Raw genomic sequence first — 288358 nt, 5'->3', positions numbered from 1 at the left:
GAGGTGTGTTGATGGTAGCTCGAGATAGGTGAATATCCCTATGATTTTGGCATGGTCACTTAGACTCTTTAGTGAGTCACACATGTACAAACTAATTAGGAGGATAACACATATCTTATTAAACACCAACTTAGTAGTCACCCCATTATCCTTGGTATTTTATTAATAGTGTAAGATAATATAAGGCTTCTCTAAAGATACTCACAATATGTGTTTTACCTAGTATAGGCATAAGGCTACTTGGGCTTCATCTCCAAGATTCATTGACCCCATAGAAAGCAGGATTCTATTTTCCATGATTTGAAGGCTTGTTGACATGTGAAAGTGTTGATAAACTCTTGTATTAACTTATCTTTTAGATTGAGAGGGAGCCAATGTATGAGAACTAGAAAACATCAAGCTTGGGATGCTCCCTACAAACCTATAAATATTATTTTGTAGTCAATTGACCATAGGATAACATGTGCTTGAAGTTTCTATACCATGATTGACCATGTGGAAAATATTTTATTGAACATACACATTATTGGTTCTATTATAATCCTCTTGCCAAAAAAGATCACTTGGATGTCTACCTTAGAGTTGCTTTGTCCTTTGAGGGATTGTTTGTTCACTAAACCAATTTTACAAAAAAATGTTATTTGTGGACTAAAATTTTGTTAGCAATACCATTCACAAAAACTCTAGGGACATTTCTAGAAAACCCTTTCATCCAACCTAACTTAGGGTATACTTATCGCAATCACTACCTAAATCTGAAAGTTATTTTTTCCAAATAAATAGTCAAGCAGAGTCCCCATGCAAATTAACTCAAAGTTAAGTTCACAAAATTCAAACTCAATCCATCACTAGTACATAAAGACATAGCATTGGAATGCAAGAGATTAACACATGAACTAAGAATTGTAAAAGAGCTCTAAATTGAGAAAGTAAACATTGCAGTAGCCTTACAAATAGAGTGAGATTACAAAATCTAGAACATGACCCTTAGAAGTGGAGTCAAAAATAGGCTTATCAACTATAAGAGCTACAAAAATTACAATTAGATTCATTTTTTCTTCCTCACACACTTTTGCACTTACCCAATCCTACAGTTCCTATTGGAAGTTATTATATAGGTCATCATCGTTTAAGTATTTCTATATCCATCATCCTTGGAACATACTCATAATCCTTGTCCAATTGCATCCCAAATCAAATCCTCCATCATACCCTACTATTGGTATCATTATCTTAGAAATTATTCATCCTATAGCCTATATCCATCACATTATTACAACTATTCTTAGTACTAACACATATGTCTAGGGTATTTTATCCTATTACTTATGTCCCTCATCACCTTAATCTATAGGTTGGGCTCTATATTTGATTACCTCATGTCTTCCAAATGGTCATTCATCTACCCCAGGTTGACATATCCACCATCATCTTGAAGCTTCCACATAGATCAAATCTCATCCACCATTGATATTAGGACAATTTTTATGGTCCTATAAGTGTCACATCCTTAGGAATAATCCACACCATCATCCTTTGCATCATCCCTTAGTCCTACCTAGTGTTGCATTAATCACCATATTCAAATCTTTAGAAATTTTGTGCATCATAGGTTTTACATCATCCTATCATCACTAGATGATCTTAGACCTCACTTTATAATTTGTATCCACCACCAAATTATTCATGTGTTCCACATCTAGATGCAATATGATTTCATGCCACCAACCACATGTTTCAATAGAAATAAAAAGAATAAGAGAGACATGCATCCTAAACCTAGTGGTACCTTTTCTAGTCAACAACTTGACCTTAAGACATCCATGGTCATGCATGACCCAACCCCTCAAAATCTAGAAACAATAACTAAAGACATCATGGGTTCAAGGACTATGACATATTCTATGGAGGCATTCATGGATCAATCTAGGAATGCAACCTTTATCAGTGCCATCATTGATAGGAATAAAGATACTACTATGGAAAATTTGCAAGGAGATAATGTTGGGGCATTTGACTTTGGGAGAACAACACCACACATAACCATCATAGAACCCACTCATCCACTCTTAGAAATGACAACATCATGTGGACCCATAGACCTTGAACATCCCCTTCTTACTCCAAGAGGAGAAATCCAATTAGTGATACAATATTTCTTTTATCCAACTATAGGATCTACCCAACTCGGTGCCTCCATCCCCCCAAAAAACCTATCTTCCATCACGTAGTCAGTGATCCATATTACACCAAAAAAAGATACCAAACCACAAGTTGCATCCACCAATATCCTTATTACCACTACAACTATCACACAACCTATATCCATACCACTAAATATTGTAGGGACTACCATTACCCAAACACCTAGCCAAAATATTGCCACTCGATAACACACGTGTATCCACATCCTACCTGCTACCAAAAACACCATCCCATCTCATAAAGGCTCAAAATGAGAACCCTAATATACTATAGGGATTTCATCTATGGGTTTGGCTATTCAACCCATCCCACCATCTAGTAATGCTACAAACCAATTTGCAATAACCTAGGGAATGCCCACAAAAAATTTATGCACATCGTGGGGATTTAACCAGTCGTAGATGTATGTTGTAGATATCCCAAATCTCACCCACGTTGTACCAACTCAACCATAGATAACCTTTTGTGTACAACAATAAACACCACCACCACCTGCAAGTACTTCTATGCCTATCACCAACTACTTGGCCATGTCAGCTCTTAGAAGTAGCCAAACCATTCACCTGTCATAACAACATCAAATAGGGGTGATCCTTGTTGTCATCTACTTTGCACCACCCAAAACCCAAATACCTTATCATATAGGCATGCAACCATTATATGGTGGGAAACCTATAGCTTCTCAACCTAATGTGTATTCTTATCCAACCCAATAACAACTACAATAGTAGTACATGAAATATTTACAACCAAAAACCTATCCATCTATACAACATTCGCCCAATTACCTAGCACCACAAAACACACCAACTCCACCCCTACAATAGCAATATGTCCAAGCAATTTTGATGCAAACACTAAATCCTCTTCAAGCTATGGGGAAATCATCATCCTAACAATCTCACTTCATACATCATAATCCTCCCTATTCACCTGCTCCATTTGATACATATCATACACAAAGGGCACTTGAATTGGGGGCATTACATATAGCACTTGTTAATCCAAAATGGGAAGAAATGAGGAATGTCATCAAAGAACTAAGATTTAGTAATGAGACTAAGAATTTCAAGTTCAAGAACGCATGCCCATATCCTTTCGAAAGGTCTATCACATTGATAGCCTTCCCAGAGCACTTTGAGATACCAAAACTTGACAAATTAAGAGGGAAGGGAGATCTTGTGACACACATAGAAGTAATTCTACATGTGCTTCCAAGAATTAGCCTATAGTGACATATTCCTCATGAAGTTGTTCCCAAAAATATATCGAAGGTCCTACTCTAGAATTGTTTTATTGAATACCCTATGGAATCGTAAACACATTTGCAAAACTCTTTGATACATCTGTTACACAAATACTCACCTAGTTGAGATAGAGATATTAGAGGCAGACTTAGTCCACACAAAATAAAAGGGAGGTAAAAGCCTTGTTGACTTCCTAAAAAGGTGGTAGACACTTGCAGCCCATGTGTCATGCAACTTGTCCAAAAACACCTTGTTAAAATGTGTATCAACAACACACCAAAAATTTGAATATCACATGCACATGAACTATCTACAAACATACAAGGATATTAGAGAGAAAGGTATGGACCTAGAGAAAGAACTCATCAAAGATGGAGTCATAAAATTGTAGATAGAAAATATCCAAGCCTAGAGTCACTCCAATGATAAATCATGATACTAGAGCAAGAATAAAAACAATGTGACCGATGGTGCTACTAACATGAAACGTGTCCATGTGGTGGGCACTACATAGAGCCCACAAAATCCCTATTACCAACAAAAACCTTATCAATAACAACCACATCACAACAAACAACATACCAATAACAAGCATATCAATAATACACACAGATGCACGATCAACAAGCATCATTAAATCAAATAAATGGTATATCTATAGTAGTTAGACAAAAGCCACATGTCCAAGATGACCCAAACCAATTTTATACTCATGTTATGGAATTTTTGGACATTATCTTTGAAAAAATGGTGAAAAACAACCTTGTAGCCTTCCCATAGACACGACAACTAAATGAAAGTGTACGTAAACCCACATGGTCCAAATAAAATGAAATTTGTTCCTATCACCAAGTAAAGGAACATTATATGGTCAAATATATGAAACTGAAAGCTTATGTGCAAAAACTCATAGATTGAAAGCAAACAATAGTGGGGGGAAATGCAAAAACTTCTCTGAACTTGGGATTACAAATCTATCCAACTACATTCCCACAGAACAACACCAATTCAGGGAAGGCACCCACAGAAACATCCAACAACAACAACAACACCATGAAAAACAACAACAATATTAAGCACAAAAAAGGTGATTTTCATGACAAAAGGGATTATACCACATCCTACATTGACTATGATAATCTAATCAATTATATTACCCAAAACAAGCCCTCTACAGTGTCATACATATCAAGGCGTAGAAAGCTAATGTGGTATCACAAACTAATGAGGTTGGATATTTGTTGCTAGTCCACCTACAACTACTCACACAAGAACATACTACAACATCCTAGAGCATTTTGGGAATACGTCATCCGAAATCTTAATCTTGGATGTCCTTTACACTAGCCAAATCCACCAATAAATCCTAAGAATTTCTTTCCATGAATCCCATGTTCCCACAACTATCAGTGCAACTAAATTTAGAAAACTCATGGACATCTCTCTCCATCATGTACCCTGTCATTTAAAACATTCCATGTCCCTGAAGTTGAACAAGATCACATACTTCCACTCCACATAGTCATCATGGTTGCCAACTTAGTTGTCAAAAGAATCATGATAGGTAATGGGTCAGTCCTAAACTTATGTACTTTAAAATTCATTAAAAAAGTAGTGTGCACTAATGACACATCATGGATGATGTTATCACAATCAAGACATATGATAACTTAGAAAGAACATCGAAAGGAACTATATTATTGCCTATCAAAGTTGGCTTGGTTATTCAAGAAATAATGTGTCAGATGGTTGACCTTAACCTACTATAAAACATCCTCCTTGGCTGATCTTGGATTCATTCAATGGTCATTCCATCCACATATTATTAGTGCATAAATTTTTTACATCAGGGCATTGAGATAACAATTCACATTGATCTTGAACCCTTCACATATTGTCATGCATTAGAATCATCCTATAATAATCATTGCTCTAGGACTAAAATTAACACTTCCATGGTTAGCTCTTCTAGAAACTACCGTGATCCACACACCATTGTAGCCTCCACATTATCTATTATTAAGATCAACCACCAAGGTTATGGCGAATATAACCTAACAAACACATTTGTAGTTGGAGCCTTGTCCCTTGGTCCACATACATAAGGGTGCCCATCACATCAAGGCACAAAGAAGGATTCCATATCTCAACTTAATCATATTGGACCTTGCACCTTTGTTTCCAAAGGAATCTTGAATTTCAAGGAGATAGCCCCAAACTTCAACAGTTGGTTATATAAAGATCCGCATCCAAAGGATGAAAGGTTGCTCAACAATTTCAAAGACAAATATCCCAACTCACATAGACTTGCTACATAATAATGAGACTATTAAGGAGGTGGCTTAGGATAAGAAGAAACATGAATTAGACAACATGTGCAGGCATATGATCAAACAAAATACAAAGGCCTCACTTCTGGGCTCCCCATAACTAGGGGCACTAATGAGAATGGTCATACCTTGCTAAACATTCAGAATGACCTTGTAGAGGTCGAAGACATACTTGAATAGGTCAAAAGAGAGCTTATGGTGATGACATCAATGATGGAATCTTCCCAGGATACTCTATACTCCATAAACTATTCATTAATCTCATTGATCTTCCCCTTGTCCATCCTAAACTCATTAATTGGGACCAACCAAGCATACTTCATATTGATAAGTTTCTTAATGAGGATGCACTCTCGAGATACATGGGAGATAAAGTACCACAAAAAAAACATTTTCTTATGTCTACAAATTGGATTTGAACAGCTACTTTGGGGAGGAGGAAATCTCTAGTTGTAAAAGTTTTTAAAAAAATACAACAAAGAGGTCTCTTGGTGAAAACTCCTTTGGAGCATCATCAAACCCAATAAAATAAAGAAAATAAAATTAAAATAAAGGATGTATCTCACGATGAAAACCTCATTGAGATATAGGAAGATAAAGATTCCATCCACCCTTATAGGATCACAGACCAAAGGTATCATCCATATTGATTAAAGAAATGAAGTCGACCAATATTGGTACATCAAAAATTTCCAGAACCACATCCTTACCAAAGCCCATAAGAGGATGCCCTTTTTGAAGTACTTAGAGACAACATTGGTCAATTCACATGATCATATCAAGACATATAGGGTTATACGTATAAGTTATCTTACATCATCTAGCAGTAGATCCAAAATGCAAAGCTCGTCAAATATAAGCTACAAAATATACACCCTAAAGTTGCATTACTCGTGAAAGCAAGACTACAAAAAATGTTCCAAGAAAAAGTCATCAAAACTATTGATTATTCAGAGTGGATTTATAACATGGTGCCTTTCACCAACCCACCTAGTGATATCAAGATCTACATTGACTTCAAAGATCTCAATAAGGCTTGTCCTAAAGATGATTTTCCATTGCCAAATATAGACATGATTGTGGACCTCGGAGCTAGACATGAGACATTGTCTCTCATGGATGGATTTTAAGGACACAATCAAATTTGTATTATAGAAGAAAATCAGGATAAGATAGTATCCACAACCTCATTGGGAATTGTCTCCTACAACATGATGTCATTTGGCCTAAAGAATGTCAAAGCAACCTATCAGAGAGTTACGACTGTTATCTTCCATGACCTAATCTAGAAAACTCTTGAGGATTATGTAGATGATATTTTGGTCAAATAACTTGAGAGTTTGAACCATTTGCATGACTTAGAGGAGAACTTCAATCATCTTAGAAAATATCATCTCATGTACTATGTCTTTGGTGTTGCATCAAGGAAGCTTCTAGGATTCATTGTCTCATAGAGAGGTATAGAGATTGACCCCAAAAAGGTCAAAGAAATCATGGGCATGCATCCTATTGGAAATATTATGACAAGCTAAGTTATTGAGAGGGGAGTGGTAAATTAGTAACTTCTAATTTTTTTTTATCTCAATTAGCAATTAATCCTTTATATGAATTCTAATCTAACTTCATGCATGAGAAAATGAAAACATTAAAGCATACACAACATTTTGACGCAAGATTTGGTGACCTAGAAACCTTCCAAATAGAAAGTAAAATTGGGGTGGGGATGATACCCACAAACTTTAGTACTGTAGTATAAAGTTGGCCTGTTAAGGCTTATAATGATCACTTCTTATTATCTGCCTTGTTAGGAGCAATAAGGACTATTAGGTCCACCTTGCAAAAGGATTCACAAACATACAATGAAGTATGCACTCGATAAAGAGATTTACATAAGACTGTTAGCTCTACCTTGTTAAAGGATTTGATTGATCCACCTATTAGGATGAAATAGTAGTTGATCTTTGATCTAAAACTTGGTTTGCTAAATGAGATTCCTTTGAGTGTACAAATCACCTTGTTGTGATAGATGAATCTCAGTTGCTTCTTATACTATTGTAGCATTTGTAATTCACTCTTCTATTCTTCTTTTATGATTTCATTACTTCCTTACATGATGATTTAGATGTGATACAATACATTACATATATATCAATCCAATTACATATTTACAAAGTCAACCACAATACAAGTTTACACAAATATTACAAAGTCGGCCAAAGTGTAGGAACACAGGCTCTGAAGATTGACTCTGTGAAGTTCTGATACTCGGCATCCACTTTCAATGCTCAGCACCCTTATGCACTTGGTAGATGTAGAGGCTTGGTCCATGCTAATCACTTCCAAGTAGTCTTGAGATCAGTCTACACTAGTGACTCAACAAATATTGTGAAAGTCAACATATAAACCGAATCACTTGATTCACACTGCATAGCTCGATAAACACTATCACCTCAAGCTTGGTATAAACTGAGTCTCTTGGTTAACATTGTATAGCTCAGTTAATACTAGACTCACATTACATCAACTGCGAACTTGATAAACACTACACAACTCGATTTACATTGGTAAACTTAGCATACATTGAGATAGTTTAAATTATTGTTCATCAACTCTATAGTAACTGCTCGATTCAAACTAGAATCTTTCAAAAGGACTCGATAGCAACTATAGAACTCAGTAACAATTGAAATGCTTGGTTAACACTATTAATTGTACAACATGCTTGGTATGAACTCACAATATGAATAAGTGTATGTCACTAATAAAAAACATGATTAGAATGTCAACACATCCTCCCAAAACATTAAGACAACTCCATAGCCTCCAAGGAAAGTTGCAATCGGTTTGAAGGTTCATATCACAACTTGCAAATAGGTGTTATCCATTCACACATATATTGAAAAATGATTAAAGCTTTAAGTGGGATCCTAGAAGTCAACACAACTTCAAAAAACTCACGAAGTATCTATAAAATCCACTTATTCAAGTATTACTAGTCATAGTAAGATCATTAATTTTGTACATAACAACCACCCCAAAAGTATTGGGGGCACTCTTAGCTCAAGTAGATGATGATGAGAAAGAAAGAGCAATATACTACATAAGTTGTAACCTTGTCAGCTATGAGCTCAACTATACACCAATGGAAAAATCATGCTTGGCAGTGGTCTTTTCCACCCAAAAACTTTTTCATTGCATTCTTAGCCACATTGTGAAGCTCATCTCCAAAATTGACCCATTGAAGTATATGCTCTCTTTGTTAGCTCTCATAGGATGTCTGGAAAAATGGGCCATGCTTCTTAGTGAATTTTATATCCAATATGTAGATTGAACAATAATAGAAGGGAAAGTCATTGCAAAACAGTTGGTTGATGCCCCCTTAGAGGATGATCATCATTTGGTCATGGAATTTCCTGATGAATATCTTTATATGATAGAAGAACAACCTCTATAGAAACTTTACTTTGACACATCCCACACATCTAATGGATTTGGGCAGGGATATTGTTGGTCACCCCTCAAAGTGATTACATTCCTAAATCCTTCAAGTTAATATTCTAGTGCACGAACAATATATCAATGTACGAGGATCTCATTGTAGGACTTAGAACATCAATTTAATGGAACATTACAAAGCATCAAGTCTTTGGGGATTCACAACTAATTATCTAGAAAGTTTTCGATGAGTATTAAACAAAAGATGACAAGTTGATACTATATAAGGAAATGGCAAATAAAATGAAGGTACACTTCATCAAGATCCAATTCACACAAGTACGACAACTTCAAATCAAGGCCACCAACACAATGGTTATTATTGGCTTGCTCCTAGAAATCCCTTGGGAAGTTATTCAATATAAATTCTTAACTGAGTTATTACATGAAAGCTCACATTAAAAAAATGATGAATCAACAATGGTGTGCATTCTAGTTGGTGCCCAATCCCCACGATACCATGAGGTCCACACTTACCTAAAAAATAGTACCACATCCCCTCACCTCATATGACACCAACACCTAAACCTTATTCACATATATTCCTACTACATTATTGCAACCAACACCTTATATCGTCGAGGTTATTACAATGCCTTTTCTTGCTATTTAGACTCAAATGAGGTTGTTATGGCTCTAAAGGAGGTACACGTCATACATTATGGTGCCCACATGAGTGATATGGTCTTAGCTAGATAGATCTTAAGAGATGGGTACTATTGGCTGAATTTTCCTTCCCACCAAAAATCACCACATTTGAATTTAAAAGATAAACAGCCACTTCCCATGCTTTTAAATTTTTAAATACCATGGAAATATAACATCGTAAGGTCAGGAGCCAAAAGTCAAGGGCCTGTGATGCTAAAAAAATTTGTAAGATCATGTGAGGAAAGTATGGAGTGTTGCAATGTTATGGTGGTCATAAGATCGAGGAGCCCAAATTATAAAGGTAAGATGCTAAGACAAGGGGTCCATCATAAGATCATAATATCAAAATGGTATCAAAGGTCATTTTAATATCATAAAATTAAAGATAAGGTCCTCCAATATTATGATATGGCATAGAGTCAGGAAAGTGAAACATAAAGTTTATGATGTTACATCGGAGTTGTAAGATTAGGGAATTGTAGGATCAAGAGAGGAGAGAGAAAGGCCTTAAAGGGCTCATTTGTGATGTTACAATAGAAGCCTTAACTGTGGCATCGAGAGGGAAAAATATTAGTGATATGATGCTACAAAAATCAGAGAATATCATAGGATCATAAGGCCAAAAATGAAGACATAAGATATTACAAAGTTGCTAGATTCTGTGAGATCATAAAGAGAATTTTGCTTAATTTTGATCTTACACTTGAGAGACACGTGTCCTTGTGGGTCCGAGGAGATAGCACTACAATTTTCATTGGCAAGTAGGTTGACATTTTTTGTTAACCACCATAGTTAAGTCAAAAGGAGGTGTGGTTAGTTAAGGTGATATGGTCAATCGCGTGGAGACTTTGCGAGGTGGAAAAATGAAATTAGATTATTGGCCTACGTGGCCCATCTTGGTTGTAGGATTTAGTTGACCTATTAACTATGCTGGTTCATTGAGCCAACTATGAAGAAGATATTTTTTTTCACAATCTGATCTTCATTATTGATTTCAACCACTCTCTGATGAATGCCATTCCTAGTGAATGGCGGAAAACACTCCACCATCTCTGGTTTTATCCATCTACTTGGTCAGAATGACTTAATGGCATTGTTCTATCTTCTCAAGGCTCTATTTTAGCAAAATATTGGATTTCATTGTATTTGAATCTATACCAGGATAGAATTTTCCCTAGAACTGTATGATTATTCTATAAAGCATTTAAGGTAGTGGTTGGGGAGTAACTCCAGTTAGAAATATCTCAGTTATGCCTGAGCTATAAAGGTAGATTTTATAATCTTTGTAAGGGTTGATCTTTTTATGATTCTCTAGTATTATTTTCATGTGTACTACTATAATTTCTCATGCCTCTAAACCATTGTAATCCTCTGCTGAATCTCTTTTAGCCATTAATACATTGTGCAAGGTTCTTTGCCTCTGGTTAATGTTTTTTGTCTATGTTCTGCAATTTGCATGATTTTATCTATTTTTGACATTAGAATGATATTAAGTGGAGTTTCTTCCTATAGCATTCTTTTGTTGTCTTATCTACATGTAATTATTGAATTAAGCAAGGTTTGAATCTGTATTCCTTGAGGTTACAATTGGTTGATTCTGCATTCATGGGAAGAGATAAGTTCAAATGCTCCATTTTGGTGCATCACCCCTTTAGGTTAGAGTAGGTAGATTTTCTTTCATGCATCCCTTCTCCCTTTTCCTCTTCAAGAGTGGTTAGGTGCATCTTGGTAGCAAAGGAAGTCGGCCTTCTCTAGAAACTCAACCTCATAGTTCAAGTCCCACAGCTTGGAGGTTGTTTCCATGTTTCATAAGGTTGTCCTTAGGTAAAAACTTTGGACAATGGTGTAAACTTTTGTGACAAGAGCTTTTGTCATGCTTGGTGGGACTAAGTTCAAGAAGATCTCAAGTTGGTGTTGAGAAGACAATGTTGCTCTCAGTATTCTAGGTTGTAAGAGGCTCAATTCCACAAGCTCTTGGTGACTCTACAACCTTCATATCTGGTTCTAGACCGAAGATGCTATGATTCATGCCCAAAGCTTAAACAAGGGCATCTTTTAGAGGTAATTTTCAGTATCAAGGACTCTCATTTTCAAATCCCTGAAGAAGAAAGACTAGATTGTCTCTATCACTAGTTAGGAGTATAGAAGAAATGCATACCCCTGCAAGATCAATTTCCACTCCTCCTATTGTAAGATCTTAACCTAGAAAGTCATTAGGTCATATTAATGGAAAACTTATTTATATGGCTAGAGCTCATGCTTTTGCCACCTTTAATGGTGGAAGTCCTCTTTTATTGGCCCAAAGATGTGACATACCAGTAGCTACACTCAAAAGTATACCTGAATTTACTGGTGAAACTTCTAACTCTCCCTTGGAACATATTCAAGAGGTCACAAATGTCTATAATATCCATGGTATTATAGAAGATGATGTGGCTGTTAGACTCCTAGCTTCATCTTTAAAAGGAAAAGCCCTACAATGATACATAAGTCTATCACATGGTTCTATAACATATTGGGATGGATTAGGAGTAGGACTATGTAAACACTTTAAGGACAAAAGTGACTATTTGTCACTTTTAGAACATCTAACTACTATAAAAAGAGCCCCCCATGAATGTATTGCTGATTTCAATTACAAAATACCTACTTCAGCAAAGCCTACCCTTGGTAATGCCTTCTTACATTACCTCAAAGCTTTTAACAGTGACATTGCCACCACAATCCAAACCATGGGAGGAGACACTTTACCTAATGCTACGAACTTGCAATAAGGGTAGAAAACATGTTGATACAAGGAGGAAATTTATCCCCAAGGCCTCCTATGTCTTTCTTCCCTGATGTCCCAAATCACCAACCAAAAATGGCCCTTATTCCCATAACTTCCACATCACAATCCCTTGCTCTAGTCCCTCAAGCTTCCACATTTTCAAATGAAATAGATGAAATCAAGGAGATGATGTCGTCTATGATATTGAACATAGATGAAAGATTGCAAGGCCAGGAGAAGAAATTGGAAGATAGCTTCTTTATGATGCAAAAAGTGGGTAACAAAGTGGTGATGTTGGAAAGGTAGCAAGCTCAAGGTAGTAAGGCTCATCAATTGCAATATCAAACTTTGAACAATGGTAGGCCTCCAAATCATAATTATGAGAATAATTCTTTTGATTAGAGTAGGCAAGATAGTCATGCTTCAACCTCAAATGCAAACCAAAGTAGGGCCATAGTCCCTCAAAACAATATGGCCCAAGATCAAGATTTTTGTCCCTCCTATAATTACTCCTATGTCTATTGCATGTGTTAGAAGGCTAAATCTTATTTGAATTTGACCATTCAAGAGCCTACAGCAAGACAATCATACAAGGAGAACCAATCCAAAGATGCCTCATATATGCAAAGATAGGGTGATTGCTCCTTTATGAATCATTGGTGGAGGAACATTGTAATGTACACCAAGATTCCATTGCTCACAACACTGGGAGAAAAATAACAACCATCCTTTGTTTTATATTTCTCTAATTATAGGGGATAAGCTAGTCCACAATTGCATGATTGATTCAGGGGCTAGTAGTTAAGTGATGCCTAGGTGTGTTGCTAATGCTTTAAAAATGAAATATAAGCCCATTGTTAGGGATGTACTACAATTAGATGGTAGTACTATCAAGAATGTAAGGATCCCTAGGAATGTGGGAATGGCCCTACATGCATGCCCTGGTTGTACTATGACTCAAGATATATCTGTTGTTGAAGTCAAGCCGCATTTTTCCATTTATTTGTCAAGAGACTTCATTGCCAAAATAGGTGGTTACATAACTTCTAATTGGTCATATATGTTTTTTAGAACAAGACATGGGACCAAGGCTTCAATCAGAGCAAAGCCTCTAGCCCTCCATCATATTGAACCCTACACCCCTAATCTCATCAATATGAATTGCACTATCCTAGAAATGAATGAGAATGACATAGTGAATGAGCCTGGCACTTCTCTAGCAGAGATACCTAATTTTCTCTTAGATGAATGGGCTAATGCATATCAAGTTGATCCCATATTAGAAAAATTTGAGACAGGTCTTAGAACATATTGTATGTCAAAAAAGGATGCTCTTGTCCCTAACCTTATGAAAACCAAAGAAGATGTGAGTGGGATATGGAGTATGTATTTTGATGGATCAAGGAATAAGAATGGATCAAGGGTGGGTGTGATGTTGATTTCTCCTGCATAAGTAAGGTACCACTTCTCTTTTAGTCTCCAATTTAGTTGTACCAATAATGTGGCCGAGTATGATTCCTTGATTCAGGGTCTTCTACTGGCTCACAAAAGAGGAATTCAAACTTTGAGTGTATATGGAGATAGTAAGTTGGTGGTTAATCAAGTGAGAAATCATAATGTCACTAAGAATGGCTTACTCAAGTCTTATAAACATAGAGTATGGGATTTGCTTGAAATTTTTGATGCATTTAATATTTAGAGCATCCTTAGAAAACAAAATAGACATGTTGATGGGCTTGCAGCAGTGGGTGCATCTTATGATGTACCAAGGAATCCTGAGGAAGAGAAGAGGCAACAAATTAAAGTGGTAGTTAGGCCTGCAATTCCTGTCAACAACACCAATTGGTAAGTTTTTGAATCTGATGTAGAAATTGTATATTTCTTGTAGAATGAGGCAAAATTCTCAGAGAGAAACTAGTCTAGGTTACATGACCAGTATGGAGATCAAATCATTAATCTCAGTTCCAACAAATTGTCGAAAGGTCTAATTACATTAATGAGTGTTTTCAACCCTGATGACCAAGCAAGAGGTAGAGTCATGAACTTAGCTGCTGACAAAGATGATTATACACCAATTATGGTTGCTGATGGAAAGACCTTAAACATAGGGAAGGTGTACTCTAAAACTGAGCAAGAGAATTTCATTCACCTATGTCAATAATTTAATGATATATTTTCTTGGACATATGATGATTTAAAAGGTTTTGACCCCAGGTTGTTTCAACATACCATAGACTTAATTAATAGTGCCAAACTAGTAAGACAAAAATAGAGGCCAGTGAATCCTAAAATTGGGCCATTGATGAAAAAAGAGCTATCCAAGCCGATTGAAACTAATATAATTTTCCCTATCAAGCACTCATCATGGATAGCAAACCTTGTCCTTGTTAGGAAGAAGAATGGAGATATTAGATTATGTACAAATTTTAGGGATCTTAACCAAGCTTCCCTTAAGTATCACCAACCCCTTCCTTCCATGGAACAGATTTTTTCCAAGGTCAATAGCTTGGAGAGGTTCTCATTTCTTGATGGATTCTCTAGTTGCAATTAGGTACTAGTCAAAGAGTCTAATAGATACAAGACTGCATTCACCACCAAGTGGGGCACCTATGCTTATAGTAAGATGCCTCTTGGGCTAATGAATGCAGGTGCCACTTTTCAAAAGGCAATGGAGATGGCCTTCAAAAACATGATTAAGAAGTTTGTATTGGTTTACCTTGATGATATCACAATGTATTCAAAGAATGTAGAAGATCATTTTGATCATCTCAAACAAGTGTTCATAAGGTGTAGAGAGTTTGGGGTATCCCTTAACCCAAGCAAGTGTGTCTTCACTACCAATCAAGGAAAACTATTAGGACACGTTGTTTCAAAGGATGGTTTAACTATTGATCCAAAGAGAATAGAGGCAATACTTGCTCTCACTCTTCCTAGTCTTAAGAAGGGTCTACAAAGTTTTCTTGGTAGAATAATTTTTCTAAGGAGGTTTATCCCTAATTTAGCTAGCACGATGAAACCTCTTACAGCCATGCTTAAAAATAATATGGTCTTTTCATGGACCAAGGAAGGGAAGGTAAGTTTTGAAGAGATCAAAGTAGCAATAGTCTCAGCCCCTACTCTTATCAATCTGAACTTTGAGAAGGATTTCATTCTTTATACTTTAGTTGGTGAGTCAAGTATCTATGCTATCTTGACTCAAAAAAATGATAAGAATGAAGAGAAACCTATTGCCTTCTTTAGTGAAGGGCTTAAAGGATATGAAGACAAATACATTTGAAGAAATTTAGACACCTTCTATCTCATAACAAGATCCATTTGTTGGTACCCCACGCTAGTGTAAAGGATTTCCTTTTGAGCAAAGATATTAGTGAGAAGAGAGATAGTTGGATTACTAAAGTAAAGGAATATGATGTTAACATCAAGATTACCAAGTTGATAAGAGGAAAGGGATTGTGCAAATAGATGATTTTGTCTCAGGAGTCAGATGAGGAAGTTGCCATGATATTGAAAGAACAACAAGAAGCAAGAAATGATAATCCAAAGAATTGGATGAATGAAATGATGACCTTTTTGATAGGAAGCAGATACCCTCAAAGATTGGATAGAACTAAAAGGAGATAGTATAGGCTGCAGTCAATTCCTCATGTCATAGTTGATGATATCCTTTTCTACAAAGATTTTAATGGAGTCCAATTAAGATGCATTGACATAGACCAAGCTGAAAGTATGATCAAAGAGCTTCACGATGGTCCTAATGGTGGCCACTTCTCAGCAAGGACAGCTGCAATGAAGATCATGAGGGATGGTTACTACTGGACATCCTTGTTCCATGATTATCATAAGTATGTGAGGAAGTGTGAAAAATGTGCCTTCTTCTCTGGTAAGCAAAAACTTGCAGCTCTTCCTCTTCATCCCATCCAGGTGGACCAACCTTTTGCTCAATGGGGATTGGATTTCATAGGCCCTGTCAATCCTTCTTCTAGCTCTAGTCACAAGTGTATTTTAGTTGCTACAAATTACTTTACCAGATGGATAGAAGCAATAGCATTAAAGGATGCCACAAAATCTTATGTTATTGAATTCCTTGATAGAATCATGACCAGGTTTGGTGCCCCTTCAACCATTATTTTAGATAATGCAAAATATTTTATAGGAGCTCAAATTTGTGCATGGGTAGTTGATCATAATATCTACTTGAGCACATCCTCAAACTACTACCCTCAAGGTAATGGATTGGTTGAGTCATCCAACAAAAATCTAATCAAGATTATGAAAAGGACTATAGAAGATAATCAGAGATGTTGGCATCAAAAGTTAAGGATAGCACTATAGGCTGATAGAATAACACCTAAGAGGGCCACAGGAAATTCACCCTTTATGTTGGTATATGGCAGGGAAGCAAGGCTTCCAATTTCATTAGAGTTTCCATTCCAAGCACTAGGTCATCAGCTGGACCTAATGGAAAATGACGCCATGACAATGAGAATAGAAGAACTGATGCAACTAGAAGAGAAGAGGAAATAGGCTATGTAGACCCTAGAAACACATCAACAATAGGTGAAAAGGAGTTTTGATAAGAAGACTAGGGTCAAAGTCTTCAGAGAAGGTGATCTAGTATTAAGATGGGATGCAGATAGGGCAAATCTGGGGAGGCACTCAAAATTTGATACATTATGGAGTGGTCCCTATGTAGTTATCAATTGCAAACAGGTCAATGCTTTTCAATTAAGTAGGCCTGATGGTGAAATTTTACCTATTCCAGTTAATGGAATATATCTTAAGTCCTACTTCTGACAAAGGATGAGCACTTCATGTATATAATTTAGGATATTTTCCTTTCTTGTTTCTTGTTTTCCAAGAAGTGCACAAGCACATGTATTTTGCAGAGGTTGTAAAGAGGCAGTTGTGAAGTTTCCAGGGTATTTTTTTGCAATTTTAAGGGTTTTTTTGGGTGGATTCTCACATTTATACAACTTTGTAGCCCAATGGATGCTTCAGGTCAGTGGTCTATGCATACCTGGCTTGCATCCCCTCTGATTCACCAAAATTGTTGGCCAAATTTATCTTCCCACCAAAATCACCATATTTGAATTTAAAAGATAAATGACCACTTCCCATGCCTTTTAATTTTAAAATACCATGGAAATATAATATCATGAGGTTGGGAGCCAGAAGTCAAGGGCCTACGATGTTACAAAATTTTGTAAGATCGCGTGAGGAAAGTATGGAGTGTTGTGATGTTATGATGGTCGTAAGATTGAGGAGCCCAAATTATAAAGGTAATATGCCATGACAAGGGGTCCACCATAAGATTGTAATATTAAAATGATATCAAAGGTCATCATAATATCATAAAATGAAAGGTAAGGTCCTCCAATATTATGATATTGCGTAGAATTAGGAAAGTGAAACATAAAGTTTACGATGTTACGCTGGAGTTGTAAGATTGGGCAACTGTAAGATTAGGAGAGGAGAGAGAAAGGCTTAAGATTCTACATCAATCGAGTAGTTGGAGGCTTTAAAGAGCTCATTTATGATGTTACGACAGAAGCCTTAACCATAGCATTGGGAGGGAAAAATATTAGTGATACGATGCTACAAAAATTAGAGGATATCGTAGGATCAGGATATCATAGGATTGTAAGGTAAAAAATGAAGACATGGTATATTACGAAGTTGTTAGATTTTGTGAGATCATAAAGGGAAATTTTCTTGATTTTGATCTTACACTTGAGATACACATGTCCTTGTGGGTTTGAGGATATAGCACTACAATTGGCATTGGCAATTTGGGTTGACATTTTTTGTTAACCACCACAGTTAAGCCTGAAGGAGGTGTGGTTAGTTAAGGTGATATGATCAATTGTGCGGAGACTTTGCGAGGTGGAAAAATGAAATCAGATCATTGGCCCACATGGCCCATCTTGGTTGCAGGATTTAGTTGACCTATTAACTATGCCGGTTCATTGAGCCAACTATGAAGAAGAGATGTTTTTGCACAATTTGTTCTTCATGATCAATTTCAACCACTCTCCAATGAATTCCATAACTAATGAATGGCAGAAAACACTCCACCATCTCTGGTTTTATCCATCTACTTGGTCATAATGACTTAATGGTGTCATTTTGTCTTCTATTTGAATCTGTACCAGGATAAGATTATCCATAGAATTGTATGATTATTCTCTAAAGCATTTAAGACAATGGTTGGGGAGTAACTCTAGTTAGAAATATCTCAGTTACGCCTGAGCTATAAAGGCAGATATTGTAATCTTTGTAAGGGTTGATCTTTTTCTAATTCTCTAGTATTATTTTCATGTGTACTACAATAATTTCTCATGCCTTTGAACCATTATAATCCTCTATTGAGTCTCTTTTAGCTATTAACACACTGTGCAAGGTTCTTTGCCTCTGGTTAATGTTTTTTTGTCTATGTTCTGCAATTTGCATGATTGTATCTAATTTTGAGATTCAAATGATATTAAGTGGAGTTTCTTCCTATAACATTCTTTTGTTGTCTGATCTACATGTAATTGTTGAATTAAGCAAGGTTTGAATCAGTATTCTTTAAGGTTACAATTGGTTGATTGTACATTCATGGGCAGAGATAAGTTCAAACACTCCATTTTGGTGCATCACCCCTTTAGGTTAGAGTAGGTAGATTTTATTTCATGCATCCCTTCTTCCTTTTCCTCTCCAAGAGTGGTTAGGTGCATCTCGGTAGTAAAGGAAGTTGACCTTCTTTGGAGACTCAACCTTATAGTTCAAGTCCTACAGCTTGGAGGTTGTTTCCATGTTTCACAAGGTTGTCCTTAGGTAAAAACTTTGGACAAGGGTGAATTTTTTTGTGACAATAGGTACTATTAGCCCACTTTAGAACATGATGTCTATGAATTTGTAAAGAAGTGTTTACCATGTCAACAACATGTCAATCTAATACATGCACCAAAACAAGACCTGCAACCTATTGCACCATCATATCCTTCTACATGTTGGATGTTCAATCTTGTTGGGGCAATCACACCCCCATATTTTAATAGCTACAAGTAGATCATCAAAATAATTGATTATTACACCAATTGGGTTGAAGCAATTTCACTTATCAATGTCATTGGAGTTCAAGTTTCTAAATTCATCCTCCATCACATTGTTTATCACTTTGGTATCCCTACCACCATCTTCACAAATCACAAAGGAAAATTTGAGAATCTTAATATGGAAGAGTTATGCTCCTCCCTGTGTATCCATCATCACTTTTCCAATATCCCATACTTCCCACAAGGTACCAATCAAGCTGAGGCAACCAAAAAAACCCTCATAAAAATCCCCAAAAGAATTTTCAGTGACTTCGACCATGATTTGCATCTGTAAATCAACTCTGCCCTTTGGGCCTATCACACATCATTTTGAACATCCACAGTCACAACCCCATATTCCCTAGTTTACAATGCCAAAGGTGTCCTACCTATAAGGGTTGAACTCCCTTCCTTACATATTTCTCTGCAAGGTGAAATATCTGATGATGATTGAGTTGCTAGACTCGCCTAGCTTTCTACTTGATGAAAAAGGACAACAAGCCTATGAGTACCTTGTCATGTATCAAAAATGACTTGAGACAATTATCAACAAGAAAGTTCATCCCTGCCACTTTCAAGTAGGATACATTGTCTTAAAAGAAAACATTAAAGTGCAACTAGATCGAGAAAATAAAGGTTAAATTTGATCCCACCTGGCTAGGTCCCTATGCTATCATAGAATCCTTCAGATTAGGAGCATATCAGATATCTACATCACAACAATATCATTCACCTCAAAAATTTCTATGCCTTAATCGCTCTGTGTACCTTTCTAAAAAGTCTTTTAAAATTTTAAAAACATTATAAAATGTCTTAAAAAATCGTCCCAAGGAAAACTTGGACATTCAAGCACCTGGTGATAAAGAAAAAATTAAAATATAAAAAAGAGAGAGATAAAAATAGAAAATAAAAAAGAAGAAAAACAAGTGTACAATGCTGAAATTTGGCAATTCAAGCACCTTGGTGAAAACCTAGCAATAGGCACCAAGTGTACTTGAACCTACCCATTATCTATTACAACTCATCCCCAAATCCCCCAACATTTTATTATCCACTCACCCCTGTCCCCATGGTGTTCCTGCATTGCACAATAACACCACTTATACCAATCACCATACTTGAACAAAGAACATTTGAATTATGTACTATACAAATCCACATTTTGCATGTACCATAGATCATATCCATATGTACCATATCCATTGTAATCTTTTAGATTGGTCACTATCATGATATTTTATGCACTTCTATTGTACTATAACACTTAGATCTCGCAAATATTTTCACCCATGTAAATAGCTCATGTATAATCTCATCCCCATAAATATCTTGGTCAATTCCATTGTACATACCACCCCCATATTAGTCTTTGATTCAATCCCATTATACATATCTAGTGTCATGTTAGTTTGTGTCAGATTAGGTCCTTTAGTTATACCAACTCTATGGTTTAGAAAGTCCTCATGATAGACCCCTTGTCATCAAAGTGTTGACCTAAAGGTTTCCATTTTCTATTCAATCATGGTCCTAAATTCTACCAAATCCTTATAGGATATATCCTTCCTTGTGCTTGAATTTGGTATGTTAGTATCTAGTCCTACTGATCTCTTTGACAAAAGGTTATTTTTCATGGATATTACTCTTTCTTTTGATATTGGATTTCAATTTTAGTACTTGATTATATTTTCTGAGAAATTTGGTTGTTCTCTTCTCAAGGTCATCACAATATTTCATATCATGTTGTGTTATGAATGAGGCAATTTGAGAGAAAATCCTTGATCATTACTTCATTTGTTTCTCTTTTCTATATGTGAGTCAGTCAAATTGATACATAAGCATCATGGGGTAGTCAACAATCCTGTATGCAGGGACATTGAGCTTGATTTTATGGAATCATAGTTCACGTAGTTAGGTTTATGTTTGAGACATATTGGGAAACCTTTTCCTAAGTATACATAAAGTTAGGAGTAATCATGTTGTAGTTAGAGTCATTTTGGTCATTGTTGGTAATGTGTTCCTAATTTACTAGCAGAATTTGGAGATTATTTCTACGAGCTTCGATCTATGGGAGTTGGCTTAGGCACTCTAAGATTTGGATCCTTCGATGACACATGGACCTATGTCTAACTATTTGTACTTTTATGTTGTCATTTGAGTTAGTTATGCATCGTAAACTTGAGGCTTGTCCTGAGTATTTAGTTATTTCATGTATTTAATATTTATTGCAAAGTTGACTTGTGGCTTGAGGGTTTATTTAATCTGAGTGTTTATTTAATGTAACTTGTTAGGCTGAACTATGGCTTGGTTTAGTATAGGTAGAGGGTCTTGTGGTGTCTTGAGTCATTCAATATTTAGTCAGTAGGGAGTAACTGAGAGGACTGAAGTTTAGCATAGCGAGTAGCTAAGTGTGAACTTGGGAATAAGAAGGTTTCTTGGTGACTCGTGAGCACAAGTTTAGATTCCACTAGATTATGGGTTTGGACTAGCTAGGAGTTGGATCTTGTAGAACTATTTTTTAATTGCTTTATATTTGGTCATAAACTAGAAGGCCTTACAGTCAAACAAGAAAGTTCATCCCTGCCACTTTCAAGTAGGATACATTGTCTTAAAAGAAAACATTAAAGTGCAACTAGATCGAGAAAATAAAGGTTAAATTTGATCCCACCTGGCTAGGTCCCTATGCTATCATAGAATCCTTCAGATTAGGAGCATATCAGATATCTACATCACAACAATATCATTCACCTCAAAAATTTCTATGCCTTAATCGCTCTGTGTACCTTTCTAAAAAGTCTTTTAAAATTTTAAAAACATTATAAAATGTCTTAAAAAATCGTCCCAAGGAAAACTTGGACATTCAAGCACCTGGTGATAAAGAAAAAATTAAAATATAAAAAAGAGAGAGATAAAAATAGAAAATAAAAAAGAAGAAAAACAAGTGTACAATGCTGAAATTTGGCAATTCAAGCACCTTGGTGAAAACCTAGCAATAGGCACCAAGTGTACTTGAACCTACCCATTATCTATTACAACTCATCCCCAAATCCCCCAACATTTTATTATCCACTCACCCCTGTCCCCATGGTGTTCCTGCATTGCACAATAACACCACTTATACCAATCACCATACTTGAACAAAGAACATTTGAATTATGTACTATACAAATCCACATTTTGCATGTACCATAGATCATATCCATATGTACCATATCCATTGTAATCTTTTAGATTGGTCACTATCATGATATTTTATGCACTTCTATTGTACTATAACACTTAGATCTCGCAAATATTTTCACCCATGTAAATAGCTCATGTATAATCTCATCCCCATAAATATCTTGGTCAATTCCATTGTACATACCACCCCCATATTAGTCTTTGATTCAATCCCATTATACATATCTAGTGTCATGTTAGTTTGTGTCAGATTAGGTCCTTTAGTTATACCAACTCTATGGTTTAGAAAGTCCTCATGATAGACCCCTTGTCATCAAAGTGTTGACCTAAAGGTTTCCATTTTCTATTCAATCATGGTCCTAAATTCTACCAAATCCTTATAGGATATATCCTTCCTTGTGCTTGAATTTGGTATGTTAGTATCTAGTCCTACTGATCTCTTTGACAAAAGGTTATTTTTCATGGATATTACTCTTTCTTTTGATATTGGATTTCAATTTTAGTACTTGATTATATTTTCTGAGAAATTTGGTTGTTCTCTTCTCAAGGTCATCACAATATTTCATATCATGTTGTGTTATGAATGAGGCAATTTGAGAGAAAATCCTTGATCATTACTTCATTTGTTTCTCTTTTCTATATGTGAGTCAGTCAAATTGATACATAAGCATCATGGGGTAGTCAACAATCCTGTATGCAGGGACATTGAGCTTGATTTTATGGAATCATAGTTCACGTAGTTAGGTTTATGTTTGAGACATATTGGGAAACCTTTTCCTAAGTATACATAAAGTTAGGAGTAATCATGTTGTAGTTAGAGTCATTTTGGTCATTGTTGGTAATGTGTTCCTAATTTACTAGCAGAATTTGGAGATTATTTCTACGAGCTTCGATCTATGGGAGTTGGCTTAGGCACTCTAAGATTTGGATCCTTCGATGACACATGGACCTATGTCTAACTATTTGTACTTTTATGTTGTCATTTGAGTTAGTTATGCATCGTAAACTTGAGGCTTGTCCTGAGTATTTAGTTATTTCATGTATTTAATATTTATTGCAAAGTTGACTTGTGGCTTGAGGGTTTATTTAATCTGAGTGTTTATTTAATGTAACTTGTTAGGCTGAACTATGGCTTGGTTTAGTATAGGTAGAGGGTCTTGTGGTGTCTTGAGTCATTCAATATTTAGTCAGTAGGGAGTAACTGAGAGGACTGAAGTTTAGCATAGCGAGTAGCTAAGTGTGAACTTGGGAATAAGAAGGTTTCTTGGTGACTCGTGAGCACAAGTTTAGATTCCACTAGATTATGGGTTTGGACTAGCTAGGAGTTGGATCTTGTAGAACTATTTTTTAATTGCTTTATATTTGGTCATAAACTAGAAGGCCTTACAGTCAAACATGTTGGATGTAAATCTTATGATTCTATTATGAGAACTAACATTTTTTGGATCTAAATATTTGTGTTATTATTTATTTTCTACTCTATGGTTAATTTTTGCAAGCAAGGGCATCTCCTTTGGGGATTCTCCTACCTTGTACTATATCGAGTGGTATTATAGTTGTTAATCTTGTGGATTTTTTGCTTTGGGTTTGTAAAGATCTTGAAAGATGCCTTTGAGAAGATTGGGCTCTACGGCAATTGCAAATTTTTGTGATGTTGTGGAAACTAAGATTTTAGAAAAGGTTAAAATAGATTGCAGATCTGAGATGGAATTGATGAAGAATGATATGGTCCCTAAGATCATGAGAGCTATAGTTGGTGTACTGAGGAATGTGGGTATAGAAGATGGATATGAGGAATTTGTTGAAGAGTTTGAGTCTATTGGAACTAGTGGTGAAGATAGAGCTAATTGCATGGAGAGACCTATGGAAGACAAAACTGGTCAGTTAGGTATATCTATATTTGAGTTGAAGCTAAAACACAAGATGATGTTTCTAATTTCTTGGGTACTTTGAACCCTGAAGACCTGATTGACTTAATTGGTGAATTATGAAACTACTTTAAGTTAGAGGATATTGGAGATCCACTTAGAGTAAGGTTGGCACATACTAAGTTGAAAGGACATGTTGCTTTATGGTGGAAAGAATTGCAAAGAGATAGAGAAGAGGAAGGTGAAATGAAGATCACTAAGTGGAGATTGATAGTCACAAAATTGAAGGCTAACTTCATTCCTGTTGATTATGAACTTGAGTTTTTAGTTACAAAATTGAAGGCTAACTTCAAACCTATTGATTATGAACTTGAGTTGTTTAAAATAGTGTAAAATCTAAAGCAAAATTATATTATTGTGAAGGATTATACTGAGGAGTTTTACAATTTGATTATCCATTCTAGACATAGAGAACTTAATAAAGAAAATGTGGCTAGTATATTAATGGTTTAAGATTCAATATTCAAGACGAGATTGGTATGCTGAACATTTATTTAGTTGAGGATGCTTATCAATAGGTTTTAAGAGAAAAAGATAAGTTGAAGAGAACACATCAAGATAACTCCAGAGGGAAGGATAAGTAGGTGAAGGATAAACAAATTGTCGAGGATGAACCAAAACATGTTAAATAGAGGAAGAGAATAGATAGAGGTGCATTTAAGGGTAATTGTTTCAAATGTGGAGATAAAGGTCACAAATATTTTGAATGTCCCTAGAATGTCGGTGATAAAATAGTTGTTGTGGTAAATGAGAATGTAAATTCAGTGAATGAACCTAGGCAGGAGGAGGAGAACTTGCTAGTTTGACGAGTGTTTCTTGGTAAAAAGGTACTAGAACCTTGTTAGATAAGGAATTTGTTTAGTTATTGATGCAAATCTAGAGGTAATTGGTGGAATGTGATTGTGGATGGTGGTAGTATTGATAACCTAGTTGTTGAGGAGATGGTTTAGAAACTTCATTAGAAGAGAATGAAACATTCTAGTCCTTTCAAGATCACTTGGTTGTAAGATGAACATGCTTTGGAAGTAAGGGAGAAATGTCTTGTTAATTGTCAGATTGGGTAGTATGTTGATCAAGTGTTGTGTGATATTATGGACATGAGTAGTTGCCACATATTACTTGGTAGACCTTGGTAGGATGATTGCAGGGTTGTGCATTATTTTCTCGAGAATGTGTTTATTGTTGAGAAGGGTGGCAACAAATTTTCCTTGATTCCTTTGCACAGTACAAAACTTAGTAGGAGGAATCTTAGTTTTGGTAATCAAGTTGAGTTAAAGCATTCTTGAAGGGTTAGAAATCAACATGGGAAATAGAGTTGTGGCACACTAACGACAAATGTAAAAATGACAATTGCGGGAAAGGATTTGCACAAGCGAAACAAAGGCAAGAGTGTACAAGTTGATGTGGTGGAGGAAATGTATGTGAAGATCTATTTTAGGGTTTATGTGTTGAACCCTGGAAGATATTCTTCTAGCTATTGAGAACATATCTTTTTGCACGAGGGATGTGTGATGCAACAACATTCTAGGGTAGTCAGCAACCCTATATGTAGGGGCATTGAGCTCAATTTTATGGAATCGTGATTTGTGCAATCAGGATTATGTTTGAGACATATTGGGAAACATTATCCTAAGTGTGCATAACGGTTGGATTAATCATGTTGGAGTTAGAGACATTTTGGTGGTTGTTGGTAGCATGCTCCTAATTTACTACAAGACCTTGGAGATTATTTTCACGAGCTTCAATCTGTGGAACTTGGCATGTGCATTCTTAGATTTGGATCATTGGATGGCATGTGGACCTATGTTTAAGTGTGTGTACTTTTATGTTGTTATATGAGTTAGTTATGCATTGTAAACTTGGGGTTTGTTTGAAGTATTTAGTTATTTCATGTATTTAATGTCTCTTACAAAATTGACTTGTGGCTTGAGGGTTTATTTAATATAACTTGTTTACTTAAGTAGAGGGTCTTGTGGTGTGTTGAATCATTCATTAGTTATTCAGTGGAGAGTAGTTGAGAAGAGCGAAGTTTAGCATAGTTACTAGCTAAGTGTGGGCTTGGGAAATAAGAAGGTTATTCGGTGGCTTGTGAGCACAAGTTAAGATTCCTATTGAGTTTCTCTACTAGATTGTGAGTCTGGACTAGTTAGGAGTTGGGGATTTTGTGAGTCTTTCAAAACTATTTTTGAATTTCTTTGCATTTGGTCATAAACTAGAAGGCCTTACAATCGCGCATGTTAGATGTAAAGATTATGATTCTATTATGAGAATTGGCATTGTTTTGGATCTAAATCTTTGTGTTATTGTTTATTTTCCATTGTGTGTTTATTTTTTGGGGGCTAGGACACCTCCTTTGGGGATTCTCCTTCCTTCAACTACATCACATATATAACCCTAACATATCCAAACATGTGATTACTTCTGGTAATTACATGATGCACTTGGGAAATATCACTTGCTTGTGGGTTACCCAACATCATTTTCACTTGGCCTCCTTTTGGGAGTCATGTGTAATGCTGGGGCAATCCTTGTGTGATTGTTTCAAGTCAATCCTACATAATGACGATGACAAGGCTTTGATGTTCTTGGTAACTTTGGCATGTCCTTGATATTTTCTATACCAAATTAAGTGCTCACTTACATGGTGGATCTCCTTACAAAGAACCCTCTGCTCAAGATTCAAATGGATTCCATCCCATCCTCAATTCCAAAGGAAACACAAAAAGAGTTCATTTTACCCAAAGCCAACGAGATCCCAAAGAAATTCATTCACATAACATCCCAGCTCTATCAAATCCTCCAATCACGATCCTACTAAATCCTTGAAAACCCACAAAAAATCCTACAAGTTTCTATTTTCCATCCATCCTCTCACTCCTACCCTAAGATTTTAATTTAAAAAGTCATTCCTCACAAATCCTTGATTTCTCAATCCCTGTGCTCAACATTGTGTGAATGATTCCTCCCCCTTGCTAACTCTTTTTTGTCCTCCTTTCTACACAAGTTTTCTATTTGAGATGTAGTTGGCCCTCATTTTCTCTCCCAATTGCCTTCTCAAGGTGGCATCACCTAGTCCAATATCTCTTCTTTCTTATCACCATTGAGGCAACTTTGTTGCTTAAAGAAATCTTGTTTGTGCTATCTATCTTTAAAACTTCTTCGAAATAGTGTTATCCCAACACTATGTTGAAAAAGGGCAAAATGTAGACACCTAAATTTGATCACACAAATATGTAATCATATTTAGTCATCTTCGAAGGTATTATTAATTAAATATTTAACATTTGATTAAATTATGTTATCTTCTAATTAATTTAATTTAATTAATTAATCATGGGGAAATCAATAAATTAAAAGCCAACCCATAGTCTAATTAATTAATTTAATAGAAAAATTATTAATTAATTAAATCCTTATTCTTATATTAAATTAAATAATTGCATAAACTATTTGATTTCATTTTAAATCCCCCCCCCCCCCCCCCCCTTCAACCCATCCTTTCACCCAAAATAGCCTATTTAATTAAATAATTAAACTTATTTAATTAATCTAACCCATGCACCAATAATTAGCCTTTTCAATTAAATAATTTAATTTATTCAATTAATTACCTCACATGCCTTTTCTAATAAATCCACTTACCAACTACATTGCCCTCTTATCTAAACTGCACCACTTCCTCTTTTTGAGCCACATCACCCCTTACCAGAGCCACATCATCCTCTTATCTAAGCCTAATTACCTCCTCTAGATCACTTGCATAGTTTGAGGCATGAGTTACCCCTCCCTGACTTAGAGCCTAAGTTCACTCACTTGAGACATCTCCCTCTCCCACCTACAGGCACTAAAGTCCATTTCGCACCTCCTTTAGTTAATTATGTATCCACTGTGTCTATCTCCTTGCACTCATTCTCCTCATGATACTCGTTGCAAGGCTATGGATTTGAGAAAGAAAAAATCTATGTGCTCCTTTATCCTTGCATCCTAGCCCTCCCTTATCATCTTTCAATTTTACATCTTGGTTGTCCATTTCCCTTGCCTCTGGCCTATAAATTGAATCCTCCATCCTTCATAATATCAGTCACCATTTGAGAAAAGTAATTATATTTTTTTGAGAGCTTAAAATTCTAAAAGCACCATTATTATCCTTAGATTTTCAGACATCCATTCATCATTTGCATCCATTATTGAAGCTTGAGCAACCATTGAGCACACATGCCTCATCCTTGGACATATCTACATATCAAAGGAGGTATTTGAGAGTTCATACCTCATTTGCACTCTCTATTTGGTTGTTTCCTTTTGTCTTTTCATAAATATACACATGGCTTTGTTTGTTGAATGTTTAGCATAGCTTGGTATTCTTAAACTTACATTTCACATAGTACAATATCAAATTAAAAAATTATATCATGGACAACAACACAATAATCATCTTAAATCTAAAATATGTTTCTATCTACATTGATTACCATTTAATATTAGATATACTTGCTTCAATCTACTTCTAGGCATACATTCAAAACTATAGTGCCTTCTTGACATGATGGGGTTGGAGTGGTAGTACAGAAAATCAAAGAATATCTAATGTCACCACCAATGTTAATGCTTCCTAAATATGATAAACATTTGCTTCTTTATATATCATATGTCATAATCACACAAAGAGACTCATATGCATAATCATACATCCATGCATTGCATGAGCATAGAGCATTATGCATCATATGGCATCCAGGTACGTTGCATCACATAACATTATATAGACAAAAACATGTAGAATTGTGAACATGTTTATAGCATCATTAAACTATTAGATAACCATTCATATAAACTCCCACATCAATAATATCACCTCTCTCTCTCTCTCTCTCTCTCTCTCTCTCTCTCTCTCTCTCTCTCTCTCTCTCTCTCTCTCTCTCTCTCTCTCTCTCTCTCTCTCTCTCTCTCTCTCTCTCACACACACACACACACACACACACACACAATACAGAAGTGTTAGAGTACAATGATTTTGATATAGAAAATGGTTGCTAATGAGCTCTAAAATTTTACCATCATCATTATCTTCTTCCTCCTTGGAAGATTTCTATCTCCAAAATAATACAAGTCATTCCCAACTCTCTTAGGTAAAAATAAATAAAATCAACTTGCTTCTTAGAACATGAATATATCGCTCTTAAAACATCAACACTGGAGCACTTGCCTACTTCAATCAACAATGCGTTAACATATCTGATGAAGGGTGTTCCCCTTAATACCATTAACCATAATAGAAACAAAGAAACAAAAACAAATGCGAGAACAAAATATTGACTTCTTATTTGCATCGTAAATGTAGAATTAAAAAATTCACAAGTACAATATGCTAACCCATATGGGTGCCTTCGTTACAATAATCTGCAAGACTAAGTTGCCAACTACAACCCAGAGTTGTTTTAGACAATGTTTGGGACTTTCTTAAATAGGCAGTTTTATGTCACCTGGGCAAGTTCTAGATATTGAAACTTAATACTTAGGGCCAATAGACCCTAATAGAACATATAGAGTTGGCCAAATTCATCTTTGACAATTATTTTAGAAATTTTGTGTAGCACAACTTCGATAGGCCATAACTCTCAAATCATTGCTCTGATTGGTTATCATAACCACTTTTTGGGAATGCCAACTCCTGATCAACAAGCTCAATGTGCAAGTGCCCTTTCGTCAAGTTTTCAGACCTCATCCGAGCACTCTAAGGCTTCCAACGGTGAGCCTGAAGATTTTTCTGTAAAATTTTCCACCAAAAATCTGCAATAACTTCTCTAATACTTAAGCTGGAGCAATGAGATTTTTATGGTAGACTTATAATTCTAAGATGAACCTTCATGTAAAAATTGAGAACATTCCAAGCTTGTATGACAAACTTACTAAAAATAGCAAGTTCCCATAAATAGTAACCACCCTGTCTACTAGTCCTTATTAAAATAGAAAATACTGGAAAGAAAATATTTTTGGGTGATGCAAGATTACTCTTACACCTAGGATGCTCCTACATCAATATCCTACACTGGAATAAATCTTAATTTATCCTGATTAGCTCATCAACCTTGCTTCAGTGATAATTTCAATCAATTGTTCACTCGTGTTTAACAATTGCCCATTTTCATCAAACATGCTACTTTTTGTCATTTGCCCAAAATTCTCTTTAGAAACATAATTTCCTAGCATTTTGTCTAGTTACATAAATTGCACAACATCAACACCCAATATTCTTTGCGCCTAATTGAGAGATTTGTCATCTTTTAGCAAAACTTATCCATTCAATCTCTCTAAAGGCCTACTTATCTTGCTTGCCAAGTCAAAATGGGCATGTATTAATTTTTTTTGAAATAACACAATATATTTCATTATCTCAAAGAGGGGAAAAATGTAGTGATAAAAAAATGTCCTCATTTAATTAAGTATATATTTTATTCATTTATTCAAAATTCCTCCATTAATTAAATAGATATTCATCAACCACTTTCTCCATTTTAAAAATAATTAAATAGTTTTTTATTTATCTAAATGATTAGCCTTTTCTATTCTATAGTTAAATAAATATTAATCGTTGCTTTTCCTTTCCACTATTTAATTAATACTTTTATTTATTTGATCAATTAATCATGTTCTAATTTTTTATTCCCATAAATCATTTGTACTCATATGGATCAACCCTCAATTTAGAGGCATGTGACAAATGACACATGTCTCTTTATTTAACTTCTTCACATCTCAACATGTCTACATTCAATGCATTTTGTGATGTATTATAAAAAGTCAACATCTTTGACCTCCCACACAACCTCATCCCTCCATTTCCATCAACCCTTTAATCCCCTTTATTCTTATTTTCCATCACATTATCCTTACTTACTCTTTCATCCCAACCATGCATTCTACGACTTCTTCATCTCTACTTTTGATGGGGACACAACCCAAGAACAGAATGGACACAACAGAAAAGGAAAATTATATTAACTGAGAAAATAAGCTAGTACAAATAGTACAGAGAAAATAAACTTCAGAACATGCCCTAAGGGCTTACAATAGCATAAATCTAGAGAATATTTCTCCTTTTAGCACCTCCTCTCAAACTCCACTCCAAACTGCCTTTTACAATGCCAGAAATCTCCTTAAATAGACCCCAGAGGGTTAAGGACTAGGAGTACATTCTAGAAAGTGCTAGTAGGCATCCACCGACGAAATAGAAGGTTCCGAAAGCTGTGTTAGAAGTCGGTGCAAATGTAGAAGAATCCAGAAACGATAACCGAACTTTCGGGAGGCATAACTTTTGAACCGTAGCTCCGATTGACGAACCGTTTACATTTTTGGAAAGCTGTCGAAGCGCTCTATAGCCTTGTGGATAGCTTTGCTCGTCCCCCATTTTTTGACCCTTTTTGAGGTCATTTAATGCCCCAAACCTGACTTTGAAGCATTCTTAGGAGGTCTCCAAAACTCAAAAAATTGCAATAACTTTCAAACTGTGGGGCCTATTGACTTGATTCTTTTTCTATAATGCTCTAAATCATGATTACATTCATCTGACCAATTCACACCTTCTAGTTTACCGAAATGATGGCCCAAATACATGCTCCTATTTTTTTGAGATTTTCAAACGCACTGATAGTTGAACTATGAGAGTTGGAACCTTTATTTGAGCCAAATGGGTATCCAAAAATGTAAAGACATGAAACAGAAACTAAGTCTAAGTACATTTTTTTGGGTGACACAAGATTGCCCTTATACCTTTGGATGCTCCTACATCAGACACCCAGGGTAGATTGAAAAGTGACCCTGTCACTTTATGGATGGTAGAGGAAATCCCAAATGGGAAACCTCAGCTGTTGAAATCCAAGTTGAGTCCTCGATCAGCCGTCCTTTCCATTTGACCAAATACTCTTCATACTGCCTGTTTCTGGTACTCCTACCCACACGATGATCTAGAATGTCTTCTATCTCCTCCTTCTTAGAAGCAGGAATTGGACATGGCTCTAAAACCAGCTCCTCATCTGCACCATCATCATGATACTCTGTTAAATCTGCAATGTTGAAAATGGGAGAAATGTGAATACCATCTGGCAGCTCCACCTCATATGCATTTCCTAAGTCATGTTTCTTCAAAACTTTGTAGGGGCCAAATTTTTTCATTTTCAGCTTATTGTAAGTACCAATTGGAAATCTTTCTTTTCGTAAGTGCACCATGACTAGATCCCCTACTTGGAATTCCTTATGTCTTCTCCTTTGATCAGCCCTAGCTTTATACTCTTGATTCATCTTGATAATGTGTGCTTGAACCTCCTCATGTAGACGCTTGATGTGTTCAGAAAATTCCTCAGCTTCAGCACTTGTCCTCTCCCCTTGTTCTATCTTCCTTAATTCTGGTGCAGTCCTTGGGCTATTCCCATATACAATTTGAAATGGTGATTTTCCAGTACTCCTATTTATAGAGTTATTATAAGCAAACTCTGCCTGGGGTAGAATCAAATCCCATCCCTTGGGCTTATCTCCAACTAAAAATCTCAGCAAATTGCCCAGACTTCTATTTACCACTTCTGTTTGGCCATCAGTCTGTGGGTGATGCGTGGAACTGAATTTCAAGTCTGTTCTCAACTTCTTCCACAATGTCCTCCAGAAATACCCCACAAATTTAGTATCTCTGTCAGAAACTATACTCTTTGGAAGATCATGTAGTCTTACCACCTCTTTGAAAAACAAGTCTGCAATATGGACAGCATCATGAGTTTTGTGGCATGGAATGAAATGTGCCATTTTGGAGAACCTATCAACCACCACGAATACTGAGTCATTACCCCTTTGTGTCCTTGGCAATCCAAGAACAAAATCCATACTTATGTCCTCCCATGGCCTTGATGGAACAGGCAATGGCTGATATAGGCCAGTATTTTGACTAAACCCCTTGGCAACTTGACAAACCTAGCAACTCTGTACAAACTTCTTCACATCCTGTGTAATTTGAGGCCAAAAATAATGTTCTCTAAGAATGGCAATGGTCTTATCCTGATCAAAATGTCCTGCCATCCCTCCACTGTGTTTCTCCTTAATCAGATTTTCCCTCATGGAACTCCTTGGAATGCACAATTGACTACCTTTGAACAACATGCCATCCTGAATCAAATAGTCTAACCACTTGGTTCTATCTACAGCAATAGGTTCTTTACAAGCTTTCCATGCTTCAGCAAAATCAGGATCCTCCGGGTACAAATTCTTGAGTTCATCAAACCCAACTACTTCAACCTACATTGTTGTAAGCAACAACTGTCTCCTACTTAGTGCATCTGCAACCTTGTTAGATTTTCCACTTCTATGCTTCAACACAAATGTATAACTCTGCAAGAATTCTACCCACTTCATATGCCTCTGATTCAATTTACCTTGGCTATTTAGGTACTGTAATGCCTGATGATCAGTATACAAGACAAATTCCTTTGGCAATAAATAATGCCTCCATTTCTTTAAGGCCTGAACTATTGCATAGAACTCTTGATCATAAAAAGAATACTTCTTCTTTGCATCATTGAATTTTTCACTAAAATATGCAATAGGCTTACCTTCTTGGCTTAATATAGCCCCAATAGTGCTACCACTAGCATCACAATCCACCTGGAATACTTTTCTAAAATATGGAAGTGCCAACATAGGCTGTTCAGTCACCTTCTTTTTCAGCAATTCAAAACTTCTCGCAGCTGCTGTAGTCCATTTGAACTCTTTTCTATCCCCTCTTATTGTATCAATTAGGGGTGCACATATGCCACTGAAATTCTTAATAAACTTCCTGTAAAAACCAACCAGACCATGAAATGATCTTACCTCAGTAGCAGACCTTGGAGTAGGCCATTCCAAGATGGCTTTTACCTTCTCTGGATCCATTTTGAGACCTTCAGGTGATATAACAAATCCCAAATAGACTAACTCCCTTTTTGCAAAGACACACTTCTTTAGATTAATTAACATTTTCTCTTCCCTTAGCCTTTCAAGGACACTACGAATATGCAGTAAATGTTCTTCCAAAGTCTTGCTAAAAATTAAAATATCATCCAAATAGACAATAACAAATTTTCCCAAGAACTTCTTAAGTACCTCATTCATGAGCCGCATGAAGGTGCTTGGGGCGTTCGTCAATCCAAAGGGCATGACTAACCACTCATAAAGACCCTCCTTGGTCTTGAAGGTTGTTTTCCACTCATCTCCTTCTCAAATCCGTATCTGATGATAGCCACTCTTCAGATCTATCTTTGTGAAGTATTGAGCTCCACTCAAGCAGTCCATAAGATCATCCATCCTTGGTAAAGGAAACCGGTACTTGATGGTTATCCTATTTATAGCTCGAGAATCTGTACACATCCTCCACTCTTCATCCTTCTTTGGTGCAAGTACTATAGGTACTGCACATGGAATCAGGCTCTCTTGAATCAAGCCCTTCCTCAACAACTCCTAAACCTGTCTATTTAGCTCCTCTGTTTCAGTAGGAGTCATCTTGTGAGCAGCCTTGTTAGGCAAACTAGCTCCTCGAATCAGATCTATCTGATGACTGATTTGCCTTACTGGTGGCAATCCATCTGGAACATTATCAGAGATAATATCTCCAAATTCCCCTAGTAAATCTGAAACTTCAAATGGTATTTCACTACTACCTTCTTTATCTTTCCTAGGAATCAAAGCATAACACATATGCTGATGTTTCATGCCATTTAAAAACTTCCTTCCATCAACAAGACAAATCCTAGCACTGCTACATACCTTTTCACCTTCCTTTTTCATGGGCTTCAATTTGTGGCGAACTCCATCCTTTGTCAGAGAGTATGTGTTTGCATGTCCATCATGTATTGCATGTCTATCAAACTGCCATGGTCTACCCAACAATAGATGGCAAACATCCATCGAAATAACATCACAGAGAACTTCATCATGGTAACTCCCAATTTTGAATTTTACTAAACATTGTTCACTTACCAGGACCTTATGATCATCTTTTACCCAAGAAATTCGATAGGGTTGGGGATGTTTCTCCCTCTTGAGCTTTAGCTTCGAGACCATATCTTCTGATACCAGGTTATCAGTGCTACCACCATCAATGATCACGTCACAACATTTATCCTCACACTTACATCTCGTACAAAACAAACTCCTTCGTTGTCCTGGTTCATTCTCACCACTTAGTAGGACTCTTTCATTTACCAAGGTCTCTCCTCTTTCTGCATCCTCTGAATGTGATGATTGTGCATCCTCATCCACATGAGCAACCCTAGCTTGGCCCTCAGCTCTCCTATCTATCCTTCCTTGTTGTTGAGGGCATTCAAAGGCACAATGACCTTCTTCATTGCAATGGAAACAGGTACCACGGAAGCCTCCTCTTCCTTGTCCACGTCCTCTACCTCTTCCTCTTTGATTTCCAAAGTCTTGATCATGGGAGTGGTTGAAATCCTCATTCCTCTGGTTTCTGCTAGTACCCACATCTTCATTTTTCTTTTGGATTTCATTGCGGCCTCCAGATGATCTACCGCTTCCCCTTCCTCCTTGACCACACCCTCTTTGTCTTCTTTCAAACCTTTTATTCAGCTTCTCTTCAACTCGTAGGGCAAACTGGTATGCCTCTTCAACGCTGGTCATTCTTACCAGACTTGATTCCTCCTGGATGCTAGGTCGCAACCCACTGATATAACGAGCAACCTTCTCCTTATTTGCTTCTGCATGCCCCGCTCTAATCAAGAGTCGGTAAAACTCCTCTATATATTCTTGGACTGATCTTCCTGCTTACTTTAACCCATGTATCTTCTTAAACAAATCAAGCTCGTAGTCCACGGGAATGAACTGCTTCTTCAATTTGTCCACCATGCGATCCCATCTTGTGATCTTCTCCTTTCCTCTTCTAAGTCTTTCCAGTTGAACCTCTTGCCACCAGATTTTGGCATGGCCTTTGAGTTTGTCCTTTGCAAACTTAACCCTATCTGGGTCCCTTATATCCTCATACTCAAAGTATTCTTCCAGTTCATTGATCCAATCGATCAACTCATCTGGTTTCAGATTTCCTGAAAATATACCCACTTCAATTGTAGGTCTTTTCCCAAACTTAGTAATGGCCCTAAAAAGCCTTTCCTCTACAAGATTAAGAACTTCCTCGTCAACTTCCTCTTCTGGTCCCATTACTTCCTCTTCATTGTCATCCTCACTATTGTCACCTGCGGCAACATTTGCTCCTCTACGAAGCTCCTCTTGCAATGCTTGTACCTACCTCTGGAGGGCTCTAACCTCCTCAGGATCAATTGCTCTAGCCCTTCTGCCATGCTCTCTTCGTGGAGGCATCTTCTAACTCGAACCCACAACCACACAGTCCTGGTGCAAACTACCTCACAGTCGGTGCTCTGTCTACACACTCAGGAAAACCCGCTCTGATACCACTTGATGGGGACACAACCCAAGAACAGAATGGACACAACAGAAAAGGGAAATTATATTAACTGAGAAAATAAGCTAGTACAAATAGTACAGAGAAAATAAACTTCAGAACATGCCCTAAGGGCTTACAATAGCATAAATCTAGAGAATATTTCTCCTTTTAGCACCTCCTCTCAAACTCCACTCCGAACTGCCTTTTACAATGCTAAAAATCTCCTTAAATAGACCCCGAAGGGTTAAGGACTAGGAGTACATTCTAGAAAGTGCTAGTAGGCATCCACCGACGAAATAGAAGGTTCTGAAAGCTGCGTTAGAAGTCGGTGCAAATGTAGAAGAATCCAGAAACGGTAACCAAACTTTCGGGAGGCATAACTTTTGAACCGTAGCTCCGATTGACGAACCGTTTACATTTTTGGAAAGCTCTCGAAGCGCTCTATAGCCCTATGGATGAGCTTTGCTCGTACCCCATTTTTGACCCTTTTTGAGGTCATTTAATGCCCCAAACCTGACTTTGAAGCATTCTTAGGAGGTCTCCAAAACTTGAAAAACTGCAATAACTTTCAAACCGTGGGGCCTATTGACCTTATTCTTTTTTTGGAATGCTCTAAATCATGATTACATTCATCTGGCCAATTCACACCTTCTAGTTTACCGAAATGATGGCCCAAATACATGCTCCTATTTTTTCAAGATTTTCAAACGCACTGATAGTTGAACTATGAGAGTTGGAACCTTTATTTGAGCCAAATGGGTATCCAAAAATGTAAAGACATGAAACAAAAACTAAGTCTAAGTACATTTTTTTGGGTGACACAGGATTGCCCTTATACCTCTGGATGCTCCTGCATCAACTTTTGATTTTCAAGAGGATTTTTATAAAATAACAGTTTCCCCTCTTATTTGAATCATAAAACCTATTATTATTGTGAGCTTGTGATTGTTGAGAGCCTTGTATTATCATTATCATCTTCATATAATTTATCACTATCTTGCATTAATCAACCATGCTCCATGCCTTCTTGTTCATGTGCTTGAATATTTGAGATTAAACCTAGCGCTTCATATAAGATCTTAGAGGATAGAAGAACAATATAATGAAACATTTGAATGCATACATGTATATCTTTGTTTACTTTTACTATTATGTGTTCATGAAAAGTATTCTACTGATACAATGTTGGTTAGATTTGTAGATCTAGTGCTTATGGTTGAGTTTGATTAGGTGTACATATAGGTAGTCGATTTCCATCCTTATCAATTACTGTTATGATCAGTTCCCAAACTCTCAATTTTTATTTGAAACTTTTATACTCCTTAAATAGCCTCTAATCTCAATTAATGTTTACAATCCTTTGTCACGATACAACATCAATCAATATCCACATTAAATTATTTCAAACTATAAGTCCCCACCTCCATCTCTCTCTCTTTATTACATTTATTCTTTACACATGAAATATATTTTGAGTGTCAAAATGTTAAATGGATGGAAAAATGGAATGTTAGTATGCATGAATGTTTAGATAACAATGATGGAATAAAAAAGTTGATGAAATATTCGAGTCTCATATGACCAAAACAAAATGGAGGCAAAAATGACTATTATATGAAGGAATTTAACCCCACAAAGACCAAAAGGAGAAACTGTACATAGGAGAAAATATCAAATGGAGAGTTAAAATGTTCATAGCATAGCTTAGAACGAGTGATATCAAAGGAACAGTGGGAGGAGAATATATTTATATTACAACATTGGAGTGGTAGAAATAGAGTGACATTTTATCATACAATGCCCAACATATAATGACACCCACTCCAACTAGGGGAGAGGCACCAGTAGTTGAGCAGGGTCCAATAGTGGTTATAGCAATTGTGAATATTAATACTATTAATAGAGAAAATTAATATTAAATCCTAGTTACATAGATTTCATCTATTAATAGAAATATTACCAAATATGTGATACATGGAACCAATAATTGTACACATGAGAACTTATAATATTTAAATAAAAAAGAAAATTTATACACATATTATCAAATGTTATGCAATATATTTTGCACTAATTAATATAAATAAGTTGACTACAATAAGTTCCTTAGTTTTAAAATAATGAATCTATCATAACTAAATAAGTGTCTCAGAAAATTAAATAGATCTATTGCATCTCACAATTAGAAATGAATATATAGATTTAAGATCCAATATGTCACAATTTAATATTTGATTGTGATTGACAAATATTACAACTTTCACCAATTAGGCAATGCTTATTTCCTAAATACCATCACTGAGTGTACAATTATTGGGCAGTTTATAAATCTATACATATAATCTTTTTTTAATATTACCCACTAGTGTACAACTATTGGTACTTCAAAGATCTGAACAAATCTATTTTTTTAATAATAATACTGAGTGGTATACAACTATTGGAATACTGTCAAATCTAATGTCAGTAATCTATTTCAACTTTTCATTCTAGCTTGCTCCTAGCCAATGCATTTATTGGCTTATTTGACCTTTCACCTAAAAAAACATAAAACTTGTAAGGTTAACCATATAAATAACGTGAAGAAAAAACAATGTTTAATCAACAAGACAACTAGGTAGGCATCAAAATTTCAAACTCTTTATTTATGAGAACAATTTACATCCTACTAAAACAATCAAATCATGCAAAAAAATTCAATCCATGCCAACAAAATTTATCCAATCAAATTTAGGAAAAATAAAAACTCAATCCGTGGCAACAAAACCCATCCAATCAAATTTGGATATTAACAAAGACTAACCAATTGAAATTTAATCTAATCATGGTTAAAGAAGTGTTAACACAATCTATAAAATGAATGGATAGTAGTCTCTTTTTTTCACTATAGAGATTTTCTCTGCTTTAGCTTGTATTTGGGATCAACAATATTTGAAACTCCTCTCATCAACCACTCTCATCAACCAAACTAAGCATATTCAAGAGCATAATTTTCAACCAGACTAAGCATATTTAGGAGCATAATTTTCAACCAGACTAGGCATATTCAAATGCAGAAATTTTGATTAATTTTCGTTTATATTTTCTTTGTTTAGATCTTTCTATATTTATTTTTTTATGAAAGAACAACTTTCCACTATAGAATTTTTCACCACTTCAAGTTGGATTTGGAACAACCATATCTATAACTTCTTTCATTAACCTCTCATCAACTAGACAACTAGTCTAATATTCAATTGCATAATTTTTTATTTATTTTCATTTATATTGTATCTATTTAAATCTATCTATTTATTTTTTAGATGAAAGAACCCCTATCTATCTATTGGTCTATTAATTTTTCGAATGAAAAGATTTTTGCAAAACATTTACCCCATTGAAAACAAGGATATGCTCAGAGAGAACATATAGGTGAATAGGTTTGTACCCATATGTTCAAATTATAATAGTTATCAATCAATCTTGAATAGGGGTTTATCAATGTAAGTTATCAAACAATCCAACATAGTTTTCATTTTATTAGTTGTGCTAAAAGAATTGCCCCAGTCATTTTTTGAGGATTTGCCTAGAACCCTCATCCCTCATTCAGGTTTTGAAAGGTTTTACTAAAACCCTCACCCCTTGCCTTCCCCACCATTAAAATATATTAGGATGAAGAACAATTTGTTTGAAATAGAAACGTCTAGATTTTAAGGTTTAAGGCTCGGATTTAGAAATCTTGAGCCACTGGATTCTCTTCACTCTTCACACATTTATTTTAGAAAGGAAATGCAATCTTTTAAAATTGTTTTTTTAATTGCATATTAATGTCCTGTTTGAAAAGAAATGTTGTCTATATAACTCTGAGTTGTGAACATAATAGTTGGCAAAAAAAAATTGACCAAAGCATTTGCATTATTTTTTCATTTTTTTGTCATTGTACCATTACATATTTATTTTTAAGGAAGTGCAATCAATTTAGTAGCTAGAATTTGGAGACCAACATTAAAAGAAAACACACTATTTTGTTAAAATTATTTGTCATCACATTATTTTTTTGATTTTTTTGTCATTGTATCATTACATATTTATTTTCAAGGAAGTGCAATCGATTTAGTAGCTAGAATTTGGAGACCAACATTAAAATAAAATACACTATTTTGATAAAAATTAGTTGTCATCTTTGTTAAAATTGATTGCAATCTTCTATTAAAAGAAAAAAGGAAAGTAATTTCCTAAGATAACTAGTTTATTGATATAATTTTTGCATGTAATAAATTTCACACAGACTACATATATTTCACCATGAGAAATTCTAAGAGGAATCGAGTTCAAAGAACAAGGCCTCTACTTATGCACAAAAGAGGGGTTATGCTTCACTGCAATCTAGAAGATGAAAGAAATACTAGAGATCAAATTGACATACCAAATCAACCTAAAATACCAAATCCAAATCTAATAGATATATTGGATGTGCAAGGTAGAGTTTCTAGTACACAAATGACTTCTAGTACATCTAAGAATGCACCAGTAAGAAAAAAATGGTCAAATTCAGACATGGATAGTGCAATCAAAGACATTGAAGATAATGTGTAGTCCATCCGAGCTACTGCCAAGAAATGGGGTATTCCTTTTACAACCTTGTCAAATTGGTTGAAAGGTATCACAACTAGAACAAAGAGAGGTCCATCCACTAACACAATTGAAAGCACATGTTGCTCACATTTGTGAGACTAGGCCAAACCCCTTCAAAAATAGTTTTCCAGGCAAGTCATGGTGGTGAGGGTTCAAAAGAAGACATCCTGAGCTACCATAAGAACAACAAAAGGTATAGATAAAGACAAAGCTACCATGCTTAGACAATTCATAACAACAAATTTTTACGATAACTTGGAAAAAGTTTACAAAGATAAACAATATGGCCCACACCAAATTTGGAATTGTGATGAAACATGTGTTCAAGATGGGAGAAATTGTGGAATGAAGGTGATAGCCAAAAAGGGCTCTAGGAGTGTGCCTTATGTATTGTCAAAAAGTACATAATGGATTACCATATTATGTTGTGGTAATGTTGTAGGACAGAGCATTCCAAGATTCTACCTCTTAAAGGTCAAATGCAAATAAAAAATTATATTGCAAGTTGTGAACTAGGGGCTTGTATGGCAGCCCAACCTCATGCATGGATGACCAAGGAACTATTCCTCAATTGGTTGCATCATTTTTCTAGATCCGTACCTAGTGGAGTTTGACCTAGCAATAGGCATTTACTTATATTTGATGGTCATGGGAGCCATGTGGCACTTTCCACAATTCGCGAGGCAAGAGTTCTAGGAATTAATCTCCTTACATTACCAAGTCACACAAGCCACAAGCTCTAGCCTTTGGATGTAAGTATGTTTTCTCCTTTTAAGAACTACTTTAAGAAAGAGAGATCAAAATGGATGGCAAAGCATCATAGATTAAAAATAAATAAGTCTGAATTAGCTACCTTATGCAGTAAAGCATTCAAAAAGGCCCTCACTCTAGAAAATATCAAGACAAGATTTAAGCGGACTGGTCTTTGGACATTGAACCCAACAACACTTATGAATGACATGAATCCTAGTAGAGCATTTCTGATTGGTGTTGAAGAAGAAGATAAAGCAATTGCTCTTGATAGTATTCTAAGATTTACAGGAGTTAGTGAGTCCAATATTCAAGAAAGAGTAGAACGAATTCAAAGAGAAAATGATGCAATTGAAATGCAACTACAACATGATAATGCCATTGCTGAATAGGGACAACATGATTCTGCCACTACTGAATAGGGACAACATGGTTTGGTACATGTCGTGCAAGATACATCAGAATTAAGTATTCCTACTAAAGTGAGTATACCTAATTTCATCATGGAAGGTGCTAGAAACCTTTGTGTGAACTCATACTTAGGTAATGAGGATATAGGATTGTTGATGCCATCCCCTCCTCCATCTCTTCCAAACACATTGGTTCATTACTATGCAACAACAGAGTTTGGTGTAGAAAATGAAGAGAATCAATCAATGGAGAATGATGGCAATTGATGAAGGAGCATCCAGTGGTGTAAGGGCAATCTTGTATCACCCAAAAAAATGCTTAGAGGTAGTTTTTGTTTAATGTGTTTTTATTTCTAGATTTGGGTCAAATAAAGGTTCCAACTCTCATAGTTCCACTATTAGTTTTCTGGGTTGGAGTTTTTAAGCACCTTGGGATACATATAAATACAAAAAATGGGTTATTTTGTAATAGATCCAAAATTATGATGAATTAGAAGGTGTAATTTGGAGGGATGATTATAATTGTAATTTAAAGTGCCCTAGAAAAAGAATCAGGTGAAAAGATTTTATGGTTAGAAAGTTATTGCAGTTTTAAGTTTCCCAGAGACCTCTTAAGAGCACTTCAAAGTCAAATTTGGGGCACTAAATGGCCTTGTACGGGGCCAAAAAAATGGTGGACAAGCAAAGCTATTCCATAGGGCTGTAAAGTGCTTCGAGAGCTTTCCAAAAATGTAACATGTTTGTTAATCAGAGTTCCAGTTCAAAAGTTATGCCTCCCAGAAGTTAGACTATCATTTCTAGATTCTTCTAATTTTACACTGACTTCTAACGTGACTTCTAGAACCTTTTATTTTTGTGGTGGATGCCAACTAGCGTATTTTAGAATGTACTCCTAACCCTAAACAAATTGGGGTTTACTTAAGAACATTTCTGGCATTGTAAAGGCAGTTCTTAGTGGAGATAGAGAGAAGGTACTGTGTGGAGGATTTCTTTCTCTAGAATCATACTATTGTAAGACCATAGTGCATTTTTCATTGATAATAATATTTCCCTTTTCCTGTGTGTTCATTCTAGTCTTTGGTTGTGTCTCCATCAAGTTGTATCAAAGCCAGGTTTTCCTGAGTGTGTAAATAGAGTGCCGACTGTGAGGCAATTTGCACTAGGACTGTGTGGTTATGGGTTTGAGATAAGAAGATGCTCCATGAAGGAAACATGGTGGAAGAGTCAAAGTTGTTACTCCCAAGGTTGGAGCCCTCCAAGACAAGTTCAAGCATTGTAGGAGGAGATCCATAGAGGATTGAATGTTGCCGTAGGCAACAAAAGTGAGGAAGAAAATGAAGAAGAAGAAGATATTGGACAGGAAGGGGAAGGTGAAGAGGAAGTCCTAAATTAGGCAGAGGAGAGGACTTTTAGGGCCATTTCCAAGCCTGAAAAAAGACTTAAAATTGATGTGGGTATGTTTTCGGGAACTCTAAACCCAGATGAGTTGATCGATTGGATCAATGAACTAGAGAAGTATTTTGAGTACGAGGATATCAAAGACCTAGAGACGGTTAAGTTTGTGAAGGCCAAAAAGAAAGGCCATGCCAAAATCTAGTGGCAAGAGATTCAGCTGGAAAGAAATAGAAGAGGAAAGGAGAAAATCACAAGATGGGATCGCATGGTGGACAAACTAAAGAAGCAATTCATTCCTATTGATTACGAGCTTGATTTGTTCAAGAAAATGCAAGGGTTAAAGCAAGCAGGAAAATCTGTCCAGGAATATCTAGAGGAATTTGATCGACTTCTTATTAGGGCAGGGAATGCAGAAGCTAATAAGGAGAAGGTTGCCCGTTACCTCAATGGGTTACAACCTAGCATTCAAGAGGAGTTAAGTCTAGTTAGAATGACTAGCATTGAAGAAGCATACCAGTTTGCCCTGTGAGTTGAAGAGGAGCTAAACAAAAAGTTTGATGGAAGGCCAAGAGGGCACGGTCAAGGAGGAAGGGGCAGTGGTAGGTCATTTGGAAGCCAAAATGAGACCTAGATACTAGCAGGAACCAGAGGAACGAGGGTTTCAACCGCTCTTGTGATCAAAACTTTGGAGATCAGAGAGGAAGAGGCAGAGGACATGGACAAGGTTTAGGAAGAGGAGGCTTTTGTGGTACCTATTTTCATTGCAATGAAGAAGGTCATCGTGCATTTGAATGCTCTCAACAACAAGGAAGGACATATAGGAGAGCTGATGGTCAAGCAAGGGTTGCTCATGTGGATGAGGATGCATAGTCATCACATTTTGAGGATACAGAAAGAGGAGAGGTTCTTGTAAATGAAAGGGTCTTACTAAGTGGTGAGACTAAACCTAGACAAAGGAGGAGTTTGCTTCGTACTAGGTGCAAGTGCGAGGATAAGTGTTGTGATGTGATTGTTGATGGTGGCAGCACTAACAACTTGGTGTCTGAGGAGATGGTCTCTAAGCTAAAGCTCAAGAGGGAGAAACACCCCCAACCTTATCAGATTTCTTGGGTGAAGGATGATCATAAGGTCCTAGTCAGTGAACAGTGTTTGGTGGAGTTCAAGATTGGGAGTTACCATGATGAAGTTCTCAGTGACATTATTCCAATGGATGTCTGCCATTTATTGTCAAAAAGACCATGGCAATTTGATAGACATGTTGTACATGATGGTCATGCAAATACATACTCTCTGACAAAGGATGGAGTTCGCCACAGACTAAAGCCCTTTATAAAGGAAGGTGAAAAGGTATGCAGTAGTGCTAGGATATGTCTTGTTGATGGAAGAATTTTTTTGGATGGTATGAAACATTAGCGTATGCGTTATGCTTTGATTCCTAGAAGAGATAAGGAAGGTAGTAGTGAAATACCACCTGAAGTTTTAGGCCTAATAAGTGAGTATGGAGATGTCATCTCTGATAATGTTCCAAAAGGGTTGCCACTAGTAAGGCAGATCAGTCATTAGATAGATTTAATCCCTGGAGCTAATTTTCTTAGCAAGGCTGCTCATAGGATGACTCCTACTGAAATTGAGGAGCTAAACAGACAAGTTCAGGAGCTATTAAGGAAGGGTTTGACTCGAGAGATCTTAAGTCCATGTGCAGTACCTGAAGTACTGGCACCAAAGAAGGATGGAGAGTGAAGAATGTGCACAGACTCTCAAGCTATAAATAGAATAACCATCAAGTATTTATTTCTTTTGCCAAGAATGGATGATCTTATGGACTGCTTGAGTGGAGCTCAGTACTTCACAAAGATATATCTCAAGAGTGGCTATCATCAGATATGAATACAAGAGGGAGATGAGTGGAAGACTACATTCAAGATCAAGGAGGGTCTATATGAATGGTTAGTCATGCCCTTTGGACTGACCAACGTGCCAAGCACCTTCATGTGGCTTATGAATGAGATACTAAAGAAATTCTTGGAAAAATTTGTTATTGTCTATTTGGATGATATTTTAATTTTCAGTAAGACTTTGGATGAACATTTATTGCACATTCGTAGTGTCCTTGAAAGGTTGAGGGAAGAGAAAATGTTGATTAATTTGAAGAAATGTAGCATAATTGTAAAAAAAGAGTTAGTCTACTTGGGGTTTGTTGTATCATCTGAAGGTCTCAAAATGGATCCAGAGAAGATAATGGCCATCTTGGAATGGCCTACTCCAAGGTCTGCTACTGAGGTGAGATCATTTCATGGTTTGGTTAGTTTTTACAAGAAGTTCATTAAGAATTTCAGTGGCATATGTGCGTCACTGACTGAAACAATAAGGGGAGATAGGAAAGAGTTCAAGTGGACTACGACAGCTACAAGGAGTTTTGAATTGTTGAAGAAGGTGACAAAACAACCTATGTTGGCACTTCTTGATTTCAGTAAAGTGTTCCAGGTAGATTGTGATGCTAGTGGCCATGCTATTGGGGCTGTATTGAGCCAAGAAGGTAAGCCTATTGCATATTTTAGTGAAAAATTGAATGATGCAAAGAAGAAGTATTATGTTTATGACCATGAGTTCTATGCAATCATTCAAGCCTTAAAGAAATGGAGGCATTATTTATTGCCAAAAGAATTTCTCTTGTATACTGATCACCAAGCATTGTAGTACCTAAATAACTAAGGTAAATTGAACCAAAGACATTTGAAGTGGGTAGAGTTCATGCAGAGCTATACATTTATGTTGAAACATAGAAGTGGAAGGTCTAATAGGGTTGCAGATGCATTGAGTAGGAGACAATTGTTGCTGGTAGTAATGCAGATTGAAGTGGTTGGGTTTGATGAGCTCAAGAATCTGCACCCTGAGGATCCTAATTTTGCTGAAGTGTGGAAAGCTTGTAAAGAACTTGTTATTGTAGACAGAACTAGGTGGCTAGATTATTTGATTTAGGATGCTATGCTATTCAAGGGCAGTCAATTATGCATTCCAAGGAGTTTCATGAGGGAAAACTTGATCAAAGAGAAACACAGTGGGGGAATGGCAAGACACTTTGGTCGAGATAAGACCATTGCCATTCTTAGAGAATATTATTTTTGGCCTCAAATGTCACAAGATGTGAAGAAATTTGTGCAGAGTTGTTAAGTATGTCAAGCAACAAAAGGATTTAGTCACAATACTGGACTTTATCAACCATTGCCTATTCCATCAAAGCCTTGGGAGGACATAAGTATGGATTTTGTTCTTGGATTGCCGAGGACACGAAGGGGTAATGACTCAATACTCGTGGTGGTTGATAGGTTCTCCAAGATGGCACATTTCATCCCATGCCACAAGACTCATGATGCTATACATATTCCAAATTTGTTTTTCAGAGAGGTGGTAAGACTACATGACCTCCCAAAGAGTATTGTTTTTGACAGAGATACTAAATTTGTGGGGTATTTCTAGAGGACTTTATGGAAGAAGTTGAGGACAAAATTGGGGTTCAGTTCTACACATCATCTGTAGTCTGACGGATAGACCGAAGTGGTAAATAGAAGTCTAGGCAATTTGCTGAGGTGTTTAGTGGGAGATAAGCCCAAGGGATGGGATTTGATTCTGCCACAAGCATAATTTGCTTACAATAATTCTGTAAATAGGAGTATTGGTAGATCAACATTCCAAATTGTGTATGGAAGTAGTCCATGGACTGCACCGGAATTGAGGAAGATGGAGCAAGGGGAGAGGACAAGTGCCAAGGTAGAAGAATTTATTGAACATATCAAGAGCCTACATGAGGAGGTCCATGCACACATCACCAAGATGAATCAACAGTATAAAGCTAGGGTAGATCAAAGGAGGAGACATAAGGAGTTCCAAGTAGGCGATATGGTTATGGTACACTTACGAAAGGAACAATTTCCAGTGGATACTTACAACAAGCTAAAGATGAAGAAATTTGGCCCTTGCAAAATTTTGAAGAAACATGACTTGGGAAATGCATTTGAGGTGGAGTTGCTAGATGGGATTCACATTTCTCCTATCTTTAACATTACAGACTGAACAGAATATCATGATGATGGTGCAGATGAGGGGTTGATGTTGGAGCCATGTCCAATTCCTAGTTCTAAGAAGAAGGAGATAGAAGAGATTCTGGATAGTCATGTGGGTAGGAGTACTAGAAATAGACAGTATGAAGAGTACTTGGTGAAGAGGAAAGGACAACCAATAAAGGAATCAACTTGGATATCAGCAGCGAAGGTTGCCCATTTGGGTTTTCCTCTACCATAAAGTGATAGGGTCACTTTTCAATCTACCCTGGGTGTCGGATGTAGGAGCATCTAATGGTGTAAGGGCAATCCTATATCACCCAAAAAATGCTTAGAGATAGTTTCTATTTAATGTGTTTTTATTTTTGGATACCCATTTGGGTCAAATAAAGGTTCCAACTCTCATAGTTCCACTATTAGTTTTATGGGTTAGAGTTTTAAGCACCTTGGGATACGTGTAAATGTAGAAAATGGGTTATTTTGTAATAGAGCCAAAATTATGATGAGTTAGAAGGTTTAATTTGGAGGGATGATTATACTTGTAATTTAAAGCGCTCCAGAAAAAGAATCAGGTCAAAAGACTTTATAGTTAGAAAGTTATTGCAGTTTTAAGTTTCTAGGAGACCTCTTAAGAGTGCTTCAAAGTCAGATTTGGGGCACTAAATGGCCTTGTACGAGGCCAAAAAATGGGAGACAAACAAAGCTAGTCAATAGGGCTATAGAGCACTTCGAGAGCTTTCTGGAAATGTAAACGGTTCGTCAATCAAAGTCCCAGTTCAAAAGTTATGCCTCTTGGAAGTTGGAATACTGTTTCTGGATTCTTCTAATTTTACACCGACTTCTAACATGACTTCTAGAACCTTTTGTTTTGGCGGTTAATGCCAACTGGCATATTCTAGAATGTATTCCTAACCCTAAATGAATTGGGATCTATTTAAGAACATTTTTGGCATTGTAAAGGCAGTTCTTAGTGGAGATAAAGAGGAGGTACTGTGTGGAGGATTTCTTTCTCCAAAATCACACTATTGTAAGCCCATAGGGCATTTTTCATTGATAATAATATTTCCCTTTTCCTGTGTGTTCATTTTGGTCTTTGGATGTGTCTCCATCAGCAATGATGGCACTATGGATGAGAACATTACAAATATAGATAACAACTAGCTAGAAGGTAACCATATGCCATTATTATCATCTTTCTCGAAGTTACCAAATGTAAGGGTCAATGCAAAATATTCTCATGAGAGTGGTGGCATGATCAAGCTCAGTTGATAGTCCTAACTCACCAGAGATGAGTTCATGCAAATTCACATGAAAAAAGAAGCCAAAAAGAAAGAGATTGAAGAATTGAAGTTCAAAAAAAAAAAAGAACAAGCAGAGGAGAGAAAAGGTAGCAGAGCTACCCAGATAGAGTTGAAAGAACAAAAGAAGCTAGAAAATGCAACGAAGAAGAAAAAGAAATAACAACTTCGAATGATACAGAGGAAAGAGAGAGAACAAAAAAAAGGAACAGGTGAAAAAATGAGAGAAATTGAAAAAGAAAAAAAGGAGTTGGTAAGGCAGAGGTGTTTAAGAAATCCCTTAAATCATCTTCTATAAAATTCAATTCTCAGAGATATAATAAACATTTACACTCCTACTTATTCATCAATTGCCAACCATCCAAACAATAATCAAATTTGTGCAAACTAAGTATGACTTCCTATAACACCCCTCATGGAGCAAGGAAATGGAGGATCTACAACCATAGCTAATGGAGGGTCAAGTTCTAATATTACATCCATACACACAGATGTTGTAGGTTTACATAAAAGCTAATATAAATGTGTCACTAATAATATCTAAGAGGTATATGTTCCTTGAATTTTTATTTTTTTTATTTTTGGATTTTTGGTAGGTACATCATTCATCAAACCATATTTTCTTCAAGTAAAATTTCCTTGAAATCGATTTTATTTTTTATTTTTTTAGGTACATGATTCATCAAACTATATTTTTGAAGTAAAAGTTCCTTATTTTTTGGATGGATGTTGCGTACATGATTGATCGAACCATATACATGTGCTCCTTGAATTGGATATACCATACGTTATGAAGTATTTTGGCTAACTTCATAAATTGATTTAACTTGAGACCAGATTATGTTGAAACTCGATATACCATGTGCTATGAAGTATTCTGGTCAACTTCATACATTGATTTAAATCAAGACCAAATTATAATCTATGATGTTATGTTTTTTATTTTTGGATGGAAGATGGGCAAATGAGTGATCATTCCATATACAGGCTCCTTGAAATTGGATACACATATACCATATGCTGTGAAGTATTTTGGTTAACTTCATGCATGGATGTAAATCGAGACCATATTATAACTTATGATGTAAAAAATTTGATTTTTGGATGGAAGCTAGGAAAATGATTGATCACACCATATACAGGCTCCTTGAAATTGGATATACCTATACCACATGTTATGAAGTATTTGGAATAACTTCATAGATTGATGTATCATGAGACCAAATAATTACTTATGATATAAAAAGTTTGTTAGTGAGAATGTGTTGGAATTGTTATATTTCTTGCGAAGAAAATGTTAAATTGATCCAATTGAATATACCATACATTATGAAATATTTGGATAACTTCATAAATGACTTTTTTTATGAGAATTATATTGTATAAATATAATTCTCGGTAGTATGAATCCATATATATATATGCACTCTGTAATAATAGATACATACATGCATCCAACCGGATATACCATACATTATGAAATGTTTGGATGACTTCATAAATGACTTTTTTTATGAAAATTATATTGTATAAATGCAATTCTCACTAGTGTGAATCCATGAATCCAAATGTAAATGCGCGCATGCGCGCACACACACATGCATCCGTAGGTGTGCACTTTGTAATAGATACATAAATGCACATTGTATGCATACATGCATATTTACATAACCATCCATATGTTTGAGCATATTTATTTTTAAAAACTTCACATGTGACTATTTTTTGTTAGCCTAAAATTTTATAAATACACTAATTGGTCCAGAGTTGTAGTTTAGTATATATAGATTCATGCAAATATCTGCAAGTACATGAATATATGCATGCTTATATGTGTTCATGCATTGGTGACCTATATTTAACTACAAGAATTAAACTACTAAAACAATAAGCAAAATACAAATTGAAAAATGGGAAAAAAGGAACCATTGCCTTAGTGAGGTGTAAATTAACCTCACTTGAAACCAATAGTGACTTCATCCTCCTTTTATGCAACTCAGTTTCATTTCCTTCACAAAAAAATGCAAAATCGTCACAAGTCAAGTATACATATAATATTTAGCTTTGGCACTTGGCATACATCAAGACTATCAAATGATCTAATTGTGCATATTAACAAGATTGGAGAAGCGGGCACAAGTAAAAAGATTGGAGATGTGAGATCAAGTAAAAGATTGGAGATGTGAGCACAAGTAAAAGAAAGTAAAACTTAGGCAATAGCATGCAACAATAGATGACTATATTAATTGAAATATTTGAAAATGATTTACTCTACACTCAACAATCAATTTTCTATTTAAGGCTGCTACCTGTTGCTTTTGTTTGAAACAAAAGGAACACCAAAAAGCTCCATACAACTTAGCTCCCACTGAACGAACTAGATTGAATTGTCACAACTTGCTCCACTCTAGGAACTCAATATCTTCTATCCTTCTCATAGAATAAACCTTCTCAATAATAAAGAGTAGATAATTGAACTAAACTATGCTCAACATAAGTTCAACATAAATTACATTTACTTCATTATAATCATCATAATCTAGCTAAAAATAATAGATTGATTTTCAATTGAAAGTAGTTTGAGATTTGAGTTCTTTCAATTTTTGATGTTGGTTTTATTACATAAATAAGTAGCTAGGCAGGTGGATACTACTATTGGAGAATGGAGAATGAGAAACCACATAACATGGACTGGCCGCAACTAATGATAGGGCGAAAAAAGAAACTTAGCATAAGATCTTGCTTATTGGCATAAAAGGACTTGTAGAGGTCGACTTCATGCAAAATGAAACTTGCAAAGAAAAGCTTCACTAAACTTGAAAAGATGAGGAGAACTACCAGCACCCACAGTACTAACTTGGGATTGAACACCATCTTCAAAGATGCATGAATGAACATTTATTAACATAGACAAGGAAGCCAAACTATAAAAATATATTTTATAGTGTTCCCACAACACCCATATAACAAATTGGTTATAGAAACCAGGACCAAAATAATTAATGTTTATTCTAGATCAAAGTTTAATAGAACAAAAATGAATATCAAGAATATTGTTTGGCTTCCTCTGTGTCAAGGCCATTCAACCACTCATCAACAACATCTTGAAATATTATTTGATATTACTAAAAAAGATTTATTTTCTCACACTAGTATCACCTAAATGCACAAATGAGAAAACAATATTCCTTTGCAGATATGGTGTGGATACACTCCTTTTAAACACTAAATACATCTATTGATAATGCCAAAGAATCACAGTTTGTATTACTTGAATGCACACATGAGAAAACTTATTTCCTTTCCAAATATGGTGTGAATACACACCTTTGAAAATATGCACATATCTAAACCATTTTTTACCAAAACTTTGTATTGAAAAATGCTAACGCTTTCCTTATTGTGGAGAATATGAGACCCTGAATACCATCTAGACCTTTCATATTGATTAGAGAAACACATTTGGTTAAATGGAAAATATACACATCAAATGTGTGTAATTTGGAATATTAGGGTGTTACTTAATATAAGAAAAGACAATATTCATAGAACTAATTCTTGCCATGCTTAAGAGATGGTGTCTATGAGAAAAATAGGAAGTCCAAGCCAACTTTAAAGAAAGAATTTAACTTACAGAGAACTTAAAGAAGGAAACTAAGAAATTACTTATGTTGATGGCCTTGGCCTCCACACTTGCAAGATAAGGATGTAGTAGCTCCAGTTTGAATGCATCTGCTAAGAATTACAACCCACAATAATCACTAAACAATGTATGCCAAGAAATGCAAGAGAAGAAGTAAAGAAAATGATGGGCATCAGAAATACCTAAATAGTTGATGATGCACTTTCCATCCAAGAATCAGTTGTTGGTGTGGCTAGGGAAAGTGGAGCCATATGGCTACCTCATGGGTTGAAACATTTGCCTAGGAAATTTACAAAAGATGTGCAAGTGCCAAATTTAGTGGATGACACCTTGGGCTTCAAAGTATCTTTTCACCTACAGAGGCTTCCACCATATTTATTATGAAATCTTGAGAGGCTTCCACAAACTATTGCCAAACCCCAAGATACCCAATCCATATCCTAGTCATTCCCAACGCAGAGAAATTCTTTTGGTTCTTATACTTATTGTTACACTAAAATCACTACATTTTATAAAAATAGAAGCACTTGAACACATATTCAAAACACGACAAACAAAATTTATAAATAGAAAAAACCAACCTTTCCATAGCTGCAACAATCTACCAGCTTTGACATCTTAATATAATCTCCAAACTTTCTTCATATTAGACACGAAAGAAACTATGTGTCTAACCTAACCAAATGTCTCAACTGTTTTAGGGCACATATGCAAACCCTAGTGGGAATGGAGAATGCCACTTCAAAATAACCAAGTCAGAGACTTCTAAATGAAGAATGTGGAGAGTTTGATCAACACTTGTAGGTTGCATATGATCAATGGATGTACATGTTAGGACCAAATAATATCATAATCAATATTATATTGTTCATTTTAAAGTGATATTTTTGAAGGAATAAGCGAAAAAATTATCATTATAGGTATAAGAGTGTCCAATTATAGGGGTATTGATTATTCTTTTGGGTTAATAGTGTGCGCATTTAGAGTATGTTATCCAAATTTTAGGTTGTAGGATGTAGTCAATTAGACATTGTGTTAATAAATTGAGAATGCAAACAAAATAAATAGATTAGAGTTTAAATAGGTTTATATATAGTAGTGTATATTTTAATTTATTTAAAAAATTATAATATATTATTATTTGAACATAATTGTGTTCAATGTGATCAATGATTGGTCTATTTTTGTTTCATATAAGAATAAAATATAACTAAAATAAATGCTATTAAAAAAATATTAGGACTCTTTAAGTATTTAATATGTTGCTTTCATAAGATGTATTTGTATATATTTTCATAAGAAATCATTTTTAAACAATCATTTATTGACAATTTTATTATTAAGTTTTGGTCAAATGTCTAAAAAGTCATTATTTGGACACTTTGAACTAAATATATTATTTTGACAACTTGCTTGGTGAGTGGTAGCTTCAAACCTTAGTTATAGTTAGTAAAGTGTCCATTTTACATTTCTAAAAAAAACGGAGGTCTCACGACATTCCATGTGACAATTGTGTACACAAAGTTAGCCCTCACCACTAGTGGTGCCTCTCCCCTATGAAGATATTGTAGAAACAATTACTTTAGGTGCTCTTTTTCAGGAAACACAACTAGACAAGACAACAAACTTAGTGATCAACATTTTGACCTCACATTCCTTTATTAAAATCTTCCATTCATGGAAAAATGACCTCACATACTTTAATTAAAATCTACCATTCATTCATCCATTCAAGGATAAAAATGCCAATCGTTGAATTAGACTAACATGATCGTTTAAAATCAAATTGGCGCCATTTCATGCTTGAACCCTGGGGTTTCCTGTCACGATGTCATTTGTTTTATCCAAATAGATATTTATACCTCAAACGCTTAACATTAAGAAAAGTTTGATAAAGGTCTGGAGTCCATTTGCTCTAGCAACAAAATAGCAACGGCCGCAGAGCAGGTTGCCAGTACAACTTTCCGCCATTTTTCCACCATTATTAAAATTTAAACAACTGAGCTGAAATCTATAACAGTTGTTGAAATCTCCCGAGGTTTGACAGGCATTCTAATGAAGCTAAAATATTTGGCGCTCAATCGAAGAATGCGGCTAAATTAGTGTAAGTCACAGATAAGCTTCAATGGTTTCCGGCGCGTTTTTTTTTAAATTTCAGAAATTATTAGCTAAAATTATATTTTCTCTGAGTAGGAATTTCCTCTGGGTGTTTTGTAGATCTAGGAAAGAACTGTTTTACTGGTTTTCCATATTTAGAAACCCTATTGTAATGTAAGGAAATTTAGAGGACTAGTTACAGTTAAATTGAAAAATCTTTTTGTAATTTAAGTTAGGCAGTGAAATTTATTGTTGCAATTTTTTTTGAGGAAGTTGCAGTGTCATATAACTCTCCTTAAAATAAGAGAGAACGAAGAGATATAAAAGGTCTAAATTGGTGCGACCTCACCACATTGCCTGATTTGTGGTTCAGGAAACTTATCAATTGTGATCCTTTTTAATTGACAACATTAAAGTTTCACACGCTTCACCGGTGTTTAAGCTATTTACGTGTTAGAGTTCGACAGTGTTGTAGCTTGACGGAAAAATGAAAATTGGAAAGAAATTTGTATACAGAAACAGTGATGACTCTCGCTCACATTGACCATTGGCAAATGTCGTGCATTTTATGTACAAGCATACGAACCTATATGCATTCTATTTGCTTTTGTGCAAATTCAATCAATGCAATGTGAATCGAAATATGGCATGGTATTGCTGCTTTTGGATTTTCCTTAAGGGAATGCTTTAAGAGTGAGTGATGCCAACATATTCGAAGTAAAACGACCATTTTGTTAAGCAATTTATCAATAATTAAGCAACGATGGTTCCAGTCTGCAATTAAGTTTTCCCAATGAATGTGTAGACTGAAGGAATGCAACTTCACAGCTAATGCTAATGAGAGCAGTTTTGTGAAAGTTCACTAGGTGATTGTTTTCATTTATCATATATTCTATTCAGATATTGTACCCCAAGGTTTTCATCCTGTGGTAGGAAATAAAACCACGGCAACACAATTGCATAGATCATGTCAGTCAGTATATTGAAGGCAAAAATTATTTTCGGGGTAAGGTCCCTTGAAGGAGGATGGTGTTTATATTTTCCAGTTTGTGTTATGAACTGTGGATGTGGCACAAAATTAGGATGCTCCAAAATCTACTCACTCTCCCACGTGGCATCCTCAATGTGCAAGTCCTTCCACTTGACAAAATGCTCCTTGATTCTATGTGATCTGAGCTTCCGCTCTCTGAAATCAATGAGCTCAACAGGTTGCAATGCAAGTTTGCCTTCATCATCAGGTGGCGAAGTTTCTCAAAAACTGTGACTCGCTGTCCAAGAGCCTTCTTGAGGCGAAGCTCAGTCTCATATGCCCCCTCTCTAGTCTGTCAAATAAATTTGTAGTGTCCATAGAAGCAAGGCTTCAGCTCTCTTTTCCACTACGTTTCAAAGAAGAGATGGATATATTGGAAGCTTGAGGACAACATCCAATCTTGATCTTGCTGCTAGCTTGAAGATTGGTTTAATGATTAGTATTAAAGACAATGCAAAAAGTTTAGATAGCTGAAGGTGGCTATCATCAGTGAGTGGTAATGATGAAGAAGGTCCCATTGTAGTTGGTAGAATGTTGAATGATGTCAGATCCCAATGAGAAGGCCTAGTTAGAGGCTACCACCAATAGTGTCCCTTTCTAATTATTTAGTGAGGCAGAACCCAACCAAAGGTGCAATTGATGGAGGTCCAACCCACAAAAGGATGTAGTGCGGTTGGTTTTCACTACTAAAGTGATTGTTGTCTGTTGCTGTCAAATCCCATAGAGGAAACATAGTGACTCCCAGTTGCACTAACATTTGTAGGCAAATGTTTCAGTGTTTTTATGTTTTCATACTGTGTATATTGTTAAGAGTGTGTCCTCATGTATAAGAGGTGTAATGATGCTTTTGCTAGTAAAGATTTTAGGTATGCCAAATTGATGGTATGTGTATTAGACAAGCATTTTCTTCCCATCTGAGAACTGTATGTAATAGGCAGGGAGGGGAAATGTATTGAGTTTTTTTGACACAGTATATGATATGGGGTAAATAGTTATTATATAGGCTTAGATATTTATTTAAACCTAATGAATAAATAAAAAGTTTCCGATTAGCACATGTTGAGTTGTCTTTTAAAGACTTTAAGCCACTCATGTGCATAGAGTATTGTTGAGACATTTCAGGGCTACGAGGCTTAATATTAGGGTGTGAGTCCCTAAATATTAAGAGTAGAACCAGTACCGCACAACAACATTGTATAAATATCTCCTGTTTTGTCAGTAATAAACATCTTGATACATACAATTGATTTGCAAAATCTCAGTAGTGCCCAAATCCAATCTTTGCTTAGATGAAACTGCAGTAGATTCCTAAAGTGGAGATTGTAAACCACACAACAAAATTCAGGTGTGGCTTTGCATATCTGTTGAATACCTTGAAGTTACTCATGTGGCAAATCTGTTTTTATCCTTTCCACAGACTTCCCAGCTTGATTGACTTCATATTTTTGATCAGTGCTTTGCTTTTAAAATGTTTTATCTGCTTTGGTTAGTCTTATGTCAGTGGACCTTAGAGCTAATCAATTTAATGAGTTTCTCTGCAGGTTATTTGAAGATTTTGTAAATGATTACAAAAAGATGGGAAGGCGGTTGAACTTAAATTTTTATCATGCCATTGATGAAATTACAAAAATATTGCCCGTGGGTGACTCAAAGTTGAATATAATTGATGCCTATGACCGGGTTTTGCAAATTTTAAAGCAGTTGGAAAGCTTTCCTAAGTCAGACTATCATACTTGCCAACACTGGAAAACTTTTGTTGGGTTCATCTCATCTGGAATCTCCTCCAAGGAGGAAGAAGTGTATGTTTTATTCTGAATATTATGTTGATTGTTGATATTCATATTTGAAAACTGAGCAGACTAAGTCTAATGTGATGAAATTTGTGTGTTAAATGCAGTGCCAAATTAGCCTTGAATTGTATGAGTCTTTTAATTCAAAATGCAGGTTTTGTGTCATCTATTTCTGGTAAGTATTCCTCCCACAACATTCTGTTGTAGAATTTTTTTCTTTGAGAAAGAAGAAACACCTTTAAGTACTTGATTCTATATTACTCCAAAGAAACATCTTTAAGTACTTGATTCTATATTACTGCAAACTGCAAATGAAGACAGTAGAATGATAGCTCAGATTTATGAGAAAAAATAAGGTAAATGTAGGACTGTTATCGATTTCGTGCAAGTATAACTTGAATGACTGGTAAATAATCGTATCTGCTTATTTTTTCCTTGGGGTTGGAGAGGGTAAAAAACACAAAGGTCTATCAAGCTGATAATTAATATTAGAATTTAATCAATTTTTGGAAATTAAGATTGAAGAGCATATATTGTAGTGATTCCTAGTGTCACGAGTAACTTTTTTGGCTATATATTGTAATCGTTTCTTTAATAGTCATGCATATTTTACATGATTTTTCAAGTAATCACAATCATATAAAATAAGTACGTGTTTTCTTTCAAATATGAATTATTTAGGAATTAGTGAATGTCAACTTATAAAGTATAGCCCATAAATAACCACTTTTGTCGTCATTGTATTTAGTTAGAAAATAGTTAATTTTTTTTTTTTTGATCGGTAAACGGCTGAAGCCTTTACATATATTTTATTAATAAAAATTTATTTTACATGTCTCCGTTCAAACAGGCACTGGTAGAAAAGAACGGGGAAGAAAACCTCCAGTCTTGCCTGGGACATACGTCCTAAAATTACAAAGTATCAAAGGGGCATACCCCTGATTAGAAATCTCAAAATTTCTAAGGAATATACAACCGAGGAAATTTTGAATACAATGAATCCTTTATAAGGATAGATACAAATAAGAATATGTCGATCGAAATAGCCTTGTAGTTGAGTGAGTATTCTGACTGAATGTCTTCTCTTGCTTAGACCTGTAAACAACCACAACGAAACCACAAGACATACTAGAAAGGATTGATTTGTTAGGGGGTTAGCACCAAATGAGGAATACTCTGATCTGAAAATTTTGCAAAGAGAGAACCTTAGTAACTTAGACAATCATAATGGTAAGCCAAAAGAGAATAATCGGCAGATTAACCCAAAGATGATATCAAACTCTTAACCATAGCAGAGCAAAATAGCACCTCTACAAGACATCAAAAAGCTAAAGCCTATAAATCATAACTGACAAGACTAAAAAAACCTATATCATAAGGATAAAGATCTACCCATAGGAATATAATGTAGAACAGAGCACACCTAACCAAGATACAATAAAGATTAGAACCTATTTACTCCAAATGCATAGACAGTCCTACAAACTTCATATGAAATATGCCAAAAGGCCTGATAAATATAATTCCATGAAGCTAACAGGGAGACATACTGATCAGAGAGCATCTGACAATAAGATACATCATAAAATTACCAAGATCTTGCAAATGTAACGATCAGCATATTAAAAAATATACCTACGCATATTCTAAAAAATACTAAATATGATACATGAAAAGTCCTGTTATAAGATTAAAATTAGCAAAGCGATAAACTTATGCTGAACATCACTGAATGTGATTACCAATATCGAGGAATCAGAGATGCCATCTAAACATAAAATGCATTTAATATCGAAACCCAAAGAACCAACCAGGGGGCTCACCTAGAGATGTATACACAGATTTAGATAACCTATATATATGAACACATAATTCATTAGAATATACTTACATACATATATTAATAAAATCAGAAAATGCCAAGGATTTCATTAAACTATGCATATAAACATACGCTGATGAATATATGCTAAACTGAATTCATATATACAGGTATATAAATGTACATATACATCTCTATGTGTTCCATGGCTCATTAGTCAAAAGAAAAGCCAGGAGGAAAATAGCTAATTCCTCAGAAGGCCAGAAGAAATCTAAGAGAAATTGTACTGAGAAAGAGCCGAATACATTACTTTATTATAAAAACTAGCTACCTGTATATATCAGCTGAAATTGTTTATAGTAGAGTTTTCACATACCCAATAATATCAAAGTAATACATAGCTAAAAATGGGGAAAACCAAAATAGCTATAGATCCCTGTCTGATAAACTGAACTGTATTAATCTATCTAGCCCAAACCGAAAAATGACTATACAAAACTAAGTCTAAAACTAGGCAGCTAGGTTATCAAGTTTATTAGACACCATAATAACTTCAGAGATTTCTTTAGAATTTTCAGACTGAAAGTTGAGTGGAAAAACCAGAAAAGTACACTCCTCGCTGGATTTCTCGAAATTAGGTAAACAAAATTCCAGATTTACCCAATTATTCAAATCTGTGCCTGGTTCTATGTTGGAGTTGAAAATATTGAGGTAGTTTGGAAGCCATTTATAGTCCGGATCGTCCCTAATGCCTCTCCATCTTAATAATTTTTTTATATTGGCCTCCATCTTTGGCCAGGCCCGAGAGAAATCATGAATGTCCCTGATGGCTAGGGCCGGGTGCCTTGGCACTATAGCAATGTCAAAAATTCCAAGAGGTTAGGCCATATAAGTTTCTGGGAGGAGAACCCTAGCTTTGTTGTCTAAGCTCATTATTGCTTCTTCAATACCGTGGCACCAGACTGAATTAAACAGATTGGAGCATAGTCTTATCATTTCCCATCGCCCTAATTTAGCCCTAGCTAGACAACCAATAAAAGCTTCAATTATATTGCTGTTAGTCCTCCAAGTAAACTTGTAATTAAACATACCTTAACCTAGTACCCTGTTTAAGGCTACCCTAGTCATGTTGTCGACCTGATTTAAGATTCTGCTCCACCTTTCTGGCTTGATATTTCCCCTAAATGCCATTGTTCTTATCTCAGTTTCATGAAAGATGTAGATATTGGTATCCATGATTGGTGTGAAAGTGACAAAGACAAATGAAGGAGATAAATAAGGGATCACTTCGAAAGTTCTAGAAGGGAGGAAGTTTCCAGAAAGATATAATGAGAGGGACGCTCCTCAATGATACAAAGGAGACTAAACTAAAGCCAAATTAGAAATGAAGTCGAGACATATCCTGTCATAATCTTAGTTTCTAAAACAACTTTACATAGATAGACAATACATAAGAGTAACCGATAGTCGCAAATGTGTATACGAGCCAAATGAAGCTAAAATCAGAAATAAGAGATAAAACTATACAACCTAGATATATGGGAGAAACTTCAACTAAGTAATATTGTTTATTTTAAGGAGATCTAAACCGTTAGCTCCTAGATTTGCCAGTTTATCTGCTTTTTGGTTACCTTCTCTAAAGATGCGAGTTAATTGAAATGCCTTTAGTTTATCTAATAGGTTAAGAATTTCTTCTAGTTTTGAATTTAAAACCTAGTTAGGAGTCGATCTTTTACGTAAAGCGTTGAGAACTATCTGGGAGTCTCCTTCTATAATCACCTTGGCTATACCTACTTTTAGGCATAAATTGATGCCTTCAAGTAGGGCTTCAAGTTCAGCTAAATTATTTGAGGTAGGTTTAATATGCTTAGCTCTTTTCATAATCCATTTCCCTTCTTCGTTATTGATTATACAACCAATGCTCGATTGTCTTGGATTGCCACGAGAGGCACCATCAAAATTGAGTTTATACCATCTCGGAGGAGGGGGTGTCCATTTGCAATTTTGCCTGGCTACAACATTCCTAGCAGAGTAAAGTTGAGGAGGATTGATTACGTTAACCCATTTATCTTTAATCATACTATCCCAGAGGGAGAAGGACCCTTCTTCGAATTATGAATTCCTAATATGAGAGTTGAGGGTTTCAATAATGCTAGCTTCGATTTTTTTGATTAGAATGGTAGCCTCCATTTCTTGATTCTTGAAAATTCGTCTATTTCTCTCTTTCCAAATTTCCCATATGAGAATAGATGGGCATATATTCCATAACTTGTTGTAGATGCCAACTTTTTGACCTTTGGGCCATTCTGTTAGTGAGTCCTTAAAAGTTTCTGGGAGAGGAGAAGTCCAATCCAACTTTTGTTTGAGCCATTCCCAACGGTATTTAGCAAATGAACAGTTATATAGTAAATGATCTACTTCTTCAATGTCTTGTTTACATAGGACACATCTTGAAGGACCTTGAATACCTCTTTTTTGTAATTTATCAGCAGTGAGGATCTTTCCTTGAAAAGTTAGCCATAGAAAGAATCCTGCTTTAGGTAAGTAGGAGGCATCCCAATAGAGGTGTAGTGGGATATTGACCTCTTCCCATTTCTGGGAATTGATAATAGCTTTATATCCCTCCTTAACACTGTATTTACCTACTTTAGATGCTGCCCAAATTAGTTTATCTTCCCTATTGATCTGTTTGATTTTCCTATTAACAATCATCTTCCTAAAAGAATTTTTTGCAGCTGGATCTATGTCTAAATCATCTACTGATTTCCATATCCATTTCTGTTCTTTGTTAAGAGTCATGTAATCCTTTACTTTGTTTCCCCATAAACTGGTAAGGAGATTTTTGCATTTATCTGGAAGTCCTAGAGAGTCTGTAGGAGGGGAGTCTTCCTAGGAGTCCTCCCAGAACAGTGCTTCTTGACCATTACCTATCTCCCATGAAAGATATTTACTTATAAGATGTCTACTTTTAGCTATAAAGTTCCAACTATTAGAACCTCTGGGGAGTGTCTTCATTCTGAATATAGAAGGGGGTTATCAGCATTAAGATATTTGTTGTACAAAATCTTAGCCCATTTTTGATTATGTTCCTTAAAAAGCCTCCAAGTTAGCTTTGCTCCAAGAGCTTCATTTTGCCAATTAAGGTTCTTTATTCCTAAACCTCCCATCTTTAGGTTTACTAATTTTATCCCATTTGATAAGAACCACCTTTTTGTCCTCATCACAATCTTTCCAAAGAAAGTTCCTTAATTTTGCTTCTAGCTTGTTATTGATGAGTTTAGGAAGAGGGAGGCAAGATAAAGGATATATGGGTAAGGCAGAATGGACAGCTCTAATTTTGGTGATTTTTCCAGCTTTAGTAAGCCATTTGTCCTTCCATCCTCCAATCTTTGACTCTAATTTGGAGAGAACCTGATTCCAGACTTTATGATGTTTATTACCATTTTCTAATTCAATGCCTAGGTACTTACATGAAAAATTACCTTTTTTAAAGCTCGTAATATTGCAAATTTGTTTTTCCACTTTTGGATTAGTATTTATAAATATCTCAGATTTATCTGCATTAATTTTTTGGCCAAACCCTTCTGAATAAGATTGAATAATGGATTTAATATTAATGGCTTCTGAAAAGGAGCTCTCACTAGGGAGGATTGTATCATTTGCATATTGTTGGTATGTGATATTCGGGACATTGTTCGTTACAGAAATACCATTAATTTTTCCTTCAAATTGGGCTTTAGAGAAGGCTCTTCCAAAGGCTTCTGCCATGATGATGAAAATGAAGGGAGATAGAGGATCTCCTTGCCTTAGGCCTCTTGAAGGATCAAAGAAACCTTCAGGGGTTCCATTTATCAGAATGAAAACTTTGGTTGTAGAGATGCATTGATATATCAGATTGATCCATTGATGGGAGAAATCGAATGCTTCTAGAGTTTTACATAGAAATCTCTAGTTGACCATATCATATGCCTTATGAATATCAAGTTTAATAAACATACTAGGGGTTTTATTTTTGATAACTGAGTGGATAGCTTCTGGAATGATTAAAATACCATCTAAAAGAGATCGTCGTGGGACGAAACCAGTTTTTTCTTCAGAGATAAGTTTAGAAAATAGGGGTTATAAATGGTTAGAAAGAATTTAGGAGAATATCTTGTAAATAGTGTTGCACAGAGCTATTGGTTTGAACTCAGCTGGAATTTTAGGATTTTTAGTTTTGGGGATTAAGGTAAGAAATGTGAAATTAATTTTAGATAAAAGTAAACCTTCGTTTCTTGTGGCTTCGATAGCTTTCCATAAGTCTAATCCAATAATATCCCAACAATTCTAGAAGAAAAAGGCCTGAAAACCATTTGGGCCTGGAGATTTGTCTAGATTCATACTAAAGAGGGCAGACTTAACTTCTTCCAAAGAAATAGGTTTGTTTAAATTTTTATTATCTTCTGAAGATATTTATTAGGGAATGGTCTCCAACATTTGATCTTGTGCCATTTTATTTGAACTCTCGAAGTCATTTAGAATATTATAAAAATGGTTCACCATTGTTTCAGCGATCATTTTTGGATTTTTTGTTAGTGTTCCTGTTGAGTCTTCAATCATAGTGATACTTTTAAAGGCTCTATTAGATAAAGTACTATTATGAAAAAATTTGGTATTTCGGTCTTCTTCATTTAACCATTTTTCTCTTGATTTTTGTCTCCAGAAGATTTCTTCTTTTGCTAATATGTTTTCTTGTTTGCCTAGTAATTCTTTCTCTAGAAGGTAAGAATCGTTATTCATACCATTTTAATAATTTTGGTATTTACTTTGTTTAATTCTTCTTCAATATCTAGTTTTTCTTTAAAAATATTTTTGAAGTGTTCTTTATTCCATTTAAGAATCTTTTCTTTGATATATTTCATTTTAGACACAAAGGTGAACATTTTTGATCCTTTGAAAGTTTCTTCATTCCACCATAATTTAATGAGATTAATAAAGTTATTGTCTAGGAACCACATCTTTTCACATTTGAAAGGATTTCTGTGTGGTTTTTTAGGTTTAGATAGACTAATTTGTACAGGGTAATGATCTGATCCAGCTATAGGGAGGATTGAGGATTGAATGTCAAAATCAAAATTGCTGCGATCTCCTCTAACAAAAAATCTATCTAGTTTTTCAGCTATATAGTCGAAATCTTTCCTCCTATTATTCCATGTATATTTCCCATTACTGGTAGAAATATCAACTAAGTAGTTATTATCTACCCAATTTTTAACATCAATAGAAGCTGGGTGAATCTACTTTGCTCCTCCGGCTTTTTCATCTAAACTGAGTATGGTATTAAAATCTCCACCAATGATTATAAGATCATTGTTGTGTTCCTTTATAAATGAACTTAATTCTATCCACATAGCTTTTTTATCTATATTTTGAATTGGACTATATACATTAATAAAAAAAAACTGAAGGTTAGAATTAATACCTTTGATGTAGCTGCTGATCCAGGAATGGCTTGAACCAATGATCTTGAGGTATACCTTCCTAGGATTCCAAATAAGACCCAGACCTCTTGAAGCCCCTCTGGATTCTTGCAAATGAATTTCCCATCTTCTCATTTTATTCTCTAATCTTTGACCTTCATCTTTGTTAAGTTTAGTTTCTTGCAACATAATAATTTTGGATTCAAAGGCTTTTAGGTTTTGGTATAAAAGCCTTTGCTTGTTAGAGGCATTTAAGCCTCTAGCATTCCATGTAGTGATCTTCATGTTTCCTTGGGAAGGGTCTTCCCCTTCCCAGAATTAAAAATTTCACTGATTTTTTGCTATTCTTTGGCTTGACCATCTGCTTCTCTGAGCTCTTTCAATGATTTTCTGCCTCTTTTAACTTTCGTTTTCCAATATCTCGGTATCTCGATACCTTCTTTGTTCATTAAAATGCCTAAATGTTCATAATTATTCTTGACATTCCTGGTATCATCAATCTGACCATCTTCAAACATATTTCTTTCCTCTTCTTCAAGTTCTTGAAGAATCCTTTCTGAAATGTTGATCTGTTCTTCTGCAGTATTTATGATTTGATCCATTTTGTCATCTTCAATGATTTTGTTTGAGCTTTGCCTCTGTATTCTATCTTCATTCTCTATACTGATGATATCTTGTCTGAAATCTTCGAAGGAATAGTCTTCTCCCTCTAACTTAAGAACTCTTTTTAATAAATTCTCTTTTTAGGCTGAACTGCTTTTATCTATGTTTCCTGGACTAAAGACTTGTATAAGGTCTTCAGTTAGGTGCTCCAGGTTCTCATCCTCTTTATCTTCACACTCTGAATCCTCTGAGTAGCTGATATCATTATTCAAAAATTTACTGAAATCCTGGGAGATTGCTCCAATATCCTGATTAATGCTATTGAACTTTTCCTTACTTTCCTCAATTTTATGATTTTCAGGTGTTTGCCAAAACTTAGAAAGTTTTTTGCTAGTTCTGTTCTGTGGAGATTCTTCTGATGCCAGCTCTAGATTTGATTCCTGTATAACTGTATTTATGTCTGTCTTTTCATTGCTGGTTAAGAGATTATTATTTGAGTTCTTCTGTTCTTTCTCCCGGGCTTCTTTTTCTTTGCTGATACTGGGGGATATCTTATTCTTAGATTTCTCTTTCCTTTTACTGTTCCTTCTTTTCTTTTTTCTGCTTCTGGATCTTTCTTTTGGGGACTCTATTCTTTAATGAAGAGGTATCTGCTGAGATTCTCTCTCCCCATCCTTGTAATTTTCGTCCCTCACTATAGATGAATCTTCTGTTTTTCCATTGGCTGAATTGGGTTGATCCGGATTTTGAGCCCTCTTTGGACTGTTTTATCTGATTACATCTTTAATCACAATAGATTTCAACTGAGGCTTCAGGAGATCTAAATCGTGTTCTTTATGATCTTTTTGATTATTAACGTTCATCGAGGGGAAGGCATCCTCAAGATCTGTTGTGAGCTGTATATTCTTAAAACCAGTATTGCATACAACATCTAATCTGAAAATCTCAAAAATCTCAGAATCTTTCCTGAGGCAATTGATGTTATATATTGCAGAATTTGTGATGATTTTGATAGCATCGAAAGAAAAGGAATTGACTTTACATTTGACCAGTAATTTGATGCTGTTACAAAATTCACAAGAGACATCAATTCCCACTAGGTCTCCCATAGAGGAGCCTATTTTCTTAAAGATTTCCAAATGCATTAGTTCAGGTGGAACTGACTGAAGGCTTATCCATGTAGGGATAAGGAAATTTAAGTTTTCCTCCTTACAGTTTGGAAACCACTCAAAAAACTTGATTGCATACCCTTTGAAAAAACATTCTGATAACTGTAAAAATTCTTTCTTAATCAACTCATTTGCACAATGCAGATATGCTATTCTATTAGTAAAATGAGAAATACTTACCTGTTCTAGCCAGAAGTCTTCCAACCAATCTGTAAGATTGTTGAATTTTGCTATTGGCCCGTTCTAGTAGGCAAAGATGCCAAAATCCTGGCATTCGTTCCATCTTTTTTCACTGTATTGATTACTTATAATGACCACATTCTCCTCTAGATTTGCGGCTTTATGAACTAAACCCTTTTTAGGGTTTTCAGGAGATCGATTGCCTTAATATTGTCTCTCCTACGGTGAGGAGGAATATATGCCGGTGAGAATTTAGGGCTTTTTAGAGCCAAGCCAGGGTTATTTGTTGGTAAATTGGCTAAACCAATGCTAGGCCTTTTGACAAACCCTTGTTTTGCATATTTCGTAAAATTAAAGAATTTTAATTGCTGATCAATCTTTTCAGTCGTAGAGATAATCAGACGCAGATTGAATACCTTTTTGACTAGAATTGAAGCATCTTGATAAATATTTGTAGTGTTCAATCTTGCTTTCTTACTTTCATCTCAACGGCTTTCCTTATCTAGTGCCCTGAGTTTTCTTAATGGCTGGAAAGAGTTCGATGTTTCAAGAGAAGATATCTCGAGTTTCTCAGTGTGTTGGCACCATGGCAATCTTATATCCTTTTGTTGCCGGGAAGTATTTTCGACTGGTTTTGATACATGATTCCGAAAACCCTGATTTTCCTTGGGTCTGTTCTTTCTTTGTTTCGGATGAAACCAATGCTGATTTTCACTTTTTGTCATATTCGCAAGTAGAGCTTTTTTTGGTTAGCATTCCTAGAAAATAGTTAAATTAACTGTGAACAATTGTGGGAAATATTTTAAAGCCTCTATTTGAAATCTTTGATTTGTTTTTGAAGTATCTAGCTCAACCTAAATATGCGTATTAGTATAATGGAAAGAAAAATTATCTTCAATCCAGTAGCCGAAAGGGCGCAAAGAGAATTACCAATGGCTTCTAAACAAGTATCAATCCAACACTTAAATGAAGGATACAATAGTCTAGACTCTAGCTCAAACACGAAGCATTAAGTGCTAAGAAGATTGAGAATGCGAGAGCAAGGCCTTAAAGTAAAAGAACCTTTATTTTAGACCACAATCCCTTGTCAATAATAGTTTTCTGGTCAATTTGAAATTCGCAAAAGAGAAGAGTTTTATTTTTTTCCGTATGGGTAAATCTCAATAGGCCTTGGCCGTAAGGACTTTTGTTTTTGAGATACCTATGAATGAAGTTCTAGTAGATTTGGCCAGAGGTTGTTAAACTTGCAAATCAATGCCTTGTGAGCACGATAAACCTCTTCATTAAGACATCATTGTCTGGAACTGATGTAGAGGCTCTGAGACACAGTAGAACTCCTACTCAAATTTGCACAAACTTATCATTCCACACTCCAATTTTGTTGGTTTGCAACAATTGCCTTTCACAAGACATTCAAGTTCTTCATAGACCTTCTTGACACAACCGACACTAGGCTCATTGTGGGATTAGAATATGTTCACAATAGGATGGATTAGACAGACACAAAGGCTCCTATGTCACATCCAACAAGACTTTACAAAATCATTGTCACAACTTGCATTCTTGCAACTACACATAACCATTCTAATTTGGGGTTTGGACACAACCACACTTCCATTGTTGTGTGGGCACAAACTTACTTGTTTTCCTTTTCCTTAGGATCAAAACAAAGATGTTTCTACCATCAGATGCTACCCATCTGTACTGTTCATGGTACATGCTTCACAAATAGGCCTAATTGCTACTAGCCCTATTCAGTAGGTTTTCTGACCTTTTCTCTCAAACCCTTGACCATTGAACAAAACTAATCACCATTCCAGCCACCCTTTTCAATGTTATTGAACATATGTCAGAACCAAAGGTCTCTGATTACAAAGCAACTCCAAGCCAAATCACCAACTGAACATGACTAATACCTTGAGCATCTCTGCCACACCTCAAATATGCAGAATCCACCATTCCTCAGTGCCAAACTCCTTGAATTTAGAGTTTACAACTCAAATCACACTCCCTTCCTGGTTATCCCACATTGAGATTCCGGGCCCAGGGCTTGATTCCAAAATTCACCAACACAAGGAATGGTTCTAAAACTAACAACATTTTAGAGTATATCCTCAAACCTATCATTCCCCCAAGAATTAGGATTTTTGGCTGGTGGAAGATAGGTCAAACTGGACATGAAGACAAACCCTAGGTCTGTAGGGGTTTCAAACCAGTTTTGATTAAAATGTGTATAACTTGCTCTAACGTTTATGAAATTTTACCAAACCAATTGCAAATGAATGGTAATTCACAGACCTATCCAACCATATGCATTAATTGAACGTTTCAATCTGTACAATTTTGTATTTTTCATTAAGAGCAAGGTTACCGGAAATGCCACCCCCCAACCCTAGACACGCATATTGCCGTATCTGATACGGATACGGATACGAAACGACACAAATACGAGAGAAATTCGTTCCACCTGTATTTTGAAAGTCATCTTTTCTATACGTGTGCCAAAAATGTTGGCTAATTTTTTACAGCCGAATTTAGGGTAAAAAACGAGTTATCTGCCGTTACTGCTGTTTTTCAAAGGAATTAAATGTCGTATTTGGAAACAACAGATACATATTCTAAAAACAAATGAATCGAACTTCAGATTTAACGAAAAAATTAGAGACAGTCGTTATAAATAAATGCTTCAATGGATCAAATAATGAATCGTGAATCAACTTCTGGTGAATTTCTGTTTGCGTGCGTCTCTGTCATTTCTCTGCATGTGCGTCTCCGTGAACTTTTGTCTGCGTGCGTCTCTGTCATTTCGGGTGAACTTTTATCTGCATGCGTCTTTGTCATTTCTCTGTGTGCGTCTCCGTGGTTTTCCGCTCAGGTAATGTTTATTTTTCTTTAAATTCGGTTTGATTTTTCAGTTTTTTCTAATGTTTGTCTAGTTTTATAATGAACAGGTTCTTTTTTTCAATTTTCTATGGTGAGGTCAGCGAAAGTTTGAAGAAAGAAAGCTTACTGTCACATTATTTTGTTGATTTGAAAATGTCGAATGAGTTAAGACTTAAAAGAATGCACAATAATTAGGGCTTTGTCATCACATACATGTATTTGTTCTTTACTTTACTTAATATTTACATTCTACTAATTAATCAATGAAATTATTATATTAATATGTAGTTTAGAAATTTAAAATTAATATTAATATAATAATTATATTACATTATATGAAATTTAATTTAAAATTAGTTAAAAATATAAATTAAGTTAATATAGTAATTAGTTAATATAAATTAAGTTAATATAGTAATTAGTTATTAATATAATAATTTAAAATTCAATTTGAACTACATATTTTTAAATTAAATTAACTTAATATTTTATTTAGTTTTTAAATTAAGTTAAATTTAAAATCAAAATTAGAATTTTACATTTACTAAATTTTAAATTAAATTTATCTTTATATTGTTATTTATTTTTGTTAAAATTTAATTATTTAAACTTTATAAAAATCATTAAATAACATGAATAATTATATAGATATTTTGACAAAATTAATTAATATTATAAGTATATTTAGTTATTATTAAATTATAAAATAATTAAGATTCAAGTTTTAAAGTTATATTCTTGTAAAATTAAATTTGAAATAAGAATTATTTGATTTATATTTAAGCTAATCATTTTATAAATTATAATTTTAAATTTGTACTTTATAAAATCAATGTAAATTTATTTTTATTTCATAATTTTACTAATTTTTTAATTTTTTTCAGGGCACTAATCTTGGCATCATCGTTAGGGGATGTTAGAGCATCAGAAAATGACAAGTGGATCAAACCAAATGCTAAATATCCATTATGGAAACATGTAACCATCATCGAAAAATTTCAAGGTGGCGGAGGTTTTAAATGGAGGTCTCATGAGTGTCTAATTGATTATAATGGTTCTTATATGAGGGTTCATGGACACCTTTATCACATAAAAGGTACAGGATGTGAAGTGTGCCTTGGTCCAAAGGTTGATGGTCAACCAGGGAAGGGATTGTCACGCGAGAAGATTGCAAAGTATAAAAAAGAAGAGGACGAAGCTAATAGTCAAGTTCAAAAGTCAACACAAAGGTCAAGTCTCAATAGACCTCCTTTGCATCCAACTTTAGGAACATCTGCTGGTGACAAGAGGTGCAATTTAGGACCTCTTGAAAAGGCATTTAATTTGCAAAGTCGAGAGGATACAGATCAGAGTATTGCACGTTGTCTATATGCGAATGGAATTTCATTTAATGTGGTTCACTCCCCATATTGGCAAGAGATGGTTAGGTCTATTAATGAAGCTCCAAAAGGATACAAAAGCCCAGGGTACGAGAAGGTCCGTACTACTCTTTTGATTAAAGAAAAAGATATTATTGATAGACAATTGCAAGTGATCTGAGATTCATGGAAAATTTCAGGGGTTTCCATCATTTGTGATGGATGGAAGGATGCTAGAAACAGGGCACTAATCAATATGGTTGCAATGAGCCCAAAGGGGGCAATGTTTTTGAGAGCAGTGGAATGCAAGGCTGAAGAGAAAGATACATAGTTTATTGCTAACATTCTAATTGAAGCAATTGAATCTGTGGGGCCAGAAAATGTTGTTCAAGTGATCATAGATAATACAAAAGTATGTAGAGCAGCTGGGTTGGTCGTGGAAGCAAGATATCCAAAAATTTGGTGGACTCCTTGTGTAGTTCATTCTTTGAATTTGATGCTACAAAAAATTGGCAAAATTCAATGGATACAAAAGATTGATGAAGAAGCCAAAGAAATTTAGATGTTTATTTGTAATCATCACATGTCACAGGCCATTTATAGACAATTCGCCAAGTTGGAGTTATTAAAGGTAAATTTCTTGTCTTAAAAATAAAAAATATTCAAATGTATTTATGATCTATATGTTTTTAAAAATAATTATTTTTTTATTGAAGCTGTCTGAAACACGCTTTGCCACACACTACATTGTTCTCAAAAGGCTTGTTGATGTTAAACTAGCTTTGAAAAGTATGGTGATTAGTGACATTTGGGCAGTATGGAGACAATCACAAACAGATAGAGCAAATAACGTAAGGACATTAATTCTTGATGAGGATTGGTGGGCTCAAATAGATTATTTACTATCTTTCACTGAGCCAATATACACCCTCATTCGTCGGTGTGATACTGATAAGCCAATATTAGGTGACATCTATGATTGCATAGATACAATGGTGGAGAAAGTTAGAGATATTATTATAGCAAAAGAGCAAGATCCCTCTGAATTTTTTTATAAGCAAATATATGAGGTAATAAAAAAGAGATGGGATAAAATGACAACTCCTTTGCAACTTTTGGCATATGCTTTAAACCCTAAGTGCTATCATGCTGATATGTTAGCATTGCCAAATAGGACAGCACCAAATAAGGATGTTGAGGTTGTTGAAGGATATAAACAAGCTTTCAAGAAAATGTTTACAGATCCTAGAGTTGCTGCAGAGATTCGAGATGAGTTTGGGACATTTGTTTCCTCTGATGTAAATTATGCAGACGTTGATGCAATGGCAGATAAAAAAGAAATGGATCCTATAAAGTGGTGGAATTTCCACGGTGCCTTGATTACACATTTGCAAAAGCTAGCCATCAAACTTCTATCACAGGTCTGCTTTTATACTAATTATTCTGATGAGAATTATTTCTTATTTCAATTTTATTTGATTGTTTGTGTCTTTGTAAATTATAATATAAACACTTTTGTTGCAGGTTTCTAGTTCTTCTGCATCTGAGAGGAATTGGAGTACATATGGCTTTATCCATTCTATGGAACGAAATAGGTTGGCAGCCAGCAAAGCAGAGGACCTTGTCTATGTGCATTCCAATCTTCGTCTATTGTCACATTCCTCCACAGACTACATCAAAGGACCCAATAAACTTTGGGATGTAGAACTAGAGATAAGTGACATTGATGTATCCATAAATGCATTGACACATCTCAACCTCAATTTTGAGAATTCTGACAAAGTTGGAGGCTCCTTAGGTGAATCGTCAACGGGTTCTGAGAATCTAGGTGGTGGTTGCACACGATCCAACTATCCTAGCTCTTTAGATAATCTTGATGATCTAGATCTCGAGTTTCAAGAGAATAGTGATGATATTTTTGATAGCATGTGATTCTGCCAAACTATTAGTATTTATGTATTTGAATCTCGTTTTAATAATAAAACTATATCTAACTACAGTATTTTGGAATATGTCACAATTATGTGTTCATATTGCTTTGATTGTAATGAAAATCTTCTTTAATGATTCAAAAAATTTGTTATATATATATATATATATATATATATATATAGAAGTGTTTTATGAATGTTGTATCTTGCCATGCCCAAAAAATAGCCGTACCTGTACCCAATACCGTACCTGTATCCGATACCGTATCCGTATTCGATACCGTATCCGTGTCCATGCAACCTTGATTAAGAGTCACAAAAAGTCGTGTAAATCAGAACAACCACTTGTATTTCTTGAACAAAAATGCATCTCTCTCCATGCCTTGACCCAAAGAGGCATTTATAGGCAATGTTCAACTGTTTTGAACCAACTCCAACTTGCCATTCAAGCCAATTAGATGTTGGATTATCAATTGTCACATTTTGCACAATTTCTTGCAAACGTGGCATTGCAATTTTTGCAACTTTTGCAAATTTGACTCCAACCCATCTTCTATTGCTCAAATTTCATTGTAACCATGCCAATTATGGCTACGAACATGGAAAAACACCAAATGTATCACTTTCCTACACATTTTGGGTATTTTACCCATTTTGATGAATTTGGCCTTTACATGAAAATTCAGGACCTTATTGCCTTTTGGCCTTACAAATTGGTTTCAAACCATTACAAAATGCATTCTAATTGTTTGGAGGACCTTATTATATCCTTGACTCAATTACAAAACAAAATTCAGTGAAAAGTCTCCTTGTTCCATGGGTGCTCCTGCACTCTACTGTGGTGAGAAAAATCTGAAGTCCTCTTTGAGGTCAGTTCTTCAATTGCAACTCGATGGAGCTTGGCATCATCCTCTGTCATCCAAGTTATAGCTTCCTGAGGTAAGTTCTGCCCCTTGACCAAGTATTCCTTGTAGATCTTCCTTCTTGCCCTCTTCACGTCTCTCCTATCCAGTTGGCATTCCAACTTCATTGGTTGGCTTGGAGGAAGTTCGTTGACCCCATCTTCAGTTTCCTTATCTTACTCATTGCATCATCCTTAATTTAAAGAGCTTTTATATGGATATAAGTCAGACACATGAAAAATAGGTTATATGGTAATTCCTTGGGGAAGTTCAATTTCATATGCATTTATTCCAAATTTGTGAACAATCTTGCATGGCCCAATTTTCTTCATCATCAGTTTAGTATACTTTCCCTTGGGAAGCCTATCCTTTTTTAAATGCACCATTACCATGTCTTCCACCTTAAACTGCAGATCTCTTCTCTTCATGTCCGTCCTTTCCTTAAACTTGACAACATTGTTTTGTAGTCTCCCTGACTTGCTCATGTATGTTTTTCATTGCCTCGGCAAAGTCCCTCTGCCTGTACTCTCTTTCTATCCATACCCTTCAATTCTCTGAGTTCCAGGACTCCTTTGGGGTGTAAACCATATACTATTTCAAAGGGTCCACTTCCTGTACTGTTTGTAGAGTCATTATAAGCATAGTCTGCTTCTGAAATGATTGTCCCATGCTTGCCCATGCTCTTTTGTTAAGCATCTGAGAAGGTTACCCAAGGACCTATTGAAGACCTCTGTTTGACCATCAATTTGGGGATGATATGCATTGCTAAATGCCAAATTTTTTTCAAGCCTTTTCCAAAGGTTCCTCCAAAATTGTCCAACAAATTTAGAGTCCCTGTCTGACACAATGTTGAGGTGTAATTCATGAATCCTTACTACCTTTTTAAAGAATAGCCTTGTTATATGTGAGGCATCATTAGTGCACTTATATGGGACAATATTTAATATCTTGCTAAATATGTCTACCACAACAAAATACTATCAAACCTTGCCTTAGTCCTCGGAAAGCCTAGCACAAAATCCATACCGATGCTCTCCCATGGCCTACTAGGCATTGGAAGATGTTGATGCAACCTTGCATTGGAAGTTGATCCCTTGGCTCTTTGGCAAATGCCACACCTTTCAACAAATCTCCTAACATTTGAAGTTAAAGTTAGTTCCCTTCCTTGATGGAAAGATGAAGATACTTTCTATGTCTCAGTCTCACCCAAAAGGACTTTAACCAACATTAGGGACTTGATTCCCTTATCATTTGAATCTGAATTTGTAGTATGTGCTACAATAATGAAAGGGATGGACATCATTTTTGCCCTCCTCATAAACATCTCACTAAACCATCAAGATAAAAATGTTGTTGAAAAGAAGTGGCCAAACCATCAAATATTGTGCGAGACCTATAAACAAAATTGTGCTTAGTGATTAGGACATCTTCTATTTCATCTTCCTCCCCATTATTGTCACCAGATGCTATAGCCAAGCTGCCACGTGTTGTCCCATTCACACTGTATAATGCATAGTTACACCACCCTAGGGGACGGGGGGACGGTGAAACGAGGGGACAAGTTTCCGGGACGGGGGGACAGAGGGGCCTTAATTTGGGGACGGCGGGGGGGACGGTGGGGGGACGGCGGCAGGGGACAAGAGCGGTGTATATATCTATGCATATGGTATTTAAAAATGTTAGTTATGAAAATATGTATTGCAATATAGGATGTAAAGATGTAAAAGAGTGAATACTTGAAACATTGCATTGAATTGGAACATCGAACATTAAACATAAATAGTCGAATTTGCAAATAGTGAATAGCAGGATGTCCCCCATCCTCGGTGGAGGTGGTGGAATCTAGTGGCACCGTTGGGGACGGGGAGACGGAATCCCCAAGTCTCCGGTGCGTTGAAGTCTCCGGTGCGTTGAAGTCTCCGAGACGCCGGGCAAAAAGGGGGGGGACGCGTCCCCGTGTCACTATGGTATAATGTCTCCATTTTGGGTCACGCATTGTAATTAGCTTTGGCTCTATTGGTGACTGTTAGTTGTGCTATAAGGGATTTTTGATGTTGGTGATGGACTTGTATGGTTATATGGTCTAGAGGACACTTATGACACTTTTCCAAGTGATTTTTGGCTTCTGTTGTGCTCTCCTAGATTCTTGGAGAGAGTCTCTATTTATAAGAAGTCAATTGGTTGGGCCCGATTCTCATTATTTATCGGCCATATCACTCCAGTCCTGTTAGATTTTGATTCTGATGCTTTTGGACAGTTAATTAAGTGAGTTGTATTATGGGCTTTGATTTAATCAGTTTACTGAGTTTGCTTAGTTTAAGCAAAATAATTTGTAGAAAACCTCTGTATTAGAGCTAGAAAAGTTTAAAGTCATGGATGCATAATATTGGGACATTGCGTATCAAATATTATAACTATTTTGATAAAAGGTCTTTTGTGGCCAAATGGAACTCTAATAAAAAAATGAATTTTAAATTGTGCTTTCCAGAAAGTTTGGCGGGAAAAGTATATAAGGCAATTGAGGGAGCTCATTTCAATGACACAAATTATTTAATTTTCTTAGGTGAAACCTTAGTGGTTCTTGGCATTGAACTTAATTTATCTCAGCTTTCTGGAGGACAAAATCTCTCTCTTGAAGAAGATTAGCCATGAAGGTGAAAGTGTAATATCCCCTCTCAAGATCACCTTATACATACCCTATGTTCACATATCGAAAATGAAACAGAAGCAAAAATGTAGTTAGAGATGTAATTCTAACTTGACTCAGAGGAATAAACTGTATAAATATCTGAAGTCTGATTTCTTATATCAGGTTGATCTCTTAGATTGATATCTTTTATCAAATCAAATTCTTCTTCTCAGTCTGCTCTCAAAATGTGTAAAATCAATTTCTTTTTATTGTTGCTTCACCTTTTTTGCTTGGAATAAAATCTCCTTACTGGTGAAAGGGTCACCACCTTCTATTAGAATTGAGTCACCAGTTTTCATTGTTACCTTTGAGATTAAAATATTATTCCCTAAATCACTCTCCCTTTGATGCCCTCTTCAAATGAAACATTCTCTCCTTTATATCTTCCAATGTCAGGGAGAGTTACACCTCTTCATCATGGCTACCCTTTTAAAAAGGTCACAACCTTCAACAATTACCACCCTTTAGATAAGTAACAGCCCTTCATCATTTATGATGTTTGAAAGGGTTAGAACCCTATATAGTTGTCCCTCTTTGAAATAGTCATAAACCTTCATAATTACCACCTTTTCAAAGAGTCACAACCCTTCATAACTTTTCCCTTTGAAGGAGTCACTTCCTTATTTTTATCTCTTTTTTCTCTTCTGTTAATTCTTCCTTGTGTCAGAGCTTCCCTTTTCTCTTACTTGTAGTGTGGCCCATTTAGAGTTACAGCTTGTGCAAAAATGAGATTCTCAGCTAAATATTTGTGTTGATCATGGTATGGAGTTTGCAGAAGTTTCTTGGTAAAGACTTGGATGCCATATTTTGGGAATCAATCTTTTCTGATGGATGATTGCTAGCTACTTGTTTGGACGCCTTAGTTGACACTATTTCAACTGGGTGACAGGGACTGATTCTACATTGTCAATTTGATGGAGATGCCTTGTTTGGAGGTTTGATAATTTGTGAGGCGAATAAACATGCCCTTGCTGGTGGTTTAATCCTTATTGTTGGGTGCTGTGATTGTAGCCTTTCGGAGGTTTTAATAACCTCTGATCTGGTTGACTTTACCATATACTTTTATGGTCTTGTTCCTTCAATAAAAGGTCAATGTTTTTATAAACGATTGAAAATCAGCAAATAGAGGCATTGGAGGTAGTTAATTGCCTGGGTGAGATAATAGTAGCAAGTCTTGAATTTTAATAGTCAGGTGTAGATTGTCAACTGCCAATCTGTCCATTCTGGATGTGGTGAAGAAGTGAGGATTGGAAGTTTTTTGGAGGTGCTTTGGACAGTTTTGTGAGTAGCATTTTGTGCTAATTTCCAGCCACTAGCCCCTGTTACTGGACGATACACTACTATGCAGGTGGCAGTGGACATGAGGTTGATCTTGGCTCTATTACTGGGGAAAGAAAGATCTGCTGTGGCTTTTGGGATATAGTGGATGTATTTAGGTGATATTGCAAACTGAGGGTCAATTCTCAGACATCAAAGCTGGGTGATATTGTACTGAGATGATGCTATCTGTTTTGGAAAGTTTAAGATTGCTACATGCCTCAAGCTGTGACTTTTGAACAGGTCTGAAATCACTTGATTGTATCTATAACAACCTGCTATGTGAATTAAGTATTTTTTACTAACGTAGTATTTCATGAATGAACGACAATTGTAACGTGAATGTAGCAAGTGCATACTCACATTAGAGATTAGTTCTGCTACTTCAAGTATAAGAAACTTCAACTGTATTGGTATATATTTGAGATCGACACATCAGAGTGTTTCCATTGTGTGGGAGAGCAGTATCTTGACATCATATGTATTCTGCCATCAGATATTTGCACCTCGAGCACACAAATATTTGACTCCCAAACATAGTGACATCATTACTTTTTGATTCCCACTGCGGATAATTGTTAGAATACTTTGAGCAATTTGTTTGAAGAAGAAAAGATAAACAGGGTTGCAGATTTCTTGATCAAGATACACTACAAGAGATCCAAGATGCAGAAGGAAAAAGAGATTTAGTCGAATTTTTTTGGGCTTTGTATGATTATTTGTTTGTTGGCTATCCATGGGTTCTGTAGGTTGTTTGATACAGTGGATATTAATTAAAATGTTGAATCGTTCATTCATCTTTGAAGGCAAAAACAAAATACTGCTAGTATTTGCAAAGATTGTTTACAATATCGTCATTGACACATTCAACATGGGTGAATATGTTTTTATAAAGATAGTAGATTGTTGGTCAGTTGTACAATTTTAACTTAAGATAAGGATGAAGACATACTAAGATGCTTGTTGCTAGAGCCATTCCCTCGATCAAATGTTTCCATTGTCTTTGATGCAAAATTGTTTATCTGTGCAAATTTAGTAGTTATTATTCATTTTGCTTACTTAAAGGAGAGATTTCAACATATTTTATTATTTTGTAATAAATTTTAAAATTAATGAAATTTATTTATTATTTAGATAGTTTTCTATATGTTGTTGCCAAATTTTGTTAAAAAATTATTCCCCTAGCCATTCCATCATCTTAGACAATGTGTAAGACTGGACCAATGTCAAATGACCTATTGAGCAATTTTTGTGGAAGTTTTAAATTTTTGAGAAATAAGAGTGCGGAGAATGGATTCTTGTGGTCTTTTTGATAATTATTTGATGGTTTTTGTAGTTGGGATCCTACAACCCTAATGAAAAATCCGTATCTCTAGAAAAATGTACATTATATTCTTTTTCATAGAAATACTTTACCAAGCTTCTTGCCTATGTACACATTCCTTGAAAGAGCAAATCTTTCGAGATTGGTGCCCTGTTTAGTACTTTGCCCTAGCTTAGCCCATCATTGATTGCCAATTAGAGAAGTTGTAAATGAGTTGAGTTTTATCATATCTCTTTATATTTTGAGTTTATAAGTTTTTTGTGGACTTTGTCCATTGGCAAAAGTTTCTAATAATTGTTGTTTTTCATATCACCATTTCGTAGCTTGTGGGTTTGTGGACCATGCTTGAATGTTTGAAGTTCCCCCTTAATCTTGCAAGATTTGTCTGTCTATATTTTCTCACACTTTCATGCATGGTTAAATTTCTCTTAGCTTACTTATATCCCCCATTGATTTCAATGCTTTTAAATTTTTTTCAAACTCTTAACATTTTTGTTGTTACATTTCTCCTTGAGTTACTTACTTATTTTAATTCCTTTTAGAGTTGTTGACTTTCTCTAGATCTATGCACTTATTTCAAGTTCCTAGCTTGATCATTGTACTTGAAATCTTATTTTCTTCCTTTTTTCTTTCTTATAGAGTTGCAAGCTTCTTGTGGGCTTCGTGCATTACTTCAAGTCCTCATGCCCTTGATTCCCCAATATCTCCCCATTACCTTTGGGCTCAAGTTTTCTATAATACTTCATTTCATCCTTGTAGAATGTCTCATTTTGTGGGAACTTCCCCATGTCCCAATTCCCCATTTTTAGCTCTTTGCCTTTGAACTATGGCGTTCAAGAATGTACATAATCAAGCTTTACATAAATATCATCTTCAATCTTGGCTTCTTTCCTATGTATTTTGCTTTCAGGCTTGATCCTTTGTGTTTTAACCTAACATCATGCTTCAAGATCTTGTATCATCTTGAATACTTCATTCTTGATCCTTGATGGGTTCCCATTTCTTCTGCCCCTTTTCCTCTATATTGGTGACATTGAATTTCTTTGAGGTTTGGTCATTCTTCCTTTTACTTAGACTTTGGATCTTAGTCCCCGACACTAAAATTGTACCATCCCTTTCATCGTTCTTTGAATCCCCACCTTTCCCAACTCAACAAGCTTTCTCTTCTTGGGCTACAATTCCCTCACTTTCTTGATCATTGCATCCTCCTTTGTAGGATCAGATTTCTTTGAACCTATGCTCCATGGAGTTTTTGGGATGGGGATGTTTTAGGGGATGACAACGTGTTTTTTGTATGGGTACAAGTTGAAGCCAAAATCTAGGGGTTAGGACTGTAGGGGATGATGATTAAAAACATAGGGGATTTTATTATATATAGAGACATAATTTAAATATGCATATCATAACATTGAAAAAACATTCACCATAGACATTTTAGAAGATCAATACATGGAAAATTATCAAATGACAAATATTAGGTATTTCCATTATAACAATATCACTTACATATAGCGAAAATCAAAATGCCTCACTGTTGTTGTTGCTCTATGTTTGTTTCCCTCTTAGTAAGTATGACAAGTCTAAAAATGAGTAGAAGAGTTAGTGTTTTAGTGGTTTAATGGACCAAATAGGGTTTGCATATTTTTATTATGTCTTTAAGACCCCTAGAGGCCTATGTGGACAACACAAATTTAAAAAAAAAAATCAATTTTGGTCGTGTTTTGATGTTACCTATCTACTTGGATAAAAAGGGACGACTAACAATTTTAGAGACGGATAGGGGACGACAAAGCCATCCTCGATACTGTTGGCTGTCCCCAAGTTTCTTGCAAAAAAAAATTGGTTGTTTTGGGGACGTTTTCAAATTTGACAAAAAAGGGATGACTCTGAGAATGACAAAAACCCTTCTCAATGTCCCCGTTTCATTCTTAGGATAGGTACGACCCCATAATCATAGGGGATGCAGTCCCCGTGGAGGATTGCTTTGAACCTTTATCTTCCTTTACTTTCCTCCCCCTCTTTTGGTTTTTGGGCATAAGCCTTTGGAATTTCGATGAATCTCTTACGACGATCAAACTTATCTTGCATTTTGGACACATGTTCACCAATTGCCCCACTTTCCTCTTCTCCTTTCCTCGATTTTCTGGTATCAGATTCTTTGTTGCTTGATCCTCAAATTTTTTCCCCTTATTTAGCTTACCTACTTTTGTCTATCTCTTTCCCTTGATTCTTGAAGGAATATGACATTGTGCATCCCTTATTCCCAATCTTCATCTAATTCTTCTCCTATTGCATATTTTCAAGCCTCTTCCTCTTTTCACCAAAAAGCATTGTCTTTGGTAACCTTGTAACTTGACCCTTGACACTCATTCATGAATTCTTCTTAGGTATTTGGTACTTCTTTTTAGCAATGCCACTTGTTGTTGTGTTAATGGTTATCCTCTAACATTTTGTACTTCTACACACTCTTTCAGAATGTGAGAAAGCACATATTTGCGCTATCTAACACCTTGCACTAGCTAGGACACCAACATTTACCCTAGATTAATGTCGTAACATTCCTAATTGGATATTTACCCCAATTTTTATCAAAAAACACAATACAAAAATATAACATTAGATTTACATGCAAATTATTACAGATTCATTCAATGAATACCAATATTCAGCTGAAAATATACAACAGATTTATTCAATGAATACCATTATTCAGATGAAAATATACATACTTTGAAAATCATATGCTCTAAAATCCCTTAGCATAACAATGCAATATCCAATCTTAAACACATAAATACAATTGGATTGGTAATAAAAAATAAAGAGTTAAGCACAAGTGAGGTACCTGTGTGATATCTCCTGCAAACAAGAAGTTTCCATCCATTGCCTCCAAGCTCGAGCGTCTTCGTCCTCAAAGAGCTGAAGCTTTCCAGAACAGTCTAAGAGAAAATAGAAATCTAATAACACAAAACTAATTCCGTTGCAATGAGCCCTTCTTTTAAGCCCAACCTGCTGACTCTTCACATTCCTTTCGATGTTTCTTTATTTCCTTTTAAAAATATCCCTTTTCCCACTTTAAAGTGCTCATATAATAATAAAGTGACATTAATAATACGAACTTATGTTTTAAAGTTATTTCATAAATAAACCATTCAACTCTTCAGGTATTAAAAGCATTGATCAGATGGACTCAAATAAGCATTTGTGATAGCTCGCTGGAAAGGTCTTGACAAGATGCTTCTAATCCAACATTGAAATGTAAAGAATTGTTGAGTTTGTTGACTTACTAAAAATGGTAAGTGTCTTGAAACCCCATTGAGACATCCTAGATTGATCGATAATTGGAATTGCCTAGTCCAAAACTTGATTTGATCCTTGAGAAATCCAGATTAGTCCAAGGGACCAAGGCAAAAGGGGCTAATAGCGCAACTAAATTTACTAGCATTGAAAAGGGGACATGACAATCCTTGCTTCACAAAGATTGATTGCTTTACCCATTTGCTGTGCTGCACTACTGTAATTTGTAAACATTTCCAACGCTAGAGTTGTGAAGCTAGAGTTGTGAAGCAACTCAACACGAATCAAAACACCTATCAACTGAATGCTAGGATCCCAAAACATCTTATTTGCATACTTAACTAGGACAACCTCACATGCACTTTTATAATAAAAGGAAAATTTCTTGATACAACTAAGTACTTCTCTCCAACTGTAACCACGAGAACCGCTAATGCCATGTGGTGGTGGTGGAAGCCAACAATATGCTAGCTTTTATTAGGAAAGGAATGCAACAAACCACTCCTCCCAATTCTTTGATCCATAAGAACCCATGTGAATGCTCCACATGGATCCCAAGTAAAGACTTGTGTGATGTCCTTGGCAACACCAACCAACTCTTGTAATTTATGTGCCAATGACAATGATAATACCTTCCAAATTGATATAATCACCATGCCACCATGTTGGAAACGATGGAGTAATCCAACAATAGGTGTAGTGGGAGTGAACATCTCAAAGGAGAGCAACTCAAATGACCAACTTGTCTTGCCTCCCTCAACTGCGCAAGGACATACACCATACCAACTATCCACCTCCCGAGCACAAGAGGAATCCATCAAAATCAAAACCAGCCCAAGAAGATCATTGAACACCTGTTGCTCATTTCTAAGCTCATCTTCACCATGCCAAACATGGTGAAGCCAATTAGTGGAACCCACCCAAACTACAATGCTAACTCTTTCAATACTTGGGTCTCAAAACAACATGCTCTCACATCGATCAAATATGAGGAGATACAAATCACTGAAGGAATTTGCAATCCCACAAGTGCATCCAATCTTTGCTAGACCCCTACGGATGTGCTGACTCAGCAAGTGATCCAACTTAGAGCAACTGACACCATAATCACCCTATAACCTTGTATGTGCATGAGCCCTCTGCGATATAGAAGTAACCAACCTTCTCAGATTCCTATCATTTTGATGGATGACTAAATTGTGTCCTTGCAAGTAGTCCTTCATAATCACTCGATTAGATGCTTGCAACCTTTCGTCTCGTATTTTGAAGATGACAAACCTTCATCCTATAGTGGATGATACAATCTTTGAGCCAATCGATACTTGTGCCTGATCAAGTCCTCTACACAAGAATCAAAAGAAAAATGATGAGAACTCCTCATTGCATAGTTACAATAAATAACTCCAACGTTAGTCAAAAGCTCATTAGTAAGTACAATTTGCCCATTGAATGTGGATGAATCATTCTCATTCTGAATAACTCTCATGCTATCATCATTGACAACCTCCTCACCTCTCACATCTGAATGTTGAGCTAAAGTAGAGGGTGGCAAATTTTATTTCTGATTAAGGTCAAGAATGTGATTATCTGCTTCATTAAATGCCACTAAGGAAGACTCTAGGGTGTCCTTAGCATTTGAGAGCTTGCAAGGGTCTACTTCTTCCTTCTTCCTTAATGCCATGTAATAGATATATTTGAGATTGAGAAGATGATCACGATCTGAAAGAAGATGTAGATAATCTGATTTCGTAACTCCAAATGTTAGAACTCCTCTTTGAGTCCTTTTTGTTTTCTCTCTAATTGTTCCTTCCAAAAATGCTTTTCAATCATCTCACATAAGTATTCAAAATGGGACATAGCTGCAACTATTTTATCTTCAGTTACTTTTATTTGACTCTCCAAATAAGGTGAACTAATAGGTGTACAAGAGCATTCAACTGCGTATGATATAGGAGAGTACCTACATTTTGTCACACACACCATTGTCATCTTTTGTGCCCAATTGTGTATAGATAAGATAAGTTTATTAATGTCCACCAAGAGACCAACAAGGGTCTAAGGGACTGTAAGTTTACAAACAATAGAAACCATCCACAACAGGGACACCAAACGGTGCCCAAGAAAGAACAAAGCAACAAAGAAAGATGCCAAGGAAAAGGACTAGGGGTCCTTCCTTGGCTAGAAGAAGTCCATCGCCGAAGGATAAGGAACAGGCTGACCAAGGGTCCCGACACGTCTTTGAATATGTTAGATGAGGAGTGCTGATGTTTGGTGAGTCCAATATAGGGTCTCATTGATATGATGTGGCTAGGAGCAGGAGTGCGGAACTGTCACTTCATTCCCTTGGTGAAGGACATGGGCGCATAAAAGTCGGCAATACACTGATCCAAAGTTTGGTGCCGAGGAAAAAGCAACTACAAAGTGTGGTCTCGAAGTTGAGTGACCTCTCGAAGATAGAGTGTCAGACAATGTTGGTCAGTGTAATTAAAAAAAGTTGACAAGGACCTACAATCTCGAAAAAGACAGTAAAACCTTCCTTTGATCTCTTAGTAGATGGGACATCAAAAAATGAAGTGAATCTCTGTTTCCGTCTCTACCAAGGCCCATAAACGACAAATAAGGTCCTCTTTGTTGATGTGATGGTCAATTTGGTATCTAAGCCGGTGGGATCCAAGAGAGATACAAAGGGAATGTCACCATCACTAGGTGAAATAGCAGGACTCTCGATAATCCCATCACAAATATTCAAGAAGTGCTCAGCATAAAAGGCTATATGTTGACACATCCCTTGTCGAAGATTGATCCAAGTTGTCTTGATATATTGTCTATAAATATCAGATCTCACATGCTCGTTCAACTCCTGACGAGAGGGGAGGAGGTGAGTGGGAGCATCCAAAGAAAAACCTATAGGGAGGGAGATGATCAATCTCAATCCCGATTAAGCCTAGTAGAGAAGTGGCTTGAGCGTGCCAACAACGAGCCCTAGTAGACGAATCATAACCAACAACAATGATTGAAGAGTAGTAAGCTAGGTAGGAATATCCGTGTCAAATGCTAGTCAAATATGCAAAGCGCTAGAGACAATGAAGAAACCAAACCAGATGAAGGATTACTACAAGTCTTAAGGGGTGAGCCCCAAACTTTGCCAAAATAATGCTGTGAGGAGTGGAACAATGACATCTAATGATACGCTTGAGGAAAAGCGTCTGAATCTGCTCAACCAAGGATCAATCTCAGTCCAGGAGGGAGGGGCCCCGAATCACTCAGCCATACAAGATTGTGGGTTTGACCAAAGACTCTAGGTGGGTCAATTTGGAGGAAGTGTCTTGAAATTGGTGTCTGAAGCAGTCTCTCTCTAACAAGGCAAGGGAGCCCAACCCATTATTAATCCTAGGCTGAACAATGGGTCTCAAGCTAAAACGGGGGCAAGAGAACTTCACCCCAAGGTAAGTGTACGAAGAAACAATCTCTATTTCCTGACTATACCATATGTTCAAAAACAAATTCATCACAAGAAGAATCCATACCATATGTAGTGGCCATTAAGTTTGGATCAAAACAAGCATCAACACTCACAAAAGATGTAGAATTGTCATCATTGGCTGATTAGACAATCTTCTGACATGAGCCATCAACATGCCCATCAAGAGCACTAGTGCAGGCAGCTCCGCAAGATACCTCCAACTCCATATTACCTATCAATAAACTTGTGCCGTATTTAACATCTTTCACATGATCATAATAAGGCTACAAATTGCTGTTGGTTGCTCTTCTTTTTCAAGACCACTTGTAACTTGTGTAATACAAGTCTCTTCATTGCCTTTATATCTCGTTTGAAATTTGGTCCACCTGTAGGCTGGCTACTGATTCCTGAAATCTCCTCATGCAACTCTTTGCAAGCTCCTTGTGCCAAAAATGCATAAGCTATGTTATGGTATTGTTTCTTTGCCACATTATTCTTGTTCTATGGCTTTGAATGAAAGTCCATGTAATCAATGAAGGGTAAATCTTTTTGAACCTATGGAGGGAGTTTGTTATACTCATCATGCATGTTGAGTATTTCTATTCTTTTTTTTGGGCTGTGAATTTTGGGCTAACTGTTGTTGTACCTTGACAAAATCCTTCAAATCCTTTTCCACACCATGCATCTTTCCACCGTTTGCACACCATGCATCTTTCCCAATGCTAGATACAACTCGTCTCTGCAGGTGAATGTTCAAACTTTGACGCAAATCTGGCCTGCACCAAGTAAATACAAACAGCTGATGATTATAGCAACATACAGATTCTTATCACAATGATTACTTCAGCAAGATGTAGGCAGCTCCCAAAGGATTCCCACTATCCCCAAAGTTATCAAGATATCTGCTCCTCCAAATTTGATGTGCTGGGACCTTCAATAGCACTGTTCAGATCTGACTGTAGCTGTACTATCCTAAAAGAAGCTTTGACTGCAACTTAATATATGGAATAAGTTTGTTTTTGCAAATCTTTTTGCAATTTCAGAAATTGATTTTAAATAGAACAGTTCAGTTGAAAACTGTCATTCTGAATTATTTTCTTGATCCTCAGACACGGTTCAGCAAACATTTTGTCAGCCAATTAAATGGCAAGCTGAACATAACACCAAACAAATTGTATGTGAGAGCAATAGCTGTTTGCAGAGTTTGCAAGAATAGCTGGAAATTTGGGTTAATGCTTATTGCTCAAAAATGGGAAGAGAAAACCATATTAATTTGAACACTTGTATCCAAAACATTAAAAACATTGAGCTTAAGAGTTTGAGCATCAGGGTAATAGAAAGAAAACATCCAGATGTGCTCATTTTTCTGTTTAAGACTTTGCAAAACTTGACAATGGAGATGCTTACAATTCGTTCCAGATTTGTTGTTTAGCTGATGTAATAAGTTTCAAGTGGTGTATGCTGAATTACTGTTCTCCCCAGAAGTGTCACAGTTTAATTAGAACCCTCGGCAGTGAATAAACAAAGAGAGGATTTGGATTACACCAGGCAAGATTTAGATATTTGCATTAAAGAATAACATCTCCTTCTGATCCCCTGTTGTCACTAGAGGCAACAGCCATCTCAAAATATGAACAAAAATGCCAGTAAATTGTCTCAGAATTCTGTACTTCACACCAAGGAAAATTCAGTATGATAATGTTAAAGATATGGTACTGTCGGTTAGTATGGAAGGATTAACCTGATAACTGTGAATTCAACCTGAACATATATGAACATAATCATTATCCTTACCATCAGTGATTTCAACCTGACTGTGCATACCATGCTAGGTATGATATCTGTACATTATCTCTTGAAATTGAGTATTATTACCTTGCCAAATCGATCAAGCATTTATTGAGTCTATGATCATTGTTTAATTCAGATTGGTAATAATTTGTTATCCAAACAACACCTAATTAAGATTGGTGTTTTCATGTTTAATTGGTTAAATATTAATCACCCGATTAGGATTGGGGCTTTTGCAAACAATCATTATTGAATCATTGTGTCTCTTTAGACCGAACAGACATGACTGCCCTTGATACGGCCTTTGGTAGGGCTATATATATGGACAAACCTCAAGAGATAAGAACCATCGAAAACATAAATAGTTCTATGTCTGCAAGTCATACTTCCGACTTATACCAGCAATAAATTCATTGACACTTATATCTCAATTCTGAATATTTATTTGATGCATATACATTCTGAATTGCATCCATTTGCAAATAATATCAGTCTGATTTAAAGTTTACCAGTACATTTACAGATAATATATGCCTTAAATGAACCAAGACAGAGGCTTATTATTCCTTATCTTGAGAGACCAGTCTCCAAAGGAATCAGTCCAAGTGCTGTCATATTTGTTGCCCCTTCATCCTCAGCATCAACATTCTTTCCAGCTTCAAAGAAACCATTAACAACCCGTGAGTAAAAAAAAAATGCAAAATGCTGTCTTCTTTTAACAGCAAAGACCACCTCCATTACTTGATCTCCACAACAATACATTGATTGCTATATGTGAAATGAAGCAATGTTATATTCAGTGGCAGAGTTGTATACTTAAATTTGAGGAGGGTCTGAATGAAGACTTTCAGCTTGGATTATAGAAATTTACAACAAAGACAAGATCTAGGATCAATTTCTTCATCTGTCAAATACTTGAAGGGTCTGATAATAGTATTGTAATATATAAAAATATTCACCACACTTGTTAGTTAAGTGCAATTTTTTCTTCTTTGATTCGTTGGATCAGCTTCACCTTTGGAACGACCTTCTACCAATGATTGAGCTGCTAAATATCTCCTTGACGTCACTAGTAGCCAACCTGGACTTTAGTTGCTGGTATTAATTCCTCATTCTGTGTAAACATTGTAATGCCAAACATTAGGAAAATTGCCCCCGAATTGTATCTGTGTGAAATATCATTCCAAATAAATTTAGAACTTTTTATTTTATCCACCAAACCTAATTAGAAAAGTAGGAACTTATTCAAAAGATTGCAATATTTATTCTCAGACGTCATATGCACCCACTGACTTCTAATATTTCATTACTTTATTCACAGAACCAATAAACTTCTTTCAGATAAAATGACAACACTCAATATAATCTTCAATATTTATATTTGCCGTAGTTCCCAAACTCCGACTTGGCAAGGTTAACTTGACTCGTGACTTGGCTAGGACTCGACAAAATGAAAAACCCTTGAAATTTAGGTATTTTAACAATTTATAACTTATTCTATGCCCCCTTTATTCAATATAACTTAAAAACACTATAACATTATCAAACATAAGTTAACATACATGAACAACGAACATAAATGATAAATCCATCACATATATAAAATTTAAATTGTACTTGAAGTAAATAGAAAACATAGAATTATATGACATAGATATATAGAATTATAAATGTTGTCAAATCATAAATGTATGTAAGATCCATAAAACCAATGACGTCAAATCATAAATGTATGTAAAATCCATGAAATGTATGTGTAACTATAAAGTGTAAGTAGTAACACTTATAAACGGAAAACAAGTCTAGCTGCTCAGGCTCTAGCTCAAGACTCATCCCCATCCTCAAGCTCAGTCGCAGCCTTAGCCTCAACCTCTAAGTATAATGTTTGCCTGCTACAAAGGCGTCTAAGGTAGGCCCTAGAGGACTGAGTAGCCATAGTCCCGAATGTGAGGTGGACTCATGGTCAACATCAATAGGGTTTGTGTGCGTCTGCCAAAATGTGCTCTATCCTCCTCTACCACAACCACACCCTTTGCCTGTATATTTGCTTGGTCAACGCATTCAAGGTCTTCCTCAATGAAGATTGGATTGGTAGCCTCAGTGAGCCACTTTGACTCTAGATTGATCTCTTCTAGAGTGATCAGAGAGGACACAGTGTCCAAAATTTGTTTTGCCCTAAGATGAAGGTTGTATTGAACAAAGACAAGATCATTCAACCTCTGTGCATACAACCTATTTCGTCTCTTCGAGTGGATGTGCTTGAACATGGACTAATTGTGCTCACATCTAGAAGCGCTACTTGGCTGACTGAAAATATAGATGGCAATTTTTTAAAGATTTGGGGTTGAGGGCCCAAATATTTGCCACCATCTATCTGAAATAAGGAAAAGGAAAACAATTATTCTTATTTACAACTACAACTTTAAGGCAAAATTACAAAATCAAAAACTAAAATGCATAACTTTTACCTAGTTGTAGTCCATCCGAGCATCTATGCACATCTTGCTAGAGAAAATCACCCCTTCTTGATTATTAGATTTATCTAGCTCAATGGTTGTAGCTGAGGCATTGCCATCACTATACATCTTCTGCATCACTATATATAGGCTGGTAAGAACCTCCTCATTTGCCTTGAAGTTAGGATAGAAACCAAATGCTGGATTTAGGCTATAAGCTGCTGCATGGATGGATTTGTGAAGATGTTTTCGCCTTCTCCTATCAATGGTCTCCCAAACGGGGCTATACTTCTCCTCCAATTGTGCGTACTAAGATCTAATGGCCTTCTTGACCCTGTCCATGTGCTCATCTATGTAGCCCATAAAGGGCTTCTCCCCATCAACAACTTAGAGAATTATGAGGGGCTAAGTGACTTGCATATAATGTAAAAAATTATTTGTCACAAATTAAATAAAAACTAAGCAAAATAAATAAAAATATGCATATAAATTAAATGTAAAACTAAATTAATAAACAAGTAAATACTAAATGTTAAATTGTAATAAATTTACCTCTAATATTTCTTTAGAAGGTGTCCAAAAACTAGCGTCATCAAAGATGCAATTTAGCACATCTATCCCTGTAGTATTTATAGCAAAGGAAGAGGAAGTCCACTCCACCCCAACAAACATGCGCGTCCAAGTCTTCCCTTAAATGTCAACTAGGATTTTAGTGTGAGGAAATTTGAGGCAAACCTCGTGATACCAGGGTGAGCTAACTCCTTTTGCCTAGTGTATTTCCTCATTACGCTAAGGACCAATGCTGTTGAAGATAGTAGCTGCGATAGAGATCTTTACTCTGGAAATATGAAAGTTATTACCGTTATTGTTACGTTTAGCTGAAAAAGACACTTAAGTTTTAATTTGTAATATTAAATGTAAATGACATGTGTCATTCTTATGCATTGAGGCATGAATATTCGAAGAGTCATAATTAATTATAGGAGTTATAGGAATCTCAAGAGACCTTTCAGTTATCATGTGAAGAGTCTCCTATTGTTATATACGTGCATCATGCAAAGGATATTGTAACACTTGAACATTTCATTATCAATAAAGATATTTTTGTGTTGTGTGGCTGGGTTTTTCCCTTCATTCTTGAAGGGTTTTCCTAGGATATTTCTGGTGTTTTTTGTTTCAGTTTTCTCTCTTTTTTTTTGGGTTATCTTCATTGATTTCTGGGCTCTAGTTCTAACATGGTATCAGTAAGAAAGGTTGTTCAGAGTAGCATGGAGTGTGAAGTTGGAGTCTGTCTACAGATTCCTCTATTAATCTTTTCATCATGGTTCAGAGGGAATTCCTCTCAAATGTCATTAGGAGATCAAATTTTGTTGGGTCACTTGATTTGGTATTTTCATTGATAATATATATAAATTTAATTGTATTGGGCATCTATGTTTTGCATGTTGATATCATATCATGTAGTAATAATTTCCTTCGGATATTTGCATTTCTCTGTGATGAAGAGGCTACGATATATTCAAATGAAAACTCTTATCTATTATGACATGCATGGTGTGTTTTCATTTGTCTGGACATTCGAGAAAGTGCAAGTTTTGGCAAGGGAACAATAATTTTACCAATTACGGCTCTTTGTTTTTGACAATATGGAGTTATTGTGATAGTGATGGCTGGAGAAGCTTGTAATGGCGGGCTGAAAAAATATCATCGTGATAGACTGGGGACATCCCGTGGATCAAAATCTACTTGCTCTGGTAGGTTCTAAATTGAATATTGGATTGAATGTGGATGTTGGACCTCTACCATTTCAAGTCTCCGTTTATTTATTTTTCGGATTCATCAGCGGCCTTCTTGTAGCCATAAAAATTCTGGAGCAATACATTCAAACTAGCAGTGTAGCTAGATAGATGCTATCATCTCAGAGATAAGTATTCCTTTATTTTTAATGGACGTTTCTTTTAGGTGGCACTTCCCTTTGACAAAATCATCTTGTATGTCCATGTGTCATTCTCGTCAATTTTGATATTCACGGGAGTTAATTCTAAAGATTCGTAACGATCCATATTTTTTTTGTCATCCAACCTTACTCCTATCGTGGATGTCACCCTTTTTCTTTGTTATTATGTTGTCGTGCCAGTTTATTTTGTTAAATCCTGGGGTATCAATCTGGCCTTTTGGTCGTAGTGGAGGAGGTCTCTTGCAATTTTTTATTAATCTCAAGTCTATCTTAAGTGCCTTGGATCATCAGTATGCTAACATAGGCATCGTATTTTTATTCTTCAATGTATATATCTTCCTTTTGGTGTCGTTATTCTTAAGTATAGCTGCTACATGCATTTTAGTGGTGATGTTATTTGTCTCTTTCTTCAGCTCGAGCATTGTTTGTCTTCCATCGTATTCACTTATGTTCACGACTCTCTTCTTGCCGTGTAACAACTTAGTCTTCAAGACAGTGGCTTTTTGAAAGCCGTGAGTTGCTGATGGAGGACCCCGACCCGGCCAGTTGTTGAAGCCTTGAGAAAGATTTCGTGGACATAATATTATCAAGAACACAACGACAGATACATACAGTGGTGCACAAGGGTTATGCAATCTCCTGCCTCTACCAATTCTACATGAGTGCTTTTATGCAAAAGACGATCGAGTACTTTAGTTACTCCTTTATATGTTGACCAACTGATCTTTGGATGGAAGATGTTTGTGTGAGGAATCATGCAAAACAAAGTTACAGTTCTGGGCGAGTTGTACATCAAACAATTCATTGATCTTCCTTTTACGGGTTTCTGGTTATATTAGCGTGAAGGCCAGAGGGTTGATTTTCTGTGCACATATTTTCCCCTCTCCCTCTCTAGATAATATTAATCTTTCTCAAGTTTTAATTATTTTGAAAGTCATTTTTGAAGGCTTATTTTCTGAGAATTTTGCGGTGAAATCTGTTGTGGACTCTATTTTTTAAAAATCTCATTTGTACTCCTCAAGTGTGATTAGATTGTCAAAGAGAGGTTGCATACCCGTTCCATTTAGAAGAAATGAAAGCCACAATGGAAGGAATGCCAGTTGCTTGTACAGAATGATATGAAGTCCAAGGGAACCAATGAGGAGAAGGATAATGTGTCAGAGAGGTTAACACAAATTTATAAGAGATTTGAATACATTGATGCCTACTTTGCAGAGGCTCGTGCAACATCTATACTTGGCAAATTTGACTCTATGCGTGAATCACTTGAACAATATCTCCATGTGTGAATCTTCTTAACACTATTTTTGCATGTAGTGCTTAGAATTATTTTTGGGTAGAATATTTGTTTAAATCTTTCTCAGTACTAACCGGCTAGAACCTATGTGTAATAGCTGCATACATTACTTCTAGCACTGGTTATTAATTCACATCAAGAAGATTATACTTCAAACAGATAAGTATTCTGAGTTATATATTTGAAATAAGGGTTTAATCTTATGAAGTTATTAATAATCAGTATTGGTTGCAAGACGCAACTAGAAGAAATAAGATAAGGATGTTGAGCTTTAGATGGAGATTTTAGCTTCAGAGGGAGGCTTCATAATTAAGAGGGAGTACTTAAGAAATCCTCTTCATTCTCATATATGATTGTGATGCTTGTGGTATTTGTAAAATTTGAGACTTAAATGGAATTAAGTCTTGTTTTTGTTATACCTATTTCTATTCTTGTGTGAACAAATGAGATTGTAAGATCAGCTATGATAACTCTTTCACTATGCGATAGTGAACATCATGTTGAGAGAGTCCATGATGTCATCACGTTGAGAGATTCCGTGATGGGAGTTGGATGTCATTTTGAGAGATTCCATGACAGTTCATGTTGAGAGAGTGTGAACAAAGGCTTAGCTATGAGTCTTACAAATCTTTTCATGTTGAGTGATTCCATGAATATGATTGATTGTTACAGGTTTTCATGTTGAGTGATTCCATGAATATGATTAATTGTTACAGGTTTTCATGTTGAGAGATTCCATGAATGTGATTAATTGTTACAAGGTTTCATGTTGAGCGATTCCATGAATGTGATTGATTGTTATAGTTTTTCATGAATCTTATAGGATATATGGGATAAGATTTCATCATTAACACTTTGATTGCAGTCTTGTGTGATTGTTTGGCTAAAGATCTCTCTCTGGCTAAGAGGGAGTGTTGAAGATAGTAGCTGCGATAAAGATCTTTATCTCTGGAAATATGAAAGTTATTACCGTTATTGTTACGTTCAGCTGAAAAAGACACTTAAGTTTTAATTTGTAATATTAAATGTAAATGACGTGTCATTCTTATGCATTGAGGCATAAATATTCAAAGAGTCACAATTAATTATAAGAGTTATAGGAATCTCAAGAGACCTTTCCATTATCATGTGAAGAGTCTCCTATTGTTATATATGTGCATCATGCAAAGGGTATTGTAGCACTTGAACATTTCATTATCAATAAAGATATTTTTGTATTGTGTGGCTGGGTTTTTCCCTTCATTCTCGAAGGGTTTTCCTAGGATATTTTTGGTGTTCTTTGTTTCAGTTTTTTCTCTCTCTCTCTCTCTCTCTCTCTCTCTCTCTCTCTCTCTCTTTTGGTTATCTTCATTGATTTCTAGGCTCTAGTTCTAACAAATGCATGATTATAGACAAACTTGCAGATATTCTTGGCCCTTTCAATGCATGATTTGATCCACTCAAGCTTACCAATATCCTCCAACATGAGGTCAAAGCAATGGGCTACACAAGGAGACCAAAATATTTTGGGGTACCTCTTTGTCAAAAGTTTGCTTGCAACAATTTTAAAGCAATTAGAAATTTACATATATTAGAAACTTAGGTTTAGAAAAGTTCAAATTAAAGATGTCTTTCCATCAAATTTTCAAAACTTGAAAACATGAAACTTAAAAGTTTACCTGTAGCAACATAACTTGCTGCATTATCTGTCACCAATTGCACCACATTTGCTTCCCTCACCTCCACTATGTCTTCCTCAATAACCTCACATAAGTATGTGACGTTTTTAACATGTGAGGAAGCATCAATAGATTTTAGGAACATACCAAATTTATACATAGCAAAATAATTAATTATTATGAATCATCATCAATTGACAAATCAAAACTTTAATTATTCAATCACGATTCACAATGCATGTAGGGAAGTAGAATGATCAATCACCTCTACAAGAAACAAAAAAATTTAGTAGTGTTTTATTCCTTCTATCTATCCAACCATTAGTCATGATGGTGCAACTCTTTTGGGTCCATGCCTTTCGGTAGTCTTGTACTTCAAGCTTCATATCCTCTACCATTTCATCTAAGAGGGACCCACTCAACTCAACATTAGTAGGGGCTTTAAACCTTGCACCACAAATAGTTATGACATCTATCATGCGTTGCCAATAAGGAGACATGTCACATATATATTGTGATTAGATGATAAATCATTATGTAATATGAATCTATGATTAGACTAGTAGAATTAATTAAAATTTAACTTTAAACTTAAAGTAAACAAATAAAATAAAATAAATCACTTGGCTGCAATAAATGGAATGATGTAAATTTGTTTTTGACAGCATCATGAGTCTCCTAGTTGCAACCCATGCTCTCAAGCGAGGGTTGTGCAATAAGAGTAGTTTGCGACACAAAATAACTATCCAATCTTGACTTTCACACTCTAGGATGAAATGTCATAGGCTAACATTACGGGCAGAAGCACTAGTACTAGCACTAGCACTAGGACAAAAGGGAGGTCCAGTAGAACCCTTTTCAACACAACCTGTGGATGTGGATGTGGGAGGATGGGAGCCAATAGCACTTAACACTTCAAGTTGCCTCTTCCTAGTTACCTTCTCGTCTTCACGTGTCTCTAATTGGATATAACAAAAACATTTTGCCTCAGCAATTTGTCTAGTGCACTCAATAATATAATGCATAGGTATGCCGACAATATGGTATTTGAATCTATTGATGCCACCATAATTTATATCTTCACATAAAACACATTTTATTTGATTTTATCTTCTAGGAAAATCCTCGGTATATTTCCAAGCATCATCCTTTTTAGGCATTGTGAAAATCTATGTTAAGCCTGCTGCAATAAGAAAATTCAAAATTTTACAAAGTTATAAAGTTAAATAGTAAACTAATAGAAAATCCAGCAAACCCTACTTTTTTTGAGAAAATTGTAAATACATATTTGCAAATTTGTTGTTAAAAACATTATAGGGTTTGGAACGGTGCACTTTGCAATTTAATAAAAAACATTCAAGATATACAAATTAGAACTAAACAAATTTAACAAACAATGAAGAATACGTTGACATACAAAAAAAATTGCCACAATCTAAAAAGTTTTAACACTTACCTTTTGTAAATCAGTTGAGGAGTGTCGCTATTGACTTCTTAATGCTCCCAATGCAAACTTATGACCTCACCAAATTGATTTGTGATTTCCTTGATGCTTTCTTACTTGCTGGTTGCAAACCAATGGTTTCTCTTTTTTCTTCCTCTCACTTTTCCTCTTTTCTTGTCATACTAAGCAATTAGAAGACCTTTTAGGGTTATAAGGAAAAAAATTATAAAAAAGTTGTATATTTTTTTCTTTAATTGCCCAACCTTTCTAGTTGGGCAGCCGAGTCAAGTAGGTGAGTTTTCCGAATTTTGGCGAGTTTTGGCAACTCGTTGAGTTAGGTGAGTTTTGGCCAAAACTCAGTGAGTTGGAGAGTTGAGTCCTCAGAACTCGCCCAACATGATTAGACCGGCCAAATTGCAGAAATCGCTGAAACAAAAGACTTACGATAAAATAAATATGGGGTCCCACGAAATGTGACCTCAAAAAATTTAATATTTCTCTCATGGCAATGGATATGGCACCAATGGAATATTTGTCAGTCAATTCCTGAGTTGATTACATTCGTCCACGGTAAAGCTTGGTATGTGATATTGTGCCTTAACAATATTTAAATAATGACAACAACATTCATAAATGATTCACAAGGTTAATTAGCATCACAATTTCCCTAACAATTTGCCAAGCATATTTAGAAAAAAATTTGAATGCCCAGAAATAATTAAACTGCAAGTCACTTAATCTTAAAACCTCACATAACGAATACATTGGTTCTAATAAAACCTTTTTGTACAAATGTCCCATACTGGTAGGATACACGACTCTGATACCACTATAGTATTTGTAACTGGATATTTTCCCAATTTTTTCTAAAAACAACAATATACAAATTTAACAACAGATTTGCATGAAAATGGTTTCGGATTCATTCAATGAATACTAATATCTAGTCGAAATTTTACATATTCTAAAAATGATATTGCTTTAAAATTCCAAAATAGATCTATTCAATATCCAATCTTAAACACAAAATAGGCAGATTGGTAATAATAAATTAAAGATTTAAGCACAATATTGATACCGTGTGATATCTCCAGCAGACAATGGGTTTCCGTCCATTGTCTCCAAGCTCGAGGGTTTCTGTCCTCAAAGTTTCTGAAAGCTAAAGCTTTTCAGAACTCTCCAAGAGAAAAAAAAATCCAATAACTCAAAACTAAGTCCGTTGCAAATGAGCCCTCCTTTTCAGCCTAACTTGTCGACTCTTCACATTCCTTTCTATGTTTCTTTATTTCCTTTTAAAAATATCCCTTTTCCCACTTAAGAAAATAAAGTACAGATATAATAATAACATGCCATTAGTAATATGAACTTATGTTTTAAAGTCACTTATTAGATAAACTTAGATAAGCATGTGTGATATCTCGTTGGAAAGCTTTGGATGAGACGCTCCTAGTCTAGCACTAAAATGTCAAGAATTGTTGAGCTTGCTGACTTATGAAAAATAGCAAGTATTTAGAGACCCCACTAAAACAATCTTCATTGACCAACAACTTGAACTGCCTAGGCCAAAACTCGATTTGATCCTTGAGAATTCTTGGTTAGCCCGTGGGACCAATGCAAAATGGGCTAACAATGGAATGAAACTTACTAGTGTAGAAAAGGGGACATGGCAAATGTGATAGTCCAAAGATGGTTTGAGATCTTTTTTAGTAATTGTTGTCATTCAAATTCATGGTTTCTATATGAATGGATATTGTTATTGATGTGTGGGACATCTTCAGTTGTACTTGACTATGGAAAGATGATGCAAGTGTACATGGATGACTTACTAACTTGTTGACCACTTTGACATTCATATGAAGCTTGCATAATGAAATTGCGATGCTGTATAAGTGTACAATTTAAAAGGATGTGAAAAAGGGGTGGTGTTAATCCATTTCTAAATTGTCATAGGCTGGTGCTAGGCATAAGATGATGCAAGTTTGGTCTCAAAGTGGACCAGATAGACATTGTAAATGATGGGAAAGGTGTTCAATGAATATATGGCATGTAACTAGATGTCTTTGCGGTAGCTTATAATTATTTTTTAGATGCTAAAACCTAGTTGTGGATGTTGTCCTGTGACATTTTCTTGTTTGAATGGAATAGGGTGTAGACAAATTCATTATAACTTTTAATTCATTTGAAAATATTTTGATGGACTCTCCTTTGTTCATTCCGGGTCTTGCAGTATTAAGATGAATTATTATGTATCACCATTTGTATGAAGTGTTATTTTTGATTTTTATGGACATATACATCTATTTCCATTTATTCTTTGCAAGTATACCTTTCTCTTCCTTGAAGATTAGTGTTATACATGCTTTCATGATTCAGTGGTATAACTCACGGATGATTCAAAGCGGACATGGTTGTTAGAGGATCATGCCATGCATTCCTACATCTTGCATTTTTATATGAAATATTAATTGGATTCAGTTGTGGGGATATCACACTGTTGTCATGTTTAGGTATGTATGCATGGATGTAGTTATCATCTTAAGAGTAGGTTTGACAAGCTGCCAGTTGCTCCCTGGACCAATGAGAGATCTTTCGGTCAAAAATATATTTGGTATGGCTGCTGCTAATTCAGCTAAGTCCACCAATAATTTGATAAATGTTCTGTTAAGGATACTTCTAGGAGCACCTCTTAGCTTTTGTTGAGGCCATAGTTAGTGAGAGAATACCCACACTCAGAAATTGACCTTTAATCATATTCTGTTGATGATCCTATGTTCTATTCTCTCGAAGACAAATCCCTGACCTTGAAGGTAGGATAATACTCAAATTGCTTTTTTTTGGAGCACACAGGTCATCCCCCAAGCCAAAAAATAGCTAATAACTAATGATAGCAATGACTTATAGCTCCACATTGGTGCAGCCATGGAGCACTAGAAGCCAACAAAGATTGTCCAAAGGACAATTACTATTATTATTACAAAGTACTGCAATTAAAGCTGTTGATTTTTCCTTTTTCTGGCCTGCTAATTACATTAATTTGAAAGTCCCTACAGTGTTTTCAAAAAGCCTTAGACAGGGAAAACTGGTATCGAGTCAGTGGTGACTTAATATGCTGGAGTTTTGGTTAAGGGTTTTTAGGGATCTTAAAACAAATTAGACTGGAACATCACAGGGAACATTTGCCAATTTATTTTCTTGTAGACCTTGTGATATGAGAACATCTGTCAATTTTATCTGCCTGAAGACCCTGTGATGTATTCTGATAAACTATTTGAGACATTCTGATAAACTCTTTGAGTGTATCAAGATGTTTGTTGAGCTATAATTATTCAAAAGCCTCACACTAGGTGAGTTTTGCAGAATGATGAATTAATGGACATTGAGCATGTATTGAATTAACAAAGCTCATTAATGTGTGAATGTCACATTCTTGTTTTAATAAGTTGTATATGAAACTTTTTTTCCCAATTGATGGGATTTGAGGAATTCAAATTTGTAATATGGGTGAATGTTTTGGGTTTACCATTATTAAAAAGCTTCTACAAAGATAGAAAACTCTATTTATTGATTTCAGGTCAATGTTCATTTTAAATTTGCACAATAATGCTTTGTGCTTTTGAAGTCTTATGTTTGAATAATTATGTTGACCAACATCTCTTACAAGGTTTCAAGACATTGACATTGATATTCTTTTTATGTTGTTTTCTTTAGATGAGATGGCTATTGAATCTTTACTTTCTCTTGTCAAACTGATCAGAACCACAAAATCAAATGTAAGCAAATCCACAATTTCTGGCATTTATACTTTCATTTGAACAGCATATACTTAATGCATGCGAGTTTTATTGCGTTGAATTGAAATATATTTCAAAATGAGTTCCAGGAAATGTTCAAAAGAGTGGTTGAGTGCATCCTTGCTGAAAAATTTGAACCGCATATTTTGTCCTCACAACTCTCTCACGTAGTGGAAGGCATTTCACAAGCAGTCAGTAATACAAGCCTCTCAGTTGCCGATGTGTTTGAGGTAATATATGTATGTACGGTTCCTTTTATATTTGTCATTGATGAATGTTAACCAACCTATGCTATCAATATGAATAGAGTATTAAGTGGTCTAATCTCAACTGCTGGAAACATTTATAAATATCAATGGATTATTGCATCCAACGCTTGAATTATTCTGCTACAGTGAGCATATGTATTAGGGGAGACATTTATAGATCATCCTACTGTTGGAAGATTGGAGGAGGAATTGCTTGATGTTTCTTTGTTTTATCAATCACACTTTTGAAGTTTTGTCCATTGAAGCAAAAGCTTCTTAGGATCATCTAAATTGTAACTTAATTGCTGTAATTAACCATATGGGTTATAGTAAGTGTGTCACATTATAGTTTTTAGATGCAAAACACAAGAATTTTAATACCTGTACATTTCAGTTGTCTCTGTCAAAAAACACACACAATTAACCATCACAAGCTACTGCTGAAATATGAAATGGACATTTAAAATCCATTGACTTCAATATCTGTTAGAATATAAATTATAAACATGAGGACTATAATTTCAGGATGAGAGAATTTTCTATCATGTGCATGGTATTTAGTAGCAAGTGAAGTAGCTATTCTAGTTACCTCCTCTGTAACACTATCCTCCACCATGAGCGTTGCTGCTTTCTGTTTGATTAATTTATCCAAGCTATGCCAACCATAATAAAGAAGGATTTCCAGTATTGTTGCATACATAGTTAGACTTATCAGGTATTGCAGCTATTCCTGAAAGGAATAACTACCAATTGCATATTCAAAGTGTATATCAGATATTACAAATATAATTATCACTATACGTGATAAGCAAAATCCTATATATAGCATACAACATATCAGCTATTAGACTTTGCTATTGATACATTGATACTGATATCATTTACACATATTCATATTATGTCAGGAATTGTAATTAGTCTTGGTTTATCTTCTATTACTTGCTTAAATAGTATTCAATTGACATAGTAGAAAAGGAAGTCGAAGTAAATGTTCTGGCTTTCCTAACATTGCCAAAAAGGGGATGTTACAATTGGCAAAAGCTACGAGCTTAGAAGCCGAAATGAACGGTCCAATTTCAACTAGCAATAAAATTCACTTGTAACAAAATTTAGAAAAATTACCAGCACCATTGGTGATGCAGGAGCATCCTAGGCTAGTGGCAATCCTGCATGGTGAAGTGGTTGGACCTTGGAGTTGGAGATCTCGGTCATAGAAGGGCTGGTTCTCCGTCATTATTGGGCAGTTCTTGGGTGTAGTGTTGGCCGAGGAGCTTGGTTGTTGAAGGCTTACTCGGCTTATACTGTATTGCTCGACACTCAAAGGAGTTCGACAATACTCGGCTGGTGGTTGTTGACGCTTGGCAGTACGGGCTTGCCGAACAGAGTTCTTGTGGATTTGATCAATTGACTTGGTGCATTTAATGCATGAGTAGTGTGATCGTGATGTGGAGCGATCGTGGGAGTTTTTGTGGGCGTATTTGGCTCTAGTTTATTTGTCCTATGTGTTTTTAATGGGTGTTGTAAGGTATTTGGTATTCAATATCTGTTGCAAGCTGACTTGTAGCTTAATTATGTATTTAATATAAGGGTTTATTTAATTTTTAACTCGCTAGGCTGACTTGTGGCTTAGTTGGGTATAAGTAGAGGGTCTTGTGGAGTGTTGGATCATTGTCATCCAGCATGGAGAAGGAGGAGCTGAGAAAAGCGAAGTTTGAGCAAAGCTAGTAGCTAAGTGTGGGCTTAGGAAACAAGAAGGTTGCTTGGTGGCTTGTGAGCACAAGTTTATAATCTTCTTGGAGTTTCTACTATAGTGTGGATCTAGACTAGCTAGGAGATTGGATATTGCAAGGTCTTGCATAATTACTATTGTAATTGCTTTGTATTTGACTGTAATGAAGGCCTTAGAGCCGGGCATGTTGGATGAAAATATTATGATTGTATTATGAGAATTGGCATTTTTGTGGATCTTTATCTCTGCGTTCTTGTTTATATTCCGCTGTGTGGTTAATTGCTGGGAACTAGATCACCTCAGTTGGGGGTTCATCTGGTTTTGTACTGCATCAATTGGATATTGGTTGGAATTAGCTCTTCAATGCCTATTTGTTTTTAAAAATTTGACATTGTATGCTTATGTTATGCCCATTTCCATAAAGCTACTCCTTTTGGGCTTCTTATAAGAATTTTAGAATGTCTAGGTTGCCCATGTGACCCATAGTTGAGTCTTTGGGAATCAGTTGTTGGCAATAGGGTACCTAGACACTCATATTACTAGGGTATGAAATGATAGTCAATTGATATTCAGTATTAAACAAAGGAGAGGAAGGATTGTGTGTTTATGCGTTGCTCTGCTAGGGTTTGATCAGTACGCTGCCTGATGCAGGTGCTGTTTGGCATTGAACCTTGACTGGAACAGGGGATGGGGGACTGAATCGGTGTCCTCATCTTTCCTCACTTCCAACAAGGGGGCTGTGATTCTGGACGATCCGGGTCAGATTGCTGCAGTCTTTGTTGCTTTAGGATGGAGATCTCTTGACCTGTCCTCCAGATTCCCTCCTCTTCATCTGGAGTCCTTTTTTTCTAAAGATGAAGCAGCTTTCCTTGTTGATAAGCTTGTGGGGGTCAAAGACTTGTTCGCTGACCATGAAAAGCCATGCGAGATAAATTGTTTAACAATTCATGTCCTTGATGAGTTCCTTGCCCTTTCTCCTAATGTAGATGAGGTTCGGAAATGCATTGATCTTCAATGGAAAGTTAAAAGCAGTGTGAAGATATGTGCTATGGCCAATGGCCTTTTTCTTTTTAGTTTCGTTAGTTTGGAAGATCTTCTTAGGTTTCTTACTGGAGGACTGTAGACATATGGTAGCAACTTTGAAAACCACTTGACCCTTTTAAATTGGAAGCCAGGGTCTGATCCACAAAATGGATGTAGGGGCTGTTACTCCTACCTGATTCTGTCTCTCTGGACTCCCTTTAGAGTACTGGAACCTTGGGGTTTTTAGAGGCATGGCTGATTCCTTTAGTGGTCTCTTGGTTGTGGACAGAAAAACCTAACAGAAATCTGGACTAATATTTGTGAGAATTGGTGCTAATATATGTGAGAATTTGTGCTAATATGGACTACCACTGATACTTTCATCCATTAAAGAAAAAGTTGCTTAGGATTATCTAAAGTGAAACTTATTGGCTGCACTTGGCCATATACGTTATAGTAAACATTATAGTTCTTAGACTCGAACTTGCCTATTGTTATTTGGCCTGCTTTAGGATTGGGCTTGAACTCAAAGTTGGAAAAAAAACCAGACAATTTGGAAAAAAAAACCTGACAATTTGGAAAAAAAACCAACTTTTAAAAACCTGTACATTTCAGCTGTCTGTGACAAAAACATGTGTGGCTGTTATACCTTCAAATCAGAATTATATTAAAAACACACAATTAAACATCAAAAGCTACCGTTGAAAGATGGAATGGACAGAGTTAAAATTTATTGGCTTTGATATCTGTTAGAATATAAAACATAAACGTGAGAACTATAAATTAAGGATGAGAGGATTTTCTATGACGTGCCTGGTACTTAGTATCAACTGAAGTAGCTATTGCAGTCACCTCTGCTCTGACATTATCCTCCACCATGAGCATTGCTGCCTTTCTGTTTCACTAATTTGTCCAAGCAATGCCTACCTTGACAAAGAGGGCTTCGTACCATCAGTGGTCCACTTAGATTGTGTATCAATCTCCTCCAACTCGGTGACATCTAAAATGGCCCCCATTCACTTTTGATTTTTGTGATGGTGCAGAGACATTAAATTGTTCAGTTTTCTTGGGTCAATTTATTGAACTTCTTGGAGTATGTGCTCTAGCACAATCCATTTGTGATAACTCTTAGAAGCATTACATGGTTGGCTCACAATTGGAATTGGAAGCTTCTAAAGATCAACAGATTACTACTTAAATGTACAGGGTTTCAATGCTGCGTAATATTATAAATGATTGACATAAATGAAATAGACAAAATACGAAGAACAGAATAATAAAATAGAAATCCATGCGAATAATGAATAAACAGAATTGCGTAAGTTCCCCTTTTTGTTAACAATACATGAGGTGCATCAGCCACTTGAGTGTATGCAATGTAGTAGCTCTCATTCCACTTTGTAAATTAAGGATATATGAAAGGCCAAATAAGAGTGATTTTGTTGAGAAGCATTATATAGTGACATTAAGGTTAAACATGTTATTATGCACATAAAATCAATACACATTTGACATATATTTTATTTCTTTTTAGGTAAAATACTTCTTAAATAGCTCTAAAGTAAAATAGCCGAACTATTAAAATAAATTGAACAACTACAAAATAATTTTGAAGTTAAAATATTAACCTTTTAATGAATAAAAATAACTTAAGATTGATGTTTACGTTTCTGATGGATGTATTTAAATATTGTATAAACAAACCTACCTAGACACACACACACACACACACACACACACACACACACACACACACACACAGAGTCTCTAAAATAGATATCACACAAATTGTTAGCCATAGTTTAGTCAATAGTAATACTTTATGTTTTGGGTTGTTATGGTAATGTAATTACACATGGTTCTCAGACAGTTGTAGGAAGTTGTAGGTTGGCATGCTCAACCAATTGTTAGGTGCTTTGTATATATAAGATTGTTGAGTAACTAAGATGGATTCTGCAAATGTAATTATATTGCCATTGTTATAGATATTTTCCAAATGCAGATTTGGATCTCACATAAGTATGAGAGGAGTGAAGAGACATGTCTCCAAGGTTTAAACATCATTAGTTAGTATATTAATAATATAAATCACCATATGTATAATATATACATTATTATATATATAATATAATATATGTAATATATATATTATATTATATATATAATATAATATATGTAATATATATATTATATTATATATATAATATAATATATGTAATATATATATATATATATATATATATATATATATATATATGTATGTATATAAAGGAATATTTATCTAATTATCATCAATAATGAAATTAATGATCGTATCAATCTGACTGTAACTACAAACTTAACACTCCCTCTTAGTTAGGAAGGATTGATATGGAACATATTATGTTGTTGAGTATATGAAAAGATATCATCTTAGTATGATATTCCTAGAATGACATATTTAAGGATATCAACATAAATCTGTCAACACACACATATTATATTGGAATTTTCTACGATTCACAATGAGGCTAAATTTTTCAACACTTCTTCTTTTAGCAGAGAGGGAAATTAAGAAATTTCTATAACATTAATATAAGTTTAAACACCACTTTAAGTGAGGTCTATAATAAATTGTAGTTATGGTGTCTGGCAAGATCCGACTCGAACAACCATAACAACTTTCATGGTGTCCGGCAAAACCAACTCGAAGAACCAAGATAACACTTGCTCCAACACATTTTGGTGCTAGGAGATAGGTCTACTATTGATAAGATCATCACCTTACAATAGTTACCTTTTGTTCATTATCATAACTTCCAGCACACTGGGACAACAACTTAATGTAGTCTGTTAAAATTTCCCTCTAAATATATACATTAATGAAAGATTGCCATCTTTCATGACATAATTACACCATCATGTAGTAACTCACATGATATCCATTATGAACCAAGTCAGAGGGTGGACCCACCATAGCTGCTACTAAAGGGTGGAGCAAAGGGTTTTCACCTCATACTTCTCTCTCATAGAGGTGCGCATTACAAATAATTTCTCTTAGAACTTCTCCTCATAGAGAAGATATCATCCACAAAGGATTGCATTTCAAAATTTCTCCCTTTGAACATCGATTCTTGGGAAGTTAGGTCCGCTAGTTACTTTCTTAGAAATTCTCTTCACCCAAGGATGCTTGTTGAACGCACTCTGAATCCGATATCAATTTTCTGATTTTCTGGTGATTTTCTGATTTTCTCATGTTATACGTAGGAGTAGGCCCATCAGCATCATGTAGTCACCCATATGTATTTCTAGACTCCATCTGTGTATCAAACTTTCGAGCTTCTACATTGCCTTCGAAGAAGTGTCATACTCTCTCTTAATGTAGAAAAATCACATAATCTCAATCATCAAGGAGGAGAGCCTCATTTTGTCCATCTTGATCATCATGGTCTTCGGAGCTACTATCATTAGGTTGAGTCTGCACAATATCTAGTAGCATGTGTAAAGTACTAACTTTCTTTTCTTGTAAGAACATCCTCAACCATAAAGGAAAAGATAAAGACAAATAACCTTTATAGTATGTATAGAAATTACAAATAAGAGAGAGATAAATTTCAAGAATAAGAATACTTATCTGCACATGAAGATTCATAATTTTTTTCTTAAATTGTTTGAGAATGGAACATCTCTCCTCTAAAAGTGGGAATGGAACATTGACTATTATTCCCTCTACAATGTAAAAATTTCCACTTATTCTTATATTCTTGAACAATTTTTTTATCAAATATGATAACTTCTTTCTAAGTTCTAACTTGCTTTTTTTATCCATTGAAAGTCCAAACATTCATTTATCTTAATAGTAGAAGTGAACACAACTCATCGTCAATATGCCAATATCTTGATTGAGTATGATTGTGCCACTTGAATGACTCGATAACTCATACGTAAAGTTTTATTTATCAAAGAGAGACTCGAAGATGGTTCAATTGAAGTCATCACTTTCTCATGATGTACACAGGGGTAGGCCCATCAAACTCATGAAGTCACACCCATGTATTTTTTAGACTCCCTATGAGTATTAATCTTTAGAGCTCCTACGTTGCTTTATCCAACTTGATCATCATGTGATTAATGAGTTCTAGATCACAACTTCTATGGAGCTACTATCATGAGATTGAGTTTGCATAGTATGCCTAATGTACCATTCTTCTTTTCTTGGAAGATCATCTTTAGATACAAAGGAAAAGATCAAGGGAAATAGCTCATATCGTACATATAGAAATACGAATAAGAGAGAGACTATAATGAATAGATAAATGTAATAATTAAGAATAATAAATACTTATCTATACATCAACATCCTTGATATAAATGCTCCAATTAATGTCTATATGCATCAAATCAGAAAATGCCTCCAATGGGAATGAAACATTGGGTTAAGGTAATTATTCATCCCCCCACAATGTAAAATTCCTACATACTTCATTATTTAGATTTCTTAATCAATATCAAGTCGAATGAGAGACAATCATCCATGAATGATATCAACCTTTATCTCTGTTAGTAAATTCTTCTTTTTTCTTTTTGATTATTCAACTTCTTTCTAGTTTGGTCTTTTTATCCAATGAAGATCCAAACATTCATTAAGCTTATCAATATAAGTAAATGAGAAATGACATTTCTCTAAAGTTATCCACCATATACCAATATCTTGACTTAGAGTGTTCATGCCACAAGGATCTGTTACTCATACTTAGAGCTTTTTTCATCGAAAGGATAACCATAGGTGGTCCAAATGCTTTGGCAAACATAACAATACAATTTTGATAGTTTGGCCGTTCTAATTTTAATTAATGTTATCTATCATATAAATTTTTTGACGATACTCGATCTTTGATTGACATTTACGTAGACTTCTTGTCCTTGATCCTTGATAATAATCATAAACTCTTATTTGGTTGTCCAAAAATGAACAATATAATGAAACAAAGAAGGTGACTCTTCCATACCTCGATGTTCATAGAACTTTAGGTCATCTTTTAAGAATCTTCTTCAGAGTTTCTAAAGAAAGTTCAATAATTTAATTGTATGTATATCCTTTAATTGATGCACAATATAGATGTCACCAATATTGGCCCCGCCTTGCTTATGATGGAGTGGCTAAAGAAAATCAATGCCTCTTAAGGCATATATCTCACCTCGCCTCTTGAGGATATTAATATCACTTCTTTTGTTTAATAATTGCCTTGCAAATTATCAGATCAACAAACAAATAAGGACATCTGATCCAATAGAAAAATAGAAATAGAAATCTCCAACAATATATAATTCTTTAACTTTATCTAGATAGTATCTTTCCTAGTTCCTCCATCCGTGGATATGGAGGATTTGGGTTGGATGGTTGATGGTTATGTTTCTAAATTCAAAGTATGACTCATATTAGGTTGTCTGCCACATAAAACTTGGGTCAAATGGGGTGAGTTTTCTCTATTATGTGATGTTTCCTTTTTAATATGTTTCTCCTTTTGGTCAGCCCATTGGTGTGATTTGATGTTTTGCGTGGACCATGATATCCACATAGGTGCACATTGAACTTAACTATTAAATTAACTTCACTATATTTGAGTGTCAAGCCACCCGTGTACTATTTGTATCATAGCAATGAGACTTGCAGCGAGTCACACGAGTCACCCAGGTCAGCGAGTCAGGTTACCCCTACCGGGTCAAAATGACCCGTGACCTTGACCCACCAAGTATCAAATATTTAATATTTCTCTAAGGTTTTTCTATTAATATACCTTGACTTGCCAAGTCACTACGGAGTCATGACCGAGTCTAAGTTGTGTCACGAGTCGAATTACCCTTGCCGAGTCAGAGCCGAGTCCGAGTCTCATTACTTTGATTTGTATCATACAAGTGGTCGCGATAATTCTTGGTGTTTGAAACTTGGTTGTTCCTTTCCATTTTATATTTTTTCCATGTTACTTTCCACTGACAAATACTTGCAGGGTTTTACGAATAAGAAAGTTGAGACTTAATATGACTTGTTTTTCTTATTTTTATTATTTGTGTTTGAATTTACGATAGTCACGTATGTAGTAGGAAAAGTCACAAGCACTCTTATGGTCATGGCCATTAGTCAGAGTTTAATTTAGTTTATTTTATGTCTCTAATATTATCGTCGGGTTGGCTTCGATTGGCTGTGAAACAACAGGCCTAACTTACACATTGCGGCACACTTTCCATTCATAGTATAATCTCATACGTTTGAGTGGTAGTGATCTAGTAAAAACTCCTGCAGTTTTATACAATCTCTGACCAAAAGTTTCAGCAGTGCAGATCGTTGTTCCTCTCATACAACAAGGAGTGAGTCTCAGATCACAGTCTAAGATCATGAATCATCTTGGAGGTCCATCTTGATTCATCTCGCATGGTGCAGAATACATGCACAACTCTTAGATTTGGACAATTAGGGATCCAATGGTAGAGATCGGGAAGCTCATCTCAATGAAGATAATATCAACGAAGATGACCCTATTGAATGTCTAATAAGTGCACCAAATCCAAACTATGCCCTTTCCATTGAATCTCTGATGAAGACTTCGGTCGTCCCACCCAGCTTGTGCTCCATTGGTCTGACCATCTATTTCACATATTATTGCCAATGATCAATCCTTTGGCCTTATCCTAGCAAAACGTGGGTTCCCTTGATATACACCCACCATTTGAAGAGTCTTTTATGTCGAGTTGTTAATAATTAAAAAAAAAAAAAACATGTCTTCTTACATTTGCAAACCTTGCTTTGATACCATGTTGAGTAACTAAGATTGTTTTTGCAAATGTAATTATATTGCCATTGTTATAGATATGTTATAAATGCAGATTTGGATCTCACATAAGTATTAGAGAAGGAGACATGTCTCTCATGTCTCCAAGGTTTAAACATCATTGGTTAGTATATTAATAATATAAATAACCATATGTATAATATATACATTACTATATATATTATAAAATAATATATATAATATATGTATATAAAGGAATATTTATCTAATTATCATCAATAATGAAACTCATGATCATATCAATCTGATTGTAACTACAAACTTAACAAAGATTGGGATTAAGAATAGGTTACCTTTTGTACAAACATTATATGGAATAAAAGATACATCTTTTTGCAAATATCATATGTAATGTGTTAATATTGAACTATTATTTATTCATGTTTTGGTTGAATCTTTTTTTCTCTCTGCATAAAATAAAGATATCTTGTGGGGAGTTAACATTTTGGCATAGTTGCATGATCAAATCTTCTTTTGTACAAACATTATATGGAATAAAAGATACATCTTTTTGCAAATATCATATGTAATGTGTTAATATTGAACTATTATTTATTCATGTTTTGGTTGAATCTTTTTTTCTCTCTGCATAAAAAAAAGATATCTTGTCGGGAGTTAACATTTTGGCATAGTTGCATGATCAAATCTGAAGATTTGATGAAAGGTAAATAGGCAAGATGGCAGTATAATGGGCCACACCTTCAATCACCAAGTACTAGCGATTGACAACGATAAGGATAGGGAAGAGATGTAGGAAAATCAGTTGACAGAGGACTTGATTGACAAGGTGGAAGTCTCGGTTGACCAATATGTAAAGTAGCAGGCTTGTGATAGAGTTCTCTCCATTGATATGGTATGTGCCAAACTCATGGTGCACACTCTAGTGTATGATCTTCTGGGAAGCCTTCTAAGGTTGCTGGCTCACAACTTAATTGAATTCCAAGAACGACAAGAGGAGAGGTAACAAGGGCAATGGAAACAACATATACTACAGTGGTACGAGGATAGAAACCCAAGGGAGCATGAAGCATGGCACAAACAAATGTTGTACTTTTGACAACTCATTAATAAATGCCCCTTATGCCAAACAAGGATGAAAGGAGACGTACTAGGACAAAAAAAGAAGAAGAGAGAGAAGGAGAAGCATTTGTGAGAATCTCTTTATATTAAGGAACAAGGAAAGAGGCAATGAAGGTTGCAGGGAATTGATGAGGAATCTCAAAGCCCACCAAAAATGCAAAAGCCAAATTGTCAATTGAAGCCAGAGTAGTAGGAGGTAGAGGTCCAATAGAGGGAAGGAAGAACACAACATTTGAGACGAGAGTGGGAAGAGATTGTTAGGAACCTACACCTCCCCAACAAAGTAGGAGAGGACCTTGCTGACATGTGAGAAATCCTTGACTACAATTAGTGACCAACGAGTTGAGTTCAGGGTTTGACTTGATATGACATATGACGAGAGGTTGAAGGAAGGCACCTCCTAGCTACCCTCGCTTAGAGTTGCACACAAAAACCACCAAATAGGAGAAACCACGAGAAATTATAGAGGAGTCAATGTAGTAATGATAGATAATCTTCATTAAACATGCTTGGCATAAGGCCTACGTGGTTACAACCATATACAATCAAATTACAATCAATGAGCTTAAGGTCTGCGCTCTTAGACAAAGGATCGACAGTATGCTCACATCAAGTAGTTGACTGCGCAAAAAGGAAAAATATGAACAACAACGACCATCCTCTAAACAACAAAAGAACAAAGAAGGAAATCTTTTTGGTGATGCAAGATTGCCAAAGTACTTGAGATGCTCTTGCATTAGACACCTAGGGTAACAAAATAATTGATGTCCACATCAGGAAACCCTGATGATTTGAGAAGTATCATAAAGATCAAACTCAACCTTTGAGATCCAAGAATTGTCTTCAATCGGTTTATGTTGCCACCGAACCAAATACTCTTTGTAATCCTTTCCTCTGGTGCGCTTATTAATTCTTGTATCCGAAATCATTTCAATCCCTTTTGTGTTCTTCTTAGGATAATCTGGTTTATCAGTTGATTCTTCATTGGGTTCATGATACTTAAAGATGTCTGGAATGTTAAACATAGGTGAAATATCCATATCTTTAGGCAATTCAACTTTAAAAGCATTACCACTATCATGTTTCTTCAAGATTCTACAAAGACCAAACATTTTCATCTTCAGCTTATTGTATGTACCAGCTGGAAATCTATTCTTCTTCAAATGTATGATTACCTTATCTTTAACCTTAAAATTGTAATGCTTTCTCTTCTTATCTGCTCTGTCTTTATATCCTTGATTATTGTTATGTAGATTATTTTCACTTCCTTATGCATATTCCTCATAAATCCCACAAATTCTTCAGCTTCAAGACAATATTCTTCACTTCAGCATCCAATCTTCTTAGCTTAGTAGTTCCTCTAGGACTCATGCCATTTACAAACTCAAAAGGGGTCTCCTTAGTATTTCTATTCACAAAAATGTTATATGCAAACTTTGCTTGTGCCAAAATCAAGTCCCAATTAGTAGGTCTCTCCCCGATCAAACGTCTGAACAGGTTTCCCAATCTTCCGTTCACAACTTTAGTCTATCCATCATTCTGTGGATGAAATGTAGAACTAAACTTCAAATCAGTATTCAGCCTCCTCCAAAGTGTCCACCAAAAATAACTAGTAAACTTAGTATCTCTGTTTGAAACAATAGTCTTAGGCAATCCATGAAGTCTCACAATTTCTCTGAAAAATAAATCTGCTATGTGTACTACATCTGATCTCTTCTTACAAGGTATGCAATGTGCCATTTTAGAAAATTTGTCAATCACCACAAAGATAGACTCATCACCTCATTGAGTTCTAGGTAATCCTAGAACAAAATCCATACTGATATCTTCCCAAAATCTGCAAGAAATAGGCAAAGGTGTGTATAAACCACCATTCTAACTACTTCCTTTAGCAACTTGACATATTTTGCAACTCCTCACCATCTTCTGAACATCCTTATATATTTGGGGCCAAAAGTATCTCTCTAAAATCATCTTTACTATCTTATCAATCCCAAAATGTCCTGTAAGTCCAACCCAAATAATCAACCCACTTATCTTGTTCACCAGTCACTTATCTTGTTCATCAATTACAAGGTTCTTACAAGCTTTCCAAGGTTCTATAAAATTAGGGTCAATTTCATACAAGGTTTTCAATCCCTCAAAACTGAGCACTTTAACTCTCATCTATGTCAACAAACTTCTTCTTCTAATCCATGCATTTAGTACCTTATTAGATTGTCCAGTCTAATATAACTGCATGCACATATACACTAGCATCACAGTCAACTTGAAAAACTTTGTTAAAACTCGGCAATGCAGGAACAGGTAATTTTGCAACTTTTTCCTTGAATGTTTCAAAGTTTTTATTTGCTCCATGTGTCCACTTTAAATCCTTTTTATCACCTCTCATAGTCTCTCTCATAGCATTATGAATTGAACATTCCTTTGGATTTACTAACAATTTCTCCTCTTTCAATCTTTGCATAACTTGTCTAATGCTCAAGGTGTTCCTCTTTAGTCCTATTGTAGATTAATATGTCATCAAGATATAAAATCACAAACTTAGCCAAGATTCTCTTCAAAACTTCATTCATCAGCCTCATAAAAGTACTAGGTGCATTAGTTAAACCAAAAGGCATAACCTACCACTCATACAAACCTTCATTAGTCTTAAAAGTAGTTTTCCATTCATCCCCCTCTTTGATTCTAATATGATGATAGCCACTTTTCATAATAATATTTGTAAAATACTTTGCTCTACTCAATCTGTCCATAATATCATTCATCCTAGGAAAGCGAAACCTACACTTCGCTGTTATCCCGTTTATAGCTCTAGAATTTGTGCACATTCTCCATTCTCGTTAGGTGCTAATACGACAAGTACTGCACAAGGACTCAAACTTTCTTTTATCAAATATTTTTCAAGCAATTCTTGCACTTGTCTATACGATTCCTCATTCTTACTAGGTGTTAGTCTACATAGTGTTTTATTTGGCAAACTAACTCCAAGAATCAAATCCATACAATGACTTATACTTCTCACAGGAGGTAATCCATTAGGAACATTATTAGAAATGATATCTTGAAATTTAGCTAACAAAGATCTCACTTTAGGTGCATGTTCAAGTTTATCTTGTTTCTCAATCTTTCTAGGAATCAAAGCAAAAAAACCATTTTGTTTCTTCATATCTTTCACAAACTGATTTCCTTCAAGCAAACAAACTCTTACAGAAGTACACAAACTTTCTTCAGATTTCCCAACCAAAGGTAACAATACTTGTTTCTTTCCATTAACCCAAACAGTATACTGATTCAATCTACCATCATGCAAAGCTTTCCTATTGTACTGCCAAGGCCTTCCTAAAAGTATATGACAATAATCCATAGGGATGATGTCACAAGATCTCTGATACAATAACAAGGTGAAGAATTCTATAGAAGCTTAAACTGAGTACTTGATATATATATATATATCAAGTATATATAAGTTTGATATAACTTGTGAATGATATAGATCAAGACTGACATATATATATATATATATATATATATATATATATATATATATATATATATATATATATATATTTCTGATATGATCACAAAGCACAATTATAACATAGACCGCAGATGTAACGAGGAATGAATCTCTTGCTCAAGGTACTAACAATGTCGTAGATTGGTTGTGTTTCCTACAACAACAATTATGGGATATATATAAGTCAAGAGTCATGCTCACGTAGAGACATGACTCTACGTGGCTATAGCTTGTAGAATCATGTCCCTACATGGACATGTCCTCTTATTACCTTAACTAATGCTCTTGTAATGAGTGATGAAGCAACTCATAAACCTCCCAATATCTCTTTGGATGGTGCCCTAGTATTATAGGGACTTTATCAGGTAGACAAGGAGGAGACCGATAGTGTTAGTAAATTAGATTTATTTAATAACAAAATATAAATATAAATATGTGTGTATATATATATATATATATATGTATATATGCTAGTGTATATGTGCATGTAGTTATATATATAACCACAAAATAAATACACACACATATACCAATGTTTTACCATATACATACTTTAACACTCCCTCTTAGCGAGGGAGAATGAATCATTAATATTCACTAATTGTATTAATATTCTCTTGATATGTGCACTGACATCACCCTCGTTGATGCCTATCAGGAGAATAGGTTATCTAATTTCCGACACATCGAGACAACTACTTAATGTAGTCTATCTGATAACAAGTAATCAGAATGTCATGATATCTATCATGACAAGTATCATGATCTCCAGCTTTTTGGGACAACAATTTAATGTAGTCTATCATGATACATTTGTTATCATGACTTCCAACACTCCGAGACAAGCACTTAATGAGTCCATCATGATAAGATCATCACCTTACAATAACAACCTTACAAATATATCAATGAAAGATCGTCACCTTTCATGACATAATCTACAAATGAAAGATAGTAACTCTTTTAACATCAAAAGAAAAATTTAATTGAATATACACATACACACACACACATATACATAAATATCTTACAATTAAATATAACTGAGATTCAATCTTAGGAGTTACAATCACATTTTAATCATCCCAAGTTTACCTCTAAAATGCTCCACTTTTGGTTTAGAGAGAGGTTTAGCGAATATATCCACAATTCCCTCATGAGTACTGATGTATTCTAACTTGATGACGTTCTTGTCCAACATATCTCTGATGTAGTGATAGGGAATCACAATGTGCTTTGATCGGTTATGGAAGAGTGGATTTATTGATAGCTTTATACAACTCTGATTGTCATAGTGCATAACTATAGGGTTCAAAGACTCCCAAATTATCCAAGTAGTAGCTTCCTAAACCATATTGCTGATTGCTTTCTACTAAACCAAGATCTCGTGGTAGATCCAAGGCTGAAACAACATCCAGTAGTACTTTTACAGTCAATGGAACAACCAACCTAATAAGAATTTGTATATCCGCGTAGATGAATCTCAACATGATCATATTTCATACCATATCCAATGGTAATGTGAAAGTATCTCAAGATGTACTTGGCTTCCATGAGATGAATCTTCTTAGGTTCACACATAAATTGACTTAATGCATTCGTTGCATAACAAATATCAGGATGAGTATTCACCAAATATATTAGAGATCTGATTATTTGTCGGTAGTCTGTTGGACGTATAGGTTCAGATTCAATTCCATGACTTTTAAGTTTAGGAAGATTTGTTTCCATTGGAGTGGGTAATGGCTTACAGTCCATCATTCCAAATTTGGTCAAGATATCAATAGTGTATTTTCCTTGGTTTAGGAAAATGTAGATCTCCTTTTGCCATACTTCCAGTGCAAGATCTTTCATATCAAGCTCAGACGCAAGATCCTGTTTGCATTTTACAATAAGATGATCTTCCCCTATTATTAGTAAGTCATCAATATATAGAACAAAAAATATCATATCACCATTAGATATTTTGAAATAAATGTTAGAAATCAACTATATTTTGGAATATCCTAGTTTGGTGAGATTGCTGTCTATTCTTTCGCACCAAGCCTTGGGGGCTTGTTTAAGGTCGTATAGGGCCTTCTTTAATTTACACACAAAGGAATTCTTATCACAAGTGATAAATCCTTCTGGCTGTTCTAAATATACTTCTTCATCAATAACACTATTCAAGGATGTAGTTTTAATGTCCATTTGATGTATCTTCTATCCTCTGGATGCTACAATAGCAATAATGACTCTAAGAGAGGTGTATCGAGCAACTGGAGCGAATGTCTGTTCATAGTCAATTCTAGCCTTTTGGGAAAATCCTTTGGCAATGAATTTGACTTTGTTGTTTTCAATACTACAATCTGGTGCATGTTTGATTTTGAATAACCATTTAGAGGGGACAACTGATTTGTCTTTAGGTCTCGGTACGATATCCAAGTCACCATTTCTTAATGTGGATTGATATTCTTCAATCATTGCATCTTTCCAAGCTTGACATGATAAGGCTTCTTCAACACTTGATGGTTCAGATTTGATAAGTTTAGATACAAGGGCAACATAGTATGAATGACTTCTAGTTTTCTTACTTTGTCTAAAGAGTTCATCAGGTTCTACATTGTTTTCTTCAATCTTCTTTCTTGCCCAAAGTGGTCTTTTCTTGCTATTAGGGATTTCAACGTTTCTAGTATTTGAAGATAAGGGTTCATGATCTTTTGAACAATTCTCCCGCTGATTCTCAACTTTAGGGTTTTCATCTAATTCTGTGGTTGATTCCTTGTTTGATTCTTCAATGTTTTTATAGAAGTTATATACAGTGTCTTCTTCAAACTTAACATCTCTATTGACTTCAATAGTTCTTTGTCATGGAATGTAAACTTTGTAACTTTTGCAGGATTTGCTATATCCAACGAATATGCCTTTCTTCCTAGAGGTTTCTTATTTGGATCTCTTTTCTTTAGGGACATGAATATATACCAGACATACAAAGATTCTAAAGTGATTTAAATCTGGCTTGTTCCCTTTAAAGGCTTCTTTAGGAGTTATTTTTCTAAGATTGAATGAGGCCATCTATTTTGGATGTATACAACTGTACTTGAGGCTTCGGCCCAGAATGAGATGTGAAGATTTTGATCGCGCATCACAGCTTTAGCTGATTCAATTGTAATTTTGTTTTTCCTTTCTACCACTCCATTATGTTGTGGATTATATGGTATTGTATACTCCCTCTGAATCCCAACAGAGATGTAGAATTCTTTAAAGTTCTCAGAGATGTATTCACCTCAATTGTTAGATCTTAGAATCTTGATAAAACTCATCACTCATGAGCCCAATTATTATAGCTTTTTTTTTAACAATTTTTTGTTAAAAAGGGTTAAAGAAGGCCTGTACAAACTTTTACAATTTATGAAAACTTTGTGAGCATATTTTACCTAGCTTGGGGAATATTTGGTATTCAAACTATGTCAGCAGGTTTTTAATTTCTATAAATTATATTTGTTTATCATTGTGGTTGATGAATTTTATCTAGAAGCCTTTTCTAGAAAAGTAAATCTAGCTTCAAACCTTTACCTAATAATGCTTGCAGAGATTGTGATGAACTATAGAATAAGTCATACTTTTAAGCATTTCTTTCACTGATATATTTGAGATCTCATTTACAACAATACTGTTGATAAGATCAAACTGGAGTTTACTAATGCTCTATAAATGTATGTATGCAGGCCTTAAACCAGTTCAGTATTCATATGCCAGGGAGAATGAGAGAGCTAGCCCACTTGTGGGCTGCTGTCATATATGAGAAACTGCTTAGTTCTGATGACGCTGAAAGGAGGATGGCAGAAAGTTACTTATGGATGATGAGAGCAATCGTCTTACCTCCTACGCCACTTCTTGCCAAGGTGGGTTCCTAGTTTGTTTTGCCTTGTTTCTGATTTTGTTGTCATTTTCTTGGTATTAATGAATTATGGAGTCAAATTTGTTTCTTCATCGGAGCATAGGGATATAACTATTTTATGAAGCTGTAGAAGCCTGTAATATTTTTTCGTTGAAAGGGTTTGATATATATGTGTGTGTGTGTGTGTGTGTACAAAGGTATTTTGTTTTGCCTTGTCTCTCATTTTGTTGTCGTTTTTCTTGGTATTCATGAGTTATAGAGTATATTTTGTTTCTTCGTCGGAGCATATGGATATAACTTTTTTATGAAGCTGTAGAAGCCTGTAATATATTTTTTTTGAAAGGGTTTCACCTTTTTTAAGGATATCAACTACAGTTCACATCAGTGGCATTACAGAAAGTAAAGGTCAACATGCTAAGTGATAGGTTGAAAAATGAAATGTTTATTCCATATTTAGGTTAAGGGAGCTTGCTATTTATCTTCACCTTGTATGTTAGAAGACTATATTTAACTATTATAACAAGGTTGTCCGCTTCATATGTCGCATATTCTCTAGCTTGCTCTATGCACTCCAAAACTGAAGTGACTTATGATATTGGTATTTTTCCCAAGAATGTAGTAATACCATTGTACTACATCTTGCACAATGGTGTACAAATTTTTTTCACAGGCGAAAGTGCGTTGTTGAATGTTTCAGTGACAAATGGTTGGATGCCCGTGTTAGGTGAGAACAGCTTTAAGTCCACTTTGATGCATCAGTTTGATCTGGACACTGCAATATTTGGCACAATGAGGAACAACATTGCACAAAGGTGCTGCCTCAATTGAAAAGTGTGTCCCAGAAAAATTTCTGTTAGAAAATGACTTCAGTCAAGTAATTTGATTAGCAGCTAGCAATAGTGTGAAAATCTGAGCACAAACTTGCAATAGAAATTTGCAAGTCAAAGAAAATATATTAGGTATTTTGAGATTACCTGAAGCTGATCAATCTTTTGTTAATCTTTATCTTTTCTAGATCTACTAGATGCCCTTTGAGTTAATGATATAGCCTACGAACTAGATGTGCGCAACAACAAATGTAAAATTGTCAAAGTTAGCTTGCTACTTGTGTTTGTTCAATGTGTCTGATTTCTCCTTAGTGTCTAAGTAGATGAACGTGAAGGATTTATTGTGAGGTTAAGGAAATCATTTGTAAGACATGTGAATGTTGCTGCTGAATTGATTAAGCAGAAAATTCATAACTAACATCTCATGCAATTTCTATTTAACATCTCATGCAATTTTTGTTTTGTTTTCTAACTTGGCTCCAAACATATTGAAGACTGGTAGGAGTCTAATGGTAACTTGAGTTTACATGGTTCTTTTTAAAGTGTTTTGCTCCTTGAAGCTGGTTTAGAATGTTGTCAGTACACACTGAATGGGCACTTTGGCCCCGTCCATGGCTTCATATAGATACCCCATGGAGTTTTTATCCCCATCCACTAGTTGCAGAATCCTCACTAACAGTTCTGACACCTAGATATAAAAAGCTCAATAGAATCAATGAACTGTAAGATTAGAAAATTTAAATAATTAATTATCAATGAAAGGTTGAGGATTCTTGAACCATAAAGACTCTTTCTAGCATATGGACTCTTGAACTACTCATGAAACATTGGTCAATGAATTGAACTAAAAAAAAGTACACGGTTTAATCTTGATAGCAATATCACAACTTGACTTGCTATGGAAAATATCTCCTACTTCTCAATTGATGAGCTTTCTAATGAATGGTTCATAAGGCAGAACACTTACTGAAGGTTACGCAAATGGGGTTGCAAGAAGAGCGGGTTTAACCATAGAGGAAATTTTGTAGTTACGTGTGCTCAAGCTGCAGTAGTACTAGAATTGGTGACCTTCCAGGAAGTCCCAGTGCTTCATATCTGTGAGCATCACCTAGATGCAGTGAGTGCTAAATGCTCCATTCATTCTTATGAGCAGTGGATTCATGTAAACCCCTACTCATGAAACATGGGTCAATGAGTTGCAAGGAGAGTGGGTTTAACCATAGAGGAAATTTTGTAGTTACGTGTGCTCAAGCTGCAGTAGTACTAGAATTGGTGACCTTCCGGGAAGTCCCAGTGCTTCATATCTATGAGCATCACCTAGATGTAGTGAGTGCTAAATGTTCCATTCATTCTTATGAGCAATGGATTCATGTGAACCCCTACTCATGAAACCTGAGTCAATGAGTTCAACTCAAAAAACTACATAGGTGAATCCTTATAGCAATATCACAATTTCCAAAAGTGGATTATTTGAAAACAAAAAATTTCCAAAGTAACTTAATGGAAATAGAAAGCTTGGACAAAAATAGAATTTTTCTAAAAAAAAATTGATGCTTGTTTTGCTCCAAAAGTTAAAAATTGGGCAAATCCAAATCTACACATGACAAATTTCGAGACTGCTTAATGCCCTTGAGAAAAGAAACCCTCACAACTGGAGAAGGGGTTTTCTGAATCCATACTTTGATACAAAGTTGGAGTTTTGGAGCCATGTTGAAATTTGCATTAGAAGCACCTAACTTGGTTTTCCCATGTTGTCAAGGATCATGTCAAAAAATAGGCAGCACGAGAGCTCAAAAATAATGTTGGATGCCTAGCCAATTAGAAGTTTGTTGGCTGCCACATATGCAGCTGCACTATAATCACAATCTAGATGTCCTTTGGCACTCGCAGCTCCCTAACCATATCATCTAAAACGTTGCATATAGTCTTTACATTTTTCACTTCATTAAAGGCATCGATTGATATTTAAAAATATCAATTGTCCCTCTAAATCAACTACAAAGTTGAGGAGCGTCATATTCCTTTCAGATGGCCCACCCATTAAATAGAATGGTGTAGCCATTCATTTCCTGAATTCTCCTTTTACTTTTCCCAAGCTCATGAGTGTTTTGGACCTCATCATGCAATAGTGGCCTACTTAACCCATAGTGACTTTGGCCTTGAAACCCTCACTTGGCATGTTCGATGCAATTACCAATTGCTCACCATATGGATCGGAAAAAACATTGAAGGGAATATTGGTGTAGGAGCAAAATCTAGCGCATACCAATTTTGTCACATATTGCAATTCTATGTTCCATGTAATGCCTTGCAATCTATGGCAACAATATATTTGGACATATGGCTGTCCGCACTTTTCGATCCTTGTAGTTGTTGCCCGAGGGAGGAAGAAGTCCCCATGCTTGCATTTGACACTATAAAGTTCAAATTTGTCATTGGTCCTGCCACTGCCTCTAATGTTTTCTACTGTTCTGTTGCTATTGCCATTATATTGGTGTAGGAGCAAAATCTATCACATGCCAACTTTGGCACATTTTGCAATTCTATGTGCCATGCAATGCTGTGCAATCCTGATTAAGCACTAGGAGTGTTACGTGCAACATTATAGTTTGACATATGGCTGCCCACACTTTCTGATCCTCGTAGCTGTGGCCTAAGGGAGGAGTAAGTCCGCATGCTTGCTTGTGACACTAAAAAATCCAAATCTGTCATTGGGGCTCGCATCGGCTCTACTGTCATTGGGGCTGCCATATGCTTCAAAGCTCGCTATTGCATCCCCTGTAGCCTCTTTGGGACTTTTGTCACATGGTGCAGTATCTCGGAAATACATCCTAGCAAGGTGATATTTAAGGCGACTTATGCCACCATTCACAGTTTTGCTGCAATGGATGCAAATGATCTCTCCTCCCACAGTACTTGGTATTCCATGTTTCCATCAAGAGTCGTTCTTTCTCCTACTAGATATACTTGCATAAGCCATTTTCTTTTAGCAAAGTAAGGACAATAAAAAAATAAAAATAGAACAAAAGGCAATTTGTTCATGATTGTTGTCATTAAATAATACAAAATAATTTTCAAGTCATGACTATGAAACTTTATTGAATATTGAAATAAAATTGAATATAAAGTTGATGTTGAATGAAATAATTTTTAAAATATTGAAATAATTTTAAAATGGTCCTAGGTATTTGAAATATATAAATTATGATATATTTATTCATTCAAAATATATGTATTTGATATAAATATATAAACAATATTTGATAGTCCTATGATCATTTTATATATGTATTTTAACGGACCTATTATATTAAGTATTGCAATAATTTTAAAGATTGAAATAGACTCGGCGGTAAGGTTGGGGTATTAACTTGATTGGAAAGAGCTTCCTAAGGTAAAGCATGAGGTCTAGCTGCTCCCTAACCCATGTGGTACTAGAAGACATGTTGCGCTAGCGTCCCCAATCGTGTTAAAAAGATTTCTTGATCCTACAGTCTATAAAAAGAAATAAAAAGTAGACCTAGAGGTGTATTACTGAAATTTGAAATGCTATTTGTTGACTAAATATTTTTGTAAGTCACGAAGACTACAACTTACGAAATAAAAACATTAGGCAACAATGTAGTGAGATAAATCTCTCCCCTCAACAATAGGGGAGGCTCCCTTCTTACCGTAGGTGGCTAAATAAAAAATTTGACTGAAATTGACAAATTGATTGTTTTTTGAATCAATTCCTCTTTTTCCAGGAATTATTTAATGGTAACAACTACTACATGCAAATTACCAAAAGGAACCTATTGCTACAATAATATCGGTGGCTTAATAGTTGATGTAAGAACAACATTAAGACAACAATTATAACTTAATTATTTGATTGGTAATAAGAGCCCAAAGTCTCTTATGACCAACCCTTTTGGAAGAAGAAAGTGAAGAACTAACAAGGTGTAAAGTCTCTTGCCAACTATCCAAATTGAAATAATATACTAGAAGTTAAAGAACAAAGTCTTCAACCCTAGTACTTGCAGCCACTAATAAGTTATAGCAATCTCATTTTTAGAAGCTCAAAGTCTTCAAAGGACAAAATTGAATGCTCAAATGCTTCACAGAGATAGGTTGTAAAATGGAACAAAGATAAATCGACCAATGCAACTTAAGAAAACAATGATTAATTCCAAGCCTCACAACACAAAGTTTGAGAAATTTATAAATTTATATCTAGAAAATTAAAGTTTTCAAGTTACAAGTATAGCCTTCTTGTATAAAGAAAAATGTGATTATTTACAATGGGATCTCCTTTATATAGGAAAAGAAGAGAGATAAAGGTGGGAGAGGAAAGAGGAAAGCCTTAACCACCTTGACTTATTCTTCGAACAAACTCCTAACTAACTTTGACTTATTTTGAGTTGCATGCCTAATACTATTGCAACTTAATTACATCATGTACAGAGGTGTATGTTGTGTGCATTTACTAAGTACAATTGCTTCTATATGCAATTTGTCAAAATTATTCCTACTGTTGAAAAGCATGAGAAAGAAGAAAATAAGTTGCTCTTAAGCATTTAGAAAGATCGTCACAATGTGTCCATGAACTCACCAACTTTCTGCAATGGTTCCTGTAGAATTATTTGTCTCATCCAGTTCTCTTGTGATACTACTCCACTGTTAGGACCACTGGAGCAACCGAAAAGATAGGTTTGGCTCTTGTGATTGGAGTTGGATCCTCAAGGAATGGTTCCTTTAAAAAAAGGAAAAGTGTCCATGGCAACATGCAAGGGTGAATATACTGACTCATATGTGGCTGGTGCAAAATTAAGGACTGTTGCAACCAAGACTTCTGGAGGAGGAGATTTCTTTGGCAAGCACTTTCTTGGTGGAGGAGGAAGTTGAGAATAATGTTACCCTTCTGTGGTTCAACAGACTTCACCTAAAGTACACGTCCCTTGCCTTTGTCATCGTTGATGGTGAGCTTTGGAATGGTTGTTGTTGAAGGCTTTGTGCCATCCTTCTGTTTACCCCATATCTCAACTCTTAGATCAATCAGTCTAGCTGGATCAAAATATTTTTCCCACTTGACCTTGATACCTTTTAACCCCGTTTTCTTCAACCGAATGTTGTGTTGGCAAGAATAGGCTGAAAATGGTCTCGAATAGAGACACTTTCCTGAGATGAATAAGATGGAGGTGGCATGGGCAACCTATGAAGGTGCTTCTTAGTATATTCTAGATCCAGGATTTCATCATTATCTTCAACCCTTGCAGGGAAAACTGCGAGGTCAAAGTCTACAATTTGCTTTAGGGTCAACCAACAATAATCCATCTTACGGATAACAAGTTTTGTGGGCAAATCAACCCAAATATTATTAAGGCAATTGACATGAATGTATGATTTTCTGATTTTATCATTCACTCCTTGCCATTCAAATTAGGCACATGCCATGAACTTCTTTAGGGTGATCCTCTGAACTTCAAATTCCATGTTCTTGGCCTTCAGTATTGTGTCTAGTGAATAGTTGCCAATCCTTAGAGGATTCTTTGATGAAATACTGATGTTGGGCCTATGCATTGAAGATTGGTATGATGACACTGCTATCAATTGTCTCACCAACTCCATGACAATGATCTTGTCGGTGGGATACCGTCAAAGAGTACATGGCTCATCTAAAAAATACCCAACTCTCATGTAGGTATAGTTGGGAAACTAGAGGAAGATACTACCATTTCCATTCACCTTTGCCCATGCTTTATCTGATACTCGCTTCTTCGACAACTCCTTGTCGAATGAGTACATATAATGTCCAAAGAAGGCATACTATACACTCTTATAATGCATTCAACGAGTGTCAATGTGAGTTGGGCGAAGCACAACCATACAGGCAAAAATCATGCGGTCACCCTTGGTGGAAAGACTTGAGAAAAATTGATGTGTACCATGTAGGACTTCATATAGAAGGTACCAGTAAAAGAAAGTTGAGATAGCTGCGCCAATATCATGTCACTTATAATCTCTACCCAAAAGATCTTCTTTTTCTTTTAATGAGAGATGTAATTGTACATCCATGGCTTAAAGACATTAGACTACTTAAGTTTGGCAATGTGATTGATCAAAGCTCTAACATCATTGATCCCTTCCTTGAAGTCAGAACAATGTGCACCCTTTGGCAATTTAACAAGATTTGACTTTTTGTTGATCAACTAGTTGGAATTTACATACTACTGCATTTGGCCATGTCACTATTGCATCTTTCCGATGCCTATTTTTGGTGATGTTAGTTATCAATGGAGCAAGTGGAACTTGAAAGATTTGATCAATGGTCTCTAGATCCAAGTTGATGATGGTCTTCCCATCTTGATCTTTGATTGTTTGATGGAACTTCCTAATTTCTAACACATGCAAATGTGAACTCCGGCTCATGAGCCGCTAAAGGGAAAGCTGAAACTAGATAGATGCAACTTTGTTTGATGTACACCATATTGCCTATGGATGCATCATCTACCCTTTTGAGGAAATCTTTGATATCAAAGTGTGAGATATTGGTGTGCATGACCCCTTCACAATAAGAGGAAACTTGTGAAGGAGGCACGGAGTTATGATATTGATCATATTGGTGCTTCATTTTTTGTCTTTCTTTACATTCACCTAGAACAATGTCCTTTGTTATAACTATTGTGTATGTGCAAACAATTGTGACATGAAAATTCCAAAATGTAAGCTCATCTTCAAGAGGAGGATCCGCAGTGAATTTTTGAGTGTTCAAGTGCGGAATATGAGACACATGCATGAAAGGTATGCTTGGAAGTTATTAAGATAGTGAATGCAAATGATAATTTTAGCTCAAAAACATGCGTCTATATGGTAAACTACCAAAAAACGGGTTTTTGAAACACAAAAGCATGTGCGGGTAGTAAGGGTGTACTTATGGAACAAGTACAAAAATGTATGGAAAGATGTTTGTTTATGATGATACTTTGTATTTTCGTCATAAACGAACATTTATGTGCATGCAAGGATTCACCATGATGGTTTTTTAAAACATATAGAAGCAGTATGCAAGATGTGAAAGGAGCATATGTAAGCATGGAAATGGGGCTTTTTTGCAAGCGAAGCATATGGTAAAAACACTTACTTCATGAGGATTGCTTTCAAGAACGAGCTTTTTAATTCCAATTGCACGTACAAGCAAGATGAGCTGCTTGCACATGCAACTTGAAGAATGCAGACATAAAATAGGAGCACATCATATAGACATGCAATTCTGAAAATTGAAATGAAGAGACTTGTATAAACAAGACAACAAATATATAGAACAAAAAACCCTATGAAAAATGAGAAGGAATCATACCTTTCCTCAAGAAGCAAGAGAATCTTGACTCTTGGATTTAGAAAAATTGCAAGATAAAGTATTAAAAAAACTTCAAATCTTGACTCAATCCTCAAAATTCATACATTGCCAAGTGTAAGAAGTTAGAGATTAAAATCGCATCATTTTAGCAACCATTTTGACTAAGCAATGTGCACATGTAAAGAATTTGGAAAGTGGCGTGCAAAGTATAATAAGTGATTTAAAAGAGTTGAATGCAAGCTAGGAAGGATAGGAAATGCTTTGGAACTTACCTTGAGCCAAACACCCATTGATTTGATGGTGCAAAACACTCAAAACTAAGGCATCTTTGGGCAAAAATGTGCCCTACATGTGTTGAGAAATGAGCAAAAACCTCAACAAACTCCTTTTTAATAGCCCAATGTGATCCTTGGGTGATTTTAGGCAAAAACAATATATAGATCTTTGAAAACCACCAAGCAATGCTCAAGAAATGAGTGTTTGAAGATTGCCAATCCTGTTGTTGGAGCAAAACACTAAAGAAAGTGGAGTCTTCAAAGCCAAAAACATGTGTTTTTGAGCTAAAAATTGCCACTTTTTGGTATTATGTCAAAACGCCTTATGTTTGGAAGTAAACATGCACTATTAGGTTGCAAAAGCATTTGCCTTTGGACCAAAAATTGCCACCTTCCTCAAACGCATGTAATTATAAGTAAAATCACTAAGGACACTTTTTGGTGATGAAAGCATGTACTTTTGGCTTAAAAATCGCCACCCTAAGCGATTCAAGTTTAAAATACATGTTAGAAAAGTAATGACTCGCATGCTTTTAAGATTGAAAAGAATGTGTTTTACAGTCCCAAAAGCCCATTATATGCATCAACACATTCAAAAACCTCTTATAAAGATGTAATGGCATGTTTTTGAGGAAGAAAACACATGTTCTTGCATTTGGATGTGCTTTTGGGTTGAGATTCCCCACCTATATGTATTTTATAACTAACTCAAGTTAATAAACACATATTAAACTTTAAAAACACAAAAACACATGCTTTTGGGTTCGAATTCTCTAGTTTTTATTACTTAAATAATTAAATAACATGTTATTGTACATAAAAAGTCCACTTATATGCATTGTGGACTTAAATTTTTTGACAGTGGGGTTTTAATAGGTGTTTAACATGTTGGTATATGCTTTGAGTGATAAAACCCCAGCTTTATGCATAATTAATGTTTTATGCATAGATGGACTACAGGCAGAGTACTATCTGAGTTGCAAACGCTAATTGAGTTTTTTTGGCTTGGTGGGTTTTTATGACTTTTGTTGCCAAAAACTTGCAGAGTTTTTTGCAAGAACTTGTCGAATACTTGCTGAGTTTTTGTTAAAAACTTGGTTGTAGATTTATAATAGTCGTTTGTTGGGTGGATATTTTGCAACCAACAGTTTTGCGTAAAATCTAGTTGCAAAATAGGATGAACAACCATAGCATGTGAGACAGAGTCTCTCCTACCTTAAAGGGGAGACTCCCCCCTCTCACCGTTACTTGGATCAACTCAAGGTAAGCAAGAAGTTGAGAGATTTTTTAAGGGGTGTTACTAATATTCTTTTGTCTTAGCTTTCACAAAAGAATCCAGTTACCTGCGGACAAGATGAAACCTCAAACTACACTTCTATCTAAAGTTGTAAACGGTGATACCGATAAATTGACACTAACTCAAAGGCTAGTTGAAGCGTACCAGTTTAGCTGTAAGTCTTGTTTTAACCTATTCTATAATAATAACCTCTACCATTGGGGCACAAAGACTTCTAGAAGAAGGGGATTCTATCTATTTTTTGTGAATTTGAGATGGTAATACAAGCTACAGTCAAAGCTCCTAGTCTATGTATTGCCACAATCGCTCCCAGTCAAAGCTTTGGCTCCGATTGCTTCTTAAATCACTGTGCTCTATTATTGAAATAACATGAATCAAAGACAATAGGCACAAATTACAGTCTAAGCTTCTAATCTGCTGTATCACATTTTCTTCCAGTCAAAGTTTGGAATCCAATTGCTTTTTTAATACACTTTTCTCCCAAAGTTGTACTACACAATCAAAGTTATGCTCACAAGTTTGGCAAATCTTTCTTGCATACAACAAAACATGATTTTTACAATAAGACGACACTCCTTTATATAGGCAAAGGAGTTGAGAAAAATATGCAGGAAAAAGTGGGGGTAATTCAACCAACTTTGACCTAGTCTAACTAAAAGAGAAATTATTGGGTTACATGTAACTTGCATTACATGTTATTACACATTTTCATGTAATACATACTCTTCAATTACAAATATGAAAGAAGGAGAAGCAGAAAGACGGAAGAGAATTGAAACAATCTTGGAGATTGTTCTGAAGGACCTTGTACTTGTTGATGCAATATCGGATGATAACAGGATCGAGAATTCTTGTATTTCGTGCCACTGCATTCACCTTGATAATCACGATGTTATGTCTTTTGATAACCTCTAACTCTCATTGATGAATTGTTCGTTGTCATTTGAAATCTTGATGTAATCAAGTTTTTTCTAGTTCAAGTTATCTTGAATTCTCCTTTGTAGGTTGATACATTTTGGAATCTTTGACACTTTGAAAACACGATGTCCAGATGTAAACTCAGAATAACTTTCCATCAACACCTTTAACTTTTTTATTTTCTTTGAAGCAAAGTGCTTGGCACATTCCCACATGAACTTAGGTCCTTGGACAACCATTGGGAAAATGGAGACGAAATGAATTACCACTTTTTGAGAAACAAAGCATGACTTCTTGATGGGATATCTCTGTTCTTTGAAGAAGTTTCATTATATATTGAAGAGTGTGCTGCAACATGAAGATGATAACATCTTCCAATTAGATTGAATCCTTGAGAACTTTGGGATTTGACTTACAATGATGAATTCATGAGAGGTGGGCATTCAAAGTATGGATTAGACACTTATGGAACACATATGATGGCTGGAAATGAACTAGAAAGCATATGTATTTTGATGGAAATGGTAGGTGTAAAGAGAAACCATGAAGTGAGAATAGAAGGAGATGGATATGCTTTAAGTCATGAAGATGGAAAACATGGGAATGTGTGTGACTGAAGTCTCTTGACTTTAAAAAGTGACTTGGGCTTTCAAGATGTCATTACACGGAAAGTAGATTACATGTATATGCAACATGTAATGTGGATTGGAAAGTGAGATGACATGCGAATGTAGATGGAGAATGAACTTACATGTAGGTGCGTATGAAATGCATTATGACAAGGAAGTGGAATGACATGTATTTTGCTCATGAAGTGTAAGTACTTATGGAAAGATGGAAATGCAATGTGACTTGAGGCGAAGTGAACTTTATAGATGTCTTTGAGGAAAGGTGAAGTCAAAGTATATGGGAAAACATGCACATGACATTTTCTTGACCTCTTAAAAAATGACTTATTAAAAAATGGGTTCTAGAGATGTAATTACATATAAAAGACGTTTCATGTAATCATGTCGTGCGTCTGGATGTTGAAAGTGAGATGAAAGAAAATGGAAATGGAAAATGAGATTACATATATGTGCGGATGATGGATGGAAATACATGTAATTGCATATGAAGAATGAGATTTGAAGTGTTGTGACATGGAAAGATGGAAATGGAATGAAATGATGCTCTTGCATGAAATGGAACGTGGAGTGAAATGAAACATGTTCAAGCTCTTGGTAAAGAACTTGCAACTTTTTTCAAAATGAAGAAAAACCAAAATGCAAACATACAAAACACAAAAACAAACTCAAAAGAAAATGTACCTTTGGCAAAAGACCCAAAAATGTTAGCAAGTAAGCTACCTCAACATGCAATTTCAAATTTGGAGTTTGGGAAAAAACCAAAAATATGAAAATGCACCATTTCATCTTTTTTAAATGAGAAATGCACTTTCCATGGCATCAAAATCAACAAGTGTGAAGCATCAAGTTAAAACATGCACAAAATCAGCAAGATAAGCATGAATTAATTATCAAGAAGGAAAATGTCCACTTACATGATGATTGTATGCCAAAAATGAAGGAGAAAGAAACTCCAATGTTGAAAAATTCTCAAACTAACTTGGATTTCTTCAACCTTGCAAAGAGGAATTTGAATGATCACCCAATAAGGCGTTTTCCATGCACAATGGAAAAAGGTACCCTAAAATTCCTCCTAACTCCAACATTTTTGACAAAAGATGAAAGAAAACCCGTTTCTGATAAAAATGTGATTCCAAAAGGGCATTACATTAATCAATTTTCACCTTTGAATGTAAAAACGTGCCCTCCAATATCATCTAGAATGGTTAAGACTCCAAAACGACTCCTTATTGGGCAAAAACGTGCATTTTGAAGGCCCAAATTTGGGCAGTTTTCCTTAAAACATTGCTTCAATCTAGCTGAAAACACATGTTTTTGGTAAAGAGATCCAACATTTTTGTATGGAGAGGATTGGATTTGCAAAAACGTCCCTAAAGGAGAAGATTGGAGGATATTTCATGAAGAAATCTAAGATTTCTATGCAAAAACGTGTTCTTAGGAAGAATTTGCATGGAGTTTTGCTCTCAATCTTTAAAAGCAGTTTCTAGAGAGGCAAATGCATGAAGTTGAATACAAAAAAAACCTTTTTTGTGTGATTGCATGCTATAAATATGTTATAAATATGCAACGTAGACCCGAACACACCTTTTAGGGGCCATTACATGTTTTAAAAACATGCAATGGGCTTTCCCAAGACAAAAACACACCTTTTGGGTGCTATTGCATGTTTCAAAAATGTGTTTTTTGCCCAAAAGAGGTTTAGGAGATGCACTTGCATATCTTATTGGCCAAACACACCTTTTGGGTGCAATTACATGTATTTAAAACTTGCATTTGCAACCCCAAGGCCAAAACACACCTTTTGGGTGTGAACGCATAAGACATAAACATCTCAACTTTTTGATGTCTTTGCATATTTAAGTTGAGATTATATGCATTCTTATAAAAATGCACCTTTTAGGTGCAATTGCATATTTTGCATGTAAACTTGTTGCACACAATCTAAGTGGTAAATTAAACACATTTCAATTTAATTTTGATGAAATATCACTTAAATGAGACATAATTAATATTTACATTATCATATTAACAATATAATGTGCAAATATGATTTAATAAGCAATATTTACTAGAGCATTTGATGTAAATATCAAAAATTAAATTGAACTATATATTTAATATAGTCACTTATGTGAAAAATTAAAAAACAAACTCAACTTAAAAATATAACATAAAGTGCACTATAGTTACTTTAAGTGAAAATTTAAATGATAAAGCAACTTAAAAACATAACATAAAGTGAATTTAAGTGATATTTTTCAAAAAGTGAATGTTAAATTAAAAATATAGCATGATATTTTTAATTTGTGCAGTTGCATCAAAAAGGTCCACTTTTTGGGCACTAAATTGGTCATATCTTTTGATTGCCAACTCCAATTAAGCCTTAAGATAGATCAAATCGAAAGGAAAATCGAAAGCAATGACTTGAGCAAAACCAAAGGACTAAAAACCAACAAATGCACACTCAAAACTGAGGAAAAGGACGATGAAGGCCTAAAAAATAAAGCATAGGTTCGACAAACAAAAAAACAGAAAACTAGATGAAAACTTTCAGTAAAACAATTCATCATATGAATTGGAGTTGATTGATCGATCAACATTCACCAATTGAATAACAAATGCAACTTAGAAGAATGCGAAACTAGTTTTAAAAAGTTTTGTACTGTTACCTACATTTTGTGGTGATAAAATGCAGGACAACATTGTTAAAGGCAAAAAATGACCCAAATTAGTTTCGTTTCTCATTTCTTCACTGTATTTTGCTGAGAGGGGAAAAGTCTTCCAAACTGATTTTAATCAATTTGAAGTTGATTTGAGGTGGGTTTGGAGCACATTTGCAGTGGGTTTGAAGCAGAGTTTTTGAAGAGGATGACATCAATGATTTGAAGAGGTAGGCTATGGAGGAAGGCGTGGATTTGGTTTCATGCTAGATGACATGGAGTTGAATGAGTAGTCACTGCTAGTGCCAAGGGAAGCTGGAGGTAGAGCTATATCTAGGATTGAGGGCAAGCCATAAGCTGAGTTAGACATATCGAGCAAGAAGACAATCATCGTCAATGTAGACTTCTAAGATTAGACCCTATAGTTCTATCTCTCCCTTAGTTTTATGTAAATTATTTACTATTTTGCTTCTAGGCATGACTCTTCCTTAGGAGAATGCAATTTTGTACCAACTTTGTGTATAAATATATCTCAAATAAGCTTGCTTGTTGTGTTCTCATTTATTGACTCATTTGATGTATCTTTTTATGGAATTTTGCAAATAAAATGCATTTCTATTTAAATTTAAGCAATTTTTTAAGTCGCAGAGTTTTTGATGAAAATTGGCCGTGTTTTCTCCAACTTTATTTTTCAAACCTTGGCGAGTTTTCCAACTATGGTCTCATGTAATTAAATCTAATAAAATAACTATAGTTTTAAATAAAGTAAAATGAAAATAGACTTAGAAAAACTAATTTTCAAGACCATTAAAAGCTATGGTCAAACTAACTCTGAATGAGTTAAAAATTTAAAAATGGATGCCAAAATCCACTTTAAATAAGAAATATAATTTTATTTCATGCTTTTGCCAATAAAAAGCCCACTTTTGGAGGTTTTTCAATCATTACGCGCTTTTGGCCTAACAAACCCCACCTTTTCTTTCATAACTTGAGCTAGGCTACTTCATTTGAGGCCTAAGTTAGCTCGAAACAAGATTCAAAACTATTTACAATTAGATGGAAAGCAAACAAATTGACCACAAATGAAGCGTATGCAATTAGATAAGAAAAACTCCTTTTTGTAAACATTGGCGATTAAGCTTGACGGTAACTCCCAAAAGAAGTGCACAAACAAAGTTACATAAAGTACAATTCAAGGATAACAAATTGCCTCAATAATACTTGATTAAATCGTTAAAAGCAAACAGTCTATACCTACGAATTCATGAGAGAATTGTGTTTGGTTGCTTCAATCTTGTGAAGTGAAAATTGAGGACAACACTATTATGATAGTAATATATATTTTTGATTGCATACCTTAAATTCATATTTGTAACCAACAAATTTGTAACTTGCAATTCTGCATTTTTTGGTTCTTTCTCCTTCATTTTTGGCACTTAATATTCATGTAAGTGGAATCTTTCTAACTTGCTCATCAATTCATGCTTATCTTGCTATTTCCATGCATATTATTGTTTGATGATTGCCATTTGTCCATATATATGCCATGAAAAGTGCATTTTGCCTTTAAAAATGATGAAAACTCTCATTATCACACTTTTGGAATTTCCCCAAACTCCAAATTCGAAATTGCATGTTGAAGTGCATTGCGTCTTGATATGTTTGAGTCTTTTGCCAAAGGCATGTGTTTGTTTTGTGCTTGTTTTTGTGTCTTGCTTGTTTGCATTTCGGTTTCTTCTCCATTTTGGAAGAAATTGCAAGTTCTTTCCCAAGAACTTGAGCACTTTTCACTTCACTCCACTTTCCATTTCATGCGAAAGAATCATCACATTCCACTGCCATTTTCCATGCCACAACACTACACATCTCATCCGACAAATGCGATTACATGTTTTTCATCTCATTCATCATTCACATATGCACGTAATCCCATTTTCCGTTTCCATTTTCACCTCTCCATATGCATTAGCACCTGCATGAGCAAATACATACTTTTCCATTTTCCGCATCTTTCCTTGCTTTGCACCTCATCTTCCATTTGCACTTACATGAAAAAGTTCGTCCTCCATCCGCATTTGCATGTCATTACACTTTCCATTTCTCATTATATGTTGCATTTAAATGTAATCATTTTTTGTGCAATGACGTCTTGAAGACCCTAAGTCACATTTCAAAATCAACAATCTCTATTTGCACACATTCCCATGTGCCAATCACTTTACTTCAAAAAAAGAAGTTAAAAGTACTGATGAAAAGTTGTTCCGAGTGTACATCCAGACATCGTCAAGAATTTAAAGTGTCAGAGACTCTAGTTTGTGTTGATCTACAAAGGAGAATTCATGACAACTTGAATGAGAAAAGTTTAATCACATCAAGCTATCAAAAGGCGTAACACTATGATTCTCAAGGTGAATGCAGTGGTACAAAGTACACGAACTCCCAATTCTGTTATCATCTGGGATTGCATAGTCAAGTACAAGGCCCTTGAGAATTGTTTCCTTCTCTTCCATCTTCTTTCTTCTTGTTTCATGTTTGTAGTTGGAGAGGATGCATTACATGAAAAAATGTAATTACATGTAATGTAAGTTGCATGTGCATGTGTATGTAAAAGACGTAATGTGAGTTGCATGTGCAGTTGCAAGTAACCCTATATTTTCTCTTCTAGTTATAGTAGGTCAAAGTTGGTTGAGTTGCTCCCACTTTTTCTTCCACCTTTTTCTCAACTCCTGTGCTTATATAAATGAGTGTCCCCTCATTGTAAAAATCATCTTTTGTTGTATGCAAAAAAGCTCTGCCATATTTGTGCAAGCATAACTTTGATTGTGTAGTACAAAGTTTCGAGAAAAGTGAATCAAAGAAGCAATTGGATTCGAAGCTTTGACTAGAAGCAATTATGATAGAGGAAATTAGAAGCTTTGATTGTAATTTGTGTCTATTGTCTTTGATTCATGTTATTATTGTGTATTCAATAAAAGAGCATAGTGATTTAAGAAGCAATCGGAGCCAAAGCTTTGATCGGGAGCGGTTGTGGAAATATATAGCTAGAAGCTTTGTCAGTAGCTTATACTTCTTTTTTAGTTCGCAAAATAGTTAAGTTATTCTTACTTTTAGGAGTCTTTGTGCCCTAATTGTAAAGCTTTTCCATATAGAATTACAACTAGACTTAGAGCCAAACCATTACATTTTTAGCTAGCCTTTGAGTTAGTAAAGGTTTATCGGTATCACTTTTTCCAACTCTTGATAGAAGTGTATTTAGAGATTCACTCTGCCCATTATTCGCTCTACGAGTAAGTGGATTGTTTCTTGAAAGTTAAGAAGAAAGGATATTGGTAACACTCATTTTACAAAATCTCTCGACTTCTTGCTTACCTTGAGTTGATCCAAGGAACGGTGAGAAGGGGGAGCCTTCCCTTAAAGGTAAGAGAGACTCTGTCTCACACGCTGTGGCTGGTCATCCTATTTTGCGATTGGATTTTTACCCAAAACTGTCGGTTGTAAAATATCCACCCAACAGTTTTTTGATGATTCAGATGGGGATACAACGCACATTTGAGAGCCTTATGCTTTCTTTTGAAGCATACCCGTGTCGTTTTTCATTTTAATATTATTTATTGTAATTGTTTCATGCATTTACCAACGACATGTAAACTGCCTAAGGTCCTTGGGGAAATGCTTTTGGACTGTTGAATCTAGCTCCAACCATACATGATCTTCCTGATGGTTTACGAAAGAACTTTCCCAAGTTCTTTGGTGATGATGAACAACATCCTGATGACCATATTGCTGCTTTCTATATTGCATGCGGTGTTCATGCTATTGAATATGAGGACGTGTTTGTTAGGTTGTTTGTGGAAACTCTACAAGGTGTGGTTACTGATTGGTTTTACCATTTACCACCATGTACTATCGCAAATTGGGCTACCCTCATTGTCAAGTTTGTGGAAAGGTTCAAGCCTCTTGAAGATGCCCATGCATTATTGGTCCAACTTGCTCAGTTGAAGAAGTTATCTCATGTGCCTATGCGTGAATTTGTTGCTCATTTCAACAAATTGACACGAAGAATTCTAGTTGCTGCTCAACCTACAATTGTCAATTTGGAGGTTTTCTTTGTCAATGCTGAAATTCCTGAAGTCAGTTTTTTATTGAGGAGAGAAGTCTCAACTACTCTTGCAGTTGCACAAGCATTGGTGATTGAAATTGAAGATGATCTTATTCTTGCTGGGAAAATAAGAATTAAAGCAAGTGAATTTGAAGAAAGTCACCATTCTTATAATTCACCTTCTTCCAGTATAAGGGCGGATCGTGCGGTGCAGAGATTAGCAAATGAGATACTTGCCCTCAAAAAGCAAATAGCTCAAGGCATGTTCTTTGTTCCTCATGAAGATGTACCAAGGAGGCCTCTTCCAACTATTCTACAAAGTTGTCTTGTTGGGAATCAACAAAAGTTAGCTTCACCATCTAAGAAGCTTGCAATTGAAGCACCATTAGCAAAGATAAGAATGAAGCATCCTGAATCTAAAGCTAGTGATCTTGCTATTCTCTTCCAGGAAAAAGAAGACATTGCTGGTGACTCTCATATTTGGTGTACGCAGTCTCAGAAGGCTTGTGATGAAAAGATAAGGAAGGAAATTTTTTTTTCCAAGATTCAAGATGGTTGTCATAAAAGTTGGCATGCAAGCAAGCTCCAATCAAGCTGAAAATGATGTATTTGTGTCTCAAGGTCATGAACTTGGGAACACTTTGCGTAAATATTCTACCACGGAACTTGAAAAAGAATTTTTCATAAACCATAAAGACTTTCCCAAGTTAGAAGTTTGTGAAGAGTATGTTGGTCTATGTAGTGTAGGCATGTCCTTACGGAAATTACATTAGCAAGTTTTTCTTGAGCATCTTGAGGTAGTGGTGATTGATGAACCAATCAAGAAAATTGCAGTTGGAAAGAACTCAGAATTTGTTCGATCAAGGGGATGTCCAATCTGACATCTTGCTTGGTTGGAGGCTAATAGAAAGCTAGAGATTCCACATGTACTTGAACATGAAAATATTATCAAAGAAAATGTCAAAGAAGAATTTTTAGTTTTGGAGGAGCAAGTTCAATTCATGAACCTTTCTTTGAGCAGCAATATACATGATTCATCTCAAAAAGGTGAATTCTTCCATCTCTTCCATGAGGTGTTACATCAAGCCTTGACATCATTGCTCTAGTTTTTTGTGTTTTATCAATATGAAGTTGCATGTGAACATGCAAGGTACTGCAAGCTACTAAAAAAAGGTAGCTATTTTGTTGAATTCGTAAATAGTTTCCTCTAAAATTGAATTTTTGGCTAGTTTTAATTAGGTAGGTTTTCCTTTGTTTTCAATAAGTGCACTTGCACATTTTTGTTTTAGTAGATTTGTTTTGCTTTAGTTGTGTTAGTTTTGTTTTGTTTTTGGTTGCCTGAGTCTATAGCCCAATGGAGTGGATAAAGGCATTTAGAGATCTGGATTCTATGTCACTCCTTGTTTCTAGAAACAAACAAGTAACATTCCCCAGACAGAGCCAGCTGTTGTCCTGCATTTTGTCACCACAAAATGTTGGTAATAGCATGAAACTTTTCCAAGCTAGTTTTGCGTTTCTCTAAGCTTGAATTTGATATTTAATTGTTTAATGTGAATCAATTGATCCATTTCAATTCAAATATCAAATTGTTTTATTGAAGGCCTTTGTCAAGTCTTTTTCATTTTGCTTTCTGTCAAGCCTTTGCTTGATTTTTGAAGCCTTCACAGTCTGTCCTTTGCTTTTGAGTTCGCGTTTGTTGGTTTTTAGTCCTTTGGTTTTGCTTATGTCATGCCTTTTGATTTTCCCTTCGATTCGGTCTAACTTAAAGGTCAATCAGAGTTGTCAGTCAAGAGTTATGCTTGTTTTAGTGCTTCAAAAGTGGGCATTTTAGGTGCAACAACACGAATTAAAAATATGATATTATATTTTCAATTTGATTTTCACTTTTTGAAAAATATAACATTATACTTACTTTTTGTTATATTTTAAGGTCACTTTTACATTTAAAGTGACTATGGTGCATTTTATGTTATAATTTTAAGTTGAGTTACTTTTTAATTTTTCACTTAAATAAACTATATAACAATATAACTATATAGTTTCATTTTAATTTTTGGTTTTAAAAATCAAATACTTGTTTAAATGTTATTTTAAAATGATGTTTATATATTGTATTTCATAATATGATAAATAAATATTGTTTTTGACCCATTATGTAACATTTTTATAATTTTAAGTGAATTAAATGACTTAAAGACTTCATAAGTGGACATTTTATATGCAATAACATGTAAAATCCATCAAAAGTGGACTTTTTACATGCCATTGCATATAAAGTTTATTTTGGTAGACACTTTTCATGTCATTAAATCAAAAGTTCACCATAAGTGGACCTTTTTGATGCTATAACATGAAAAGTGGAGTTTTCATGCTTATGCATCTAAAAAGTGAGATGCATTTTAAAATATGCATTTGCCTCTAAAAGGTCCGATTTTCACTAAGAAGCATATTTTAAAACATGCATTGCACTTAAAAAGGTCCGATTTGGAAGCAAAACGCATTTTAAAATATGCCATGCATCCCAAAAAGTCCGATTTTGAAAGGAAAGCATGCATTTGGCTTCCAAAAAACTCAATTTTGCTCATAACTTGAGATTTACTTGGTGGATTTGCATGAAATCTTCTCCATTGAAGATGTTTTTCCTTGGCAATGATTTTCTTTGCATCAATAATTGGATTTAACATGCTGAAAATTGTTTTTGGAGCTCAATCCTAGGGCACGTTTTTGAAAAAAAACTCTAAATACCTTTATTTTTGCTCATAAATTGAGTTTTTCTCAATGGATTTGCATGAGATTTTTCTCATTTGAAACGTTTTTGGATGACAATGAGTTTCCTTGCTTCTAAAATGGATTCATTTACCTCAAAAACATTTTTGAAAGTTTCATAATGAATCACGTTTTTGCTTAAAGTGCTTAGAAAATTGGGATTTTAATCCACTTTTATGCGTTTTGAAGCCACTTTTTTGCATTTTGATCCATGTATATGCATTTTGGGGAAGCCGTTTTTGCATTCACAAGTCAAAAATGACTCAAAAGCATGCATTTTTTGGCCACGTTTTTGCAAAAACGGCCCATATTTTTGCACAAAAATGTCATGTTTTTGTTCAAAAAACTCAAAAATTGCATTTCTAGCCCATACCTTTGATCAAGAGGGATTGATTTTGAGTTTTAAATGTATGATATTGTCTTTAGAGACCATGTTTTTGGCCTTCTCAAGTGAAATTCGACCATTGAATGTCCACTACATGCATGTATGGGAAAAGTCAAAAAGTTGTTTGAAAATCCGGATTTAAGGGAGAGTTGGTCTTAAGTCTATAAAACTTGCTATTTTGGCTCTTTCTCCTTCATTTTTGGCACTTAATCTTCATGTAAGTGGAATCTTTCTAACTTGCTCATCAATTCATGCTTATCTTGCTATTTCCATGCATATTATTGCTTGATGATTGCCATTTGTCCTTGTATATGCCATGAAAAGTGCATTTTGTCTTTAAAAATGATGAAAACTCTCATTTTCACACTTTTGGAATTTCCACAAACTCCAAATTTGAAATTGCATGTTGAAGTGCATTGCATTTTGACATGTTTGAGTCTTTTGCCAAAGGCATGTGTTTGTTTTTGTGTCTTGCTTGTTTGCATTTCAGTTTTTTCTCCATTTTGGAAGAAATTGCAAGAACTTGAGCACGTTTCACTTCACTCCACTTTCCATTTCATGCAAAAGAATCATCACATTCCACTGCCATTTACCATCCCACAACACTACACATCTCATCCGACAAATGCGATTACATGTTTTTCATCTCATTCACCATCCGCATATTCATGTAATCCTATTTTTTGCTTCCATTTTCGCCTCTCCATATGCATTCGTGCCTCCATGAGCAAATACATACTTTTCCATTTTTCGCATCTTTCCATGCTTTGCACCTCATCTTCCATTTGCACTTACATGAAAAGTTCGTCCTCCATCTGCATTTGCATGTCATCTCACTTTCCATTCCTCATTACATGTTGCATTTACATGCAATCATTTTTCATGCAATGACGTCTTGAAGACCCTAAGTCACATATGAAAATCAGCAATCTCCATTTGCACACATTCCCATGCACCAAACACTTTACTTCAAAAAAGAAGTTAAAGGTGCTGATGGAAAGTTGTTCCGAGTGTACATCCAGACATTGTCAAGAAGGTTTTCAAAGTGTCAGAGACTCTAGTTTGTGCTGATCTACAAAAGAGAATTCAACTTGAACGAGAAAAGTTTAATCACATCAAGCTATCAAAAGGCGTAACACCGTTGTTTTCAAGGTGAATGCAGTGGTACAAAGTACACGAACTCCCAATCCTGTTATCATCTGGGATTGCATAGTCAAGTACAAGGCCTTGAGAATTGTTTCCTTCTCTTTCGTCTTCTTTCTTCTTCTTTCATGTTTGTAGTTGGAGAGGATGCATTACATGAAAAGATGTAATTACATGTAATACATGTTGCATGTACATGTGTATGTAAAAGATGTAATGCGAGTTGCACGTGCAGTTGCATGTAACCCTATATTTTCTCTTCTAGTTATAATAGGTTAAAGTTGGTTGAGTTGCTTTCACTTTTTCCTCCACCTTTTTCTCAACTCTTGTGCTTATATAAAGGAGTGCCCCCTCATTGTAAAAATCATCTTTTGTTGTATGCAAGAAAGCTCTGCCACATTTGTGCAAGCATAACTTTGATTGTGGAGTACAAAGTTGGGAGAAAAGTGAATAAAAGAAGCAATTGGATTTGAAGTTTTGATTGGAAGCAATTGTGTTGGAGGAAATTAGAAGCTTTGATTGTAATTTGTGTCTATTGTTTTTGATTCATGTTATTATTATGTATTCAATAAAAGAGCATAGTGATTTAAGAAGCAATCGGAGCCGAAGCTTTGACTCGGAGCAGTTGTGGAAATATATAGCTAGAAGCTTTGTCAGTAGCTTATACTTCTTTCTTAATTTGCAAAATAGTTAAGTTATTCTTACTTTTAGGAGTCTTTGTGCCCTAATTGTAAAATTTTTCCATATAGAAGTACAATTGGACTTAGAGTCAAACTGGTACATTTTTAGCTAGTCTTTGAGGTAGTAAAGGTTTATTGGTATCACTGTTTCCAGCTCTTGATAGAAGTTTAGTTAGAGATTCACCTTGCCCATTATTCGCTCTATGAGTAAGTGGATTGTTTCTTGAAAGTTAAGAAGAAAGGATATTGGTAACACTCATTTTACAAAATCTCTCGACTTCTTGCTTACCTTGAGTTGATTCAAGGAACGGTGAGAAGGGGGAGCCTTTCCTTTAGTGTAGGAGAGACTCTGTCTCACACGCTGTGGTTGGTCATCCTATTTTGCGATTAAATTTTTTCCCAAAATTGTTAGTTGCAAAATATCCACCCAACAAGTTTTATAAAGGTTGTTTTAATCAACAAACATTAAATCTAAAAGTTCACATCAAAGTAGTTTTAATTATTTGTGTTTATAATCTAACCACATCCTAAAAATAGAAAAACCATATTTAGAGGGGGTTGAATTGAACACCATATTTGAATTTGACTATAGAGAAGTGTGGAATTAAGAGTTTCTAAATTTGTTTCAGTGCTGATATGACAAAAAATAGTTTGTGTATTAGAAACATGGAAGGGATGAAAGTCATAAAATTAGTAGTGAATTTGGAAGGAAGCTTGCACTTACATTCTATGGGCTTAATTTGAGTAATCAAGGATATTGTAAACAAAGGTATTAACCATGGTTCCTAGACTTGGACACTCAAACTTGGCAAGGAAAAATGAAAAACCCTTGAAATTTAGAGATTTTTAATGATTTAAAACTCGTTTCATGCACCCATTATTGAATAAAAATTGAAGACACTAAGACATTGTTGAATAGAAGCTAATTAGATTGAATACACGAAGACACATCCATCACATAAATACAGACAAAAAACATATGCGAAGGAAATAAAGAACATAGATATGTAGAATTATAAATATTGTCAAATGTATATAAAATCCATGACACTAAATGTTCCCAAACATATGTGTAAACAAAAACAAGTGTATGGCTCAAACTCTAGCTCGACCTCAGCCTCATAGTAGTCTATCTGCCTCCTACAAAGGCATCTAAGGTAGGTCCTCGATGATTGAATAGCCATAGTCTCTGTCTGTGAGGTGCCAGAGTGTGCCTATACCAAATTATGCTATATGGTCATCCTCTGCAATTGCCACAACTTTAACCTCTCATTTTGTTTGGTCAACCCACTCATGCTTGTTAATTGATCTTCACTAGAGTAATCGAAGAGGAGTTAGTGTCCAAAATTTGTTTGGTCCTAAGATGTAGGTTGTAATGAACAAAGACAAGATCATCCAACCTCTCTAATAACACTCTGTTACGCCTCTTCGAGTGGATGTGCTTGAGTATGGACCAATTGTGCTCACATCCAAAAACATTACATTTTGGACTAATTGTCGATGTCTCCCTTCAAGATTCGTGACATGGTTTAATCTCGTTTGTCTTCTATAAGTCTAGTGGTTGTATTAGGCATTAATAGGTCGATCTTTTGGTGCAACGACAACCACCACTCTAACACGTTGTATTAAAGCTTGATCACATGTTCAAATCCCCTCGGGTGACGTTGAGGGGGATTGTTGAACTAATCAGTAACGTCTTCCTCTGGGGTGCCTGACATGGTTTAACAACTTCCCATGTCTTCTGTAAGTCCGGTGGTTGCATTGGGCATAAATAGGTCAATCTTTCGGTGCAACGACAACTATCATTCTAACACTATGTAGCTGACTTAAAATACAAATTACATATTTTTGAAGGTTTGGGGTTCAATGCCCAAACATTTGCGATGATCTATCTGAAATAAGCTAAAGAAAAGAAATTAAGGCCAGATTACAAAAATAAAAAATAAAAATGCATAAACAATGAATTTAAAAATATATTTCTATTTGGCTACAATTTTGTTTGAGTGTCTGTGCCCAACCTGCTTGAGAAAAGCATCCCTTTTTTATTAAATGTATCTTACTCAATTGTTGTAGTCGAGGTTGTTCCATCACTAGACACCTTTTGTACCACTGTATATAGGCCACTAAGATCTCTTTATCTTCCTTGAAGTCAACACAGAAACAAAATGGTAGATTGAGGTAATAAGTTGCTGCATGGATGGGCCTATGAAGTTGGTTTTGCTATCTCCTATCAATTATCTCCTGAATGGGGCCATACTTATTCTCAACTCTTGCATATATGGATGTAATGGTATCCATGGCCTCTCCATGCCCTCATATATATAGCCCATAGAGGTCTTATGACCATCAACAACTCATAGGAGAAAAACTATCGGCTTAGTGACTTACATATAATGTTTAAAAAACCATTAAAATCACAAAATAAATAAAAATAAGCAAAATTGCAAAGTAACAAATTGCAAGCATAAACAAAAATATGCTTATAAATTTAAAGTAAAGACTAAATACTAAGTGTTAAATTGTAATAAATTTACCTCCATGATTTCTTGACAAGGGGTCCAAAAATTTGGCTCATAAAAAATGCATTCTACCACAGGTATCGTTGTAGTGGTGGTAGCATTAGATGAGGAAGTCTACTCACCGACAAACATGCGCCTCAAATCTGCCGTTAATTTCATCAATGATTTTAGCGTGAGGAAATTGGAGACAAATCTTATGATACTAAGATGAACCAACTCCTCTCGTTCAACATGAGGTGAGGGCAATAGGCCGCACATGGAGACCAAAAGTGTTCGGGTGCCTCTCTATCGAAAGTTTGCTTGTAACAATTTTAAATTAATTATAAATTTAGATGTTTAATTTTTAAAAATAAATAAATTCATAGATGTCTTTTTATCAAAAGCTAAAAAAGTTAATTTTTATCTAAATAGATTGCTTTTTATCTAAATAGACGTTTTTTTATAAAACACTCACTCTTAGCGAGGGAGGATATGATCAATTTTTTAATCTCACAGTTGAGTTTGCATAAAAAATGCTTATAGACAATGATATCCCTTGAAGAATTCATACTATTTGATTTTTGACACATTTCGTGACACAGACATAGTTGATTAGATAACAAGTCTTGATCTCATGATTTTCGGCTCAATCCAGGACTATCATGACTTCCAGCATAGTTCGGGACAACAAGTTAATGTAGTATATCATGACAATGGATTAAGAATACAACACAACAATCATAGTATCATGATTTCGGTTCATTCTGGGACAAAATTTAATGTAGTCAATCGTGATACATTTTGTTAACATGATAACATGGTCAAGCTATCGCTAAGATTGTCACCTTACAATAGCAACCTCACACATATATTAAATGAAAGATTGTCACCTTTCATGACATAAATCACAACAACATCATGTAGTAACTCACATGATATCCACCATGAACCAAGTTAGAGGGTGAACCCACCATAGCTGCTCCTAGAGTGTGGAACAAAGGTTTTTACCTCAACCTTCTCTCTCAAGGAATTTCATGCCAAACTTTTCTTTTGTGGAGAACTCATTAACAAGGAATTGCACCTTGTAATTCTCCCTCTGAACAAAAGATCTTGAGAAGTCAGGTCCTCTAGTTACTTCCTTGGAAGTTGTCTTCACCCAAAGATACCTGTTGGACTCCCTTTGAATCTAATATCAATTTTACGACTTTCTAGTGATAAATCATTATTTTCTCATGATGTACACAGTGGTAGGCCCATCAAGGTCACCCATATGCATTTTGAGTATCAATCTTCTGCGCTCCTACATTGCTTTTGAAAAAATACCAGACTCCCTCTTAATGGAAGAATACTGATAATCTCAATCATCAAGAATATTCACTTCAAGAGCCTTATTGATCATCAGATGACTAGTGAATTCTAGAACACAACTTTCAAGCTACTACCCTAAGATTGAGTTTGCACAATATTTGGTAGCATGTGTAGAGTACCATCCTTCTTTTCCTGCAAGACCATACCTACACAAAGGAAAAAATCAAGGCAAATAACTCTTATAGTACATATACAATAATGAGAGAACATACAGTGAATAGATAAATGTAATATACTCAAAGCTAATCGATAAATGTTTTTTACCTAGCCAAAATTGGCTAATGACGGTGCGAGTCATGGACACGGGCTCAACAAGTTATGCCATAGCTCATTGACTTGGTGAGTCATGCGAGTTATGAGTTGTTACTCCCTGATTCATGGTAACGAGTTGTTATGACTCGTTTGCGTTAATATGGGCCGACAACTCAAAAAACTCACTGGACTTGTGGTGAGTCTAGGATCTTTGGTTTCAAATATTTCAATATTTGATATTGTAGAGAAGCAAACATGGATAAAAAAGGTAATTTAAGAATCTTTCATGCATCCATAAGACAATAAAATATTGAGAAGTCGAAGTTCATGTAGATAATGGAAAGTCAAGATGAGAAAAAAATAGAAAAAAAGGAGCTCTTTTCTTGGGAGGTTGATTTCATCAACAAACATACAAATCAAGAACGTGTCGAAAGGTATAGTATGTTGACTTTTTTTAGGGTTGTTGACCTAAGAATCTTTCACATGTGCAACCTTTGACTTCGCGCACTTGCTGACGTCATCATCAGGATGTCTTCTTTCTCTGTCTAACTTCACTCAACTAGATTCTATCCTTGTTAGGAGATATAATCTAATTACCAGAAATCACTTCTTAGGAACTGTGTCTACAAATTGTCTTCTGTAAATCTTGAATAATTGCAACCAGTCTTTGACTTTCTGCATGCGCTCTTAACCACTTAATCAGGACATCTTGTAGAACATGTCCCCAATTGCGCTTGATCTCATCTTCAATCCCTAAATCGTACGGACCCAATTTCGTTCTTCGACTCTACCAATCTTCTCAGTATGTTGACATCAATGACAAACATAGTCATGAATGCAACACACAATCATGCTATCAATCTTCCCATTGCTAGGATACTCCCCCATAGGAATATCATCAGCATTTACGCTAACGATCTCTCCCTTTGGCATTGATGACAACATAGATGAAAAACATCTAAGTTACATAAACACTAGATCCAACTCTGTTGCTATTCTCATCTTTTCAAATTGTCTTCATCAATCAAATCTGAATCTCTCAGGAACTATTCTTCATCAATGCTACTGCTCCCCCATTGATATACTTCCCTCATTGACATAAATATATTCTCCATCTCATGAACAACTCTCCCCCATTCACAAAAGATACTTCTCTCCCCATTCTGAGGAGTTCATTCTCTCCCCCATTTATATGAAATGTTTTTCATGCATTCTCTCCTCCATTGACATCAATGGCAAAGGCATTATTATGTCAATCTACTTTTGAATGTCTTCAATCAGCTCAAGCGTCTAAAGACACTATTCAATATCAGCTACCAAGAGTCCTTTATGACTTAACTCAAACACAATACTCCCCCATAGAGGATGCATCAACATTTAGTCCTGACAAACAATAGTGCTCTGTACCATTGGACTAATGCAATCTCTGGATCATCTACTTTGAAGTAGGTAGGGGCATAACCCTAAGCATACTTCACAAGTACTCAAATGTATCCTTAGGTGAAGGCTTTGTAAAAATGTCTACAATTTGCTTCTTTGTACTAACATATTCCAGTTTGATCTCTTTCTTTGCAACTCTCTCTCAAAACATGATACTTAATCGACATGTGTTTTGTCTTAGAATGTAATACGGGATTCTTAGACATACTTACTGTACTTGTGTTATCACAGTGTATGACAATAGGTTCAGTAAACTCAACTCCAATATCCTTCAACACGATTTGATCGCAATTGTTTGCTGCTGCTACATATTCAGCTTCTATTGTGCTCTGTGAGATACAATCTTGTTTCTTGTTTAGCCAAGAAACCAACTTTCCTCCTAAGAAGAATGCTCCACCACTTGTACTCTTTTTGTTATCCATACTACTTGCCCAGTCTGCATCAGTGTATGCACAGAGTAAAGTCATTTGATCTATTGTACCACAACCCAAAATAAGGTGTACCCTCAAAATATCTGAAAATCCTCTTTACTACCTTATAATGTGCTTCCTTAGGATGAGCTTGAAATCGTTTTACAATCCCAACTGCATTAGCTATGTTTGGTCTTGTATGAGTCAAATACTGCAAACCTTCAATCATGGATTTGTACTTATTTTGCTCAATAGTGGGTGTCTAATCTTTGCTAGATAACTTGTGACCAGTTACCATCGGTGTACCAATAAACTTAAAACTCTCTAAACCAAATCTTGTCAATAAGTCTTTCAAATACTTAGTCTGAGAAATGAAAATATGTTCATTGTTCTGCACAATTTGCAAACCCAAGAAGTAGTTCGTCTGACCAATCATGCTCATCTCAAATTCTTTCTTCATCTCATTGCAAATGCTTCACTTGCTTCATTATTTCCTCCAAAGATTATATCATCCACAAATACTTCAATAATCAACAAACCATTTTCTATTACTTTCAAATACAAGTTACTATCTGCAGTACCTTTATTAAATCCCAATTTTACCAAATATTTATCCAGCCTCGCATACCAAGTTCTGGGAGCTTGCTTCAAACCATACAGTGCTTTCTTCAACTTGGAGACCATATCTCCTTCTTTTGTCAAAGTAAATCCTTAAGTTGCTCAATATATACATCTTCTTCAAGTTCACCATTCATAAATGTTGACTTCACATCCATCTCATACACTTTGAATTTCTTGTTAGCTGCATAAGCCAAAAGCATTATTACTGCTTTAATTCTGGCAACAGGTGCAAATGTCTCTTCATAATCTATACTTTCTTGCTGTGAATATCTTTTGCATACCAGTCTAGCTTTGTCTCTTACAACCACTTCTTTTTGACTCATTTCATTTCTGAAAACACATTTTGTTCACATAATGTTTTGTCCTTAGGTCTATGACCTAATTCCCATGTGCCATTCTTCTCAATCTGATCTAACTCCTCTTTCATAGCTTGAATCCCAAAGTCATCTTTGCTAGCTTCATCTGTATTTTTAGGCTCTACTTGAGAAATCAAACATTACTTTTCATATACTTTGTTTCTTGTCATATAACTCCTTTGTCTTTGCTTCCAATAATCTGATCAGCAGGGTGATTCTTTTTCAAATTTTTATTTGGTTTCACTGTCTCAACTCCTACTTCCGCTCTAGGTTCAAATTTTGGTTTATTTCTTTGTTCCACAACTTGGATCTCATTCTGTAAATCATTGTTAGTTTCATAAAACAGTTCAATATTTTCTTGGTTAGCCTTAGGATTAGCTTCTTCATCAGAGTCACAATCAAGTATTCTTTCTTGATTTCCAAACTTCTTATCGATTTTTACATTTGCACTCTCTACAAAAGTCTTAGTCCTTTGATTAAAACATCTTTAAGCTTTTCTTTTCAATGAATAATCAAGCAACATACCTTGATCGCTTCTTGAACTAAACTTACCAATGTCACCATCTCTCGTGATATAACATTTGCTTCCAAAAATTTTAAAATACTTTACTTGATGGTGAATGTCCAAAGTCAAACCATAATTCATAAGGAGTCTTGTTTGTACCTTTTCTGATTTGTATTCTGTTCATTGTATACATTGTTGTATTAACTGCTTTTCTCGAGAATGTCTTTGATACATCATTTTGAAACATCATAGCTCTTGTTGCTTCTGTTACACACTTGTTTCTTCTCTTAGCTATACCATTTTGCTTAGGCGTTTTGGGGCGCAAAAGCTGTCTTTTAATACCATTCACTTGTAACAACTAGTTTTCTTAGGTCTTAATTAACAACTAACATACTCAAAGAAATACAGTTATTACTTCAATTTGATAGGAAGATAGTTATATTAATCATGTTCATGTGAATGAGATTTACCGTTAAAATCAGTTAGACAAAATTTCTTAACTAAGAACTTAAAACACCATCAATGAATTTACTATAAAAATTAAAATCCAATTACCATGAAATTTGAACCGATAAATCATTGTAACAATGCTTCTGCAATACCTAGATTAGCCCACAAATACCACTATAACAAAATCACATAACGACTACCATTCAATACTGCCATATCAAAATCAAATGACGATTACTATTAAATAGGGCATCACAAACCACTGTATCAATTAGGGCATCAATTACCATTGGATCATTTAGGGCTTCAGATACCACTGTATCACTTAGGGCTTCAATTACCATTGGATCATTTAGGGTATCAGATACCAATGCATCAATTAGGGCTTCAGATACCATTGAATCAATTAGGGTTTCAGATACTACTGTATTATTCCTTTCCTTTCGATTGCTTAACTGTGGCAATAACTCAAGATTAGAAGCTATGCTCATATTCGATATTTATATAAATGAAAAACAATTCATAAATCTATCTCTCGCATCTAGGTGTAAAATAACTGTAATGATGAAATAACTCAATTATTCTTAATTTCTTGCATATACATCATAAAAGTGATAATATCTTTTTCCGACAAACAATTGAATGTATAGCTTATCTTTGTCTGTTGTACGTTCGACATCTTGGGGAGATTTGAAACATTGTCAGGGGTTTAACCACCCAATCTCGGACCTTAACTTATTCCCTACACAATTTCTAACGAGAAAGACCCTCCCTACCCGGAAGTGGACTTGGAACATCTGTCATCTACTGAGCATCATAGTATTTAAACACACCATTCGACTTGACAGCAGGAGAAAACAATTAACAACATCATGCATGAGCTTTTAAATGATTCTTTTTAAAAATGATAAACATTGTTATGTCATAACTGATACTGTTTCATGTTATTGCAAATTCCTTTCTCTCACCTCATCACCCATTTCCTTGGCTACATAGCCGGGTGAGTCCCAGGTGTTCGGAATTCTCAGAACAACCCGTTCTTTTTGTTGATTTTTAATTGTTTCATAATTAACATGCATTCCAGCTTATCACAATCTGTGATTATATGATTATGTTCTTTAAAGATTTCATAATTGAATGTTTAATTCTAATATTCAGTGACATAAGGATCCATACTATGGTTACTTGGTTATCACCTGCCATGAACAAGGCTAATTAAAGAAGTTCAATCTATAAATTCAAACAAGATATCATCATGATAAATATTGAAACTTGCTGAAATCTGCTCTATGCATAGATTCGCTGCTTAGTATGCTTATCACAACTGTGACCAGAAGATTATGTTCTTGAAACTAGTTGAAAATATTAACCAATTCTGATTTCCAAACAGAATATTTCATTTAGGTTTTATTACACTTAGGAAACCCTTCTTTAAGAGATACTATTCAACACTCTTTATTATGATTCTGGAGACCATGAGAGTCGAAAGTTCATGATAATTTATAGGGATTACTCAACCAGAAAAGGAAATAGCATGATCACAAGCAAAGGATAAGATATTTCCATGCCTAGCCGACTGCTATAGAAAAATAAACGGGAATGGTAATCACATGACCTGTTAAGGAGTCGATAATGCTTGATAATCTTGAACTTCTGATCGGTTCTCCTCAGCAAATTGCAACGTCACTTACTGTGCTCACAACCTCTGAACCTTAGCCGGATTTACTTGCACGACAACATGCACAAAACATCAATAATTAATCTGTAGAGGTTTCGAGTTTGTCAATGTTTTGATGGTAAATGGAATCCCGAGCTTGAGTATTGAATTATATGAGGCTTGAGAAAAGGGTCGGTTTATAGTAGAGATTACTGTTGAAAAGTGCTTAATGCAGCAAGGTAGTCGGGTTATGGCAGAGATTACTATGAAAAAGGTACAGCAAGGCAGTTGGGTTAATATAAAAGATGTCCGTCTAACAAACACAACTTCGGTTAGAAAGAAAGATTAGTGCCTTCTTGGCTTCCGCCGGTTATAGAGCATATGTCAATTCGAATACCAAGTATTAAATCGATTTATCATTGCAAGTGTTAATCGGTTATAGACAAGGAAAGAATAAAAAGAATGGAAGGAGAGTTGGAAAGGTTATAATTTGAATATATTATATCTTAAATATCATTATTATATATATATATATACATGTGAGTATATTAATGAGGCGACATCATTTTTTAAAATTATTATAATATAATGGTGTCATTTCATTTTTATATCTATATGTACGTATATAGATATATCTATTATATTAATAAAGTGAAAGATCTTATTAAATCCTTTGAGGTACATTTTATATTTTAACACAATTATTTATGTTTCTCAAATTATTTATTTAAATAGCTCATGCAGGTCCCATAGATGTATCCTGTTTCAAGTCGTTAGGTCCTCAACCCATCTGCCCAATGATGGTGATGCTCCTGTGCTTAATTCTTTTCTGATAATGCTTTCACCCTTTCGACGTGTTTCTTGGAAGGAAATTCTCTGCAGTTAAATCATATTATAATAACAAGTTATAAATAATCATAACAGCTAGCTGCCTTTTCAATACCATGAATTCGTGATAAATAATGAACTAGCTTGTTATTTTCACTTGAAATTATAATGACTAACCGTCTTACCATTTCGCAAGATTATAACAAATTAAACTGCCAACTGACTTCATGTGAACCGCAATGGCTATATTTTAAATTAGGTCAAAATTTGGGATGTATCATCACTTCTTAAAGTCTATTAAACTCATTCAAGGTAAACTTTCCACCTCTATCAGATCTTAAACACTTAATTTCTAATCTAGATTCGTTTTCAACTCAGTTCTTAAACACCTTAAGCTTCTTAAATGCTTTATACTTTTCCTTAAGAAATGCTACCCACATCATCCTAGTAAAATCATCAACAAGAATCATAAAATACCTTTCACCTGAGAATCCTCTTGTCTTTGTAGGACCACTCAAATCTGTGTCAACAATCTCCAACATTGCTGTTGTAGTGAACTTCTTGGTACAAAAAGAACTTTTCTTTTGTTTTGCTATAACACATTCCTTGTAACAACATTAGTAGGCTTTACAATTTTAGGAAAATCCCTAACATCAAATGTACTGCTTGGTTTCACAATATCATCAAAATTTATATGACAAGTTTTTATGCCACAACCAACTGTTGTCAACTTTAGCAACCAAGCATGTCATCTCTGTAGGATTCAGCTGAAAAACATTACCTCTGGATCTTCTGCCAGTGCCAATCAACTTACCATACTTATCCTTGATGATACAGGTTGTCTCTGCGAACTGTAATTGATATCCATTGTTTACCAATTGTCCAACACTAAAAGATTGTGTTTCAATCCATCAACAAAATAAACATCATCTGTGTTAGTTTTACCTTCAAGAGTAATATCAGTAGTCATATGATACGAGCAACCACTGTCTTTGATCCAATGAGCTTTCTTCTCAACTTGTGACACTAGGGCTTTTTCTTCTAACTTCTTTTTCAGGACTTTCTTCTTTTATAGCAACAAATCCTAATTCATCATCTCTTTTGCTCAGAACTCTTTCATCTAGTTCATCATCATCATTTGCATACCAACATTCTCTAGGCTTCCTAGACTTGAAATTCTTTTTATACTTTTTCACTCTTTTAGGACATTTAGAAGCATAATGACCAAATTCATCACAAGTCCGACATTTAATCATTTTCTTACAATCTGATTCTCTTCTTACAAGCAGGGCAATTCCTTCTTCAATCTTTCTGCCTTCCTCAAATCTTGATTTATTGTTGCTAGCATAATCTCCACTAGTGCTTGCACTTTTTGATAGGGTAGGGCAAACACTTAGTGTGCTAAAGACAATCTCCACTCTAGGCAAATCTCTAGTTTGTTTTAAACTTATTTCTGCTGCTTCCAATCTTCCAAGAAGAGTCTCTCTAGAGAACTTCTCTGTATAAGGTATTTCTTGCCCAATAATCTGTGTTGTCTGCTTGAATGATGGTGTCAAAGTTTTCAAGATTTTCCAAATGATCTCATCTTCTTCGTTAGTTCCCTTACAAGCCTTGATTTCGGCGACAATCTCTGGTATTCTGCCAATATAGCTTCTTACAAATTGATCTTCCATCATAGACATATCCAATTTTGTAAGCTAACCCTTTTATCATGTTTATCACGTTAAAAAGTAGATTCCGAAGCTTTCCAAATCTCACTAGATAACCCTAAAGATTTAACCTGACTATACTTATTTTCAGGAAGAATTGAAAAAAGTGCTTGTTTGGCAAGCATTTTACACATGAACAAATCTCTTTTAGCTTCAGTATGCTCTTCAAGTTTTCTTTCTTCAATTATGAACTTTCCATTCTTTGTGATCGACCAATATTCTCAACCTGTGCATAGCAAATGTGTCTTTGTAATGTCCCCGTTGTGGAGGTAATTTGATTTAATTAATTTAATTAATTAAGTTATCCGAAATAATGAATATTTTATGAGGATGGCTAATTAATTATTTTAATTAAATAAATAAGTGGTATTAAGTTAATTATTTATAAAGTTATCAAATAAATAAATATAAAAAGGTAACTTTATATTTAATTAATTTAATAAAGTGACTTGAATTATAAAATATCTTATAAAGTCACTTAATAAATAAAATAAAATAATGTTCTAGAAGTTTTTGGAGAAAGTGGAGAAAAAATAATAAATAGGCATCTTGGGCTTCATTCTCACCATCCACATTTGTTGTTGATGTTGTTGTTTGTTGTTGATGTGCATTGTGGAACCTAGGGTTTATGCAGTAGTCACAATTGGCCATTGAGAACGAAAACTCTTAATTAGTACGCAATTTTGAGGGTGTGAAATATCACTTGAATTATTGCAAAGTTGAGGAAGTTGCTTTAGACTTTCTACTAGTACTGCAAAGCAAAATTTTATGGCCTTTGGCCAAATTTTGGTGTTATCAATTTGATGAATTGGTGGAGATATTTTTGTGATCAAAGTCTTCATTTTTGGCAATAGTAGGGTTTGATTTGCAGCATTCTTCATTTCCAGATTTATGATATATTTGTTCAGTTATCTTTAAGTCTGTAGAAAGCCATGATTGTATTGAAGCTACAATATTCAACAATTTTGATATCAAGTTCTTCATTCATTTGGCATTTAAGGAGGTCGAATTGCATTTGGAAAAATTAGATTTTTAATGTCAAAAAATTACTAGTCAAAATCTGCATGCGATGATTTTGTTTGCGAAGACTCCATTGTGGTTCAATTTGGGCAAGTGAGGCGCATAACTCTTGAGACCTAGGTGACTTCTTTTGGTGTGGTTGGAGGTTGATAACAGCTGGGTATGATTTTGTATCTGTATTTCCATTAGTAACAGGGGCGACCTGTTGTGTGGGGGCGATTTCACCTTGGAGGAGTTAATAAAAACAAATAAAAATTGCTATCAAGTTGATGGGTATCAGGGAGTAAGGGCGCTGCAATTTGGAGGTCAAAGCTGCTTTGTTCAAAGAGAATCGATTGAGTCTGTGATGACTGCAATCATTTCCAGGTTTACTTCAGACATTGGCATCTCAGTTTAGTAATCTTTAATCTACCTATTTTGCATTGTAAAAAAAATTGTTAGTGAGGCAGTGTAATTTCAGTCATTAGTGTTGCATAAGAGTGCATTAGGAGATCATGGTCATTTTATAGCTTTTTTTATCATTTGCAGCTGTAGGTTTGCACTTTTATATCAGCAAAACACCATAATTGTATGTCATTTTAATTTGCCAAGAGTCTTGGCTATTTTGAAATCAGCATTGTATTTGAAAGACATTTGTAATCAAGGAGTAATAAGTGGTTATTGTTGTGCACTCAAATATATTAGTAATCAGCATTAGAGTTTGCAAACCAACTGTTTGTCAAAATTACCAGTTGGCTGTAGGTGATCGTTTTTCATGATTAGAACTCATTTATGCATTCAATATTGTCAAATTAGGTTGCACATTCATGTTAGAATATTGTTTAGTCAATTTAGAGTCATTTGTAAGCATTCTCATTGATGCTAATTGAAGAAAAGAGTCATTGTAGCAAACTGAAATGTTATATCAGTCATATGACCCTTGCATGTGAGTTGTTTGACGAAATTCTTTGAGCCTCCAATCAGCATTTTGAGGTCAGATTTGAGTAGGGTCATTACAGTGGTATCAGACCTAAATCTTGCCATCCTGAGGATTTAACAGTCACATGCAGCCACCCAGATTCTACACTCGCAGGCAGCCAGACGCCATGGGTGAAAGGCAAGAGCGTAGCCCACCAAGAGATAATAGGAATGAGGATCAGGAAACAAGGGAATTTTACAGAGCAGTGGTTACAGGACAAGAGCGAATGGCTGAGGCTTTGCAGGCACTCACCATCGTGGTTGAGTGCATGAACACATAGGATAGACGAAATCAGGAGCAATGTGATAATAGGAGTGCAGTGGTATCACCTAGAGTTCATAGAACTCTTTCCAAAATAGTAGATAGACCTACACGACCCACCTTCTTGAGAGAAGAACGTGCAGTGGAAGAGAATGATGAAGATGTTGAGGAGCCTACCTTTGCTGAAGTATATATGCCTGCTCATGATGAATGGCAACGATTGACACCAGGATCTCGAGAGCTCATGCATTTTGATTGTTTTGTACAAATGAGGATGGACTACTACGGGTCCTGATAGGAGAGGAGACCTCAGAATCAGAATAAGGATCTCAAGCAGGCAACTAATAAGCTTACACCTATGTTTGATGGAAGTGGCAAATCTACTCTACAGTCATGGATTCATAAGTTGGATACTTTCTTGGCTCTTCGACCCATGACAAAAGAAGAAGCCATCTAGTATGCCACTTTGCATTTGGAGGGTGCAGCGCATGAATGGTGATATCATGGATTGATTACATTGCAGCATAATCAGATTACATCTTATCAGGAGTTTGTGAATAGATTGGTGGAATGCTTTGACAAGAAAGACCCAAAATCATACTTCAGAGATTTGGCTCAACTCAAGCAAGTTAGGAGTTTGGAGAACTACATTGGGGACTTTCAAAGATTGTCAGTAATGGTTCCCAATATCTCAGAGAGACGACTGGTGGTGTTATTCATGGAGGGCTTATTGGAGCCAATGAGGGGATGGATAAAAGCCTTTGATCCACTTACTCTTCAAGAGGCAATGAAGAAGGCTAGGAGCATGGAGTTTGCAGCACCAAAGAGCAAGAGCTTACATAAGGAAATCCCTTCAACAAGCAATGAGACTCCCCAACAATCAGACAAGAAAAAGAAAACAACACCTATGATGGATGAGTAGACACGAGAAGTGTTGAGGAAGAAGAAATTATGCTATTGGTGCAAGGAGCCTTACAACAAGGATCATGATTGTCCTTTGTGGCCTAAGGGCAAGGCGAACCGTTCCATATGGGCATATTTTGAGGACTTTGATTCTAATGAAGTTGATTAGTAGGTTGCTTCAGAACTTAATCAGGATGAGGAGACTTCTGCTCCCACGACATATATTGCCAATGTTTAGGATGAGATTACATTTAGGTTCAGGGGGACAGTTGATGGACAAAATTGCATCACTATGCTTGATACTGGTGCGACACATAACTTTATTAATGGAAATTTTGTAGCTCGGTACAAACTTCAGGTTGAGGATTTTTGTGGATTCAGAGTTCGAGTAGCAGATGGGTATACTCTCGCATGCACCAGAAAGGTTGCTAATCTAACTTTGAGATTGAACAACTATGAGTTACATTCAGATTTTTATGTGGTCAACATGGGAGAGATGGACATAGTTTTGGGAATGAAGTGGCTCCAGGACTTGGGAGTATTTACCCTCAATGTACCTAAGATGGAAATATCTTTTGAGGTTGATGGTAGGAGGCATGTATTGAGGGGTATTACGCATGGAGGCTTGCATTCTATCAGAGGGCTGGATAGTAAGAGAAAGAAAAAGGTGATTCAGGAGAAACATGAGATGGTTCTCAATCCATTGTTCGAAGTGGAAGCCGCTCGGTCATATGACAATCCACTCTATGGCTTGGGTGATGATAGCTCTCTTAATTCCAGTCTTAAGATGAGCATTTTTGATAGTATTTGTGATCCTACTAGTGCGTCGGGATTACAAACGGGGCCCATAAAGGAGATTTCAGAGGTGTACATGTTGAGGAATGCTCACAGCTTCATTTTTGATTCTCATGTACATGACCTATTCATGATGCACAATTCAAGAGCGCATGTGCTGAATAGTTGCGATGATAGTTTATCTTGCGTGAAGTTTGGAGGCAAGGATGATCAGTCTCTTGGCTTGCTTCCACTTGAGGCCTATACTTTTGCAGCACTTGGTGATGGTATTGAGTTGGTACGACAGAACAACAGATGGTTTGAGCAAATGTTGCAAGAGTTGTTTGGTGATGACAGGGACATTATGCAGTTCTTCTTGTGGGATCCAGGTGGTGAATTGCTTGAGGACAAGCAATTTTAGGAGGGGCGGACTGTAATGTCCCCATTGTGGAGGTAATTTGATTTAATTAATTTAATTAATTAAGATGTCCAAAATAATGAATATTTTATGAGGATGACTAATTAATTATTTTAATTAAATAAATAAGTGGTATTAAGTTAATTATTTATAAAGTAATCAAATAAATAAATATAAAAAGGTAATTTTATATTTAATTAATTTAATAAAGTGACTTGAATTATAAAATATTTTATAAAGTCATTTAATAAATAAAATAAAATAATGTTCTAGAAGTTTCTGGAGAAAGTGGAGAAAAAAGAATAAATAGGCATCGTGGGCTTCATTCTCACCATCCAGATTTGTTGTTGATGTGCATTGTGGAGCCTAGGGTTTTTGTAGTAGTCACAAGTGACCATTGAGAATGAAAACTCTCAATTGGTACGCAATTTTGAGGGTGTGAATTATCACTTGAATTATTGCAAAGTTGAGGAAGTTGCTTCAGACTTTCTACTAGTACTGCAAAGCAAAATTTTATGGCCTTTGGCCAAATTTTGGTGGTATCAATTTGATGAATTGTTGGAGATATTTTTGTGATCAAAGTCTTCATCTTTTGGCAATAGTAGGGTTTAATTTGCAGCATTCTTCATTTCTAGATTTATGATATATTTGTTCAGTTATCTTTAAGTCTGCACAAAGCCATGATTTTATTGAAGCTACAATATTCAGCAATTTTGATGTCAAGGTCTTCATTCATTTTACATTTAAGGAGGTTGAATTGCATTTGGAAAAATCAGATTTTTAATGTCAGAAAATTACTAGTCAAAATCTGCATGCCACGATTTTGTTTGTGAAGACTCTTGAGACCTAGGCAACTTCTTTTGGTGTGGTTGGAGGTTGATATTAGCTGGTTATGATTTTGTATCTGTATTTCCATCAGCAACAGGGGCGGCCTCTTGTGTGGGGGCGATTTCACCTTGGAGGAGTTAATAAAAACAAATAAAAATTGCTATCAAGTTGATGGGTATCAGGGAGTAAGGGCGCTGCAATTTGGAGGTCAAAGCTGCTTTGTTCAAAGAGAATTGATTGAGTCTGTGATGGCTGCAATCATTTTCAGGTTACTTCAGACATTGGCATCTCAGTTTAGTAATCTTTAATCTGCCTATTTTGCATTGTAAAAAAAATTGTTAGTGAGGCAGTGTAATTTCAGTCATTAGTGTTTCATAAGAGTGCATTAGGAGATCATGGTCATTGCATAGTTTTTTTTTCATTTGCAGCTGTAGGTTTGCATTTTTATATCAGCAAAACACCATAATTGTATTTAATTGTAATTTGCCAAGAGTCTTGGCTATTTTGAAATCAGCATTGTATTTGAAAGACATTTGTAATCAAGGAGTAATAAGTGGTTATTGCTGTGCACTCAAATATATTAGTAATCAGCATTAGAGTTTGCAAACCAACTGTTTGTCAAAATTACCAGTTGGCTGTAGGTGATCATTTCTCATGATTAGAACTCATTTATGCATTCAATATTGCCAAATTAGGTCGCACATTCATGTTAGAATATTGTTTAGTCAATTTAGAGTCATTTGTAAGCATTCTCATTGATGCTAATTGAAGAAAAGAGTAATTGTAGCAAACTGAAATGTTATATCAGTCATATGACCCTTGCATGTGAGTTGTTTGACGAAATTCCTTGAGCCTCCAATCAGCATTTTGAGGTCAGATTTGAGCAGGGTCATTATAGTCTTCATCTTCTCTTTCCAGCTGTCATAGTTAAGTTCATCAAACTTAGGACTTTCATTTTAGAAATGACCCGCCATTGATCTCCTTAAGCTGTTAAGCTTTTCCTTCAAGGACCTGATGCTTTGATACCAATTGTTAGAAAGTAAAGTTCACCAAGATAATTGAGGGGGAGGGGGGGTGAATCATTATCTGATCAAAACAATTTTTTAAACCTTATTAATTCTCAAACATGTGATCAATATAAACAACAACCATAAGAAGATACTGATGCAAGAGCATCTTGGGTTGCACTGCTATCCTGCATGTTTTTAGTTTTTTTAGTTTTAGCCGAGTTGCAATGTCTTGCATTGTTGAGTTCTCAGTGGATGCCGAGCTTCTTGGGTTGATGCCGAGTTCACAATTGCTGCCGAGTGTCTTTGGTTGCTGAGTATTCTTTGTTTGCCAAGTCATCCTTTGGATGTAGAGTTTTGTGTGATATTATGCCTATGGATTGTTGTCATATTTTGTTGGGTAGACCTTGGCAATATGATAGATATGCTATACATGATGGAAGATTGAATCAATATACCGTTTGGGTGAATGGGAAAAAACAAATATTGCTACCTTTTATTGAAAGTCTAGATGAGGTTAATCGTACCTCGTACCATTGTGAGAATTTGCATGCTTAGTGGGAAACAATTTGAAAAGGAAATGAAAAAAAATCAAGTGTGTTTTGCTATAATTCCAAGGAGACCAATTTGTTTCAGTAGCAACTGAGTGCCAGTCAGTGGTGATCGAGTGACAGCAAAAACTGGTAGTATTAACCGAGTACCAGTAGAAATCGAAAATTTGCTGAATGAGTATAAAGATATTGTTGCAGAGGATATACTTGATGCTTTACCACTAGTAAGGAGTATAAGTCATTGTATGGATCTGATTCCTAGAGCCAGTTTGTCGAATAAAGCACCATATCGATTGACACCTATAGAGAATGAAGAACTTAATAGACAAGGACTTGAGTTGTTGCAGAAAGGTTTGATCAGAGAAACTTTGAGTCCATGTGCTGTAACTCCTTTATTAGCACTTAAAAAGAATGGAGAGTGGAGAATGTGTACTAATTCCAGAGCTATTAACAAGTTTACAGTGAAATGCAGGTTTCCTATGTCGAGGATGGATGACATAATGGATTGTTTGCGTGGAGCAAAGTATTTTACCAAGATTGATTCAAAGAGTAGCTATCATCAGATCAAAATCAGATAAGGTGATGAATGGAAGATTGCTTTCAAGACAAAAGATGGTTTGTATGAATGGTTGGTTATGCTTTTTGGTTTTACTAATGCACCTAGTACTTTCATGAGGTTGATGAATGAAGTTCTGAAAGATTCTTGGGTAAGTTTGTAATTGTTTACTTGGATGACATTTTGATATTCATTAAGACTAAGGAAGAACATCTTGAGTTTGTTAGACAAGTATTGCAGAGATTGAAGGAGGAAAAGTTGATGATTAATTTGAAAAAGTGTTCTTTTATGCAAGAAGAGATTGTGTTTTTGGGATTTGTGATTTCAGCTGATGGTTTGAAGATGGATCGTGAAAAGGTAAAATCAATTTTGGAGTGGCCTACACCTGAGGATGTGGGTGAGGTAAGATCATTTCATGGTTTGGCTAGTTTTTATAGAAAGTTCATAAGGAATTTCAGTTTTGTTTGTAAAACTATGACTGAGACAATGAGAGGAGATAGAAAAGAATTCAAGTGGACACATGGAGCTGATAAGAGTTTTGAGACTTTGAAAGAAAAGGTTGCTGAGTTGCTTGTATTGACTTTGCCTGATTTCAATGAAGTATTTCAAGTTGAATGTGATGCAAGTGGTAGTGCAATAGGGGCTGCATTGAGTCAAGAAGGTAAACTTGTTGCTTTCTTTAGTGAGAAGTTGAATGATGCTAAAAGGAAGTATTTTGTGTATGATCAAGAATTTTATGCTATTATTCAAGCCTAGAAGAAGTGGAGACATTATTTGATTCCTAAGGAGTTTGTGTTATATACTGATGATAAAGATTTACAGTACTTGGGAAGTCAACATAAATTGAATTAGAGACATATGAAGTGGGTTGATTATTTGCAGAGTTTCGCATTTGTTATCAAGCATAAGAGTGGAGTTACTAATAGAGTTGCTGATAGGCATGGAGAGAATGCAGAGCACCAAACTAACAGATCACATAAGTAAGTATGATGAATATTTTATTCAAGAAGGTATGTTGTTCAAAGGTATTCAGTTGTGTATCCCTAGAAGTTCCATGAGAGTCAATTTGATTAAGGAAAAACATAGTGGTGGATTGATTGGACATTTTGGAATTGATAAGACATTGAGTTCGCTGAAGGAGAAGTATCATTGGTCACAAATGTATAAGGATGTTCAGAAATTTGTAAGGAGTTGTGGAATTTGTCAAGTTGCAAATGGAGTGGGTCAAATATTAGTTTGTATACACCTGTTATTGTTCCTGAGAAACCTTGGAATGACATTAGTATGGATTTTGTTCTTGGATTACCTAAAATAGTGAAGGGGTATGATTCTATATTTGTTGTTGTGGATAGAATTTTTTATGATGCCTCATTTCATACTTTGTAAGAAGACATCAAATGCTGAGCATGTTGCTGAACTTTTTTTCAAAGAGATTGTGATATTGCATGGATTACCAAGAAGTATTATTTCTGACAGAGACAGTAAGTTTGTTGGTTATTTTTGGAAGACTTTATGGAAGAAGATGGGTATTGAGTTGAAGTTTAGTTCTACATTCCATCCACAGACAGAGGCTGTGAATAGAAGTTTGGGTAACTTATTAAGATGTTTATTTGGAGATAAGCGAAGTAATTGGGAGATGGTACTAGCACAAGCTGAGTTTGCATTGAATAATTCTGTTAATAGGAGTACAGGAAAACCACCTTTTGAGATTGTTACAGGAATGCAGCCTAAAGGAGTATCAGATTTGAGAGATGTTGTTGGTGAAGAAAAAAAAATGTTGTAGGGGAAGAATTTGCTGATTTATGGAGTCTTTGCATAAGGAAGTAAAATTGAGGATGGAATAAAGTAATCAGAAGTATAAGGAGAATGCTGATAATTCTAGAAGACATAATGTTTTTGGAGTTGGTGATGGTTCATTTGAAGAAAAGAAGATTTTCCATTGGAACATATAGTAAGCTGAAAATGAAGAAGTTTGAACTTTGTAAGATCTTGAGGAAATTTGACAGTGGTAATGCTTATGAAGTTGAGTTCTCTGATGACATGAATATATCTCCTATATTCAACGTTGTTGATTTATACAAATACCATGAGTTAGAAGATGAAGTGGATGTGTCAAATGATTATCCTAAGAAGAAGATTGAAGAAGTTGAACAAATATTGAAGCAGAGATTTGGTAAGAACACGAGAGGAAAAGACTACTATGAGTATTTGGTTAAATGGAAAAATAGGCCTAGTGAAGATGCTACATGCATTTCTCAATTTGAGTTGGATTCAGCTTGGGTTGTAATAGTTGCATGATTCAGGAGAATCATTTCTTTCTACCCTGGTTGTTTGATGCAGGAGCATCCAGGGTTGCACTGCTATCTTGCATGTTTTTAATTTTCTTAGTTTTTGCCGAGTTGCAATGTCTTGCATTGCTGAGTTCTTAGTGGTTGCCGATCGTCTAGTGGATGCCGAGCTTCTTGGTTGATGCCCAGTTCACAGTGGCTGCCATTTGTTCTTTGATTACATCCTTTGGATGCCGAGTTCGTGTGGTTGCCAGAGTGCTAGTGTTTCGTGGAGCCTTCGTTTGTCTAGTTGTTTGTGTGTGGTTCCCTGTTGAGGCCGACCTTTGCATTTAATTTAGTGTTAGATATCTGATGTGAGCCGACTTATGGCTTAGCCTAGCATTTAATATGAGAGTTTATTTAGTTGTATTTGCAACAGGTTGACATGTGGCCATACATTTATTTGGTTAGAAGAGTCATTTTTAGAGAGAATGCAGAATGTGAAGTTTTCATCGAAGATTGTTGTTCATCGAAGATTGTTATTGAATTGATATATGTGGCCGTAACCCAGAAGGCCTTACAACTGGGCATGTAATTGATCTTTGGATGAATGTATGAATGAAGGCTTTTATTTCCTCTGTCTCCTGAGTTGTGTGTATTTATTGTTGTTTATGCTGTGTTGACTCTGTGCAAGTGGTTTGGATAGCTGGGTGTGCCTTTGACCCTAGTTCTTCATCCCTCCCTGCGTTAGATACACATACACAATAACACTAGATATGTTAACTAGGGAAACCCTTGATTAGAGGGAAAACCTCGGAGGGGATGGTGCCCAGAAAATGATGTACTAATAAATACGTTCCTTGTAAGAGAATGGATGCTGTTAGGTGTCAATGAAATACATTTAGTAAATATTAGTCCCTATTAGGAGACTTTGAATCCTTGTGAGGTGATTTCAACCTTGTTTGGAGTTGTGCCAACCTTGTTAGGAGTTATGGAAGGCAGAAGGACCCACTATCTAAGCAACTTTAGGGGCAAGATCAGTGAACTCACTGTCCAATTGGCCTCTTTATTATTCCTTTCAGAATAATAGAAAATGCAACTAATCTCAACAACTCACACTCTTGCTTTGTCCTCTTACCGTGCCTTTTCCGCACCAAACATTTTTGAGGTCTCAATACCAGATCTGCAAACTCGCATCACTATAAGCCCTTTGATTGCTTACTCGCATGTACCTCACACTTATAATTCGCTTACTATCTCAAAAGCATCTTACACACACACTTTTCATCGCAAGGAAAATAACTTTCCTTTGTACCAAGTCCACAAAGTAATTCATTGAGTAAGTCTTGAGGCTTTCCCAATTCTAATTACAATAGGACCTCATTAAGATAACACACTACATTACATCTTTTCATAATTACATAAGACTGTCGGCTCACAGTCTTTACAAGTCTTTCACACGTGCGACCTCTGACTTCACGCACTCGCTGACGTCAACATCAGTATGTCTTCTATCTTTGTCTAACTGCGCTCAACCAGATTCTATCCTTGTTAGGAGATATAATCTAATTACCAGAAACCACTTCGTAGGAACTTTGTCTGCAAACTGTCTTCTGTAAGTCTTAGTCTTTTTGCATGCACTCTTAACCACTGAATCGGGACACTTTGTAGAACATGTCCTCAACTGCGCTTGATCTCATCTTCAATCCTCAAATTGTACGGTCTCAATCTCTGTCTACTGCTCTACCAGTCTTTTTAGTATGTTGACATCAATGACAAACATAGTCATGAATGCAACACATGGTCATGCTATCAATCTTTCCAATCCTCTAACAATGCTAGGAACTCCCCCATAGGAATATCATCAGCATTCATGCTAACATTATGGACCTTTATTGATTATATGGACACTAGCCATTTGTTGTTTAACATAGTTTTATAGTGCCTCGACTGCTGAGAAGAAATTGTGCACATATAACTTTGTTTATATATCTAGAGGAACAAATTCATGATTGTACACAATGCATTGCCCCATGGATAGTAAGGCAATTTAGTATGGGCTAGTTCAACAACATGATGGGATGTATAGGTTGAGGATTTGAAACAAATTGTTGAGGATGAGATCGCACACATAGGGTTAGAGGACTTGTTGCAATAGGTTAATTGTGTTTAGTGATTGCAATGGTGAGGAGTATGCCACAACATTTGCATCGGACAAATGAGGTTAGTTGGCAATTGCATTTTGTGTTTCAATGTTTCTTTGTAGAATTGAACTTTGTATCTTGAACATGGTGAATAACTTAAAAAATATAACTAATTACATTTGCTTTTTGATCATTTTTTTGAATTGCTTTTCTTATTATCAAACCTGGTATAATTGTTTTTGGAAAACCCGATTATATATTATTATATTGTCGCCCACCTTCTGTTTCCAGAATCCAGAATTTTTTCTGTTCTCCATGTGACAGCCCCATCCTTGAAGAGCAAAGTAACATCGATTTTTTTGCATTACTTGTTGGTACTCATTTACCGAACACTAGGATTGAGCCATTGAGAGTATCCACTTTACAAAACCAAATTCAATTTTTAAAATGTTATACAAAAATTGCCTATGAGGAATGCAGTAAAATTTCTCTGATCCTTGTTTAGCCTTTTTAAAAGAGTTTATTTATACCACATGACTGATCCACATTACTTTCAAGTAAATACAGTATTATTTTGTAAACCTACTTGTCATTTGGTTTGAATATTGATTCTCATCACTATTGGTCTTGTTCAGTTTCCGTATTTACCAAATATGGGTGCAGTGGTTGGATTTTAGTTGTATCTAATTGGACTCTGGGATTCAGTTTGTCACAAAGCTGTTTTGGTATCTTGATTTGCAACATATTTTATCGTCCTTTGTTATCTGCTAACAACTTTTGCAATGGTGGTGATGTGTAAGGTTGTCGCAGAAAGTGTGCAAAACAAACTGCTTCTATGTATCCAGAAAATGATACAAGTTCAAAGCAGTAAGGTTCCAGCTATAAATGCCTGGGGGTGGCTTATCTGGCTGCTTGGAGGACATGTACTGCAGAATAGACCACTTGTGAATAGCATGTTGAAAATTCTAGAACAGACTTTCCTTGATACAGACATTGATGTGAGAATTGCATCTCAGGTTTGTTATGGAAACTTTATTATATTCTTTTAATCTTATAATTGACATATATAAATATCCCTTTGTGCTAAAAAGTGCATGGCCATTCACTATAGTTTTGGAAGGAGAGCAAGAGTAATCTTTCCCTTGCCTTTGCTTCTTTGCAAGTTGGCTGTATTAGCACATCGTCATAATAATGTAACGATTTCTTTATTTTGTTTTGCTGTGTTAATTGGTTATTTTGCTCTTGGCTATAATATTGTGGTTTGCAGGTTGCATGGAAATCCATGGTCGACATTATACTCCCAACTTCCTCTGAGAATGCAATGGACCAAGATCTCTGTTGTGGCAGTCAAGAACCATTTGTTCAACTGACATCAAAGCGTATGAAACTTCTGATCACACCACTGGTTGGCACGATGACTGTTGAAAAATCTTCAAAATCCCGGAATTCATGCTGGATGATATGTATTTACATTTTGCAAAAGCTTGCTAACTCTGTCAACAAAATATCTGTTATGCAGCACATTTTAGTTCCAATATTTGAGTCTATCTTTAAATCTGGGCGAAATAATTCGAACCTCTGGGTTTGGGATTCTTGTGCTAGTCTTTTTGAGGAGTTCATCTCTCTCAAGGTTAATGAAAATGCACAGGCATCAACTCTTCCCATAGATGGACCTCCAATAAAATGGGAACCATGGATGCTTTGTCACATGGAGTACTTGCTGAAAATCTTTGAGAGCCTGTGGAAGTCTTATGCTAGGGATATTGCAGGTACTGAGAACAAGAAGAAATGCTTGAAATCTGTCAAGCGGATATGGCAATTGTTGCTGGAAGGATTGGATATGGAGGTAAATGCTGCAGCTGAACCCTCAAGCGAGCATCAGGCCGCAGTTCACTTACTTCTACAGTTTTTAAATAGCATTATTGATGATGTTGCATTATTGTTTATTTCGAACCATGACAGAGATTTGGTATATTCTCTCTGGTCATTGTTCGAATGTATGGTTCTTAAACTCAGACCTTTAGTCTTGTTATCCGCATTTTACAAACTCCCTGTAAATACAAGGAATGCAAATGGGAAGCTTGCTTCCAATGTGGTAGCGCAAAGTGCTTCTGGACTTGTAGGAGACAATCCATCTTGTACAGATGCTGTTCAATTTGAAGCGATGGTGACTCCTATTACATATGCCTCTGTTATTTGGTTAAGATTTATATCCAGTTTAGGCTTGCAGAGAAGAAATAATTCAGAATTGCTAAATCTGAAGGTTGATGATTACTGGTTACTCTGCGTATGGAGGGCATTTGCAGAGCATTGTCTTGTGTTACAGGCAGAAAATGTGTCTGAAAGTTTGTGTGGTAGCAGACTTAAATCCAGAGATCAATTTTTACTATGTTTGTTAATTTTTCCATACCTGGTGTCTTCCATTGCAAATGTTAAGGAGATAATAGATAAGACTAAAGATGCAATCCTATCTAATGCTGTTTCCAGTTCAGGAGATCTGTGGTTTTTGACTGAGGATTTTGGCAATATCTGTGATCCTAGAACAATCCATTTATTCTTGATGATTTCAGGCCAATCTCAACAATCTATGATAACAGGCAATAATCATGAATATCCTGTCCAAATGACCAATCTCAATGTTTCTGAATGTTCTTTATTAATGAGCATTCGCTGTCACTTTGCAACAATATATGGAAGACTTGTTGTATGTTTGGTCCAGGAACTGTTGTCATTTTTGAACAGAAACGGTATCTTTACTCCTCAGCCAGATGGTATTAAGGAGGGGAGTAGGATGGCTAAAATTAGCATGTTACCAGGCACACTCTCAGTTGCTTCCAGGTAGCCTTTTCTAATATGGATTTAAATATTTTAAGAGACCCTACCCTTTTAACCTTTGAAAATGTTTCAGTCTTTTAATTCAATTTCGTGTTTGCCTTTCTGATCATCTGCCATTCTTTATTAGAAACTTTTGAGTATTTTGTTGGATCTGTTTTTATGTAAGCAATGTTGTTGAGATATTTCAGAGGAATGCCTAAAGATTCTATGGTCTCTGGTTGCTTTCTTGTACAGATTTTTGATCTTAATGCATGAAGCTCGGATGATCCAGACAAAAAGCTCTAACGCCATAAATAGGTATTTGTAATCATTTAATGTGATTGGGATTTTCGAAGTATGAACAAAGTTCTATTCGCTATATAGAATAATGATTTCACGGCTTGCATTAAAATTGAATTTCTGTTAATATAATTTTTAATGACCTTTGAATCCTTATGTATATATGATTGACAACCTTACTTTTTATATCATTTACAGAATTATGGATGGAAACCAACACGTAAATTATAAGAATAGTGTCAACTAGATAATATTCAGGCCCATACAATAATCATCACCAAATAATATCAGAGAAGCTTTTAATCAAGACCACAGTTTTATCTTGTTGAGGTATTGAATAATAAATACACAGTTTGCTCAAGGGTCATAGTTTCACATTTTGGGCATGTGCTATTGAAATTCAAACCAATAGGTACACATATTTCTCAAATTAATGATCCTTCTTTAGAGTTGTTAAATTCAAATTACTATCATGCAAATCTAATTAGATTCACATGGATGACTTATTACTTGTAAAGAAGAAATAAATTTAGTATTTCTGTATAACAACCCTTTTGACTGAGGTTTTTCCATCCTTTTATAACATTTCAAATTCATACTGGCAAATACGAGTGTCTGGTTGAGGTTTTTCCCTTCTTATATCCTTACATATTGCTCAATGGCGGTGTCTTATAGAGTCATAACAATGACCATCTTCTTATGAGGAGTGGCGTCTCTTTATGATAGAGTCCCTGCTCTTTTAGAAGTCTTTTCAGCTGTTAGTCATTGTCATTTGTTAATGCACTAATATCGCATATCTTATAACTGTGAATCCACTGCTAACTATTATTGAATTAGCAGATTCAATATTTTATTATGATTTTCGCCAATGCTCTTGGCTTAAATATTTTGATTGCATATCAAATCCCTTGGCATTGATACAGACAATATTTTACTTGATTTGCTTATATGATAGTATGTCACACTCCCTTCATTGAAGCTGATCTTTCTGGTTGGTAATATTATACAGTGTAACGTGGGGACTCACACGCCCCTTCTAAACCTTGAAGTACCTATCTCCAAGACATCCACACATCGGGTTCTTGCGTACCCAAGTACTCCCACCTCCTCCATTCCACAACCATGTTGCTCTTGGGATGGGTAATTGAATTTCTATTTGAATTTTGATTTTTGAATGTTACTATTGGGTATGTAATATGTTACTACGTTGAATGTTCAATCGTTGTAGTTCATGTTGCAATTTTGCTATGTTATAGTATTTTATTTGGTACGTCTACTGACACATCATTTAATAACAAGCATTTCAAGTTCTATATGTATACTATACAACACCTCTCCTTGACCTGTCCTTTGCTTGCTACCATCCCCTGGCCGTCCCCTCGCTGTCCCAAAAATGAGGCCCATTTTCACCCACCTTGGAAACTTGTCCTAGTGTCTCGACGTGCCCCAGTACTAGTCTTACATTGGTAATTTATTTACTCCATATCTATGACTTTGCTAGCTTCCATCATTGATAAATAACCTCTTACAGTAAATTGACATTAAGTTGATATTTTGGCTGAATATGAAGATTCTTCTTAGTTGTCTATTGAGAAAACATTGCCCTTAACATTATTACCACCCCTTTCCTATACTCGTTTGACTTTTTTCATATTAATTAACTGGTCTATCAATTAATCTTTTGGCTCATATGGGTTGCTGTGAAAGTCGACGCTTAAGTCTCTTCTCTACTGATAATGGGAGTCAACAGAGAGATTGAATATGTTGTGGCATCCTCAAGCATAATACCATTATTACTTATTTGTTATTAATTCATTTCCTAGTTGTCTATTTATTATTTATTGAATTATTATTTATTATTTACAATAATAATTATTTATTCTTATGTATTTTGTTTTATGATGTTATAATATAATTAGAATATTATATTAAATTTATAATTATATTAATATTATCCATATTATAGTTATTTTGTTATTAATTTATATTAAAAATGCTATTACTTAAATCTTATTTATTATTAAATCATATTTGTCCGTCCAATGGGCCTCTTTTTCATGAAATTGAAATATTTTCTTCTTCATAAGATGGTGGCACTGACATGAAAGGATGTGGACAATCTGGTTTTGTGAAGCTCCTAGGAGATTTTTGCTAGCTTTTCTTGTCAATAGGATGTGCAAGACTCATTGAATTTTTTACTCCGCTTTTTCATTCTTTAATATAAGTCAATATAAGATCACTTATTAGTCCATTTTTATTTGGCCCCATTAAAAACTTCTATTACTTGTAATGGGATGACGCAGAAGTGGGCTTTAGCTCGAAAATATGAGCTCGTATATTCTATGTTACAATAGTTATACAGCCAAAGAAACTCCCATCACTTGAAATTAGTTTAGTCATTGTTGTATATTATCAAAGAAGCAATGCTGAATTCAATATAAAATGACTGTCTTCATTTCGGCCCTGGGCAACTGAAATGGAACTTCAAATATTAGCCATTCTGAATGGATATAAATGAAAAACACTATTGACTTTTTAATTTTGAAATCAGCATTGTAACACTTCATGTATAAAAAGTTAACAAAAATATTCAAAACTTACTAAATTTTTTTAAAAATACTTAATTTTTAAAAACAACTTGAATAATCTATTAAAAAGTTTTAAAAATGAAAGACTTACTCACCTTTGATGGCTAAATATTCCTTGTTCAACGATTCTGAAGCTTTTGGCATGTGTCTTACTCTTTTGTAGCCTTCACCTTCGGAAAAAATTAAGTGACTTTCAAAACCAACAATGGCAGCTTTGAGGGTAAAAATGGTATTCTTGTTGCTTTGTGTTTGTGAAGTGATCTCCAAACATCAAATAGAGGATGTTCAGGGCAAAATTCATCATTGGGGCACGTGAAAGGATTATAAATATGCTTTTTTCCTTGCCAATTTACTGTTTTGGGATGCCTTTCCAGTGGGTACTCTTGAGTTCGCTGAGGGTTCCACTTGGGCAGTACCCAGGGAATGCTCAGGGCTGCACCTCACGCCACACATAGACCCACACCTGGATCAGGCCTTTTAGAGGAAGGGCCTGATAACATAGTCCTAAATGTTGATTTAAAAATTGTCACAATTTAAGTCCAGAAATGTCATTACATTTTGGTTCATCTAAGCATTATGCTTAAAAAGAAAATCTTTTTCGAAATAGGCAAAGAAGAAAGCATTTGGGGCTGCATTTCAATGCATAAATAGTTCTTATCCTATCAAACTGCTGATGACTAGCCTGGACCAAAAACAAGTCGCAGGCAAAAATTTACAACTTCTCAATTTTGAGGGCAGATGTATGTTCTTTGAAAGTAGCTTAGGATCTTGTCGTGCAAAGGAAATCAGCCTGCTTTGAACTGTAATATATGCTACATAATCTTATATGTATCTTTGATTATCCATAAATCTCCTAGGTTTGGACCATTCCAACATAGAGATGTTGGAAAAAGTAAATTTGATTCAGGTACATAGCCAATTTTGTTAAGTAACATGGATCTTTTCTGCAAATGTAATAATATGACCATTGTAATTGATATTTTCCAAATGCAGATTTGGATCTCATATAAATATGAGAGGAGACATGTCTCCAAGGTTTAATCATCATTTAATTAATATCTGTATTTCATAATAATAATTAGTATAATATATATATGTATATATATTAATATATGTATATGTATAATATATATGTATATGTATTATATATATATATAGTATTATTACATGAGTGTATATATATATATATATATATATATAGAAAATGATGATTTACCAATTTTAACAATGAATCTCAGATCGAATTTATTCAACTGAAGTTACAACTTTAACACTCCCTATTTAGCAAGGAGAGAATTTCAGCAACTATAATACAAGATTTGAATACCACCTTAAGTGTGGTCTATGATAGATTTAAGTTATGGCGTCCAACAAGATTCGGCCCGAAGAACCATATCAAATTGATTTTTATGGTGTTCGACAAAATCCAACCCGAAGAACCATGATGAGTTGATTATTAAGGTGTTCGGCAAAATCCGGCTTGAAGAACCATGATAAGTTGGTTACCAAGGTGTCCGACAAAATCCGGGCCGAAGAACCATGATAACACTTGCTGAAACACATTTCTGTGTTAGGAGATAGGTCAACTATTGATAAGGTCGTCACCTTACAATGGTTACCTTCTATTTATATATGTCAATGAAAGATCGTAACCTTTCTTTACATATCATATGTGAAATAGTAACCAACACGAACCCAGTCAGAGGGTGGTGCAAAGGCTTCCTCCTTATTTTGCTCTCACAGAGAAGAATGTATTACAAAGGAGTTTCACTTAGAACGTCTCCTCATAGAGAAGATATCACAAAGGATTGCACCTCAAAAATTCTCCCTATGAATAATGATCTTGGGTAGTTAGGTCCTCTAATTTCTCCATTAGAAGCTCTCTTCACCGAAGGATGCCTTTCGAACTCCCTCTAAATCTGATATCAATCTTTCGACTTTCTAATAAGTCAATACTTCCTCATGGTGCACTCAAGAGTAGGCCCATCAAAATCATGCAATCATACACATGTATTTCTAGACTCCCTTTGAGTGTTAATCTTCTAAGCTCCTGCATTGCCTTAGAAGTGTCATACTCCCTCTTAATGTAGAAGAATCTCATAATCTCAATCATCAAAGATGTTTGCTTTAAGAGACTCACTTTATCCATCTTGATCATCAGGGTCTTTGGAGCTATCGTCATTAGATTGAGTCTACACAATATTGGTAGCATATGTAAAGTATCAACCTTCTATTCCTATAAGATCAAGGCAAATAACCCTTATAGTATGTATAGAATTACAAATAAGAGAGAGACTACAAAGAGTAGATAAATGTAAAAGAGAAGAATACTTATTTGCACATAAAGATTCAGAAATTATCTTTTTAGATTATTTGAGAATGGAACATCTCCCCTCTAAATAAGGTTCAAGTGGGAAAGAAACATTGATTATTATTCCCCCCACAATGTAATATTTCCACTCGATCTTATATTGTTGAACAATTTTGTATCAAATATGACAACTCCTTTCCAAGTTCCAACCTACTCTTTTCGTCTATTGAACGTCCAAACACTCATTTAGCTTAACAGTAGAAGCGAACATGACCTTCCATTTTCTCAGACTCGTCCATAATAAGCCAATATCTTGATTGAGTATGATTGTGCCACATGTATGAATCATTGTCCTTGTTCATACATCTTTATGTTTGTTCCTTTGTGTGACAAGGATGTCATGTGATCGCTTTTATTGTCCATTGATAGTAATGAAAGAGTTACAATGCATGTATGTGTATAGATGCCACTTATTCAAACATAGGCTTCTCATTTTATGAATTTTCATTCAATATTAATGATATAACCAAAGCTCTCTTACTTGCACTTTGACAATAGGAAGGGACATTTTTAATTTTTATTTTGATAATATAATCCTCCACACAAATAAAGTCTAGTGCTTTAGAAGACTCCACCAATATATTTGAATCTTCAATAGCTGACAACTAATATAAAGATTTTCAACAAAATCTCCAGCATTTGTGAAGCACACATTCCTCTAAGTATAGTGATCTTTCCTCAGTCATCAAAGCTGATTCTTCTTTTCTGCTATGTAGATGTGTTAATCCCTAATTATTTGGTACCTCCAATGTGGAGGCAATGGAGCACACTAAACCCTATGCAATTGACAGTTGTCCTTTGTCCGACTACCTTTATTGACGTCCGGGGCATGCGATTAGAACTCCTAAAGTCAAAGATATCCATTACTCCTCCACGTCAAGTTTATTAAATCAAACCTCCTTGTTATTGGCACAAAATATGATCCCTTTTTTTTATTGCATGAACTGTATTTAGCATATAAGTTATGATTCTCTTTAACCAATTGAGGTAAGAGCATAAGCATTATCATCCATGCGGTTTAACCTTTACTTCAGGACCCCCAATCTTAAATACTTAAGGGTTTGGTTTATTTTCTTGTCATCTTAGATGGTACATGAAATTATGTGGTTACCTTTACTCCAAGTCAAATCTGATTCCTCTATTTGCTCTGTAATGTCCCCATCTTTTTAGCCTCTCAATGGAGTCCTTAGCCCTTCATTCTTTGAAGGCTAAGTGGAGAAATAAGGTGAAATAATTAAATTAATTTCTTATAAAGTCATTAAATAATTTAAAAATTAAAAGGTGACTTTATATTTAATTAATTTAATTAGAAAAGTGACTAAAATAAATATTAAACAATAAGTCACTAAAATAATATTATATTATGAAAAAAGGAATTTTCTAGAAGCACCACTAATTATTGTTGGAAAGGAGGAAGCTTCTACAAAAGTGCAATAAAATAATATTTTATGTTCTTCTAGAAGGGGTGAAGGAATAGAATAAATAGAGGAGAGAGCTTCATTGTAGGGCATCCAGATTTGATATTGACATTTACTTGTGCACTTGTGGAGCCAAGGGTTTCGACAGGGCATTTCAGTGATTGAGAAAGATAATTCTCTTTGATTGGCAACTTTTAGGCTGTGAAACTATCAGTTGATATTGTTGCATTTGCTGGAGGTGATATTTCAGTCATCTCATTGAAGCTTATTGAGTTTTTGCAGCAATTCATGAAGAAGATAGACGTTAGATTTAAGGGTCATTCGATGCCCTCAGTTTTAAAGCTGCCTACCAATCTTAGGTTCCTTTGATTTTGTCTTTATGTTTATGCATAATCTGAAAATACATGTACATGGTTCTGTATGGACAGTCTAGTTAGATTGTTGAAGGCATTGTAACTTGATTTTATATCAGAATTTTTATATCAGCAAAATATCAATTTTGAAGCTTGAAATATAATGTTAGTTTCCATGCCAACTGTTTGACATAATGTCACTTGGCTGTAAGTGTTAATTTGCATTGAATAGATGTCATATATTGCATCAAGAAAAAACAAAAAGAGTTGCATTTCATGTTAGGTGTAGACTAAGCGGAAGAGAAGTCATTTTTCAGTCATCCTATGATATTAGAAGTCATCTTTCTTATTCTGAAAACAAATTGAAAATAAAATCAGTCATATATCCCTTTGCTGTACAAGTGTTTGACAAAATTTCTAAAAACAACTATAGCAAGTTTCAATCAGATTTGGACAAGGATATTATAGTGGTATCAGAGCATTCATCCTGCCATCCTGTGATCAGTCAAACAGTAGATGAGTGAAGAGAAATCAGATATTACAGTAGGGAACAACAGAGACAACAATATCATAATCCTCAAGTTGAAGGGGATACATTCTCAAAAGCATTAAGAGAAAGAGATACTGGCAAAACAGTTCAAAATATGGCAGAAGAAAAAAATTAGGATGCTAGAGCTGAAAGGAAATTTGATACCATGCTTGATATGATGTCACGCTTATTAGAAAAAATGGATCAGCAAGCCACTCATAATCAAAACATAGCTGAACATAGTGGAGTTAATGAGGAAAGGTCTATACATTGCGCTAAAGATAATAGAGGATTAGCCTCTAGGCCTCTTTTTCCCACCTTTACACCAAGAGAAGAACAACCACATGTTGCTCTAGCTGTTTCTTTTGGAGACAAAGCTAGACAGGCTTACTTGGAGTATACCACTCTCCCTCTTGATATGAAAGAAATATGAACATTTGATCAATTCATGAAACGCAGAAATAGGAGAGGAGGAAGGAATGATCACTATGTTCCAAGAAATGACTATCAACAAACACTTGGTAAGATTCCATGCCTTACTATGATGGAAGTAACAAATGCACAACCAGGTCTTGGCTTCAAAAGCTTGATAATTATCTTTCTTTGAGACCAATGCTTGAGGAGGATGCCATAAGATTTGCCACTCTACATCTTGAAGGAGCTGCTCAAGAGTGGTGTTATCATGGGTTAGTCACTCTTGGACACAACCTTATCACTATATACAAGGAGTTTACCAAAAGGCTGATCGAAAGGTTTGATGTCAAAGATCTTGAGGTGAGTTTCCGTGAATTGGCACAACTAAAACAGCATGGTTCCCTTGATGCTTATGTGAATGACTTCCAACAGTTATCGGTCATGGTTCCTAACATCAGTGAAAGAAGATTGGTGGTCTTATTCATGGAAGGATTGATGGAGCCATTGAAGGGTTGGTTGAAAGCTTTCGATCTTCCCTAACTACAGGAAGCAATGAAGAAGGCACGAAGCATGGAGTTCACTGCCCCTACCAGCAAGTTTACATCAAAGGGAACATTTTCCAATCGTGACAACAAGAAGTTTCCTCAGAAGGAGGACAAAGCTAAAGGTAAGTCTACTTTTCCATTTGACCGTGAGACTCTTAATGATTTAAGGAAGAGGAAACTATGTTTCTATTATAAGGGACCATATGATATTAACCATGACTGCCCTATGAAACCCAAGGGGAAGTCAAATCGTGCAATGTGGGCACTAATTGAAGATTTTGATTTAGACCAGCAATCTGAAATTAATGATTTAGAATCAAAAAAATCAGAACATGATGAAGAATTAGAGGAAGAAGTGAAGCTTAAAGAGGCTTGTCTCACAAGAATTCAACGAGAAGGGTCTTTTAGGATGTGAGGGGTTCTTGTTGGTCAAAAGATTATTATCCTTCTTGATACAGGTGCGACACACAATTTCATTGATGCTAGGCTTGTTGAGAGGTGTGGTATACACACTGAGGAGTTTGAGGGAATTCGAGTTAAGGTTGCTGATGGTTACACTCTTAGGTGTGACAAGATGATTTCAAATTTTCCCATGCGCTTGAATAATCATGAGTTCAAGGCAGATTTTTATGTGGTGAACATGGGCGGCATAGATATGGTTTTGGGAATGACATGGTTACATGACATAGGAATATTCAGCCTCAACCTTCGTGAGATGGAAATGAGATTTGAGATGGATGGAAAAACTCGTGTTGAAAGCACTTAGAGACACTAGTTGCAAGACTATTTCTTTCAGGAAAATAGAACGTCTCTTGCATCATGACATGGTTGAGTGGGCAACAGGTTGTGTTTTGAAGCCAACATAGGAAGAGTAGCAAAAACCTATTTATCCTCTTGGTATACAAGAGTTGAGGATCAAGCATGATAAGGTCTTTAGCGAGATTCCACCCGGTAGACCTCCAGATAGAGGGATAGAGCACATCATCGAATTGGAGGAGGGTGCTAAACCCGTGATAGTCACTCCCTACAAGCACCCTAAGCGGCTCAAAGATGAGATAGAAAAAACTATCAAGGAGTTGCTAGCTATGGGGGATATTAGACTAAGTAAGTCACCTTTTGCTTCATTAGTGGTATTGGTTAAAAAGAAGGATGGTGCTTTAAGGATGTGTATTGATTATAGAATGCTTAACAAGAGAACAATCAAGAATAGATATCCCATTCCAAGGATTGATGAGTTGATTGATGAATTGCATGGTGCCAAGTACTTCTCCAAAATTGATCTGAGATCAGGTTACCACCAAATTCGTGTGAGGGAAGAAGATATTGAGAAGACAGCTTTTCGTTGCCACTGTGGACATTTTAAGTGTGTGGTTATGCCGTTTGGGCTAACCAATGTCCCTGTTACATTCCAGTCTACTATGAATAGGGTATTTTGTTCATTGTTGAGGCGATTTGTGTTAGTCTTCTTTGATGATATCTTGGTTTATAGTAGGACATGGGAAGAGCATCTTGCACATCTTGACATAGTTTTGGGTATTCTTGGTAACAAATCTCTATATGCCAAGGAATCTAAATGTGACTTGGGCATGACAGAATTATTATATTTGGGTCACATCATTAGTGCAAAAGGAGTTCAGATGGATTCGAATAAGGTCAAGGCAATTGTTGAGTGGCCTACTCCGACGAATCTAACACAACTTAGAGGATTTTTGGGCTTATGTGGATTCTATCGTAGATTTGTCAATGGTTATTCTCGCTATGCAACACCACTTACAGATTTGACCAAGAAAGGGGCTTTTGTTTGGACTTGTGAGGCACAGGAATGCTTTGAGATGTTCAAACGACTTATGACTACTTGCCCAGTGCTTGCATTGCTTGATTTCACTAAACCCTTTGAGTTGCAGTGTGACGTTTCAGGTGAGCGGATTGGAGCTGTCCTTATGCAAGACAAACATCCAATTGCATATGAGAGCAGGAAGCTAAGAGGTCTTGAGAGGAGCTATAGTATATATGACAAGGAAATGTTGGCCATTATGCATGCATTGGCCAAGTTTAGGCAGTACTTAGTGGGTAGTAATTTCGTTGTAAAAACAAACCATAATAGCTTGAGACATTTCCTTGGGCAGCGGGATCTTAATGATCATCAGCAGAAGTGGGTAAGCAAGTTGCAATCTTATGACGTTGACATTTCTTTTGTCAGAGGTTCACAAAATATAGTCATTGATGGCTCGTCTCGCCGACCACATTTGAGCTCTATGGCTGAGGTTTCGGAGGATTGGAGTCATTTGATTGTGGCAGAATATGCTAACGAATCTTAGGCTTCAAGTATTATTGACAGGTCACTGTAGGATGATAGGTACATGGTGGTGAATGATCTTATCATTTACAAGGGGAGGATCTTTGTGACTCCAAGATCAGAAGTAAAGAACATAGTATTGAGGTTTTTTCATGATTCACCATTGGCAGGCCATCTCAGTTATTTCAAAACCTATCGACAGGTTCGGTAGAGGTTCACTTGGAAGGGACTAATATTTGATGTTCTACGATATGTTAGGGAGTGTGTTGTTTGTCAGCAGAACAAACATGACCATACATATCCTGTTGGTTTATTACAGCCACTTAGAATTCCAGAGAGGAAGAGGGAATGTATATCCATGGACTTCATCACAGGGTTGCCAAAAGTGCAAGGCAAAGATTGCGTATATGTGGTGGTTGATTGCTTGACCAAGTTTGCACATTTCTTTTCGGTTACTATTTCATATTCAGACACACAGGTTGCCGAACTATTTTTTCGTGAGGTGTTTAGATTGCATGGATTACCACGAAACATTGTTAGTGACCAAGACAGTCAGTTTATGAGCAATTTTTGGCAGAAGCTTTTTAGATTGTGTGGGACCGAGCTTTCTCCGAGTACTAGTTACCACTCTCAGAGAGGTGGACAAACGAAGATAGTCAACAAATGGGTGGAAGGGTACCTTAGAAATTATATTGTTGGGCAGCAAAAAGGGTGGGTTAAGTGGATATACCTTTGTGAGTACTACTACAATACCACTTACCATCTTTCTATTTAGATGACACCATTCATGGCCTTGTATGGTTATGAGGCTCCTAGCTTTTTTGATTTGTTGATGAGTGATAGTAGAGTGCCTAGTGCTGGAGACATGTTACAAGAAAATCAGGATATCATGAAGGTTCCTCGTGAAAACATCTGGAAGGCACAAAACCAACAAAAAAAGTATGCAGATCAGAAGAGAGTGAAACACTCTTTTGAGGTTGGTGACATGGTGTATTTGATGTTGCAGCTCTACAGATAGTCTACTCTCAAGAAGAGTGGTGTAGAGAAGCTCAAGCCGCAGTACTATGGACCCTTCCAGGTCATTAGGTGTGTGGGTGAGGTGGCTTACGAGCTAGAGTTGCCGGCGGACAACAAAGTGCACAATATTTGCCATGTATCACACCTCAAGAAGGCATTGGGACATCATGTGGTTCCTTCTGCGGTTCTACCACCCTTAGATGATGAGGGTAAGTTGATTTTGATACTAGAGGCTATATTAGATTTTAGAGAGAAGCAGTTGAGAAGCTGTGTCATTAGAGAATATTTGATAAATGGAAGGACCTACCAATTGAGAACGCTACAGGGGAGAGTGAAGAGATTTTGCAACACCCAGAGTTGTGATTGCTTGGGGACAAGCAATTTCCAGAGGGGCGGACTGTAATGTCCCCATCTTTTTAGCTTCTCAATGGAGTTCTTAGCCTTTCATTCTTTGAAGGCTAAGTGGAGAAATAAGGTGAAATAATTAAATTAATTTCTTATAAAGTCATTAAATAATTTAAAAATTAAAAGGTGACTTTATATTTAATTAATTTAATTGAAAAGTGACTAAAATAAATATTAAATCATAAGTCAACTAAAATAATATTATATTATGAAAAAGGGAATCTTCTAGAAGCACCACTAATTATCGTTGGAAAGGAGGAAGCTTTTAGAAAAGTGCAATAAAATAATATTTTATGTGCTTCTAGAAGGGGTGAAGGAATAGAATAAATAGAGGAGAGAGCCTCATTGTAGGGCATCTAGATTTGATATTGACATTTGCTTGTGCACTTGTGGAGCCAAGGGTTTCTGGAGGACATTTCAGTCATTGAGAATGATAATTCTCTTTGATTGGCAACTTTGAGGTTGTGAAACTATCAGTTGATATTGTTGCATTTGTTGGAGGTGATATTTCAGTCATCTCATTGAAGTTTATTGAGTTTTTGCAGCAATTTATGAAGAAGATACATTTCAGATTTAAGGGTCATTCGATGCCCTCATTTTATCTGCACTTTAGAAGGAGTTAAGCAGCTAATTCGGAGGCATATTAAAAGTTTATACCCATCTGCTACAGTGCCATCGCTACAGGAATCGTGAATAGTGTTATCGCTACAGTGGTCGTGAATAGTATTGCTACAATGTTGTGAACAATACCGCTACAGTGCATGACAGATTCTAATCAGTTTTAAAGCTGCTTACCAATCTCAGGTTCCCTTCATTTTATCTTCATGTTTATGCATTATCTGAAAATAAATCTACATGGTTTTGTATGGACAGTCTAGTTAGATTGTTGAAGGTATTGTAACTTGATTTTATATCAAAATTTTTATATCAGCAAAATATCAATTTTGAAGTTTGAAATATAATGTTAGTTTGCATGCCAACTGTTTGACATAATGTAACTTGGTTGTAAGTGTTAATTTGCATTGAATAGATGTCATATATTGCATCAAGAAAAAACAAAAAGAGTTGCATTTCATGTTAGGTGTAGACTAAGTGGAAGAGAAGTCATTTTTCAGTCATCCTATGATATTAGAAGTCATCTGTCTTATTCTGAAAACAAACTGAAAATAAAATCAGTCATATATCCCTCTGCTGTACAATTGTTTGCCAAAATTTCTAAAAGAAAATATAGCAAGTTTCAATCAGATTTGGACAGGGATATTACATGCTCATAGATAGTGAAGACTTGGATTCTTTGTTTTTAATTGTTTCCCTTTCCATCTTTTCAAAATCGACGTGATCTGCTAAGTCTATTTGGTAACATTACCCTTTGCTTTCAGGGTTAAGTATGACTGGTCTTTGATTTGTTTCCATATACTTTATAATTTCTTCATCTATACGGGTGAGCATTGTGGATGCAAGAGCTAACTTAAACTTTGCATACACATTTTTGTCAAATTATATGTACTGTTAGCTATTGCATTGATGAGACAAGTTTGGCTTTGTTCGTTGAAGGATTTGACCATTTCATTACTATTAATGTCGTTTTCATTGTCTGCGTCATTGACAATAATGCTCATTAGTTTTTTTATTTATTAAATCTTCTGTGTGGTGTCAGTGATTGCAGTCTTCATTTGTAGCATTACATGTCTCATTTGATGGTCTCAGAGGATGTTTCAGTTCCTGCAGTTATCGAGCCCAAGGCATTGGCTTTCACCACATCCTCGCTATTGCCAGCTTGAATTTTATGGTTGTCTATTGCAAAAATGAGAACATTTATCAAGTCTTAGGCATGGACCCCTCTCTTCTCTCGATCACTCTGCAACAATTTGTTCTTATACACATCTATTCTCTTCCTTACATTCTTTAAACCAAACTTTATTCCCTGTGGATTGGCCCTCTTGAGAGACAATAGGTAATGAATGATATCAACAAAAAAAACTTTCTTCCAACAACTCAATAAAGTATTGCGCTTGTTGAAAATCTTCGTTGGTGAGATTGGGCAAGATTCTTTTGTTGGCAATTTTTGGAATCATGATATTATCTGTAAGATCAAAAAATCTAGACTTCATTTCTAAAATAAATCCTTCTACAATGTTCTTGATTTCTTTCTTACATTTGCAACTAGGCTTTGATACCATGTTAAGTAACATGAATCTTTTCTGCAAATGTAATAATATGACCATTGTAATTGATATTTTCCAAATGCAGATTTGGATCTCATATAAATGAGAGGAGACATGTCTCATCTGCAAGGTTTAATCTATCATTTAATTAATATATATATTTCATAATAATAATTAGTATATATATATATATATCTATATATATGTATGTATGTATGTATAAGATACTATAATATATATTATTATTACTTGAATACGTATATGTAGAAAATGATGATTTACCAATAACAACAATGAATCTCAGATCGAATTTATCCAACTGTAACTACAACTTAACAATTTTGACCATCCCAAGGAGATATTATTATCTCTCTTCTCATTCCTGTACTTAGCCATTTTGATTGACATGTCACAACATCATTACATAATTCATTCCAGTATTGTAGGAAGAATGATTTTAGTCAAATAGCTCTCTTCTACAATTCTTGTGTAGTTGAAGAAATTCCCAAAATAGCACAGAAATAAGAAATGCCAAAAACTGTGACCAAAAGGGATTAAGCTTATGTGTGCTTAAAGCTGAGAATTGGTGCTTGAAAATTTACATAATGCTGTTCTATGGCGGGTTCAGCTATTATTAAGTTCCAAAATTTCATTCTCTCGTAGCTAAGTTTCAAAGGGCTATGCTATGATTTTACACATCTTTCTTTTGTGCCTTAATGGTGAAATTAGTAGTATAATGGGGAAATCAAATTATACAGGCACAGTTATTGGCATATTCATACAAAAAGAAACCTTAACCTGCATGATAACATTTGGATTGCAGGGTTTTTGAAGCATTAGGTTCCCTTTCAAAATCTCTGCGAACTCAGCATGACATAAACTCATTTGTCCAGGTTGGTCTTTTTTGTTTTCTTGAATTATGTGAGATCAAATATCTCTGAGAAGTTTGAAAGTATCTCATTACATTATTTAAAATCTTCTCTGAAGAGTCAGATGAATGTGCATTGCAGACACTTTCAGAACCCTTAGCAAAGTGGCTATGTGCTTGTTCAGATCCTGAAAACCATTCTACAAGAAACCATATGATGGAAGAGCTGGAGAAAATTTCAAGTTTAAAGCCTACAGAAAAAAGTCACAAGGCATGTGAGAATATTGTGAAGTCTCATGACCTTGATGGCACTGCCAAATTTATTGGTGCAAATGGTTGTGAGGATCGAAAATATTTGGTTCTTGTATCCAGGTACTGTTGATTAGTGCATTTTAGCTTTTGTGGGTAGGTGTATTGATTTATAATTCACTGGCTGGCAAGCTGTCTTGCTTTTGTGTCTTGAAGTTCGGAGTTGAGTAAAAATTCAGCTACGCAAGATCAGTTGATTTGATTTAGCCAAAAAAGTTCTATAAATTGTGAACAGCGGACATTCAGAAAATATTTTAATTCATTTTCTGTTTTGCAGGTATTTAATATTAGCATGGGAAGCCCAGCATGGCAGTTCAAACATTTATATAGATTCAGTTTCAAGGTTTAGATCTTACCAAAATATGTTTAAATACACTGATCTTAATGCAAAAAAAATTCTGCAATCCATAAAATTTTGCTTGATAATCTTCTAGATTAGATGGTAAAAATTCCTACACAATCTAATGTAGAATATTATCAAGCAAAACACCAATCTTAATCTTCATTGTTCTGTATCATTCTACTCTTAGATGATTTTATTGCTTATATAGTCTTAGTACATTTTGCATGTTTTTCAAAATCTCCATCCAGGGTCTGTGAGGGATTGATTTGCTTTTCCAGCTACCTCAAGACACAACATGATACATTACAATTTATGCAGGTAAAAGGCTCAGTACTTTGTCAGTTTCATATGATATTACCTTTTACATATAACTTTCATGTGATGCTATGAATACTTTGTAATCTCAGGCCCTCTCGAAGCCTTTAGTCAAGTGGTTTAGTGGTTGCACGCATTCAGAGATGTCAGATGATACAGGCCAGAGAATGCTTCTAGTGAAGATCTGGCATCAACTATTGGTTTCTCTACAGAACTGTCACCCACTAATATTGTTTGATTCAGATCTTCTAAACCTTCAGGCACCCTTATTAGCATCAGCTTTTCAATGTCCTCTTAAACGGATCGCAGAAGAAACTCTCTTGTTTTGGGAGAAAACATACGGAATTAGCACCTCAAAATTAACTTATCCATCATGCTTGGTTCCAGTTCTTCGTGATTTACAACGTGAGGTGAAAATTACATTGCCTGGTTTTCTTCATACGTATTTCTCCCGACGGTGTTTGAAGCATCAGATAAAGCATCAGGTACAAGAATGCTGTGCAACTGGAAGTGGTTCACTCTTTTCAGATGCTGCCGATAGGCATAATGACAAAGATTATGCAAATATGGTGACCATTGGACAGCGGGCTGAAATTTGTTTGGAAAAAAATGAAGCTGAGTTAGTTTCTAATTTAAAAACATCTGCATCAAATGAAAAGGTGACAGAAGTTAAAAGGAAACGCGGAAGACCAAGGAAACATAGAATTAATGAAATAGAAAGTAATGTTTTAAATAATGTAACCAAGAAAACCACTGGAGAGCAGAATGATTCAGATCTTGTTGCAAAAATTGCAGTGGAGCATTTTGGGATTAACAAGCATACTAATAAAGGATATATTGACCTCAATGGAAAATTGACTACTGCAGATGAAAAGGTTGTGGTGACTAAAGTGAAAGGCAGGGGAAGGTGGAAGCATAAGTTAGGAAAGTTCAAGTCAGTTGTGACTGAGAAGAACACTGTTGGAAGAAAAGGGAATGCAAGATCATTGCCAGACTCAGTTGAGTGTGACCAACAATCTGAATGCAACAGAGATGAGATTAAAGGAGATTGTGTCTTCAACTCTAGAAGCGTCATTTCAAGGGAATTACTTGAAAGAGCTAAAGTAAACCTTAAGCAAGGAAGAACAATGAAGTCAGAACAGTTACAATTAAAGCTTCTCAAGTCTGACTTAAAGACACTTGGAATACGTCATCTGCGATCTCTGCGTAATGCTGGGGGTTTAAGGGGTGGCAAGGACTGGAGGAGTACTCGTGAAATGGCAAAACAACTGCCAAAAATGTCCCGTCGTCAAATCCAGCAACTGAATACAGTTGAAAGTAACGATTTTGATAGACTGTTAGATACACATACTGATATGCGGGTTTCAGTTACAAACCTCCAGAATATGGGAAAGCCAGATCATGAGCATAAAATGAATAAAGAGGAAGTGCAGCCTTGTAGTCCTGAAAAGGACTCTCCATTGATATGCTCAGAACCTGATACTTCCAAACTGTCAGCTACAGAATCACCCTTTAAGGTTCGGGCTTTGGGTGGTCGAACATGGTCAGGAGGACTCAGTTTGTTAAAATCATTAGAAGATTCTTGCCTTCCTGTTCCAATCATATGCAATTCATATAGTATGTCATCAAGTGAAAAGAATTCAGACAGCGTGAGCAGAAAAAACTGGCGCAAGAGTGGCACTCCTAAAAGGATTCCTTCAAATTTGATTTGTGAGGATAAAGTAGATATTTTTTATGAAAATAACATTTTATCCCAAGTCAAAGCTGCAACAGATGAAGAAATAAGTTTTACAGGGAAACGATTGAGGGAATCAGGACATAAGTTGTTTACTTTAAAAGACTGCGAAACATCGGATGTTGCTAATCCATTCAAGAAATTCAAACACGAAGATAGTAAGTGCATAGTGAAAAGGCAGAATGCAAACTTTAGATCCAAAGAAGGTGTAGATCCTTGTCATGCAACAGGAAAGTGTCAAAATGACATGGTGAGTTCAGCAGGTTTTGACTTACAAGTGCCAAATCTGATTCATTCATGGAAGTCTGGAAGAAAAAGTAATTTGGAGAGGCTGCAGGAAGCATCACTATTTGATACCAACAGACATAGGCAAGTGAATAATCCAGAGGAATTGGTGGCTAGAAATGAAGATTCATGTGAGGCATATTCTGAAGGCCCAGATCGATGCACAGAAACAGATGGATTAGATCAAATAGATCGTAGAAGGATTGATCAAGTGAATAATTTTGATTTGCAGTCTATTGAACAAGGTCAACAGCTTCAAAGGAAAACCCAACAACCTGAGTTGAATGCTTCATCTACTACTTCCCATGAGGTTTGTGTTGAGGCATTGATAGTTAATCCTCTTGAACATGTTTGCACGACTAATGGTGAAAACCATAACTTCTCAAAGAAAGGTCTAGCACTGTTAGATGAAATGGGAAGTAGTGAATGGAGTATATGCGACATACTTTCTGAAATATCTTCTTCTTCTAAGTTGGAAGGTTTGGGGAAACAAGATCTATTACATGCAGAGATGCTTCTCCTAGGTCTTACAGAAAGGATTGTGAAAAGGAAGAAATTGCTTTCGGAAAGAAGATGATAATGTGGACATAATCTATCAGTAACCTGTAAAATTATCCTTAAAAGGCCACATACTTTGGACAATTGGGACTGGAAGCTTAAACCAAGATTTATATCCATGTATACAATAGGAGAGGGAGTATTGCTTGCAAGTTGCAACATTCAATTTGTGACCAAGGTTTTCATCTTCCCAAAGTTCCGAATAACTTATGGCAAGTTCGACTTCAAACATTTGTGAGAGCACTAATGACATATTAGAAGGCTTCAGTTATGGCTGTGAAACATTGAAATTTAAGAAACCTCGGCTATTCATTGTAGTCCATATTGGATCTTCCCAATTGCACTTGACTGTATTTAATGCATGCTTCATTCTAAACAAATGTTATGCATGGCCCCACAAGGTTATCAAATGTCCACATGGGAAAACTGCATTTGGTGTCCCAACCCTCAATATGCAAAGCATATTTGGGTAGATTAGAATCTAGATCATATGTGACATGTAATGCATAAGAAAATATTTGTAATCAGTATAGGAAGCAATGGAAAGGTATACCAGGCAATGGTAAGTTGCTTATTATGGAAGCACCTAAGTTATATGCAAATTGGTCGCTTAAAGGTTTGTCTGGCCTAACTTCTTTAAAGCACACAGGGAGTCAGGCGCATGCCTGTACATTCTATGCACACACATTAGTTCAATCAGCTTTCCTAAATTTCTGTATCAGTTGTCCATATTTCTAGGAATTATATTACATTGTTAATTTGAGTCATTTTGTACACTCCTAGATGGTAAGGTTCTTATTGTGTATCACTTCAGGATCCACCTATTTTACTTGAAGTGATGCTTTAACATAGTATTTTCGTTTAGTATCATAGGGCTACATGTGCATGAGTGTCCATTGATATGTGTGCCCACATGCTTGTGAGCAGTTCAATAAGATTCTAAAAGACCACCTTGCTGAATTCTCCATATTTTCAAGAATGAATTTATCCTTGTGTTGTGAAGTAGGCTTTCAAAAGAGGGCTTGGACTGATTCTTTACTTCAGTAATAGTGATTTTGCATGGCCAAATTGAGAAATGGTTGTTAAGCACTTCCTAGGTTCACAAATTGAATCACACGCTTCTACATTCTCATTCTTATTCAAGGTTACATAATAATAGGACACAATTCATGATCAAAGGTATTTTAAAGCCAAATTTGAATCTTTAAGTGTCTACCACAATATAAATGTGTTTAAGATTCTTCTTTAAAACTATTATCATTTATGAGTGTTCACAATCATTTTTTCAAAGCCTAAAATTACATTCCCTGGCATGCCTGAGCATGAATGTAGAAGAAGCTTAATTTAAGTACAAACTATAATATTGAAAACGGGGATTTTTCTTAAATTTTGTGTAATTATGAGGAAGCAGCTAATGAATATTGAACAGTAAACCTACCTATTGGAAATTTTTTTATAGTCAAATTGGTTTTGAAGCTGATCTTTGTTGGATCACACAAACTCATAAAGCCTTCGTTTTTTGTTGTCAAATTAGTGTTGAAGCTGATCTTAATTGGATCATGGAAACACAGCCTCATGTTTTCACAATCAAATTGGTTTAGAATTTGATCTTTAATTTGTGAAGTCTATTTTTCTTATTCAAATTGCTTTTGAAGTTAACTGCAATTAAATCATGGAAACTTATGAAGCCTCTTCCTCATTGAAATTATTTTTGTTGTAAGTTAATATTGCATTGATGTATTTGAAAGCATTCACAAGCTAATAAGCTTATGGGGCCGTATTATGTAAGGATTTATTTCCTTTGCATTTTGCTACAGTAAATTCCTTGCAATCGGTTTATTAGCTCTTTTTATTTTATGCCAAAAGCTTTATTATGACAAGCATGGGTGAAAACATAACAATAATTTGTTACTTAATGATAAACTAATTGAATCACTAAAGCAAACAAAAGGTTTTCTAATCATGATAGTTAGGTAGACAATGGCCATTTTTGTGATATTGCTATTAGGATTTAATTGTGTGATTTTTGTGAATCACTACTAGGACCCTTGTGAGCATCACCTAGATCCAATCAGTGCTAAGTGTTCCATTTATTCTCATGAGACATGGATTCATGTTGAATCACTACTCATGAAACATGGGTCAATGAGTTAGATTCAAAATCACACAGTTAAATCTTGATAGCAATATCACAATTTGACTTATTGTGGAAATTATCTCCTACTTATCAATGGCCATTTTTGTTTAATAATTATTTTTGAAAACAAAAGGTTTTATAATCATGATAGTTAGGTAGACAATGGCCATCTTTGTTTAATCATTGTTTTTGAATACAAGGATGCTAGATGTTGCTCCTAGTATTTAAGGTCTATGGAAAAAATAGACGACGACTTCAATAATTCTATAATGAATAGATGATAAATGTAGAATAGAATTTATAACTTAGATTATTCTAGTAGTAGAGAACATTATGTTAGCAAATGAGCAAAATCGCATGTTAGTAAAGTTATGTTTAAATATGTGATGGATAATATGAAATATATTTTCCTTTAGTGGGGAAAGATATTATAAGTTATTTGATCTAGAAATGTTTTAGAAGATAAATACATGGTAAATAATGTAGTGCACATATAATGTGTATGGTACAACGAATTGACCTATAATATTAGATTTGTTTGATTTGTTAATGTACAAGAAAATTCTTCTAAAGAAGAATGTAATGAGGCTCAAGATAATAGCATTTATGATATTGCATAGAAGTCTCATGGTGGTGGGAATAATAATATTCATAAATTAACCTTAAAAACTAATAAAAAATGAACATTGTATATGGAAATGGAATATAACTTAATTGCTAGTTGTATTAATTCTTCCATGATGAAATTATTATTTATTATTATTTGTTAAGTTCAAGTAGACTTGAACCCAAGACCTGCCATATGAGAGGCTAAAAAATTACTGTTGTGTTTTAGGCTCTTGTATTAATTCTTTGAATTGTTGGAGATTAAAAATAAAGACAAACTTTCGATTTTCCCTTGGGCAATTTAGGTAAGAATGCACAATGCTGAAAGAAGTAGCAAGTTGATTAAGCTTAGATTGTTCTCTAATCAATTGTTCACAAAATGTCTCAAATGAAGGCATAACAAATTTCTCACTTAACAAATAGTAGATTAATATCAAGTAGAGAAGTATGAAATAACATCTTTTAACTTAGACAAAATTAGAAGCATGCATTCATTACCAATTTTCTCTTTCCCACAACTTGCAAGTTGAGATCATAATGATTTACGCGGAAACACATAATCTTCAATATTAAGAAAGATATAATTAGAAAGAGAAGTCAATTGTACTTCTAATTGTATAGCCCTTACCTCACTAACTAAACCAAAGAGATTGGTGCAAGAGCACCCTTCTAAGGCTCCCACCATCCAATTTTGGTTGTGTGAAGCACTTCTTTAATGAGGGTTGTAAGTATAATAAGAGTTTTTGACTCATTTGTGTGTGAAGGCCTAAATAGAGGTCTTAGTTTTGTTGTGATCTCCTAGGGTCATTTCTTTTCTTGAGTTTAAGTCTTAGCATAGAGGTTAGGGAAGTTGTTTTCAATATCCAAGCATGTACAAGACCTTAGAAAGATCTTAGGAGTGGATATGCAAAAAGTAGCTCGAGCAAGAAAAATTGCTCCAAAATTTGCTCAACAACTTTTCAAAAGTTGCTCAGCAACTTTTCTTTTGTAAAGTCGAAACCTTACCAAGGAGGCTCCTAACCCCATCTAGGCTCTAATCTTAAGAAGCATATAATAGTTTGGAAAAACCCTAAAGAGAGGATTTGACATTGTTGTGGTACGACTACTGTACAGAAATACCATACTGTATGTAGCAATTGTGAGGAAATATCATTGTTAGGACTGATTTCTTGTGAATAGATTGGAGTTTTGTGAAACTTTTCAAGGAGTTATTGTTTAAGAGTGATTTGGTCTGCATATGTGTGTAGTAGCTTAGATTCTTGTAGTCTTGTGAGTGTTTTATTAAATTATTTTCATTTGTACAATGTTCTGCCAATTTAGGTGTGCCATGTAGATAAAGGGTTGTATCTTTAGTTTCCATCGTGGGAAAGCTATGGAACCTTGGATTCCTAAAGTACATACCCTATCTTGGTTGTACACAAATGCACGGCCCTTGGATGCACGTGCAAGCGATTCTTTCACCTTGCCCTAGGTGCATACAATAACACTTGACTAGGAGCAGACAACATAAAGAAAGTCTTAACAAGATAGATGAGTGGGTTTCATGATAAACCCTTTTGAGAGAGTCAAGAGGGGTACTAGGTGGTGAAGTGTTGTGAAGGAGAGGATTGGAAGGTGCTGAAAAGATTGGGACAATAGGGAGACTACAAAACCCTCAAAACCCTCGTAATTTGGTATTGGCGCTGTACAATCATATGGAAGTTCAAGACCCCAAAAACCTTTAAGAGTTGGTCATGTGTATCAAATGTTCTTTAGGCCAGGAAAGATGAAACCTTGAAGGAAAGATGTTAAAAGCCCTTCAAATCCGGAAGGAGGCCTAAGTGGGGCTCCTCTAGTAGCCCTGTTTCTAAAGAAACTCTTCAATCGGGTATTAACCCATCCTTGCCATCATTTTGGTTATGTGGAATAGGTTGTAAAACCGCTTTAAAACTCATCACAATCCTTGTTGGAACTTGGGAATGGTGTAGAACCCTAGAAAATCCTTATAAGTCTTTTAGGGAATTGGTTGCTAGAGAACAAGCTTGGAATGTTGAAAGTTTGGAAAAGCTAACTTGGTGGGTAGGTTAAGGCAAGTCAGGGGATCCTTGGGTGTGGGAAAAAGCAAGCAAAGAAAGGTGAATGTTGGCACCTAGTGAATCCAGTGGTTCTAGTACAATGGTGACCAATGCTGAATTGGCCAAGAGGGTCGAGGAACAAGAAAACCATGTTGGAGTCTACTCAAAGACTCAAGGCTAAAATAGATGAGAAGAGGAAAGATGTACAGTTTCAGATTGGGGACTATGTCATGGTCCACCTTAACAAAGCAAGGATGCAACAGGGTATGTCCACCAAGCTCTAGATGAGAAGAGTTGGCCCATGCAAGGCTCTAGCTAAATATGGAGAGAATGCCTACAAAGTGGACTTGCCATCAGACTTACCAGTCTCAGTAGTGTTTAATGTTGCAGGCTTGATCAGATTCAAAGGAGATATCAGTCAACAAGGTACAACTCCACCAAAGGTACTACAAGACATTGCCACAAATGTAATGCCCAAGAAAGCTAGCCAAAGCAGAAAAAGTCTTGTTATCCAGAGTAAAGAAAACTACAAGGCCTCAAGTCTACATGGAGCATCTGATCAAATGGAAGGATCAACCTGAATATGAAGCCACCTGGATTGAGGAAAGATAGTTCAAGAAGTTTGGTATTGATCTGTCTCTTCTTGACCCCAAAGTGCCTTAGATTGTGCTGGGGTAGCGGGGGGGGGGGGGGTGGTGTGGGGGAGAATGGTGAAGGAGCACCTTTCTAAGGGCTCACGCCATCCAATTTTGGTTGTGTGAAGCACTTCTTTAATGAGGGTTGTAAGTATAATCAGAGTTTTTGACTCATTTGTGTGTGAAGGCCTAAATAGAGTTCTTGGTTTTGTTGTGATCTCCTAGGGTCATTTCTTTTCTTGAGTTGTTTAAGTCTTAGCATAGAGGCTAGGGAAGTTGTTTTCAATATCCAAGCATGTACAAGACCTTGGAAAGGTCTTAGGAGTGGATATGCAAAAGGTTGCTTGAGCAAGAAAACATTGCTCCAAAAGTTGCTCAGCAACTTTTCTTTTGTAAAGCCTAAACCTTACCAAGGAGGCTCCTAACCCCATCTAGGCTCTAATCCGAGGAGAAGCATATAATAGTCTGGAAAAACCCTAAAGAGAGGATTTGGCATTGTTGTGGTATGACTATTGTATGGAAATACTAGACTGCATGCAACAATTGTGAGGAACAATCACTGTTATGATTGATTTCTTGTGAATAGAGTGGAGTTTTATGAAAATTTTCAAGGAGTTATTGTTTAAGAGTGTTTTGGTCTTCACATGTGTGTAGTAGTTTAGATTCTTGTAGTCTTGTGAGTGTTTTATTAAATTCTTTTCATTTGTACAGTGTTCTGCTAGTTTTGGTGTGCCATGTAGATAAAGGGTTGTATCTTTAGTTTCCACTGTGGGAAAGCCATGAAACCTTTGATTCCTAAAGTACAGACCTTATCTTGGTTGTACATAAATGCAGGGCCCTTGGATGCACGTGCAAGCAATTCTTTCACCTTGCCCTAGGTGCATACAACATCACCCGGCTAGGAGTAGACAACATAAAGAGAGTCTTAACAAGATAGAGGAGTGAGTTTCATGATAAGCCCTTTTTAGGGAGTCAAGAGGGGTACTAGGTGGTGAAGTGTTGTGAAGGAGAGGATTGGAGAAGATTTGGAAGGTGCTGAAAATATTGGGATAGTAGGGAGGCTAGAAAACCCTCAAAACCCTCATAATTTGGTACTGCGTTGTACGGTCATATGGAGGTTCAAGAACCCAAAAACCTTTAAGAGTTGGTCATGTGTATCAAATTTTCTTTAGGCCAGGTGAGTTGAAACCTTGAAGGAAAGATGTTGAAAGCCCTTCCAACCATGTTTCTAAAGAAACTCTTCAATCATGTATTAACCCATCCTTGCCATCATTTTGGTTATGTGGAATAGGTTGTAAAACCACTTTAAAACTCATTACAATCCTTGTTGGAACTTGGGAATGGTGTAGAACCCTAGAAAGCCCTTATAAGCCTTTTAGGGAATTGGTTGCTAGAGAACAAGCTTGGAATGCTGAAAGTTTGGAAAAGCTAACTTGGTAGGTTAAGGCAGGTCAAGGGATCCTTGGGTGAGTAAGGAATCCTAGAGACCATTAGAGGTGTCAGAAGAACACTTAGATCCTAATTGAGGATTAGGAGCATAGACTAGCTACTCTATCCTAGCCTCCCCATCAAAGATCCTTTTGCATGTCAATAATTGTTTAGGTGCAGTACCCCTAATTGTGGAAAAATAAGGAATATTAAACATGCATAGGGATCAAGCCCATAACCTCGTCATATTTCCACATGTGCAGATGTTTGATGTTTGTTAGTAAAGGTAGGTTGATCTCCATTCACATTAGACCATAGCTCTTTAGACCAAATAAATCTTTGCATTCTAACCTTCCATGTATTATAGTTTTGAGGAGTTAAAACCTCAAATCCCAAGTTGACCATTAGGACCACAAGCAAAACAAAAAAATCTATGATAGAAATTGAAATGAAACCTCTGAGATATGTATCACAATTGAAAACAAAACCCCCTACAAATAGAACATCTCCAATAGACAAAATCTCAAAGTAATCAAAGTAGGTTCCAAAATTGTAAAAAATCAATAAATAGTACTTGATGTTGAATTTGGAAAAATTCGATAGATAGAAGGATAGAGTTCTCAATCATGTTTCAACTATTGTTGGAATCACCAAAGTTAGACAATCTATTGAAAAGCCATGAGCTCAAGAGTCCAAAAGGAAGAGGCTTCTAAAATTGCAATACATATTACCAAATAGAAAAGAAATAATAAATGATCTAGAAATCATTGAAGCTTTTTTGGAACTAGCTTTCAAACAATATTGTTAGCACACATATAAACCCTTATTTAAAAATTTCAAACTCGATTACTTTTCCTATTCATAATGACACGAAATAGTGTATGTGGGCTTTAATAATGATCTTTTGCAAGAAGAAAGTATTTCAAAGATGAACATATTCAAGTTGAACTAGGTTCAAATGGGTATAAAGGTTCAAAAAGTCCACTAGGTTCATCAAGTTCAAATTCATTTAGGTTCAAATGGTACTACAGGTTCAAGACAATTCTAACTAGTTCAAAATGGTTCAAGATGGGTTCAAGATTGTCTAAATTGGTTCAAACAAGTTCAACAAGGTATAAAGGGTTCAAAATGGTACAATCGGGTTCAACTAGATGTAAACTAGTTCAAATAGGTTTAGAAGGTTCACTGTGGTTCAACAGTTCTAGCAAGTTCAACGTTTCAACAATTCAAAATGACAGTTCTGAAGGGGAAAATTTTAGTGGTTCAGATTCATGTTGCTTATAAGCTTATGAACCTCTATGCCTCAATTTGAAATGTTGGGCATTTTTTGGTAAACTAAAAATGAATTCAAGATCATATATTTTACCTACCTACACGAAAAAGTTTGCATAAACAAATATTAAAAAAAGTTTGTGGAGACATCATATATGAAGGATGCGCCCTAGTTTATGGATATAGTTTGACACTCCATGAAATTTTTGAAGGATGCAAGGATAGCATAAATCATGGCTTATCAACAACTCTTAATTCATAAATGCCACAATGCAATGAGTAAAGATATATGGAAATGATCTAATGAATAGGGAGTCTGAACAATAGAGATTTTATGATAGTTTTGAAAATCATTTCGCTTAGAATGTGGAGAATTAGGATTGCAACAACATATCTGAAAGTGAAGGAGATCCAATAGTGGGATAATTTTTGTATCCTCCATACTGAGACCCAATTTCGCTGTCATAATTATTTTAGTCTGCCTAACATCAGGAATATTTTTAATTTAGATTTATATATTCATATGCAACTTGTTCAAACATCATTTAAAATATTGAGCTATATCGTTCTAAAATTTTGAATAAATAGTTCATGAAGATATCAAATTTAAAAAAGGAGAGGAAAGTTAGTAGAAAGAAGGAAAAAGATTAGAAGGATTAAGTGGAGATCCTTTCAAGAACCTGTTATAATAACCGAACAACTTTTAGATAATATATATTGTAAAAGAGTGGGCATAGAAAAAGGGATCTCTTTTTTTTGAATGATCTTTCGTGCTACAAGAAAATATGAGGATGGTTTATTTTTTTGATTGTAATGTAGGGACTCTTTCCAGAAGTCTTTTGTGCTGCAAGGAAGGGTGATTTTCTATTTTCTTTCTGATTGTATTGCAGAGGGGGAGGTCTGAATATTTTGATTTCAAATTGTAATTTGTGAGGGTAGAGGCAATAAGATGTGTTATCTTTTTGTATGTTCAGAGAAGGAAGATATTTGTGTACTAGATCTTTGGGTTTGGATGCCTATTTTCTGATTGAGATTAATATGTGAATTGATTCAATTTTCTCTGAATGTAACTCTATCTTATTTGATCACGAATGTGTTTATCACTTGGTCTTTAAACCTTGGTTATTCGTATACTTGGAAGAATTGACATGCCTTTGTCTCTTTGTTTTCTATGTAATGTAAGGGTCCGATAAATGGTCTTTGTGCCATTTATTGTTTGTTTTCAGTTGTGTAGTTCTTTCATGTCTATTCCATGTTTATGGGTAGCTATTTGTGTGCCTTGCTTTCAGGTTAAATGCATCTCTGTATGTAGTTTAGTAAATTTTTTGGAAATCTCACATAAGGAGCTCTACCCAGGATGACTCAAAGGGAAGATAATCATTGTATATCTTCCCCAATTGTTAGTAGCATTTGTACTTCTATTTGGGCATCATGAGTCATTGTGTATTGATATTTTTGAAGTTCAAATCAGTTTACTAATTGTTTTTTGGTGACTTTGCTAGGAAAATAAATCGAAGACCATTGTCTCATTTATTTCCCCAGACATTTTTGAAACATCTCTGTATATGTAGGCTTGGTGACTCTATTGATTCATCATGCTGAAAGGAAGAGTTGCAAGGAAAATAAGGCCGGATCCCTCCACCAAGGAGATTTATTAGATGGAAGACAAGGTATTACACGAGTTTTCAGATAGGTGCAACAAATTTTTTTTCGAGCCGTCCAAGAAAATATCTATTTGGAAGATGATCATGCATCTACACTCTTGTGGCGAAGCCTCTGCACACGATTCCACAAACTCAAGGATCTGCAGGGGTTTGGAAGGAAAGTGGTAAGACTAAAAGAAGAACTAATAGTTGATGATGAAGAGTCTCTGATAATTTCATCTCACTTCATGTCCCGCATTTATGCAATTTTTGATGATCAAAATGACACCCAAGTGCTTATAGGTAGAGAGGATAAAATTGCTTCAGAATCCCTCTTCTTTTCTGATTTAGAAAGTTTTATTTTAGAAGATGATGACAATGATCTTGTTTTGAAATTATCCGGTTTGTAAAAAAATTCAGAGTAACATGCATCCAAAAGTTGAATCTTTTACTTTTGATGAAATAGCTGAAGACAATTCTTTACATTTTCAAATCTATGAACAACCCATCGAAGTTTCTTGTTACTCTAAAAATGAAATTCGCGGCGATGATGAGATGAAGCTACACATTAGCAAGGTCTCTTCTCATGTTGAAACTACGGTTAAAAAAGGCGATTCTAAAGTTGATTTTCAGCCAAAAGACCATTCAGTTGAAATATGGAATAATATTCTCCTAAATCAAGAAGAAGAGATCATATACAAATTTCTATCATGTATCAGAAAAGAGCACTTTTCTGAGTGATTTAGTATTGCACCCCAAGGATCGTTGATGTGCTCAGATGGTACTTCCATGTGCGAGGTAGGGAGTATTGAAATTTTCTTGCAGCCCACCCAACAAGAGGTTTCTAGAGGGAAGAATTAATGTATTAATCTGCCTTATGCACCGAGTTCTGATAAATAATTTTAAGAATTAATTGCAACCATTTGTGACGAAGTTTTTCCAGTTAGCCATGATCCTATGCTAGATGAAATCTATTTTTATTCAGAGATTGTTTTAAGGGCCTGTTTGGTGAGCGGAATAGGAATACGTATTCCAAAAATTTTGAATTCTTTGTTTGGATGCACCAAAACGGGATTGGAATACGAAGCAAAAATGGGGTTTTGCAATTCCACCAAAATAGGTGGTATTGGAATACGTATTCCTATTCCATTTTTTTTAAATTTTAGAAAACATAAATTTTCGGGTCCACGAATTCCCATCAAATATTGGCTGAACCAAATGGAGAATAGGAATATGTTCTATTCCAGAATACATATTCTAGAATATGTATTCCAGAATACGTATTCCTATTCCGCTCACCAAACGGGCCCTTATGTTGCAAATCTTCTTCAAGTTGATGCTCCCAAGGAACTTGATTGTGAAAATGTAATATTTCCTTTAGAAGTCTATGAGTATTGTTTCTTTCCTCTAGAAGTGGGAAATGGTTTTGGGGATCTTGCACTTACGTCTTGAGAAAAATCAAAGGTATATGATGAAGAATGGCTTTTTGAGCACGAATACTTGCTTATACAATTTTCGCATACTATCCATCTGAGGTCTAGCTTTGATGGAGTTGTCACTTGTTTTGGAAGGGCTCCTATTCCTTGCATCTGGTTAATGGTCACGTATGATTTCTTCTCGCCTTGCTTCTTGTGGTAGGAGTTTTGTCTGCCTATGTATATATTTGTACATATGTCCTTTCTTGGCAAATTTTGTTGTGTGGAGATTAGCCTATTTTGTTTCAGCTTTAGTTTCTTGTCTTGACTTGGTGCTTTAGTTTAAATGTTTTGGCTTGCTAGATTCCTTGCTCCCCTCCACTCGTCTGTAAGCATCTTCTTGTGCTCTTGTAGTTTGTGACTCTATTGCCCAATTGTTCTCGACACTGATTCCTTTCAACCAGACACTACTGAAAGTTCTCCACTTTTCCATAAAAAGAAGTCTCCAAGTAGAGCCTATGTTAGCCTACATATGGACCCATTTTCAAAATTTTAAGTCAACTCGTTATTTGCACATTGTGCTTCTACAACCATTCTTCGCTTTAAATGTGCAAATCAAAATTTTGGTTTAGTGAAGACACTGGTCGTTGAACCCCTTGAGCAAGTTCATACAAGTTCAATAGGTTCAATTGGGTTCAACAGGTTCAAAAGTTCAAAATGTCAAATAGAGAGGAAAATGAAGGGGAAAAGGCCATTAACCAAAGGAAATGATTTTGGGAGAATTATGTAATTTTGAACTTTAGGTTCGATAAGTTTGAACGGGTTCATCCTAGTTCACAGGTTCAAACTAGTTCAAACAAGATCAATCAAGTTCGATGAGGTTCTTAGAGTTTCATTTTGGTTTAGAGGATTTCAACTGGTTTAGTTGGTTTAAACCAGTTTAGTTGCTTCAAACTAGTTCATATGGTTCAATAGGTTCATTCAAGGGAAACTGATTTCAAAATGGTTCAAAGATGTTTACGATCCCAAGGAGTTAATTTTTTTTAATGATCTAAAGACACAATTCAAAGTTAAAGGTTTAGGTTCAAAATTCAAGAGGTCAACAATTCAAAAACTCATTTATAGCTATTGAAAATTATTTTTTAGATTTTTTAGGTCAACAAGTTATCATGTTGAACTTGAACCTCAAACTACATAGTTTTGATTCAAAATCCAAATTTGACTCAAGATCCCCAAACTAAGAATGCAGTTGAGAATCATGATGGTTAAAATTTCAAGTTCATATGTTCATGTTTGAAGGTTCAAAATGTGTAGGTTCAGGTTCACAGGTTCAAATTGTTCAAGTTTAATAATAGCAACCTCGAATAACATATTTTCCAAAAACTAAAAAATGGGTCATATTGTAGGGGGCATAACTTTTAAGCTTGTGATTGGATTGGGATGAATTTTGGTATGTTTGGGAAAACCTAATTTTCTAAATTCTCTCCAAAGTGTTTTACAAGATTCATTACACATCAAAAGTTATGGATGTCTGTGTACTATCAAAACTATCAATGACAATCATGAAATGATGACGTTTCATCACCAACATGTGCCACCTGTCCCTCCACCAAATGAAAAATCTCAAGCAGATTTCCAATTAAAGAAGAGAAAAGGTTGTTGGATTTCATGGGGAGAGTATGGATATCTATACTTGAGATAAAGATTCTTTTATTATAAATTTGTAATTGAAATCTCAAAAGTAAAAGCTTATATACAACATTATAATAAAATCAAATAGAAAGCCACAAGAAATAGAAGATGACCAAGAAAGAGTCATATAATTTCAAGATTTAGTTATAAACTTGAATATCAATTTTTGTAACTATTTATTGTAAAAGCATCACTATTTTGTTTTTTATTGTCAAGGGGAAAGGGTAACATGTTCTGTTTTTAGATTTAGTTTTCTATGTGGATGGAAATGTTAGTCTTTTGGCTATCATCCTTTATCAAGGAATAGATGTGATATATTTTTAAATCTTTTGAGTTTTGGATATATTTATTTAGATTGCAGTTGATCTTTGTGTCAAGGCATTTGCCTCTAATAAACTCTCCATCCACTATCTCATTTTTGTGTATGCAAAGAAATCTTTAAGTATCATACATATCTAAAATTAATCTTTAAATCTTTCCCTTAGTCTATTGATTGTGAATTTTGAAGTAGGAATCTTTGAGTTCTTAGTTTACTTATTTACTTATAAATTCTCACATCTATCTCACTTTTGTGGATATAGATAGATGGTTGTTTTCCTTCTGTGCCTTCTGGTTAAAGGCATACCAATAATTTCATTCTTTGCTTATCAAACAAAGGGAGTTGTACCTTTGTACCAATATTCAGAGGGTGCTTGCGTGTTTCAATTGCAAGTGATCCAATTGTTCATGAAATTGAGTATGTGGGCTTTCTTAATGATCTTTTGCAAGAAGAAAGCATTTCAAAGATGATCGTATTCAAGTTGAACCAGGTTTAGATTCAAAAGGCTAAAAAAAGTCCACTAGGTTCGTTAAGTTCAAATTCGTTCAAGATGCGTTGATGAGGTTCAATATAGTTTGAATTGGTTCAAATAAGTTCAACAAGGTACAAAGGGTTCAAAATGGTAGAGTCAGGTTCATCCAGATGTCAACCAGTTCAAATAGGTTGAAAAGGTTCACTATGGTTCAACGGTCCCAATAGGTTTAATAGTTCAAAAATTCAAAATGATGGTTCTAAAGGGAAAATTTTAGTGGTTCAGATTCATGCAGCTCATAAGGTTATGAACCTCTATGCCTAAATCTGAAATGTTTGGCATTTTCAGTAAACTAAAAATAAATTCAAGAACATATATTTTTCCTAATTACATGACAAGGTTTGCATAATCAAATATTAAAAGAAGCTTGTTGAGACATCATATATGAATGATGGATCATAGTTTTTGGATATAGGCTGATGCTCCATGAAATTCTTGAATGATAACATAAATCATGGCTTAACTCTTAATCGATAAAAGCCACAATGCAACACGAAAATATATATGACAGTAATCTAATGAAGAGGGAGTGTGAACAATTGAGATCTTATGACAATTTTATAGACATGTACATAATGAAAAATAACTTTCAACTCAAACATTGTTTTTAATATCTCTCTAATCAAAACATGGAGAATTAGGATTAAAACTACATAACCAAAAATCAAGGAGATCCAACAATGGTGTAAAAACTTATGCCCCCATATTGAGACCTAATTTGACTCTCATAATTATTTCAATTTTCCCAACATCATGAATGTTTTTATTTTAGATTAATACATTCATATGCCACTTTTCCAAATATCATTTAAAAGATTGAACTATATCCTTCTAAAATTTTGAATAAATAGTTTATGGAAAGGTGAGGAAAGTTATCAAAAAGAAGGAAAAAATTGAAGGGATTAAGTGGAGATCCTTTCAAGAACCAGTTATAATAACTGAGAAACAACTTGAAGACAATATATATTGTAAAAGAGTGGGCATGGAAAAAGGGTTCTCTTTTTCAAATGGTCTTTTGTGGTATAGGAAAAGAAGAGGATGGTTTATTTTCTGATTGTAATGCTGACACTCTTTGGTGGTGCAGGGAAGGGGGATTTTCTATTTTATTTCTAATTGTAATGCAAAGGGGGCTATCTAAATATTTTGTGTCAAATTGTAATTTGTGAGGGTAGAGGCAATAAGATATGTGCTATCTTTTTGTGTATTCAGACAAGGAATATATTTTTGTACCATATCTTTGAGTTTGGATGCCTATTTTCTAATTGAGATTAATTTGCGAATTGAATTAGTTTTCTCAAAATGTAACTATCTCATTTGATCACAAATGTGTTTATTACTTTGTCTTTGAACCTTGATTATTCATGTACTTGGAAGAATTGACATGCCTTTCTCTCTTTGTTTTCTCTATAATGTAAGGGTCAAATAAATGGTCTTTGTGCCATTTATTGTTTGTTTTCAATTGTTTATCTCATTTACATATTTTCCATGTTTAAGGTTAGATGTTTATGTGCCTTTCTTTCTTTCAAGTTATAAGCATATATGTATGTAGTTTAATAAATTTGCTGGAAATCTCACACAAGGAGTTGTACCTAAGACAATTCAGAGGGAAGATAATCATTGTATATCTTACCCAACTATTAGTAGCATTTTTAATTCTATTAGGGCATCATGAGTCCATTTTTTCAAGCTATTATGAATAGGAAAAGTAATAAAGCTTTAGAATTTTTAAAGAAGGGTATATATGTGGGATAACATTAGCTCTACTAGGGGAATATTTTTCTTGAAAAAGAAGAGAACTTTTGACAATCTATGGTTAAAGGATAAGTGACTAAAATCATTCGAAAATAGAGTCACAAATAAAAGGAATATAGGGATATTCTTGCAGATGGGTGGAGGGGAGCATGACCACAACAAGCCAAAAGCTAACAACACCAAAACACATAAACTAAGGCACCACAATTTTTTTTTTCAAATTAAGGGCTTATTTACACTATGTACATAGGTAGGGAGTTCTCACCTGAATAAGAAAAGGCAAGGAGAACTCACATGTACCCATTGACCGACATGGAAAAATAAGATCATTTCCTGAACAAAAGGTTGTATTCGAATGAAATCTACCGATACAATCTGCATTTGGAAAAATCCTTACTGATGAACACTAAAAAAGTTTATCCAACGATCTCATGAAGATAACATCATACCCGAAGAGCCATTTTTCATCATAAACCTTTGTATCTTCCACAATCTTTTCCATAATATTTTGCAAATAACATTTTATCCCCAACAAAAAGAAGAAGTAGAAACTCCTTCAAAGGAAGCAACATGATTTTTAAAATTGCAGTCACCAAAACTATAAACCTTCACATGGATTTCCACATCATTACCGACTTGAGGAAAAGAAATATCTCATCCAAAATAGGATCAATTCTTGGATAGATATTTTCTTCAATTCTATCAAGAATCAAACTATCTTAAAATGTGAAACATATTCTATCTTTTATTTCCCCAAAAATATCGTCACAATTTCCAACATTATTTTCACAATCTAAACTATTAAAATCATGTATGGAAGTATGGAAAGAAGATTGATCCATGGGCATCTAATTTTCAGCTTGGTTTAGACTAATACCTAAACCATTATGAGAGAAGCTCTCCTATTTTAGACATGATAGAAATATGCATACAATTTCTTCTTCTTGACTGAGCAGAACATTATTCCACATTTTAGTTGAGCTATTTTTAGGTTGAAAGTTAACTTCAAAATATCTTTTTTTGATCGAAGATTCAACATGAGAAGAAACCTTACCAAGATGTAGTTTTACCTTGTCTTCACCATCAACCCCATTTTTAAATTGAAAATATTTGTCTATGGTCTGATTATAAATTGTTAAACATGAAGAATCACTGTTATTCACCCATTCATCAAAAGAAAAAGTCTCAAGTTCTAATTGTATAACATTTTAAAAATTTTCACAGACATGATATTCTAAAGAAAGATAACTGTCATCCTTTTCAAACTTGAAACTTTCAAGATTAGGTAAGAAGAAAGATTTTGATGCACTTTTATTATTTCTACCTATAGGCATTTGGGTGCTATCATCATCATCAAAGACTAAATAAATGTGGCAGATGAAGTGAGATGATATTACCGAAGGTTCTTCATCATCAAATGTTAGTTATTCTTTCATCCTTCTCACTCTTCTTTTATACTCCTACAAATCTTTAAGTTTGTGGAATCATGCACAGAGTCTTCTCCACAAGAGGGTAGATGTATGATCATCATCCAAACTAATATTATTACTAATAGCCCGAGAGATACTATCTTTGTAATGATCCAAAAACTCATGCAACACTTTATCAACCATCCAATGGATTTCCATGATGGAGGGATTTGGTCTTGTCTTTCTTACATCTCTTCCTTTTAGCATGTTGAATTAACAGAGTCTCCAATCTTGCATATATAGATATATAAAAAATGACTGAGGAAATAAATATGATGTTGATCTTTGAATCTTTTCCCTAGTGGAATTGCCAAATCTTTTTGAAATACAAATCTGTTTACTAACAAACTTCTTGTTTGAACTTTTTTGCCTCCTACAAAAAAAATTATTTTAATTTGAAAAAGGCTTAATTTTCATAGTAGATAACCACAAATTACCCCTTAGGGGTAAAATTCTTAGTGCTTGGTCACTACTTTGATCACTGGTAATGCTAAAGCAATAAATAACTATGAATGGAGAGTGGTGGTTATCCCAAGAGGGCCATGGTGATTACACCACTTCGACAAGAATTAAGCAGTGCCAACTAGTAATTGTAGGGTAAGGATTATGGTAAGATGAGTGGTTATGGCCACTACCACTCAAGTAGAACTAGGTAGTGCTAATTGTAGCTATCTATCTAGCTAAACCTCAAGACACAGAAGACAATTAAAGGGAAAAACAACTAAGTGTTCCATTAAATAAATGAATGAATGAACGAACGAACGAATGATCTCTACAATAATAAATGGTCTAAGGGACCAAAGAATAACATTCCCAAAATGATCTTCATACACCTTTCAATAATGGGTCTTTAACTATGAATCTTGAGTAAAAACCTAACAATTATTTTGATCTTATCTTCTTTAAATAAATGGTGAATGTTGTTGACCTCTTAATTTTTCTCCATAATGGGTATGAATACTATCATACATATCACTTTGCATATCATAAAGTGTCATTTTGTCTCTGATATGTTAGGATTAACATTAGACATAAATAACAATTACATGTAAGTATAAACTATATCAAAAAATAATAAATCACATAGAAGAGAACACAAGACACTAACATTTAACATGGTTCACCCAAACCTTGGGATACATCCACCAAATAGCAAGTCCAATATTATTATGATCCAGTGATTACAACCTAATTACAATCTGTAATCCCTTACAACTCAATACCACCACAAGAAGCAATTTTCGCATCATACATCATATGAAAATTCCTAATCATAGGATCTTTTATAAAAGTAATTTTGCCTCTTTAGGGTTATTATTAATTATTACATGTCAACCCAAAATCCCAAAAGAATTGGGAAGTATATACAATACTTCCCTGATCAGTCAACACAAACTAACACAATGTACCCTTATGGTAGAATATTTAAATTCGCTCTTCCCAAGCTTCCTTGGGCCTCTCCCACATACAAGTCTCACATCTAAGATGATGCAATATTTTACTCAATTGTGCAAATAAAAACCTTTCTTTTCCTTCGATAACTTCCTTTAAATATTTTTTCTCCAATCTCAAAGTTATATTAAACTCTTTTTGGAAATATTCTTTTTTTGGCCCAATACTATTAGTCCACATTGCAATCCTAACATTTTTCATCCAAATTTTATTTCCTCACTAGTATTAGCACATCCATGTAGCTTGATGTTCCATTTCCTCAACCATTTCTATTTTTATTCATCCATGTTTTTTATCTTGTGGTTAATACCCCCCTCAATGACTATATTGGGCTAACATTGGTTATCCTGATTTTCAACCTTCTTTAAGTAATTTATTTGTTAGGTTATCACAAATGCCTCCAATGGGAGTCTAGAAAATTCTACCAAAATAACTTCACATTGGATTAATATTTTGGCTTTGAGATTTCTTGTAAAGGTTCTTTTGAATTCTCTCTAATTGTCTCTAGATATTGTTTCACATATTGCCAACACAAACTTCACAACCATTAAGGACCATTGGAATGACCAAGAAGTTAATTTTTCTTCTTCTTTGCATTCTCGTCTTGAATTTTATCTTGTCTACACCTCTTCTAGAGTAGGTATAAATCTTTCCGTCCTCCTTGTATCCTTTTTTTCTGCAAGTGCTCCAACTAAGATTATCATGGAATTCTAACTAAGATACATGTACTCTTTCATTATTTCCAACTACTTCCTTTAGAGAAAGTTAATTTGTTTTTCTTTCCTCTTTGAAGTGAAAATCATGATTTTGGTTTTGGTATTGTTCACTTGCTTTAAAACCTCTTTAAAAGAGTGCCCCGTGGCCCTTAAATGTGTGATATTGCCATCAATAAAATCAATATAATTAAATAAATAATAATAATATAATATTAATAATGGTATAGTATATTAATATGGTAATTAAACATCATATTAAGTGATAAAATATAATATTCAGAATAATAATGTAAATACATAAAGTAGATACATTATTATATGTATTAGTATTAATATTAATATAAGAAATATAATTTATCTTATTATTAATATAATATATATTATGTTATTAATATAATATGTATATTTAATATAATTTATTTATTAATTAATATTTATGAAAAGACATGACTCTTAGATAAAAAATTATATATATAGAGAGAAAGTTTTTACATTGGGGGGAAATAGGAAGAAATAAGGATATTTGGACTGTAAGGCAAAATCTACAATGAATTATTTAATCAATTGGCATGGGACATTACAAAATGTGTGCTTCATATATGAGTTGCTTTTGATATTAGGATAATGTCATTAGCTATATAAGAAAATTTACCTCATAACCCGCTAGTTGAACATCTTCTCCATTTTATTGTTTCAATCATGCTACCAACTTATAAATATATAGACCACATGAAATTGAGGATAAAGGATTTCCATGCTTAATGGAAATGTCACCACCAAAACATTAAAACATTCCTTCACTGCTTTTGACTTTATCTCTCACTTTCTCATAAAGTCCATGCACTACCTTTCCAAACATGTCCTAAATACTCATATTTTCCATTTTACTCCATAATTTTCCTCTATGCACTGTGTCAAAGGATTTCTTATAGTCCACACAACAATAATACTCTTCCCTTGATTGTTGCGTATCTTTTCTACTAGATGCCTAAGGGTGATATAATGGTCAATGATATAATCCCTTGGTTTGACACCTATTGGCACTTTTTCTTATTTTCTTTCACCTTGTTGAACATACCGAAAGAACTAAGAGGGGGTGGGGAGAATTAGTTAATATAATTTTTTTTTCTCAACCTGATTTAGTTTAGTGCAAAATTTAAGAAATTTGGAACCTAAAATATGTATGAACATGAAATCACACAACACCATATGCTATTAACACCAAAATTTATGTTGAAATTGAACATGGAAAAAACCATGGAGAAGCTAGTTCTCATACTATAAAACATCAGTTAATATGATTTTCACAAAGGTTCACTATCGGTTTATTGACTATAGGTAAAACCATATGTTGATTGGGCTAATTTCCTTGATACAATAATGATTTATTACAATAAGGTCTTACATTAAAAATGTGAACTTCTAATGTTTTATTTGCATATGCATGGAATAGTTCTATTTAATTGTATAACAACTTATTGCAACAAATCTAGTTAGGTTTTTTCTACCAACATTCACCAATCTCCTATAAAACTGAATACCCCACTCTTTTACAAGATTTCCTATATCTTCACAATTGACCTTCACACTTCTTATTCTTCTCCCACACCTCACCACAAGATGTTTGTTCATATATCCATATTCACATACATAATCACCTTCAACACATATACTCAATTAGTTATTTAGTTAGTCAATTAGTCAGTCAGTTAGTTAGCCAGTCTGTCAATTAGTTAGTTAGTTAGTTAGTCAGTTAGTTAGTCAAATCCTTATATCCAAAGAGATGTTATATACATATACATATATGTCTAGAATCATATACATATATCGACTTAGAAAAACATATCACTTCAAATATAAAATGATATTTTAGTATAGTCCCATGCAACATTAACACCACACTCAAAAGATATTTTGCATATATGAGAACTTAATATCTTGCTACTATGGGACCCAAATACAACTCATACATAAAATAAACATGCTAAATAGCATAAAAACTAATAGATAAAAATATTTTGGGGCCGATATGAATGCCGACACCAAGACCATGTCTTGACCTAAAAAAAAGTTAGCACCAAATGAAAGATATCTCAAGATATCATCTACCCCAAAAAAGACACAACTACCATAACAAAATCTTATGATATGCTACATGAATGTTTTAATAGAAGAGATACTTTGAATGAACTCTAAACAAAACTACCAATGGTATGCACCCAATCTTCCCATTCACCGAATACCATAAATGTACCAAAAAGATATGTCACCATTACTAAACCAAGGACATCCATCCACATAATTCATTACCATAATATTATGTATAGAATAGATCAAATATGTAGATGCCCAAAGAAAAACCATGTGTACTAAGGTTTTGACATCAATGACAATAATTACAATAGATACATCCCAATAATCTCCCTCTTTGACATTGATGACAAACCAACTAAAATAGAATAACTCCAAACATCCAGAAACATACAAACTCACCCTAAGTTAGATAATTCTATTTTATTTTTATCTCTTCATTTTCTCTACCCCCTTTTTCAAACAATGCAAAATGGCTACACAACATCATTTAGACAATTAAATAAAAATAAAACACTACACAAGATGTTTTGATACATCTCTTTTATAATTGGAAGTTTGTTATACAAACCATCCATAAAATAACTCATGAGAGCACATAAATTTTAACGTTGCACTAGAAGATAAAATGATGATGAGAAATCTAGAGGATAGTACCTATATTCATATTCTCGCACTTCAAAAATAACTTTGGAAATACATTTTAATTGGACCTCACCCAACTCTTTGACTAGCTAGAAAATATTGACCAGTTTCTCTCTCTTTATCTCTCACTTTGTCTCTCTTAAAATAGATAATACAACTTAGCTTACAACTCACCGACTTTGATCCACATTTTATCACATTTATTTTTGAAGGAATCAAATTTTTTGATCAATGTCAAAGTTCCAACCATGGCCTCAGGAACATAAACATGACAACATGATCTTACCATCTCAACTAAAGAGATAACATGTTCTACATGAACATATCATAACATGTCACAACTCTAAACGCATATCAAGAGTATACCATGACATAATAATGAAACCATCCTCATACCAAGGATAACATGCCAAATAAAAGCATAAATCACACCTTTGCCAAGAACCCTGTGAGTCCTCAAGATGCAACCATCTCCACACACCATGAAGAAAACCATCTCCACATACCATGAAGAACCATCTCCACACACCATGAAGATAACAAGTGCACCATGCAAATGTCAAAGATGCTTATACAACAACAGGATCTAAGACAAACCTCCAACATCTGCAAACACTCAATAAATATATCAATATCAACAACTCCCACTCAACCGTGGTACCAAGTCAGCTATGGAATCATAAAATCCATCTCCTACTTGAAGATCCAAACCAAACCAGGAACTAATCCTGCGCTGTCACCCCATCACTATCACAAGCTCCCACTAAATCGTGTATCCAAGCTATCAATGACATAATGATGAAAAAAAAACCATCCTCTAACCATGAGAATCAACCAAAGCATCAAGCCATCAAAGAACTCAAAGTGCACATCATGAGCGTGTATCAAGAGTATACCATGACATAATAAAGAAACCATCCTCATACCAAGGATAACATGCCAAATAAAAGCATAAACCACACCTTTGCCAAGAACCCAGTGAGTCCTCAAGATGCAACCATCTCCACACACCATGAAGAAAACCATCTCCACATACCAGGAAGAACCATCTCCACATACCATGAAGATAACCAAGAACTCCATGAGTCCTCAAGATCTAACCATCTTCACACACCATGAAGATAACAAGTGCACCATGCAAATGTCAAAGACGCTTTTGCAGCAATAGGATCTAAGAAAAACCTCCAACATCTGCAAACACTCAATAAATATATCAATATCAACAACTCCCACTCAACCGTGGTACCAAGTCACCTATGGCATCATAAAATCCATCTCCTACTTGAAGATCCAAACCAAACCAAGAACTAATCTTGCACTGTCACCCCATCACTGTCACAAGCTCCCACTAAATCGTGTATCCAAGCTATCCATGACATAATGATGAAAAAAAAAAACCATCCTCTAACCATGAGAATCAACCAAAGCATCAAGCCATCAAAGAACTCAAAGTGCACATCATGAGCTCTTCAAAAGAAACTAAATAACCATGATCCTCAACCAAGAAGATATACCACCATAACCAAATCAGAAATCCAAGCTAATGAACATCAAGGATGTACCTGTATAACCAATCATGTCATGCCAAAATCCATGGCACCATGATCACATCCATGAACCGAGCATTTGGCTCTCAAAGTGTCCAACCTGTCAGCATAGTCAACCACAATCCTCTGCCATGATTGTCCCTGGTAACAACATCTCATCCCTTCTACATGAAGAAAATAGTAAATCATGTGACTTAAGGCATAGACAACCCAAATCCAAGCCACCAATCTGAATATGCATCAATAATGAAAGATCAATGGGCAAAGACAACCCATAACCAAGCTATAAATGCAACCTGTAAGTATAGACCACTTACAACACTGCACAACTTGTAGATCCAACAAGTCATCATGCATATCCAAACCAAACACTGATAACCATATCATCATGAGACCAAACTTGAGTATACAATGACATCAAAACTTAAATCTCCAATGCCATAAACTCACAATGTTACCATAGTCAAAATATACCTATAAACTATTCAGATCAATATATCAACAAATAAATCATGCCAAACCTGCACCAAATCTGAACCAATGTGTAGATCTCTCCAAGAGCTTTTCGTTGACTACTCGAAGTCCAAAATCCACATAATTCATTACCATAATATTATGTATAGAATAGATCAAATATGTAGATGCCCAAAGAAAAACCATGTGTACTAAGGTTTTGACATCAATGACAATAATTATAATAGATACATCCCAATAATCTCCCTCTTTGACATTGATGACAAACCAACTAAAATAGAATAACTCCAAACATCCAGAAACATACAAACTCACCCTAAGTTAGATAATTCTATTTTATTTTTATCTCTTCATTTTCTCTACCCCCTTTTTCAAACAATGTAAAATGGCCACACAACATCATTTAGACAATTAAATAAAAATAAAACACTACACAAGATGTTTTGATACATCTCTTTTATAATTGGAAGTTTTTTATACAAACCATCCATAACAAAACTCATGAGAGCACATAAATTTTAACGTTGCACTAGAAGATCAAATGATGATGAGAAATCTAGAGGATAGTACCTATATTCATATTCTCGCACTTCAAAAATAACTTTGGAAATACATTTTAATTGGACCTCACCCAACTCTTTGACTAGCTAGAGAATATTGACCATTTTCTCTCTCTTTATCTCTCACTTTGTCTCTCTTTAAATAGATAATACAACTTAGCTTACAACTCACCGACTTTGATCCACATTTTATCACATTTATTTTTGAAGGAATCAAATTTTTTTCCAATTTCATTCAAATTAGACTCAACAACCTTAATCCTTCCTCTAAAATTATTAACCACAACAGGTCACCAGAGATGATAGATATCAAATATTTTCTTTATACATTCTCTTGTCTCACCATTATGCTCAGATAATTTGTGTTTCAGACAAACACGTTTCTTCTCAATTATATTTGTAATTATTTTTCTTCCAAACAATTTTACAACAAGCTTACCACAACAACCTTAACCACATCATCTAGTAATACATTAGAAATATCACTACCCATTTTAACACTACTGTAAGGAAACTTGGCAATAAAGAATATAACCGTTTCCACATAACCCATAATAGATCTAAAATAAACACGGAATTAAAATCCACATGCAAAAGAATAGACAACATACCCACAAAATGTGACACAAGATATACCCTGGGAAACCCTCATTGAGGGAAAAATCCAGCCTCCAAAAGCATCCATCACCATGTATTATTCAGCAAAAAATACCATTTTCATACAACCATGGAAGCCTTCATGGCCATAGCCACAACCGAGCAAACTATGTGAACAAGCATGAATCCACACATCCCATGCCATACTTCCAACCTTCACAAATGCTCCCTTGGCTAACCTGTCAAGCCTTGTCTCGCTCGACTCTTGCCTTTTGTCTTCTCCTTGTCACTCTACAACAACTACCCTTGTGGCTGCTTATATAGTAGCAAATCTCACAAAAACACTAAGTGGTATTACATAAACCATGTGCTACCTAACCCACTGACCCCACATTTAATATTGGGCATTTAATTCTTTTCCCCAATATTAAATAATTACATAAAATATTATCACAATGTTACAATACAACTCATCAAGAATATTTCATGGAAATCTTTACATGTTGCATGTCTATCTAGGTACAACATTACATAATAAAAAATAAAATAATAAAATAACAATATTATGCAATGTGTGCAACACCCATTATCTCAACAATCTCCCACTTGTTGTATACATTGCATAGGGTCAATCCGTAGCCACATAAATGAACAAGGGAACAATCCCTCCCAGCACATCCACCATCATGGATCAAAATACACAAAGTGCTCCATCCTAGTACCCGCAAGAAAATCAAAGTATCCAACATCTCGAACATGAATGATCTCACCTCCTATTATGCCACTCCCACTGGACATACATAGAAGCCATCCAAAGAGAAAGCCACCCAACCTGTCGCATTAGAAGATCATAAAATCCTATACCAACTGAAATTTCAAGCACAAAAAAACCTGATCCAAGGGTAATCACATGTATCCGTAGTTGTCAAAATATCCATAGCTGAAATAGCACCCACAACAAGTGCCAAACCCATCCAACTATCCATACCTCAAAGGTATAACAAGTGAATCTCATATCACCGACATATCCAACCTATAACCTGCAATCACAAGCCTCAAGAGCAATACTTGCCACATATATATTAAGAAGCTCCCACTGCAAAGGATAATGTCAAATCTATAACCAATCCACTCACAACATCTCAAAGAAGTGAATCCATGTAGTATCAAGGACATCCACAATACATAAGCTAATATCTTGCAAGAAAAAACTCTCATAACAAGTCTCCAATGCTCTCCCAAGTTCACCACAACCAACATAGGAAAGAGATAAAGGAATAACCATGTCATCTCTCACATGAAATACATGAGCACAAACCAGTGATCATAATCTCTAACCAATCTCAAATCCAATGTAAGCAAAACTGAACATCCAAGAAGATAACCAAGACCAGAGAAACCATGCAAATCATAACCTGTATCATGTCCTTCTACACACACCTCTAGATATAAACTGTGCAAGTATGATCTCCTCCATATAACCCCAACAAGAAGCCTCAACAACACCCAAACCATACCATATAACTAATCATGGATGTAAGCCTCTCACAAGAAGATCAAACTCAATAAAACCATTCCTAAACCAAGGAATAACCATTCTTAATCCAAGAGATATGCCCAATATAAAACCATCTCCCAAACTCAACCAGCATAACAACATATGCACATGAAGATAACCAATGCTAAACCATCTCTCAAATGAACCCACCAGAACTAACTCATGTACCATAGCTCAAGATCCATATCCAGGAAAGACAAGCATAAATATAATGCAACTGAGAGAAATAATGGGCTATACCTCTCAAGTAGCAAACCGTCGAGTAGACCAAGAGTGGGGAATGAGAATGCTCATCAAGATACCCAAGTCTCCAACCAAGACTCATCTAAGAACAATCTCCTCTCAAGTCCATATCAGGTGACTGCCCCTCAGACTTCCTGCTGAAACCATCAACCATCCCAACAAATACTTCTCTAATCCAAGAGAAATCAGCGTCACCACCGTCTCTAAGTATCCATGAGCGCCTGTAACCAATCAATCCATGCCAACTCCAAATGCAACATAGCAATATCATGAAGTATCTAGCTTATGATCAGTGTACTCAATACCAAGAAACTAAACCAAGATCAATGTCAAAGTTCCAACCATGGCCTCAGGAACATAAACATGACAACATGATCTTACCATCTCAACTAAAAGAGATAACATGCTCCATATGAACACACCATAACATGTCACAACTCTAAACTCCTATCAAGAGTATACCATGATATAATAATGAAACCATCCTCATACCAAGGATAACATGCCAAATAAAAGCATAAATCACACCTTTGTCAAGAACCCTGTGAGTCCTCAAGATGCAACCATCTCCACACACCATGAAGAAAACCATCTCCACATACCATGAAGAACCATCTCCACACACCATGAAGATAACCAAGGACTCCATGAGTCCTCAAGATCCAACCATCTTCACACACCATGAAGATAACAAGTGCACCATGCAAATGTCAAAGACGCTTCTGCAGCAACAGGATCTAAGACAAACCTCCAACATCTACAAACACTCAATAAATATATGAATGCCAACAACTCCCACTCAACCATGGTACCAAGTCACCTATGGCATCATAAAATCCATCTCCTACTTGAAGATCCAAACCAAACTAGGAACTAATCTTGCACTGTCACCCCATCACTGTCATAAGCTCCCACTAAACCATGTATCCAAGCTATCCATGACATCGTGATGAAAAAACCATCCTCTAACCATGAGAATCAACCAAGGCATCAAGCCATCAAAGAACTCAAAGTGCACATCATGAGCTCCTCAAAAGAAACCAAATAACCATGATCCTCTACCAAGAAGATATACCACCATAACCAAATCAGAAAATCCAAGCTAATGAACATCACAGATGTACTTGTATATCCAATCATGTCATGCCAAAATCCATGACACCGTGATCACATCCATGAACCAAGCATCTGGCTCTCAATATGTCCAACTTGTCAGCATAGTCAACCACAATCCTCTGCCATGAGTGTACCTGGTAACAACATCTAATCTCTTCTACATGAAGATAAAATCATGTGACTTAGGGCATAGACAACCCAAATCCAAGCCACCAATTTGAATATGCATCAATAATGAAAGATCAATGGGCAAAGACAACCCATAACCAAGCTATAAATGCAACCTGTAAGTATAGACCACTTACAACACTGCACAACTTGTAGACCCAACAAGTCATCATGCATATCCAAATCAAACACTGATAACCATATCATCATGAGACCAATCTGAAATATGAGCTGAGTATACAATGACATCAAATCTTAAATCTCCAATGCCATAAACTCACAAGTTACCATAGTCAAAATATATACCATAAATTGTTTAGATAAATATATCAATAAATAAATCATGCCAAACCTACACCAAATCTGAACCAATGTGTAGAGCTCTCTAAGAGCTTTTCGTTGACTACTCGAAGTCCAAAATCCGACTCCATATGCCCAAGTTATGCCCTAATTCGTGCTCAAAATAAAAAATATCTGACTTTAGGGCTCTTAAAACCTAGCAAAATGTCAAAATTATAGAAACAAACCTACACCATCTTGTAGTGTCTGAATTAGCTTTCCAACGCCTGTAAGAACTCTGAAATCCGATATTCTGAGAGAAAGTTATGGCCGTTTTACTAAGACAATCTTTTTACCATTTTCAGTATGATTTTTCATTTTTTATTTTTTATTTTCTGTGACAAAAAATTTTGACGGGATTAAATTTGACGGCCATCATGGGCTGAAACTAAAAAACTCTTTCATTTCCTCTTAACATGGCCAAACTATGGCATATTATATATCAAATTTTATGGAAATGTCGACCCAGATCCAATGGTGAGGTCTGTTTTTACCCAAGAGGTCATTTATGCAAGCTCCCCCCTAAAACCCTCATTTAAATGAAACATCCGAAAAACTCTTTTGTCCAACAATTTCACATGCCCAAAATATTTCAACATCCCATCATAACAACAAATCCAAAACCCTTAGATTTGCAATAAATCATTCATATATCTTGCCCTTTTCTTTTATCCTCTCATGCATTCCCATGGATTCAATCTAGGGTTACAAACAATAAAACCATAGCTCTGATACCACTTGTAAGGAAACTTGGCAATAAAGAATATAACCATTTCCACATAACCCATAATAGATCTAAAATAAACACGGAATTAAAATCCACATGCAAGAGAATAGACAACATACCCACAAAATGTGACACAAGATATACCTTGGGAAACCCTCATTGAGGGAAAAACCCAGCCTCCAAAAGCATTCATCACCATGTATTATTCAACAAAAAATACCATTTTCATACAACCATGGAAGCCTTCATGGCCATAGCCACAACCGAGCAAACTATGTGAACAAGCATGAATCCACACATCCCATGCCATACTTCCAACCTTCACAAATGCTCCCTTGGCTAACCTGTCAAGCCTTGTCCCGCTCGACTCTTGCCTTTTGTCTTCTCCTTGTCACTCTACAACAACTACCCTTGTGGCTTCTTATATAGTAGCAAGTCCCACAAAAACACTAAGTGGTATTACATAAACCATGTGCTAAAATCATGTGCTACCTAACCCACTGACCCCATATTTAATATTGGGCATTTAATTCTTTTCCCCAATATTAAATAATTACATAAAATATTATCACAATTTTACAATACAACTCATCAAAAATATTCCATGGGTATCTTTACATGTTGCACGTCTATCTAGGTACAACATTACATAATAAAAATAAAATAATAAAATAACAATATTATGCAATGTGTGCAACACCCATTATCTCAACAACTACAACAAAACCTTATGATTAACTTCCCTTATTATCCATTTACTACTTCAACAATAATTTTAATGTATTTTCCTCTATATATATTTTTGGAATTATAGGTACTATTCATTGGGATAATTTCTATTTATGGTATTTATTGTGGCTAGTTGAATAAGAAGGGGTAAACTTAGGCACAATGTAATGCCTACATTTGCACCCAAATTTATGGCCATTGAATGAGTAGGCACAAAATTAGGTTTATTGAAAATGTAATTCAAACTAGGTGGTTGAGGGGGGTGGGGAGTAAATCAGGAACCACTTAAACTTCTTCACTTGAACCACTTTGTTATATTTGTCTAATCTACTTGAATGCATGAAATATTTAAGCATTAAAGTAAAACCACCATAACACAATATTTAGTAACACAAAAACCCTCAAGTATAAGGTAAAAATAGGGTGGGGATGACACCCATAATGCTTCATTACTGCAGTAATAAAGTTGCCTGGTTAAGGCTTACAAATGATCACGTTTGGTGATCTTACCTTGTTAGGAGTAATAAGGATTGTTAGGTCCACCTTATGAAAGGATTTATACAATATATTTAAGTATGCACTCTATTAGGAATTTTTGCAAAGGACTATTAGGTCCACCCAGTTAATGGATTTGGGACTGATGCACCTATTTGGATGAATCAGTGGATTGATCTCTGAAATAAAACTCAAATTGCTAAAAAGGATCCTTTGAAGTAAATTAATCACCTTACAATGATAGATGAGTCTCTTCCTTTCCTTGGAATGCTTGTAGCCTTCTAGACAATTTTCCCTTCCATATTCGCTAATGCTTGAATGATGATGCAATGAATAATTCTTACTTTGGATAAAAAAATCTCATACTTATATCCATCCAAATAGTTGTTACATATGTCGACTAAATTATGAATAGTTGCAAAAAAAATCACCAAAGAAGATCCTTTGAAGTAAATTAATCACCTTACTATGATAGATGAGTCTCTTCCTTTCTTTGGAATGCTTGTAGCCTTCTAGAAAATTTGCCCTTCCATATTCGCTAATGCTTGAATGATGATGCAATGAATAATTCTTACTTTGGATAAAAAAATCTCATACTTATATCCATCCAAATAGTTGTTACATATGTCGACTACATTATGAATAGTTGCAAAAACAATCACCAAGCCGACTTAGTGCAATAACTCGAGTCAATGTCATACTCGAGTGATACTAGAAACACTCTGTAACCACTATCTCCTTGGATAGCTTTGGCACTCAGTAGATGTTGGGTGCTTGGTTCACACTGATCACTTGGTAGTCGATGCTTTTGAGTCAGCTTTCACTGTCCTTCCATCTTGATTATTACCTTGGAACAAGACTGCTCTACTAACTCAGTTCACATTGGAGCTCGGTAGACACAATCAACTTGGTTGACACTAGAGCTCAACGTGAACTGTCAACTTGGTTGACACTACAACTTTTTTCAAGGTTAACTTGTTTTCTTGGATCCACTGCGAGCTTGGTTAACAATGCATACTAGTGACTCAATTGCAATTGTCTTTTCATTATGACTAAGTGTTTTGAAACTAATTAATAATATATCTTGCATGAGATTAACAATATCCCCCTTTGGCATTAATGAAAAAAAAAACTTATCATACACAAGATCTGAAAATATTTTTTTGTCAAACCCCCCCTAGAATATGCCGATCTGGTAGGTTAGTTTGTACTAAAGACTTTCCAACTCGGTTAGAACTAAAACTCTATTTTTGTTTTCCTGCTTTTACATATCTTTGCTATTGTACATATTTCCTTTTACATATAAATTTGTACATATACTTCCTCGATATGCTTTCCCCCTTTGTACACTTTCTTTCCCCCTTGTTTTTGTTAAAAAATGTTAAAATATTTACAAGATTATGTTTTTGATTAGGAAAATAGGTTTTACAAGGATCCTGAAACCCAAAGTTATACAGCAGAAAATAACTTAAAACTGAAAAGACAGAAAAAAAGCTGCCTCAAAAGGCCAAAAACAAAAAGGCCCGAAGCTTGAGAAACAAAGGCCAAGAACAGAGCCTGGTGGGTAGACTAGTGTCCCTTCTTTTCCATTTCCTGTAGGGTTTCTACAGCGTCGCTTTCCTTCTGGTTGTCCTCTTCCTCCTGGAGCATGGGGGGGAAATGCTTCTAGTCCCCCTGACTTTCCTGGTTTCCAATCTCTTTTTGAGGATCTTCGCAGCTAGTTCCGTGCTCTGTACTCTGCTCCACATTCCCCACAAGATTGGCATTGGTCAGATAGTCCCCCATATTAACAATGTTTTCATTCAAGGTATGGAGGGTATCCACAATCTGTTTAGTCACAATTTGGTGGACGAAATCCAACCTTTGGACCTTCTGCTCGAGCCGGGTGATTCTATCCTCCTGATTGTCTCTGGGGTCCTGGCTTCTGTCTTTTTCCTTGCTGCCCTCTTGGTCTTTACTACCTCTGGCCTCATGATCCTTGACATCCCCCCTGTTGTTGGTCTGGTTGGACCTATCCTTCAGAGTCTAAATTTCCTGAAAAAGCCACTTAATGGAGCAAAAATTGTCAATCATGCTGTTCTTTGCATTGTTGAGAAAGTTGAAACTCGTTTCACGAACATTGTCAGAGAGAACCAGAAGAGTCAGGTCAAGGAGCTTGTCATAGTGGGTGCTACTGTCAAGATCCCCCAACACCTGGATTTTAGTAGGTTCTCTGACAATGCCCATACTAGTTCTATCCACATTGAGATTTCTCTAGGCTCTTCTCTTATTTTACCTAATGGCCTCCCCCCCCCTTTTCAACCATGATTTCTATCATCTCTTCTGGGTGCAAAATGGGGACCTCTAGGGGGGAGGTGGGCGCAGTAGGTTTGGGGGGAAAATTGGCGAGGTCACTGAGATGATCATGGGTTGGGGTCTGGTCCAATTTTCTTTTCTTGGGGTTATCCTGGGTTAGCAAGGGGGTCACCTCCTTCTTGTCATTATCTTTCTCCTTGTCATCTTCCAACTCACTTTCCTTCTCTACCACTAAATTTTCCTCCTCCGACTCCGTATCTGACTCATCACTAGACTCAGGATGAGGGGAAGGGGGGTTAGGGGGAGGGCACTTGGGGCTCTTCCTGCTAGGGAAGTGGGGAGAGGGATTGACTTTTGGGGTTTTAGACTTTATAGATTTCACAACGCGCACTTCCCCTGAGTCTGAGCTGGCGGTGTCCTCTGAGGAGCCACCCAAAACCCCAATGGACTTGCCTCTTGTCTGGGTTTTCAGAAACTCAAAAATGAGGAGCAGAAGGCCTTTGTGAAGGGCGAGGTTCTTGACAGGACATTTCTTGTAACTCTATATTCTTAGTCATAGAAGTATTAATATAGAAAGGAATGGAGATTTTCACTTTATGTCTAAAATGATTAAGCATAACAAAATGATGGGTCCTGACTCTATCAAACCTGGGCTCCAAAGTGACATACTCTATGATGATCCTCAGAACATGCCCCCAGATCTTCTTGATCGACTCAATGTCATAGTAGGTGTCAATCTTTACCAGTTTTCTTTTCTCCTTGTCATTCTTGACGAAATCGTTGACAACATTGGCAGACATCTTCTTATCCCTGAAGAAGCCAATGCCTTCTGGGAGAAGCCAGTCACCTCCGCAATGAGACCCTCTATGATTTGGTGGGAAACACCATCAATTTTGACCTTTCCATTGTGCCAGGTTTCAACCATAATCTTGGTAACCCCTGCATCGAAACCATGGAGCCTCTCCATGAAGCTGGTTATGCCACCCTTCTGGAGTTTTTTCCAAACCTTCCCTTTTTCTTTCCAGCTCTCCGTTTCTCCCCATGGCTCTCTTCTAATCCTTTCTCCCACCATTGCGATATTATTCCTCTCTAACCCTAAACCCTTAATAGAATTGCAGAGCTCAAAGATGAAGAAATTGCTAAGGACAAGAGCTCTAATGCTTGTGTTATTGGGTTTAACTCTGGCTTTCTTTTGCTCATGTATTCTGTACACGTTATTATGAAAGGGTGGGGGTTCCGCATAACTCCAAATGATTCCCTTTTTAAAACATGATTTAGCATGTCTCATCATCATAAAAAAGATTTTAAGTTGGTACCTTGAATTTTCTCCTTTCGGATGAGCTCCATTGCCGCCGTTGAAAAATGATTATTGTTTCCCCACGTCATCACCGAATTGAATGTGACCGCTACGTTTGCAAACCAATCAGCAACCACGTTAGCTTCACGGTAGACATGGTTGACATAATAATTTTTAAATTTGCTCAAGTCCATTTTTAGGTCCTCAATTATGCTTTCAATGGTCCATGAGTGTTTGGTTACTCCTAAAATATAATTTATTATATTTAGGGAGTCTCCTTCAAGCCACAGATGTTCAATCCCTGAGTCCAGGTCCAGCTTAACAGTGAGTCTGGCCGCACTGGCTTCAGCCAAATGGTTGGTTTGGTGACTAATAGGGGAGGAGATAACAACAATGCCCCCTCCCAAGCTGTTTCTTATGATTCTACCGCATTCGGCAGGACTAGGGTTCCCCTTAGCTGCCCCATCGAAATTAGCTTTATGCCAGTTTTCGAGGGGGGGGGGGGGGGGGGAAGGACCAAGTAGCTTGCTGTCTTCTTTTGATCCTGTCTTCTTTCTTGGCCTTAATTTTCCCTCCGTCCTTTATGTTTCCATATCTAGTTGTGGAATAGTTCTCTTTCATGAGGCCATCAATTTTCTCTGCTATAATACCCTCAGGAGCTTCTTTGTCTTTGAATATCCTGTTGTTGCGCTCCTTCCATATTCCCTAGCAAAAGTGTGGGATAATCTAGGAACTCAAAAATTGGGAGTTTAGGCCTTTGTGGTTGCTACTCCACTGTATGAAGAATTCCTGGATACTAGCTGGTGGGCACTAGTAGAAGTTCATATTGGAAGTTAGAAGACTCCACACTCTAGAGGAAAAGGGGCAGTGAATGAAAATGTGATTAACCATTTCCAGGTCATGCTTATAGAGGTAGCATCTGCTGGATATAATTTGGCCTCTCTTGGCTAAATTATCCAGGGTAAGGATTTTGTCTTGCAAGAGGAGCCAAAAGAAAATGTTGATTTTGGAAGTTAATCCAAGGGTCTAGGCCTTGGCCCAAATAGGTTTCTCCCCTGTGCCCACAAGGGAAAGATAGCCTGAGGCTACAGTATAATGGCCTCCAGAAGAGTCTCCCCAGACTAAGGCGTCGCCTATTTGGTTGATGTTGATAGCGTTCAAAGAGGCCATCAAAGGCTCAAGATCCTATGAAAGCTCCACCAGATTGTGCCATTCATTCCCATTTCTGTAGTTCCTAACCAACATACCATATCTGCCTATTGCTTGATCAACCCACCTGCCGAATGAAGGATGGTTATTGAGAGGTTCCTGAAAAAGCCAACTGCCCTGCCAAAAAAGGATTTTGTCTCCCATTCCAGCTTTCCATTTGGCCCTAGATTTAGCAAGGGGAAGGGCCTTCAAGATACCATTCCAAATGTTAGAACCCAACGATAGGTCGGCCCCCTGGAAAATGGAGAAGAGAGACAAGCCTCCCAGGTACTTCTTAGCCAAGATGTCCCTCCAAACACCTATGCCTTGAAGGATGCGCCAAGGGAGTTTAGCTAAGAGGGATTGATTGAGGTGAGAAATTTTCCTAATTCCAAGACCTCCCTGGCTTTTGGGAAAGCAAACCTGGTCCCAGACAACCAGGTGGTATCTCTTATGGTCATTAGTTCCAGTCCAGAGAAAATCCCTCTGAATCCTGTCCATTCTGTCTGCAAACTTAATCGAAATCCCAAAGAGACTGAGGGCATAGGTGGGGAGGTTCTGGAGAATCGAGTTAACCAAGGTACATTTACCTGCCTGATTAAGGGTGGCCCCTTTACAACCATCAAGTTTCTTGATGAAGTTGTCGATAATGCTTGTCCAAAAGGAGTCTGGGGGTTTGGAGCCTAGAGGAAGCCCAAGATAAGTCGCCGGCAGGGACCTAATGCCATAACCTAGAATTCGAGCAATTTTCCTCTACCTCTCCAGACGAGTGTTGAGGAAGAAGACAGAGCTCTTGTCTAAGTTAATAGCTTGTCCAGTACCCCTGGTGTAGGAATTAAGAATGCTTTGAAGGTCCTGGCCTCTCGAATTGAAGCTTCACCCCCCAAAATTGTGTCATCCACAAATTGCTGATGAGTGAAAGTGGATGGACTCGAAAAAGGCCTCAAACCCATTAAAAACCTGTCCCTGATCTTCTTCTGGATGAATCTGCCAAGGAATTCCACCATGATAACAAACATGACCAGAGAGATGGGGTCTCCTTGCCTTAGACCCCTAGAGGGAGAGAAGAAAGAAGAGGGGTGGCCGTTGACCAGAACCAAAAGAGGGTGAAGACACAAGCTGGGAGATGAGCTTGCAAACCTGATCATCGAGGCCAAAGGCATGAAGAACAGAAAAGAGGAACTTCCAATCAACCCTGTTGTATGCTTTTGACAGGTCCAACTTAAGAAGGTAGCCTTCCTTGTTGTCCGCCTCAAGAGAGTGGATAACCTCATGAACTGAAACAATTGAATCAAGGATCTGCCTGCCTGGGACAAAGTCAATTTGCCGAGGAGAGATAATAAGAGGGAGAACTCTGAGGAGCTTGGAAGTGAGAACCTTGGTAATGATCTTATAGAAGGAATTGCAGAGGCTAATGGGCCTGAATTTATCCAGAGAATCAGCACCCAAGATTTTAGGGATGAGGACCAGAAAGGTAACATTAAGTTCTTTAAGCAAATTCCTGGCTCCAAAGAATTCTTGGACCGCTTTAACCACATCCTTTTTCACTATATTCCAAAAGATCTAAAAGAAAAAAGTTGGGAAACCATTCGGGCCAGGAGCTTTATCCCCCGGGAGAGAGAAGAGGGCCTGATGGATTTCCTCCAAGGAGGGGATTTCATTTAGCATGGAGTTGTGGTGAAATTGAAGAATGGGGGGAATGGTTGCCAGGATTTCCTCTTGTTTAGACCCAAAGAGGGAAGGATCAACTGAGAGGAGAGATGAGAAGTAGCAGACAACTTCCTTCTCAATTTCATCCTCCTTGGTAACCTGAACCTGGCCCTTAACAATGTTGGTTATTCTATTATTATCCCAATGCTTAAGGGTGGTCAGGTGAAAAAATCTGGTGTTGTAGTCTCCTTCCTTCAACCAACTAACTCTTGATCTCTATTTCCAGAAAAGCTCTTCCTTAGATATGATGTTGTGCAGATTCGAAAGGATGGCCTTTTCTTGCTGGCTATTGTGAGAATTGTATCCTGAATGCTGGATTTCATCCTGAATAGAAGAGAGCTGATCAGATATCTCATCTTTCTCCTAGAAGATGTGGCCAAATTCAGTTCTATTCCATGATTTGATGTTTCTTTTCACATTTTTCAGCTTCTAGGCAACTTTGTACATTGCAATGCCTTCAACCTCAATGCTCCATGAATGGGAAATATTACCTTCCAGCATAGGGTGTGAGAGCCACATTTTCTCAAAGTGGAAAGGGAAGGCCTTGTTGCTGGAGAGGGGGGAGGTAGAAAGAGAAATCGGGGAATGATCAAAGCCCACCCTGGGGAGAAGGGATAATCTACAAGAGTGGGAGAGGAGCCATTCGGGGGAGATGAGGGCTCTATCAAGGCAAACCTAAATACTATCACCCCCAATTCTTCTATTAGACCAAGTGAAGCTTCCACCTTGAAGGTCCAAATCTAGGAAGGCGAGATGCTGAATGAATGAAGCAAGGTCATGTTTACTATCCTGATGCAGGGCATGACCCCCCCTTTTGTCTGCATTAGATAGAGGCGAGTTGAAGTCCCCCATTATAATCCCTTTATTCAAGTTACAATTAGATAAGATGCCAAGGAGCTTGGTCCAAAAGCAGTTCCTTTCTTTCTTGGTATTGGGGGCGTACAAGTTAAGGATTAACCAAGATTCATTGCTTTGGAAGTGAAAAACCTTACAAAGAAGAGCCTTAGTAGAGCTAAAAAGAGTAGTTAACTTGAAAGCTCTGGTGTTATACAAGTTTAGGACACCACCTGAAGCTCCATCTGAATCAGATGCTTCACAGCAAAAAGTTTTACTGAAAGATATCCTTCTTACCAGGTTCCTTTTCATCTTAGTTTCCTGTAACATCAGAAAATTAGGTCTTTGGTCTCTAATCATATTTCTAATGAGTTCCTCTTTGTGAGCCCCATTAAGGCCCTTTATGTTCCAAGAGATCAATTTCATTTCTTATTTTCTGAGAAATCCTTGATGGACCTCTGGCTTCCATCTTCCAGGTTCCTTCTTGTTTCTTCTTGCAGAATCTGATTTAAGTTCTTTCTTCCTGCTCCCTTGGGGGGTGACCCAATATCATCTTTAACCCTACTTCTGGTTGAAGCAAGAGATAGGGGGGGAATGTTTTCTTCTGGTTCTTTTTCTTCTTGACCATGCACCAATCATCAAGGCTATCCTTCGCACTGTTATTTAACCTATCTTCCCATAGGGCGAGCTATGTTGGATCAATGTTCTTAATGAGGAGATGAAGCTTGGCCTTAATTCCTATAGGGGCAGAAGAATCTTCCCCCCTTGCCAGTGATGACCCCCAAAGAAACCAGAGTGTCCTCAAGGGGAAGACACTTAGCTTGGCTATCCTTTGCTCGAGCTAGGGATTCCCGTTCCAAGCGATTTAGCACTGTAGCTCCCAAAAGAGGGACTTCCTCCACTGTGGGAGAAGACTGCACTATAGTTTCCAGAGGGAGATCCTGCTCCACAAAGGGACCTGTGGCTTTGGAGGGGGAGCTTACTTGCACCTTTGGGTCCTCCAACGGGTCTAAGATTGTCTTTTCCAAAACAGGGCCCTGTTCAAGGGGGAGGAACTAGCCTTCTCCTTGGGGGGATCCTTCTTAATAGTCTCCTTCACTGCTGTGTCTTTTAGGCTAACAACCTTTCTCCCTTGCACCACAAAAAGTTTGCGCCTCTAGAGTAGCTTCATCTTTCCCTTTGCAAAAGGGCGTGTAGCAAGCTTCTTGGTATGATCAAGGATGACTGGTTTCGTGATCTTCTTCTTTGCCTCATTGGGGGCACTGGTGGGCCTTATGACCAGCCTTCAGGCAGAGGAAGCACACAAAGGGGATCATTTCATAGATGATTTTTTGGTTGTGTACTCCAAGTTTGGAATGAAGTGCAATGAACTCAGGCATGTCTGTTCCTTCTCTCACCCCAATGCAGATGCATGCAAAATTGAGGCGACACTTGGAAGCAGTAATCGGATCCATTGAGAGGAGTTCCCCAAAGGTCTTAGCTATTCCCCCAAAGAAATCCTCATTCTAGTATTCAAGTGGCAGTTCTGGCAATCTTACCCAGACAGGAGCTTGGGTGAAAAAAGAGTCATTCAAGCTCATGCCAGATGACCACTTCTGGAGCACAAGGGAAGAACGACCCATGGCCCATTGCCCTTCACTCAAAATGCTAGCAAGGTCTTCTGAGCAAGTGAAATCAAAAGACATAAAGCCTTTTGCCATAGCCATGACTGAGACTTATCCCTTGAGAGCCCATTTATGTTTTATGAGCTACCTAACTTCGTCAATGCTCAGTCTAGGCACCAAAAATTTCCCAACCAAAGTAGAAGCCATAGTCTAAATATTGTGATCCACAATCTCATTCGGGATGGTTATCGCACAAGAACCTTTCACCGAATCCTGAATAGTTTTAAAAGGCGGGAAAGAGGACTTACCAGAAGGTTTTACCCCAAAAATTGAGGACCATTTTGTAGTTCCTTGCACGTTTGTTTTGGAAACCAAAGGAGACTTGGCTGCTTCCTTGATTTGGACAGCTGGACCCCCAACCACGCTTTTCGACCTATCCCCAATGCCAGGAGCAGCCAGACAGCCTCCATCTTGCTGTCCATGCTGCAGTCCAGGGACCTGAAATAGACCATCCAAGGAACTCCCGCTCTTGCATGAATTCAAATTTTGAAAACACCTGATCCCTCCGCTCCCATCGCTCTTGCTTCCCATCTTTTAGGACTTAGTACAACCTTTGTGTTATTTACAAGATTATATTAAAATGAGAAAGAAAATCATGTAAAATTATGGACAAAGTCTTATCCCAATTATCTTGCAGAACCTTCAAAATATGTAGATCAATCTAGATCTCTGCTAATAACTCATACATATGATCTACAACTGACAGATTTGTGTCTTTAAGTAATTTCCTTGCATGATCCATTATTTTCTACATGATGTCCATATGGGGAAGTACCATACCTTGAATATCAATCAATGTTGCCCTTATTCTGACGTCTTCCCTTAGCAATTCTATTTGTAGATATGTCAAAAATTTGGATTTTGCAAAATGATTGGAACTAGAACTTGGATTAAGTGCTAACTGATTTGCACTCTCTTGCAAGTCCTTGTCAATCTTGGCTAGCTTTTCCTTTATTTCCTTGATAAAGTTAGTGGAATAAATAAAATTTACAAATAAAGATACAACATGATTTACTACTTTTTCTAATGAAGATATCAAATTAGATAGTTCTACTTGATCAATTGCTATCTTTTATGCTACATTTTCTAGTACTTTATTGTCAAACTTTCTCTCATCTTTCATGTGAAGTTTGTCCTACCCATTAGTATCCTCATTGAACTTGTGTACAATATTAATTAATTGATCAATTTTAGGAACTTTTTCATTTATCTCTATTTATAGAGCATCTATGAATATTTCTTTGATGTCTTCCAAGAATTGACTCCTATCTCTATCAGCTCTTAGCATTCTTTGCTTTACCTTTTCCTTCCATAGCTCTACCAAAATTTCCATTTACTCAACTGATAGATTTGATTGGTCCCAATTAGGGATTACAATCTCTTCATCAAGATCAATGCCATCAACTATGTTCTTTTTGCCCTTGCATTTGGCCACTAAAGAAGGAATGATAACTTTTCCTTTGTCAATTGAATCCTTCTACTGTGCTTGCGACTACTGCTTGATCGAGATGAAGAGAGTCTAATGCTCAATTGAGACTAATGGAGCCTATTGCTCGGTCGAGACTGATGGAACATGTTGCTAAGTTTCCTTTGTGATAGAACTCAATGAATGTGTAATAGTCTTCTCTTCTTTGCTAGGTTGAACTGGGTTCAACTCAATTGATTTTTGCATAATTGCTGCCTTATGTGGAGTGGAGGGAAGTGATATCATGAGTTCTACTATAATCTTCTTAGCATTAGATTCCCCAATTTTTTGAATCTCTAGAATATCTCCTTATTCCTTGATGTCAAAAATGTTCTTCCATGTCTTTATTATGGACTGCACAACATTATCTATTTTATTTGACAAAATTTGGAAATCTTTAAATCTAGGAGTATGTTTATCTATATGTTTAGACATTGCCTCCTTGATTTCTTTGTCAGAGAGATTAGGCATGATATTTATTAAAGCCCACTCTCTAATATCCTTTTTTTGTTTTTTTTTTGCATTATCCCAATGATGTAAAACAACCTTCGATAGATTTTCAAGAGCATGCACATTAAGCTCAGAAGGGTCATATTTCCACTTTTCCATTTTTATAACTAATGCTTCATACCTTGATAGGTGAAAGATACTTGGTTTGGTCATGAAGCTTAGTTAGTATGATCTTTCCATGCTCTGTTGAGTTAGTGATTCGATCAAGTCTACCTATGCTAGGTTAGGTCTAATAGCTCCATTAGAACTAACAACTCAGTTTGGTCTTAGTCTATTATCTGTCCAAGTGCATCTGATAAGTTGATCTAGACTATTTTTCTTGGATGACTAAAGCTGATGTAGAATATGAATTTTATCACAACTCTAATGATCTCCTTGCATATTTATGTAGAGATTATTGAATCACCCAATCCATTTTCTTGGGTGTCAATGACCTCACTGATTTCACTTGAATTCTCTAGAGACTTCTTTATCCATTGCTACTTCATTTGACTTCTGATTGTATCAACCTTTACTTTCTTTTCATCTTCAACTTTTCCTCTATTCATGCAATGCTTTGCCAGATGACCAAGTTCTTTGAATACATAGCATCTTTTGGTAGGATCTCTTTTTCTAAGGTGAGTCTTCATGCAGTTTGGTCTAATGTGCCCAAACTCTCCACATAAATAAAATATGCATCAAGTGTTGTAATCCTAACCAAAAATAGATTTACCAAGTTGTTCACTAGGATTCTAATTCTTCAATACTAAATTTGGGCCCAAATTGTGATGACAGGTCATTGTAATTATGATGGTCACCTATCACCCAAGCGAGAGTACCATGAATTAGCTCCTGTTGGACGGGCGTCAAATTTTTTCTATTGAAAATTGTGATGGCAAGGGTGTTCTTTGCAATTGCAATGAAAATGGCTATCATAACTTGGAAGATGACAAGGGAAAGGGTTCATCTTCATGTTGTAAAAATTGTGACAATAAACTACCGCACATACAATGACTATCCATTGGAGTAGGCCATCAAAAGAGTGACATGCATGTGACAAAAGTGTTGTGGGAGCGCTGACTATCCATTCGAATAGGTTGTTGCAATTGCAAAAAAAATTGGTGAGAAACATTGAATAAGTATTCCTACATTCCCCATGAGGACATCACAAAGAGGCACAAAGTTAGTATGATTCTCTAGGGAAGTAAGAGAAGAAGATGTTCTTGGATGCAACATGTTTCTTCATTGGGGAAAGAAGAAGTGTGACCATCGCAACGTGGGACAATGAGTTTTATGGAACACTTGCTTGGGGAACTCTTTTCAATAGATGTATTGTTGAGGAGGACGAAGATGGTTAGATAAGAATGTATGATCACTTGAGGGACATTGTAAATGGATAGCCTCCATACCATCTTTGGTATCCAAAGCAATTTATCAAGGTAAAGTCAATGCCTTCTTGTATGGATTTATTAGTCATGGCATGGTTCCACCTCTGGTCTTGAGATATTCCTCCTAAATAGGTGAAGTCAATGCATTTTTTTTTATGGCTTTGATAATCATGGATAGGCTACCCAACTTCTCTAGTTATAATGAACTCAAAAATATTTTTTATGTTTACTTTGATAATTCAAGAAACAATACGAGTCTAAGGAATAAAAATAGACTCACATAGTTATTTGTCATGCAATCATAGGTTAATTTTGAGCTTCACTAGGTTTTGATAATAGTTTAATATTCTCTACTAATCAGGGGAAACCACGTGAAGGTGGAAGCTCATTTGGCCTCACCCCCCTAACATCTAAATTCCCTATTAACATCTTAAATTCATTCATTCCATTAATAAATTCCCTGTTAACGTCATACCATTGATTTGATAAAATTGTGAATGCCACTCTGAATCAAGAATGCATGTGCAACTACATTCTTTATGCATGGACAATAAGGGGAGCTGAAAAAGGCCACCATGTTTACATTTATTTATTAGGTCTATGCAAACCTCTAACAAAAATGAAAACTTTTTGGGTTTTTTCATCTCCACTTGATGTCATATGCATATGAATTGAGATTTCATATTGAACTAATGTGTCCTTCTGCATTTCTTGAAACCAAGAGATTCACATAGTTAGTTGTCATTTAATCATAGTTTAATGTTGATCTTCACTTGGTTTCGAGAATAATTTAATATTCTCTACTAATCACGGCCAACCACATGAAGGTGGAAGCTCATTCCCCCCCCCTCCCCAACATCTAGATTCCTCGTTAACATCTAAAAACTTTAAGAAAGGATCAATCTTTAAAGTACTTAGAATGTCCTTATCACCTCCTTCTACTCTCGAGAAAAGTCTATCTTCATTGCTCATGAGCAATTAATCACAATTCTTTAGTGATTCTCATACATCTAACATAGGTACATCTAGGAATGTCCTCATTGCGTCTTGCATAAAATGAATCCAATATTACAAAATACCCCATAAGAAATAATAGTTCAAGTGAAATAAAAAATGATAAATGAGAGAAAAAAAGAGGAATCTACTTACCAATAGGCGTTTCCATCACATCTATGGCCATGCTATATGTTGAGTGAGTTTTATTGTTTTTCTATTACATGAAGATCTCTTTGTTTATATAATACATGGACACACACATATGTGTGTGTATGTATGTATATATACATATATACATATACATATACATATACATATACATATGTATATATATGTATATACATACATACATACATATACATAGATCACAAGGGCATGATGACAAGATACAAAGAATATCTCAAGGGCATGCCAATGAAATGCAATGATCACAAGGGCACGACAACAAAATTGTAGATCTCCACTAATCTCCACAATCATAAGATCTCTTTATATATATACACCATACATACATAGACACACACATATGTATGTGTATGTATGTATACACACACACACACACATATGTATATAGATACACACACACACACACACACACACACACACACACACACACACACACACACACACACACACACACACACACATCTGAATATTCAATTTTATCACCTTGGAAAACTATATTTGATCCTGCTATCTGGGAACAACTGATTATTCCTGCTAAAAAATGTTTTTGTAAATTTTTTTGTGAAATTTGCCCATTTTTCCTGGTCTACATTATTTTTGTGTAGGATCTTGAGGTAAGCCATTTAGCATGGGTCGAGTGAGTTTTATTGTTTTATTATTTGGATTCTAGAATATGTATGCAGGTAGATCAATTTTTTTGTTGTGCCATGATCTCTCTATATATATGCATACATAGGTGCACACACATATGTGTGTGTGTATGTATGTATGTATATATATATATATACACACACACACACACACACACACACACACACACACACACACATATACATATATACATATATACATACATACATACATACATATGGATAAATAATAGTAATACATGTATTGCATATATATTTTCTTTTCCATTGCCTAGAAGAGTGTTCCAAGGTTGGAAACCACTTCAACATCCTTTGCATGGTTTCAAGGTAATGTCATTGTGGAAGTGAGAATAACTTTAGTGAAGAGTTGAGTGTAAGGAGTTACTACCTTGCACCTATGCTACAAATTCTTGGGAGCCAAGGGACCCTAAAACTATGGTACATTTTCTATAGACTTGGGAGAAGTTACAATTGACTTCAATACTTCATAACATTCTAGATCATATAGTGATGCCCAAATTAACAAAAATAGTAGATACTTGGGATCCTTGCAAGGAGACTATGCTAATACATGCATGGTTACATCCTTGGCTTCCATTATTGGGCCAACGCATGCAACCTTTACATCCAACCATTCATTATAAATTGGGAAATGCACTTCATACTTGGCATGCAAGTGATGCATCTGCATATGCATTTTATCACCTTGGAAAACTATATTTGGTCTTGCTAGCTAGGAACAATTGATTGTTAATTTTATCATACCTAATTTGATGATAGTTCTATAGAATTTGTAATCAACCTAGCTAATCAACAACTAGACCAATTTAAATGGGTTATGGCTTAGGCATGTGATATTCCCATTTATCATATGGTTGCAAGTTGGAGCCAACACTTTTTCCAAAGTGGCATTAGGTTTTGTATCATTGGCTTTGTTCAAGTCCTAATTTTAGTGAAGTAACAAAGTGGTTTTTAGGGTGGAAAACACTATTTCACCCCGAGCTTCTTGCTAATGAGAGGATAAGAAGTTAGCTAAATGTATCCCTTTAAATGATAAATAAGGCTATAGAGGGTATGAAAATGGAACATCCTAAGGGAGCAACACCAATTTGTGGCACTTCGACAACAACAAGCAACAACAACATATGCTCAAAAGAAAGCCTTAACTTCCATGGGTAGTGAGATTCACCTGAATAATTTCATGGGTGCACCTCAGTTGAGTTTGAAGGAAGTGATTGAAATATATGCAAAAGAACATGACATCCAAATTTTCCCTAAAGTGGGATGCACACATGATGATCTTCAGGTTTATGGCTTTGGAACTCTCAGTATCTATCTAGTTTTTGTAAAATAAAAAGTGCTTGCATAATATGGAGATATATGGGTGATTGCATCATTAGAGCAGCTAGTTGAAATGCACTGTTTAAACTAGAGAAAATAATTGATAAATAAAACATATAATGAAGTGGAAACTTGAAAACCTGAGTGCTAAAATGCTGAAGTGAAAGCTATCAAGGATCAAACACCTATGATAGAGTTACAACACAATTTGAAGTTGTTTTTAGATTAAAACATAAATCATTCCCCATTTATTTTGATTGTGGAGAGCTATGCACAAAAGAGGTTGGAGAGCTTCGAACAAGAGTGGAGAGCTCTAAACATTGGTGGAGATTTCATTGTCGTGCCCTTATGATTGCTACATTTTGCTTTTGTGCCCGTATGATCTCTGAATTTCATTTCCATTCCCTTGGTGGATATCAGTGGAGATCTAAGATTTTATTGCCATGCCCTTATGATCACTGCATTTCATTTATGTTCCCTTGTGATCTCTGCATTTCATTGTCATGCTTTTGTGATCCTTGTGCCCTTGCTCTACAATTTTCTTCAAGGGGACAAGAGGTACCTATGTAAAGGTTCTTTAATTTTCCTTCTAAACATGTATCTCTTTATATTTCCTCTAGAAGGTGATTAGAGAAGCTCCTCTTTATGTATATGTATGTGTATAGACACACACATATGTGTGTGTCTATGTATGTATGTGTGTGTGTGTGTGTGTGTGTGTGTGTGTGTGTGTGTACATATATACATACATACATATATATATATACATATATACATACATACATATATATATATATATATACATACATACATATATATATATATACATATATACATACATACATACATACATACATATATATATATATATATATATATATATATATATATATATATATATATATATATATATATATATATATATATAGAAGCTTCTCTTTATGTATATGTATGTATATATACATACATACACACATATGTGTGTGCCTATGTATGTATGTATGTATATATACAAATATCTCTTTGTTTATATACATACATACATAGACACACACATATGTGTGTTTATGTATATATACACTTGTATATACATACACACATACAGAGATCACAAGGGTACAATAATGAGATGTAGAGATCACAAGGGCATGACAACAAAATGCAGAGATGCAAAGATACATACATACATACATACTTTTGCATATGCAATTTTATCAACTTGGAAAATTATATTTGATCTTTACTCAATCACCAAGAGATAATATAATCTACAAGGATAGATTTCTATTGGAAATAACAATGGGAAAGAAAAATCTAAGTTGGGTGGGGGGGGTTGAATCAGTACTTCAAAACTTTAACCATAAAACATTCACCACACATCCATCTCATAATTTAGCATGTAAATTGAAATAGCTAACTACACATGTTCATCCATAGCATGAAACAAATAACACATAACACAATAAATTTCTTACCTAAGCTAGGGATGACACCCACAAATCTTCACTACTGCAGTTGTAAAGTGTATCTAATTAAGGTTACAATTTTTTGACCATAAACTATGATATACCTTGTGAAAGGTCTACCCTGTTACAGTCCCTCAAAGACTATTAAATCTTACCCTATTAAAGGATTTAACACCCTGCTAAAAGTGTTCCTTGTTAGAGGACTTAAACTTGCAATAAAATAAGCACTTAGTTAAGAGATTTACACAAGCTTGTCAAGTCTACTCTATTAAGAGATTTTCTCTGTATCACCTACTAAAATGATTCAACACCATGATCCTTTGGTTAGCACTTTCCTATTAAATATTAGATCTTCTCTTTCCAAGTATATCCTTTATTCTCTTGATCAGATATGTCTCCTCTGTACTTTAACTATTCTTCTCTGTTCTCTCTAACTAATTATATAGTTCACATCTTTTCCATAAACTCCATAGTCACCATGAATGCTCTCTCTTTGTACTTATCATTCATCCTTCTCCTCTCTTATGTGCATGAAGGGTCTTTAGGGTTTTCCCTCCTTAAGAAGACTTAGGTGAGCTAGGGTTAGGTAGGAATCAATGATTGTGATTCATCCATTTTGCTACTTAATACATCCTTTTTCTAGTTGGTTGCATGTACTACATAGGGTTTCTCAATATACCTTCATATATATCTTCTAGAATCATAAAACAATCCTTAAGTTAGTCCAAAAATAGTTTACATAGGAGTTTATGCCATTACAAACAACTATGCGAAAAATAGTTTACTCGACACTTGAGAGCTATGATGCTCAACATTTACTATATCCTTGATGCTGTAACTCAACTCCTGAATGACTTGACATTCATTGTTTTACTCGACATCTAAATCACTTGGCATAAATGACTTTTTCGGTACTTGAGTGACTCGACACATACCATTTGCTTGACACATACTGGTGGTTGACACTAACTATGTATATTGCTTGACACACACTACTTACTCAACACATATTGAGTTTTGTTAAGTAATGATTTAAGTGTTTTGTCATTCGCTTGTCAAAACCAAAATGAGATCAACAATTTCCCCTTTTGACATGAGTGACAAAAATACTTTGTCATGCATATACAACCTAACTTATGTGCATAACTTGGATAATCTATAAATATTACTTGGATCTCATAAAAAATTTGAAAAACTAATGACATAACTATCATAGCTTATTGCACCAAGATTTTATAACTCCCCCTGAGTTGATATTTCCTTTCTATAACTGAATTTTGTACTCCTACTGAGTAAGTGTATGATCTTTTGTTGTTCCCTATCTTTGCATGATTACTCCCCCTATCTCAAAATTGTAGTATGCATTTGTTAATTTACTTTCTCATTCCCCTTTATTTCAAAAACCTTGTAATCCCCCTTTTTTGACGCTTATGTCATTTGGGTAGTTCACTGATAGTGTGTTTGTCTAATTTTTTTTTGTGACACTCCATAATTATTTTCAATGCTACATCCTAGTTATTGCATGCTACCTATAGAGAGTGTGGTATTGAACATATAGCTAGGCAACAAGGTCAACTAGGCCATCGTGATTAAAGTTGACTATCTTTATTCATCAATGTTTCAGCAAGGGTTGGTTCCTTATGCAATACTTCTATGTGTGGGGTCAACATGGACTAGATACTAATCAAGGTAGCCCTTATGTTTGCATCTTGTGTTTGTAGCATGGCTACCTTACTTTGAGTAGATAGTAGTCTCTAAAAATGACTCTAGCTTTGACCAAGAGATAGTTTCAATGTTGTACCTATGGACTATAGATCTCCTTGCAACCGATCAATAGCCCCCTATTCTTCTTGTGTAAATAAATTCACATCACAAAGTTTTGTGTATAGAGAAAATATATTATCCAATACCTTTTTCACATCCTCCATTTTGGTTGCTAAGTTAACCTATTTGAGTGCAATAGCACTAGAAATATTTTCAAGAACTTTAGAGTGAAACTTCTTTTAAACCATTTGAGAAGTTTAACATTGTAATCTAGGTCTTCATCCCTGATCTTATCAACTATGTTGACTAGTTTCTCAATGATTGGTTTTTCCTCACTCAGCTCTAGTAGACTGAATACATCAAGAAATATCTCTTTGATTTCATAAAGTACTTGCTTCTTCTTATGCTCTTGTCTAAGAAACTCTTGCTATTTCTTACTTTCAAGAACTTCCTGTAGAGTGCTCATTTTTTTCTATGGTGATTGCTTCGAGATCAAACTTTGGTAGTTCAATCAACTCATCTAAGTTTACATCCCCATAATGTCTACCTTCATCATACTTAGATGCGCTAGGACTAGGCCTTGATATTTGTAGGGGTGTAGCATCTATACTCATCTATTGAAGAGTTTGACTAGTAGGAGGTGATATAGAAATTGGTAGGGTAACCAAGGTCTACATAACAAGTTGTTCCTTTTTCTTAATAGTCAAAACTGACTCTTCAGTCCTATCTTTCTCCTTCTCTTTGTTTTCATCTTCACCTTGCAATTGGGAGATAGGTGCAGGGCTGGCTTCCCAACCTATGTGGACTTCTATCCCATCCTTCTCAATAGTTAATACTACTTGTATTGAAGGATTTGTAACTCATGTGCTAATATCTAGTGTCATTGCATCCTTCACCTGATATACCACAATGAGCAGTGCAATTTGTGGATTAGTTGTGACATTTTCTTGTTCATTAATTTCTGTAGATTGAGGGGGCACTTTGGATGTTTCTTGTGATTTCTCCCCTATAGATGCCAATTTTTCCTTCTCAATCTCCTCTACTCTGACCAATATATAATGACTACATACTTTACCTACAGTGGTGGAGTCAATCAAAAGTTTCTTCATGTATTCCTCTATCGAGGGATTATTATTCTAAGTAGAGTTGTCATGACCATCCTTATTTGTGTCGAGTCCTTGTGACTCACTTGGTCTACATGTGGGGGATTGACGCTCGACACTTATACTTTTGGTACATTCTAATCATTCTACTACTTGTCATTAGTTGTGGCCTCTACTGCTACTACTATTTTAGTACCCCCCACATGACTATCCTTGACTTGGACTTCTTCTTCCTGTTCATCTTTCTTATCTCCAACTTCCTCAAGAACTTGGTCACTTGGATTTTTTGTTGTCAACCCATAGATGACTTTCCATATCTAGGTGCTTTGTTGGACAACCTCTTCAATGTTATTTTGCAAAATATTAAAGGCTCTATATTTGGGGGAAAATCTCCCCTTGAATTTGTTCATGGCTTTTGTCATCATTTCCTTATCCAAAATAGGCATAACTTTGGCAAGTGTAGTCTCCCTAATATGTCTTTCTATTGTTAAAATATACTACCACTTCTGCTCAATTCAATCAAAAAGATTCTTTGGTAGTGAGTTGGCAACCTCTATAGGTGTGGTCTTAAATGTAGCCATCATCACATATATAGATTATTCCACCTCATTCTGATCAATATTTCATAACTTATCAAATACAACATGTGCATAAATAGACAGACCTGTATTATTCTTAACATTTTCACACAAATTGTCTATATCTAATGAGGGGTTGTGACTTACCACCTAAGTTTGACTGATTTTATCTAATTCTATCCTTTCGTCATTTGACTCAACTACTAGAGTGTATTTTCTCCTTGCATATGTCTTCTTTGTAGGCTAACACAACTTTGCTAAGGCAATAGTTCTCTTTCCTTTTGGTTTCTCTACTTCCTTTACTTTCTTGGTGGTTGCCCTTGTGCTAGACCTGGTAGCAAGTACTGCTAGCTTCTGTTGTGAAAGTTTCACAAGCTTCTTCTTGGCTTTCTCCAATTTAGGTTCCTTTTCTTTCCTCTTCTTCTTCTCAACTGGCTTAGGTGCTTCCTCAACTTCTTCTTCCTTGGAACCTTCTACATTTTCTTCTTGATCTCCTCCTTGGCCTTGAGTGAGCACCAATGGGGTTTTCACTTGATGTTCTTCTTCATAATTTTCATCATCATCTTCTTCTTCCCCTCTCCCTTCACCAAATATCTCCTTAAGTTTCTTCACAATCTTTTTTTTCTTCCTTATCACAGTAGCTGTCTTCAAATCAATAGTGATTCTTGATTTGGCTACCTCATAGTTTCCAAATGAGGTGGCACTCTTATCAACTTTCTCTACCAGTAAAGTTGTAATAGCTATAGATGCCTCATCTACATTGACTTCATAAGGCAAGGGCTTCATCCATTTGACCCTAGGTATGGATGCCTACACATATGTGTAATTTGCATCAACTAGAAATAAGCCATCATTGTAGTATTGTTCAACTAGTGATATAGGAATACTTAGCCTCTATTTCATAGACTTCTTGAAGTCCTCAAAGTAGCTTGTCATTACTATTTCAAAATTATCTCCAAGCTACTCAATTAGATCTGCAATTTGTAATATCATTGGCTTGTTTCTTTTCCACACTATTTGACAAAATGTTGGAAAAGTATTTTGCACATAGAAGAATATGCAGACAAGTAGTGAACCAAATCTGCATTGTGTACTTTTTGTCTTTCTTATGGCCTCCAAGTTTTCTGATACTTGCTGAAGTTGTAACTTGGCAAGGTCATAAGTGTGATCTTTCTTCAATATCTTATATCCCAAATCCACAGCCATGCATGATGCTTTGTTTAATATGCTTGATTGAAAGAACTTTTGAGCAATTACTCTCATTGCAAATTCAATTAAGGGATTTGAAATTATGTTTATGGACATCCCTCTCTTATTCCATACTATCCCTTTATTTCTCTTAATTACCTCCTTTGAATCACTCCACATAGTTTTAGGCCTATCTAGGGTTGAATACCCTATCACTCAGTTGATGATCCTTTTAGTCATCTTAATGGGTCCATTTTCCAACCAAGTGAAATTTTTATGAATACGACTTGTTGGTCTGACTTTTTCTGCAGTAAAATTTTTTTTCAGTTAAACCATAGAAAAGTCAGATGTTCTATGACTAAGTGAAGTATAAGGTTTTGGACAAACCATCTATAAGAAATATTCGCCATATAAGCCCTATATTCATCCCTATTCATAAATGGTCGGGCGCGAAATTTTCAAATTTCAAAAGAAGTGAATATGCTTTCGTATTTCTTTTCCTTTCTCCCGGGCTACTTTTCTTCCTATTTGTCCCAACCGTCAGATTCGATTAGATCTACCACTGGCGTTACCTCACTATTGAAAGTTGCATGCTCATTAAGTATAGCGAGATAGCGAGTGTTGAGTTTTTAAGCGGTGGGACCATGAAGTGAAGGTGCGGCGATCGAAGATTTGCTTATTAATTGCTTTATTGTGCAGGTACACTTTGCAATTCACCATAAAAAGGGGGAGAAGGACCCACTAGAATATCTAACATCAGAGCCGGAATGTTGATTTTTCCGAAAGTTCTGCCACCTCGCTATCAGAAAATTCAGGCACTTCACCGTTAGCGAAGTAGCGAGGCCACGTGAAAATCTAAAAATGATGACATTGCATCTTGCTTATATCATAATTACACCAGGTGGCATGACCAGTCATAAATACCGTTGTCAGAATCAGTTTTAATTAATAGAAGTAATTACTGGGTACCCCTTGCATTTTTCAGCATGAAATCCTTTAAAGTGCCGAAGCTCGCTACCTCGCTATCAGAAAATTGAGGTGCTTCACCGTTAGCGAGTTAGCGAGGCCCCTTAAAATGGAAAAAGATCGGCAAGATCTATGATGACGTGTAATGATAGATGACTATGATAAATTTTGACATGTGCCAGCTATGCAGAGATCTGATTCTCATTAATACCAACCTGACTAAATGTACAAGAAATCTGGAACATCAGCTTGAAGTGAATCAACGGAGCTCGCTATCTCGTTATGAAGAGTTGCAAGGAAGATAATTACAGCGACATAGCGAGATGGGCCCACCGCCTTCTTTCTTAAGAAGTCCTGTAGCGTATCTTTCGATCATTTCTTGATCCGATCAACGGTTGTCGCCGCCTCGTTATGGCAAGGTGCTTGTTCTTTATGCATAACGAAGTAGCGACATGCTGACACGTATTCTCCATTGTCAGTGGGTCTAAAGGTAAGCACCATCAAAAGAAAGAATTATGTACGTGGCAAGCTCTCATTGGGTAATATAACTGACATGGCAAGTATAACTCCTAGTTGTTCTCTTTGTACCACATGATCGTAGGATCTTTGAAGATCAACAGCGCAGTTTTAAATCAAAAATGTAGTGCCACTCTCTGTATTAATTAGACAAGAAAGCTTCGTCCGTGAGGAAAAACAGATTATAATACAGAGAGATTGCATCAGTTTCATTTCATGCGAGAAAAGATTTGAAGCCATTCTTGTGCAGAAGCTATTACTGAAAGAAAAGCGTGCCAAGGTTGATAAAAAATTGTCAAGTTATCTGTTCGCTGAAATTTTGCAGGAATACAGAGGAGAATTGAGATAGAATTCAAGTAAGTAAAACTGCCATCATCTTTGTGAGCTTTTAAGTTTTAAAAAGGATAGCCCAAGATGCCTCCTAAGAAGGGATTTACAGGAGCAGTAAACTACCTGGATAGAAATGTGCATGATGATTTGCTTGAGTTACTTCCTGAGTCCACTGTAGAAACGGTGCAAGTTAAGAGGTTAACCTCACTCAACCCTAGGCTTAGGGTAGCTGATGGATTGTATGATAAGGGTAATTGGGTCCGGGATGCTCAAACTGCTCAAACTGGTTTGAGTTTATTCAAGAAATGGTTTGCAGAGAGAAAGTTATATGCCCCTCATGCCAACATTTGGAATTTTGATCTTGGGAAGCTTGTTGTCCCCAGCGTGTTTATGGATTTTGACCTGCTTGAAGCCATAGCAAAAAACTATGACCAAGCCACTAAGGTAGTGAGGAGAATAGATGGTGAGGCTTTAGTTACCATCAGTCCCGAGGAGATTAGGAAGGTTTTCAGTCTGGGACCCCTCACCATGTATCATGTGCCCATTAATCTGATAGATTTAGAAAAAGAATATATATCCAAGAGGGATGTAGTTAGACAGGGTGCACTGAAAGCCCACATAGGCCGAATTGGAGGCCTCCCAACCATAACATCATCTTCTAAAGAGCCCTTCAAGAAATCATGTTTTAATGCCAGGGCAGTGGAGATATATAGGACCCTGTGCAGAGTCTTCGGAGAGGGCGAAGAAGACTTTATTCCGGTGAGCTTCATGTATATGATCACCCAAATCTCTTCTTTTGGTGTGGAAATAATTTTTGATTTTGCATCTTACTTGGCAAATGAGATTCATCATGGATTGGTGGGGATTGCATAGGGTAAGGTGGAAAAGGTTTGGGGTCAGTATTCCTTACTGATGCATATGTTTCTTTTTAAAGGGGCCACTTATTTTGGTAAAGAAATCGTTTTAAATAGGGAACAAGAAGGGGAAGCACTACCAGTCCAATTATGGAGTGCAGACATGACCTGGGAAGCAGAAAATGCTAGCTTCGTTAGATTTGATAGGCACTTTGCCTCCAAACTAAGGTGCCTCTTATTGAGTGATAATCCCAGAATCCCTAAGGCATTAATGCACCTTGTCAGGCCTATGGACAAAACCCACAATCTAAAAGTTTCACATAATTGGGGAGATATTATCCCATATTCAGTCTCAACGGTCATCAGGGTCTATGGTTTCAAAGGAACACCCCATGTGTTACCCTATCAGGTACCTTTAAAGGTAGGGATACCTGAATTTTTGTGGCAGTTGGGAGGAGTGGAGGAGGCCTTTTTGCACAAAAGGGGGACAGGATCAATTTTTCCTACTTGTACTATAGCCCACCAATTTGTGATAAATAAAGAAGGGTGGGTCTTTCTCCATAAATTTTTGGATCAATACAAAATGGCAGTGTCTCACTCTCGTTTTTGTGATACAGAAGGTTTCTTTAACTCTGCCCTTAGATTGAGAATCAAGCTGCGTCCAGTTCAGCATGAATTCTATTTTCCAGAAGATGTAATAAGAAATGAATATTCTCTCCATGAGCAAGAAATAAAGAAAGAAAAATGGAGAGTCTATTCAAAAGTTTTGGAATTCATTAATTGTTTTGATAAAAATTTCAGTCCTCTTAGTAATGCTGCAAACAATGTAGATAAAATACATAAGCTCATGAGTAATTTCTCTGAGATAATGGAGGTAATGAATGAGAAGAAACAACATTTTATTAATTCTTTTCCAGATAAAGCCAGAGAAATTATGAGAAAATTGGGTTTCACTCCCAACATTGGAATAGGTCCACTGGTGGTACGGAAGAAAACAGGATATACTATTGTCCGACAGCAGGTGCCCGTTGTGCATAAAGAAAAACAGATTGTTGGATCCTCCAGTACTGTCCTAGAAGAAAGACCCCCTGAACCTTCCCCCAAAAGAAGGAGAATAATAAGGGAGGAAGAATCCCCTGATGAAAGTGGCTCACCTTCTCAAACCCCAATAAGAGTTGAGGAAGAACAGCTCACCAATGAGCAATTCGAACAAATGGGGTCACAAGGAGAAATTTTTGTTACACAAGCAGAGATTGATGAAGGGAACCCTCAGGAACCCCCTGTACCAAGTTTTGAATTAACTACAGTAGATTTCAGAGGAAGGGAATTGGACCCTGTTTTGGAACAAGCCAGTCAGCATTTTTTGTCTGATAACAATTTTGTAAGATCTAGGGCTTTCCATCAGTTTGCGTGGAGAGTAAACATGCACATTTTTGAGCATAGGTGCAATAATATGAGAGAAAAACATCCAAAAATGGATGAGACTTCCATTCAAAATCTAATAAAGGAACAAATGGTTCAAGAGTTCCAAAATATAACCCCTGATGAGGGAAGACAGATGGTAAAAAATGCTAATGTTTTATTATTGCCCAATTGGGACATTGCTGACGCATTAGTTTTTAATTCTGTTTCAAATAATTTAGGACTCCAGGATCCAAATAAAGAGGAATTCTTGGGTACAGCATTCAGCAATGATCAAGCTGCCCTTGTTATGTGGTCCCTGAGAAGAGGATCCATTATTACTTCATCACAGCCTGATGATTCAGGATTGACAGGGAGTATCATTGTAAGAAGAGTTGCTGACACTTCCAATGTACAGGCAACCCACATGAATGTGGATTATTCTAAATTTTCCCTGGCTACTGCGGAAAGAGAAGAGAGGGAAATGATTGATATGCATAATAAATATGAAGTAGTGGTGGAAGCCTATAATCAAGAGGTAAAAAGGAGAATTGAGTTAGAAAATAGGGTATCTCAATTAGAAAAGGTACTTGGAAAGAGAAAAGTGGGAGAATCCAGTACATTAAGAATTGCATATCCCCCACAGTCATCCGTGGGATTAACCCCTATTATTGAGATACCTGACACCCCTGAAAGACCCCAATTCTATACTGCAGAGGAATTTGAAGCAGAAAAAACCAAATTGCATGAGTGGCAGATAGAATTTAGAAATCAGCAGGAAGAGAAATGGAGACAGGGCGTGACATACTTGAGGGATAAAATACAATGGTCAAATTTTTATGACCAGTTGACAAGGATTGTAACCCTCATAGATGAGTTAAATAAAGAAAAGAATGGACTAGATTCTCTTGCACAGAAGTGGAGACAGAGGAATAATGATGTTACAATTATTTGTATATCTACAATTCAAATGCCTTATCATCAGGTTGAGAGGATTTTTGATTTATTGAATCAATTAGATAATTTTGAAAATAAAAGAGATTCTTTACAGAGGAAATTGACACTCTGTTTTTCAAGATATCTTGCTAAAAAATTCACCCTATTTCCTTGTGCCTTAGAATCTATTGATACAGTAAAGGAAAAGGACAAATGGAAAAAGGAAATGGATGAATTATTTGATAACAGAATAACAAACATCATCAGTGAGACTGGCTATTGGTTTTGGGCAAAGACAAATGAAGAGCTGGTAAAAATACAATTGTATTATGCTGATATAAGAAAAGAATTCGATGATTTAGAAGAAAATGCCAATTCTTTAATAAAGATACAAAGAGAAACCCTAAGTTTTGATTGGCCAGATGATGATACTTTCAACAGATGGAAAGATCAATTTAGTGAACAGATGTCAGGAGAAGATGACGAGGAAGATGTAAGAGTAATAGTTACTCTTGTAGTCAGCAATGATGACATAGAAAATCCCCAGGTTAAAGTGATTTTGCATGTAACAGAAGATGATACATCACTTGCAGACCTTATGGGTATGTACTCTGAAGATGAGGAATGATTGCGAGAGCAGATCATAACAACCAAGAAGCATAACAGAAAGGGACCCGCCAAGAAGCGCTGTTGTAATCAACCTTTCTGTTATTCTTGTTTTTTGTTTTTCAAAAGAAGGACACCTGTCACCTACTGTAGCCTGAAGCTTGTTGCATCTCACATTATTTAAGTGAGATCCCAAGGCTAAAGATGGGTCCGAATTTGGTTTTCACTAAGTATTATGCTTAGTTCTGTTTTTGGTCCAAACATTTTTGGAAAGAAATTTATAGTATACTTTGTCTGTCAAAATTTCTGAGATATGGATGAATGTAGAAAGAACTGTGCTTCTTCTCTGAAGGTTTTTCTGGGTCTTTTGTAAAGGATGTATCATTTTCAAAGGAAATGAATACAAATTATGAACTGTCCCCATATCTGTTCTTCTCTGAATTTTGTCTCCTTTTTAATACTGAAATACCTTGAGGTTGTGTGAGTAAAAGGCTTATGCAATTGATTGCAATTTAGTAAGACTGTACATCCATTTGTTATTGCTGTTAATTCTATGGATTAAGTAAAGGCTTTGATGAATGTGATGAGGTTGTTCGGGTGTTAATAAGGATTTTTGAATGATAAATTTTGGTAAGAATTGCTGATGAAAATTCGTTGCAAGGCAACACATTAGATCTAAGAATTTACTTGACTCTGAATTCCCAATGGATTAGGCACTGATCGAAAGTATTTCAGCCAAAAGAGAAGTATATTATAACTAGCTTTTTCAAAATACATCATAAAATCAATTTTCATTTATCTTTCCTGTAAGATTTTCAAAGTTGGCCAGCACTTGCCTGCCTAGATTGTTTTAGCTTCATTTAGCCATTGTTGTTGGAAACATCTGCAGAGCTATAGAAGATTTCTTGGCCATATCTGTTCAAGGGATGTGTTTATCAGTTATTTACCTATATGTTTGAGGATTTAGAGATGAGAATCAAAATGAAACTAAGGATAATTCTCATACAATTATTCCATCTTTGAACCATCCCCGGGTGCACCCGCCCTGGTTTTACAGAGCCAAAAGAGTAGAAAACTGTCTAAGGTTTTGTTGAAGTTGGGCCCTAGTACTTTGCATATGCAAGTGATAATGAGAATTGGCTATTCTTTAGGTTGTGTATGTACTGATATCTAGGTACTAAGCCTTTTTTCGCCTAGTAGTTTTAGTACTGTTAACATCAAAATAAAACACCAACAAAATGGCGACTCTGTTGGGGACATAAGATGGCAATCTATTTTGTGAAAGGACAAGAATCTCTGGTGTTCATTGAAAATTTCAGTCCTACTCTCAGTTGGATTTTGCCCATCCGAGTCACCAACAAAATGGCGACTCTGCTGGGGAATCTTTAGTGTCAAAACTTGAGAATCTAAAGAAGATATAAACCCAAGTACCATTGCTACACACTGACGCATCCAACTTATCCAAGTGTCTTATCTAACAAGCAAGAGTTGCAGTCTTACAACATCAGTGATTGATCTCTTCGTGCCGTATTTCTGTTTCCACCTGTGTATTGTTTTCTTTCTGTCAGTAAGAAGTTTTATTATATTTTCCCGAAAAAGGGTGGCAACTCAGTCAAGGTTTTGAAGCTAGTGCTTATTGTAACAAAAGGAGAATATGGCTGACAAGAGAAAAAACACAAGGGCTTACATGAGAGCCAATCCCGATGTATCAATGTATACTGATTTACCCCAAGGTGGTAGGAAGAACCAAAATAAGAAAAGAATAGATCCAAATCCTACTTGGAAGCCTAGAGGTAATGCCTCTGTAAATTCCCATTATCAACCGATAATAGCAAGAGAATCATCTTCGCTTAGTTCTGAATCCGAAAATACAAGACTTTTAGGAGGTATTTTCAGTACCCCATTACCAGATCAGAGAGTTTTTCAAGATAAAGACGTATCTACTATGGGAATTGCTTCACCAAGACCAGGGCCTATAGCAGATATAAATTGTAGGCTAGGATTCAGGAGTTCATCTGATAACCTTTTTAATCCCAGAGTAGCCCCATATATGGAACCGAACCTTATAGATCTAGATGATCCTGCTGATTCCGAGGCAACCTCTGCTGATTCTAAAGAAGTGCAATCTAAAATAGGATTTTTGAAGAAATGGATTGTTGAGGAAGAAGCTAAGCGCATCCGTCTTGAAAAGGAAAGGGAGCGAGCCACTTTGGATGCAATAATAGAAAGAGATAATTTGCTAAGAAGGATGGCTGCTTTGAAAGAGCAAAATAAAAAATTAGAAGAGAATACCCCCACTCTCCATCAGGACGTCTTTGGAAATATTGATAATCTAAGAGCTAAAGTTCAACAACAGGAAAAACTCCTAAATCAAAGACAAGAACCAATTATTGCTCAAGTTCAAGCTTATAAACCCATTCAAGTTAATCCAATAGAGCCCATTGGAACAGTTCCAGATAAAGGGAAAGGCAAGGCTATAGGAATCCAAATAAATGAGCCTCAAGCCATACCGAGCAAACCTATACAACCCTCCATATCAAAATTAGATCTAGAACTAGAGAAGGCTCGAAAGGAGAGGGAAGACCTTGTAAAAGAACTTGAGAAGGTTAAAAATGAAGCTCAGGCCGCAGAAACCAGAAGGAAAATCCAATTCATAAAGTCTAATTCTGCATTGAATTCATGGCCTAGTTTGTCTATCCCACCTACAAATCCTGCACCAGTTAATGCTCCCATAATCCCGACTCAGAAAGCACCCCAATCTGCTCCTACCTCATCTTCCAATATTGGCACTCAAGTCCCATTTGTCCCACCACAGCTGTCCCAAGCTGCTCTCCTAACTCAAGCTAATGCAGCTAGTACCTCTAACGCTCCTGGTTTCCAAAAGAAGCCTATATACCTCAAAAAATATAGACAAATATCATTTGCCGGTATTCCTGGTGCCCCCCATCCCATATCTTTTGATTTAAGGGATAAAGTGGTTAAGTTTTCTGGAAATAATGCTGTTACTGGTGAAGAACATTTGAGAATTTTCATTGACATGCTCAATGATTATGAAGTTGAACATGAGGACATGGTGATGAAATTATTTGTGCATTCACTCACAGAGGATGCAAGGGATTGGTTCAGGAGGTTGCCTAATGATAGTATTACTTCATGGAGTGATTTGGAGAAATTGTTCAAGGAACAATATGGGGACAATACTAATGCAGGATTCATGTTGAATGAGTTCAACAATATCAAGAAGAATCCAAATGAATCCACATTTGATTTCAATGTGAGATTTCAGAAAGGGATGTACAAACTATTTTAGTTTATGCGGTTAAATGAAGACGTCTGTCTTACAACCTATTTTAATGCCTTTGATAGCAAAATGGCCTACCAACTGAGAGATAAGGATCCTAAAACTCTGAGAGATGCCTATAGAGTTGCAGTGAATATAGAAAATAATAGAAAGGCATCTGGAAAATTAGGGAGGAGGGATGATCCTAAGCTTTTCAACCCTAAGAATAATAATAAAAGGGAAGGTGACAAAACTCCCATAGGAAAAAGGCCTGAAGAACCTACTATAGGCCATGTTTTAGAAATGCTTAAGAAGATGAATCCCACTATTTTCAATAAGACAAATGTTACTGAGAGAACCCCTGTGAATAACAACAATTTCAATAGACAGCCTAGGATGCATAATTACCCTTACACCACCCAATGGAAAGATGGTAAACCAGTTCCTAACCAGATCCAAAATATGAAAGATAAGGGTACCCCAGACCCCCTGCAAAGGAACACTGTAAATATGAACGATGATGTGCCTTGGTGCATTATATGCCAATCACCTCATTCTACTGATTATTGTGCTGTTGCCCAGTCATTCGCCGAAGCTCAAGGAGTGCAAGCAGAAGAAGAAACAGAAGAAAAAAACCATGATGATATAAGCTGCAATATGGCGAATACATCTGATGATTTGATAGATTCTGATTCAAAAGAACCTGAGAATGATGTTACCAGCCAGAGAATTGCTTACCAGTTACATCATCAGCAAATATTTTCAGATGATGAAAAGAATGATACAGATAAGGTATGCAATACATTTTCTGAAGTAGGTTTCACAAACCTAAGAATCCCCTCCAAGGAGGAAATTGATAGAATTACAGCCGAAATGATTTCACAAGTCCACAGTAATTACAATTTGAGAAATAGAGCAATAAATAATGAGGCAGGAAGGCCATCTAGTATGTTCATCAAAGACACCACTCATAAGAAAGATGATCAACACAAGAAAGTCAGTATAGATGTGTCTAAGATCAAGGAGAACAAGGGTCAGAAATGGGAACCAAAAAAGAAGGTTCAATTTCAGAAAGGTGAAGCAACAAAGACCGTAGTGCAACCAGAGAAATCAGAACCGGATGTTGTCAAGCTAAAAGTGGTGCCCACTACTCAAAAGACTCCAATCCCAGGTACTATAGTAAAACCTACTATGGTTGAACCTGTTGATATGATTGCCATGTTATCTCAACTTACTGTGAAAGTACCCTTGTCTGAGCTCTTTAGAATTGAAGAGCATAAAAATAAGGCTTTGTCATGGTTGGGTGGAATAGCAAACAACAATAGTATTGATAATCAAGCTGTAGCCCAACAGACCTCATTAATAATAGAGGACAATGGTATTATATCCCAGATTCCTCAGATGTTCTTAGATGATTCATCAGTTACGTTCATACAAGATATTGATCCTTTTTTCCTTAGTTTAATCATAAAAGGGAAAACCCTAAAAAATTGTATGATAGATTCTGGAGCTTCCAACACTATAATGCCTTTTAAAGTAATGGAAGCCCTAGGATTGAAGGTGGATACTAAGCAAGGTAGATGCCGAGGGATGGATGCTAGAGAGGTTCCAGTAATAGGTACTATAAATGCCTTACCATTTAAACTGGCTGCATTTCCTGAGGTGGATTTAACCATGTCTGTCCTTGTAGTGGATATACCCCCACATTACGGGATGCTACTTTCTAGAAAATGGAGTGCCGCCATGGGGGGAAGCCTACAATGTGACCTTACTTATGCCACCTTCCATATAGGGGACAAAGCTGTCAGGGTAAATAGGGAACCAAGGGTTAACCACATCTTAGGTGAAGAAATTGACAAAGATACCACCTGTTTCCTAGACACTGGGATTAATGCTTTCAGGGCTGAATTAATTATTCAGGAAGTGGAAAACTTACCTGATATCATTGAAAATGAGGTTGAATGTTGCATGAATTCACCAAAACTGTGGACAATGTTTTTTGATGGGGCTAGTTCTAAAGAGGGTGCAGGGGCAGGTGTAGTCTTTGTGTCCCCTGAAAATAACACCTTTAGGTATTCATTCACCTTGAAGTTTGCTTGCACTAATAACATTGCTGAATATGAAGCATTGCTGCTAGGTCTCAAAGTGGCCACACACCACAAAATTAAGAAATTGTGTGTCATAGGGGATTCTGAATTGATCATCTCTCAGATTAAAGGAACATACTCCTCAAAAAATAGGAGATTAAAACAATATAGAAACGCGGTCTGGGATCAAATAGAATTCTTTGATGCATTTGGGATCTCATGGAGAGATAGAACCCAGAATAAAATGGCTGATCTTCTGGCCAATGTAGCTATCAAACCAAAAGAAATATCATTTGCAAGAATCTCCCAGATTGAGATTCAAAACAGACCTTCTATACCTAACAACATTGACAATTGGCAGGTGTTTGAAGATGACAAAGATATCACAAATTTTTTGCTAAATGAAGACAAATACCATGGGCAGGAGATGGACTGCAATGGACTGATTGAAACCATAAATGGGAAGGAAACCATTTTTGGTCAAGAAATCATGCAATTAAAAACAAATAAGATGCCTAAGGGGTTGGTAGTCTTGGAGAATATTTTTGATAACCAAGACAGAGTAAAATCGAGAATAAAGGACCCCAAACCACAGGAGCTAGAAGAAATGAATTTGGGAACGTATGAATTCCCTAAAAAGGTTTACATCGGCCAAGATCTGCCAGTTCAAATCAGAAAAGCATTGATTGACCTACTTAGAAAGTACAGGCATGTTTTTGCTTGGTCATATGATGACCTTAAAGCTTATAGGGAGGACCTTTTCCAGCATGTCATACCGTTGAAAGAAAATGTAAAACCTTTTAGGCAAAAACAAAGGCCAATCAATCCTACCCTTGCCCCAAAAATGCAGGAAGAACTGACAAAACTGAGAGATGGTGGAATAATCAAACCAATTAGGCATTCCACTTGGGTTTCAAACCTTGTTCCTGTAAGAAAAAAGAATGGAGATATTAGGCTTTGTGTGGATTTTAGAAATCTAAAAATTGCATCTCTAAAAGATAATTATGGCTTACCTAATATGGAAGCCATGTTGCAACAAGTGACCGGCTCTGAATTGATGTCAATGATGGATGGCTTTTCTGGATATAATCAAGTTCTGGTAAAAGAAAGTGAACAGTTCAAAACAACCTTCACAACCCCTTGGGGAACGTATGTGTATGTGAGGATGCCTTTTGGCTTGATTAATGCAGGAGCTACTTAGCATTGTGTCAATAAATTCAAGAAATTCTTCTATCATGCAAATTTACTTACATTAATTCCAAAGCTTAGGCCCTAATTGTTGGAAATATGAGTTAGGAAAGGTTACTGAGAGGGGGGTAAATCAGGAACCAATAAAACTTTAACTTATTTCACCAATTAATCCATCATATAATATTCTGATCTAATTGCATGCATGAAAGCAGTAAAACATTCATAACACTTTGACACAAGATATGGTGACCTAGAAACCTTCCAAATAGAAAGTAAAATTGGGGTGGGGATGATACCCACAAGTTTTTGTACTACAATATAAAGTTGACCGGTTAAGGTTACAATTGGTCACTTTTGATGATCTACCCTATTAGGAGCAATAATAATTGCTAGGTCCACCTTGTTAAAGGTTTTACGAAACATACAATGAAGTATGCACTCTGTAAAGAGATTTTTCAAAAAATGTTAAGTCTACCTTGTTAAAGGATTTGACTGATGTAACTATTAGGATGAACCAGTGGTTGATCTTTGATCTACAACTTTGATTTTCTGGTTGAGATTCCTTTGGAATGTAAAGATCACATTGATGTGATAGATAAATCTATGTTGTCCCGTATACTACTTGTACCCTTCTTAATTGGCACTTCTACTCTCTATAATCACTTTATACTTGCTTTTTTGGATATGATACAATTCATTACATATATACCAATCCAAATCAAAATTCATCAAAATTAGGTATAACATAGGTTTCCATCAATATCACAAAGTTGACCCGACTGTTGGCACTTGGGTTTTGAAGGAAAACTTAGTGATGTTTTGATGCTCAACAACCATTGTCAACACTTAACATTGTCATGCACTTGAGAGACATAGAAGCTTTGTTTGTACTAATCACTTCCAAGTAGCCTAAACTTAGTTAGCACTTTTGACTTGGTGAACACTACAAAACTTGGTATATCAACTGAATCACTTGGTTGACACTGCATGAATTAGTCAACATGAATCACTTGGTTGACACTTCTTGGCTTGGTCAACATTAGATTCTCATCACTAATACTAAAAGCTTGGTAGATATTGGAGACCATAGTTGATACTATGCAACTTGGTTAATGTTGTGAAGCTTGGTTAGTGTTGTTAGAAAAGTTTGCACCCCTATCCAAAGTTTTTACCTAAGGACAACCTTGCGAAACATGGAAATAACCTCCAAGCTGTGGGAGTTGAACTGTGAAGTTGAGTCTTCGGAGAAGGCCAGCTTCCTTTACTATCAGGGTGCACCTAACTACTCGTGGAGAGGAAAAAGGAGAAGGAATGCATAGAAGAAAATCTACCTATTCTAACCTAAAGGGGGATGATGCACCAAAAATAGAGTGTTCAAACCAATCTCTGCCCATACATGCACTATTGAACCATCATGACACCAAAAGATATACACATCCAAACTTGCTTTAATCTAATAATCACACACAGATTAGAAAAACCCAAATGAATGACACAAGGAAAGAGAGGATTCACTTATATACCATTCATAGGCCAAAAGAGATACAATCATCCAAGATTGTAGATATCTACAATACACCAATGAGAGGTAAACAATTCTTTCACTTCACATAAATGGTTGAAGGAGATAAGAATGTCATACAATTTAGAGGCAAAGGGTATTTATAGTGAAATTGTAGAGCAATATCAAAGAAAACAGAGAAGAGTCGACCTCAATAAAATCTACAAAAAATGCCTTTATAGCTTAGGCATAATTGAGATGTTCTCTAACTCAAGTTACTCCACAACCACTACCATTAAGTCTCTTTAGAGATCTAGAGAAAATCTGATTTGAGCACAGATTTAGATATAATGAAATATGATATTTTGTTGAAAAAGGGCCCTGACAAAAATGACACCATTAAACCATTCTGACCAAGTAGATGGATAAACTAGGGTGGTGGAGTGTTCTCCTGCTATTTACTAGGTTCAACATTCATTCAAGAGTAGTTGGAATTGATCATGAGGATCAAATCATGCAAGAAAACTCAATTTCCTTTATTTTTGGTTCATCAATCAGTAAAGTCAATAGGTCAACTGAGTCTTACAACCAAAATGGGCAACGTGGGCCAATAGTCTTTTATTTTTCTACCACCTCGCAAGGCCTTTATGAGTTTGACCACCAAACCAACTAACTGCGCCACCTTCCCAACTTGACCACGATGTCACATAGCCATCATCCTTAACTATTAATGCCTTAGCTGAGCCTATAAGGACACAAGGGCTTCCCCACATTGTTTAATTTCCTTGCATCTTCATATTGCAGGAAAGCACTGATTGTTGATCTCTATAAGATCAATGATCATGAAAGATCCTCCTTATACTGCACCTATCCCTTAAAATTTCTAGGCCCACAAACCTCCTAGCATAAACCTCAATACGTCCTGGCCCCATCTGGCATCACCCTGTAGCTTCATAATAAATTGACCTTATAAGGACAAGCGACAGCGAGGGGCTTGCCTGCATTGCTTAAAACTCATGCACTTTCATATTGCAGGAAAGCGCCAGCCCTTGATCTAGGAGATCTGATGGTGTACATAACCCGTGCTCTTTGAACCTACGTGAACATCCTCCGTGACATTTTTAGGGCATGTGTCACTAGGGAACTTTCCTACATTGTCAGGAAGTATGACAAAACACAGAATGTGGGAAAACACCCACTAATCAAACTACCAGCTCACCTGATAGCTCTCCCCTATGTGGCCCACAAAAGAAGATGGACCCACCTACCACACGACCTTTAGGTGCTTGCCTGCATTACTTAAAGGTAGTGCATTTTGAGAATGCAGGAAAGCACCCACCATAGATCACGAAAGATCTAATGGTAGGGAAAGTTGCAAGCTAGCAAAAATAAACTTAGGGAATATATGGGATACAATAAGGTTTTTTACTCATTTATTTTTTTGTATCTCCATGGCATTAAAATAATATAAAATATGGTTAAAGACCATTGGGTGGGCTCAAGTATTTGAATTCAAATTTTTGGCAGGAGGTAAAAATAGGTAACATTTTGGCAACTCAGAGGGGACGTAAGCTAGCTATGCGTATGACCAGTGACCTTATGCATCCATTGGGCCATAGAGTCATAAAAAAAGGTGGATCTTGTGCATTATGAAACCCTAACCCTACCTCTACAGTAGTAAAACACTGAAAGCTCTATCTTTGCTCCTCTACAAACTCAACAAAACACATGTGCTCATGCACTTCTTGGAAAGCCAAAAACCAATAGGAAGAAAACTAAGCTACCTATGTACATGAAACCTCAACCCCTATCAGAAACATGGTTTGAGATAGATCCCATTGATTGGGATAGGCAACATTTCACCACCAGGCATGCTTAATTGAAAAACATTAGCCTACTTGCAATTGACAATCACATAGGGACCACTCCATAGTGCATCAAATTTTGAGTGTCTCCCTGGTTTTGCCCTATCTACATCCCATTTCAAAACCAAATCACCTTATTTGAAGATTCTAACCCTAGCCTTCTTGTCAAAGCTCCCTTTCACCTGCTGCTAATGTGTTTCTAGGGTCTGCATGACCTGACTTCTTTTCTCTTCCAACTCCATCAGCTCTGCCATTCTCACTATCATGGCATCATTTTCAATTAGCTCCAGTTGATGAGCTAGTTCTAGGGATGTGAATTGTAATGAAATTGAAAGCCTTGCTTCTCTACCATATACCAACATAAATGGTGAATTTCCTATTGACCTTTTAGGTGTTATTCTGTCAGCCCACAGTGCAATCCTCAACTTTTGATGCCAACACCTCTAGTTATCCTCTATAGTTTTTTTCATAATCCTAATCAAGTTTTTTTTGGATGACTTAGCCAAACCATTGCCTTGAGGATAGTAGTTTGAGGATGTGCTCAAGTAGATATTATGGTCAACTGCCCATGTGCAAATTTGAGCTCCTACAAAAGATTTTGCATTATCTAAAATAATGGTTGAAGGGGCACCAAACCTAGCCACGATTCCACCAAGGAACTCAACAACTGAAGACTCTGTGGCATACTTCAATGCAACTACCTCTATCCATCTAGTGAAGTAATCTATAGCAGCTAAAATCCATTTGTGACTAGAACTAGAAGAAGGATTGATAAGGCTTATGAAATCCAATCCCCATTGAGCAGAAGGATGGTCCACCTGAATGGGATGAAGAGGAAGAGCTGTAAGCTTTTTCTTGCCTGAGAAGAAGGCACATTTTTCACACTTCTTTAGATACCTATGACAATCATAGAATAGGGATGGCTAGTAGTAACCAACCCTCATGATCTTCATTGCAGTTGTCCTTGCTAAGAAGTGACCACCATCAGGACCATCATGAAGCTCTTTGATAATTCTTTCAGCTTGGTCTATGTTAATGCATCTTAATAGGGCTCCATTAAAATCTTTCTTGAAAATGATACCATCAACTATGACATAAGGAATTGACTGTAATCTATACTATCTCCTTTTAGTTCTATCTAATCCTTGAGGATATTCATTGCTTAATAAGAAATTCCTCATATCATCCATCTAATTCCTTGGGTCATCATTTCTTGTCTCTTGTTGTTCTGTTAGTGTCATAGTGACTTCCTCATCCAATTCCTAATATGATATCATCTATTTACACAACCCCCTCCCTCTTACCAGCTTGGTGATCTGGATGTCAACATCATATTCCATTACTTTAGTAATCCAACTAGCTCTCTTCTCACTAATATCTTTGTTCAAAAGGAAATCCTTCACACTTGCATGGGGTACTAACAAATGAATTTTATTATGAGATAGGAGGTGTCTAAATTTTTTTAAAGCTCTGATGATTGCAAGGGATTGCTTCTCTACATAGTTGTAATTGTTTTCATACTCTTTAAGCCCTTCACTAAAGAAGGCTATGGGATGCTCTTCATCTTTATCATTTGTTTGAGTCAAGACAGCGTAAATGCTTGACTCACCACCTAGGGCATAAAGGATAAAATCCTTTTCAAAATTTGGATTAATGAGAGTAGGGGCTGAGGCTATGGCTACCTTGATCTCTTCAAAACTTTCCTTCCCTTCCTTGGTCCATGCAAAGACCATACTTTTCTTGAGCATAGCTGTAAGGCGTTTTACCATAGTAGCAAGATTAGGGATAAATCTTCTCACAAAATTTATCCTACCAAGGAAACTTTGCAACCCTTTCTTATGTTTAGGAAGAGGGAGAGCAAGTATTTCTTTTGTTCTTTCTGGATCAATGGTTAAACCATCTTCAGACACAATGTGTCCTAATAATTTTCCTTGATTGGTAGAAAAGACACGCTTGGGTTAAGGGATACCCCAAACTCTCTACATCTTAAGAACATCTATCTTAAATGATCAAAATGATCTTCTACATTCTTTGAATAAACTGTGATATCATCAAGGTAAACTAATACAAAATTTTCAATCACATTTTTGAAGGCCATCTCCATTTCCTTCTAAAATGTAGCACTTGCATTGGTTAGTCCAAATGGCATCTTACAATAAGCACAGGTACCCCATTTGGTAGTAAATGTAGTCTTGTACCTATCAAACTTTTTGACCAGCACTTGATTATAGCCAAAAAATCCATCAAGAAATGAAAACCTCTTTGAACCATTGACCTTGGAAAAAATCTGCTCCATGGAAGGGAGAGGATGGTGATCTTTAAGGGAAGCTTGGTTAAGGTCCCTAAAGTCAACACACAATCTAATTTCTCCATTCTTTTTCCTGACAGGGACAAGGTTTGCTACCCATGATGGGTGCTTGATGGGGAAAATTATATTGACCTCAATCAATTTGGATAGCTCTTTTCTCATTAAGGGTTCAATTTTGGGATTCACTGGCCTCTATTTTTGTCTTATTGGTTTGACATTATAAATTAATCTATGGTATGATGAAATAACCTTGGGTCAAAACCCTTTAAATCATCATACATCTAGTAAAATACATCATTAAATTCTTGACATAGATGAATAAAACTTTCTTTCTCAATCTCATAACATACCTTCCCCATGTTTAAGGATTTTCCCTTAGCAACTATGATTGGGGTGTGATCATCTTTGTCAACAACTAGGTTTGATGACTCTACCTCTTGCTTGGTCATCTGGATTGAAAACACTCTCTAAGGTAATGAAACCCTTAGGCAATTTGTTGGAACTAAGATTAATGATTTGATCACCATACTGATCCTGCAGTCTCAACTGGTTTCTATCTAAAAATTCTACTTCATTTTGCAAGAAGCTTACAATTTGTTCATCAGATTCAAACACTTGCTAATGGATGTTGTTGTCAAGGATGAAAAGCCTTACTACTCTTTTGATTTGTTGCTTCTTCTTCTCCTCAAGATTCCCTGGCACATCATGAGATGCACCTATTGCTGCAAGTCTATCAGTATATCTATTTTATTTTCTAGGGATTCTTTGAATATTAAATGCATCAAAACCCTCAAGAAAATTCCATACCCTATGTTTATAAAACTTGAGCAAACCGTTCTTGGTGATATTCTAATTTCTCACTTGATTAACCACCAACTCACTATCTCCATATACACTTAAGGCTTGAATTCCTCTTTTCTGAGCAAGTAGGAGACCCTAAATCAAGGATTCATACTTGGACACATTATTAGTGCAACTAAACTGGAGCCTAAAGGAGAAGTAGTACCTTACTTGTGCAGGAGAAATCAACATCACACCAGCCCATGATCCATTCTTACTCCTTGATCCATCAAAGTACATACTCCATACCTCACTCACATCTTCTTTAGTCTCCACAAGATTGGTAACTAGAGCATCCTTCTCTAATATATTATATGTACTAAGGCCTATCTCAAGGGTTTCTAACATAGGATCAGATTGATATGCATTAGCCCATTTATCTAAGAGAAAATTAGGTATCTCTGCTAGGGAAGTAGTAGGTTCATTTATTATGTCATTCTCATCCATTTCTAGGATAGTGCAATTCATGTTGATGAGATTAGGGGTGTAGGTTTCAGTATGATGGAGGGCTAGAGGCTCTACTCTGATTGAAGCTTTGGTCCCATATCTTGTTTTAAAAGACATATATGACCAATCAGAAGATATGTAACCACCTATTTGGGTAGTGAAATCTCTTGACAGACAGATGAAAAAGTGTGGCTTGACTTCAGCAATAGATATATCTTGAGTTACAGTACAACTAGGGCATGCATGTAGGTCCATTTCCATATTCCTAAGGATCCCTATAGTCTTGATAGTACTACCATCCAACTGTAATACATTTCTAACAATGGGCACATATTTCATTTCCAAAACATTAACAACACACCTAAGTATCACTAAACTACTAGCCCCTAAATCAATCATGCAATTGTGGACTAGTTTACCCCCTATAATTAGAGAAACATAAAATGTAGGGGGTATAACCTTTTTACTTGTTTCTACCTCCTTTGATGGCTATACTAGGCTTGTGGCACTTTCCATGCTGGATGGCTGACCCTTTGGTTAAATACATTCCAATTCTTGCTGCAACAACCTCTTTTGCATGGGTGTAGTAGCAACAACATCCCACAAGGAAATATTCACATTTGTCTTCTTCATTTGTTCTACCACATTGAATGGCATAGTAGGTACTTTGGTAGAAGCCTTGGGAGTTGCATTTGTAGGAGGTTGAGATGGAACAACTTGAGGATCACTTACATCCTTTCTGCCATTATTTTGCCTTTGCTATTGAAAAGTATTTGATTGATCATTTACTACTTGTTCATGAGGTATTGCATTTGAAGTTGAGGCATAATTAGGAGGAGGAGGGGTAGCATCTTCAATAGTTCTTCTTTTTCTCCTAGTGTTGTGAGCAATGGAATCCTGGTTTACATTACAATGTTCCTCCACTTGATGATTCATAAAGGTGCAATCACCCTGTCCTTGCATATATGAGGCATCTTTAAATTGGTCCTCCTTGTATGACTGTCCTATTGTAGGCTCTTGGATGGTCAAAGCCAAATAAGATTCAGCCTTTTGACACATGCAACGGTCATAGGAGGAGTTACAAGAGGGACACAAATCCAAATCTTGGGCCATGTTGTTTTGAGGAACTATGGCCCTACTTTGGTTTAGATTTGAGGTTGAAGCATGGCTATTCTGCCTATTCTGATCAAATTTTTTTTTTCCATGATTATGATTTGGAGGGCTACCACTATTCAAAGTTTGATATTGCAATTGATGAGCCTTACTACCTTGAGCTTGCTGTCTCTCTAAAGTCACCACCTTGCTGCTCACTTTCTGCATCACATAGAAGCTATCCTCCAGCTTCTTCTCTTGGCCCTGCAATCTTTTTATCTATGTTCAACATCATAGATTGCATCATCTAATTGATTTCATCTATTCCATTTGAATATGTGGAAGCTTGAAGGACTAGAGTAAGGGATTGTGATGTGGAAGTTGTGGGAAGAGGACCCATTGTTGGTTGGTGATTTGGAACATCAGGGAAGAAAGGCATAAGAGGCCTTGGAGCTAGCTTACCTCCTTGTATTAGGATTTTTTCTAACTTTATTGCTATGTCATAAGCATTAGGCAAGGTATCTCCTCCCATAGTTTGGATTGTAGTGGAAATGTCACTGATAAAAGCTTTGAGGTAATGCAAGAAGGCATTACTGGGGGTAGGCTTTATTGAAGTAGGTATTCTATCCCATGTCTTTTGAAATCTATAGTTGAAATTAGTCATACATTCATGGGGGGCTCTTTTTATAGTAGTCAAGTGTTCTAAAGTGACAAATGGTCACTTTTGTCATCAAAGTGTTTGCATAGTCCTACTCCTAATCCATCCCAATCTACTATAGAACCATGAGCTAATCCTCTATACCATTGTAGTGTTTTTCCTTTCAAGGATGAGGCTAGAAGCTTAACTACAACATCATCTTCTATAATACCATGGATATTGTAGATATTTGCAACTTCTTGAATGTGTTCTAAGGGAGAGATGGAAGTTTCACCAGTAAATTATGGTATACTTTTGAGTGCAGCTATTGGTATGTCATGTCTTTGGTCCAATAAAAGAGGACTTCCACCATTAAAGGTGGCAAAAGTGTGAGCTCTAGGCTATGCCATATAGACAAGTGATCTATTGATATGTGCTGATGGCAATCTAGGTTGAGATCTAATAGTAAGAGTAGAGATGGATCTTGCAGTTTTATTTGTCATTATTGCACTCCTAACTGGTGATAAAGATACTCTAGTCTTCCTTCTTCTAGGATTTGAAAATGAAAGCTCTTGGTATTGAAATTTACCTCTAGAAGATGCCCTTGTTTCAGCTTTGGGCATGAATTACTGCAACTTTGGTCTGGAACTAGATGTATTTGAAGCTTAGAGTCACAAAGTACTTGAAGAATGAATCCCTTAAAGGCTTAAACACTAAAGCCAGTACTATCTCCTTGGTATTAATCTTGAAATCTTCCTTTTGACACTAGTAGACTTGAATTTTATTGAATACAATCCCACTGAGCATGCCAAACACTACTGTCACAAAAGTTTGCACCCCTATCCAAATTTTTTACCTAAGGACAACCTTGTGAAACATGGAAACAACCTCCAAGCTATGGGACTTGAACTATGAGGTTGAGTCTCTGGAGAAGGCCGACTTCCTTTACTATCAGGGTGCACCTAACTACTCTTGGAGAGGAAAAGGGAGAAGGAATGGATAGAAGAAAATCTACCTATTCTAACCTAAAGGGGGGTGATCCACCAAAAATAGAGTGTTCAAACCAATCTCTGCCCATACATGCACTATTGAACCATCATGACACCAAAAGATATACACATCCAGACTTGTTTTAATCTAACAATCACACGCAGATTAGAAAAACCCAAATGAATGACACAAGAAAAGAGAGGATTCACTTATATACCATTCATAGGCCAAAAGAGATACAGTCATGCAAGATTGCAAATATCTACAATACACCAATGAGAGGCAAATGGTTCTTGCACTTCACATCAATGGCTGAAGGAGATAAGAATGTCATACAATTTAGAGGCAAAGGGTATTTACAGTGAAATTGTAGAGCAATATCAGAGAAAATAGAGAAGAGTCGACCTCAATAAAATCTACAAAAATTTCCTTTATAGCTGAGGCATAACTGAGATGTTCTCTAACTAAAGTTACTCCACAACCATTTCCATTAAGTCTCTTTAGAGATCTGGAGAAAATATGATCTAAGCATAGATTCAGATACAATGAAATCTGATATTTTGTTGAAAAAGGCCCCTGACAAAAATGACACCATTAAACCATTCTAACCAAGTAGATGGATAAACTAGGGTGGTGGAGTGTTCTCCTGCTATTTATTGGGTTCAACATTCATTCGAGAGTAGTTGGAATTGATCATTAGTATCAAATCATGCAAGAAAACTCGATTTCCTTCATTTCTAGCTCATTTTTCATCAAAGTCAGCAGGTCAACTGAGTCTTACAAACAAAATGGGTCACATGGGACAATAGTCTTTTATTTTTTTGCCACCTTACAAGGGCTTTCCGAGTTTGACCACCAAATCAACTAATGGCACCACCTTTCCAACTTAACTGCGATGTCACATAACTGTCAGCCTTAACTATTAATGCCTTAACCAAGCCCATAAGGACATGTGTCCTTCAAGTGCTTCCCCGCATTATTTAATTTTCTCACATCTTCATAGTGTGAGAAAGTGCCAATTGTTGATCTTTGTAAGATCAATGATCGTGAAAGATCCTCCTTATATTGTGCCTATCCCTTAAAATTTTTTGGCCCATGAACCTCCCAACATACACCTCAACACGTCCTGGCCCCATCTGGCGTCACCCTACAACTTCATAATAACTTGACCCCATAAGAACATGCGGTAACAAGGGGCTTTCCCACATTTTTGAAAACTCATGCAATTTCATATTGTGGGCAAGTGCCAGCCCTTGATCTGGGAGATCTGACGATGTACATAACCCATGCTCTTTGAACCTACGCGAACATCCTTTGTGACATTATTAGGGTATGTGTCACCAGGATGCTTGCCCGCATTGTCAAGAAGTCTGAGAAAACACAAAATGCAGGAAAGTGCTCACCAATCAAACTGCTAGCTCACCGGATAACTCTCCCCTCTATGGCCCACAAAAGAAGATGGACCCACCTGCCATGTGGCCTTCAAGTGCTTGCCCGCATTACTTAAAGGTAGCGCATTTTGAGAATGCGAGAAAGTTCCCACCGTAGATCATGAAAGATCTGACGGTGGGGAAAGTTGTGGGCCAACAAAAATAAACTTAGGGAATATATGGGATACAATAAGGTTTTTTACTTGTTTATTTTTTTGTATCTCCATTGCGTTAAAATAATATAAAAGATGGTTAAAGACTATTGGGTGGGCTCAAGTATTTGAATTCAAATTTTTAGTGGCAGGTAAAAATAGGTAACAGTTAGCACTGTCACTAAACAACTTGGTAGATATTGCTCGTCATTAACTAAATAATGATTCTAGAACTCGGAAGCAACTATTGAACTCGATAACAACTATATTACTTGGTAGTAATTAGAACACTTGGTTAACACTACAAATTGAAAGATAAGCTTGGTAGTAGCTTAACCAATTAACTAAGAGTGAGTCACTAGTAAAAAAACTTTGACAACAATGTCAACACTTACAACAGTCAAAAGGTAAATTATTGTCAAAGAATGTGCTAAAAATAAGAAAGAATACATATTTAGAATGAACATAGATATTGGAAATAATAAATAAATATATAATCATCTTATACACAATTAGAATTATGTCAGAGATGAACTTAAGAAATTGAGCAATTGAGTAATCCGAATTTGACTTTTCAATTACCACACTCTATCCATCACTATCATTTTATCAAACTACATAGTATTTTTAGAGTATTATCCAAATAATAAATTACACTCATATAGAAAGCTCATACCATGATTAAATAAAATTATATGTAGTCCAATTTTAAGAAAATAATAGTCTTAAATATATATGACTAAATAAAATAAAAAAGAGTACTAGATGTAGCTGTATAATTCTAATATTACTAATTATGTTAAAAAAAGTGTTGAATAAAACAAGTATGAAGTAGCATGTATGGATCATCTGTTCAATCCTATTATGACTTAATGTGAATGCATATGATCATTACCTAGACAATATTATGCACAAGATCTTTACTCAATCACCAAGAGATAATATAATCTATAAGTGCAGATTTCTACATGCTTAGTTTGGTATGAATGGTTTCAATTGAATGCAAGGATAATTGCTTGTGTGAATTCAATACATGAATGATTAATTTAATTTACCACAAGTACTATGCAAGTCTGTATGTATGCATGTAAAGAAGTTCACATAGTGAATTGATATACATACATACATGCACTATGCATACAATCATCATTATCAATTATCCTTGAATCTGACCAAAGCTATTATATATGAACAAGAGATACATGTTTAGAAGGAAAAAAAAAAGAACATTTACATAGTTACCTCTTCTCCCCTTGAAGAAAATCATAGAGCAAGGGCACGAAGATCACTAGAGCATGACACATCAATGAAATGCAATGATCACAAGGGAACAAAAACAACATCTTAGATCTCCCATGGTCTCCACCAAAATTCAGAGCTCTCTACCCTTTTTTGAAGCTCTCCACCCTCTTTCACACATAATTCTCAATGATCAATCAAAACAAATGAGGAATGATTAATGTGATGTTTTTTTTTTTTTTTTTTTTTTTTATAATCCATAATCCACAATCCACAAGATCTCTCTCTATATATACATGTATACATACATAGACACACAAATATGTGTGTGTGTATGTATATATATACATACACACACACACACACACACACACACACACACATACATACATGCATACATACATACATACATACATATATACACATACACATAGATATACATATACATAGATACATATATACATACATGAAAACAACAATGCACTTTCTAAGAGTTTACAATTGTTCAACAAAATTAATGTTTTATAAGAAAATGCACCTGAAGAACTATTATCTTAGAAGCAAGAACATGGTGTTCAAACAATATAGAAAGTGGTTGACATGAGAGGTTCACAAGTGAGGGTGTTGACCAATCTTGAAAAATTGAATACTAAAATGAAAGCTATCGATGATCAAACAACTATGCCAAAGTTACAACACAATGTAAAGTTTATTTTAGATATGATAGAGGCAGATAGTCAAAAGTTTGATAATCAAAATTTTAAGGCACGAGAGTGAAGAAGGAGTGAATTTAGAAAGAGAAGGAGAAGGATCAAGTTTAGAAAGAGACTACATGTCAAGAACAACAACAAGACAACATAGAGCATATTATGGGAGCCATTGGATAGAATCCAGGAAAGTTTTGCGGTAGGTACTATGACATTGGAATTACTTGCAAGTTTCTTTGAGAATTTACAATCCAAATATTAGGAGGATTACAAGTTGTGAAATTTTCATGTATTGCATCTACATTTTCTTATAAGAGTGTTTCAAGTATTGGCACAGTCTCCCTGCAATGATCCCAAGTCTCAAATGCTTATAAGAGTGTTTCAAGGTTGGGAACTATTTCAACATCCTTTGCATGGTTTAGAGGTAATGTCATTGTGGTAGAGTATTTTTCAAGAGAACGAACCTCATGATTATGAAATTTATATAGAAGCAAAACTTGCTTCTTCAACTCCTTACACTCTTCGCTAAAGTTATTCTTCAATTCCTTGCATATGCAATATTATCACCTTGGAAAACTATATTTGATCCTGCTAGCTAGGAACAATTGATTGATCATTTTATTGAACCCAATTTGATGACAATTCTACATGAATTTATAATCAACCCAGCTAATCAACAACTAGACCCATATAATTAGGTTATGGCTAGTTTCTTTCTAAAAATATCTGCTATGATATGTTTTTGTAAAATTTCTTGTCAACTCTGCCCATTTTTCCTAGTCTACATTATTTTTGTATAGGATCTTGAGGTAAGTCACTTAGCATGGGTTGAATGAGTTTTATTATTTTATTATTTGGATTTTGGAATATGTATGTAGCTGGATCAATTTTTCTATTGTGTTAAGATGTAATAAGCACCTCAAAAAGATGTCTAAGATATACATGTTTAGAAAGAAATATAAAAAGATACTTATTTAGAAGGAAAATAAATGGACATTTACATATCCCTTGAAGAAAATTGTAGAGCAAGGGCACAGAGATCACAAGGGTATGACATGGCAACACAATCAGTGAGAAAGGACACAAAAAAAATTGTAGAGCAAGGGCACGTCAATGAAATGTAGAGATCACAAGGGCATGACAATGAAATCATAGAGCAAGGGCATAATGAAATGCATAGATCACAGTAATGAAATTGCAAAGAAAGGGCATGGAAATGAAATATAGAGATCACAACAACAAAATGCATCAATCACAAGGGCACAAAAATGTTTAGAGCTCTCCACCCTCGTTTGGAGGTCTCCACCCTCTTTCTTGTGCATCTCTCCACAATCAAAATTAATGGGGAATGATTATGTCATTTTTTTTTTGTTTATACTCATGTGGGCATTGCAATTATGATGCCAACATTAGTATTGTGACAATGTCGGGGAAATTGCTAAAAAAACATGAAAATCACCACAAATTACACTATCATAAATTGTTGCAATTCGACCTTAAATGTTTTAGTGTTTGGTTCTAAAATCTAAAGATTTATGGCCTTTTTTTTTGCATGATAACTATTTTCCTTCAAATTCGATCTTCTCTGTGTATTCACTTTCTCTATGCCTGTGCTTCTTACAACTATAACATTTTCCATTAAACTTTGACTTTCTATTTCTCCAACACTTGTTTGAATTATTCCCTATTTTTCCACAATGATTACATATAGGTCTTTTATTGTTTGAGCTCCATGCTATGATGACTCTCCTTATTCAGTATAACCCAATCTTGCTTTACCTTTCTATCTTTTTTGGGATATCTCAACTAACCGATTCATGCTTGCTTGTAAATTCATCATTCTTCCAATCATTTATTTTTCTACTCTAAGAGCATTCACGAGTTTGCCATTTTTAGACCTTAGATGGATGACTTCTTGATTTGAATTGTTCAACTAATTTACCAAGTCTTCCTGATGTAGTGAAAGTTGATGGATTTCATTATCTTTTTCTTCTAACTTGGTGTTGAGTAGTCTTCTATCTTTTCTGCAGTATTTTTGTCATTTTTAGCTTGGTTCTTTTGTTCCATGACTTCACATGTCTTGACTAAGTGAATTTTTGGTTCCTTTTTCAATTTTTTGACTTCTTGAAGAATAAGATTCCTTCCAAATAGATCTTCTATAGCTAATTCTACTTCATCTAAATTTCTTTCTTTGCAAATATTTTCAATTTTTCTCTTCTATGTAGAGATTTTCATCATATGTGCTGCTAAGTCTTTTCTTCTTCTCAGGGATTGAGAGAGTTGCTGCTTTAGTTTCTTTATTTTCTCTATGATTATGTGTAGATACAACTTTTCATTCTCAATGGCCTTGTCTAGCTTGTACACCTCCATTGTGCCTGATCTTTTCTCTCAATCTGCTAAAATTTTTGATATGAAAACTTAGCTCTGATACCAATTGTTGGAAATGTAATGCAAACTAGGTGATTGAGAGGGGGGAGGGGTGAATCAAGAACCACTTAAAATTCTTCACTCGAACCACTTTGTTATATTTGTCTAATCTACTTGCATGCATGAAACATTAAAGCATTAAATTAACAACAACATAACACAATATTTGGTAACCCAAAAACCCTCCAAGTAGAAGGTAAACTTGGAGTGGAGATGCCACCCAAAATGCTTCACTATTGTAGAAATAAACGTGGCTGGTCAAGGTTTACAAATGATCAATTCTAATGATCTTACCCTATTATGAGTAATTAGGACTGGTAGGTCCACCTTGTGAAAGGATTTATACAATATAGCTAAGTATGTACTCTATTAGGAGATTTTGCAAAGGACTATTAGGTCCACCTTGTTAAAGGATTTGGGACTGATGCACCTATTAGGATGAATCAGTGGATTGATCTCTAAAATGCAACTGAGAGTTTTGATGAAGATCCTTTGAAGTAAACTAATCACTTGACTATGATAGATGAGTATCTTTCTTTCCTTGGAATGCTTGTAGCCTTCTAGATAATCTACCCTTCCATATTCACTAATGCTTGAATGATGATACAATGAATAATTCTTACTTTGGATAAACAAAATATATCATACTTATATCCATAAAAATAGTTGTTACATAGGTTAGCTACATTATGAATAGTTCCAAAAAAAATCACCAAGTCGGCTCAGTGAAATAATTCAGATCAATGTCATACTCAGGTGATACTGTAAACACTTGGTAAGCACTTTCTCCTTGGCTAGCTCTAAAAATTAGTAGATGTTGGGTGCTTCATTCAAACTAATCACTTGGTAGATGCTTCTGACTTAGCTTGCATGGTTCTTCCATCTTGATTACTACCTTGGAACAAGATTGCTCTAGTAACTCGATTCACATTGGATCTTAGTAGACACAATCAACTCAGTTGACACTAGAGCTTGGTGTGAATTGTCAACTCAGTTTCCACTGCAACTTTATACAAGATTAACTTATTTTCTTGGATCCATCATGAGCTCGGTTAACACTACATATTAATGACTCGGTTGCAACTATATTTTCATTATGACTAAGTGTTTTGACACTAACTGACAATATATTTTGCATGAGATTAATGAGGTTCTATTTTCGATTCCTCACATAAGTTGAACATTTGAATAACTAAACATGTTAAATGATAAAAAATATTCTTATCTCATCCCCAAGATTTTTTTAAGGCATTAATTTGGACTTGCAACCTCGCAAGTGGATGTTGTTGACGACTAATAGTTTGTCACATCCTTGAGATGGTTAGAGAATTTTTTTAAAGGCCATCAACTTGAAAGAAAGAATGATATGCTATGTGGTGCCTTCTCATAACCTTGCAACTTATTTTGTTAGACATGGCTCTCTTTATGATTGATGAATTCACTTAATGCATTTTATTCATTATGGGGTCAACAAATTGGTATGGTTGCATGCCACAGTTTAGTGAGGTACTAACACCTATTAAAGACCTTTGGCCGTGCATCCATGTAGGCATAAATAATACTTAAGGAAATGATTATGATCTTGTAATGAAATGAATTTATAGCCTAGCTTGGGTAAGTCACAACCCCAAGAAGCTCTATGTAGGTTACTTAATTAATTCACAATTTTGCAATGAGTTGACATGTGATAGAATTTTTTGAAGGAAATACTGAATGAAACCATACTTGATTATTGCATGCACAATTTTATAGGTTATGACTAGTGCGTGATCTCCATATGGAGATGGTGTCATAGTGTATCGCTTATGTGTATTGGTTGAGTTTGTGTAACTCACCATGCTCATTGATTGAGATAGATATTGATAGTTGAGATTTAAAGATTTAAAGGATTATAAAACAAATATTTGAGTTGAAAAATATTCTTATCTCATCCCTAAGGTTTTTTTTAAGGCATTCATTTGGACTTGCAACCTCACAAGTGGATGTTGCTAACAACTAATGATTCATTACATCCTTGAGATGGTTAGGGGAAAATTTTAAAGGCCATCAAGTTGAAAGAAATAATGATATGCTATGTGGTGCCTTTTCATAACCTTGCAACTTATTCTGTTATACATGGCTCTCTTTATGATTGATGAATGCACTTGATGCATTTTATTCATTATGGGGTTAACAAATTGGTATGGTTGCATGCCATAGTGTAGTGAGGTACTAACACCTATTGAAGACCTTTGGCCTTGCATCCATGTAGGCATAAATAATACCTAAGGAAATGATTATGATCTTGTAATGAAATGAATTGATAGCCCAGGTTGGGTAAGTCACAATCCCAAGAAGCTCTATGTAGGTTACTTAATTAATTCACAATTTTGAAATGAGTTGACATGTGACAAAGAATTTTTTGAAGGAAATATTGAATGAAAACATACTTGATTATTGCATTCACAATTTTATGGGTTATGACTAGTGGGTCATCTCCATATGGAGATGATGTCATAGTGTATCACTTATGTGTATAAGTTGAGTTTCTGTAACTCACCATGGTCATTGACTAAGATAGATATTGATAGTTGAGATTTAAAGATTTAAAGGATTATAGAAAAAATATTTGAGTTGATAGATAAACCATGCAACATTAATTTCAAAGTGATAATGAAGTGAATTTTTTGATTGTAATGAAAAAATTGAGATTGTCTTTCTTGATCCACACAATCATAGTTGGAGCTATTAGGTGGAGAGTTCAAGGTTAATTAAAATAATTTTAGAAAAAGTGTTTAAAGCCATTTGGGGTTATTTTCATGAAGTCATAATTTTTTCTTTCTCTCTATTCTCAATAAAGTTTTATTGCAGGGTTTTTATGGTTCTTGTTAACACTCAAACTAGATTTATGAGAAATAAGTCAAGATATTGTATATATGTCTACTTGTAGGTTTGGTTCTGCTAAAAATAGGAAAACTAGGACTTATTGGAAAATATTTTGTTGACTTTTTACCTAAGATTACTAACACTTTTGTTGGAATTATTTAGAATAACTGAGAGAGGGGTGAATTAGTTATCCAAGTTTTAGATGTACAAATAAAAATTTTCATAGCTTAGTGAACCCATATCCATAAAACATATTCATCATGCATGCATCCATTAGATCATACAATCACTTAAACTTGTAGGTTATTGTCAAATCAACTTTGTAGAAATGAAAGCATGAAACATAACAAATTCAATAACACATTCGACACAATGATTTTGTGGAAACCCAATTTGGGAAAAACCACCAGTAACATGCTACTCATTCTAACTCTTCTGAAGTGATGCCCTGTGAAAGACCAACCATATTAAAGGTTATAATGCACACTATTAAATGTGACCTAGTTAGAGAATTTCAATCATCCTGTTAGGAGTGAGCCTTGTTAGAGGACTTTAGATCATTCACTTGGAATGTCACTTAGTTAAAGGATTTACAAATGACTGCTAGGTCAACCTTAATCCAAAGGATTTACCCTAGAATAGTAGAATGATTAGAAAGTAACAATAAGGCTTGATCTGATAACAACTTACAACTCACTTTGCAGATTATAGATCTTTGTTTCAATCCTACATTCTACCTAGCTTTCAAACACTTCAGCTTTGATAGCTTGTTCACCCTTCAAGCATTCATACCCTTAAGCCTTCTTGCTTTGCTTGCAAATAGTAGTCATTTCTCTTTGGTCATTGAATGAAGCAATACCTTAGACTCCTTGTCTTCCTTAAATTCTCCCACATTCCAACCTTTGCTTCTGACCAACCATCCCTATAAATAGAAAATTAAGATTTTTTTCCATTCAACTTCTATCATCCATTTTAGGGTTAGGTACAAATAGGTAGGATTCAATGAATCTACCCATCTATTCATTTCATTCCCTTCTAGAAACTTCTCCTTCAATTGTCTTTGAATTCACCTCAAAACAATTTATCTTGAATTTTGTGACACCAGCTCATTAAGCTTATCTTCCACACCATTCAAAAAATCCAAGAAATAAAACTTGTCAGCTCAAATTCATAAAATTCATGATCTTTCTCATAATTCTATCACTTGACATTAAATTGCTTTTAATGCTCGACAAAAACTACATTTCTTGACATCCACTATCAAATCACTTGGCACAAACTAAAGTTTATTGGTGCTTGGCATCAACTAAACTTTGATTGACTTACACTGTATCACTCAACATACACTAAAATTTGACTTTGCTCAAGTCCAACTAATGTTTTTATTAGCTTACACTAACATTGCTCAATACCTATTGTGTAGATTGTTAAGCTTGACAATCTTAATTCTTTTTACTTGTTCTTTTGAACTTAATCATTATATCTGTCATTTGCAACCTTAAGTAGATAATCAATGTACTGTAATATCACCATCTTAGCTGATACTTGCACTCCTTTTCCATATCATAACTCAACCTTTCCTCTAGGTGCTCTTGTTAACTCATTTGATCAAATCCTCTTAATCAATCAAACAAATTATAGTACTCAAATCATTTAAGCAATTGTCTTACCAAAAAGTAGCATGTTTGACATCACTGACAAAACAATGATTGAAACACATTCTCATACTTGTATCAATTTATTTTCAACAATATCCCTCTTTGGAATTGATGTCAAACCAAAATTAATTAGTACAACCAGTAATAATACCAAAAAGAAAATAATTCCTTGTATTGAAGTCTCTCGCTCTATCAACAACATTCATCTTTTTAATAGGTTACAAAATTATGTTTTGATCAACAAACAATCAACTCATCCTTATGACTTCCTCTTGATCACTTCTTATATCTCCCTCAGCACTATCTCCCTCTTACTAGGTAGATGTAATCATTTCTTACTCTATAGCAATCAGCAGGTGCACTATCTCCCTCTCAGTATATATTCCATGTTTCTTCTATCTATATCTTCTATAACATCCCTCTATAGATTGCTAGGTTTCTCCCTTTATTCCTCCCTTTCTTTATCTTTCTCCCTCTTTGAAAATAATGCCAAAGACTTGTCTTCTTAATATGTAGATTTGAATATTTCTAGTTTCTCCCTCTGTCACCTAGCTAGTGACTGATCTATAGCTCCAACTCTTTGATTACTTTAGGCAACTCCTAAAGTAAGATCCACTACATCAATGTGTAATATATGTCAATCAGCTCATTTGATGCAAGGAACTTCTCATGCTTCTTAAATAGCCTTGGATAGGGCTATCACCCTTGGTTTACCTCTTAGATACTCATGAGCATCCTTAGGTAATGCTTTTGCGAAGATATCAACTATTTTCTCTTTTGTGTTAACATATTTCATCTTCACCTCATTATCTTGAACTAACTCTCTCAAGTAATGATACTTGATTGCAATGTGCTTAGTCTTTGTATGCATCACATGCTTATTTGATATATTTATAACTCTTATATTATCACAATAAAGTATCATAGGTTTAGTGATTTCCTCTTTCATACCTTTGAGTAATTGTTTGATCCATACAATATTTGTATAATTTATTGTAGCAGCAACATATTCAACTTCAATAGTAGATTGAGATATGCAGTTTTGTTTCTTGCTAATCCATGAAACTATCCTTTTTCCTAAGAAAAATGCTTCTCCACTAGTGCTCTTTCTATCATCAAATTTCTAGCCCAATCAACATCAGCGTAGGCTCTCAATTCAAATTTCTTATTTTTTTTTGTATTATAGACCATAATCTCCTATTCCTTTTAGATATCTCATTATTCTCTTAATAATCACCAAATGATTCTCCCTAGGATTAGTAGAGAATCTTGCAACTATCCCAATAGATAATGCAATATTGGGTCTACTTTGTACTATATATTTTTATTTTTCCAATCATAGACCTATACAATGTTTGATTCACCTTAGCTGAATCATCATTCTTTCACGATTTATGTCCTATCACCATAGGTTTCCTTACTTGCTTGGAATCTTTGAATCCAAAAGTTTTACATATCTCCTTTACATATTTTGACTAAGTGGTGTATATACCATATTTCATCTGATGTACTTGCAAACCCACAAAGAACTTGATCTCTTCAAACATAGACATCTCAAATTCTTTCTTCATTTCATTTGCAAATTTTTTACATAAAGTATCTTGACCTCCAAATATGATATCATCAACAAAATTTTTAGATAGTATAATACCTTTTCCTTTCTTTGTGTTCAAGTACAAATTGCTATTATCATCAATCCTCTCAAATCCAATCTTCATAAGATAATTGTAAAGCCTTTCATACCACTCTCGTGGTGCTTGCTTTAAACCATATAAAGCTTTGTGTAGTCTACATACCATGTCTTTTTTGTTAACATCAACAAATCCTTTTGGCTGTTCTATATAAACCTCTTCTTCCATTATGCCATTCAAAAATGAAGATTTAACATCCATTTGATAAACTTTGAAACCTTTGTATGCAGAATAAGCAAGTAGAGTTCTTTCTCCTTCCAATCATACAACAAGAGCGAATGTTTCTCCATAGTCTATCCCTTCTTCTCGTGCATATCCTTTACAAACTAATCTTGCCTTGTTCCTTGTGACTTCACCATTTTCATCTAACTTGTTTTTGTACACCCAATTGGTGCCAATCACATTTTTATCTTTTGATCTAGGATCTAGAGTCCATGTCTTATTTTTCTCAATCTATTCAATCTCTTCTTTCATGGCTTTACTCTAGTCCAAATATTCTAAGGCATCTTTCACTATTTTAGGTTCATGCATGCTAAGAAAACATGTATCATTTCTTAACCTATTCCTTGTCATTGGTTTTTCATCTTTATCTCCAATGATTTGTGTTGCAGGGTGATGTCTCTTGACATACTTTGACAATCTTGGTTCTACTCTATTTTCCTCATTTGGTTTCTCAACTTATAAATCACTATGTACATCTCTATCAATTAGTTCAGCATCTCTTTCATGAACACTAATCTTAGAATTAGAATGTACCCCAACTTCATTCTAAAAACTTGACACCTGAATGTAGCTCGATTCTTGAATGTAACTCAACATTCATAATATGTGACTTGGTAGTCACTGAAACTTGCTGTTGATTTGCAACTTGATTTACATCATCTTCATCAACAGGCATGCCTTCATAAAAATATATAAATGATTTGTATTCCTTTGGTTCCTTCATAGGTTCAGCCTCATGTACTTCTGTATATTCATCAAATTTCATATTTACAATTTCCACAACTTTGTTAGTGTTAGTATATAAACACTTATAAGCTTTACTTATTGTAGAATAACCAAAGAATATACCTTCTTCACTTTTTGCATCTAGTTTACCATTCTTGAAATCCTTGAGAATATAATAGTTGCTTCCAAATACATTAAAATATTTTACATTGGGTGAGTGTCCACACCATAGTTCAAAAGGTGTTGAGTGAATACCTTTCTTGACTTGTATCACATGGTTCAAGGTATAGATATCTGTACTTACAACTTCTCTCTACTATTTCAAAGTAGCATTCTTCTCCATCATGAGTGTCCTAGCACAGTCCATTACATATCTGTTCCTCCTTTCAACAATTCCATTTTGTGGAGGTTTCCTAGGGGCAAATGTTTGTCTTTTGATTCCTCTGTCATTACAAAACATCTCAAATTTGTTTGATGTAAATTCTCCTCCTTTGTTAGATCTCAAACATTTCAGACTTTTACCTATTTCCATCTTAACTCTTATTAAGTACCACTTAAACATTTGGAAAGCATCAAATTTACGTTTTAGAAACATAACTATCATCATCCTAGAATAGTCATCGATAAATAACATAATGTAATTATCACCTTTGTAGCTTTGCACATCAATTAGTCCACACAAGTCAGTATGAACAATCTCCAATATTCTTTTAGAGGTATGAGTCTTACTCTTCAAACTAGACTTCATCATTTTTTCTAACAAACATTGTTTGAAAATTATATTGTCAAGTTTCTTCAACTTAGGAAAACTTTTTACTCTTTTCATTTTACTGATACTAACCAAGTTATCAAAATTAACATGACATAATCTCTTGTTCCATAACCACACATCATGAAACTCTACACCAAGACAAGTAGCATCATCCATATCAAGGTAGAATAGATTGCTTCTAGTTTGATCACCTTTTCCAATTAGTTTTCCATCAATATCATATATCTTAGAAATCTTGTTCTCAAACTCAACCTTACAACCTGAACTATTCAGTTGTGACACATTCAAAAAATTATAGTTAAGTCCTTCAACATAATAAGCATTGTCACATAAAATCTTTTCTATTAGTTTGAGAGAACCTTTTCTTTTTATTAGATAGGGTGCATCATTACCAAACTTTACACTATTTCCATCATAATAATTCAAGGTAATGAACTTACTTTTATCTCCAATAATGCATTGTGAACATCCACTATCAATGATCCATCTGTCATTCTTGTTCACACAAGACACTAGTGTAGTTGCCTCATCCTCATTAGAATAATCCTTCATTGTAACATACACCATTTCATCATCATGATCATTAGATCCATCTTTAGTTTCCTCTTCAACAATGTAGCAAGACTTCTTGCCTTTGTCTTTGTAATCTTTGTTGTTTTCATCTCTTCTACTTTTGTACTTGTCTCCACCTCTATAATTCTTCTTCTTTAGACATCTAGTAGGAATATGACCAACCTCATTGCAATTAAAACACATGATAGGTAACTTACCTTTGAATTTTCCTTTACCTCTATGAAATCTCCTTGCGAAAAGTGCTTCAAGTTCTTCTACATCCTCCTCATCTACATCACTATCACTAGAAACATATTTTACCTTTTTCTTCTTCTCATGGGTTCCTTCAATGGAAACTTAGCTTTGAAAGTCGATTCAAAATTTTCAAATTTGAGGTTATCAAAATTAGATAGCTCAAAAGAAGTGAGCCTACCTACCAAACCTTCAAGAGTCATATTAGTGTTATAATTCCTTAGAATAACTGAGAGTGGGGGGTGGGGCAGGGGGGGGGGGGGGGGGTGAATCAGTTATCCAAGGTCCAAATGCCCTAATAATACTTTTTCTCAAATTATAGTGAGCCCATAAATTTTTCATCCATCCAAGCTTAAAATAATCATCCTAGCAAATCACAGTAAATCAATATGCAATAATAAAACATGCAAGATCAACACATGACACAATGATTTATGTGGAAACCCAATTTGGGAAAAACCACCGGTAACATGCTACTTGATTCTCACTCTTCTAAAGTGATGACCTGTTAAAGGCTTACAACACACTGTTAAATGTGACCTTGTTAGAGGATTTCACCAAACTGTTAAGAATGGGCATGATCAAAGGACTTTAGAACATTCACTTGGAATGTCACCCTATTAAAGGATTTACCTCATGGCTATTAAACCAACCTAAGTCCATAGGATTTAAACTAACAGTTACAATTGCTAGAGAGTAACAATAATGGATTGTTGATCTAATACAACTTACAACATACTTTGCAGATTTCAGATCACTCTTTAGTTCATTCCTTTTGCTTGGCTTTTAATCACTTCAGTTCTTACAACTTGTCATCTCAAGCTTCATCTCCTTGAGTCTTCTTACTCATCATACCAATGCAATCATCCTTGTGGTCGTCTATCCAAACAAAGTTTCTGTGCTTTCTTCTCCTTAGCACATTCTTCAGCACTTCATGCTTTTATGCTCGACCACCTTCTCCTCTCTTTGCTTCATGACCTTATGAATCCTTAAATAGGAATTTGGTTTTCCTTTTCTACTCAATTCTCCCTCTCCAATTTTAGGGTTTCAAATGGATTAGGTAGGATACAATGTATCTACCCCATATCTTGCTCTTATCTAGAAAACTTCGTCTAGAGTCTAGTTGTATTCTCCAAAAATGTTCTACATGGTGTTCTATGCCACCAGCTCATCATTCTTATCTTCTATTTAATTCATAGATTTCTAGATAACAACCTTGTCGACTTAGATCTGGTAAATCTTCAATTTTCAAAATAATGCAAAAACTCGGCACTATTGGTTTACTGATGATCGACATCTCTGTGTTACTTGACACTTGATTTTGCTCAGCACTCGACACTTGATTCTGCTTGGCACTTGATTTTTTTAGGCACTCGACACTTGATTTTTCTCAGCATCTGAAGTTCACTCGGTACTTGCTCGACTTCAACTAGGAATCTATTCGGCTCCTTAATGATCTCAATTAGTCTTTACAAATGACTTAGCTAAAACCTTACATCTTTTATATGTTTCAATGTGCCTATTCTCTATGTCTTAGAGTATGTCATCAATACACTTTTTCATCAATGACATAGCTGATCCTTGGACTTCATTACAACATCATAACTTCAACCTTTCTCTAGGTGTTCTAGTTACATCTTATTGATTGCCTCCTCCTTGTCAATCAACCAATTGATAGTATTTGGATCACTAAAGAAATTGTCATTCCTACAAGTATCAAGTTTGACATCAATGACAAAACAATGATTGAGAACATTCTTTACCAGTTCCATATGATCATTCCAACAATTTTCCTCATGATCTTTTCAATCATTTCCAACAATTAGAACCTAGTATACATCTCAATTCTTGTATTGTAGAAACTCTAATAGCATAAATGGGTAGTAGTGTTCTCAAAATTTTTCTTAGTACAGTCTCATCATCTACCTTACCAATAGCTCCTTTTATTGCATTAACAACATCTTTTATCCTAGAGCAATATTGAGCAACATTCTCACCTTCTTGCATTCTCATGTCATCAAACTACCTCTAAGACTTTGAGATTTGGCTCTTACTTGTGTCTCCTCCATAAATGGTATGAAGAACATTTTATTTTCACTATTAAAATCCTTAATACCATCAAACTTGGCATAACTTAGGGAAGAGACAATCTCCAAAATTGCCTGGTTGTGTTCTTTCTTCTTTTTTAGATTTTTAGCGGTTAGGGCTCCAACAGAATCAACATGCTCTATGATGATGGTAGATTATGCATGATCTCCAAGACCTCCTAGGTGTAGCTTTAGTAGACTTTTCCATGCAGGAAAGTTATCTCTATTAAGCTTGGGTACCTCTCTTTTTGACATCTTGATCTTTTACTTCTAGTATCTTCAAACTAGTCCTCTTAAGTCGATGGATTTGATACCAATTGTTGAAATTCTTTAGAATAATTGAGAGGGGGATGAATCAATTATCCAAGGTCTAGATGTACAAATAAAAATTTTCATAGCTTAGTAATCCCATATCCATAAAACATATTCATTATGCATGAATCCATTAGATCATACAATCACTTGAACTTGTAGGTTACTATCAAATCAACTTTGAAAAAATATAACCATTAAACATAATAGATTCAATAACACATTTAACACAATGATTTTATGTGGAAACCCAATTTGGGAAAACCCACTAGTAACATGCCACTCATTCTCACTCTTTTGAAGTGATGCCTTGCGAAAGGCCAACCCTGTTAAAGGTTATAATGTACATTGTTAAATGTGACTTGGTTAGAGGATTTCAATGACCCTGTTAGGAGTGAGCCTTGTTAGAGGAATTTAGATCATTCAATTGGAATATCACTTAGTTAAAGGATTTAAAAATGATTTTTAGGTCAACTTTAATCCAAAGGATTTACACTAGATTGGTACAATGTTTAGAAAGTAACAATAAGGCTTGACCTGATAACATCTTACAAATCACTATGCAAATTACATATCTCTATTTTACTCCTTCATTCTACTTGGCTTTCACACACTTCAGCTTTGATAGCTTATTCACCCTTCAAGCATTCATACCCTTAAGCCTTCTTTCTTTGCTTTCCAATAACAATCTCTTCTCTTTGGTCATTGAATGAAGAAATACTATAGACTCCTTGTCTTCCTTAGGTTCTTGCACATTATGACCTTTGCTTCCAACCATCCATCTCTATAAATAGAAAATTAAGATATTTTTTTGTTCAACTTTTGTCATCCATTTTAGGGTTAGGTAGGATTAAATGAATCTACCCATCTATTCATTTCATTCCCTTCTAGAAACTTCTCCTTGAATTCTCTTTGAATTCACCTCAAAATAATTTATCTTGAATTCAAGAAATAAAACTTGTCGGCTCAGATTCATCAAATTCATGATCTTTCTCATAATGTTGTCACTTAGCATTAACTTGCTTCTGATGCTCAACACAAACTGCATTGCTCAACATCCACTATCAAATCACTTAGCATGAACTAAAGTTTACTGGTGCTCGACATCAACTAAAATTTACTTGGCTTACACTATATCACTCAACATACACTAAAATTTGACTTTTCTCAACTCAAATTGATTTTCTACTTGGCTTACACTAGCATTCCTCGATGCCTACTATCCAGATTGTTAAGATGGGTATACTTAATTCTTTTTATTTGTTCTTTTGAACTTAATCAGTGTATCCATCCTTTGCAATCTTAAGTAGATAATTGATGCACTGCAATATCATCATCTTAACTAATCCTTGTACTCCTTTTCCATATCATAACTCAACCTTTCCTCTAGGTGCTCTTTTTACTTCATTTGATCAAATCATCTTTATCAATAAAAAATAATAGTACTCAAATCATGTAAGCAATTTTCTTACCATCAAGTATTAGGTTTGACATCAGTGAGAAAACAATGGTTGAAACACATTCTCATGCTTGTATCAATCTGTTTTCAACAACTTTATCCAAAAAATGGACATGAATGGAGGGATGTTTTTCTTAGGTGTATGAATCCAATCACTGATATGCCAAGATGAGATATATTTTATTACTTCTCCAATAACAAAATTATGGGCCCTCCCATGTCAAATACATTAGATTTTATTTTGGTTGAGTTAATAGTGCTAATTATCTTTATTGATGTAGAGTTCCTTACAAAATTATCTTGTAGATATTGTCTATCAATCTAGTGAAAATTGCAAGAAGTCTAAAAGAGCCTTTTAGGATCATTGGTGCCATTTATATTGAAATTGACTTTGAGAAAGAAAATAATTATACAGGCCATAGATGGGTCTTGAGAAGAAATGTGGTGCCTAGGGAACCTAATAAAAAGACTATCCCAATTCTTGATAATGTAGAGGAGCCTTTTGACCTTATATATTCCAATAGTATTTAATGTACAAAGGGCAAGGGTTTTGTAAGGTTCCATGATTTAATGTGGAGGATAATGTTCAAATTGATATAATGCACACATACATGGAAATCTAGGACCAAATATTAATACAAACTATGAGTTTGTAGCCTACTTGGTGAAACCTTACATGAAGGCCCTACTTCTATCCAACAAAACTTTGCAATGATTTATTTCAAATATTACTCTTTATTGTGTTTAGAGTTTATGGTTTCTCATAACCTCCTCATATCATAATAAATTTTTATGTATGTAATAGATTTTTTTAATTTTTTTTAAAAACAATTATTGTTAGTTGAAAGGGCATACTTGTAAGGTAAGAGAAGGGAAACTCTTGTTCCCACATTAATTAATGTCTTATAATTTTCTATTGACAAGAAGTTATTTGAAGACCCCAACACGTTATTGAAGCAATTCAAGTTGGAGATTTCTCCTCCCAGGTTCTATGATGCAAATAGGGCATATGTAAAAATGATTAGTTAGGTTGAGGCTACCCCTCATGAGCCTTTAGATGATGAATATGTAGTGATAAATTTTTACTTCAAGAAGGATGTTCTAGAAAATAGGAAAAATAGAGGAATATGATAATGTGTGAAACATATTGATTGAGATAAATATTGGTTGCCCTAGATTTTTCCTAATTTGAAACCTCTTCTAAGAATTGAGGAGATGATGAAAAATTATGATGCTATCATGACTCAAATTTACAACTCTTTCACCTTGGTAGAAATAAAGAGATATTATAGTTTAAAGTTTAGAAGATGATCCTAGCTCTTTTCTTATATTGAGGAACCCATCCTAATAGGGAAAGGAATAGGCCATAAATTTTAAAGTATATCAAGAATGATGTGGCCAATAGGGATGATCATGAAATTTATCAAATAACAAGGAGGATTAGGGAGAAGCTAAGGGTAGGGCCTAATGATGGTTTAAAATTGAATAAACATCAACCATTGAGAAAATTGATAGATGATAGGGAGATTACTACTCAAAGATTATTAGAGGATGAGGACATCATACACAATCTAGAGTTCACAAATTATTTATGAATTTAAAATGAACAAAGTTTAAGAGGTTAATAGACTAGGAGGGAAAAGATACTTACAACTTTGCAATGATATGATTATGGTTGCATTCATTTCAAAGTCGAAGAGACCATGAAAATTATAATGGATAGTGGTATGTTATTTATTCTAGGGTGGGATTACAATCCACTTTTGTTATTGATCAAATTAGCAATAAAATCACCCTATTTCCTCCTCCAAGCATGAGTTTGGTGATTTTGTGAGAGGGCTAGATGTGGATCCCAAATCAAATATCCTTTCTATTTGGGAATTATACCCTAAAGAACATATGGTCCATGTGATTATTATTGATGAGAAAGGGAGAGGAGATGCTATTTTTGAATTTTTTTAGAATACTTCTTTTGTAAAGATTGCACAGATTCTTACCCATTTTGTACTGTTGAAAAAAATAATTGCAAAAGACTAAAATAAGAGGAAAAAAGACATGTATGTTTATTTGGTGGCTATGTCTGAGAAGTATGAGGATATTTTAATCGAAAATGCATAAGTACAGGAAATAATGCAAGTTTATATTTCAATAGTCCATCTTATCCCATCTACAAAGCCTATAGATGAGAAAATGGTCGTAGGTGAGGTAATTATGTCTCAACATGTGCATAATAAGTTGGAAAATTATGCTATTGAGATTGAATTTTTACAAGAGGAAGTACAAAAGAAGAGTGTCAATGTTCTCATACATGTTCTTCAAAATAGGGCTGAAAAGCTCAAGTTTAAGGTTGATGATATTGATGGTTCCTACTCTTATTTAGTTTAACCTATGAGGCTATGTGATAATTTTTATATCCTCCTTTAAGCCTTTGTTCACATAGGAGTCAAGAAGGATAGTTCTTATGATCCACTTGGTTTTTGCATTGAGATACATGGATGATCCACCTCCTATTATTGAAACCACCCAATAAATGATCAATTTGGTACTTTCTTCATTTCCATTATTCAAGAGGAAGAAATAATTAATTAATACAAGTTAAAATTCTTGGTAGGCTTGGACCATCCTTTGGTTCCACAAATTTTAGATAGAGATAAGGACATGAAATAAGTAGAGGGGTAGAACTTTGATTTTGATTTTATTATTCCAAGTGTGGAGACCATGATTTATATTATAGTAATATTGATGCCCTTGAGTTCAATGATATTTTGGATGTGATGTTTATGTTTGAGACTATTTTTACCAAGTTCATCACACACTCCCATGCTATTATAATGTCAATTAGAAATAATGTGTCTCCTAGATGGATAGCTTAAAATATTTTAGGTATAAAAAAGAAATATAAATAAATAGATGTTCTTTTACTAAAGGAAAGAGAAAAAGGTTACTCAATGGAAAGGCTTGATTTCCCCTTTTTTATTTTTTATTTCCTTTATCTGATTATATGATGACACCACCATTAACCAATCTTAGCAAGGTTAATAAATTATCTACATGGACACCTTGATAGGAATAGTTATTCCTCAAAGATGCCACATTGCTAAGAATGAAATAAGTAACCAACTTCAAGGTGATAGGATAATTTCAATGCCATCATTTTTTCAAGCTATTTCTCTTGTTATCTTGGCTTAAAACTTGCAACAAACACATCACCATTTGGTTCAAATATTTTTTTATGTTAGGATTATTTAGATAGAAAAATAGTTACATGCAAATATAACCAATAAAAAAAATGAATAAAGCACACATAAATAGAACAAAATACATAAAGATTTAATGTGGTTTATCCAATCTTGGGCTACACCCACAAAATTGAGAGTCCAATATTAATATCTAGAAACTTTAACCTAATAAAATATTCAATCTCCCTTATAGCTCAATATTGCTACAAGAAGCTATATATTTTCTTAAGAAAACTCAAAACCTAAGCCAATATTAGATGACTTATGTTATCTTAAAAAGTTAACCTTAAACTTACTCGATAATCAAACCTTTGGAAATGGTTGATAAGTCAGCTAAAATATGCTAAACAAGTTAACTTGTTTTTTTTTTTGAGGCATTATCCTAAACCCCTTTCCTTATGAAAAGTGTAAAATACTTGCCTAACCAATCACCACATAACAAAAAAATCCCACATGGGGACTGATCAAGATCCATACTAAACTACCTCCCATGTGGAGACTGATCCTATAGCCACACCACTACCCTTAAATCCCCAATTGGATTAACACTCGTTAAACTTTGTCATTCATTTTTCTAGTCTATAAGACCAAAGAAAGATGAAGAGGAGTTAGACTTCTCCATTTATACCATATTTTTAAACATATGGATGAGATTATCATTTGTATGTATCTTTTCCTAATTTAATCAATCATCATCAAAAACCAATTGAATGAAATCACACTGCATGTGTATGTGTTTTGTTTTTGAATGCAAAGTATAATTTTTGGAAAGATGAATAACACTCTAACTATATGTATATAGATAATTTATTATTTTTGAGTGTCCCAAACCTTCCATGAAATATTCCATCCATATAATCTCTTTGGATGCCTCTGTAGCATCAAGATACTCTGCTTATTTAGATGATAATGCATTCACTTCTTTTTTATCGAGAACTCTAACTCATTTTTCCCCCTAATAGTAAATACATATCCTGTAGTACTCTTTCTAGTATCTAAAATTCCTTGCCAAATTTGAGTCAACATAGCCTTGTAAACTAGTAGTGGATCCCCCAAAATGTAAAAATTTACTGGATGTACCTCTCAAGTATATGAGAATCCATTTGACTACATTCCAATGCTTGATTCCAAGATGACTAATATACCTACTAATGTGTCATGCCATAACTTTTCAAGATAAAAACACAATTTTTTTTTTTTGAACTAAAGGTAAGGAAGGTGGCTCAAACAACTGTTAACCTAGAATGAAAAAGTAAGATAAAGGAGCAAAGTTATCCTACTTAGAAATCTGGATTCAAGTTTTCTATGAGGAGATTCATAGTTGCTAACTACATGATGCAAGCTACTTGGAAATGTTATGGATAAGAGCCCTCAAGGTGAAGCATTATGATGTGTGAGTATAACTCATCTTGTCAGAGTAATGGGAAGATTTAGGATTAAGAATGTAATACGAAGAAGTTTTATCCTTTCATCATTTTATTTCCATTAATATTGGGTTAATATTTCCCCTCTTAATTAATATTCAATTATTATTATAATTTGGATACATCTATACCCACTTATTTAAGTATGTACTCATTATTCCATAGTTAATATTACTATTAAATAAAATGAACTAATAATATTACATTGCATATAATATTCGATTAATCATCAAATAAAGTATCATCAATTTCATTCCTACCTATACTACTCTTAGCAATTAAACTTTAAAAAAAAACAATCTATATATATACCACTATTACTTTTTATTTTTAAATTATCTAAATTAGAACATATTGTGACTAAATTATCCTGCATATATAGTTATTTCCTTAAAGTTGTCAACTAACCCATATTCTAAAATCAAAATAACTAGAATCCCAAACTAATAAAAATGAGTCATAAACAATTATACATTTTGTTTCCATAATTTCCATAAACTCCAAGCTAATACTTTCTTATTACTATCCTACTACCTAATTATTCTAAGGATTATGCAATGCACATATATATTTATGAGAAAGGTTAGCCCCTAAATCCATGTGCACGTGTACCTTCTCCTAGACTAGGCGTGGGTGGATGGTGGCTCTAGGAAACAAGTACTTTTCCCCATGCATAGGTTTTTATAGCACCTAGTCAAGTCTAAGGTGAGGGTGGGTCTTAGCAATGATTACAAACATTTTTTTTCAAACATTCCTTTACTCCTTGCATGGTCGCCTACCTCTATCATCTGCTTATTTCCTTGCTGCTCACATGTCCCAAAAGCAAGGTGGCTTGTGAACATGGTAAAGGTTGATGTGACAATCCCTTACCCATTTAATGTTCTATCCTCTTGAGGTGTTTAAGTCCTATTCAGGTCAAAGATAAAAGCTCTCATTGATGATATGATAGATTTTAATGACGTCCACGAGACTAAAGTAGTCTATGGGACCCATGCAATCGCCCTCCCGAGTCAGGAGCCAAACTAGTCAGTTGCAAAGTTTTGGTTAACTTGTCTCTTCTTCTCTGAATTTTGATAATCAACTCCGCTGTTCTCTTCACTTGATCTTCCTCAAATAAATAGTTGAAGTCCTTGTTCTGCAAAATTTTTGTATAATCAGATCTGATGTCGTTGTAAGCCAAGCATTCCATGACAAAGTGTTGCTCTGTCTCCACTGTTCCCATATTGCAAAATAAACATGTTCTGTCTGCCCACTCTTCCTTTGGAACTTGCCATCTACCAGTTTCACATCGCAGCTGATGTGAACTAGTTCTAATTTGTGCCATCAACATTTTTTCTTTCCAGTTAATAGGTACCCTTATATAGGCCTTTTCATCATGACTAGAAGTGGGATTAAATTCTTTAATGTAATAAGATTTTTTCCTCCCTATGTGTCTTGTCCATAGAATATTGCGAAATTTTTCATTGACAAACTTTTTTATTTCTTTAATGTTATCCAGGCAAGCTTGGATGTTGATATCCCATTTTTGCATCCATTTGTCATTTTGTTTCATCCATGTGCTTTTCCGCCTCACAAGTTTTTCCTCTATTACCAACTTGGGCCAACGATGTGTTTCTAGACATTGGGTTTTCTTTAAATAGCTTAGCATTCAGATCAATGCGACGGCTTCTAATGGAAAGGAACCCACCTCCACCAAAAGGATTTCATACGGAACTGTGGTCTTGACTTTAAGATTGCATGTGATAAAGTGTTTTTGAATTCTTTCTACTTGCCGCCATTTCTGTTTGGACATACTACCGTCCCACACTTCACATCCGTATAGAATAACCGGAGTGACCAGCAAACCAAATAGAGTTTTCATGGTCATCCAATCCCATAATTTTGCGTTCCTGCACTTGTTTTGTAAAGAGTATAATGCCTTCCAGCCCCCTTGGATTCTTTTCGATCTACAAGTATCCCAGTTGAGTTTGTTATGAAAATCGATGCCCAAGTATTTGTACTCTTCCACAATCTCAAGGGGGCTATTTTCAAACAGAAACTTGTCTTGTATGCCCCTATTCTTCTTTAGTGAGAAGATCATAATTTTGGTTTTGCTAGTGTTAACTTGCATTCCTACATCATGGCAAAAAAATTCTAGTGCTTTCAAGTGCTCTTTCAAACCTTTAGCTGTTCTAGCAAGAATTATGAGATCATCTGCATATAAGAGCAATCTTATCACGAAGTGGGCCAGCTACACCCCCTCACCATTGGTCTTGTTTATCCACTCTTCTAACTTGTCAATATAAAGCCCGAATAGTGTGGGAGAAAGCGGACACCCTTGCTTAACCCCGATGTTGCTATCAAAATCTTTTGATATCCCTTCTGTCGTTCTGATTTTAGCTTTGACCTGCTCATATAATCTGTAAACCGCTGACCTAAGTTCTTTAGGGACATCCAGCTCTACCATTCTATCCCATAGTTTATTACGTGGCACTGTGTCGAAAGCTTTTTTAAAGTCCATGAAACAACAAAAAGCCTTGTTCCCCGGAGTGTCCCAAACTTTCTCTATCAAATGCCTAAGAGTGATGCCGTGATCTATAGTAGAGTATTTTGGTCTAAAGCCTGCTTGCCCTTTTGCACATTTGCCTTCTGTTTCAGCCTAGTTGCTGATTTTTCGTTCTACCAAACTACCAAATAACTTGCCAAATAGTGGATTGATCATGATGGTTTGGTAATTAGAAGGATTGTTTATATCTCCACTTTTGTGGAGTGGGATCACCACACTTGTAGTCCATTTTACAGGGAAACCCTCTCTATTGACACTGTTGAAAATCTTAGTGATGTGTGGTGTGAGGATTTCAGCACCCCATTTTAAGTATTCCACTTGTAGCCCATCTATATCTTGCGCTTTACCAACAACTAACCTTCTAATGCCTTGAATAATATCATTTTCACTGAATAACTCCCCTGTAGTCTCTGTTTCCATGGTACTATGCTCTCTTAGATCACATTCGTAGAGAGTCTTGGCATATCTTAGTGATTTTTTTCACAAGTTATATCTCCTTGTTTATTAGAGATACCACCTATCTTATTTAATGCGCCAAAACAAGTGGGGGTGGGTGATTTCTTTTTATTTTATTTTGTTTAATTTACTTTCCTTGCTGGCTAGTATGTACATACACATGGGGTGGTCAACTAGGTAGGTAGAAATTTTTACTAGTGGTTCCATATTTTGAATATTTAATTTAGGCAATACTTGAAGCTTAGGTAAGAGGACTAGAATAAAATGCATTTTCTCATTTAAAGTGCTAGGTCTCTAAGGATTTATAATTTATATCTTTATTTTCCTTTCTTTTTTATAGATACATTCTTTGCATAGTGTCTTA

At 35.5% G+C, this 288358-nt stretch overlaps 1 protein-coding gene across 2 annotated transcripts; it reads left to right on the top strand.

Moving 5' to 3' along the window:
* Positions 1 to 55288: 55288 nt before the first annotated feature.
* On the top strand, positions 55289 to 188686 carry LOC149566729 (uncharacterized). Of its 2 annotated transcripts, XM_089820074.1 has the most exons (14): positions 55289 to 55581; positions 58146 to 58403; positions 58502 to 58569; positions 101103 to 101164; positions 101275 to 101415; positions 119320 to 119496; positions 167092 to 167307; positions 167559 to 169129; positions 169361 to 169423; positions 184330 to 184399; positions 184517 to 184746; positions 184961 to 185026; positions 185275 to 185344; positions 185434 to 188686. In XM_089820074.1, the coding sequence occupies exons 2-14, from the start codon at positions 58180 to 58182 to the stop codon at positions 187936 to 187938; spliced, it is 5463 nt and encodes a 1820-aa protein (XP_089676200.1). In that variant the 5' UTR covers positions 55289 to 55581; positions 58146 to 58179; the 3' UTR covers positions 187939 to 188686. The 2 variants fall into 2 exon arrangements, with proteins under 2 accessions (XP_089676200.1, XP_089676201.1); XM_089820075.1 differs by lacking the exons at positions 55289 to 55581; positions 58146 to 58403; positions 58502 to 58569; positions 101103 to 101164 and having other exon boundaries at positions 101364 to 101415; positions 167102 to 167307.
* The last annotated feature ends 99672 nt before the right edge of the window (positions 188687 to 288358 follow it).

Source organism: Cupressus sempervirens, chromosome 3 (genome assembly GCF_028749045.1).
Source record: "Cupressus sempervirens isolate cs-2001-9-10 chromosome 3, ASM2874904v1, whole genome shotgun sequence".
NCBI lineage: Eukaryota > Viridiplantae > Streptophyta > Pinopsida > Cupressales > Cupressaceae > Cupressus > Cupressus sempervirens.
This window is presented reverse-complemented; position numbering and strand designations above follow the sequence as displayed.

Coding starts and splice junctions, on each gene's coding strand:
- LOC149566729 (XM_089820074.1), top strand. CDS start 58,180: ATGGGAAGGCGGTTGAACTTAAATTTTTATCATGCCATTGATGAAATT. Junction 101,416..119,319: donor CAGTTGCCGATGTGTTTGAG/GTAATATATGTA, acceptor GTATGTATGCAG/GCCTTAAACCAGTTCAGTAT. Junction 169,424..184,329: donor AGCTCTAACGCCATAAATAG/GTATTTGTAATC, acceptor TTTGGATTGCAG/GGTTTTTGAAGCATTAGGTT.